The following is a 255,987-nucleotide window of genomic DNA, read 5'->3' as shown; positions in this document are numbered from 1 at the left end:
TATATTTAATGCCACATGTGAAGTGAATTTTTGAGCTTTGTGGTTCAAGGGAAGCTGAGAACTAGCATTCTTGAAGATCCATGTGTGTGTTTCATATTGTGAAACCCATATTGTGAGGGCCCAAGGATGCCCTTAGTATGGATTTGGCTATCCACATTTCTTGGACATTATGGGCGCTGCAGAGACTTAAATTCTAATTGATAGAATTTAATTACATGGTTTTGAGTCAGATATGATCATTTAGCCACATCTAGAACCAGGTCATTGAGATGATCCAATAAAAGGAAGGGACAGTCCTACATATTTCTCTGGTTCTCTGAAGGAAGGGCAGAGTACATAAAGGGGATTCTGAATTAGTTTCTGAAAAAAATGGTTATTTAGTGAAATGTCCTTGGAGCTAGGCACACTATACGAAACTCCTTTAATGTGTTTCAGCTCCTGTCAAACAATACCACTTATCCAGTAGCAGCCATGATTCCTGTGCTCTGAAATAGTATCCCTGTCACTCCCAAAAATCTATGTGCTGTCACCTTAATAGTGTTCCTGAAGTCTTTAAAACTTGCTGTTCTCCTAGGCTGTGTGGAGCTTAGTTGGTAGCTTTGCGCATCTGTTTTGCCAGAAGTATGTGTAGTATCTTCAGCTTTACATTGTATCCCCTTCTTTTTAAAGTGTATATTGTAGTGAAATGGCCTTTAAATCTAATCAAATAATCAGTTGGGGGTCTAAGATCTATGGAGGACATCAGGTAAAGTAAGAGTGGTCCAGAATATTATATTTCCCAATGCTGCCTTTAAATCTGCTGGGCTGGAACTTTCCATTTGCAATCAGGGAAACCCCTGCCTTGTCAGGAAAATGGGGATTTCCTCCATGCGACTTTAAAACTGTCCACTAGAGGTCATTCAAAATCCACAGCTTCCGACTACTCTACATTTCCAATTATATTTTGTAGCCACTGGTTTTCCCCTTCAGCTTTGTAATGAAATGCAGAGGCAGTTTATTAGGACAATGTAATGTATATGCCTTGCCCAAATAAATGGGAAAGAAATACCCCAGAATTTGAAATAGGGAAACTCTAGTTCAAGTCTTTTATGCAAATAAGTACCATTTTGCATAAAGTTAACCAGTTTCTTCTGGGCTAACTATACAGGTAATTCTCCACCTATGACTGTAATGCCTCCTGCCCATTATGGTTGCTCGTCATGAGAGTTGTTAACCCAGTGGACACTTAACAAGGTCAGTTAAAGTTCTAGTTGCTTTCATTGCCACAACACAAACATATAAAGCTTGGCTAGTGTTAAATGTATTACTCTACGAATTGTGCAAAATGTCCTCATCTGTTAGCCAGGTTAAGCATATCTGAACCCAGGGAATAGGCTATCAAAAGCAGGAATATGGCAATTTAGAATACAGATACATTCCTCAATGAATATTGAAAATGTTTGCAGTTTGCCTTTAATCTTTTAGGCCAAGTTGAGCAATCATCTCTCACCAGGCCGCACTGGTCTTACTATAATTTTTTCTGCAACCCCCAGGAAACCTGCTACGTTTCTTCCTGCTGCTGAAATTCAGTAGGAAATCACCAAGAGACAATGGGCTGATTTCTTTCAAAATGAGAACTGTAACAGGTATGATATGTCTCCAGACCCACTTAGCAAACCTTCTGAAGGCTGCTAGATGAAAAAACTGTCTCCACCTCTTCCAGGGATGTCGCCATATCCCTATTAATGTTTTCTTCCTGGAAAAACATTTATTTAGAAAAACAGCAAAAGCCTTTCTCCACATCCTAGCAGGACAGTACTCCATAGTCAGGATCCTTTTGAAGGGAGGCAGTGGCACAAGTTTGCTTATGTAATTAATTTCTGAGGCTGCCCACTTGCCAATAATTCTGGGCAACTTCCAAGGAGTTAAGAAAAATCAATTCAAAAGTCAGTTGCCTTCCTAAAAACCAACAGGTTTGGTGCCACACACAGTTCAAGAAAGGAATCCCTATCCAAAGTACAGTCCAATGTTCAAAATAACCAGACTAATATTTTTCATCGGACGCAAACTAATCCATTAAAATAGATTTCCCAAAAAATATTTCAATGTTTCTATTTACTGAGCCATCATACTTGTGACAGAACAAGAATCCTAAGATTGGAAGGAAATCCAAGCCTCTGCCCATAGTAGGAATACTCAGACATCTTAAACCAGGGGTCCCCAAACTTGGCAACTTTAAGACTTGTGGACTTCAACTCCCAAAATTCTCCAGCCAGCATAGCTGGAGTTGAAGTCCACAAGTCTTAAAGTTGCCAAGTTTGAAGGCCTCTGTCTTAGACAAATTGCTAGCTGGCCTTTGTTTGAAAACTTCCAGTGTTGGAAAACCCACAACTCCAGGAGGCAGGTGGTTCCACCACTTAACAGACTTCACAGTTACGAAATTCTTCCTTATTTTAGGTTTGAATTTCCCTTGGTTTATCTTCCATGCATTGTTTCTTGATCAATTCTTGAGCACTATGGTGAATAAATCCACATCCTCTTCCCTGTCACAGTCCTTTATGTATTGAAAAACTGCTATCAAGTATCCCCTTATTATTTTTCCCTTTATGCCAAACAATAACCAATTCTTTTCACCATTCTTCATAGCCTCCAGGCCTCCCACGCTCTTTGTAGCTGTTCTTTGCACTCTTTCCCTTCCATAACATAAGATTTTGAAAACTGGAGCTGTCTTTTGAAGTGTTAGCAATTCTCATCCCTTGCTATTTTGTGTCATTTGCAAATTTGACAAACACCCCTTCTATACACTTGTCTAGGTCAGGTATGAATCATTGAAAAGCCTTGAATCCAAGCCAGAACCCTGGTAACCCCACCCTTATACAGTATTTTTCGGAGTATAAGATGCACCTTTTTCCCTCAAAAAAGAGGCTGAAAATCTGGATGTGTCGTATACATTGAATGTAGCATTTTTTTGCCTCTCGAAACCCCGTCTACTTCACCAAAATGCACGTGCAGAGCCTTTAGGAGCCTTGCAGATCCCGCTTTTTGCTCAATTTTGAGCCCCACCCTCAGTCCCCAGGAGCACTATAAGCTTCCTAAAGGCTATGCATGTCTCTTTTTTTAAACAAAACACGGGCCAGTTTTTGCAAAAAAACACCATTTTTTGCTCATTTGGAGGGGGGGCACCCCCGGAGCACTCTACAAGCCTCCTAAAAGCTCTTCGTGCCCTTTTGGGGGGGGGGGGGAGGAAACGGGCCTGTTTTTGAGAAAAACAGCCATTTTTGGGAGAGTGCAGAGTGCAAAAACTTTTTTTTTAAAAAAAAATGCCTCTTCAAAAGCTTGGTGCATCTTATATCCCAAAAAATACCGTACCTTCCTTCATGTAGATATAGATTTGTTTATTGTGTATGATTGTTCAACCAATTATGAATTCATCTGGTAGTGGAACCATCCTTCCCAAATCGTTCTATTTTATCAAGAAGGAAGTTGTGGTCAAGATCATTGTAAGCCCTCCTGAAGTCTTAAGTATACAATTACTATACTATTCCTTTGGTTTACTGATCTAGGCACTTTTTCAAAAACTAACTAGATAAAAATAGTTGTCTGCCATAATCTATTTTTTAAAAAATCTATGCTGCCTTTTATCATCTCCTTTCTAAGGGTTTGCCAACTCATTACCTGATTATTTTTTCCAAGATTTCTCCAAATATTCACAATGAAGTAAATAAAACACATTGATGTAGCATGCAAGGAAACATTCAAACTAATATGCTACTTCTGGGCTTTCCAAAATCTTTAAAATACTTTGACCACTGCAGCAGTTTTCTCAGTCATATACCAGGAAACTTGCTCTGATAAGAAGTGTGATTCTGGTGACAGCCATTATGGGCTAAGGTAAAATATTATTTTTGAGATGAATCCAAGTAATCCCTTGATTTCCTTGAAAATAAACCCACAGTTTAGGTTCAAGCAAGGCTTATAATTACTGTAGGAATTAACTGAGTTAGTTTTCTCATACTGGTTCCAAAGAAAGCAGAAAGATAGATTTCTGCTACGGCATAGATTGCATTTATTTACTTCCTGCCTTTAATATTTTTACAAATAACTTAAGGCAGTGAACAGACACAATATTAGTTCCTTTTCGTATTTTCCCCACAACACCAACCTCATGAGGTAGGTTAGGCTGAGAGAGAATGATTGGCCCAAAGTTACCCAGCTATTCTTTAGGCCTAAGACACAGGACAGCTGTGGCGGTCAAAACTTTCAAACTAATCAATTTGTGGGAACCTTTTATGAAAAAAAAAATCACTGTTTTAAAAATGAGATGAAAAAGTATATCTCCAGATGATCTAGTTTCAATGAAAAATTTAAGGATTGAAATAATTTACACTAATACCAAAATATATCACATGGGTCTTTTCTTCCATTCTCCCCCCCCACACACACACACACAATCAACTAAGTTTTTAAACTAAATAAACATTTAGTTTATTTTAATTACCATAACATATCAAGAGTTGGGTTTGTTTCATTGTACAACCACGATTTATCTTTTTTTTCTATCAGGCTGTACTTTTCCGTAAATTTCCTTAAATAAATAAATGACTCATGTGAGAACGAAGTGCAATAATACTCCTCCCACCCCAGAAAGCAAATAAGCAGAATGAGGGGGGGTAAATGGAATAAACTGCAGGCATGAAGTAGGATTGGTGACCATTTTCAGTAAACCCGAATAATCTCAACAAAATCGCCATTCGGAGCAGCAACTGTTGATAAACCAATCATTCTAACATTGTTATGTTAACTAAGAAAACTTCCTGATATCTTCAGGACCTATTTATTTATTAGATTTATTGTAACATGTCTCTGTAAACTTTAGTTATCAGATGTAGAAAGATAGAATAAAGTAAGATTACACATTGTAGCCGTGGGGTGTAAAGAAGGGAGAAAATGGTATGGCAAAAGCAATAGTTAATATTGTCTGTTTTCTAAGATGAAACTGAGATTATCAGCACTGATAATGTTACCTTGTCAGATAATTAAAAGTCTGCAAGGAAATAACCAAGGACACCACAGTTCATCCCAGTGCTACATAGTGTATATTTTCTTCCATAGATATCTTCTATTTTGGCATTTGGCTTCAGACAGTAGATTTCAGAGGTTTTGTGAAAAATGAAACCACTTTCACAGTTCTCGTTGCCCCTTTTATTTGTTTATTTACTTCACATATTGGCATATTATCCCAATCCACAGACTCTGGGAAAAATATAAAACCGAATTGAACACTATTTAATTCTCAACCCACATTAAAATAATACCATAACCTTGGATGATTGCCTACAGATCCTCATTCCAGGTCAAAAGTCTACTGGGGGAAAAAAAGTTTTTTTTTAGCATGTTCCCCCCCTGTGCATGCGTGCACAAAACCCCTTGCTCTCCTCACCCCCATGTGACCCCCACCGTGCTCCCCCGCATATGCACATGACCCCCCTATGTGCCGTTTTGGCCCTAGCAGGCCTCCCTGAAGTCTCCTGGATCAAAAACAGGCCATGGAGGTGCACACTGCACTCCCCTGCAGATGCGCATGCGACCTTCACCCATGCGCATGTGTCTCCTACATGCACGGCAGACACCAGAAAATCAGCTGGCTGGCGGGAGGCACGTGTGCATGCACGGTGGAGCTGAGCTGGGTGACAGCTTGTGCGCCCTCAGAGAGGGCTCCTTGTGCCACCTGTGGCACGTGTGCTATAAATTCGCCATCACGGACTTAGGGCTACATCTTGAAAAATGCACTTTATGGTCCACCATCAGCCCTGTTAGATTATAGGAAACAGAGAGCAGAACCTTATTATCCTGCTTAGTAAGGCAGTATGTCGCCTTTATAGGGGATAATCTGGAAACTCACTCTTTCAACTGAGCCATATGCCATTTTTATTTACTAAGAATTCACATGACTGTAAGTACGTGAGTTTTACAATCCTTCTTTTAACTGAAGTTGATTCCTGCTAAACGTTGGTGCTTTGCATTACAGTATCAGCTCCTTAATTATAATTTGGTTAAAATAAGGAATCTATTGGGTATTGCAAAGAGAATCTTCTTACACAACCTCTTTCTAGAGAATGCTTGAATTAAATTTGAGCGCAGATGTGCCTTTCTCACAAATCATGTTCTGCTGTACTAATTTAATATTCACAGTGAGAAACATTGCTTTAAACAGCTGTTGCCAAATTCCTTTTGTTAGGTAGGAGGGATGAGAAAGAGTAGAAACTATGGCTTAAAATTAATTAGGTCAATTTTGTAGTAAGCAGCAAGAGGTTTTGAACTTACTAATTTTAGCAATCACTCTGAAATTTTTTTTAAAATGGGAAATAAAAAAGAAAGTGTATTGCAGATGACACCAAGCTGGCAGGAATAGCCAACACTCCAGAAGACAGGCTTAAGATACAGAAGGATCTTGACGAACCTGAACATTGGGCACTATCTAACAAAATGAAATTCAATGGTGAAAAAAGTAAGGTTCTACATTTAGGCAAGAAAAATGAAATGCAAAGGGACATTATAGGTGGTACCTTGCTCAATAGTAGTAACTGTGAGAGGGATCTTGGACTCCTAGTGGACAACCATTTAAATATGAGCCAGCTGTGTGCAGCAGCTGCCAAAGAAGCCAACACAGTTCTAGGCTACATAAACAGAGGGATAGAATCAAGATCACATGAAGTGTTAACACTACTTTATAATGCCTTGGTAGGGCTACACATGGAATACTGCATTCAGTTTTGGTCACCACAATGTAGAAAAGATGTGGAGACTCTAGAAAGAGTGCAGAGAAGAGCAACAAAGATAATTAGGGGACTGGAGACTAAAACACGAAGAACGGTTGCAAGAACTGGGTATGTCTAGTTCAATGAAAAGAAGGACTAGGGGAGACATGATAGCAGTGTTCCAATATCTCAGGGGTTGCCACAAAGAAGAGGGAGTCAAACTATTCTCCAAAGCACCTGCGGGTAGAACAAGAAGCAATGGGTGGAAACTAATCAAGGAGAGAAGCAACTTAGAACTGAGGAAAAATTTCCTGACAGTTAGAATGGAACAATTTGCCTCCAGAAGTTGTGAATGTCCCAACACTGGAAGTTTTCAAGAAGATGTTGGATAGCCATTTGTCTGAAATGGTATAGGATTTCCCGCCTAGGCAGGGGGTTGGACTAGAAGACATCCAAGTTCCCTTCCAATTCTGCTATCGTATTGTTTTGTATTGCATTGTATTGCATTGTATTGTATTGTATATGAGCTCTCTAATACAGTACTAGAAAATGAATTCTGGAAGATGATTTAGCAGTTTGCCTTTGATCCAATGCTCACCATTTCACTTTCTATTTTTGCATTTGACTTCAGTAAGTAAGATTCCAGAAATCTTGTGAAAATTGAAACAGATTTCATAGTCCATAAATTCTTATTCCTGGATTAAGAAAAATAACTTTGCTTTAGATTAGACATGCTATAGAAAAAGATGCTATGAATCCAACGAAAAGAAGGAGAAATAGAAACCAACCAATAAATCTTTGCTAGGAGGAAAATGTGTGTGACATCATCCAGAGTTGGCAAAACAGGTAGAAATTTGTCAATGGATGTGATCTGTTTAAAAAACAAGGACTTGTTTGATTAGGAAGAAAGGGGTGATAGAAATCTGGTTGGGGAAAGTCCATGTTGGTCACGTAATCAACTGAATTTACCAGAAGTACATCAATAGTTAGCAGAAAACTGCAATTGTTCCAAAGACTGTGGAGAAAGAAATAAAATGAAAATTATTGAACATTTTGTCTTAAGGGTGACCTTTCATCTACTACTTTCATTTATGACCACAAGAAACAAACACACACTCAAGAACTTTCTTCTACTATTTGCAAATCTGTTCATATTTAACTTGAAATATTATCCTGGTGAAATTTTTACAGGTAGCCCTTGACATACAACCACAATTCAGCCCAAAATGTCTGTTGCTAAGTGAGACAGTTATTAAGTGTATTTTGCCCACCATTGTTAAGTGACTCACTGTAGTTGTTAAGTTAGTAACTCTCTTGTTAAGTGAATCTGGATTCCCTATTGATTTTGCTTGGCAGAAAGTTGGCAGAGGGTTGCAAAAGGTATTCAGAATAATAGAGTTGGAAGGGACCTTGGAGGTCTTCTATACCAACCCCATGCACAAGCAGGAAACTATACCATTTCATACAAATGGTTGCCTAATCTCTTCTTTAAAACCTCCAGTAATGGAGCATCCACAACTTCTGGAGGCAAGTCTTTTAACATTGTGATGTTAGAACTGATTAATTGTTCTAACTGTCATAAATTTCTCCTTAGTTCTAGATTGGTTCTCTCCTTGCTTAGTTTCCCTCCATTACTTCTTGGCCTGCCCTCAGGTGCTTTGAAAAATAGATTGACCCCACTTTGTGGAAGCCCCTCAAATATTGGAACATTGCTATCATGTCACCCCGGGTCCTTCGCTTCATTAAAGTACACACACCCAATTTCTGCAACTGTTCTTTTTATGTTTCAGCCTCCAGCTCATCTTTGTTGCTTTTCACTGCTTTCTTTCTACAGTTTCAACATTTTTTTTTAATATACCATACTGACCAAAACTGGATGCAGTATTCCAGGTGTGGTCTGACGATTGAGCCAGGTACCACCTATACCAGTGGTTCTGAATCTTTTTTTCATCACAGACTACCTTTAAATACATTTTGTGGTCGCAGGCCATGGCCACAAGACTTAATTCAAGATTTGCCCCAACACTGGAAGTCTTTAAGAAGATGTTGGATAGCCATTTGTCTGAAACGGTATAGGGTTTTCTGCCTAGGCAGGGGGTTGGACTAGAAGACCTCCAAGTTCCCTTCCAACTCTACTATTGTATTGTATTATTGTATTTAAAATTAAATCATAACATTTCTTCAAGCCATCACAAACCTCCTGTGAAGACATCGTACCCGCACTTCCCAAGGGTCTCCAGACCACAGATTGAGAACCATTGACTTATACTATACCTATGCATTTGGTTTTTCTTGCCTAAATGTAGAACCTTATTTTTTTCACCATTAAGTTTCATTTTTCAGCTAGGGCCATTGTTCAAGTGTGTCAAGATCCTATCCTGCCTATTTTGTGTCGTTTGCATATTTGATGAGTTCCCCATCTATCCCCCCATCTAAATCATTGATGAAGATATTGAAGAATACTGGGTCTAAGACAAAGCTTTGGGGTACCTATTGCATCCATCCATCCAGATAGATGCAGTTCCATTAAGGACTGTATGCTGAGTGCAATTTGTCAGCTAGTTATGAATCCATCTGGTGGTGACACTGTCTAACCCACATTTTGCTATTTATAAAGTAGTAGATTGTGGTCTATTTTATCAAATGCCTTACTAAAGTCCAAGTAAATTATACCTACAGCATTTCCCTGGTGCACTAATTTTGTCACTTTGTCTGACATTATCTGTTTTGGATCATGCCATGATCAAATCATGGATCAAATCATGGCATGGAATTTAATCACATGACTCCAGCTCATTGTAACCATCATAAATACATGCCAGTTGCCAAGTGTCCTAATTTTTAATGACATGATGATGGTTGGTCATGTGAAAAATAAGACACTTTTTTTCAGGGCAATTGTAACTTTGATGGGTCAGTAAATGAATTGTACATTGAGGACTACATGTATTGTTCTATCATTTTCCTCAGCCACTTACACATATTTTACACTAGGGAGTCAGATCACCTTTCATTTGGAACTCTCCTATGTTTTTGCCAAACTCCCCTCTCTCTCTTGTTTTTAACTGGAGAAAGAGTTAACTGGGAAAGTAGAATAGTGATGTGGCATTTTCTAAGTATTCCTGGTAAAAACTCTAGAGCTGGAAGTAAAAAAGAGGATTTTGGTCTATGCAGGGAATTGGAACCCAGCTGGACTGCTTTGCATAGCTATAACTCCAGTTAACTAGCATTAGAATGATGAAGGTTGCAATAAATACATTTATACGGTGAAAAAGGCTATATTAGAGTCTCACAGCCTCCCCCACTATCTAAATGCCTTTGACTGCAACTTTCATCTCAGTAATTCTACTAGTTCTGGAAACTGGAGTTGTAGCAACATTGTTTTATATTTTATCTCCTGGACCACTGGTTGCTATAGATTTTAACATACCCATACAGATTAGCTTGGATTGTATGAAAAGAAAGACAAGGTGGAATCCAAGTTAATAGTGTGTTTAAAAAGTGAGGTAATGCTCTAGCAGGAGCATTTATTAAGACAAGTAGGAAAAGAGAAAATAGCTGCTTGCATGTTATTTATATAATAAAAATATTTTGGTTATTTATGGAATTTTGTCTGGTCAAAAATACTGTAATTCCTCAACAGGTAGTCCTCGCTTCAGAAATGCAATTGGGACCAGCATCTTTGTTATTAAAAGATATGCACATAAAATGAAACACCACGTGACCAGCTGGATTTATGTCAGTTCCACTGCAGTCTTTAAATGAATCACCCAGCTGTGAAGGACAGTCTCATGTGACTTGCACATTTCTTGTCAGCTTCTTCATTGCTTCTGCTTCTCCTATGCTGGCTCTCAAGTACATAAACAGCAATTGTGTGACCATAGATATACTGGGCCAGTCATAATTCCAAGGACCAATCAAAGCTCTGTTGAAGTTTGAATAGTAGCTAAACAGGGAAACTGTTAACAGAGAACTACTTATAGTATTAAAATTCAGATGAATTAAAAAGCCACATTGCAGCTGCAAGGCCCTTAGAGATTATCAATTGCAACCTGTTTGCTTAAAGTACAGAATATTGTTATAGCATTCTTGACAGATGTCTAGGTTTTACATAAAAACACAGTGAAGATGAGCACATTGCTTGCTTTATTTCTCCAATGCAGCTTTTCCCACAGAAAAACAGCTCTCACATCAGGACATTTTTTTTCTATTTCCACTATGATTTCAACCATGATTTTTTATCTTTTTCCTCTCATACAGAACAACCTTTTAAATGCTTACTACATCTCTACTTAAGTGTTTTCTTACCACTCAAGTTAAATACTGTGTAGATAGTTACTTATAAAGCTTGACTACTAGTTTCGTGGCACATGAATCAATTTTTGGGACAAAATGTGGAAGACTAAAAGAGGAAAAGTCTGGTTTATGCAGTATATTGCAATAGGCCATATTTATTTCAGCATAGCAACTGGGTGAATCCAATTGATTATGGCTTATATACCATGAATGGCTACTTGCCTTTAAATAGGGCTTAATTCCATAAGAAACATGGAACAAGAAATGCAAATTAGGGTATAGCTCTAAACCAGTATTTCTCATTCCTGAGAATTTGAGAAGTGTGGACCTCAACTCCCAGAATTCTCCCATCAATGCTTCCCTAGGCAGTCAGGTAGCATTTTCATTTCCGCTACCCCCTACCCACCCTCTGGCAAACCAATCTGGGAAAGCACTGCCTTCTGGGACCACAGATTCTTCCTCAAAGCAATAAGCCACTATTGCATTAAATGGTATTATCCTCTAAGAGCTTCTCTTTCATCTTACGCTCTGTAGTGCCTATGCCTATTATTTCATTTTTTTAGTCTGTTAATCCTGTTTTACTTTCCTAAATACTGTACTTTCTCAAGTAGGGGATCCCCCACATCCATCCCTCTTCCTTGTCCAGCTCTACAAACCGGGACTTTCCAAATCATTATTTCAATCTATTATATGGCCTTGAACAAAGTCAGTGTGAACAGCCCTGTTGAAATTCCTAAACTCCAAAAGGGGCAACAGATCTCATCTCTAGAAACCACTGAGGCTCTCTGAATTTGGTGACGCAGGAATTGGATTTAATGGGTTGTAATGAAATCCAAAGTAGAAGCTGGAGATGCTGGATTTCAGTTGAATGGATAGCTCCAAATCTATTGATTGGTGTATGACTTGCTCAACTTCTAATTTCCAGACCTCATGTAGCATATCACATCCAGAAGACATCAGTATTACTAAAAATTATTCTAGGGACATTCTTCCTTTAGAATGAACCAGGAGCTGGACTTGAGAATCACAGGCTAAGAAACCAAATATAGTAAATATCTTTGTTGTTCAGGAAAACTCCAGGTTTAATATAAATGGTTTAAGTACTTCTAAGTCACAACAAATTCAGAATTCTTTGTCACATATGTCTGTGATATGTGGATCTTCAGTTCTTATGCTTCCTACTTGGGTTATATAATTCACAATGTAACCTAAAAATGCATTGCGCTCAGCAGTTTATTGGTAGGCTCCAAGGCCCAGAACAGAGCAGGAATCATGGAATTGGAGGTGGGATGTAAAAAGCAAAGGTTCAGAAGGATGGCTCAAAAGATTAGTTGTTTCCAGTCAGTAAGATGTTTACTAATGACTATTTAATCAATAGTTTTTTTTTAAAAAAAGCTCCGGCTTAAAGAATAAACCTTTTAGATATGCAAAAAGACTAAAGACTACACTTAATACTCAGTCTCAATAGGGTAAGGATATGCATAGCTCAATAGGGTAAGGATATGCATAGAAAAGTAAAAATAGAATAAGTCACTTTGGCTTAGGAAAATATGGGAAAGACTAACCATCCTGCATAGAAATAGGCTCCTTCACTTGACACAAGAGGAATAATCACATTTTCCTTTGTTCATGGGAATCTGGGTGCTGATATACTATCTATATGGCAGATAGGGTATATTACAACCTGCAAGCTTTTAGGTTCTCCACTCCTAGGTCAACATTACTTCAAAATTGATCCATGGCTTGCCATTTTAGAATAAGTTGAAGTCAGAAGCCATGAACAGATTAAAATTTCCATACAATATTAAACAAACCACAGTAGAAGTTACCAAGGCTTGTTTATCCACTGCTATTAACAGAAAGTGGCAAGTGGGAAGAATCAAGCCACATGCAGAAGTATACTGTTCATTCCTAATAAAGTCTCAGATCTTAAGAAATATAGCTCACCATACATATAATCATGAAAAGAACCTCCCCAAATCAGAGCAAAATTTTTCAGGAGACCCATATGGGAAAAAGCCATTCCTAATACTGGCCTTCTAAAATTATCCAGTACAGTAGCCCAGTGGCTAGTTTACTAATATTATCATCCAATTGGTTTACATTAGGGGTGTCAAACTCGTGGCGTCACGGCGTTGTCATGTGACATATCAGGACTTTCCCCCTTCACTAAATCGAATGTGGGCGTGGCCAGCATGTGACGCGTCTGGCCCGTGGGCGGGAGTTTGACAGCCCTGGTTTAGATCTTTTTGCCAATACAATACAAAATAAGAGAAACATGGTGTAACAGCCAGGATCTGTTCATAATGTGTGCTCAAGGAAGTACAAAGGGATTTTAACTATAAAAGAGTAGAACAGATTAAGATCTCTTGGAGGCTTGATAACAGGTCAAGTGTGATAAAAGTGTGTAGGTGGCTGAAGGGTGAAATGCCAAACAAAAGGAAGACTGTTGAGAAATGCAAGTTTGAGGGACTTTTTATTCTCTGAACACATTTTAATCCTTCAATAACAAGCAAATCTTTTGTGAGCTCAATATTGTCATTTCTGGGGGTTTTTTTCTATAAAAAAGGGGGGGTTTGTTTCTCTAGAGATTAGGTGAACTATTTGTACACCAGCTGCTACAGTACTATGGAGACCAAAACACGGCGTTCCCAAGGCTTGCTACTTTGAGGCACCATTTTTAACCTGATACCCCACCAGATGTTGCGGACTACTACTCCCATGAACTTTAGTCACTCTAGCTGTTGGTCACTCTAATGCTGGGGGTGATGGAAACGGAAATCAAAAATATCTGAAGAATACATACCGTAGTTGGATATCTATCTAAAGAATATTTACCTTTTCACCCAGGGAGTTAGACTTGGAAGTATAATTCACTGTCATATTCTGCAACCTGGGATTGAAAAAGAATGACAATCAGTGGCCCAAGTACTAACATTTCCAATCCTGAAAATAAGAAGTCTTGAACAAATAACACTTCTTCTGTTATTGAACATTTTCAAATAACATTTACTTATTGTTATCATTGTTATTATTACAAATGAATTGAGTAAGGAAATAAATAAATGTGCAACAGGAATGCAGCAATCATTAGGCACAGTGATAGCTATTTCCCCAATCAATTAATTCAGGTTGTGCTATAGTTGGTGGTGGTCCTGGTCATTGCTGGTTAAGAAAAGCTAAGTGGGGTCAGAACAGGAATGGCACATTTCCTGCAATGGACTGTCATCAGGTGACCAACTGACTCACACACCTCTTTACTTTTATCCTACCTGTAAAAAAATGCAATAGAGTAAGATAAAGGCTTAGTTTTGTTATTTATTTTTTATGTCATTCTGATCATTTGAAGGCCAAACTATACAAGAATTCATTCATGCTTTCCCAAGAGCATGCTTAAATTTTGCATTGTTTTAAATTTGGATCCAGTTTAATTTGGAAAATGTTGGGTAAATGTGGCTTAGCCACATTAAAGCCTGTAGACACACACACACACACACACACACACACACACACACACAGAGGTTTTTTGTGATCTTTTTTTTTCTGCACAAAGCATGTTCCTGGGTGTTTGAGACTACATCACTTCTAAAAAGGGGGAAAGGAAAAAAGGAAAGAAATATGGACAAAAGGAAAGCCCAGAGAGAATTATCAATTTGAAATTGACAGGACATTCAAACAAGCCTAGAGAGGGACAGAAATCATTTTCTACACATTTCCGGTAATATCATACTAACATTATCTGATAGATCCTTATGACATACTGTTACACCATTTTGTGTGAAGAATTAAATATTCTGTAATAATTGAGCAATCCATCTAATTCAGTATCTTTTTATTTCCCACCCAAAAAATCTATTAAACACTTTTAGTAGTCCATAAATTATCAAACAATAACTTTTCTGCACAATTGTTCCCCTACTTTTCCACTTGGAGGGTCCATTTTGTTAATAAGAGTAAAGTGATAGACCAATCTATTAATTTATCCAACAGCTTTTAAAACTACTTGAGCTAGTTATTTGGAAAGTGCTTTCCAAAAAGAACTATACAAGAAGAGCAGACCATTAAAATATTGAAAGTGTTAGATACCAGAATCAGTTACAATGGTTTACACCAAGGTCCTCTGTTCCGGTGGGAACAGAGATTCAACCTGATTGGTCGAAGGGTCTGACAGCTCCCTATAAAAGGGCTGCTGTCAGACTGAACCTTCGCTGGATTGTACATAGTTGTTTCAGAGTTAATAAAGAGCTGTTGCTGCCTAAGCCTGAGTGTGCCTTTCCTTTACCCGATACAACAGAAACAGTGGTGGGTTCCTGCCGGTTCACACCGGTTCGGGTGAACCTGTTGGTCAATGAACCCAGAAGTAAGTTCCTGCCCCGCCCCTATCACTCACTCGCTCGTCCCAGCCCATCCAGAAGCCACTCCATTGCTTGCTCACCCCCCTTTCCTCCTCTCAGCGATCTTTTGGGAAGGGAAAGAGCTGAGAGGGGGAAAGCCTCCCATTGAAAACAGCGCTGAGTGGGGTGGGGGAATCCTCCTGTTCCTCCTCTCAGCGATCTTTTGCTAAGGGAGGCTTCTCAAAATGGGACGCCCCCATCTCTTTGCACCCTTCAATCTGTCTCTCTCTCCCTCTGACCTCCCCCAATGGCTCAGCGTGAAAAATGGGGGGGAACCGTGCAGAGGAAAAGGAAGAGGAAGGAAAGGGGGGAGAGAAATGGGGGGGGAGAGAGAGAGAGAGAAAGAGTGACACACAAAGGGGGGAAGTTGGGAGACCTCCCTCTAAATACTGACGCCCTCTGCTTTTGGGGGGAAAGGAGAGGAGGGTCCTTGGTGAACCTCTACCCACTATTCCCCCTATCCCAGTTAAGCCAGCTGGGTTTGGGACCCAGCCTTTCTAACTTCATTTGGGATCTTCTAACATCCCACTCCCACCCGGTCACATGGCCAGCAAGCCACTCCCACCCAGTCACATTGCTGGCAAGCCACTCCCACCCGGTCACATGGCCGGCAAGCCACTCCCACCCGGTCACATGGCAAGCAAGCCACTCCCACAAAGCAGGCCACACCCACAGAGTAGGTTCCAAAAATTTTTGAAACCCACCACTGAACAGAAAGTATTTGATATCTAGATATTGCTGTTTTCTACTAACTCCCTTTGTTGTCATAATGACTGAACTTCTGGCAAGGTATAACTCAACACTATCTCGGCTATTAAATGTTTGTGGAAAACTGCCAAATGTATGATATTATTCTAAAAAAAAGTAATATTTTCTCTCAATAAATGTGTAGTGTTAATTTTCCACTAAAAGATTATAGGGAGGGTTACAACCTTCAGTTTTTCATGACTTTATATGGTAGAGGTGAATGAAGTTCTTCCCAAGACCACCCTTGAATTTCAGAGCTGGCTCAGGATTTGAATTCAAAACTTCACATCCTTTAAATCCAATTTTTAGAGCATTCTGTTTCAGTTTTCTTAATCACATTTATGTTTATTTTTTTGCATTCCAGTGTTTTGGGATGCCTTACAAAAAGAGCACCGGATAATACAATGATAAAGACCCTCCACTTCCTAAACTTTATATGGAGAGCAGTCTGCTTAGGTTTGGTACAGGAAAAGCAGAATTACTTGAATTAAATGCAGTGCAGTGGGATCTGACAAAGAAACTTTACTTTTGAAATACAAGTTCCGGCATGAATTATAAAAAAGTCAAGTTGTATGAGATTGCAAGAAGAAACAATCCATTCTTTTAATATGCTTCATGACTGAGCATTTAAAAATTCTCATCTCCCAGAACAAATTCTAACACATTAAAATTCTTGCATGGTAGCTGTATTCAGATACTGTACTAAGCCTAGGTTTGCTTAAGATCTTTTAGATAAATGATAATTGACAGGGCTCATACAGTATGCTAAATCAAAAGAATGAAATGATGCTAATCCATACGTGGTTAGAAAAAATGACCAGACAACATATAGAGTTTAAGCCAGAATTGTTTTTATTAGGCATTATATCAGATGGTTATGATAAAGGGACAATATGTCTAATATATTGGCCGCAGCAAGAATTGTATATGCACAGCAGTGGAAGAAAAAAGCACCCATACAGAGGAAGAGATGATAAGGAAGATACTTGTTTATGCGGAAATGGACAGACTAACACTAAATAGATAGAGATACAGAATACTATTCAACATGGAATAGATTCTATCACTGGTTAGAAACACGGGGTGGAATGCGAAATAATCAGGTTAGGTAGACATGGAAAGAGATTTATTATGTATTAGAATGTAGGCATTAGAATGATAGATAAATTGACATACTAAAATATAATGATCTGAAAATACTGTACAACACTAACACTGTTTAAAATATTATATATGTTATTCTGTTTTTACTTTTGTTTTATGGTAAATTGAGTGCCGGGACAATTACACTGTATTTAATATATTTATATGTAAACAATAAAAATATATCTAAAAGAAAGCCTGAGTTTGCTTAAGATTTTTTAGGTAAATGATAATTGACTGGGCTCATACAGTATGCTAAATCAAAAGAATGAAATGATGCTATGGTTTAGCATGATGTGCAAAATAAATAAAAATATAAATAAATTATAATCCACAACCTTCAAGAGGACATAATCCAGTTTATCTTCCAGTTAGGCACAATGGTTAAGTCCTGTGTTTTTTGCATAAGCATGGGCATATACAAACCCAAAGAGGAGAAAAAAGGAAGTGTGTGAAGAGGAAATAAGAAGGAAGCCTTTTCACAATCTGGGGTTTTATATGAGTGACAGTGTATTGCTCAGCATTGTCTTTACAGAAATTCACTCAGATTATCCAAATCTAAAAGACAAAATTCCATATTGCAAGTAACAGAGATGACACTATACTTTCCCCATGATTTACTTCCCATTTGTTTATTTGTGAATCAAAACTTTATGATTTGCAATGTCGTTTGAGTACTGCCTAAAATTCTGACTTGACTGCCCTCTTTCATGTGGGTTCTGGAGACCTTAAGTGGGATGATGTGAGTTGTGACACATCTCTTCTCCAAGAGATCACAAAGAAGAATATCCAAAGACCGAAGGGAAGCAAGATATAGGCCTTGGCATTTGCCGAATGATGTCAACTTTGCCCCCTTTTCAAAAAGCTGTCATAAAGGAGTACTGAAATTAGATAATTAGCCTATCAAATTTATAAGTGTATTTATTATTTTATTTATTTGTTTGTTAAATTTATTTGCCATCTCTCTTGCCACAGGGCTACTTTAGGAAGCTTACAATAATAAAATGAAAGAAAATCAAAGAAGTGTAAACAGAACAAAAGTAAAATAATGGGACAATAAAATAAATGGTGGAAAAAGAATACAATGAGCATACATCAATATGATGATGAATCAAAAGGATGAATGGGTGTACCACATCTAGCTAGATGTGGTGCAGTTAAAGAGAACAACTATCTTAGACTCAAGCAGCAGATTGCAACTGATTTAATGAAATGAGAAAACTTACATTTATCAATGATAAGAATATCTACAATCAAAATGAACATTTTACCCAGAATACTATATTTGTTCCAGACAATCCCAATTAAATTGGGGAAAGACTATTTTAATGAATTAAATAAAATAGTGTTGAAATTTATCTGGCAAGGGAAAAAAGCAAGAATAAAATCGCTAGAATAAGAGGAGAATTGGTTCTACCTGACTGGGAATTATATTACCAGGCAACGAACTTGATGTGGGTTAAGGAGTGGATAACATTAAGAAATTCTAGAATACTGACTGTAGGACATGATTTGCTGTTGGGATGGCATGCTTTTTTATGGTATAAGGGAACTAAAACATAGGGTTATTTTAGAAGACACTACCGTATATATGAGAGGCTTTGTTACTAAATTGGGAGAAGATCAAAAGGCAATATTACCTAAAAATTCCTGTCTGGCTATCAACTATTGAAGCTTTTTCATATCCAATAATATATAAAAAGGAACAAACAGTTAGATATGGTGAAATATTGAATGCAGAGGGGGAACTTAAATCTGTGCAAGAGTTGCAACAAGAAGGAATAGGAATGAATTGATTTACATATGTGCAAATACAATCTAGATATGATAAAGATCATAAAATGGAAGGTTTCTATGATAAAATGACTGAATTAGATAAAATTTTGACAGGTACTGATGAAAAAGTAATTTAAAAATTATATGGACATCTTCTAGAGGTTAAGCTAAAGGAAGAACAAGTAAAAGAAACATGATAGCTTGGGATGGGGAAATTTTGGATATGGGATTGAATTAAAGAAATGGCAGAAATTGTGGTCTCAAAACTATAAAAGGACAATGTCAACAGCATATAAGGAAAATTTGTATAAAATGTTTTACAGGTGGCATCTACCCCCACGAGAATAGCAAGAATGTTCAATAACAAGTTGGAAAAGTGTTGAAAATATCATCAGACCTCGGGCTCATATTACCATATGTGGTGGACTTGCATAGAAGCTAAAAGATACTGGACTAAAATCCACACGTGGTTGGAGAAAATGATACAAAAACACATAGACCTTAAAACAGAGATTTTTTTATTGGGAATTATACCAGAAACATATAATAAAGATTTGAAATATTTGATTGTAAATGTTTTAACAGCAGCTAGAGTTGTATTTGCAAAAAATTGGAAAAATGAGAAAATACCAACGCAGGAGGAAGGTATTCGAAAAATAATGGAATGTGCTGAAATGAGTAAATTGACATTTGAAATTAGAGAACAAGAAGTCATACAATTTTATAAGATATGGAACTTGTTTTATCAATGGCTAGATTAAAAAAACATGGAAATGAAAAATGTTGAAGAATATTTTCATATTGTAAGAATAATAAAATAAGATAGGTGATACTATAAAAACATATTATTAAATAGACTAACAATGATGTAATGGAATATTGGTATATACATGAATCGAATATCTAGAACATTTTGTTTAAAATGAAGCAATAACAATTATAGTTGAACATATGATGTACAATAATAACAATGTACCTATGAATACTCGATGGATAATCTGTGATTCTATATACAATTGAAAGAAGTGATGCATAAATATAAAATGTTGGAGAATTCTTTCATATTGCAAAAATAATATAATGAGATAGGTGATTATATAAAGACATATTATTACTAAATAGACAAATAAGGATGCAATGGAATATTGGTATATATGTGAATCTAGTTTCTAGAATATTTGTTTAAAACGAAGGAATATCATTTATAACTGAACAATATGATGTACAATGATAATAATGTATCTATGATGCTTGATAGATAATCTGTGACCTTATATACAATTGAAAGTAGTGATGCAAAAATGCTTGTAACCTAATGACATGCTATATGTAATTGAAGAGGATTTTGTTTTAAAAAAAATTTTTTTTCAAAAAAAAAAAGGATGAATGGGTGGAGAGCAGAGCATGGCGAGGGAGGAAATGGGGTGGAGTCTGCCATCAATCCAGCAACTACCTCCAATATGGAATTCCCCAGGTGAAGTGTTAGAGCCAGGCCTTTAGGCTCTTCTGGACGGTTGGGGGGATGATGTTATTTTAGAGGGTAAGATGTTCCAAAGAGTGGGTGTTGCAGCAGAGAAGGCGCTTTTTCTGGATTCCAATAGTTGGACTTCCTTGACCAATGGGATCCAAAGTAGGCCTTCTCTACCGGCACAAGTAGGACGGGCTTGTCCTAGTGTTCATCAGGTAGCCTGGACCGATGCCATTAAAGGCTTTAAAGATCATAACCAATATCTTGAATTACACTCGGAAGCAGACCAGTAGACAGTGAAGTTCGCAGAGCAGAGGTGTAGTATGGGCTATCCTTAGGCCTCTGAAGACTGTTCTCACTGCCACATGCAAATTCCCTATTTTAAAATAGTGTTGGGCCAATTACACCTTCTTGATTAGGGTGTAACTGGCCCAAAGCTATTTTAAGACAGGGAACTTCCATTGAGGATGGAATAGATTACCTAGATTACGTCCTAAATCCACCTTCCAGAGTTGTGAGGAAAATGCGAACAGGAACACTATGTAGGATACTTCCTAAACCTAAGTAGGTTATAACGAGTTTGTGATTGCGATTGTAGACAAGTGAATGGAACAGGGGCAGCCCCTGGTGCAGAGCTTGAGCTATTGTACTGTGGGGGCTTCCTCCTGCTCCTAACCTCCTTAGAAAGGCTGAGTGGATGCATGTGAATGATTGGGGTAGGGCTCTACAGGGAAGGGGATATACGGTAGATAGCCATAGGGTAGGACATTGCATCAGTATAGTAATGGGCATGGGACTCAATGGGAACAGGAAGGAAGGCCGTTACAGGGGAAGAGTCCCCAATGTTGAGTATTGCTGGCATTTTCTGGCCCCCTTAGTTCATGCTCAATCCCTGAAGAGATTCCCTTGGAGTCTGGAGCTTCAGCTGCTGCTGCTGAATGCCAGGTTGGTTAACAAGGCTCGTCATCCAAGGTCTTACTGAGGAGGAACATGCTGATCTGGCACACATCATCGTAACCTGGTGAAATGGGGATTCACCTTTCAGAGATGTGTCCAGCCAGGTTTAGGGTTTGGCAACAGTCCATGGTCACAGTGGTCATCAGAGAAACTCCACCTTCAAGGACCTTACTTCCTGCATCTCTGGCTAGGAGACTCTCTTTCTGATATGGGATCAGCTAGGATTGTTGCTACTGTAATGATCTTCCTCGTTGCCTAAACTGCTAGAAGCCATCTCAGGACTGTCAGTGCAGTTCCCCAAACTCATGCTACTGGGTGACTTAAATCTGCCTTCCCTGAGTTTGGCTTAAGAAGCAACTGAGAAGTTCATGTCCTCCATGATGGACATGGGCCTACCCCAGATTGTCACAGGTCCGACTTAAAATAGAGTTAGAACAGTACCACATCTAATATTCTTATCCAAGCAATGTCAATGTTATCTGGTATGGAATCTAATGTTACACCACCACCACCCGTCCTGATCAGATTAGCCCTGATACCCCTGACACTCTCTTACATGCTCCTCTTCCATAAGAACACTGGACTCAAATGGGTTCCATCCTGGAGACTGATGGACCCAAATGGGTTCCAAAACGAACAGTGGGATAACCTGGAGGATTTGGTACCCGGTCCTGCTGAAGCTTTAGTAACAGGTTTGGAACCAAAAGGTCACTTAGACTCTGGAAAGATTGTGCCCATGCAATCCCTAGAGACCCTTCACTTCCATTGTTCCCCATGATTCATGAAGGAATTGATGGTTCTGAAACAGATTAAGAGACCTAGGAAACAATTAAATGATTTTTTGTTCTATTTTTGTATAATTGGAAGCCAGCAGAATTGCACTGCTACTTTATTGGAGGGAATTAGGTTAGGGAGATTCTTTTTTCCTCCATAGTATACATTTGTGGATTTTGTTACTATCTCTTAAAAATATTTTCTGGTACACGTGTGTCTATGCATTCTGGATGATAAAAGTCTTGGTTGTGGGATGTGGTAGATGCCTAGAAAATGTACTTCTAGAGTAACTTGAGGATTCTTTGCTGATGGACAAGAGTGATAGGAACTGTAATTCAACACCCCCCATTTCTGCATTTGATCTGGTATAGTCTAAATAATCTGACAGTTTTTTTGGTATCAAATGAGACTTTTTCCCTCTGAAATGTAACATGCCATGTAATTATATATTTGCACCCTTCAATAAAAATGTCATACTTCCAAGTCTTAATTCCAAAGGTTAATTTTGTTGCAGCTGAAGCCTATGCAATGCCCACAACAGACTACTACTTTTCATTGTTTTGGTAAGTAGTAAGTATAGTAAGCATTTAGTAAGCAGTTCTTTGGAATTAAAGTCAAAGATGTTATAGCTACCTGATCCCAGGAAAATTACTTAAGATGGTGCTTTGGATTTTATCACTATTTTTTGGCATGGTGCCCTTTGGCATGGTGCTTTGGAGAGATCATGATTTTTGCCATAAAGATAATCACTACAATGATTCACTTAACAACTGTGGCAAGAAAGATTGTAAAATGGGGCAAAACTCACGTAACAAATGTCTCAATTAACACCACAAATGTTGGGCTCAATTTTGATCATAAGTCAAGGACTACCTGTATAAGAGTTTGTTTTTCGCTTTATTCTATGGAAATGTGGGTATGTCAGGAGAAACAAAATAAAAAATAATAAAAAATGAATGCAACAGGAATGGGATAGAAGGGTACATGGTAAAGCAAGAATATATAGGATCAAGATTGAATAGAAGAGTGTTAAATCAATATGGCTCAAACACCAAATTCAGTAAGCAATACAAACATGTGCAAACATGGCCACGTGCAGAGAACCAGTGAGGATTGAATTGCAAAACAAATATACGAATGAATAGGGCAAGAGAATGGAAGAACTGAGCAAGCTGTAATCGGGCACAGCAGTTTCCGTAATAAGTCCCAACTACATGAAAATGTGGATGCATGCATCATGACATCATTGGAAAATGTATGTGATTAAGTCCTTACTTCATGAAATCTAAAGTTAAGTCAGTGCTCGGTATTGCCTCTCGGAGGACCCAGAGAACCCCCCTTATGGAATATCGGGGTACAGAAGGGTAATTTTTTAATTCTCTCTACTGTCTCCATTACTCTATTAAGTAAGCGCAATCTGCTATTATGCATGCGCATGCGTCTAGAACCATTTGTAATTTCCGTATGCCTTCCCGCTCTTGCTAACCCCGCCCAAGCATGAATCACGAGCGCTTAGGTAAGATGGTCTGGAACTACGTCGTCTTTGCTGGTCTAAACATGGAGGTCGCGGCCGTACAAAAGCGCAAGGCGCACGCGCAATGACTCACGAAAGGCAAAGCGCAGTCGGTAGCAGGCGATAGCAAATTGGGCAAGTGTTGGCATGGCAACAAGGGCGTGGCATGCCAGGCTCCACCCCGAAACTTGTTGGCGGGAGAATGGCTGAGCGATGAGGTGACGTGAGGGATCCAAGTGAGGTAATTTACACGGGAAAACCGGTGTTTCTGCATCCAGGGTGGGCGCTTAGAAAGTGGCTTGCCGTTGTTGGGAAAGAGTCGGCTGACATCTGTTTGGGGGTTCCGGGGAGCAGGACGTTGAGGGTTTATAGCAGTTTTGAACTGTAGCATCCATCGTCCCAAACATCGTGGTCAACACATACGGAGGATGCATGGGCTGTTTTAGGGGTCTGAAGCAGTGATTTAATGGAATGGATAAAACTAAATGCAGAGAGAAAGTGTGTAGAAAGAATCAAACTTTCTAGCAGCACTTGTTATTCTGAGGTTGCCTCCCCCACTTTGTGCTTTCCAGATGTGTTGGCTTATAACCTCTTTAATTTTGGTGGTTGAAGTAGCTGGAAGTAGTAGTCCAATGTATCTGGATATCAGATATCAACTTGAAAAACATTCAGCTTCTCAAAAGTGTGGTTCCTCTAGCACCATTTAAATGGCTTTTAAAAAGGGAAAAACTGATGCAACATACAGGTAGAACCCACCGGACAATAAACTATGACCCATAATGCTACTTCAATTTTGCTTTTTTGGAAACCACTGATTTTAATGGGTCATTGATCTGATTCAATAAGGGCATATTTGTAAGAAACATGATTTCATTATATACATATTTCATTATATGTACACACACAAACGCTTCAATGGTCTTCAAGCAACTGTATATTTTGAAAGAAAAAGTTTTAAGATGTGGTTCTGAATCCTAGTTTTTCCCTTTCCTTCCCTTTTGTATTTCAGTGTTCAAAATTCTTCATTCTCTTGTTTTATTCATCACAGGCAAAAATTGAAAGGACACAGTAACTGTTCTCAAGCAAGTGGGACTTGATTTTAAGTGAATAAATTCTAAGCAAATGAAAGAGTGAAGCAGTCCTTAATTTGGTAAGGGAAGGTGATAATTTTGCAGCGTTGAATCTGGATGCCTGAGAGATCAGATTCTGTTGAAAAAATAATTTGAAAAAAACATAGTTTTTGAATTATACCAGAATTTTTAGTTGGAATAATTGATTCTGCTTTTGGGAAACAGCATATTTTTGATGAAGCTGACATGGGGTAATCTTCAATTTTTAGGAAAGCCAAGATGGAAAACAAGAGGAAGGCTTCCGTGAGAAGCATTAGTATTGGGGATTTTACCCCATCACAACAGAAAAGGTCACGGGGAGGAGATTGGGATGAAGATGGTCCCTCACAATTTGAAGAAGAGCTGGCTTTTCTGGATGAGGTGGAGGCTGAGATGGCTCTAGAAATGAAAGAAGCACAGTTGTCACCTGATGCCATTCCCCTTGGTGAGTTACAGAGTTGTAAATTGGGAGATTTTCTGAGGTAGAACAAATACCAGAGCAGTGAGGACAACTGCAGAAGGATGATATGTGGATGATAGTGTCTCAGGTAGTTGTGATCCATGTTAAAATTAAGCTTTTCATTTCCATTAAACTCTGCTACACAATTCAAATTTATTTTAATATACTGTTTCAATGTTTTAAACATTATTACAAGTAGCCCTTCATCTACAACCACAACTGAACCCTAGATTTCCATTGTTAACAAGGCAGTTATTAAGCAAGTCGTGTCCCATTTTATAACTTTTTTGCCATGGTTGTTAAGTGATTCACTGTAGCTGTTAAGTGAATGGTATGGTTGTTAAGCGAATCTGACTTCCCTCATTGACTTATCAGAAGCTCCCTAAAAAGGTTGCAAATGACAATTCTAGGACCCCAGCCTGCTGCAACCATCATAAATACAAAGCATTTGCCAAGCACCTGAAGTTTGATCACTTAACTGTGGGGATAAGTGCAAGAACTGATCATGTCACTTTTTTCAACACCATTATAGCTTTAAATAGCCATTAAACGAATAGTTGTAAGTCAAATACCACTTGTATAACATTGCCATTTGTATCTCCCAATATTACAAAAAGATACTATATACATCTTGTATTATACTAAGACTTATTAAACAACAGCTTAGGCTCTTTGTCTCATATTCCATGCTACCTTTCCTTCCTTTTCATTCATGATCTTTTAAAGCGCAATATCTCCAATTGTTCAAAATATGGGTTTGATTAAAACAGGATTGGTGGATAACTGTATTGTGAGCTTTTCCTTCTTTTAGGTAACCTCTTCTCATCAATACACAACCCCAAGTGGCAAAGGCCTCTGCCTCCCAAAATAAATCCCAAAGAGGAAGGCCTGTGTTTCCAGCAAGTGGAACTAGACTATTATGTGGGTAAGTGTATAAACATTAGATTTGAGTTGCTGATAAAGAAATTTTTTAAGGGATTGAATAACAGATGGATTGGTTTTATTCTTTTTCCTAGAAAAAGGTTTGCAGAACTAGATATTCTTATTCCTTGCTAAACAATAACACTCTGCTCCTGAGGGGAAGTCTAAAACTGTTATCGTTTCTGGGGCTTTTGACAGCTAGAACAGATGCACAGAGTTACTAACTCTTCTCTTCAGAAAAAATGGGCAAGGAATGGAATTCCCCTTAGAGGTTTTAATCCCACTTTTGTTTTACTTTTGTTTGATGTAAGAAGATACCATAGCAAATAGTCCAGGATATATAGGAATCTGTTTTCAATGTGTCAATGAAAAATAAGTAAAATTAGGAAAATTCTCTCCAAGAAAGATGAATTAAATTTAAAAAGTCATACATTCCTTTGTATCTTCAGCAGACATTTACGCTATTGAAAATATATGTTGTTTGGGAGAAAAGTCCTACTTTTCTTTTCAGAGACATATACTATATACATACTGTATATATTTTTTCTTAAATGTCTTTATATATTTTTAAAAGGGAAGAGAATGATTGCTAAGTCATGTGTGTGGTATAAACAATCCAGAAAATAGAATTCTCAGAACTTAAATATGAAATGTAGTTGATGAAAACCTGAAGGTTACCGTGAACTCCTATTTGCATGTTTATTTTGCCTAGATACTAAATAATGACAATATATTCTGGAACTTTTTTATTGGAGAGTCATACAACACTGCTTTTTCACTAATTAATATGTTCTCATTCTGTTTCCGAACCAGGCTCTCATATCCCTGGATTCCCTGGTTGTACCCAAGGTTCTGTGCCTGTCCTGCGAATGTTTGGTGTCACTGCAGCCGGCAACAGTGTCTGCTGTCATATCCATGGTTTTGCACCTTATTTTTATGTACCTGCCCCATCTGGTGAGTAAAATTTATGGTTGATGGAAAGTCTGTCTTGAACTTGATTCTTACAATAAAATTTATTTCCCTTTGGTTTTCTTTAGGATTCCAAGCAGAGAATCTGGCTGAATTTCAACGGGAACTGAATGCAGCTGTGATCCGGGACATGCGGTCCAACAAGGATGGTTTGACCCAAGTTGTTCTAGCAGTGGAGATCTGCAAAAAACAGAGTGAGCATTTGTAAAGTGTGGGTGTATAGCTATCCTGTTTAGATGGCAAGGAGTTGGATTCGATCTAGATATGGGGTACTTGGACCTTAAAATCACAACTTTGTTATAGCAACATAATATTGTGCTTTCACACTGCATTCCCATATGTTGCTTTCACTGCTACTCCCCAAAGCTGTTGTAATGATTGTATATTATAGATTAGAATGAACATGCTTGGATAATATATCATAAACTCCATGGACAGTTCCAAATTATCAAATCTAATATTTCTTCTATGGATAGCATTGCCTCCAAGTACTAAATATGGAAATTTTACAAAAAATATCTTTTCCTGTGTAACTTTTTTGAACTTATTACTTGGGCAGCTTACCCATTTTTAATGGATGCAAATTTTCAGGAGGCAAAGAGAAGGGACAATAAGCATATGAAAGGCATTAATGAAAGTCCTTTATATAAATTAATTGGATGAGAGGTTTGAGGTGTTGGGAGTGATAATCCTCTATTTTTAAAATGTCTTAAGTCTTCTCCTCATTTTAGACATGTATGGCTTCCATGGACCACATCTCTTACCCTTCCTGAAAATTACAATGGCACTGCCTCGGCTTATTGCTCCTGCCAAGAGATTGCTGGAACAAGGGCTGCGGTGTGGAACACTGGGAACACACAATTTTCAAGCCTTTGAAGCCAATATTGATTTTGAAATCAGGTGAGACTTAACTATTGATGCAGTTGGCTTCCTTTACCAGGCACTGTTTTTAATTTCAAGAAATCCTTCAGAACATAGGTGTCGTGGACTTTGCTTGGTGATAAAATGGAAGAACCTTGCTAAGACTCGCAATCTATTGAACTAGAATATAACACGCATAGGATAGAGTATCTAGCCCTCACAATTGCTTGGAGTTACAGTATATGGTTTTTACAGAGACCTAAAAATTGACCAGAGAATGAGAGTTCAGTGCTCACATGATTTCACATGTTTATGAATGAGCTTTTGTTTAGCAGAAAATACTAATCAAGATTCTACAATGCAATAACTGGAACTACAGTATAAGTATAATCTTTATTGTCATTGTACTTAAATACAACGAAATTGGTTTTAATCTCACTGGTGCAAAATTATAACAGAAACGAAAAAAGAAAGAAAAAGAAAAAAAACCTAGCGTGTGCATGGAGTGATTGTGGTTGTATTTAAAGTGGGCTATAAGTACAATTAAATATATTTTGAAATGTTGCCTCTACTCTTAATTTCTCCTGGTGATTTTCAAATGAGTTGAGGTTAAATTCCCATAATTCTTAACCATTGCATTTGAAGGCCATCACTTTGAAGGTTGTTAAAGGTCATCCTAGATTTTTGTAATATAATTAGACATTAAAAAAACTTAAACAGACATAAAAAACAAAATAAATGAATAAAATACAGACATTGGAGCATATGCCCGTAATTTAGTAAGCCATTTTACAGTGAGGGAATTCCTGTGGTAATATTTTTGAACTGCATTGAGAGTTACTCTTTTAATCCCAAAATGGAGGGAATAAGTCATAATGCTTGGTGGTGGTGAGGATCAAATATCTCTCATCATCTCTGTCTCCAAACATAGGTTCATGGTAGACCGAGATATTGTTGGCTGTAACTGGATTGAATTGCATGCTGGAAAGTATCGTCTGCGACAAGAAGAGTCTGCTGGAGAATCTGATAAGGAGAATCCACGCAAGGTGGTGTTGGTGGGGAGAATTAGAAAAGCCAGAACATATTCAGAAAGGAGTGACAAGAAAATCAGAGGACTAGAAATATAGCTATGTAAAGAGAGAGTGAAGGAATCTAAATGACCCTTTCCAGCTTTATGATTTCTCCTCACCCTCATTCCATTATGTCCTAACAATACTGTCTGAAATAGTTCAAAGTGAAAAGTAAATTACTGGTCCAGAATTATTCAAAGCTTCATTACATAATATGCATTTGTATCTAGTTCTTCTCATTTATTACATTTTAATGGTGACTATATTATATTATATGTATATATACCCTGTACCTCTCTTGTAAGAAGAGCATTTTGTGAGTGCATTGGATGAACTGGCTAAAGTGTGGAGTATAGGCTCATAGTTGTGATGTTCAAGCAGAATAAATATTTCCTGGAATACATTGATTGTGTATATATCTTAGGTTGGGAACATACAAGGGCTGAAGATCTTTTACAGAAACATCTGGATTACTGGTTTTGCTTTTTCTCCTGTTTTAGGTGTCACTCTGTCAGTTGGAAGCTGATGTTGCTTGGATGGATTTCATTAGCCATCCGCCTGAGGGAGAATGGCAACGTATAGCTCCCTTGCGTGTCCTCAGTTTTGATATTGAATGTGCTGGACGTAAAGGTACTGAGGGCAAATTTGAAGGGGGCAGAATGTGACCTAATAAAATAGAAGTGGGAAGACTATTCATTCAGAGTCCCATTAGGTAATTCCACATATAAGCTACATAAGAATTGCTATCATTTTTAGGACCGTGAAGTGTTAATACCACTTTATAATGCCTTGGTAAGGCCACATTTGAAATACTGCATTCAGTTTTGGTCGCTACGATGTAAAAAAGATGTGGAGACTCTAGAAAGAGTGCCATCTTACACAACAGAGTGGTTGTCAAAAGGCTTATATAACGCATATCCAAGGTTGTATTAGCTATATGAGCAAACAAATCCTTTGGATAAATAAAGTGGGTGTGTGATTTAATTGTTCACTGCTTTATTGATTACAAATTAGAATGATCAATTAATCATTATATTGTTAGATGCAAGTTCTGCTTTGCAAGTTAAAAGAATGGTTTAGAAACAGATCCACAGTTCTAAAAGCTTGGAATATGAGCTCTGATGCTCCCCATCTAAGTTAAGTTATAACAATAAATTGCTCATAAATCAGATTCAATAATAGAAGCCCTCGAGAATGAAAGGTTGAGGCATTTCTTATGTTAATGGTCTCTTCTATACCTCATCCCTTTTCTGTATTTCGGCTTAGGCATTTTTCCTGAACCTGAGAAGGACCCAGTAATCCAAATTGCCAATATGGTTCTACGCCAGGGTGAGAAGGACCCTTTTGTGCGCAATGTCTTCACACTACAAAACTGTGCCCCCATTGTGGGCTCTCAAGTGCTTTGCTTTTCAAAGGAGGATGAACTTCTCAAGGTAATGCTTACATTATCTTAGATCTGTGGAATATGATGAGCTTAGAGCAATGTTTTTCAAACTTGACAACTTAGGAGCTTCTGTTCCTAAAATCCCCCAGCCAGTATGCTTAATATGGAATATATAGTTTTAGGATTTGTGTGTGGATAATATATCCCATTTTAGGTGATATTTATGTGAAAATATTGAAAATTCAAAAGATCACGCACTTTCAGGCACCACTGTAGACAATATGGTGGAATGCTGCACCAAGTTCCAGTGTGAATGGTGAAAGTGATGATAAGGGAAAGTGATATATGTGGTGTAATGGGTAAGGCACGATAGTTCTGACAGAGTGCTCACAGCTTTACTACATGAGACAATCCAGGAGCAGTAACAGCAAACAGAGGTTTGTAATAAATAGTTTTATCTACCAAAGAATATATACTGTACCTACAAGTACTATAGGCAGAAGTCAAACAATCAGTAAATTACAGCAGGGAAGAACATGAATGTGCGCACACACAACCACACTAATAGTTCCTTATTATGTAGACTCTTAAAGGGATAACAGCTAAAAACCTTGCTGACTCATTCCCATCATTACATCGGGGCATCTTAAAACCACTACCCTGACAAGTTCTTATGTGCCAGACTATGACAGAAGAAGGATTAGATATTCCAGATGTGAAAAATATGGAATGCATTAAAACTGACATAAAAAGTAGAGAAAATAATACCCGAGACACCTGGAGGAAAAACATCAGAATAGGTTATGTAATTTCTACTTGTTCTACTCATTCCTCCCTCTTCATCCCTGTGGAATGACCTTCCCCCGGATATTAGGACTACCTCTGACCTCCGCGCCTTTCGGATAAAGCTCAAGACCCATCTATTCCAAATAGCTGGCCTGGCTCAACCATAGTTCGCTCACTCTGCTCCTGACGGGTTTTTTAATTTTAATTCTGGGGTTTTTAGATTTTACTGTGTTTTAATTGTCTCTATTTATCTGCCTCCCTTCTCCATGTCCATGTACATGTATTTGTTTATTGTGTATGTGTTGTCTATTTTATATTTTATGTTTTCTTGTACGCCGCCCCGAGTCCTTCGGGAGAGGGTGCGGCTAAGAAATAAATTTTATTATTATTATTATTATTATTATTATTATTATTATTATTATTATTATTATTCTTTTAGTTTGGCCTCGGGTTGGTTTGTTTATTCATCATATTACGTGAAATTTTGATTTGCTGTATCTTGGAGCAATGGATTTCATATGTAATGGATAATTTTTCTGCATTAGTGAAATTTTATTTGCATAAATATCTACATTACAAGTGACTCCTGTCCAACTGAATGGACATTTGTTTATGACTTTCAGTCCTACCCTCCAACTAGCCCATTAAAATGAGACTTGTTATATTGAAAAAAGATGCAAATATCCAAGGTTGAATGTGAGCAAACTTAGTATCATGAGAAGAAAGGCTTTAAAAAAGCCATTGGTTTTAAGATACAAGAAACTTTATTTGATACGATTGTCATTTCTGAACAGTGTAGTTACTCACATAAAATAAATTCTTTCCATTCTGATCTAAGCACTTATGTACTTGGGAGAGGATGATGGAATAGCTGTATTTTTCCTGAATTTACATAGTAGGACCATGGAAGATCTCTGCCTTAAACTTTTGCAGACTAAATTAAACAATAAATAATTCTGGCCCAAATGGGCTGATGTCTTTGTAAATGACTTCAGTTGTTTCAGATTTTTCTGATGAATCTGAAATGGATACGCTTCAAATCATAGCATCAGCTTCCGGCTTCAGCTTTATTTATGTGCATGCGTGAGAGGTCCACATAGACTCATTAAGCATTCTAAAAAATAAAATAGGGATTGGTTGCAGCTTAGTGCTTTGTTTGGAAACATCTAGTTTGCTTTGAAGAAAAGATAAAGGTAAGCTGAGATGGTAGAGAGCACTCCTTTGAGTCAGAGAAGCCAATTGCAGGTTACCCAGTTGACTTTGATGTTTTGTGACTGGTCATGCTCTTTTTGAATAGGTAAGCTACCTGTAGCAACTGTTCTGTAAGACCATCCCTCATTCTTTGTGATCCAAATATGTCCTTTGATCTAAAAGGCCTAAAAATTAATAAACGTTTTTCCAGACTTGGGCAGAATTTATACGAACTGTAGATCCCGACATCATCACCGGCTATAACATCCAGAACTTTGACCTTCCTTATCTCCTCACCAGAGCCCAGACTCTCAAGGTAACCAGAACGTTTCCTTCTGGTGGTACTTTTTGTTTTCTTCAAATGATTTGTATTTTAAAAAATCATCATCTAAAGAAGGGATTATTAATTGAATCAGGAATGCTTCTTTTCATATTTTAACATGCTCAACAAATTAATCAATTAATGCCATACTGTAATCCTACCTATAAATTCACTTGCTCCGCCCATAATCTTCATTCAAGTCTCAAAGCTTGTTTTTCTTTATCCCCAGGTCATCCCATTTCCCTTCCTGGGCCGTATTCTTTCCCGCAAGTCTGTCATCCGTGACTCGTCCTTCCAATCTAAGCAGATGGGACGGAGGGAGAATAAAGTCATTAACATGGAAGGCAGAGCGCAAATTGATCTACTTCAGGTAAACAAAAAAAAGTCCCCCCTCCTCATTAGTATTGTATTTTTGTGATATTCTCTATGGACTGTACACCGCCCCGAGTCCCTTCTGGGAGAGGGGGCGGTCTAGAAGCACAAATAAATTGAAATTGAAATAAATTGAAATAGTTCCATTTTACTGATGGGAAATTGAAGTTGAGAGGCAGTGACAACTGGAGGCTCTCAGATACAAGACCCTATAGTGACATGCAGTCTCACAATTTAGCTTTTCCTCTTCCTGTAGGTTCTATTGAGGGATTACAAATTACGCTCCTACACCTTGAACGCTGTCAGCTATCACTTCCTACAGGAGCAGAAGGAAGATGTCCAGCATTCCATTATTACAGACCTGCAGGTAACATTTGATAGCCAAGTCTTGCAAGTAGTAATTTTTTTCCTCTGGTATGAACACTCTTTTGTACTTGTTATTGGTTTTGTTATCCCCTTGGCATCTACCTGTCATATGATTGATTTGGGTGACTATCAAGTCATCTATGATACATTGTACCATAGAAATAAGAAATCTAATCCATCTGTCAAATCTCTCTTGTCAAATTTGCTATGCCTCTAGTGAATCTCCTCTCCGTCATTAAAGCCTATCCCCCTTAGGAAATAACTGCTTAAAGATATTTCTCTTGAAGTGTTCGTGTGTTCCCTTCTCACTTTTTCTTAGCCTTATTTAAAGTAGTCTACATTTTGAAGTAGTAAATACCATAGCTTTTTAGCAGTTTATATTTTTTCCTGTAAGATCAAGGGAACCAAATGTTGGTTTTTGCAGGGCTCATTTAAAACTGTGTGGAAACAGAATAATCTTCTGCTTGCATCTGCACCTCTCTTTTCCTTTTTGTTTTTGGGCCCATATTTCTCTCTCTCTTCCCTGACTCCTTGACTTCCTTACATTCATGCCTTACATGGCAAACAGAGTGAGTGCTCTTCTCGTGCTTACTAGAAAGGACATAGACATTACATAGCATGTATCTTCCTCTCTTGATTTTGTCATTCTCTCTTGATTTTTGGCATGTCATTGATTTAGAAAGCCCTTTTTTGATACAGTTAATTCTTATGCATATCCTTTGCTTCCTTACTCCTTTCTGAAAGGGTTTTTTCCCCCTTTAGAACATGTAATATGCTTTTACAAGACAATAACTCCAGAGAAAAACAAACAAATCAACTATTAAACAGCCATAAATTTCCAGGAGAAGAGATAACTAGGAAAAAAAACCCTTTATGTTTGGCAGTAATCTCTTGTACCTCAGATAATAAAATTAAACAAAATAAAGGTCACAATACAAAAAAGCTATCTTGACTTGGACAAGTTCTTTAAATCTTGTGGATCTGAGATGGAAAAGTCGTTGTATTATACAAAATCACGTGTATTATACAAAATCAGGTTATTAGGTGTCAGGATTTAATAGACTGTCATTCTTAATTTCTCTGTGCAATAAACGGAGCAAGGGATACAAGTTGTCCTTGTTCTTGAAGGCCAGCACAAGGCTTTCATCACTGGAGAGGATCTGTGTCAGGTGAATTAGAAAAGCCCAACAGCCATTTTGTGCGGTTCTTGATGAGGGAGCATAAAAGAAAATGGATTAAATGGTGCACATAGCTGATGTTGCCTCTCAAGGAAGACATATTTTAGGCAGTTCAGGTAGAACTACCTTTCCCTGATCAAGTTAGACATGAGACGGTCCTCTGTGATTCTGCTAGCTTTGCCTATGCTTTGCCTTTTCTCTTTGAGAAGGAAAAATGTGATGAGACATAGGTGAAATGTGAAGTGGCAGTCCATTCAGGATAGGGGTGGGAGGTTGTCAGCCTGGCAGATCAATAGTTCCTCATACCTGCAGTAGAGTGTGGGTGCTCAATCTTTTTTGGGTCAAGGTTCTTATATCATTTTTTATTAAGGCTGCATGTGTACGTAACAAGGTGAAAAGTGGGTGTCAGCCAAAGGGGAAGTGCATATGTCCAGAGTAAAGCACATAATTTTCTTTAACCCCATTCACTTCTTTTCATAAATTAATTCTTTCTCATTCCACCTCCTCCATTATCCAATTCTAAAATCTTGGTTTCATTTAAATTTATATATTAAAACCTAACAGTGAATGAAAAAGTTAGCTTTGAGTTGAACTTCAACAAGTTATGCTTGAGGTGAACCATTGAGCAGCTAATGGAACTATCAAAAGTTGTTTCTTCCAAGTCTGAAAAGAGTGGGGATGAGTGTTCCCTGAGCAGGATCTCAGCTGACCTATAAAACCAACAGTCAGAGGACTATACCACACTTCTCCATTCCCATATCAACTTGCTGTCTCTACCACTTTGCTTCCATTGCTTGGAGAACACTACACGAATAGTGCTTCCATTGCTCCATGGAGTTTTCCTGTTTTCCTATAAATTTGGCCAGCTTTGATACTTAAGACACATGCATGCATATATTTCTTGGCTCCTGTTCCCACCCACCCCCAGAAATGAATGTTTTTGTTATTTAAAAAGAAACCAACTGGATGAGTTTAATCATTTTTGTATTTATTTGTCCAGAGCTGAAATTATATCTCCTTGTCTTCCTCCTGACCACCTTTGATTTCCCCTTGCAGAATGGTTCAGATCAATCACGTCGGCGACTGGCTGTGTACTGCCTCAAGGATGCCTATCTGCCACTGCGGCTTTTGGAGAAGCTCATGTGTGTCATCAATTACATGGAGATGGCTAGAGTCACTGGGGTACCTCTTAGCTATCTCCTAGCCCGGGGGCAACAAATCAAAGTGGTGTCCCAACTTCTGCGGCAGGTAAGGAGAAACTGATCTTTTGCCAACAAGGCCAGGAGATTATGAGCGGGGGGGGGGAGAGTGTGTGTGAGGATGTGGAGATCAGAAGCTCAAATCTTGAGAAGATATTTACTATGCAATGTGTGCAAAGAAGTATAGAGTATAGCTATCCACTGCCTCAAAGATGCTTACCTGCCACTGTGACTTTTGAGAAACTTCGATGTGTATCGCTAATTACATGGAGATGGCGAGAGTCCCTAGGTTACCTCCCAACTAGCCCCACGTTTATCCAGTAGCAAGTTTATATGTATTTAGTTCTGTACACATAGAACTGTTGTAAAATAGTATTTCCTCCTGAGAAGGACCTTATAAAATTGAATTCACAACTGAAGAATTAAAAGCGCAAGTGCAATATCGATATATGGTCTGATTTTTATTACTTTACTACTATTATTAATTACTATTTTATCTCACCCTTACTCCAGAGAACTCATGGTAGCATATATTCTCCCACTATCTCACCTCTAATCCGAACAACTGTTCTTTAAAAAGGGATGGGCTAATGGATAATTCATTAGTAAGCTGTGTGACTGATTGAAGACCCAAACCTGGATCCTCTTATCATCATATGAACCACCATGTTGGTTTTCTTATCAGTCATATGTATGTCTTGCTACAGTCATGAACAGACTCTCAGTGGCTTTAGATAAAACTTCTGCAAAACGTCTCTTCTTTTCAGTTGCCCTTCATGGCTTTCTGGGTTTAGAATCCATGTGATTTGTTCAGTTTCAGCTTATGATGATACTTGAATCCAGCCATTTTGCTCAAGCTATTACCATTTAGGCTTAGAATATTCCATGAGCCAAGCCAACCATAGGTGGTTCAACAAAGCATAATTAAAACATCATGGTTTAATTTGTGAACCTGGCAATTGTAATTGTTTAGATGTAGGTTTGGATTGTAAGCTGGTTTAAAAAAAACTTTGAGTGTTATACTGCATTTTATTTCTTGCTATCTCTAACCACACAAGGAATATTATCCTGAATATATGGAAACTGACAATATGAAAAAACCTGAAAAAATATAGTGCATAAATCACGATTCATCAGTAATAATTAAATGTGTAGCAAGTTATAAGGCTGTGAGGAAATGGGACAGTTTTGATAGTTAAAAGTTTACTCCTCTCCAACCCATTCTTTAGGGATGGGTAGAGGGTTTAGGGAATTGAATTTACTGGTATTTTTTTTGCCAGGTATATTGAAAATATAATGGATAAAAAAAAGAAGCATGGTCAGTAGACTTACAATAGGATTTAATGGAAGAAGTCCCACCTAATAGCAGAATGATAAACAGTTGCTCCAGTGCTGATATTTTTCTCTGTTCAAAGGCTATGAAGCAGAATCTGGTGATGCCAGTGGTGAAGACAGAAGGTGGGGAGGACTATGCAGGTGCAACTGTCATTGAACCTCTGAAAGGGTAAGTTTTGTAAGTCCAGGAATTGGGGAAATGAGAATTTTCTTACATTGATGGATGTGAGGGTGGGAAGGAATGTATTGGTGTCTGTATTGTGTACTCTGGTTGAGAGGTGTTGCAGAAATGCATAAGCAAACTTCGTGAGTTGTCCTAAAGGATGGCGCTTTTTGCTTGGTTTGGTTCAGTGAGATGCATGAACGTGGTGCTTTGAAAATATGTGTAAACTAGGTTCAGGCCATGTTAAGGCAAGCCATAATAACATAATATTTGAATCTAGTTATTGAGCGTTTCTTCCATATATAAATCTTGGCATTAGAAATATGGAGTGAAAGTGGAAAAGAGGACCATGGTGAGGAACAATGAGTTGGGTCCCAGGCTATTTCAGCTTTGGGCAATGGAGAAGTAGGGTCTAATTTGAGAAGGAGACCCCATGAAATTGACTTGAATGCCAGACTCTTTCCTTGATGAAAGGTGGAAGAAGGATGAAATGATTTTCCGGAGGGATAGCACAGAACAGCATTTTGTCTTACCCAGTCCTATTCAGCTTGGCAGATTCATTGGGACTGCAATTAAAGGCATATTTGCTGAGATTTCTGGGACTTGTAGTTCTAAGATTTTTGGAAAATGCCATTGGAGAGGAGGAAGTGGAGGAGGATGAAGAGATGAGCGAGAGATTAGATTACATAAGATTAGACAGACAGACAGAGATAGATCATTCTCTCCCTTTCTCTTTGTATGTGAGGGGGGTGTACACATTAAAAAAATATTTCTCTTTTAGCTATTATGATGTGCCAATATCAACCTTGGACTTCTCCTCATTGTACCCTTCAATCATGATGGCTCACAATCTGTGCTATACTACTCTTTTACAACAGGGGGCAGTTGAGCGCTATGGGTGAGTTAAGAAGGACTGATATCTTGCTAATCTCTTACTCAGTTCCCCGGAGAATTGAATGGAAGGAAGTCATAAATGATAAAATCTACTAGTCCACATTTTATGGAGTTGGAGGGACAAGAATAATTTCTTGATGCTTCATGTTGCTTGGCACAATTATTTCCTCAAAAACCTAGCTGATTGGCTGTAAGCCTCATCATTTGCAAGTTTGCTTTATCAAAATCCTGATATCCCAGATCTTCTCCAATAACATTTTTATTGTAGATGGACTTAAGGGATTTGAAGCAGGAAACCTGACTAGGGAGGGGAGATGGCTGTGTATATTATTGAGGCAATATATAATTTAAACTGAGATGGTAACATCTAAACTAGCAGTCTGGACTTCTAGACTATTTGTGATCTGACTGATTGTTTCCTGTTTTACTAGGCTTTCTCCAGAGCAGTTCATTCGTACCCCTACGGGGGACCATTTTGTGAAGTCATCCGTTCGTAAAGGTCTTCTGCCTGAGATTTTGGAAAATTTGCTTGCTGCTCGTAAGAGGTGAAAAGGGAGAAATATGGGAATATATGTCATAATTTAGCATGTAGAATATAGGAACAGAAATTGAATACTTGAATAGAATATAACATATTAATAGCTCTGGTTTGGTCTTGCTATCTCCAATTAAGAAATTGCAGGGCAGTAAGTGAGTAGGGACATACTGGATAGCTATTCTGGTCAAAGTGGAAATTTATTGGCTTGGAGTACAGTATGTTTTATATGATCACAGTCACTGGCAGGAGCCTGAATCCATAGATATTTCTGAATACAGACTGAGCTGTTAAGGGAAGCTAGTAAAAAAGAACTGGTGGTTTTACCTCATTCTGTTCCCTCTTTGGCTAAGGGCCAAGCTAGAATTGAAGCAGGAGACTGACCCATTTAAGCGACAGGTGCTGGATGGACGGCAGTTGGCTCTCAAGGTCAGCGCCAATTCTGTTTATGGATTCACTGGGGCCCAAGTAGGCAAACTACCTTGCCTTGAAATATCACAGGTAAGCCTGACCTTTTTCAAAGTTAGGGGAGTTCCACAAGATCTGTTTGTGAATGCTGGAAGCCATTGTTAGGTGTCTCTTATTGGGGCATTGCCATGTTTCAATAAAGTATTTGCTGTTAGTTAATTCCGGGAGGCCAATCAAACCGCCAATCAGCTGCTCGTACTAAATCAGGCTGTTCTGAAGCTGACCAGGCTGTTTGCTTTTTGCTGCAAAGAAGAAAATTGCTCAGAAGTAGAGACAGATTTTTTTTCTTGTTTTCCTCCCCAAAAGTTAAGTGCGTCTTATAGTCCGGAGTGTCTTATAGTCTGTAAAATATTCCTGTCTTTGCCCTTTTGTTCCTTCACTTTCTAATAGCTTATGATATTAAAAACTATTTTTACATTTTAAACTGAGCCAATGTTTTATAATTGATCAACTGAAGCTTTAAAGCAAGCAGAAGGAAGTAGAAAAATATTTTAATTTCATTTGAGGGGCTAAAGCAAAATTGCCATCAAATGATTAAAAAAAACAAACCCAAGACAAATTCCTGTCTAGGACAAGGTAATCTAAAATAGCCATTTCTAATTTGGACATTTTAGAATATAACTTCCACAAATCTCAATCAACAGGGCCAGAAATAAGGGGTGATGGTAGCTGTAGTTGTGCAATATTTGGAAGGAGTGATGTTGAAGATGATTTGCATGGTTAGATTTAGCTATGACAACTAAACAAAAATTCTGGTAGATAGATATGCTTTCTCTGAAAAGATAGGCAAGGGGAAGCCCATGACCTATATGGGATAGCCCAAGGTGTCGGGTTATCTATGCCTGAAAACAAAATGTTCAGCTTTTGCATCTTGATTGTTCTAGTTACAATTCTACAAGTTTGGTTAGATACCCGGCAGATATTTGCTTGGAAACTAAGCAGACTTTCTAAGTGGGTGGGGAACTTAATATCAAGAGATTGAATTTCAGGGTTAACTGCTTTCTAGAAACATTGTAAGAGAATTAAAGATTGATTTTAATTCTCTGATTTATTGGCTTTTGAGTACTATTGAACATGGTCTCTATAAGATATATGCACTTTTAAAATTGTAAACGTTTTTTTAAAAACACTTGACTGTTAGGGAGGAGCACATTTAGAAAATGATTCAGAGGAAGTGCTTTATACTAAATGCAAGCACAGCACCTCTCTGCTGTTTGTCTAATTGAAGCCTGGTTTTGCCCGATTTCCAAATGAGTCTACAAACAGAAAAGATGCTACTGTTTGAAGAATCTATTAATTAATGCAATTCTTGAAGCATTGGCATTTTGTCCCCAGAGTCCTACTGATTGCTCAGTTTTTACTCTGTTTAGATTCTCTTAAAGTCCTTTTGCAAGCACTGGAATTCCTCTGAACAAGATAATATTAACAGCCCAGTTGCTACTCACCAACTAGATTTCCTATTAGAGGAAGTGATAAGAACCAACTTACTGGGTCAGAGTCAAAAAAACTGCCTCCCCATTGCAAAAATATCTTCCTCCTGCTGATTTAATTAAAAGAAAAAATGAAAGCGTATTTTGTAAACCAAATGCTGAAGTTGTGATAAGTTGAATGCCTTCTAGTTGTTAGTTAGAAATAATCCTTGATTCTTTTTACACAAATTATGTACAATAAATACTCTTGCCTGGGTACGTAGTGCTAAAAAGTTCTCCTGGACTTCTGGATTTTTTTGGGAAGCTTATCTGGTATTGTCTACTATAGTGGAATACAGTTTGTATCAAAAATGTATTTGTAAAAATATATAATCTGAGAAAGTAGATTTTTTTTTCCAAAGACCAATTATTTCTTCTAGTAAATTAAGGAAGTCCTAAGTTCTTAATGTTTAGCAAAGATGCTAATATCAGATAGAGTTTTTGATAGAGACAGTAGCAGAGACTGATGAAAGCCTTGGGGGACATTGAAATTTAAAGTTACTGCAACTAAATCTTTTTGTTTGTCTCCTCAAAGACAAAAATAATGCTTGCTACCTATTCCTTCTCAGAGTGTGACTGGATTTGGGCGTCAGATGATTGAGAAAACAAAGCAATTGGTAGAATCCAAGTACACTATTGCCAATGGATATAAGGCTGATGCAAAGGTGAGCAAGAGAAGGGTAAACTTATATTTCAGTGCAGTGGTAGATGGACAGGAAAGCTGAAAAGGCAATGTACTTTGTAGAATAGCAGCATACAGCTTTTTTCTTTTAAGGAATAGATCAATTGGGTTGTGTAGGTTAATGGTTACAGTGCCAGAACTAAAATTGGATACCAGGTGTTTTCTTTAAAACTGTTAACACCTTCTCTCAAGCTGAAGGCAGCCAGGGAAGGTCATTAGGTCTTGGCAGAAGTCTGAAATATTTGCTTGTGCAGAAATGAATTTGAAATATTTGAAATTAAGCAAAAGTCATATGAAATTCAAGTCCACTTTTGTCTCTAGAGCTAAGGTTGCCAATGCTTGCCTTAGAGGAGAAAGCATTTGCTATATTCCAATTTTGGTTAGCGTAAAACTTGCCTTGTCATCCTTTAGGATCTTGTTCTCATTCTTTTCACATTTCTTTGGCAACATGTAATGGTATGTGGGAATTATTTTGAGTGACAGGAAGAAGAGCCACAGACTAGACAACCGTTATGCAAAAGGTATCTTAGCCCACAAAGACAATGGGGGCGTGAGAAGCATTTTAGAAGGGACCCTCCCTAGTCTGCTGGCAAATAAAGGCTGGAGAAATATTTTCTGAATTGCATGATTCTGTAACCTTAAAATAAAGATAATTTTGGTATTCATGGCTTACGCTTCTTGCCTGGTCTACTTCAAAGGGCTGATACAATGGGATCATATTTACAATGACTTCAAGGATTGGGGTTAAGCATTGGAGGGAATTGCATCTTCTCACTAGGAAACGGGAGAGACGCAGAACTGACAAAAAGAAGAGTGGTGGTATGTCTTTTGACAAAGGAATCTAGTAGCTCTTAGGTGTAACTGAAGTGCTCCAAGATAAAGAAGGACAAGAATTCTTGAATATTTCATTCTTTCCTTGAAGGTTATATACGGGGACACAGATTCAGTGATGTGTCGTCTGGGTGTGGAATCAGTTGCTGAATCCATGGAAATAGGCAGGGAAGCAGCAGCCTGGGTCTCTAGCCATTTCATTCCACCCATCAAATTGGAGTTTGAGAAGGTACGTTTGATGATATTGAATAGGTTTGAATAAGTACTTGATACAAGATTGTCAAGCTGTTTTCCAGGGTGGTCCTTTCAGGTGTGTCCAAGCTGCAGGCATAGAATTAAGTTTCTTACACCTCTGAAGAACATCTATTCATGGAAACTTCCACCAATAGGAAGTTTACAAAAGGTAAACTCTTGTTATTGAATCCATTTTCAGACAACTCCATAAGTCTGGGTATACATCTTGGCCATTGCCCTCATCCAGAACATTTTTCCCCCAATTTTGTAATCCAGCCTAAAGTCCTGGAATTTCCTAGTAGACTTTCATTTGATCCTGCTTAACTTTTTGAGATCTGCTAAAGTTGGCTAGGAGACCACAACCCAGCAGGGCATTATTTTGTGAAAGGCAGATAATGAAGATAGAACATAGTGATACCAAGAAGATGTAGAATGACAATAAATGTTCAGAAGCTTTAATCAAAATTACCAATATTAAGTTGTTCAGTGAATATTCAAATGACAAACTTGATAAAATTTTAATTGTGAGAACGCAGTTAACTTGCATATATTTTTGTTTCATGCCTGGAAAAAACCATTTCTAAGAACGTAAAAAGTAGCCTTCAAGCTACTAGAATTCGTTAAACACAAAGCTGAATGGTTAATTTTCAGCTAACAATCTTTTCTCTACTTCAAAGTCTTTCATTAAGAAGAACAATGGAGAGTTTTGCTTTATTGAATTGAACTGAATACTTTACTTGGCCAGATGACATTAGACATACAAGGAATTTGTTTATGGTATAGAATCACTCAATGTACATGCAAAGCAATAGAAATAACAACAACAACAACAACAACAACAATAATAATAGTGGGACTTCAGAATCCAGACTGACAGGCACTTGGCCTACAACACACCTGACATAACAATAATTGAAAAGAAAAAAGTATGGTTCATTGACATTGCAATACCTGGTGATGCACGAATTGAAGATAAACAGCAAGAAAAAAAATCACAAAATACCGGGACTTGCAAATTGAAGTTGAGTGACTGTGGAAAAAGAAATCATGTGTTGTCCCAATTGTAATTGGAACCCTTGGAGCAATACCTACAGGGCTACCTCGCTATTTGAAAATTCTAAATTTACCTGACTTGAACATTCTGACTCTACAAAAAAACACCCTATTTGGAAGAACTTATATCCTCCGATGTTACCTTAACAGTTCCTAGGTCCTTGGTTAGGACTCGAGCTGTTAAGCTATCAACCAGCCCCAAAGGCTGTGAATCTCACCAAAGATTAACATCATCATCATCATCATAAAACAACAACTAATAAAAGGGGGAAGTAAAGAAGATAACAAGAAGGATAAATAATAATACTACAGTCACACTATATACATAGACATTAGACAGAACTGTGAGAATCAGCTTTTCAGCAGAAATGGCACAAATCTAGTTGTCTTGGCTACAATGCCCTATAACACTGTCCTGAGGGAAGGAGTTGAAGCAGTTCAGGATGTGGGGGGTCTGCAGATACCTTCTCAGACCTCCTTTTGACCTGTGCAACATAGAGGAGATATTTCTACAGAAGGCAGGTTCATTGCAATTATTCTTTCTGCACTCTTGACCATCCATTGGTGTTTGTACCTGTCCTGTTTGCATACATAAATTTCTCAAAGCAAAGTGGGATCTTTGTACCCTTTGTCCAGCCTTATTGCATTTCCTAAATTTTACTTTTTGTCACTTCATATTCCCTTTCACTTGGAATACTACCAAACCTACTTAACTGGCTAATTCCTCTATGGCTTCTACATTCACTTTTCATTGATTTCCATTCTTCCAGTCTTTAGGCAAGGTGCCATCTTCATGAATATGCTAAAGATTTTGCCCACTCCATAAACTAAGTGGTGCATTTCTTCTCAAACCAGACAGTTATTTCTTCAGTTCCTGAAATCCTAGTCAAATTAAATAGTTGGATAGATCTTCTGCAATGGAATCTGGTTTTGGGAATTATACAAAGCCATGATGTTTTCTCTACCAGGTATATTTTCCATACCTCCTGATCAATAAGAAGCGCTATGCTGGCCTATACTTTTCCTCCAACTCTGACATGCATGACAAGATGGACTGCAAGGGCATTGAGACTGTGCGTCGAGACAACTGCCCCCTGGTGGCAAACCTTATCAACACCTGTCTGCAGAAGCTGCTCATAGATAGGTCTGTAAATTTTAGCAGGACTTGTTGTGTCTGATGAGCATCTAAGTAGCAGGAATGTGTTTGTATAGGGACAATATAAGCAAATATTTGTAACTGCTAAACTATATTTTAATTGCAACATTTGCAAGATTACGTAGTATATCTTTAGGGTGAGCAATGTGGGAATTTCAGTCTCTGCCCTCCATTCCCCTTCCTGTTTTGTCCTCACAGCAGCTCTCTGTGGTAGGATGGGCTGTGGGAGAATAACTGACCCAAATCATACAATGGATTTTGAGTGGAACAATTTGAAGCGGGGTTTCCCCAGTTCATTATATCATTCTGAGAAGTAGACTACATTAGCTCCTAAAATGACACTTGCCCCTTTGGTACAAGACTTTTTATCCCCACTCCCACTCCAGCCTGTCTCTAGTTTCTAAAACTCAGAATTTGTGTCCTATTCAAGAGGACATTCTTAATTGTCACATGCGCTGTACTTTTCAGGGACCCTTCTGGGGCTGTCACCCATGCCAAGGAAGTGATTTCGGATCTGTTGTGCAACAGAGTTGACATTTCACAGTTGGTGATCACCAAGGAATTAACACGCACTGCAGATGAATATGCAGGGCGCCAGGCTCATGTGGAATTGGCCGAGAGGTGAGCTGAAAGCGAGAGAGAATGCTTTAATTCACTTTTTCTTGTTTAAGAATATAGCAAGAGTCCTCTAACTTGAAGATACTCAGTATCCAGACTTGGAGAAGGTTAAATAAATCTGTTAAACAACCTTCTATTGATCCAATCCACTAGTCCTCTCCTAGTCTAATCTACCTAGAAACAAATTTCCAAGGACTTTTCCTAATCCTGCAGTATGCCAAGGATTGAACCTGGCACCTTTTGCATATACAAAGCACATGCTCTCTCAACTATGTCTGGCCCCTCTCTTGGGATTTGATAAGGAAACTGTCATGCAGCATTGAAGGTTTGGCACTGCCTCATCTCTCTCCCCACAGCCTTGCTACCCTAAGTGATACCCACCCTATCTGTCCTCAGGGCAGCGGAAAAAGGTGTGTGGGCGTGGGGTGGCCGGCCAGGCATGACTGAGGGGAAAGGCAGAAATAGCCGTGGTGAGTGCAGCTGCAAGTGGAACTTCTGTGACACCCACCTCTTGGCTCTGGGCTTCCTGTCTTGGCTGAAGCCATGTCATCCACCACCCAGAGACACCTGGGAGGTGACAGGGGCCTTTTGGCTGCTCCACTGCCTCTCGATAAACAAAAGTTTAGAAGGTGAAAGTGCTCTTTTGCAGCCACATTTGTGGAGGAGACCTAACACTAATTATATTTTCTGCTGTATATTTTCTGTGCCATTCTCCATCCCTTCAGCCCCTTTTGATTTCTTCTCTGATATCTCTCTGCTAAGAGAAAATACTCCACTTGGGTCATATGTCAAAACTTTCCATCTCCCATGTCTGAACTTTTAATTATCCAGAGCTGCTTATTCTGCTTCCCACTTCCTCAGTCCATCCTGACTCTGCTCAGGCTTGATTTGCAGTCTCCTTAACCTTCTTCTGAGATTACTCAGTTCCAGTCTGCCTCCATTCTTTATGCAATCCTTCACTTTGACCTATGCAGCCCTCTTATCACCTTTCCCTTTAGGATGCGTCGGCGAGATCCTGGCAGTGCTCCCAACCTGGGAGATCGAGTTCCTTATGTTATTATTGGTGCAGCCAAGGGTGTTGCAGCATACATGAAATCTGAAGTAAGTATGGAAGAAGGATGATGATGATATGCAGTGAGAAGTTATACATGGAAGACAAGGCTAATAAGGCTTGTTATTGTGGTGGTCAATATCTTGTACAGCCAAAAAGTAAATATTTCTTTCCTACTATTATCAGAATGCATGTGCACCTGGCCCAGTAGCCTGTTAAGTGGCTTTCAGCCTTCAGTAAAGAGATACAGTAGCTTTGTCATTAGGTTCCCTGGCAATCTAGTTCTACTTCTTAGACCCTAGCAATGCTTCTTGCTTATGTCTTTCTTTCTTATTTTAGGATCCCATCTATGTGCTGGAGAACAACTTGCCCATTGACACCCAGTACTATCTTGAGCAACAACTAGCTAAGCCCCTCTTGCGTATCTTTGAACCAATCTTGGGAGAGGGCAAAGCTCAGAATGTTTTACTGAGTGAGTGTGATCTTTGACCTTCAACAAAAAAATCAAAATAGGACCTTGATTTTGACTTAGTAAAAGCTTGGTAGGGACCTTCGCTCTGGACTTTTAATGACAATTAAGACTGCTAAGCTCAGACTGCCCGTTTTTCAATTGAGCCATAGGAAGAAAGGCAGCTGGGATACTGAATGAGAATGAGCAGAGATATGCTAAATGGCCTTTGGGAGCACCTGCCTATTGTTGGTTAGCTTTGGAAGCTAATTGAGGGCTTCAGACTGGGAAGCCTGAAAATCAAAAGCATCTCAGATTGCTCTCAAGAAAACTATATAGGCTTGTCTTTGGGAATCAAACTTTATTTGAAGGAGACTATCTATGAGATTGACTGATTGGGTAGGTGAAATTTGGATTCATGTATTTATTTATACCCCACCTTCATTATAAACAACTCAAGGCGATGAACATACTTAATACTCCCTCATCCTATTTTCACCACAATGATAACCCGCTGAGCTGAGCTGAACTGAGCTGAGGGAGTTGGGCCCAATGCCAGCCAGCCTTTGTGTCTAAGGCAGGACTAGAACTCATGTCTCCTGCTTTCTAGTCTGCTGTCTTAATCAATAGACCAAACTAGCTCTCTTGCTTTTTTCACAGCAGCAAGAATATTTTTTGTACTGGGGCTTTATTTTTCTAAGCTGCCCAGAGTCACTGAGAGTGGGTTGGATGGCCATATACATTTTCTTGATAAATAAATAAAAACATGACTGACTGAGCAGGTGAAATCAGCAGTGTTTTCCCTCATATGCATAAAGACCTGGGCTGTGGTATGTATGATCCTTCATATCTTCCCCTTGCAGAGGGAGAACACACTCGCTGCAAAACAGTATTGACAGCCAAAGTTGGAGGACTGATGGCTTTTGCGACTAAACGAAGCACCTGCATTGGTTGCCGGGCTGTGCTCAACCACCACGGTGAGATCCTGCCTCTGCCCACATGTCTTCTCAGAGTCCATTAATTTTTTTCCCTTCCCCCATCCCTCACGTCTAACCAACAGTGCATGTTGCAAGTTCCTATTGCCGGAACTTGCCACAGACTACAGAAGCTGCGCCTCTGTTACCAGCAGGAAAACTCTTGCAATAGATCAACACCACTTCACAGTTTGTGACCTCTGCTGTTGCCCCAGTACTTTCTCTCTCTTAGGTCTCCTCAGAATTTATAGGAGAGAGAAAAGTGCATATTGTAAGAAAATAGATGAACGTATTTGCCTTGGATGAATATGAAGCTAATAGGCAGCAAAGCCTACTACCAGGATTCCTGGCTTATTTGGGAGGAGATTGATTTCTGGAATATGGTTTAACACAGACATGTGCAATTTCCGTTGGTTGAAGTGCTGCAGCAAGCTTTGCACATCATGTGTTAAGGATGCAGTCCAAAAATGGAAGGAGTCTCAGGACTTATTTTGGGAACACATTTCTGAATGAAACTGATGCTTTACATTTATGCAAGACTTAGTATAGCTATGCTACATCCTTAAACTCTACAAAATCCAAAAGCAATGCAAAGAACTGAATTTTTTTAAGCCTACCTGTTTGTGATAGGGTGGTTCTAGGGGCTATGAAAACGATTTCTGGTGAGCTGTATATTTTGCCTTCAGTATATTTTGCATTCAGTAGAGAGAAAACGGAATAAGTTAATTGGATTGAAGTTTAAAGTTTAAAGAAGATTTGAACACTTCAAAGGGGAATATCTCAAAAGTTTTCAGTAGTGGTTTTTTTTTTCGTGGTCCCGTTATCTGGCAAACTAGACCACAGTTAATCAAAAGGCAGGTGCATAACAACAACAAACTGAAAGAATGAATAACTTGAGATTAGTGAAGCAAGTGGCTTAAACAACTCTTCAGCCAAGGCCCAAATTAAACTGAAATACTCTGAGATAATAGGACTTTCTGTAAATTCTTTCCCAGAGGCAGAGATTATTTAGGTGCCAAATACAATTCATCCAGTCTATTGTTGCAAATAAAATGTAGCTTGTTGTTTCTCTGCTTTCCTGGTTCCCCCTCCCCATCAGAATGGATTTGAGAATGTTACTCCATATGGCAGAATAGGGTGGGTGGATGTGGTTTTTTTAATATTTTGCTCTTCAACAGGCGCTGTGTGCAAGTTTTGCCTGGCTCATCAATCTGAACTTTACCAGAAGGAGGTAAATGAATTCATGATCAGGCAGCGTTAGCTGGCTTATAATCCACTACTTAGGACTGATAGGCCTGTTTCCCTGAAAAATGAGAAATGTCAGATGAAAGAAATGTTGAGTTTGCAAATCACAAATACTTGATTTCACTGGGAAGTGGTGGGAGGAATTAGCTTAAGATTAACCACTTGGGAACTGGTAGCAGTTTGAAAGCAGAATATTCTGGTAATAGCATAAGGACTAAAAGCTTGAACTCAGAAATCAGAAAATCCCTATTATAAGCAGTCCTGTCATAGGTCAGGTGTGAACCCCTGGCTCCCTTTTTGAATCAAGTGCTACTATTTAATTTAAACCACTTTATCTTGACTATCACAACCTTAATTGAAAAAAAAGTCAAAATGTAGATGCCATTTCACATGGATAAGAACAGTGTTCCCTATGGCCCATTGTGACCAGAAAATTATTGTAAATACCGTATTTTGCGGACTATAAGACGCTCTGGTCTATAAGATGCACATTAGCTTTACAGGAGGAAAACAAGAAAAAAAAAATCTGCCTCTGCTTCCCAGCAATTTGCCTCCTTGCAGCAAACAGCCGGGTCAGCTTCAGCACAGCCTGATTTAGCACAAGCAGCTGTTTGGTGGTTGGATCGGCCTCCCAGAATACTGCCATCAGCTGTTCCAGGCTGCAGGGATCGCTGCCACCTATCGCCGGCTCCAAGCATTCCGTTTTTTGTCTCCACGTGCCCCATTTTTGGCCCGTTCCAGGCATCTGGGATTGCTGCTGCCACCGGTGTTTAGCGGCAGTGGGCTGCGGTGATCTCCGCAGCCTGGAACAGCTGATCATTGGTATTCCAGGAGGCCAATCCAACCAATCAGCTGCTCCAATCAGCTGCTCGTGATAAATCAGGCTGTGTTGAAGCTGACCAGGCTGTTTGCTGTTTGCTGCAAGGATGCAAGTTGTTGGGAGGCAGAGGCGGCTGGTGGAGGCTGGCAGGTGGCTGGAGCTTCAGCAACATTCGCTCTATAAGACACACAGACATTTCCACTCATTTTTTTGGGTGGTGGGGAGTGCGTCTTATAATACAAAAAACATGGTTGATTCCTGCCTTTAAAAAGATAGTTGTTTCCTTTGGCATATTCTTCCCCATATCTATGGGATTCCCCCCCCCCTTTTTTTTTTTTAAATTCACAACATGCTATGACCTAATTTTTTCAAGTGTGTTTGTTGAATAGGCTATCACTGCCAGATTTATATATGGTGGAAAGTACAGGTCAAACTTATAGCTTAGCAGGAGCATGAACTGGACTTTTTTCTGGGGTCCTTATTGCAACATGGATGTAATAATGTACTGCCTTACAAATCTACTTTGAGGATCCCAACAACATAACATGTTCAAAGTAGTTTGAGACTTTGAAATGCCTACTAAATGCTGGGTCACATCCAAGGGAGAACATCTTGCTGCTCTGTCTTGTGGTTCTTCCTCCCCCATTTTTCTTTCTCCCCATAGGTGACCCATCTAAGCTGTTTGGAAGAAAAGTTCTCTCGTTTATGGACACAATGTCAGCGTTGCCAAGGGAGCTTACATGAAGATGTACTGTGTACCAGGTGAGGACTGATCACCCACCGCACCCTCTTATGGCAGCACAAGCTCTTGTATGTTCCCACGGGACATTGGGATAAAATATGGCTTTATGCCACCCCCCCAAGTGTTTACAACTGCTTATCAAGCTGGTTAGGGATCAGCAAACAGATGGCTCCCACGCAGAGGTAGGGGGCGGGGGTATACCTGAAGCCATTTATTGCCTTTATAAATATAGCACCTGCCAGCTGGCAAAGGGATTGGGAGGGAAAAGATAGAGCCTCATGTTGTGGTAATCAGCATGTGTTAGCTGGGTTGTCTGGATTTAGAGAAGAGTGCAAGAGAGGTACATTTAACATGGGACATTGGGACAAGCAAAGCCTGGCTGCTAGAATTTAAGAACTTAGGGGATAGAGTCTTCATGCGATAGATGGGCTTCTGACTACAATACAGAATAATCATTTAAATTTTTCTTTACATTAAAAACAACACATTATTATGTGTAGATAGATAACAAGCACCATACTCTCCCCCACCCCCAAAGGTGGCATTAATTTTCTCATTGGGTTAGATTTAAATTGTGCATGATATCCTAAATGGAGTTAATTAAATCATTACTGTGTTCAAGCTAGCCAGTAACATTCTAACAAATAAACTATATGATTTAACGTAATGCCTTGGTCACAAAGCATCTAATGTCAGATTTTCTCACAATATGCTATACCATAAATTATTCTGTTTGAATCTATTCTATGCTAAACTCAGTCCCCGCTGTTATTATTTTTTTTTACAGTTATAATTTGTAAGGAACATTTCTGTGGAGGGTTATTTTAGAACCAGAATCTTCTAGATTCTGCCTGAAATGATGGTATAGACTAGTACTTCTTAAAGTATGGTCTGGGAATCTCCAAAGACCTCCTTTGGGGTCTGCAAAATCAAGATTATTTGCCAGATCTTGAGGATGTTTGCAGAAATTTAACAATGCCACTTATTATTTTTTATTTGTTAAAAATAGTTTTTTAAAATGAAAAATATGTTTGTTAATATCTAATGGTTTGAATGCTGTTATTTTTACACGATTCAATAAACAATTAAAATATAAATTTAAATTTGGTAAATATGGTAAATATCAATAAATATAACTCATATAAACAAAAGTTCTTTAGAGGTCCTTTATCTATATATTACAAAAATTCTGATTTGATGGCTACATGTCTCATCGTTTCAACTTGTCAGTTATCTTTAACTGGTTGAAACAGTGCATTGCATAGCAATGATTTCTGAATTAAGCTACCTCAAAAGGGCTACCTTATAGAATGCACGAAAATCCCGGATCCATGACTCCCATGTGATTGAAATTTGACAATTTCGTGATCATTTAAGTGCTGACACACTGCTACCTGCAGATTCAATAGACGGGTCCCACCCAAATTCTCTGGAGACAAAGTAGACTGGTCCCATAATTGATTGCTGAGGACAGTCAGCCCTTCATAGGTGTTGAGACTTAACTCCAGAATTCCTAGCCAAGCTTTTTTGCCTGTGCTGAATAAGAATTCTGGATGTTCTTAGTAAAAGGAGAAAGTTAATTTGTCAAGATAGAGACAAGCCAAAACATAAAGGTTCTATTCTTTTCCTGCAGGGGAATTATCTTTTGTCCATCGCCCCTTCCCCCTCCACCCCCTAAATTTCTGGATATCACTGATAAAATATTTGCCACTCTCATAAAAAATGCCAGTTCTTCATTGCTCTAATTTCTGGATTTTTTTCCCTTCTTTCCTTCAGTCGTGACTGCCCCATCTTTTACATGCGGAAAAAGGTTCAGAAGGATCTTGATGATCAAGAATTGCTGATTTCCCGCTTTGGCCCCCCTACTTGGTGATTGCTCCTTCTCATCTGACGGGAACTATATTCATCTTTTTACATCTAGAATCAAGGCGAAGCCTCATTTAGGAAACTCAGGGGAAAATTACTGGTATTGGCACTGTTCTGCATTATAGACCCCATTGTCAGAATTGGGGAGGACACAAACTGCATATTGCAGGAGAAATAATAACTTGGCTCCAAAAAGCTCCTTTGTAAAGTTGTGTGTTTGTAATATAAGTTTCTACAAATAAAAAATAGCTCTTTTTCTTGCATGTTATTGGAAGTCACATAGATTTGAATTTTTTGGAAGAATTATTACATGGTTCCAGATGACTATAGGGGCCATCAGACTCAGGAGTCCTGCATTTAAGGTGTTTACTGGGCAGCCAAAGCAAACAGCCCAAACATTTAATTGTCAGTTTCATGAACCCAATAATATTTCTTTGAACACTCAGTACTGTCTTATTGTTTGGGTTTTTTCTTTTGTTTTCAAGAAAATTTAAACCATTCTACATTCAGCACCATAAAGTTGTGTAAAATGTGTCTGATCATATTTATGAGTGCATGTGCATTATCGTATAGAGCAGGAATACACCATACATATTTTATAACAAAATCTGTGTTACCTTTAGAATATACCCAGGTTATACTATTGGTACAGTTAAAAACAACTGAGCAAACTGGACATTAAGTTAATGCAGAAGAAACATTTGTTGAGTACCAATCACAAGCTCATTATTTTTGAAGAAAAAAGGAAATACAGCACAATTAAAAAACAGCTCCTATGCTTCTCTAGCATGCCACTCCAAATGAATAAACCATTTTATGGCTTAATGTGATGGCCTATTCACACAACCTATAGAATCAATCATTGGGATCTGACAACACATTGAAATCAAACTACCCAATTTTGTTTGTCATCCATTTTATGCAAAATAGTCTAGTAGAATAATGATTAGCAGATAAATATAATCTTTTTAATTTTTTTCAGTTTGATATTGTTGAATTATTTAGTTATCTGACTCAGATTTTGAAATATAATTTCCTTTGAGATGAATTCCTGCTTCTGAGATAATAGTGTAATTAGAAAAAAGTTTTTTAAACAATCTGAATTGGTTTTCTAGATCACATTTTTAGTCAATATATTCTATGATGCCTGATTATCCCTTTAACTCCATTTGTTGACTTTGTCATGCTCTGTAATCCCAGTAACTCATTATCTACCACCAATTCATGTATTCACAGTACAAGATAAAGAAAATCATAAATTACTTCTGATCACTGATCATTTAATACCTCTTACCCAGCTGGAATCCCTGACCAGATAGTTGTCAACAAACTGAGACCAAAATAATGCAACTATAATCAGTTAAATAGTTATAAAAGAATGTTAGATGGATATGAGTTCAAATTCCATCTCAGTAATTGTCATGAGGCAGATCATAGTCTGATGCTATGAGAAATTATGTGAACCATGTACATTTGAATAAATGTAATAAATACAAAAACTGATACTCAGATTCCCCCTCCAAAATGATATTAAAATATTGTTCAAAAAGCTTAGTAGTTATATCTAAGAAGATAACATTTTCAGGCACAATGCTTTTAAATGTAGCTTGATTGATTGGTTTTATTTAATTACTAAACACACAATGTGATTTTAGGCAGCATACCGTACAGCAACAATTAAAATCATGTAACCGATCATAAAATACTAAAACAAGTTCAAAAATAAAACAAGATAGTGGGGGAATAATAAATCACTTAACAATGTACAAGAACATTGAGTATGGATTGGATAACAATGCCAAAGAGGAGGCAATTCGGAGTAAGATTGTATTTCTAAGGTCCTAAAGATGGACTGAAAATTTGTAGAGGTTTTGGAAGCAAATGCTGCAGATAGTTCTTAGCTGTACTTTGTCCCAGTATTTTGCAATTACTGTATTTCTCCAGTAGTGATTTCTAACTCGTTTCAGTAGTGGGTAGGATTAAAATCAATGCTATGGACATTCAACAATAATATAGCTGGTGTATGCAAATTCATAGCTGTGCTAACTAAATCCGGATTTCTCAACAGTCATATCTGAGCATTCAGGTCTAGGGTGGTTCTTCATGTACAACATGATTTTATAAAGCAACTGTATACCAAACATGGGTTTCTTTCGCAAAACCAATACACACACACACACACACACACACACCATCTATTTTTGAGTGAAAAAATAGAATAAACATTAATAACATGAGGCTCATTCCATCAATATGTTCTCAGCTTGGCTTATTAGAAGCATTTCATTGAAAGCAGCCATTTTTTTCTCTGGATCCTTCACTGTGATGCCCAGTTGGATTCATCTACCCAAGACAGCTAAAATTGGGACAGGCACTTCCATGGTTTTGGAAATTCTGGGAAAACTCATCAGTGCTATTGTATGTTGGATGGATGAGGCTTCAAGTTAAACAACAAGGTTTATTTAGACACTGCATGCTATGCAGCCAGCATCCCTTTTGTTTACTGGATTTAGAGTTCAATGTATGTAGCATAAGTTTAATGTATAAATGGCATTGTCCACTGCCACTTACGATTGCTTTCATCTCAGAAAAGGGCTCCCATAAAAGGAAATCGGGATGAGATGATCAGGCATCTGTCAAACAGCATCTCAGTCTTGTCTGGATTTCATCTTTGTTTAACTTCTTCCAAGCCTTCACTGGCTCAAACCATCAATGCTGAGCCTTTCCAAAATAATCAGAAAAGAGCAGCCATTTCCATAAGCCATGTGTGTAGGGCCACATGTCAGGCAAATATTTAGAGCAGCCATCTTCAGGCAAAGTGTGTGCTTTCTGGCTAAGTTATAGCACAGCACCCATGCTGGCTGGGGAATTCTGGGAGTTGAAGTCCACAAGTCTTAAAGTTCCCAAGTTTGGACACCCCTGTTATAGCATCATCTGATGTTGGCTACTCTCACTCATATGTTCTCAATGTTATTGTACATCCCCAAATGTTACTGAATTATTTTTCACACTTTATATGAACTTCCTATGCATTTACACAACAATCTTGTGTAGATTGTTTATCCAAGAGCATCTAAGAAGGTTGTAATGTCACATGATTCTTGTGAAATTGGGTAAAACCAGGATCTCACAGCCCAAATGAGGTCTCTTTGCAAATTATCTTCAGAACAGCAACGGATGGAGCCAAAGGCTCCAGCATGAGCTACATTTCCCCCCTATCTTATTTCAAGAGGCATTTCAAGTCACAATATCCTCAATTCATTATCTTTCCTTTAAAATATGTTCTATACTTTTCTATTATATCCCATTGCTTCTTGCCAAATAATAAATTCCCCTTTATTCCTGGAATTGTTGGGGTTATGATTTAAGAAACAGTAAAATGTGAATCAATGCAATGAGACTATGTGGAAGCCGTTAAAACATACATAAATATTGCAGGAGGAGGAAATAAATTACTGGCCATCAGTATGGTTCAATCTACTAAATCCAGGATTTAAAATTGCTGCACGGAACTTTGTATTGTTAGAAGATGTACAGTAATTACTCTAGATAAGAATTGGGCTTCTTGATGATCTCTGGTTGTGCAGCTTAAATCCTTTTCCTTCTTAGATGTGTGCTCAAGATGCAATGTTAGCTATACTCTACTCCCATGTGCCTCTCTTCTAAGCTGAAAGTTGCAGAGGGCAGCTTTAGGTCCTTGGGTGTAAGGAGAGGGAGGAGGGAATGCAAGAAAGCAAATGATGGGGGTTGGGTTGGATAGCTCTCTTTCTTTTCCTCTGTTGAGAAAGAGAGTCCTCCCCCAATCCGGAGGGTAGAGGCAGGGCAGTTCAGATAGCATGGAAAGGTGTCTAAAGAGATAAAAAGCCTTTCTGATTCTTTCACAAGTTACGATTGGTTGTTCACGTGAGCTCCCCTCTTGAGGCTGATATGTGGGAAGGCATGAGTCCCTATAACAATCTCGATGTACTAATCTCTGGGTGCAGTGGTCCCTAAGCTCTTTGAGGAACTGGGTGTGTGTGTGTAGGAAAGAGAGATGGAACATCTTAAGGAATAAGAGATTGGTAGTTATGTAAACACCCAGCCAACCATAGCTGATCTTAAAAATGCCAAGAAATATGGTTAGCACCTGGGAGATCACAAAAGGATAAGCTAGGTGGGAAGTTTTGTAAGAAAGCAATGTCTAACCACTTGTTTCAATGAAGACTACATGGCCAAACCTATGGAAGTTACAGGGAATCAAGCTCTTCTCAGTGATCTTTCTTAAGAACTAGAGCAGGGGTGTCCAAACTTGGGAACTTTAAGACTTGTGGACTTCAACTCCCAGAATGCTGGCTGGGGAATTCTGGGAGTTGAAGTCCACAAGTCTTAAAGTTCCCAAGTTTGGACACCCCTGAACTAGAGGCTTGCTAAACTAAACGATTTCTTGTCTAGTTATTCACTTGTTAAATTTATATGCCTCCCATCTCATTGTTACAGAGTGAGTGGCTTACGGAATAATAAAAAGTTATATATATATATGTATGTATGTATGTATGTATGTATGTATGTATGTATGTATGTATGTATGTATGTATATATATATATATATATATATATATATATATATATATATATATATATATATATATATATATATATATATATATATATATATATATATATATATATATATATATATATATATATATATATATATATACACATACATGTTGTGATATCAGGCTGCTTGCTTCTCAGTGTTAAGCACATGGGAATTCTCGAACTTTTCCTTTCCAGTATCTGAAAACTGGTGTGGCGAAAAACGAGAGAAACGGCAAGTGCATTTAATAGGCTTCCTCATTTTTCCCCAATGCAGTTTGGTTACATGCAAAGCTTTCCTGTAGGCTTGGTTCATTCAAAAACTTTTTTTTTTTATTAACACTTTATCTGTAACAAACATTATGGTTACTAATTTTCAATTTTGCTTTTTTGCCAGACGAAGCTAATATTTTTAGCTGCTGAATAATAATAACAAATGGTAAAAGGGGAGCAAATGAATTCCAACTTAAAAAAGAAAAGAAAAGAAAATGCAGGCTAGAAAAAAAAAACCTTAAATGTTGTTGTTTACATAGTTTTCCAAGTAATGCTGATTGGATTTGATAGTTTTGGCTATTGAGTCATTCCCAAGGATCTAAGATAGTTAAAGATATCATTGTAATACAGTATATAAACTTTTCCAAATGGATTTTTTTTGTACTTGATAAGATTATTGATAAGATTATTGGGCCCAAATGCTATTTCAGATATTTTAGTACTGAACTGTGTACCAACTTTATGAGCACTACTATGCCATTTTTCCACAATTGCTTGATCTCTAGTGAAGATTTTATTATTGCCTTTTTTTCCCTAGTTCCTTCTTAATGTTCTTTTCACTTGCGGCTATTGCAATATCTATTATCTATACTTGTTTCTTTCTTTAGTCGTGTCTGGCTTATTATGGCCTAAATGGTTTTAGTTACAATATTATTATTATTATTATTATATACTTTATTCATTAAATTATTATTATTATTATTATTATTATTATTATTATTATTATTATTATTACAGTATTCCAGAACTGTATTTAAAAAAATAAAACTTTTTGTTTAATCAAATTGTTATCAATCAGTAAAAAAATAATTTCACTATAATAGTAACTGTAACATTCCCTTAAGAGACAGCCTAGTACAGAGCAATTGTTGCCTGTAAGAACTAAGAGAAGATCTGGTCAATTGTTTTAAAATAATTGGTTTTTAAGTGGGGGCAGCTGTGGGAGATAATAAAAAGCTCAAGCAGGGAAGATCTAATCAGCTCATGAAAACAGAAGACAAAAGAATTTGTGAAGATAGTTCAACAATATGGTATCACCCCCAAAGAAACAGTTTTCTGGTCACTATTGTACTAAATTCTAAACTGAAATTATGAAAGACCAACCTCTCAGGACCTTTGTAAAATGGAAAAGAAATTGAAATATACCATGTAATTGCAATAATTATTAACAGACATACTAGTCTTTGCTTCAAAGGGGCAATAGTGTTTTCTATAAGCTATCCCTCCCTTTCATTGTATTGGAAAAGGTGCAAAAAGGAACTTGATGGATGAAACTATGTGAAGTTCGGATCACTATCAGCCCAGCATAGAGCTTCAGTGGACTGGCCTCAAATAATTTCTTCCACAAATCTTGCTGCTCCTCTGTCTCTTAGACTAACTATTTTACAGGGCTGAGTGAATATTATGCATTGCTTTGATAATCTTAGAACAGTGTTGCCAATTTTGGCAATTTTAAATTATGTGGACTTCAACTTCCAGAATTCACTAGCCAGCTGTAAATATGGCTGGCTGGAGAATTCTGGGAGTTGAAATGTGATGGAGGCAAAGTTGGATATGAATTCCTCTAGCCTTGAATTACTTTTGGTAACTGCTAGAAACAGAACATTTTTGACAGGAAAGAGATTTACCTGAAAAATTCCTGTTCTGATCAGAAGTCAGATTTTGTTCAGAAACAACAATACAAGAGCAAGAATCATGGCAGCAGTCCAAGCTTCAACAAAATGGCCCAGTTCTGGGCAGAAATGGAAAAAAAAACAGCACCTGTATCTTCTATTTTATATTCGAAGTCTTCAGTGCTCATATTAGCAAATCTTATATTTTGGATGTGAATATTGTATCTTTGATGAGTTCTGTATATAGGTTAGTGGTTAATCTGCTGAACTAAAAACTGGGAGGCTGTTGAGTTCTAACTTCCCATTAAGTCCCTTAAATCATGACTGAATGTCACTCTCAGCTCAATACATCTCACAAGCTTTTTGTTATGGGCAAATTAGAGGGTGGGACATTTATACAGTGCCTTGAGTTATATAAAATAAAGTTGGGATATAAAACTAATTATAAAAATAATCTGCCTCCTTTGGCAGTGTTGGAGTGCAATTTGGCAATTATTTCTAAATGCATCTCTGTGTTTTTTGTCTTGATTTACTTTTCCAATGGTCTAATTCAATCCTTCACCTTCCAAAACTGACAATTTGAGTTCTATGTAATGAAATAAACTGTGAATCCGCTAATTCTGGTATACAGTTGTTTAATTTTTACAATGTCTGAAAATACCCTTTTTTTGCCTTTATTTATAAGGACAATTAATCAAATTTGGCTTTTGAAATCCCCCCCCCCGCCCGAATCTTTTCATAACTTGGTGCCCTACAATACAATTATTTTCAATCCCCATCACCACAGCAGGGGAGGGTCTCTGTAATCCAAAGTAGCAGAGGAAAAAACAGAATTTCTGAATTGGAGGGTGTTTGTGAATGTACTACTTATAGTCTCGTTTTTCCGAACCTGTATCTATTTGTGTGTATTTTTTTCTTTCCCAAACATTTACAGTGATTACAAAACTTTAGCTGGTCTAATAAAAGTATTTTGAATTCTCTCTCTCTCTCTCTCTCTCTCTCTCTCTCTCTCTCTCTCTCTCTCTCTCTCTCTCTCTCTCCCTCCCTCCCTCCCTCCCTCCCTCCCTCCCTCCCTCCCTCCCTCTCTCTCTCTCTCTCTCTCTCTTCCCCCCCCCCCCCCGGGCTCCATACGGCTTCTATTGCTCTTTATGTCCAATCTGGCCGATTGCTTTCGGCCAAAACAGAAGGAAACCTCGTCGACGACTCTGGCTAGTAACTTCATTTTTGTTTGGATCTGAGGCGGCGTTTGGCATGGCTAGAACAGGAAGACCTGCACCGCCTCAGGCATCTCCGTCCCCGGACCTGTGTACATTAATTGAGGTAGTGTGAGATTCACTATACAATTCCCACAACTACCCCCCCCCCCCAAAAAAAAAACAACACCACACTCCCCGCTGTAGGAGCTCATTGCGCAAGGAGCGCCGTAGGGCAGCCCCACCTATTTGGGGGAATTTTATCTGAGGTCACTCCCCTCTCGACTGGCGAATCGAAAGGCTATATAAATGGCCCCCTGCCGGGGAAAGTGCTGGCGGCACCGGTGGAGAAGGCTAGTCGCTGGCAGTGAAAAAGCCTCGGCGGGCTAGCGGACTGGCACTCGCTTCCCGTCGTCGCCCTTCCAGGATGCTAGATTTGGATTACGCGCAGTGAGTGTGAGGGGAACTGGGTCGGGTGCGAGCGAAGGGATATAGGGCAGAAGCGGACCCTGGTGGGAGCCTCGGATTTGATGTGTTAGTTGCTTAAAAGAAGCGTAGCGTAGTGGCATTTCAACCTGGGCAGAGTGGATTCTCGTGTCTCAGGTTCACGCGTAAGAATGGACAGTGGCGCTTTCCTGAATCGCGCATCTTTCTTACTGGCCTCTTGACCGGCTCTGGCGCCTGCCAGCCCTTTTCGGTGGACCTGCGCCGAGGTGCTAGAAATGGGTGTCTGTGGAACTTGGAGGGCTCTGCCCGCAACGCTTGCGAAACAGACGCACCGCCTGGGAGAGACAGATGCCCATCGGCAGAGGTAGCCAACTTGTGGTTCATAAGCCACATAAATCCCCAGAACTGGGGACCCCCAGAACTCCCTTTGTATGAGTGTGGCTGGAAAGAATGACAAAGTTTCCTGAACTGTTATACATACTTAAATTAAAATATGAGACCTAAAAGAAGCCCATTGTATAGTTAATAACTTCTGAATTTCTCACCAAAGCTAGCTGCACCCACCTTATAGCCTTTGGTCTCCCCAAATATAAAGGATGACCCTCAGCCACATGAAGTTTGCCCATTAGAATGTGTAAAAAGAATGAAGCAAAAAGTTGGGGAGGGGACTGAAAATTAGGAGGTTGTTTTCTTGCTAGAAAACCAAATGTATACATGCGTGTATGTTTAAAACTGAGAAAGCAACATGCTTTTAATAACTCATAAAACAATGTCAAAAGTCATAAATGAAAATAAAAAGCTAGTTAAAATCCTATTGCTGGCAGTGTTGGCATAAAGGAGGCAAATGTGATCTAAGTTCTATTACACTCAATCCCATTTTTACTTAAAACATTACCTAAGCACTGTCCATGGTTTTCATTCTCTTCTCACAACAACCCTGTGAAGAAGGACAGATGGAGAATCAGTGATTTGTCAATAGATTATTTGTTCAGCCCTAGGGTTGACCTAAGATTTGAATTTAGGCAGATCCTTCTTGATCTCAGCTCTAGGGGAGAAAAAAGATCTAAACATGATTGTAACTGTTTAGTACTTAGATGGGAAACTGCTTGCAGACTTAAGAGTTATAGGCTGCATTGAAATTTTAAAAACCTCCCACAAGAAATCCCAGGAAAATCACTCCCAAATCGACATCTTCATACAATCAACAGGAGAAGCTTTCATTTTGAGACATTTTTCTTCTGTTCTTCATTTTTTTAAGCTTAATGCAATTTAGTGTTTCACCCCATCTCTCTTCAGTGTATGCCAAATACATAAAGTGGGCTTCACTTTTGACTCTCTGCCTTTTTTATGCCTGTCTTATTTGTATAGAAATATCTTGACTGCTATTTCTCCCATTGCAGCCTTTTAGAAAATTTACTTATGCAATTTTCTTTTACAAAAAACATGTAACAGTTTTAAGTATAACGATAACCATGCTTTGCCAGCTATTTTCCAAATTAGCAGCCTTGCTGCTATCTTTACTCTGTCATCTCCTGTACCTGATCAGATGTTCTGTATTCTATGTTTCTGTCCACTCCATCCCTTTCTCCCTCTCACTTTTCTTTCTTTCCTGTTGTCTGTTATGCAAATATTGAGGCTAGCAAAGGTTGGGAAAATTAGATTTGAATATTTCCCCAGCACAAGAGTGTGACAATGAGACAATGCAAAATTCTCTTGTCTAATAGTTCTACTTAAAAAATGCTGAGTTTTGCCCATTTCTACCCAGAGCTGGTCCATTTTGTTGAAGCTTGATCTGCTGCCATGATTCTTTCAATATTAATATTAATTATAATGTTTTGTTGCCTAGAACCATGTGTGATATTAGCCTACTTGAAGCCAACCTGGGAAATCTGGTTTTGTAGTGTATAAATAATAATAATAATAATAATAATAATAATAATAATAATAATAATAATAATAATAATAATAATACACACACACACACACACACATACCTAGACATGACCGAGTTGCTAAATTAATCCACTGGTCATTATGTAAAAAATATGATTTACCTATATCCAGAAAGTCATGGGAACATAAAGTGGAAAAAGTTATCGAAAATGAGGTGAAGATCTTGTGGGACTTTCAAATACAAACGTATTGTCATTTGGAGCACAACACGCCAGATATCACGGTTATAGAGAGCCGAAGTGTACAGTTTATTGATATCGCTGTTCCTGGAGATGCCAGAGTCGAAGAAAAAGAACTAGAAAAAATAATGAAATGTTGCGACCTGGCCATCGAAACTACACAGCTAGGGATGAAGCATGTAATAGTGATACCCATTGTCATCGGGGCCTTTAGCGACCATGTCTAAGAATTTTTCAAAATACATCAACAAATTGCAGCTTCCTGCAATAACAACCAGCGAACTGCAAAAAACGGCGCTACTCAGAACATCTTATATTTTAAGAAGGTACTTGGTTGATACCTAGGACGCTGGCAGCAAACCGTATCAACCATTAGCACCAGTCACTGGTATTTCTAATGCATTTTTGAATGTTCAGTTGGCTAAGTTTCATGTTTAATGAATAAAGTATATAATAATGCTTCAGCTGGTGAAGTTGGTCTAGGTGGCAGGAAAGTTGACAAGTTTCCCCTCCTCCCTCTTCATGGCAGTATAATAACAGCCAGGATAAATGAAGGAATGAATAACTGTCCTTTCTCAACATCCCAAAATTGGATGTCTGAGATAGCTTCTGCCACTACTCTCCCTACAATAAGTATACAACGTAGAGCAAAGTTTGTTATATTGCACAACATCGGGAAGCCCCCTCCCCCCCCATTCCTTATCTAGAATGAAGCCTTCCCCAACTAGATGCCCCGTGCTGAAGGTTAAAAGCAAAGCCAGCTTAAATGAATGTGGTTAGGATGCTGGAGTAAAACATCTGAAGGAGTAACTTACGGGAAACTTTTTTTTCTTTATCCTACATCTCTCCTTTATGAAAAAGCTGCTTCCTGTTCGAAGGTACTAGATTATTTATGTTCAGTAGGACTTACACTTTCTCTTTTCTTTTTCTGTATCATGGTACAATAATGTCATAGTAAGTGAATGGGTCATGCTATTTTGGTAGGAGCTATCATCATCCTCCCCCCCCTCCCGCCTCACTTTCAGGCATTTTAACTTCAACTTCCATAATTTCTAGCTAGCATGGGGGTTGTAGTAGAATAAGACAATGTTTTTCTATGCTGATGTATTTTTCATATTTTATTTCTATCATCAGAACAATGCAGAAATGGCTACACTCCTCCTTTTGCGCACTTGCTATAACTCCTAATGAATTATTACTCACCAAGATTCAAACAAGACATCTTATCCCTGGGATAGGGAACAGTATCTCCTGATTCCTCCTGTGGAGCTTTTGGGACCACATCCAAATACACCCTAAGCTCTGGAAGGGTTACCAGCCTTCCCCTCCCTCAGGCCTCCAGGATATGTTTGTCAGAAAAGGTTGCATGACAGAGCTCATTTTGGAAATCATTAGAATCTTTTATGTTTCATTTTATTTGTTAAATTTGTTTGCTGCCCATATCACCATGGGGCTATTTTAGATGCTTGCAACAATCTTAGTGTCTCAACTACAGCATCCCCACACTTATTGGGAATTATGAAACCTGAAATTAAATAAATCTGAGGGGACCCTTAATTTTAGGAAAATTGATTCAAAGAATAGGTTACATGGCTAAAGGTGGAGTTAAAAAGTAATTGATTTCAGTTGGTAAGGACACTCAGTCTAGTGATTAGAGTAAATTTATGAGGTTGGAATAGAACAGGTTATATGGTTTCCAATGAATTAAAGTAACAGAGAAGAGAGAGAAAAAATAGATTCTCTCTGAACAATTGCTTTCCAATTTTACTCTGAATGAAAATTCTGTAGGATTATACCGTATAGAGTTAAGTTTTCTTCCCACTGGAGGACATGTATGTGGAATCTGTATATGTATACCTTGCTCTCATTACCTGACTAGGTAACATAATCAGTGCTAGTGAATATGGCCTTTGCTTCCTGGTTATATAAAGTAATTTGTCCTGCCAGTAGTTCTTTGGTATTATTTTCTGCTTAATTATTTGTTAATCCTTGCTTATTTGGATATTGATTGGAGAGGATCTGTTCTGAATTCCCCCACCCCCTTCTTAGTTTTTTTTTACAGTACTGTTTATTTTGAAGTGTGTAAATATGGTTTATTTCTATGTGTCTCTCTGTAGAATTATATCATTTAGATTTTGTTCCCCTTGATTAACACCAGACTAATCATCAAGCAGAAAATAATACCAAGAACAACCAACGACAATTCCACAAACCCACCAACACTGGCAAGGCAAACTATTGTCAGGGAATAGACCTCACACTCACTGATGATATTACCTAGTCAGGTAATGAAACATCTGCCAGCAAATAACCAAACTCAAAGAGTACCCAGAACTCCACAGTTCATCTCTTAGCTACATCTGTTCTCTTTTATTGGGACATGCATATCTTGCTCCCCCCGCCCCACTCGAACCAAATGTCACTATAGGAATGTAGAAAGCACATAACTTTTTCTTCATCAGGAAGCCTTACCAGACATTACTCCTTCCTATGGTGAAATAATGTCCGGCTAGCATAGTATTGCTGTGACTTTCCTCACTGTCCAATGTTTGTGTTTGATGTGCTCCAGGTTTTCTCTTGACCACCCATGTAGGCAGCAGGTGAAAACCAAAGACAGACCTGTTGGATTTACTCACCAGGATGTTGTGGCAACAATGAGAGGCAGCCAGAGTTGCGTATTTGGTGGTACACAAAACAGTGGGAAGAGGCTGCATAAATCACGATCCCCATTCTGGCGACACTATAAATTACTAAGGAAAGGCTCCTAGACTAATTATAAGACTGTCACATAGTATATATGTCTATTCAGTTGTAATCCCAGATCAATGTGTATAAAATTGCAGTTTCAAAATTAATCCCCTGTAGCTGAAATAGTGATAATGAAAGTTGTTAGACAGATTTATAAAATATTATTCTAGTCAAAGAAATCTTAACTGATTAATTTCCACTTTTAGTTGATTGAACAAACTTGCTTCTGAATAAGCATGGCTAGTGTAGATTTGTGTTATCAGTGGAGGAAAACCTTATGTTATCTACCCAAACAACAACTAAGAATAATATACAGCAGGAAGTTCCTGTCATTCTGTGCCTAACTTTTCAGTGCTGGCTGTTTTAATGTTCAACGTTCTTTGTAATATCATAGGGGGGCACACGCTGAGAGAAATGAGCTTAGCAGCCTGTATACATGGTTACCAATTTTCTTTCTCTCTTGACAGGCCTGATGGATCCCAATATGGCTATGTGGTAAGCATGTGATTTCAAATTCTTGAATTCTGAACAGAGTTGGGAAATGTAAGACCCCTGACCTAATTTTAGGAGGTTCAAACCTCTGGTCAGGCAGTATTTGTTGTATTTTTTCTGCTAACCTTTTGGAAGGGAAGAAAGAGGTGGGAGGGAAAGAAGAGGGAGGCAGAAACAAAGGAGGTTGCCAGAAATTGAAAATAAAATGGTATTTTTCACTTGTCAGGGAGAGTGGGAATGGCAGGTACAAGAAAAAAAAGAAGCAGATTAGATTCACACATCATACTAAAACCATGGTTGCTGAAACATGCTTTCTCAACCCAGAATTGTGGATGGGAAACTTTCCATGAGGTGAACAAGAGTATTTACAAGGGAGAAGATTTTTTTAAAAAGCCAAAATGACAATCAATTGCATTGCAGCTATCATCTTGAATTCTCTCTCTCTCTCTCTCTCTCTCTCTCTCTCTCTCTCTCTCTCTCTCTCTCTCTCTCTCTCTCTCTTCTCACACACACGCACACGCACACGCACACGCACACACACCAATGGCCAAAGAATAGCCTGAAGAAATTGGCTTGTGAGAGGAGGCCTCAGTAAAAGCCACAGTTACATCAACTGAAGACATGTCTCTTATGATGTTATCACACAACGGCATTCTGTCTACTGACATTATGGCAACTGATGCAAATATATGTCATATGATTTATGGGATGACATCATCACGCACATCTTTCACCCCTCCATGGGTGTGTAATAGGATGTTGGCAGAAATCATGACTGCAGTGTGCATGGTGGGAAAATGTCATGCTTGAAGCAAGGATTGAATGGATTGACAAGGCAGGGTCTCTTGCCTTCCTATTGCATCTTGGGAAACATTTCAGGAGTTTATATTATACTGACAACCTCACTATGTTTCTCAGTTCCCCAGTGGATTTATCAGTGATTTGGACTCTTACAAGCAAGAACCCACATTTCCCCCCTGCCTTGGAGATCCGGAGAGCTCCCCAGGTAAGTTCTGTTTTAATGGTTCAGTATTTTACAGCGTAATGCAGAATTGCAAAGAAAAAAAGGCCTTGATAGAGGAGAAAACCCATTATTAAAAATAAAAAAACAAAAGAAAACAAAAGTTTGAAATAAGCTCTATAGAAATCAACCATAATCATCTCAGTTATCCTCACAAATGGTTTATCACTCTCTGACTAGCTGATTTATATACGACACTTTTGCCCAGCTTTGAAGAGTTCCAAGAAGCAACTCTTATCATTAACTTTTCTGTTTCACAGCTGCTGATCTCTCTTCTCTCCTCTTCCTCCCCTCTGCTCTGCTCTGTTCTCTTACGCAATTTAGATTTAGTCATGTAACTAACCGCCACCTGACTTCTGGGACGTTTCTGCATAGTTAACATTCATGGGAATCTGCCAGAATATATGCAATCTCATATTTGGGGGTTTTCTAGTCTCAGGAAGGTGGAAAGTGCATAGGCATTGTGAGAGATAAATCTTATGGTAGCCTCTTGTTGTAAATAGCGCTCAGGACCTGAACTATTTGCTAAACAGTGGGCCTGTAAATTTGTCATTTGTTCTCCGAGAGCTGTACTTAGGAGCCCCCCACCTCATTTTATTCCCACAACAACACCCCTGTGAGGTAGAGTGAACTGAAAGGGAATGTTTGATTCACATTTCAGCAGTGAGCTCTCCAGTCAAGTGGTTATTTGCCCGGGTCTCACTGTTCAAATTCAACACTTTAAAACCATTGCTTGGCATTGCCCGTTTGGTGTAGTGGTGAAGGGGCTGGCCTAGGAACTGGGAGTCTGAATTCTAGGTCTCCTTTAGGCATTAAGGTCAGCAGGATAGGTGACAATGAGCCAGGGAGGTGGTTGTGGGACACAGGAGGCAGGAGTACTTGGTATATTCTCTGTGTACCCAATCTAACAATCTAATAATGATGAAACTTTTATTACTCTTCAATAACAACATAATTATTATGAATCTCAGGCCAACGGAGAACTTAGATAACCTTATTTGCATTGTGGACTGAGAAAGGGAATGGCCATTTCTGTATTGTTGCTGGAAAAAAACCAGCATGATACCAGGGCTCAATGTCAACTGGAAACAGCCTTTACTTACCTTGACTGAGCCCACGGTGGGCCCACTGAGTGGCTGTTTCACTGTGTTCACCCAGCAGGCATAGCCTTGTGGAAGCTACGATAGACAATCTTCCAGGACCAAGGCAGGAAGCTGCCTTCAGTTTAACATAAAAGTCCAAAGTATTTGGTCTTTCCATTTTACTGAAAGGCTACTTTTTATCCTCATTTGCTGCAGTCTTTGCAGCTGTTGGAAGGGCACATTTTTCTTGGAAGAGGGAAATGGCTCCTTTTTCTTCAGTAGGTAATACATGTATTTCTTTGCTGGCACATGTGGATGTTCATTCTGTTGACATGTATGGAATAAGTCTATGTGCTAGCAAATAACATTCCTGATAAGCAACATCTTCCTTACTGTTTCTACTTTGGTTTTCTTTTAGCAGGTTCATCAAAACCACACTTCTTATGTAGCTTGAAAAATGTAAGGGCATGGGGTTATTTTAAGCATGCACCATATTTTTCTTTGGAAGTTATAATCAATAACAAACAACACAAGAATTACATTAGCAGGAAGTCAAAGGGAAATCAAGTATTGCAAATTGTCTGATAGAAGAGATTCAAAGTCCCAGGTAGAATTTGCAACAAAATATTGTACTGAAAAATATTCTTGTTTGACGTCCTACTTAATCAGCCAGCAAGCCTCTTTCGAAATGATTTATAAGCATTTTCCCCTATTACAACTACTATTTCATGTATACTGTGCCCATAATCCAAACACACACACACACAGAAGTGTGTATATATATATATATATATATATGTGTGTGTGTGTGTGTGTGTGTGTGTGTGTGTGTGTGTGTGTGTACTCTCTCTCTCTTTCTCCGTCTTCCTCCCTCTCTCTCATGTTTCTGTGCCCCTTGCCTCAATATCTAAAGATAGTTCTTGTTTGAAAATAGATGCTACTAGTTCATCTGATTAGAGATCCATACTTTGAAAAGTGATTTTGCTATGATATAGGAATTAAGCATGTTCCTCATTTTGCTGTATGAGGCAGATTTTAAAAAACCCACCTTCCGAATTGTTCAGTGAGCTCATTACTGCCTTATCATATATTACTCCCTGGGGGAAGAAGCAAGACTGCAAATATGCGTTACGGTTCAGCTTGCTATTCCTAGGCAAATTCATGGTGGCAGATATTTGCACAGACCCTACTTTACAGCTGCCCAGCACACAGAGAGCTCTTTGTAGTCAGCTCTGAATATCATCACCCCCTTGTACCTGAGCGAACCAAGTGGGTGTTGGAGTCATTCTCCTAGGGTAGGGGAAAAAGAAGCATTGTGTAGGCCTCCTCCCCATAGGAAACCTCGCCTGTCAGCGGCAGAATCACATTTCTAAGCAAGTAGTGAACATGAGTGCAAAAGATACACAGGGTCTCCCTTATCCCTCCCCACAAGAATCCCCACCAGCCTTATAAGCAAAAGAAAAGAAGGCATCATACGAAACAATTTTAAAGGAAAGCCCAGAGATAGTGCATCTTATCCTCAACCTACAACCATTCATTTAGTCTGAAGTTATAACTGCACTGAGAAAGGGACTTGTGTCTATTTTTCACATTTACGACTGTTACTGCCTCCCCGTGATCACATGATCAAAATTAGGATGCTTGGTAACTGGTTCATATTTGTGATGGTTGTTGTGTCCCAGGGCCATGTGATCTCTTTTTGCGACTTTCTGACCAGGAAAGTCAATGGGGAAGCCAGTTTCATTTCACAACTGTGTTACTAACTTAACAACGGCACTGGTTCATTTAATAACTGTGGAAAGAAAGGTTGTAAAGTGGAACAAAACTCACTTAACAGCTAACTTGCTTCACAACAGAAATTTTGGACTCAATTGTGGTTATAAGTCAAGGACTGTCTGTAACAACTCTGTGATTTTATTTTATTTACTTGATTTCTGATACTGCTAAAAAGCTTGCCCTTGAAAGCTGCCTCTGATAGGGAGTATAAGAAAACCATCAAGAATGATAGACTAGGAATGCAGCAGTCGTACTGCTGGTTTTTTTTCTCCAGATCTGCTCTTTGAAAGCTGATTGTGGGGGAAGGGCTTCCTCTTAGTCCTCTTTGTGGAAAGTAAGTCAAATCAAGATAAAGATGTGATGTGTTTCTTTATTAATTCAAGGTTTATCTACATTTTGCTCCAGGAATCCAGGGCAATATGTACAGAGCTATTGATTTCCATTTCCTCCCTAAAGCTTCTAGAATGGTTAGGGGCAAGGATTGGCTTCATTTAGTAGGTTCTCAAGTGGAGAATATGAATTTGGCCTTCAATATCCTAATCTATCACCTAATTCTTAAAACTCCCTGTCTTTCTTTTTCTCTTCTGCCTGTTTTCAGATCATTTGCATGGAACTGTAGCTGATGATGACCAGACTGGCTATTGCAGATAGTCCTTGATTTAGGATTATATGTTTAACCAATGGTTCAAAGTTACAATAGGGTCAGAAAAGGTGACTTATGACCCATCTTCAATGTTACAACCATCATCCCACCCATACCCAGAACCACATGATTGCAATTCTGGTAGTTGACAACCTGTTTGCATTTGCGATGGGTACAGTGTCTTCCCATCATGTGTTTGCAAAGTTGCAAACCTTCCTAGCCTTGTCAAGCAAAGTCAATTTGGGAAGTTGGATTTGGTTAATAACCTTTAATTGCTTGATTCTCGTAATGACCACAGTAAAAATGGTAATACAATCAGATGTGGTTACATGATGACTCATTTAGTGACTACATTGCTTAGTGACTGAAATTCTAATGCCAATGGTGGTCTGAAGTCGAAGATTACCATTAAATACAAAGCAAGAGCAGGTGAAAGAGCATATGAGGCTCTATTGATTTCTAGTAAATGTGTAGAATTGTTTGTTTGCCTATTGCTTTGTTTTAAGCATTATTGTGGCTGCCCAGTTCAAACATAGGACAGCATACCAAAACCAATAGAAAAAAAATACCAAAACAAACATATACTGTATAACCAAAACTAAATAAACAATTACATTGTGAACAGAAGCTAAAATTTGTTATATCCCACCAAATGGGAACTCTGCTCAACCTGAACGAAGTGTCCATGGACAGAACCGCTTCTAAGGGTGTGAAGGCTGGATCCAGGGATTATTCCAGTATATGGTGGAAAGAAAGTGGTTACAGCCACTCCTTTTCATTACACTTCATCTTCCTTTCTGGCCGGTAGATCTTGCTTGCAATGCATGGTCAAAGGAAACACCTACTAACCTGAAGTTTATGCTGATGACTTTGGATTACTTTTTAATAGGATGCTCTTGAACAGTGAGCTGCTTTCTCTACTTCTCTTGGATCCTTTTTTTTTTGACCTAGGATCTTGCCTTTCAGAGTCTTGTATGAACTGGCTAGAGATGCAAGAACCTGGATATGAACCCTTCGAGATAGGACACCTGGCTCAGCTGCAGAACGTCCAAGTCTCCTACCCACCTGGCACTTACCCCCAGGCACAACTCTCTCTGGAACCAATCTACAACCATGAAGGAATGATGCCTGCCCAGAATTCAGCTATGGTATTCAAGGAGGAATACAACACTGAGGTAATGGGCAGAACCCTTGGGGTCTAGGATGGGAGAAAGGACTTGGGTCCCTTAGATCTTCCTAGGACAGGGGTGTCCAAACTTGGCAACTTTAAGACTTGTGGACTTCAACTCCCAGAATTACCCATCCTGCTGGCTGGGGAATTCTGGGAGTTGAAGTCCACAAGTCTTAAAGTTGCCAAGTTTGGACACCCCTGTCCTAGGAGGACCATAACCCTTTCCTATAGGGTTATTTCCAGACATATGGATTTCCTAGCCAGCATGGCTTTTGCTAATGACTTATGAACCACAGTAGGACCAGAATTTCAATTGCTAAGTAAGTCAGTTGATAAACGAGTCACAATTTATTTACAACTTTTTTTTGCTACAGTTGTCAAGTGAATCACAATATTGTTAAGTTACTCATGCCGCCATTTAATGAATCCAGGTCCCCCCCTATTGACTTTGTTTGACAGAAGCTGGCTGGGAAGGTTGCAAATTGAGATCACGTAACTCCAGGATGCTACAGCTGTCATAAGTACATGCCAGCCCCTGAATTTTGATCAATTGATCATGGGGAAGCTACAATGGTCATAAGTGTGAGAGCTGGTCATAAGTCATTTTTTTCAGTGCCATTGTAACTTTGAAGGCCTCCTAACAAATAGTTGTAAGTCGAGGACTACCTGTACTGGTTGGTTAAGCAGGGGAGATGAAATCCCTAACCCTTGAGTTTTAAGACAAGAAAATGGGGTCAGTTGATAAAGGAAAATACTGTTGGAATTTACCTGTTTTAGATGGGGGAATTAGGTAGGAGCATTACTTGCATTGTGGTCTGTATTTTGCAGTTTTCCCTTTGTCAGTCATTGGCCAAATAGGCTGGGGTGGGGGGGAACCCACATTTTCAATAAAGCAGAATGGCATTCGAAGAATGACATCTCTCCCCCACACCACTGCCCTGACCAAATTGGTGGACTTTCCCTAATTTCTCTCCTGACATTTCATTTCACTTCACCATCTCACTTCATTTCACTGATGGATTGATTTGATATCATTCATATTTGGGGTGGAGTATAAATGATATGAGTTATATATATGGCATGATCTTTGGACTTTAGAAAGCTATAAGGAAATGTGGTCAACAAAATATGGCAGTATATTCTAATTTAAGATTGAATCAGCCTAAAAGGAAGACCTTCTGGTAGTACACATGGTTTTAGAGATTATCTTTTGGGCAGGAAGTGTGAGAAAAACAACCTATTTCCTATCCCCCAAAATATTTATCTGCCCCGCTATGTGACATTAAAAAGTTCAGGTTATAAAGCTATCTTTCACATATGAGGAACAGACCAACTGGAGAGCCATTTAACCTTTGTAATCATCTGTGTAATTCAGTTCAGTTCTTACTCTCGAGACTGGGAACTGTTATTTAAGTGTTTCATTCCATTAAATTGTCATTTGACTTCTACAGATCTATCTGCCATATGAACAGTATTCTGCTCCAAGGGAAATATGTAGCCCATTGTCAGAAGAGGGGGAATTTCACAAGGATGGCCGGAATCTGGAAGTATCTTCTGAGAGTGATTTGGATGAGAATCTCTTGTCTAGGTTTGATTCTGGTGAGTGGAGAGTAAGAATCCTAACTCAGAAAGTAGATAGAGGGCCCACAGTATTGATCTGCAAGCTAATAAAGTATGTGCTAGCACAAACAATCATTAAGAAGTCAATCCACAACAGATAATTTAGGCATGTGATCCTTGGATACAGGTGTTATCCACAGACTGCCATTTGGTAGGTGTATAGGATTCCACTTCCTTCTTTCCCAACACAGTTTCCAATAGATGTGGCCCAGCTTATCCAAAAGGCATCAGAATGAGAGAATGTAGCTTGTCTACTAAATTTCAGAAAACATAATTTGTGGGCTAGATTGAGAAATTGAAAAGCATTTCAGACACATGCTGGAGCATGCTAAGAAAACAGCATATCTACAATTAAGAGGAATTGAGCATGGTGTCTCTGGAGACTTTCAATCGCCCAGGTCATGGTTATCCCAAAGGTGCTTTTTCAAAAGGCAACTGGACTTCATTTTTCTTTGATGAGAAGAGAAATGTCTTCAAGGAAAAATGATGAAAAAACACCTTTGGGACAATCATGACCTGAATGATTGAAAATCTCCATAGACGCCAAGTTCAATTCCTCTTAATTGTAGACCTATTGTTTTCTTAGCAGTACTCCTGTGAGACAATTGAGCTTGATCTATCTCTTAAAGTTTAGCAGTTGTCTCATTTAGTGACTGTTTGCAGTTGAGATAGTGATAAAAAAGTAATTTTATGACCAGTCCTTGCATTTATGACTGTTGCAAATTCCTAAAGCAAAGAAAAGTTGAGATTGTAAACACAATCCTAGTTTCACTTAGCAACCACTTTGCTTACAGACTGAGTTGCCGATTCCAGTTATGATTGCTAAATAAGGACTTCCTTTATCAGGATATGATATTAAGAACATGTAAGTTCCTGCCATCTCAAGGAAGTTGGTTATGATTCCACAAAGTATCTTAACTATTAATTCTTGTTTTGTCTGCTCATGTCTTAGATGTACATATAGGTGGGGATTCCTTCCTTAACACCCTCACCCCAACCCACCCCAATCTTAGAACCAGTTCTATGTTCATTCTGAATCAGGTGCTCTCCTTTTTATCATGGTAGAGTTAACTTTCGGTCTTCAGTATATAATTCATAGTGAGGAATCTTCAGCCATCATTCTTATTTATACCATTATGCCATGGAGCTAGCATGATGTCATAGGTGCTATTTGGGGAAATTAAATCCATATTAATATTATGCAAATAGTCTCCTGTTCCTGTTTGACCTCTCTAGAATAGCCTGTAAAACAAGCTATGGTTGCTTTGCATTAGTTGAGTGGAAGAAGTCCTATGATATGATGCTGTAATCCTATCTATTCCCAGCCCTGAGTGACTGTCTCTGTTTTCTGAACAAATGAGTAAGGTTAAGAGTAGTGTCCATATGGATAACAAAACAAGCATCAGTGTGAATCTCCATTGCTTGGGAGAATTCTCTTAGAATTGAATGGTGAAATGTCAGGATTGTGATCTCCCCCATCCTCCACAAGAAGTCCCCTCCCCTAACTCTTGGAGGTAATCCAGAAAGAGATTTTACTTTAATTTGCCGTCAGAGATTCATGCAGACAAATATCTCATTTGGCTCAGAGATGTTTAGCCCTCGTGACATGCTGAAAAGCCCCCTCTCTTTCAGGCCTCTGCCATCCTTGTAAACAAGAGAGGATGCAGTCATGGCCATCTAGTTCAGTGGTTCTCAACCTATGGGTCGGGACCTCTTTGACAGGGGTCGCTAAGACCATAGGAAAGCACATATTTTCGATGGTCTTAGGAACCGAGACACCACTTTTATGGTTGGGGGTCACCACAACATGAGCAACTGTATTAAAGGGAAGGTTGAGAACCACTGATCTAGTTCCTTTCCTCCTTGGTGGAGAGTGCTTTCCCCTGAACAGCAGATAGTGGGGGGCAGTGGTGGGTTCCGGCAGGCACTACTGCCGGTTCACTTGTGGGCACGTGAACAATAAAAATTGTTCTGCGCATACACAGAAGCGAAAAAGAAGATGGCAGCGCCTAGGGCGGTGCACGGAGAACCAATTCAGGGGTGTGGCAGGTCTGGGTTGTTGCCAGTTCCAGCGACCCAGCCTACCAAACCACTACCAGTTCAGCCAAACCGGTCTGAACTGGTAGGAACCCACCACTTGTGGGGGGGCATCTGACACATCTGTCCATCCCGATCTTTGGTCTCTTCTGCAGGCTCTCGCCGGAAACTCCGCCTCTACCAGTTTTTGCTGGAGCTCCTTGAAGGTGGTGACATGAAGGAATGTGTGTGGTGGGTGCAGCGTGATGCAGGCATCTTCCAGTTCTCTTCAAAGCACAAGGAGCTTCTGGCACACCGCTGGGGCCAGCAGAAAGGCAACCGCAAGAAAATGACCTACCAAAAAATGGCCAGAGCTCTGCGCAACTATGGCAAAACAGGTGAGATCCGCAAAGTGAAGAAGAAGCTCACGTACCAGTTTGGGACCTCACTGCTGAGTCCATCATTTTCTTCCTAAAGCCCTCAGGACCCCTGGGCCAGAATAGCCTCCAATGAAATGCTTCCTTTGTTGGCTTTCTTGAAAACTCTATTTGGGCATTTGCCAGCATGGCTGTATTAGAGAACCTGCCAGATGCTTTGCACTAAGCAAGGAGGGTGGATCTGAAGGCAATGAGGGTTTTTATTGGGTGGAGTGGGGGTTCTGCACTTTAAGGGAAGGTTTATGAACCAGGACTTGGGAGGATTCCTTTTGGGGATGAGAAAATGTGGTTCAGCTGAAATGCATCAGGCTGAGATTCCTGGATTGACCTTTTCTGGATGGTTTGAGAACCAGAGCTCATATCAACTCTTTTGGGGATCATTGGTGGAATGAAAAAGAGATGAGACAGCAGCAGAGCTGCTAAATTATTTTTGAGTATGGCCTTAATGGCTTTATGGGCCCCTTCCTAAAATATTTGTGGTGTCTCCCTACAATTGCACATGACTTAATCCAATGTTTCTCTTATTCTCTTGCCATTACATGCCTTACTGTTTCATCAACATGAATGACTCTCAGAGCAAGTAGGAAAATTGTGCAGAGCATAGTTCTGGAACTCTTTCCAATCTCTTAATAGCTACTCCACTCGTATGATCAGGAAGTAAGAGTGGACGAATCAGCCACTCTCTTGAGTTGCTGTCCAGATTCAATCCATTTTTAATTTTTATTTTGCCAGCTTCCTTCCTCACACCAAATTTGATTCTGTTCAGTTTTCAGAGAATAATCTGGAAATACAGTTGGTTAGTGTCCTTTAAGACACATAGACAGCTTCTTTAAATATAAAGAAACAAACAATTGGTAAGGAGAGGCAACATCCCACAAGTGCTGGTTTGAAAAAGTACTCATCTCTTGTACTTAGACCCAATAAATACTCTGGAAGCAAACCAGAAGCATATATGCAATTTGGGATTTATTTGAATTCTCTGGGTTGATATGATCCTCTATGGTAGTTCCACACAAGGATTCAGTAGCAGTTTGGAAAAAACTCCAAATGTTTACATTTTTGCAATGTTGACAGAGTTGGAGGACTGAGCTAATTAATTTCCAATTTATCTCTGGTGTAAGTGGTCATTGGCTTATGGCAACAATTAGGTCTGGAGTTGCCATCGCTAAGTAAAGAAGTTTCTATTCTTCAGCAATGACCATGTGGGTTGTTGAGCAAGAACCTCATGTGACCACAACTTCTGTCTTCCTGTCAGCTTCATTACTGAATTTACTTGTAAGTAGTCGGTAGAGAACTTTGGAAATCATGATCACATGACTGTGGGGATACTGTGATGGCTGGAACTCCGAGAACCCACAATAAGTATTTCAGCGCTGTCTAAGCTTGAATGTTCTCTGAACCAGTGGTCATAACCCAAGGAACATCTGAACCTTGACTTTGATAACTTTGTACCCCCCCCTCTCACTTTTTTCAGTTTCTTCTCTCAGCAAGAAATCTTAATTTATGGGTTACCAGTTTCCCTCCCTGTACTAGAAGTGCAGTAAAAAGATATTTGTTGCTTGGAGGAAGTTACATCTCTCTGAGTGTTGAAGTCCATGCACCTTAAAATTGCCAAGATTGAAAATTAGTGCTCTATGATCAGCAAATTTTGGGTAAGGGCAGTCATGTTTACTTCTGTTTCATCTGTTGGTAGAAGCAGTCACTTACAAATTGCTTCTAAAGCCTGGGAAATGAAAAAAAGGGATGTGGAAATGGCCTGAATTAGCATCATTTGAGCATCATGGTGGGAAGGAAGCAGATTATTCGTGTCGGTGAGACTTTCTACTAGTCTCTCCCCTTGGGAGCCAAGACAGATTCACCACTTTTGATAAGTCATGTTTTGTTTAGCCACAGTTTTCTGTCTTAACTAGAATTGGTTGTGTAACCAAATCACTGTGGTTTGTTGAGTTACAGCTAATCATGTTGTGCAACCCCAGTGTTGTGGGCTGACCTTTTGTAACTGGAGGAAACACAAGATGAGGCCCATAGGGCTTGGATCTAAGAACAGGCAGGATAAACATGAGGGAGCTTTCAGGAGGGAGGGATATATAATAGATCTTCAAATGGTAGAAAAAAAGATAGTGTTGAAGGGGTGGGGCAGCAGCAGATTGGGGAGGGGGATTCAAATCTCTGGCCCAGGACTTGAGTGTGTAATATATTCAAATGTTTATTTAATACTACAGAGTGGAAAGTTTTTGGTTAAAATCTGATTATTTTTAAAATGGATATCTTTTGTACATATTTTGGAAATTGCTAATAAATGTTTACAACAACAGTGAATTTAGTTATAGCTGAATTGTTTTTTAATCATTCAAACACTGGGAGGAAGGATGCTGGTGGGTGAAGCTCTTTGCACTTTGAAGTAGCCTTTCTCCATCAACTCATCCAGACAGAAGGAGGAGCATGGAAGAATGATCAGACTGGGGCATCTGGGTATGTGAGGAGGGGGGGAATAACCGGGGTGGTGGCAGAAATCATGTAATTTCTTGTTTATACACATCACAGTGTGTTAAAAGGAGTCAGAAGAGAAGAACTGGAAGGGACCTTGGAGGTTGTCTAGTCCAACCCACTGTTTAGGCAGGAAACCCTATATCATTTCAGACCAATGGCTATCCATCTCTTCTTGAAAACTTCCAGTGTTGGAACATTCACAACTTCTGGAGGGAAGCTGTTCCACTGACTAATTGTTCTAACTATCAGGAAATTTCTCCTCAGTTCTAAGTTGCTTCTCTCCTTGATTAGTTTCCACCCATTGCTTCTTGTTCTACCCTCAGGTGCCTTGGAGAATAGTTTGACTCGCTCTTCTTTGTGGCAACCCCTGAGATATTGGAACACTGCTATTATGTCTTCCCTAGTCCTTCTTTTCATAAGACTAGACATACCCAGTTCCTGCAACCGTTCTTCATATGTTTTGGTCTCCAGTCCCCTAATCATCTTTGTTGCAAGGATAGCGTCAGGATATCCATCATGTTGTTCTGACTACCATGTTGTCTTTCTTGATCCCACCCTGAACATCCTCTTGGATGGAAAATTTGAACAATTCATTTTACCTTGTCCCTGTTCTATTTAGTCTACCTCGATAAATCCCAGAATCTGTCCGAGATGGCTCCATCTATACTTTTGGTAATCTAGGAGAAATATTTTTGATTTTAATATATAGCATCCTTCAAAACCAAATGAGTTTAAACTACAAATCCCATGCTGGCTGAGAATTCTGGAAGTTACAGACTCAACTTCTCAGGAAAGCACCATCTTGGGATAGGCTGGGTTATTGTTTTTTTTTTTTTAAATTGAGACTTCCCCCCACCAAACTTTGCTTATCTCTTTGCACTGTTTCCCTGAATTCTACAATAACCTTCTTAGTGTGACCAAGTTAATAAAAGGGACATAACTTTATTCAGAGAGTTGTAGTTGCCATCTTAACCTTTTTGGCCCCTGCCCCTTGGATGCCCATGCCACTCAAGTCTAAGGACAAAAGCTGGTATCAAGATAAGCCAGAGAGGAGGTCAAAATTTGATTATTAACACTGAGCACTCCGAATTAAGTGACCATGTGACTAGGATGCATTCTTACAATCCTTGATAAGGGATGTATTTCTGCATAAGTTTACATGTGATGATAGTAATTTATTAGAATGTATATGCTGCCTGAATTTAGTGACTCTGGACAGTTTATAAACTAGGGGGGGAAAACCCACACAAAACAAAAAAGAACAAAGATGGCAGAAAGAAAAATAACTCAGAAAACAAAGAAAAAGAAGAAAAGGAGGTTCAACCATCCTTACCCATAGATAAAACATAGATAAAACTCTTCAAGGCCCTTCCAAACATCAATAGGGTGGGGGCCCGTCTCAATTTTCAAAGGGTCCTCATTCCAGAAGGCAGGCGTGGCTTGCAGTAGGCTACAAGAATAATCTCTGGTGAAAAGGAAAAATTATTCGCAATTAGCGAAGAAACTTTACCAGAAGGGGGTGTGGTGTAGATGCCTGATGCCTGAAGGTATGTTAATATTCTGGGAGGATACAAGAGTTAGAATTAATACAACCATAGAGGCTCAGGCCTTTATGAAAAAAAACAAAGCACTCCTAGATAAACCAGATGATTTCACAACAGATACACAGGACACGGGAGGGGCCGGAGCTCTGCTGTCGGGGGGAGAAGGGGCAACACCAAGAAAGCTCAGATCACAAAAATGAGTAAGAAAATTTGCTTGATATAAACTGATTGAAATTATCATTTGAATTTACATGCTGACTAAATATTGCTATTTTGTATTTAATTTTGTTTAAATGTATACTATGAGTATGGGGGGAGGGGACACCTGCCACATATTGCAACTGCCAAAATTTGTAACCCTTTCCATTACCCCTTTCCTTTTTATTTCTTAAAAACCAATAAAACTTTGTTTTTTTTTTTTTTAAAAAAGAATAATCTCTGGAGACCGAAAGGTGCTTTTTCAAGAGGCAACTGGACTTCCTTGATTTTTATTTGAAGACGTTTTGCTTATCATCCAAGAAGCTTCTTTAGCTCTGACAGTATAGTGTGAAATGGAAAGATTTATATTCCTTGATAACAGCTGGTCATTTTCATCTTTTTAGGGGATCATTGAAGCACTTGGAGTCTCTAAACGACTCTCTAAAACAGTGGTTCTCAACCTTCCCAATGCCGTGACCCTTTAATACAGTTCCTCACGTTGTGGTGACCCCCAACCATAAAATTGGTGTCTCAGTTCCTAAGACCGTCGAAAACATGTGTTTTCCGATGGTCTTAGGCGGAAAGGGTGAAAGGGTCATTCGACCCTCAAAGGGGTCCCGACCCACAGGTTGAGAACCACTGCTGTAAAAGGATGCAGATTACCAGGTGTCTGCAAGGAATATAAATCCTTCCATTCCCCACTATCCTGTCATAGCTGAAGAAGCTTCTTGGATGAAACATCTTCAAAAGAAAAAACAAGAAAGTCCAGTTGCCTTCTGAAAAAGCACCTTTGGGACAACCATGACTTGGATGACTGAGAATCTCTCCACAATCCAAGGAGACAAGAAGCAGAGCTGAAACCCCAAGACAATGTATACAAGAGAAATCTGAGTCCAAAGGAGGGATTGGGATGGAGAAAGCATCTAAGAATGGACCTTCTCTAGTTTTCTGGAAAGTAAAGGTGGAAGTGGGGGGAGATTTTCAAGACTCTATTAAAGTAACCCACAATAAAGGCATGTTATAATACAATACAATACAATAGTAGAGTTGAAAGGGACCTTGGAGGTCTTCTAGTCCAACCCCCTGCCTAGGCAGGAAACCCTATGTTAGTACTCATGGTTTTCTTTTCCTGTCTGGATTCCTTCAAAGGTTTGGCACTGCTACACAGATGGTGTTCCCTATAGGTAAAAGTAAAGGCTCCCCTCACACATATGTGCTAGATGTTTCTGACTCTAGGGGGCAGGTGCTCATCTCAGTTTCAAAGTCAAAGAGCCAGCATTGTCCGAAGACATCTCTGTGATCTTGTGGCTGGCATTACTTGATGCTGAAGGCATACGGAACGCTGTTATCTTCCCACCAAAGGTGGTCCCTATTTTTCTACTTGCATTTTTACATGCTTTCAAACTGTTAGGTTTGGAAGAAGCTGGGACAAGTAACGGGAGCTCACTCCGTTATGTAGCGCTAGAGATTTGAACTGCCGACCATTCTGATCGACAAGCTCAGCGTCTTAGCTGCTGAGCCACCACGTTCCCTATAGATGGCATTATTTAACTGAAGGAATCTGGAAAGTGCCAACCCTGCCAGATCATCCAAGCAAGAGAAAGAGGAGGTTCCTTAAATAGCCAGGCCATTTGCTATGTATAACCTCAAACAGAGGCACACGTAAACTGGCATTTATTTGCTTATGGATTGGCATGTGGATATTTCATGCAGAAACAAAATTCTGGGGTCCTCGTTTGGTGGGAGGATGGGATGCATTTCTTCTGTTTCATTGAATAGATAAGCACAGATCTATGAGGATGAGGCAAACTGGGTGCTACCTTGCTCAGTCAAATCTGCAATTACTGCTAATTGGGCTCCTAGTGAGACTCTTTTATTCGCTATTCTTTTGAGTTGGTCTTGACTCCCAGTAACTCCCCAGGTCAGTGGCATAGCGTGGGTTGTCAGCACCTGGGGCAAGGCAAGTAATTTGCGCCCCCTAACCCATGGATTTTAGCACTCGAGTCACTTCCACTAGATTAGTTAAAGAAACCCTTACCCCCTAAGCACATGTATTGTTTGTTATGAAAATACTGATGTAATTAAAGTAAAATGCATCTAAATACAAGTTTATTTTCAAACACTTTATTGAGTGCGAACATGCATTACACATTCTCCACATTTTCAGCAGGTCTATGAATACAAATCTACAAATGTAGTAACCTAGCATGGGCCATGCTATTATATGTCGTCTCACAATCATCGTAAATGACAAAAAATATCAAGAACAAAAACTAAACATCAAAATGGAACCTAGGTTTTCCTCCTGCAGCGTCTTCACCACTGGCTCTCTCCTCTCTGGCCTGTGTCACCTGCCGCCGCTGCCAGCTTCTTCTTGCTGCTGCCTGGTCTGGTCTGGTGTGGTTCTCTCCCGCGCTCAGTGCTGCGCTGGGTGGCCGCTGCACTGTCCCTCCCCCAGATAGTCCCTCGCTCTCTCTCCGCACCGCACGCCTGGCATCCCCCCCCTCCACAGTGGGCGGTGACCCGGTGGCTCGGATCGGATTCGCACAGCCAGCACTGCAGTGAGAGAGAGTGAGTGAGCCAGGCAGGGGCAGAGAGCTGCGAGTGCAAGCGCGCCCCCTCCAGATGTTGCGCCCGGTGCGGCCGGCCCCCCCTGCACCCCCACGCTACGCCACTGCCCGAGGTAAGTCCCTGAAGTTTTCTTGGTAAGATTTTAGAAGTGGTTTGCCATTGCCTTCTTATTAGGAATGAAAAACTATTATCATTTTTTATTTCACAGCTGCTGATCCTTCTTTTGCCCCTCCTTCCTGTATCTGGGCCAAGATCGTTCATCCAGCTGCCTTCATGCCTAAAGTGAGACGTAGAACTCACAACCTGCTTTCTTCTATTCTAGCGCCCTAACCACTGCATCAAACTGGCTCTCCGTCTGAAACTGTTTCTTTACATTTAGAAACAATCAGTGGAAGGCTTCACATCCTACCATGACTTTTTTTAAAATTTAGAATTCAGAAGGAATTTATCCAGCCACTGGGGTTGATAAAGCCTGTGTAGGAAGCCCCCAAGAATGAAATATTTTGGGGAATATTAAAAGAGGCAGAATATTATATTTTCCCAAAGGAGAAATTGGGGGAAAAAATCTTAACAAAGGTAGAAAGTAGCCCCAACAGCCTCCAGCAGATGCCTAAAGTCTTGGTGCATATTCTGTGCCCATGAAGAAATCCAGGCAATCCTATTCACAAACAAAACACCTTCAGGTCCAGATGATGGGATTAGGAATTACATCCTCACCACCCAAATTCTAAGAACAGGACATGACCTTTAGGACATAACCACCATTAGAATAGCAAAAGACAACAGGTTCACTACATTGCACAATTGCCTGCAGCATCTCAGAATCCTATAAGAATCTATATAATAATAATAATAATAAATATTTATTTCTTAGCCGCACCCTCTCCCGAAGGACTCGGGGCGGTGTACAATAAAACATATAAAATACATATCTGGACAAGACATACATATAACAAAGACGTATATAAGACGTGTACAAGGAGGAGGTAGGCTGATAGATAAAAACAATTAAAATCACAATATTTAAAAAACCCAATAAAAATTCAATTAAATTACACTAATAAAAAACCCGTCAGGAGCGATCTAGTTAGATCATGATTGAGCCAGGCCAGCTACTTGGAATAGGTGGGTCTTGAGCTTTATTCGGAAGGAGCGGAGGTCAGAAGTAGTCCTAATATCCGGGGGGAAGGTCATTCCACAGGGCTGGGCCAGCCACAGAGAAGGCTCTACTCCTAGGCGCCGCCCCTCGACACTGTCTGGTGGACGGCACCTGGAGGAGTCCCTCTCTGTGCGAGCGAATTGGTCGCAGGGATGTATGGGGCAGAATACGATCCCGCAAGTAACTAGGTCCTGAGCCATGGAGCGCTTTAAAGATTGTTATCAAAACCTTGAAACGCACCCGATAGACCACAGGAAGCCAGTGCAGCTCGCGCAGGAAAGGTGTCACATGGGAGTACCTAGTACTCCCCATAATTACCCGCGCGGCTGCATTCTGGACCAACCGTAGTCTCCGGGTGCATTTCAAAGGAAGCCCCATGTAGAGAGCGTTACAGTAGTCCAGGCGAGACGTCACCAGCGCATGAGTGACTGTGCGTAAGGCGTCCCGGTCCAGTAGGGGGCGCAATTGGCGCATATATATTCACCAAACCAATTTGTCAGCTGTCCCAGAACTACATGCTCTTCAATAAACACAGTCCTTCTTTCCATTGAGCCTCCACTTTATTTCCAGCGCCTTTTCATGGTTTGGAACTGGACCAGATTTTTCTTCCAACACCTGCATGGTGTGATTCTGCAACTATGATTCATTCATCAAAATAAATAAATTACGGCTTACTGAGATGTATGAACTGAGTCAACTCTGCAGCTCTTAAATTTAATCAGCAACAATTCTTAAATTCTAAACTTACGATCGGTTTGTGTTAGAAAGGAAGCTTAATGTTCAAGTTGAAAAAATCTTGGCAAATGTGAGATGGCAGCAAAGTTTTAAGCTTTTTGTATCATTACTGACCTCTGGTATTTATCTGTGTATAATAGCAATAGTTTATCATTTTCTTTTTCCTTTTTCCCCTCAAATGCAAAATTGAAGCAGTGTATTACCTCTGATAAATGCTATCAGTTGAAGCATATTCAACATATTATTAACATATTGGATTAACATATTGGCAGCATGTAAGGCAGCGTTTCTCAAGATATATTTCTTGAGAAATACTGTTCTAGGATGTAGTGGGCAAACTTCTGGATTTGGAGAGATGACGCGAGATTCTACTGCACCCTCAACCATATCAGGCTTCCTGATAACTTTGTGTGCTTTCTCACAGTGCAACCTACCTACAAGGCTCTGTTTGGGGAAAAATAGGATAATGGAACCCCATCCATGTTACCTTGAGCTCCTGCAAGACAGGAAGAAATGAAATGAATAAATAATTATTATAGGAGTGATAGAGCTTTGCACATACAGTATGTCAGTGAATTCTACTCAATTGATGGTCCCAAAGTGATGTTTTACCTCCTATGGCCACATAGGGGCACTAATGCCTAAGTAGACAGGATCTTTCTAAGAAGTCTACAATACAAATATCTTTCAGGAAGGCTGGAAAGAGGCGCCAATTGTCAGTCAGTCAGTCAGTATCCCTTCTTTCAAAGGCAAGGAGATAGATTCTGGCAGGATATGCTACATCTGCCCTCTACCTTTGCTGTCTCTTGTCTCACACCACCCCATTAGGGATGGACTTCAAAAATTTCAGCAACAGCTTCTTTGTCCAGTTGCTGGGTGGGCGTGGCCATGGTGGGTGTGCCTAGTCTGCCTCCTGTACCATTAGGGGGGGGGGCATGTTTTTGTGTTCCCCAGGTTCCGGAGGCTTTCCTTGACCCTCTGGGAGGGTGAAAACTGCCTCCCTTGGGGTCCAGAAGCCCTCAGGAGCTTCCAGGAGACCCATTTTTCCCCCTCCTGAGCCTCCGGCCAGGCCCTGCACTTACCTCTCATCCCAAATGGGCCGCGTGGAGACTCCTCGGAAGGGACGGGTGGGGTGGGTGCGGCCAGCCAGGGGTGGGATTTGGAGGTTCTCCGAACTGGCCATAATGTTAGCTACAGGTTCTCCTGAACCTGGCCGAACCCATAGCAGCCCATCTCTGCACCCCATTTACACAACCAGGGAGGTTTGAATCCAAACATAACCTCTATTGATTTTACGGTAAGTTTTCGATTTTCATCAAAACAGTGCTAGATCCTTGCCTTAACTGTAATTGGTTTTATACACACACGCACACCACATTGTGTGTGTGTGTGTGTGTGTGTGTATGTGTATCGCCATCCAGGCTGGTGTTTTTGGCTTAAAATGTGGGTGGAGCTCTGTCTTTCTATAAATCTTGGTGGGAGTGTGTGGAGTGCTGGCATTGTTTCAGTAAGTGGAATGATTGGTTGTGTGGTTGTATCATGATTGGTAGATTGATGCTGATTGGTGCTGGCTGTGTGTCTATTGTTGTTTTGTGTTGTAACGGCCTGGGTGGTGGGTGGGGCTCGTTTGTTGACTAGGGCTGGTTTCCAGATGTTTGGTAGGCGGGAGGTATCGTCACGTTTATTCATGTTGTGGGGGTGTTTCTCTATTTCGATGGCTTCCATAATTATTCTCTTGTTGAAGTGTTCAGTTTTGGAGATTAACCAGTTTTGGTTCCTTCAAAATTAATTTCATGTCCTGTAGCTTTAAGGTGCTGGAAAAGGGAGGAAGTTTTTTCTTTTTGAGGATGGTGAGTGAGACCGCACCAAAACGTTGCCAAGACAATCTCACTCTTACACGGGGAAAGACCCGAATACAACAAGACCAGCATATCTACACCCGTGAAAATCTACGAATGTATGTATGTAGGTACGCACACACACACACACACACACACACACACACATATTCAGGTTGGGCACCATGTCCTGAACCATAAATTAATACCCTATCAATTTGTTGTGTTGCATTTTTTTCTTCTTCTTAGTGTTTTTCCTGCAAGTCCAGGGACCTCTTTTCACTCCTCCCAGCATGGCTTGTTAAAATAATAATAATAATCATGGTATGCTGTGTGCTATGATTGGCAGTAATGCTTTAGGGTCTTTGCAAAAAGACAGGCATCAGTCCCCTGGGCTTGTCTCTGTAAGTGACAACAACATAGAGGAACCCTGGGCAATCAGAAAAAGGCTAATATTTTTTAGAATCCCACTATTAATTTCTCAGGGATTTGTGGGCTAGACATAGCAGCAGTATAACTATTTCAAACTCCCCACTCCAATTGTAACATGTATTCCATCATTGACTAGCCTCCTTCCATGTCAGGAATAGTCTTGTTCATCCTGCTGATTTGATCCCTTGGTTTCAGTCCTTCAAATCCAAGCTAGACTATGACATAGTTAACCTACTAACTAGAAAACCTAGAAGATCTAATGTCAACATATTTGGAAAGTACCAAGTCAGGGAATGGAAGACTGGACTGGAAAATTTTAAGCAAGGTGGAACGATAGTCTATACTGATTTATGTGACAGATCTGTCCCCTTCCTAGCTTGAACAGGTTAATAGGAATCCAAGAAACACTGGACTAAAAAGGAGGATAATATAAGATCATATACTACATATAGTATAGTATATAGTATACTACATATACATAATACTAGATCAGCATTTTTAAAAGTGTATAATCATAACTATTAAATAACTTTTAGTTCCAGTCCTTGAAATAATTTTACCAGATCTTTGACAGGGATCTCAAATTTTAACGAAGTCGTGATAGATAACTGCATTTTCACTCAAATATAAAAGAGTTTAGTTTAAAAAAACACACATACAAGGTAAGGAACAGAAATATGTTCTAGTTTTAGGAGATTTACTTTCATGTCATAAAAGTCAAGGCCCTTTACAAACTCTGCCAGTGATAGAGTCTCCTAGTTCACTTGTTTAATTTAAGGTGTAGAACATCTTTTTTTTAATGAATGGTATGGTCCACTGATTTCAAAATGTGCCTCCTAGTTCCCCCACCTCCCACCCAGCAGGATATCTATTTTTGAAACCAGCCAAATACATGACTTTGGTCTAAGAATTACTGTCTTCATGATTCCAATATCATTCATAATGTGTAATTTAACAGAGATGCTACGGTGTCAATTGGTCCCTTTTTTCTCAAATATGAATGCATTCCTGGCTGTACAGCTCTCTTTTCCCTCTGTTTCCCATATATGGACTCCCTCTCTTTCTCTCTCTTCTTTCTTCTCCCTCCCTCCCTCCCTCCCCCTCTTTCTCTCTCTCTTTTGGTAAAGCCAAGCTGGGGATTTGAAGATGTTTATGCCACAGCTCTGGAATTTGGCAACAGGCCCTGGGGGTCAGGTGACACCTTCTGTGTCCCCTTTGCTGGGTCTTTAAAGCCACTAGCCTGAGTGCATTCTCCAGGGAAAACCTAACCTCGAACAGACCCAGCACTTATCTGTCCTGTGGTTTGAACCATGCCTGAGCCTGCAAAACCTGGTAAGGGAGCTAATTATCATCAAACCCATCTGGACACAGAAGATAACAACCCCTCTCTTTTTCTTTTCTTTTTAAAAGATAACATGGAATATTGAGCCAGGGAGGGTTAATATTAATTGATAGGGGCTTGTCTCCTATCCAGGTTGCTCTGTTTTGAATGTGAATGGTGTGTTTGGCTCCTGATCTCCCCATCACTCTTCCTTTGAATTTTGCTAATTGATGGGTAGGAACGTGCCATTGATTGGTGCTTTGCTTGTGTTGTGATGGTTGCTAAGGTGGAAATGTAAGAGGACTCTGAAATCTGACAAGGACATTCAGGCAGATTTTGCTTCTATCTGCCACAGGAAATGGTAGAAGACAATAGTTTAGGCCTACCACCCAAGTGGAAATATTGTAAGAAATGAAGGGGAAACGGGGGGGGGGGGCATAAAAATATAGTGGGTTGAGAGCATTGATTGAGTGCCGAGTATGAGGGTGAAAAAGTAGGAGTAAAACTTCCCAATGTATGGGTATTATATTCTATGATTATATAGATTTAATTACATTCTATAATATGTGATATTCTATTATAGTCTGTCATGTTCACAGACAAGCAGAAAGTTTCCGGTATGCTTTAAAATATCAGAAAGTAAGGAGAAAATAAAAATAAGGGATCATTTATTTCAGGCAGAAACTCTTCTTGGTCCTCTAAGAGTGATGTAAAGAGAGACCATGGGCCAACTATGAAGATTAAACTGATTTAGGAGTTAACTGGATTCAATTTCTCTTAGTCTAAGCTATCTCCCAGGTTTTTATGGGAATAAAATGGCAGATTGAAACTCTTATGCAAATTTCGGCTTCCTTAGCAGAGTAATGAAAAAAAACTAACCAAGTATACAAGGTGCTTTTTCAAGAGGCAACTGAACTTTCTTGTTTTTTTTTTTTTTTTGGAAGACGTTTTGCTTCTCATCCAAGAAGCTGCTTCTGCTCCTTCTGAAGAAGCTTCTTGGATGAGGAGTGAAATGTCTTCAAAGAAAAACCAGAAAGTCCAGCTGCGTCTTGAAAAAATACCTTTGGGACAACTCTGACCTGGATGACTGGGAATCTCCATAAACATTTAACCAAGTATACATGTCACAATTTCTACAGCACCCATTTCGGTTCAGCAGTCTTTAATCTTGTTTCCAGATCAGGGACAAATTCCATAATTACTAGCAACTGTGAACCCTCATTCTCAAAATTTAGTAAAAATGTTTACTACATATATGTAATTGCATTCATTTGTTACCTACCCTTTTGTTATGTTTTGTGTCGCGTACTCTTGACATTTGAGCTGAATTAACACACTGCAGAAAGCATGATTTATTTGGTTCATATATTACACAATGAGACATAAACTACATTGGCTGGGTTTACACAAGAAATTAAAAGAAACAAACAGCACAATATTAGAATTTTACCTTAATGTGTATATTCCCCCCTCTCCCTCCCTCCCCCTGTCTTCAGAACCATTTAACGAAACCTCCTGATATAGAGGACATTTGTTGATGTAGATTTGAAACATACCTTTTTTCAGCCAAATACAGTTGTACAATAATCATTTTCCACGATGGGTTGATCTTCAGAACTTGAATGAGTACAGTTCCCAATATTTTTCACCAGTACAGAAGGCAGCTGATTGGTGAAAGCTGAATTAGAATTTAGTGCAACTTGGGGTAGGAATATAGAGAACATATGATGTTCCAGGTGTTGTAGGATTCCAGTTTCATCAACAATGACCCCTGCTGGGTATGACAGGAGCTGAAGACCAAAAATAACTGAAGGATCTAATGTTTCTCCCTCTCACCATACTTGAAAGGTTCTTTGCTTCTTTCATTTTCTTTTTCTTTTTCTCCTAGACTTTTTTGGAAAAGCAAAAATATTGATGGCAATATAAATATCTTGATTAATAGATAAACAGTCATATTTTAATACAGCCACACCTTGAATCATCTATAAAATGAATAAGACTAGGCAAGGGTTTACTTTCCCTTTGCTGTCTCATCTTGTCACCAGATGGCTACATCCTTTAAAATAACTTATACTTATTTGCCTGGATGTATATACTTATCCCTTCCACAGCTAGTTAATCCTTTCTAATAGCTGTATACAGATATCAGAGATGATTTATTAGTTGTGAATGAAACAGCAAAATTGTTTAGATGTCATTAATTGGCTGACACCGTGCTTACTATAAAAGTCAACTGCAGGAAAACATTAAGGTTTTAAATATGCAAAGCAAAGTCTCTTCTCTTAAGAAAATTTGAGCAGCATTTGCAGTGGAGATCGTCTAATTTCTGGAAGCAGAAATATATTTGGTAAGATATTTCTCCAAATAGAACTGTGGGTATTGTGGGTATTGTGGGTATAAATGCAATCTAATATTTGCTGTATAATATATTCAAGTGCTGTATACTAATGCGTGAAATTACAGTAGTGGGAGAAATAGACTTGGTTTATATATCATAAGCAAATGCCATAAATTACTGTCCCAGCACTAGGACATTACAAGTGGGAAGTCCTGCTATGGATTTAGGTTGGTTTGTTTTTAAATCTGTAACTGGGTGCACTGAACATATGCATACCTTTTTAAAAATACTTTAAAAAACAATTGGGTGACTGTAACTAAGCACTTGCATAATAAAAAGACATTCTTACAAACACAAATCATATATAAGCATCCTGTTTCAAAATCCCTTATCATTCCTTTTGTGGATAAACAATGGAAGTCATGCTTAGATCAAAGGAATATCGAGCCAAAATATACATATAAAAGAGTGATTTTTGTATATTTAGAGTGGCTATGATGACTACAGTGGTTGCAATAATTAGAAAGACCTGTATAGTAACACAATTAAAATTGTGGGTGAAAAATAATACAAAAATAATACAAAAAAAATAATACAAACATAATACAAAAATTGAAGAAATTGTAGTATAAAAGGATAGAGATTGTATTGTGGATTGCCCAAGTGAACCAAAGGTTCCTATGCTGAGATAAGACGCTAAGGCAACAGAAACCCAGTACTTCGCTGGTAGAAAGTGGAATCCCTGCAATCCAACCCACTAGAATCTTTTCTTTGTTCATTTTAACTATCCTCAGATTAAGAAAATATTTGCCATGGGGAAAGAACTAAATTGGATTGACGATCACTGCCATATGTACAGTTCAACACATTGCACATTATTAAACACCAGCTTTCCTATTTATGGAGAGTTAAATGACTACAGCATATAGCAGATGAGTAAAGTGAGGGGTGGGGGTAAGCAATCGAATAAAGTACAGGTACTCCTTGAGTTACTACCACAACTGAGCCCAAAATTTCTGTTGTTAAGTGAGACATTTGTTGAGTTTTGACCCATTTTACGAACTTTCTTGCCATATTTGTTAAGTGGATCGCCACAATTGTTAAGCTAGTAACACGGTTGTTAAGTGAATCTGGCTTCCCCATTGACATTGCTTGTCAGAAGGTCGCAAAAAATGATCACATGACCTTGGGACACAGCAACTTTCTTAAGTATGAACCATTTGCCAAGCATCTGAAATTTGATCACATGATCATGGGAATGCTGCAAAGGTTGTAATTCTAAAAGATGGTCATAAGTCACTTTTTTCAGTGCCGCTGTAACTTTAAATAGTCACTAAATGAACTGTTGTAAGTTGAGGACTAGTAAAGCAAAATTTAATACATTAAAGCAATTGAGTGGAGTAAGATCAGGCCCCAACTTATACTACCTGATGTTCTAGTTTGGTTGTAAACATATGAGGTAATCCTCAACTTACAACTGTAATGAAGTCCAGAATTAAGGTTGTAAATTGTTGTGGTTTTAAATGGAGGCCTCACATATCTAAATTTTAAATTTTGTCCGTTTTTCCCCTACAATTATGAAGCAAACACTAGCGTTATTAAGTGAATATGGCAGTTGTTAAGAGAACACCAGGGCCATTGTGCAAATACATTTCCCCTGATTTATATCTGTTCTCAAGCACAGTGTTGCCAGATTGAGGAAATGTATGTTGTGACATCAGCTATGTTTCATACTTGAAACATCTTGCAACAAGGATTTTGTGTAATGCTCAAGTCTCCTCTTGTCCTCTGGTTGCTTAGTGTATCAAAAATTATCCCATCCTCACATCCAACAAAAAATTTCTTGACATTACAAGGCCATGGGATGGGATCTGGTAGCTCTCTTTCAGGAATATTTCTTTCCTTTCTTCAAGAATACAAGTTCTCCAATCTGGAACTCTCCAGATAATGATAACTGCGGGAACCCCGGACAGCAAAATTCTACCTGCAGTGCCTCTCTTCCAAATAATTCTGGTGAAATCACGAACAATTGTGGTAATTAGCTTTGAGGTGAGGTCCCTAACCAACACTAACGCAGAACAGAAAAAAATTCTAGGCTCAGATTGATTTAACCTAAACCTGTATATTTGCTTTGAAAGTAGTACATAATGATCCTTTGAAAGAAGCCAAATGGTCTGACCATTAAGTATTTCCATCCTAATAATAATCAGCTCCACTGGGCATCAGGCCAGATTAAGGAGTTTAGGACCCAAGATGTGGCACATCCTCCAACTATAGCCTCTGCCCCCGAATCTCTCAACCAGAGCCATTGCCTCATTTTGCCTCATATTAGGATGGCCTTGGAGTGGGATTTCAGGAGGTGTTTAGAGTGTTTTTAACCTTTTAACTTCTGCTAGGGGGTGTGGCATATCAAAGAAAGGCTGAGGAGTAGAAGAAATTAGTGCAAAGAACATGACGTAGTTGAGACTATGGAAATATGGTACCAGTTTGTGATGCCAAGAAAGGTGATGAGCCAATTTTTTTCCATATCCCACTGCCAAGTTCTTGGATGCATTGCACATCACTGTCACCTAACAGGTGTCATCAACCAAGCATAAAGAAATAAGAAGGTGAGAAGTGTATGAATACAGAGAGGATGCATTGTGTTGCTATGGAGAGATGGGAGTACAGTCAGCTGATTTGAGATAGGAGGGCTAGTGCGAGTGGGTACACATGTGTTTATGTTTTTGAGGGTTTATGTCAATCATCAGACATCCACTTATGATCTAGGAACTTTGACTAAACCCTCAAGTATCTGCAAAGGAAAAAAGAGTCCTAAGTGGCTTGTTGAGGGATGAAAAATTTGGAGTTGGGACAACAGGCTAAAATTATGAACTTTGAGGTAGGAATTTCAGTCATATGTTTAGATCATACTTCAGTTATGGATTCACAAGGACTGAGGATGAATATATAACCTGAACTTTTAGCCAACTGAAAAAGAACACGTATTGCTGTAAGATACACGAATACTAAACTTAGAACAAGCATTTCTTCCTGTTTTCAGGACAACTTTTCAGAGAAAAACTTTTCGGCTGATGATTAAGTTCTGTGTATTTTGTCAAAGGGATTGTTTTTTGTAAGAAAATATGCTGGATAAATATGTTGGTAGAGATATGAATATGAATTGCAAAGGAAACCCATTTTAGAGAGAAACTGAACATAGAAAATGGGTTTGAAAGATTGATTTGAACCAAAGATGCCTTGCGAGAACAGATTTGGTACAGGATATCGAATGGTGTGGGAAAACAAATTTACCATCTACCATAAGTAGGTCATCTTCCTCCCCACCCTCAAACTAAATAATTTTTGCACAATCCTCTGAAAAAAGTCAAATTCTGGAAAAACTCAGCAAATCAAGGAAGTTGGACTGGCTATTCCTGCTCCACAGGCTTCTGTTTGAAGGACTGTCTAGTTCTTGATGAAGACTGATAGAGGAAAAGCAGGGCCTTGAAGTTGTCCTTCAAGAGTTGGCACTCACTTTATTATTAAGGTGGTAGCAACTATTTCTAAATATATATCTGCCCAATTGGCTGATCTCAAAAAGAGCTAAGTATGGTTGGATCTGATTAGTACTTAGATGGGAGATTACTAGAAAAGTCTAGGGCTATAAGATGGACTGAGATTTTTTTTTAAAAATAAGCAGCTTGAAAGAAGACAAACTGTCTCCATAGTGTAGCATAGAAAACTATTTGTAGGTTATTTTGAAGAAGTCTTATTTTTACAGATAAACTGAATGGAAATTTAAGGCAAATTCATGAACTCCTTTGATCTTTCCCATTTCTCTTCTCTCCCTTACTCATTTTCAGTAATTGCCCCAGATATATTCCTCCAATACACGGCTCAAAAGCTGTTTCTGGAAATTATCCATTGATATTTTTTTTAGCTATAATCCTGAACGCAGTTAGTAGAAGAGAATCCCATTAACTCAGTGGATTTATTTCTAAATAGGCATCCATGTGATTACCTTGTTAATGTATTTTCCTGTTATGCTTATTTTTCCTGGATTTATACCCCCGTAAATGTATTCTTGTGCAGTTTATTGCATACTGTTATCTGGTAGCGCTTTGGAAGCAATATTAGGCTCATAGATATTTTTTTTTCCTGAGGCCACCTAAGAACTACATGAAAGGAGCACAGACTTGGGTCTCCTATTGTCATGCCAGACACTCCAACCAGACTTTTTGTCTTGCCACGATATCAATTTCAATCCCCATTTCAGAGCTAATTGTTTAACTCAATTTATTTAGACTTTGATTCTCCAAATATTTTGGATCGTCTCCATATCATGTGCTGAAATGTATTAGTGCTGCAGTGTAGGATTGACTGAAGATATCTATTTTGCACACAGATTTATCTATTTTAGGAATGCTGGTTGTAATATTTCATGTACTGAGATAGATATGCTTTTTTTAAATGGGCTGATATAAAATCATCATGTTTGCAAAGTTGTGTGCATCACAAAGGGTTTATATCTGCCATTGTACATGAAAGTTGGTTCATTTAAGTCTTTGCCAGCATCTGTCTAAAACTTAAAAGTATTGATTTATCCAAATGAGATTCTCATCAAGTCTTTTAGCAACATCTGTTAAGAAGAATGGTGGAGGGCTCAAAAATTCCAGCAAGTAAATAATTTCCCTTCGACTACCAGTATACATTAAAATGGTATAAGATCTTTTTTTCCCTGCCATTTTGTGAAATCGACAAATTAGTAGGTTTATTTACTGACAACGAAGAAGCTTGCAGGGAGCCTCCTAAATTCTAATTGGTTGGGGAACTGATAATTTCATCCTTTAGTTGCAGTTGGACACCATATCTGCTACTTCACAATGGATTCTGCTCAGCATTATATGTGGGTATCCTTATATCCTGTTAATAACCTTCTCCATTTTGAAATAAATGGCACATACATAAAAAGAGGAGAGGCTGCAATTATATGACCATGTCTGCCACCTTGACCTTCTCTGACCCTTCCATGGATGCTCCTGAGGTCTGGAGGTAGATCTTATGTAAATATAAACTATGTCTATAGTCTATGTATGTATTCACTATGTATGAATAAAGAATTTTGGATTAGACTGGAATGCATTTAATAATCTTGTTAAACTATTACCACCTTGTTTGGTGGCAGCTTAGGTGGCTATGTGAAGCCACCTATGATAGCTTAATTATCCTCATTACAATATGTTGTGGGAACCCCATATATTGTGGTTTATTCAATTACTCCATGAGTAATAAATGAATCATAGTTAAGCAGTGTTGATAAAGCACATATTCATTTATTAAGGTAGGAACCCTATCTATTCTGTGTCTATTTTATGAAATTTATGGAACAGTATTATATAGAACCTTAACACTGGGCTATACTATTCATTGTATTCAATATGGACAGGGAATGAGTTTTGGCAATGGCAGAGACACTTTCCCTACTGCCCTGTTTCCTTGAAAATAAGACCTTCCCGGATAATAACCCCAATCGGGCTTTTGAGCGCATGTGCTAAAATAAGTCTTCCCCTGAAAATAAGACAATCCCGAAAATATTGCAACACAGCAGCAGCCACGAGGTGACCATGCTCACCACCTCCTGCACTTCAAAAATAATAAGACCTCCCCGAAAATAAGGCCAAGCGCTTATTTTGAGGGTCACATGGTATCTCCCACTTGGTGTGTTAACATTTTATTTCCTAGAACACCTGTTCATTGTGGCACTCCCGTTCTATTTGGGGAAAACTGAATTGGAAATATAGTTGAGCTTTACACTTACTTATATATTTATATATACTCTCATTCTATTTTCAAAGGTAGTAACTTAGATATTACAATAAAGTAATAAAAGTATTGTTAAATTCCAAGTGTAATTCTCTGTTGAAGTGTGTGTGCGTGGAACATTTGATAATCCCATTCTTAATATGGAGAGAAAGTCAAGTTGGTAACTGCATATTAATTGTGTAGCACAAACTGGAACAGTGTGAAGAATGGTGTTTATATGACTGATGTGATTTAGACATCTGCTGGAGTAGATGCCCAATTTTATTTCATATAATTATTGGAACCAAGATCATATAAAGTTTTAAAATCAAAATCCAATTCTGAGTTAAAATGTAGTAAGAACTGGAATACTTGCACATCTGAATCTATAGCATTCCATTCTACCGTGTTTCCTCGAAAATATGACATGTCCTGATAATAAGGCCATGCCACATTTTTCTGGTGGGCAAAAATATAAGCCCTCCCCTGCAAATAAGCCCCCTGGACAATCCCTCATCTCCAGCCATGCACAGTGCTCCTCACCAACCTAGCAGTATCCAAAGGTGCCAAGCCACGGAAACCAGGGGGGAGGCAAAAGTGATCACATTGCTTGGCGCCTTTGGGATATCACTAGGTTGCGTGAGCACCTGTTCGCCACCGTCCGGCTCCCATGGCTTGGCGCTTTTGAAATGCCAGTGAATGGTGCTCTGCACGGCTGGAGAGGGGGGTTGCATGAGCAGCTGTTACGCTCTCGCTCATGCACCTCCCAGCCTCACGATGCCCTGGCCCAGCTCTCCCTGCAGAGCCAGGGCACCTCCCCTGCCGCCACCGCCATCCCAGCATGGCTTTTTTGGCGGCTTCCAAACAAAGTCTTCCAGTAGTGGCTGCTCTGGACGTACGCTCTATGGTTGTATGCTCTGCCAGCAGCTGGCCCACAACCACTGTTGGAAGACTCGGTTTGGAAGCCACCAAAAAAGCTGTGCTGGGATGCTGGTGGCAGTGGTGGTGGCAGCGGAATTGCCCTGGCTATGCAGGGAGAGCTGGGCTAGGGCATCGTGAGGCTGAGAGGAGTGTGAGCGAGAGCGGAACAGCCGCTCATGCAACCACCTTCTCCAGCTGTGCAAAGCGCCATTCACTGGCATTTAGAAGGCCCCAAGCTGCGGGAACTGGGTGGCGGTGAACAGGTACTCACACAGCTTGGCGATACCCCTAGGTCAGTGAATAGCGCTGTGCCCGGCTGGAAAGGGGGTTTGCCGGGTGGCTGCTCATGAGCGTGGTCCCTTCATGGCTGTTGTGTTGCGCTGCTGCGACAGTGCAACACAGCCATTCGCCCATGAGGCTGTGCCTGGCTTTTTGGGAGCCTGCTCACAAGAGAGCAGCCGCCCAGCAACCCCAAAAACAATAAACCCTCCCCTCATAATAAGGCCCAAGCCATATTTTAAGTGTAAAAAGAAAATAGGCCACATGACCCTGAAGGCGTCTTTGGACAGCACTGGCACTTCGGCTTTGAAACTGTTAGATACTTCTTCCGACTACAGTGGTTTTCACCAAGGTCCTCTGTTCCGGCGGGAACAGAGGTTTAATCCTATTGGTCAAAGGGTCTGACAGCTCCCTATAAACGGGCTGCTGTCAGACTCAACCTTCGCTGGATTGTTCTCACTTGTACTTAATAAAGAGCTGTTGTTACCGTTAAGCCTGTGTGTGCCTATCCATTATCCAATCTAACAGAAACGGAGATGAGCACATATGTGCTAGGGGAACCTTTACCTTTACATTGTAAGATGCATATAAGGACTACTGCACATTGAATGTGTATAACATTTATTTTGAAACGTGCATTAGACTCAGATTCTAGGAAAATGAATCTAAAGGTGTATGATCTGCCTGTTTCATCTCAGCTCCGTGGATTTACACATAGTTGGGTGCCTGTGTAAGGACAGAGTATGCACGGAGAGTACATGCTTAGAGAGTACAGAGAACCACTGCATATTTTTAGTTATTTGTATATTTTTATTGAATTTATTACTTTCTACTGGGGTTTATCTGTACATTTGGAGTGGCATCCTTCCCCTTTAAACCTTGCATAATGGATAATTTGCATTTCTGGATTTGAAGCAACCATGTCTGGATTTTGCAATGGTGAAAGTGAACTCCTTGGTAAGAAGCAAGTAAAGTAAACTGAGAGGCCTAGCTTGATCAGAGTGCTGATGCCAAGGGATTCATCTTCAGCCTGTGGGTTGAATTACTTTAGGGGCTCAGTGAAAGCAGCCTAAAGCCAGGCGGGCTAATTATAAACTTGGCCATGTCTGCTTTCTTGGGCAGAAAACCCTACTCCTTCTGTGCCCCTAATAGGGCAGAAGGTCCCCCAAAAGGCAAAGTGACATGGAGCTCATGAAAGGTCAGAGAAACACTGATGGGAAGGGGAGAAAGAGATACAGATACAGTGACGATATGTCCAGTATTATAAAGAACAGCTATTTATTTCAGGAAATTTGCCTTTAGTTTGATTTATTGTTCACGCTCACTTTTGTCCTTTCCCGTGTAAGGTTGAGATTGTCTTTGCAACGTTTCGGCAGGATCTCACCTGCCATCTTCAAGCGTGGGCTTAAAGCGTGGGCTTTTAAGCCCACGCTTGAAGATGGCAGGTGAGATCCTGCCGAAACGTTGCAAAGACAATCTCAACCTTAAACGTTGCAAAGACAATCTCAACCTTACACGGGAAAAGACCCGAATACAACAAAACCAGCATACCTACACCCGTGAAAATCTACGAAAACAAATATATATATATACATAAATATAAATAATTACAATTTTTTATCCTTATGAATCCTTTTGAGATATGTCCCTTTTCAGGTTTGTCCTTTATACCACACACACACACACACCATGGAAAATATGATCACTGTAACTATTAGTGAATCATTCTAAGTTAAGGTCTCCAAAATAAAGCCCACGAGAACATAACTATTTTATTGATGAGTCCAGCCCCAAATTCAATGGAAGATCCTAAACTGAGGTCCTTTAAAGCTAAAAAGAGGGAATGATTAACAGTTCAAAAGAAACCACTATATTCCTCCAGGGTTCAAGAGCCACATTTTATATCTGCTGAGGCTTCCAATTGCAAATGAAGGAATGAAATTACCATTAAGGTGATGGGTTTTTCTTTTCTAATTAATGGGCAGATGTTGAGAATCTTTAAGATGTGTAGACTCCCAGAATTCCCCAGCCAGCCATTCATTTTAAACTTGCTAAGATTCGGAAACACTGCCATAGATATTACTTCTGCTTACTGATTCATGTTTGCAGGGTACGTTTAGGGCAGTGGTTCCCAACCTTTTTTTGGCCATGCCCTACCTAAGCATCTCTAAAATCCTGATGCCCCCTACCCCGTGACCTATAATTCTTACTTTACTCAAAAAGTGAACTCTATTCATGTAGAGGAAACCTAAAAGACCATTAAGCTGGTTTAAACAAGGTTCACATTGTCCCCATTAAAAATCAAATTGCCCCCTTTGGGGTGTGGGCCCACATTGGGAACCACTGAGTTAGGAGTAGCCTATAAATTGGAGTGAGGGACACAGATATTTATATTAGGAAGCAAATGATTAAATTGGGAGAACTTACAGTTAGAAATCATAACCTTAAGACTTTTCTTCTTCCTCTTTAGAAATTGTTAAAAAGCCAGCCAGTCAGCCAACCAACCAATCAACCTTCTCTAATCATCTTTGCCCTTTGTCAAAATACAAACGGTTCTATTCTACAGTAACATTTCTGAATTTTGCCTACCTATCCAGAGCTATCACAAGGGATCAGTCCCAATAACACGAGAGACAAGTGATTTAACTCTCACATCCTTGCAAACTTTCTTGATGTCATTGTTTTCTCTGGGTCATTTTTTGATTTCTTATTCTAGGTTAAAGCCTAATATTTTTTTGATAATTTCCCATCCAAGTAGACTAGACTAGACTAGACTAGAATTCTTTATTGGCTAAGTGTGATTGGACACACATAGAATTTGTCTTTGGTGCATATGCTCTCAGTGCACATAAGGAAAATAAAAATACATTCATCAAGAATAAAAAGATACAACAGTGATAGTCAAGGTTACTAATAAGCTATCAAACTAACTAAATTCTTACTTTCTGAGCACAATTGGCCTGTTGAGTATTCAAGTCCATTTTTTAAAAAAGTCAGAAGGGTTTTATTTTCCCTGCAATCAAACAACATTTTTTTTTAAATTACATAATCATCATTTTGAGTAGCTAAAAGGAAAATGGTCAGGTTGGAGTATGTATAAGTACCTGGTATATGTATTTTCTGGCTGGACTGATAATAAGCCTCTTTTCCCCATAAAACTTGCCAACTAAATACGTTTTACATAGACGCACCATTCACTGGAAGCACTTCTTCCTCTTCCAAATTCTGACTCACATAAGTACCACTCAGACACAATGGAAAATATTTTTTCATTATTCTTATACAGTTTTGAGAGCAGTGACTCATTGAGAGCAGTCCATTAAATGGTCACTGCCACCAAATAGGCTACAGAGTTGCATAAAATGCAGCTCTGCTATTCTATATACAGAGATGTACGTGTAGAACATAAGTACTGTAATTGAAATGTATTTAAGTAAATACAGGCATGAACGGCATGAGGCAGTGACCAGATGCTAACTGCTGATGGGCAACTCTGGACCTGATGGCTGCCTTCCCTTCTTATATTTTTTTTATTTTTAAACAAGAGTTGAAATAGACAGCCCTTTAAGACAAGACGGACCCCTCTGATTTGGTTACAGGAAATCAGCTGGCCATGTCGCCCCAACAAACCAAATCAGTTCAGAGGGAAAAGCTGCAGTGTGTTAAGTTTTAGTTTCTCTTGCCAAAACAAATGGGGATCTGAGTCCTATCAAATCATTCCCCTCCGTGTAATGTCTCAGAGGCATTCAGAGCAGTGAATTGAAATAAAGAAAGAACTGGATTTAATGAGTGGATAGGTAGAGAGAAGAGAAGCTTTCTCCCAGGGACTTCTGTGTGAGTTCCAAGTCTCTCATCGGCCTCCTGAACTATGCAAAGCATCTCGGTCAGAGCTGAACAGGCAGGACCTGGCAAAGCCCGTGCGACAGCTGGACCAACCTTCCGGTGGGATGGGGGTGGAGGGGGAACATTGCTCCTGCTGTGTTATTAGTGATCACTTGGGGTGATGGCTCAGCACTCTGACACCAGGCTATATTAGGGGTCAGACAGGCTGTGAGAAAGGACTCATCCTGGTAGCTTTATTGGGAGGCATAGAGGGCAGATGTAGCGCTTAAAAGGAAGTAGACTGGGCCCGGGGTAATGCAAGAAATTGTGCTTTCTAAAATGAGAGGTGCTCTGGCTCAAGCATCTCTGAATGGTCTTCATCTCCTAATCCCATCTGTTGAGATGGCTTGCAATTGCTTGATGATCTGCACTTTGTCCATGCACCAGAAAAGCACATGGGGAATCTTATAGATCCTGACTTGAGGGAAGAGATTAGTTCTTTGCTTTTTGTAGGAGGTTGAGCAATTAAGGAGCCATTATTTTAAAACAGCTACCATTTCCCTGCCAGCTCGCTCGCGAAAGGACCCTGGAAACCAAGTCGTGGCCGGCGCCTTGTTAAGAATTGCGCTGCTGAAAGAGACAGAGAGAGAAAAAGCAGATGTATTTTTTTTACAATTATTATTTTGTGATACGATATTTAATGTAGCGCTTAGAAGGCCATGGCTGATTCCAAGAAAACTAAGCAGGGTCAGATTTGATTAATCTTCAGTTAGGATGGGGCCCCAGGAAATCCTACGTGGGGAATGAGACCACGTGTGCAGGAGGGAGGCTGAGGCAGCCTCAGCCTCCCACACACGTGGTCCCATTACCCACCTTCCTGATGACGTCACCAGCGTCACCAGCCATAAACCTCACCGCATGTCACTGGTATATGTATATGTATATGTAAATCTAAAATAAACAAATCATGCAATTAATAGTTAGCCTTCAAATTTAATAAACCTGTTAAATAATGGCTGTTGATCTTTTTTATTCCATAAATTACCTGGAACTGGCAAATTGCTCATTATCTTTTATTTTCTAAAGAGATGGATTTTGAACACAGCTTTTTAAAATATCACACAGAAAAATGTACCACATATACCACATGGAAAATGAATATCTTTGCATTAAGATCAGTAGGAGACTGTATAGTAGTTTTTCATATGTAGAAAGTTATTTTGTATTAATTAGAAAAGCAATGTTTTTAACGTTTTTGACTGACATTAAAACAATGTAGTCCGATTCACATGTTTTAGACAAAATCTCACATTAGGTCCAACAGGGTTAACCATTGAAATGATGAGAATTTTAGCTCAAAATTTCTTAAAGGATCCTACCTGGTAAATAATTTGTTATGCAATTAGTGCTATTTCAATGGGTTATTTGCAGCAATAAATTTAAAACAAAATGTACACGTGTCTGCTAGCTGATTTAAGACCACAATCTGCAGTTTAAAAACCTCAGTTTATCCTTCGAATGTAATCCTCAAAAATATAATAACTCAGAACAAGTAGCAATAATAAGGGGTTTGTTTACATGGGAAAGAAAGGAACCAGCTGGGGTTCCTGTTTAAAATATAGGGACATTATGGTCTTAATAGAAAAAGTATCTCATCCTGTCACTTCAGTTGATGCATTTATTTTAAGATATTTACAGTATATTTTACAGTAACTGAATTTAGTAGACACCTCTTGACCCAAATACAAGGTCAAGAAGTACAAACTTGCAATTAATGGATTCTTGGTTAACTTTAATCCAATTTTTTGGATTTAAATGGTTTGGCCACAAATATGGCTAAAATATTTTAAGCTGCCTTAACCTCGAAATCACATTGTAATTCCTAAGGAATAAGCAAACTATGTTTTATAATTACTCTAATTTGCATTTGTCTGTCTGCTTTTGCTTGTAATCGCTTGGAGTTGGAATAACAGCTTTTGTTCAGTCATTGGTTTTAACTGATTTTATGATTGTTTATCATAGGTTGTGTGAGATGGATGGTCATATAAATTGAATAAACAAATAAGCAAAAAATGTGTTCCAGGTGGTTCTTAGGTTACAGCTAGTCATTCATTGGCTGTTCAAATGTGTGACAGTTAATCCCAGACAAGAATGGTTTCACCTGTTCTGCCCTGCTACCAAATTGACTTCTAGCACCAATTCCCCTAGGATCATCTCATCATCATTCAAACCCTATTGTCCTACAAATATCCTCTTTGGTCTCAAAAATTCATATCTCAATTATTCCTTCTAGATTTTGTTCCTTGATGGGACAAAATCTAGAAGGAACAATTGAGATAGGGATTTTTGAGAGCAAACAGAATTTTTCCAAATTTGATCATTTGGAAGGGAGGTCCTTATGCACGAAGAGCATGGAATGCTGTGGAAAATTTCAGCAAGGGAATGAAGGGATTCAGCAAGGGAGCAATAGATAAGAGCTACTTGGCATTTGAGAGTATTCACATATCTGGGACATGGATGATCTTAATGTGGGGAAATATTTAGGTGCAAGATCAAATCTTGTCTTTTGATCATCCTAAATACGGTGTCAATATGCACATGATGCGAGACCAGGCTAAAAGTGGATTTGAGTAGTTTACAGAAGAAGGCAATGTAAAACTATTTTTGTAGTGTTGCCATGAAAACTATATGGACTTGTCTCCAAGTCACCAGGAAATGACTCAACAAGGAATTTATTTTTACTTTGTTTATATTTTAGCATCTATAAGTATTTTCACTAGAGCAATGTGAGTACAACAGTTGTGTGATATTAAGTCAAGTTTGGGGGCTTGTGCGCTGTGTTGTAGCACTCATCAAACTTTGGGGGAAAAAACCCTACAATATCCAGACCTGCTTAAAACACTTTTTAAGCATTTGTGTATTGCTCCATTTAAAATCTTGCTTAGTATTCAGCTACATAATAGGAGGGGAAGGAAGATAGCTTTGTTATAGGTTATGTGAGGAATACTAATGCTTCTATTCACTCCTTTGAAGCAGGAATGCTTAAAGAATTTAAACTTTGTGTATTATCTGTTTTATTCTATTATCCACATGTATTGAAAAGCATCAATGCATGCAACTGCATTAAAAGATGCACACAACCACGAAATTAATAACTAAAGCAATAAAAATTGGAGGGGAAGGTTTTCAAATAATGTTGAAAACAGAACTCTAAAGAAGTTGCCCATATTGCTTAAAGAACTTGGGTTTTTTTTTGCTCCCTTTGTTGAAAAAGCCCTATTTCAAAAATTTCATTTATTTGTGAATTGCACCGAGTAATTGAAATTTGGGGTAGGTTTCAATGAAGCAGAGTAAACCATGTAACAAACAAAGGACAAATATAAAATTATATTAGTAGTTAACACCTCTTGTCATTCAAAGTCACCTGCACTAGAGTCAAGGTCAAAGTCTCATTGGTTTTTGATGGTTTTAATCAGTTTATTTTAGTGTTTTGATTTTTATGCTGCTCCACTTCTGAAGAGTTGTTCAGAGCGGGTGAAAATAGTCAGAGTCAGTTCTGATATCTGTTCCTGATATCTCCAGGAGAGTTCCATGTAGAGCTGTACAATAGGCCTAGAAACCAGTTAGAACTAATTGTAATATTGAGTTATTCTTTAGTGGTAGATTTGCCCCCCTAACAATATAGCTGGCATATTTGGTATGATATGATATAAGTTTCTTCCAAGGCCAGCCCTGCAAAGACCATTGGAAGCTATACTATCAACAATATTCCTCAGTTCAATATATAATTCACCTACCAGGGTTGCATAGTTCCTTTGTCAAACTCCTGCAAAGGTTATCCATAGTTCTTGAAATCTTGATAGATTGCAAATACTTGCAACTCAATCAGGAATATATATATCTTGAGCAGATAGTGTGGTTCAGAACAACTAGTTGAATATACTGAGATTTAACTCAAACACATTTTTAATTCCATGAAGTTTTAAAAACAGCTTATTCAGAGCTGTGTTGATCAAAAGTAATAACATAATTAGTGGCGCAGTTCATCAAAAAACAAAAAAACAAAAAAAAAAGATTTGGAAGCTATTTTAAAACTAGGCTTATAATGTAGCCTTCTCGGCTAAATGGGTCAAAGCTGAGCGGTAATATTTTTATATATGTCTTGCAGTATTAAGTATAGGTGTTGAAACTGATACCTGCACAATACCTGCCAGGGTTTCAGTGGGATCAGATAATAACTCTCAAGCTGAGTCCAAGGAGGAGCTAAATTTTAAAGTTGCTTACTCCAGTCAGTAACCAAAGATAGGATAGATGCCCAGTTATAAACGTGTAAGTGTGGAAAGTTTAAGGTATCTCTTTTAATAGACCGTTGTAATTTATAAAAGTAAAAATTTGCCAAAGGAATATATATGTAAAATTTCATGTAAATATGCAATGAAATAAACATATAGCAAATATCTCACATTCGGTGCTGAATCCATTAGTTATCCCAAATACTCCAGAGAATTCTAGATAATTTGTCTAGTTTTTTTTTCATTTGTATCAAAACAGAAGTTAAATAAAATTTTATAAATTGAGATGGGTCCCTCAGTATTTTTATATCAAGATAAATAGACTATAAACCACAAGAGTGCTAGCATTTTTTCCAACTAATGATTTTAGTTAAACGGAATAAGTTTTCTTGTGTTCCGGTTCACTTTGTCATGTGTATTCTCGCTGGACTGGATATAAATTGGTGTAAGGTGAAGGGGAAACGCTGGGGAGAGAGGGAGGGCAAGAAGAGTTGATAACGTAGGTTTCATGGAAAATTACCAATAACTTATGAATTAATCATGGTACTATATTAAAAACCCATTTTGTCTATAAGCATTTTCTGAGATTCCTGAAACCTTCTCATACCTATCTATTCAACAATTTTTCACTGAGTGGTGCTGTTAATGTTTTATTTTCCTTAAATAATCACCTTGAGATCTATTATGGAGTGTCATGGGCATTCATGAAGTGAGATACAACTTGTGAAAGCTTAAGTCTTAAAAAAAGATTAGTTGGAAAAGTGCTAGTAGAATCCAATTTTTTTATCATCATACACACACGTAGCTTTCTTCCTACAATGTCATGGACAACTATCGTATTGAAACCATTATATTTTATTATTGGGAGCCAATGGTATATAGTATGGTTTTCTTCAGTACACAGAGTAACTAGTTAGGACCTCAAGTTCCTAAATAATGAAATTAAGATTAGGAACAAAAAAATCAAGTTTAAAATATCTAAAATATCATCAAGGTGGAACAAAATGTATACTCTATTCAGCCTATTATAATCCCACTGATATATTCAGAATTTCTGGTATGACGTTGACCAACAGAGGCGGGAAGAATTTGCCTTCAAAAGTTAGTGGATCTTTTGTGGGTTGAAAGCTGCCCCATTGGGTGGATTTGAGTGAATAGCAAGAAGTCCTAAACTAAAAGAAAAGAAAAGGAGGGCAACCACGAGGTGTTCCTCAACATAAATTTATCTACAGTAAGAATGTACTGTTAGTAAATCTTCAATGATTTGGACATTGAATAAATCTATCAACTCCAAATATAAAACTTTATAGAAACAAAAAAATAATAATCAGACTGACTGCAATAGCTGCAAATGAATATAACAAAAGTTTTCTGAGCACCCATAGAAATTATGGCTGTTGGATCTTATTTATTTTGAATTAAAATAAAAGCAATAAAAATCTGATACTGCCTGAAACTTGACAGTCCTCTATAAATGGAGCTTGATCTGAATCATCATAGTTAGAAAGATACTCTCTGTTTTGAGGGATAAAATAACTTAAAATCTCAGCATCCATATTTCTCAGTGGTTAGAATATTCTTAGTAATATAATTTTCTGATTTAGAAAAATCAGGAATTGTTGCCTCTTTAGAAATAGTTTATTCGAAAACGCTTCAGTATAGATCTTGAACAAAAAGAGGCCGAAACCTAATATACTTTTTATACACTCAACTGGAAAACTATCAGAAGCAGGATTTTTTTCAGTTTAATATATTTAATTGTAGTGACATTTTTAAAGCAAAAGAGGTGAAATAAAATTAGTAGCTTGAATCTCTGGTAAATGTGGCAAAACACATTTCTGTATAAAGGAATTTATCTTATCTTCAAAAACAAATATGTTACAATTCAGAATAAGTTTTAAACAAAAATTGATTAATGATGTTATAACAGATGGTACAATATTTCATTGCTCAAGGATTTTCTTTTTAAGTCTATAAAACAATAACTTGCAAGATTTCTCTCCCTTTTCCTAATATCATTGCTTTGTTCAAGATAGTAAATTTCTGTCTTGGAAACATAGAGCTTGTTAAATTTGTGCTTAGATTTACATCCTTCGAGAGATAGCTGGGATGAAAAAAAACAATAAAAACAATTTATTTTGTCCTTTAAAAATATAAATTTAACCCAGTGATTCTCAGTCTTTTCTTCACCACTGTCTCCTATTGAATATCCTTTTGTGGTTTTGGACCACCAAGACTTAAGATTTAAATCATAACATTTCTTCAAGCCTTCACAGATCCCTTGTGATGACATTGCAATTGCCCAGGGGTCTGCAGACCACAAATTGAGAACCACTGGTTTAATCAATTTAAATAGCATGATATTCAGTCCACTGGGGTTGGCCCGTACAACTTGTGCTGGCAGAGGAGGTATGCTGTGGGCCCTGTCGGTCCAATTATTCTGCTTGGCAAGGTCCAGATGGAAGGCCTTCTCTACTGTTTCCCCTGCTCTCTTGTCCCCCATTTGAGGTTGGCCCCAAATGTCCTATCTTTTCGTAAGGGCCTAAAGACATGATTTTACCAGTCGGTTCGGGACCCCAGAGGGGTGATTAAGGTGATTGATCGGGTAAAAAGAGTTCCCCCTGCACCCCCTTCCGCCCCCACTGTCCCCATGTGTCCTTGGCTTTAATGTTTGATTTAAACGTGTTATGTTTTAGTTTATATGTAAGTGTAAGCTGTCCAGAATTACCTTATGGTAAGATGGACAGCCAATAAATTTTATAAATAAATAATAAACAAACAAACGAATAAAATAAACAAGTAAATGATTTGAATAAATATTTTAGCAATATCCAAGGTCAAAAAAAGACAAGGTGATAGGTCTAACGGTGCAGTTAAAACCGTGGTCTGTTTTTAAATACATTACTTGATGTGTGTAAAAAAAGAAGCTGTGGTTTGTTTGCATAATCACAACTACTAGCTTGAGGTTTTTTGACTCCGTCCCGTGGGCTCCCATGGCACTGTCCTATGCCAAAGACAACAATGAGTGAAAGTCTCTTTTTAGAAAAGTATCTGCCATTTTCTGTTCCATTTGCTTTAGAGATCTTTGCAGCAAAGAAACCACTTAAAGTGTATTTGCAATTTTTCTCCAGATAATGCAATAAGCTTCAGAGGAGCATGATTTGAAATTATAATGTTATATGCTTTAATTTTAGACATCAAAGAATCAGAAATAAAGAAATAATCTAGCCAAAAGCAATTATTATGTGTGAAAGAAAGAAAAGCATATTCCCCTTAGGAGAGATTAATCAAACGCCAGCTGAGATAAAAGAATAAAAGGCAACTGTACAGAGGCATGCTATTAAGTTTAATTGTTGAATTCATCTAAACATGCTTTACTCTGTGTGTTGTACTATTATTGGCAGCTAAAATGTTTGTACTGTTCTAAAGTTCCTGCCTTTCTAAATTCATATTTGTCTTTGAGCCTTTCTACATTTACAGTTAACCATGGCACAAACAAGCCTCGATAATGTTTTTTTAACCACATTTCCATAACAAAGCCTTCATCTTGTCCGCAGGCCATGAGTGAAAAACTCTTAAATTGTCTTTAGCTACAGTAGTATTTAAGTAATTATTTCAGTCTTATACCAACACTATCCAAGGACACCCTCAAATAACATAAAAATTTCCCCTCTTTTCAGTGGAAAGAACCCAGATCACTGCAGTCACAGTTAATGCAGTTAAAACATTAGATGTTTTAGATAGGGATCAAGAGTGGGAACAGCTAATGTCATAATGATATAAAATCAAGATTAAAAAAATCTAATAAATAAAAATAAAGTAAAATATACTTTTCTATTGGCCCAAGGATGGATGGAAAACTATCTCAGCAGGGGGAATAGGTCTTTGTGTTGTCCAATTCAAGATTAGATTAGCAATAAAAAAACTGATTATCACAGAGACGGAGTATGCTTGGATACACAGGGTAATAGCTACTTTGTTGTGGTTGTTCTAATCCAATTTTTCTCCATTTGGTTACATTACACTTGGTATTACATTAAAATTTTCATCATTATCAATGAAGATGGCTAATAATATTGCCTTCCATTATGCTTGTCCACCTTTTAAAATACTCAGATAAATACAATTTCCCCCAAAGGACCATATGATCAAGAGTAGCATTCTGCTAAGTTATTGGGCCCCAAGAAAAGCAGACTTTGATTAAATGTTAATACTCACATAAGGATTATGGTGTTGGCTTAGGAACAGAAAGATCCAACATTACATCTCTCAGCCCTTGAAAGTCACACTAAGTGATTTGGGGCCAAGCTTTTTCTCTTCACATGGTTGATATTGGCATAAAATGCAGGGAGATCTCAAAATAATCCCTCTCTCCAAGCTTCCAGAGAAATCCCTACCTTTGGCGGGGGGGTTATAAATCCACATTCATTATTTTAACTAAGTGAATAAACATAGGTTTACAATAGTTTTCATTCTTAGTTAATTATTATGGTTAATAATATTACTGTTGCTGCATTGAATAGTTTATGTTAAAAGCGTTAATTTACAGACAACAGAGTTGGAAGGCTGTACTTTATCCTTCATTTGATTTTTTAAAAAAGATAGTTTGTACAAATAACTCCATCAAGATAAATGATGAAGAGCTTGAATTCACAGTGCAAATGTGTGATTTCAGGTCTATTGAAGAAACAGGATGGCAGATTTTCCACAGGTTTACCTTACCTTATTCTCTCCAAACTTTCTCTTAATGAGCAAGATTTCTTCCTAGAATATTATTCCTTCATCTTCCTTCTCAAAATAATGTTTTTATGAACATAAGATGACCAACCGTCCTCCTTTAGGGAGGACAGTTCTTCTTTTGTAAGTTCTGTCCTCCCTCGAAAAGTGTCCTCCTACATGTCCTCCTTTTTGATATTTGAAGGCGTGTTATGTGACGTATTTTATTAAACAGTTTTTAATGGTGTTTTTTTTACTTCATCACAAGTATATTGAACAGATATTGAATCTTGTGTTGAATTTTTATCTAAAGAAATGCTAGACATTAAAATAGACGACAATTGTCTCTGAAGAAATTAGAAGACTGAATGTATATTTAAATTCTGAAAAATTAATACAATGGGAAAATCAACATGTTGAAATTGATAAAAGATGGGTGGATATTGTCAGCCATTTCAAAAATGAACATATTCCATGTGAACATTTATTTATACTTGTTCAATTTACGTTGTGCTGCCCTGGAACTAATGCAGCAGTTGAAAGAGGTTTTTTCAATTGCCAATGATTTTTGGACAAGTGAGAAATCGAGATTGAATGTTGATACTCTAGCTGCAGCACTTGCCATAAAATTCAATATGAAGGATATTTCTTGTTCAGATATTTACAATATATTGTTAGAAGATGATACATTGACAAAAAATATTAATTCAATGGAAAAGTACTCATTTAAATAATAATTAACAGGCATGTAAGCATAATTACAATATAAAATGTTGCAAATATTTTTATTATGCATATATCATATTTTAGTGTATTATTATTGCAATGAATAAAATATTTCTTTTATTTACGATATATTTTTTCCAATTTATTTGTCCTCCTTTTCATTGTAAAAAAGTTGGTCACGTTAATGAACATCCTCTGATAATAAAATTCACGTCATTTTTAGTCTTCAGATAGTATTGTTATTTATATAGCCAAAATGCATCACCTACAGAGAAGAATCATGCATTAGTATGTTTAGAGCAACTCTTTGCATTAGATTTGCAGAATTATTAAAAAGGAAGAAAGGGTCGTTCCTAAATATAGCTTACCCAAGACTGAGTGCATGCAGTGGCCATAAAATGATAATTAATACAACCATAAACAATAAAAATGAAGAGTGTAGAGTTCAGTAGGAATCCAGAACAATGACCATCATGCTGCAATGTTCCACTTTACCAGGCCACATACAGCTGCTGACAACTTGCAGCTACAAGGTCTGGGTAAGACAGGGATGTCAAATTCGATTTCATCGAGGGTTCACATCACAGTTGTGTTTGACCTTGTGGGAGAGCATGGCCGGGGGAACATGTTCAGTTTAACATCATTCATGTTGGGGGTGTCTGTGGTGGCTTGATGCTCTGCCAGTGAAAAAATGGAGCTCCATTTTCTCTGGCAAGGCCCTGTGAGCTGGTCCTTCACTGTTTCCAGGATGGCCCCACGGGCCACGCCTAAGCATCCTGCAGGCTGGATCCAACCCCTGGGCCTTGAGTTTGACACCCCTGGTGTAAGGCATAAGGAATCTAGATTTTAAAGATGATTCATGTGGCTTACAAAGATGCTAGAGAAAGTTCTGTTTCTTCTTGCCAAGTCATGTCTCCTCTCCCCTTTGCTTACAGCACTTCAGATATTTTACTGATCAAATTGTTAAACTGTCAAGGGGAGGGTAGAAAAAATAATGCCACTCAAAATGGGTACTTGGTCCCAAATTTTGGGCATGATCACAAGAACAGAATAGCCTCTGAAGGCCAACTAGTCGCTTGCCATAGTTGCAGGTGATTGGAGGACATGGGTTGCCTTGTGCCCACTTTTCCTGATCTGCTGTCTTTTCATTCCTCTACAGCAGCAAAGAAGAAAGAAGTGAAGAAAGCAGAGCCAAAAGATGAGAAGAAAGAAGAACCCAAAAGTAAGAATATGAGCCATATATCGACTTGATCATGCATACAGGATCTAACTGAAAGTCAATTGCTCTTTTTTTTTAGATTGGAAGAATGAAGGGCTGTAGAGAACATACTGTTTGCCTTTCTGTTCCCTGGTGATTATGAATAGCCTCATCAAGGGAATGGAAATAAAATGGTATGCAAAGCCTTTTCAAGACTCTTGAAAGGCCAAGGGCAGAATATTCATCTGAGAATGTTTTCCCATCACCCTTTGAAGTCAGTATCCCAATAAACCTCTATTTGTGGAGGAGCCCCAAAGTCAAAGGCATTGAGATTATTTGCTAACTGAATAAAAATAATTTAATCCATTTGGTCATTGCAAATATTGTATTAGCCTTTGATGCCCCTCTACAAATGGTGCTTAGGGCAGTTGTTCTTCCCAAGAATACCTTGATGGTAGGATTATATCCCTGTTGAAAAGAAAGAATTAAAAATAATCCATCCAAGGCAGAGTCAGGATGGATGCCAGAGTCAAGGGTACTCCTACCACTATCAACCAAAATACATTATGCGGTTATTCTGTCTTTTTCTACTGAAGAAAACATTCTCTGATAAGAAACCATGTCAAATTATGAGTCTGGCTGGGTGGAGGAAGATGAGAGGATAGCTTATCTGGATGCCATGAAATTCAGTGGACAACTGGACCATAATCGGAAGATGTTTAGGACTGAGGCTGCTTTTAATAATTTTCTCTTTATGGCTTCTTGCATGTCAATTATAGCAGAAAAATACAGGCATAATGTGTGTATTTTGATTGAACCATGCATTTGATTCCCTAGAAATAATAGATATACTACTCTATGTCATTTCAGTCAAAAGGCTCAGGAAAGCTGTGGGGGTGTGTATGAGTGAGTGAGAGAGATTCAGAAAAATCTTCAGATTCAGCAAATCTAAGGCACTCACACACACACACACACACGTGCGTGTGCGCACACGCATGCACACACACACACACACACACGCTGAATACCTCTGCTCTGCAACGAAACTATGTGATCAGGCTTGATAAATCGACACTTACAGCTGGAAAATTAATGAGTAGTTACCATCGACCTCTCCTCTCCCCCAGTCTTGCCCCACAGAAGCTCCCCTCTCTTATCACCTTCTCTCCCCCAGTCTTGCCCCACAGAAGCTCCCCTCTCCTATCCCCTTCTCTCCCCCAGTCTTGCCCCACAGAAGCTCCCCTCTCCTATCCCCTTCTCTCCCCCAGCCTTGCCCCACCAAATCCTCCCCTATCCTATCCCCTTCTCTCCCTCAGCGTTGCACCACCAAATCCTCCCCTATCCTATCCCCTTCTCTCCCTCAGCGTTGCCCCACCAAATCCTCCCCTATCCTATCCCCTTCTCTCCCTCAGCCTTGCCCCACAGAAGCCTCCCCTCTCCTATCACCTTCTTTTCCTCAGCCTTGCCCCACCAAATCTTCCCCTATCCTATCCCCTTCTCTCCCTCAGCCTTGCCCCACAGAAGCCTCCCCTCTCCTATCAACTTCTCTCCCCCAGTCTTGCCCCACAGAAGCTCCCCTCTCCTATCCCCTTCTCTCCCTCAGCCTTGCCCCACCAAATCCTCCCCTGTCCTATCCCCTTCAATGCATCAGCCTTGCCCCACCAAATCCTCCCTATCCTATCCCCTTCTCTCCCTCAGTCTTGCCCCACAGAAGCTCCCCTATCCTATAACCTTCTCTCCCTCAGCCTTGCCACACAGAAACCTCTTCTATCTTATCAACTTCTCTCCTCAGGCTTGCCCCACAGAAGCCCCCCACCTGGAGATTTCGTGATTCTTGCATGAGTGTTTTTGCGTTTTTATACATATAGATATTTAATTTTGATGTTTTAATGATTAATTAAATTTAAATTATACACCAACCAGAGCCCCTCTATGAGGAAGATGGGCATTGACAAGTGTGAAATTAAACAAACAAACAAACTAATTGAAGAAACAGGGGAAAGATTTTCCATATCTCATAATCTAAAATTTAAGCAGAGACCTGCTGCTTGCTGACCTCTGCATTAGTGTTGCACATGCTGGCATGTTGACCTAGAAACACTGGCTCCCAACTCTTAGTCTGCTGATCCCTGACAGACCATTTTAATTAAAGGAATGACAAACAAGTAAGATAATATCTTTATTGGTCCAGGGGGAATAATGACTCCTTTACTGCCTTTGATATCTTTCCTTTGTGGGATTCAGTATGGCATTGGTACCTAATTGAAAAGGAGATCTCTGCCTAATAAAATATAAAGCCAAAAAATCACACTCTACATACAGTATGCATGTTTAAAACATCCAGTCATAGAAAGCAGTTTTGAACCTCTAATTTTCAAGGTGAGCTAAGCTGCCACAAGTTTCAATTCTTTGTCATCTTCTTAGCAAAATGTTCAGGCTGGTTTTATGGATTCTAGATTCTGGCAGAAAAAAAACACCACCGCCACATCCCTTGAAATCTTTTGCTTCAGTTTCAGCCTAACTATAGTACAGCAGAACACTGAAGTATTGCATTGAACCATGCATTGCTTCTTCTGGAGTTGATATTGTCAAGAGTTTTCATTGCAGCAGCAGGTCCAGCAAGCACACAAGTAAATGAACTTCAGCAGGATTCAATTATATATAAGAAACTTCTTTATATACAATACCAAATAGCAGAATTCAGCATACAATATCAGGAACATAGATGCAATATTTATAGAAGTAAGTCATTACAGAGTAGAGAGATATAGAGGCCTACATTGTACAGAAGCTGGGAATTTACTGAGGCCAAACCAACTGTAAGCCATACCCAGACTTCAGATTGTCTCTTATGGCCCCATACAAACAAATATTATGTTTCAGTTTCCAAACAATCCTCATTGGCTGACCTGTTAACATGTCTATTCAAACAGTCCCCATTGACTGACATGTTGCCATGTGTATTCCAGTCTATGAACATACTCTGACAGATACTATAAGTGCTGTGGCATAGTTTGAGAAATTGAAACTTGTTTCAACTGACTGGACAGTATTTTTTTAACTGAACCTTTTTTTTTGCTGCCATAGTGGAGGAACAAAGGATGGGGATGAGTATATAAACTCCTACATCCAAACATTATTCACTTAGCAAGAAATCATTTAGTTGTTACATTCAAACTTAGTCAAGAAAAGTTGCATTTAAAATCCTAGTCCTTGCCAAACATTTCTTTGTTATAGGCATTTTCTTTCATTCACACATAAGACCCTGCTGTTTTTTTGTTATGACAAGCTTTCATTCAATATTTTGGAAGGCTATCCTATATGCATTAAGAATGTGGGTAAAATGTAAATATCCAAATATATTTACAGGCCTAAGAAAAGCTGTGTTGCAACAAGAATTTATACAGCTAGTCCTCAACTTAAAGTCACATTGTGACTGAACTCAATTTTACAACACTTTTTATTGCAGTCATTAAGCAAATCACTGTGGTCATTAAGTGAATCACATGGTTGTTAAGCAAATCAGGATTTCCCCAATTGATTTTGCTTGTCAAAAACTGGTTGAAAAGGTCTCAAACTGTGATTATGAGACCACAAGATACTGCAACAGTTGCAAATGTGAGCACAGGAGTTCAAATTGCAGTCACATGACTGCAGGAGTCATGTGTGATGGTCAACACTTTGAGGACAGATCCTAAACCTGTGATAAGCCACTTTTTCCAAGGCTGTTATAACTTTGAACCATTGTTTAATGAACAATTGTAGGTCAAGAACTGTCTGTACGTAGAACAGTGTGGAAAATAGCACATTATTTGTTGGTTGTAATTAAACATATAATATTTCCCCCCTCTTTTATTTTTTCTAGCTGAAGCTCCAGCAGAGCAGGTTCCAGGAGGTAAGAATATTTGCTCTTAGAAAAATAGCAAAAGAAATCAGCTAGCATCCTTGTTCAAATATCCAATGGAGCAAACAATTCTCTAATGCTTTGCAAACAGTCAAAAAGACACCTGGATGAATGCTGTTCCTCAAGGCAGGTGCTGGGACAGAGAAAACATGATGGCACTGCTTAATAGAGAGAGCTGGACCATGCCCAAACCTGTCATTTCTTGGTCAGTCAGCCCAAGCAGAAACCATTGGACATCAGGCAGTCTTACAAGTACTGTAATCTGGTTTTGAGCCATGCAGGACTTTATGGGTAATAACAAACACTGGGAATTGCACCCTGAAGCTCATAGGAAGACAGTGCACCTCACATAGAAGGAGTGTTATATGGACACACTGTGAAGTTTCAAAAATGCCTACAAAAGTTTAAAAAAATGTATTCTGGACAAGTTGCAGTTTCTGCATGCTGTTTAAGGAGAGCACCACATAGAATCTATCATAGTAATTCAACTGGAAGATAACTAAGTACAGAGGCATATTGGAAATCTTCAAGTTATGTTCAAGAGACACTGCCAAGGGAATGTCCAGAGAAGAGACAGCACTGCCAATATCTATAGAAAGGATGGAACAAGAGGCTTAGAAGGCTCCTTAGTTTCTGGATAAATGTGGGGAGAATTGTATTTTTAGACATGCAAGACTGTCAATGTAGCTTTACAATAAAGTGGAATTAACTCATCTGGTTGTGATTCCTACCTAGTCTACTTTGCAAGGTTGATATCAATCCAGCAAGTTTAACAGTACAAATTCCCCTCGTCTCTTACACACCCTTAGCAAATTAATGAAAGTCTGTTCCAAGTTTCTTGTCCTACCTGCTATCTAATGTAGCTATTGACTATGCTGTTTCTTATTTCCTTGGCAGTGTCTCTTCATTCATTCTTTCATACATGCCATTATACTAGGGGATGAATTACTGTAAGTGCTACTGCATTTAGAAATAAAATAAAAAAATATCAATTCAGAGGTTTCAGAACCCACAGCTATTTGCTTTTGACAGAGTTGACCAGTGTCAATTCTTGTCCATCCAGGCCTCCACAAGCCTAGAGACACTGGGGAACCTCAATGGCATCATTTGTTGATTCACGGCAAAGTTATATAGTTCATGTCTATGGATGACTTAATCTAGAAGGTCCATGTAGATGTCAAATATAAGTGGGGGGAGACTGAGGTCTCGATGAACCTTGTAAAATAGGGCCCCACACTTCAATGTCTTCTTTGCTACCACCAGGACTTGGAGAAAGGAAAAGAACCACCACAATATCATGCCTCCTACTTTCTAAACCTTGAGTTGGTCCAGAAGGATTCCAAAATTAAAACTATATGGAAGTCAAAGAATAACTGGTGCTTAACATTCTGGTGTTTGCTCTATTTTTTATCAAATCTTATCTATAATAAACTTGGCTCCCTCATCCACCCCTAATTTTGAAGTAAAATCTTTTGGAGAGAAAATCTGTAAGCAGGACATGAAATACTTTTTATAGAGGGCTCTCTTAAATCATGCTCTTGATAATCTGTTCTTCCCTTTTAGAACTTAAATGCAATGATAATACTTTCTCCTGCTTTGCTATATCCTAGAACTTCTAATCACCCTAGCACTTTTCGTCCTTCATTAATCACTCTATTCTTTTCCTCCCCAGTGCAAGACAAAGGGGATCCCTCCACACAGGCAGAAGGAGTCTTCATCCAGAAGCCAGAAAATGTGCTAGTACATTGTGGTAAATGGCAAAGTAGAAAGGCAGAAGATCCATGCATATCCAATTCTAGTGAAATTTACATGAACTAAAAAAAAATCCTATCATTTGTTGTGCATCATACTTTACTTAGAGGGCTTTCCTTCCTTTCTTCCTCTCTCTCTCCCTCTCTCCTTCTTTCTTTCTTTCTTTCTTTCTTTCTTTCTTTCTTTCTTTCTTTCTTTCTTTCTTTCTTTTTTCTTCCCTCCCTCTTCTTTCTTTCTTTCTTTCTTTCTTTCTTTCTTTCTTTCTTTCTTTCTTTCTTTCTTTCTTTCTTTCTTTCTTTCTTTCTTTCTATAAAAAAGACATTTGCAATTTAAGACACATGACCTAAATAGTAAAGATGAAGAAGAGGGAAAACCAAAGCAGTTAAGTTAGACATTAGTTTGAGAATTTACAGTTCCAGCATTCAGCTGAGATCAAACAGTTTCAAAAGAAACCGCTAAGGGCATTTCAAAGTATAGGAAGAAAAGGTAGATGTCTCTTATTAGACCTGGTTGAGTGGTCTTTTAATTTTTTTTCATTCATCCTTTTTCTCTCTCTCTCTTTCTCTTTCCCTCCCTCCCTCCCCCCTCCCTCTCTCTCTCTGACTATTACTGATAGGATGTTACAGAGCCAAAAGTTGCTTGCTTTTAAACAGGAAGAGAACCTAGAACCTTGTTTCTAATTCTTGCTAATTTAGTACAGTAAAGCTTTAGGGTTAGGTGTGCCTTGCCTTGAGAGTGTCCAGGAACTAAGAACAACATATGGTGTTAAATATGAATAGTTTCCTTTGTTGTTCTTCACCGGCAGACAGAAATCTTGCCAGATTAAAGCAACTAGCTGCATAACTACAGATAGACTTCTATCATATGCCTTAAGCTATGGATCAACGTTAAATGGTCATTTTGCATATCAGGAATAATCAGGACACTTCTAAAAATCTTCTCTTAGAGGAGGCATGGCTCTCTTCCAATTAGTATAAAGCAACTGTTGGATTTTCTAGTTTATTATCAACTAGAGCAGTGGTGGTGAACCTATGGCAGGCGTGCCAAAGGTGGCATGCAGAGCCCTCTCTGTGGACATGCATGCCATTGCCCCAGCTCTGTTTCAGGTCTCTGCTGCGCATGCGTGTGTGCCTTCCCCCGACCAGCTGGTCTTTGGGTCTCTGCTATGCATGCGTGGGTTGCACACACCTGTGAGGTTTGTGCATGGCCCACATCTTGCAGTTTGGGCAGGGCGTGGACACATGCTCAAGGTTCGCATGTGCACTTTGGGCACTCAGTGCCTAAAAGGTTTGCCATCACTGAAGTAGAGCATCTCCCTGAAACTAACAACCTTCAGCAAGGTTGATCTGGAACCTCACCATCCCCAGCCACCACAACTAATAGCTGTGTAGTCTAAAAATTCTGGGATTTGTAGTCCAGCACATTTATTCATTTCCTTGGGGTTTCAGAGAGAGTCCACCTTTCCCTAGAAGTTTAATTCCCTTGAGTTCCATTAATGGGATAACAAAGTGCCTATTTAGCTAGGTATTCTGACTTTGATGTCTCCTTTCTACAGGCAGTGATGTGTCTGTCCGTGTACAGTTGGATGGGGCTCAACTCCCTTGCAAACCTTCCATCAAGTGGTTCAAGGGGAAATGGCTGGAGTTGGGCATTAAGAGCGGACTACGGTTCCAGTTCAAAGAGGACTTTGACAAGGATAAAAATGTGAGCCCCTGTAGAAAAGGAGGCTATAAGAGATACTGATGTCTGTTCTCTCAAAATATACTGCACTGTTAAAAGTACTTTACTCTTAACTACCATGACGTATTTCAAAAGGATACTGTGAAATATGTTTTTCAATAGCAGTTAAGAATTCTGTCAAAGCACAATTCCCAGGCTAAGTCTGATTTGGCTCATAAATATGTGTCCTTTCTCCAAACTCACCATTCTCTAAATTTTCAGTTTGATGTTTTGTATACATTAAGTCCACGTCTTACAACCATTTGCTTAGTGACATCTCAGTCACTAAGAAAAAAAAGAGAGTTACAACTGGTCATAACACTTAATGAATGTCATCACAGTATTCCCAGAGTAGAAAAATGCTACTCTGCTGCTTTTAAGAACAAGCTAGAGGGAGGGAGGGAGCATCAGGTTGGAGAAATTTGCCATATACCAGGGGTGTCCAAACTTGGCAACTTTAAGACTTGTGGACTTCAAGCAGAGCTGGCTGGGGAATTCTGGGAGTTGAAATCCACAAGTCTTAAAGTTGCCAAGTTTGGACATCCCTGCCATATACAATACTGCTGGGTGACTGTTGGAGAAATTTGCTGGATTACACTTGTTGACCTTATGAAGGTATTCACACAACAGATTTATCTGTGTGTAAGTTGAATTAAAGAGTAATCAGCTCTTCAGAAACAGCTTCTTAAATGCTCGGGAATATCTTGAGCTTGAGACTTCTAAAATGGGTGAAGTAGAAATCTAAACATATCTGAAAATGTCTTTAATTTCAAACTGAGAAAGACATTTTAAGCTGATTTAACTATTTTGAGATTTAACTGTTTAAAGTCACTGAGAGCAAAAACAGACCAGTCTTGGTAAACATCTAATCTCAAATATTTGTGAAACTAACAGGAACTAGCACAATGAAGGGAAAAAATTGGGGTAAGATATCAATAATGTAGGTGTGATTAATCCTTTTGTGTCTATTGCAAATCTTGCCCCCTAAACTATTTTACTACCTACTGAAAACCCTTTTTTTACTGATCAAAGCCTGAATTGTAAAACAAATAAATAAAGCTACCTGTGGGACTTTGGTTGGAGAATTGCAAAATTAGGTATCTTAATTCCAGTAGTTCATTTTTTGCTGCTATTGTCTTTCTCTTTGAACTACATTTTTCACATCCTATAAAATCTCCTTAACTCCCATTAACACTAATGGAATATAGAGAATATGGAGATGCTTGTTTCTAGTTCAGAACTATTATGTGCTAGTCATATAATGGCAATAAAAATAGCTACCTAATAAACTTTGTGCTTATGTTTTGTTTATTTTCAAAGATTTACTCCTATGAGCTGAAAATTGAGAAAGTAGTAATTGGAGACCGAGGTGACTATCGCATTGAGGTGACAGCCAAGGACTTTTTTGACAGCTGTTTCTTCAATATTGATGCAGAAGGTACCACCATGTTCACACTGTTTGCTAATCTCCAGACCTATTTTTTTTAAAAACCTACAATGTTTGCATAACATTCTTTGCTCACTAAGATAAATGACATTGTTCATACAACTCTTTAGGTCGGTAAATGGGTTTCCCAAACCTCACTGATCTCACAGGTGTTTTCTTTCAAAAGGCAACTGGATTTTCTAGCTTTGCTAGAAGACACTTCAATTCTCATCCGAGAAGCTTATTCCGTTCTGACTGAATGGTGGAGAATGGAAGGATTCAAGTGCTCATTAGTCCTCTTTCTGATGTGAAGACATTTAGGTTGAATTTGTGCAACATGGTCTTGGCTAAAGTTCAGTTAGATAGTCTGTGGCTCGGTGAATATCTATGGAGATTCTAAGGGTCACCCCTGCACCTTTTGAAGGGTGTTCATCCCAAAGTATATAGCTAAATGTCTATGGAGATTTGAAAAAAAGCACTTTTGGGACAATCATGACCTGGACAACTGAGAATCTCCATAGATTTTACTGAACCACAGACTACCTAAATGAAGTTTGGACAAGACTCATGTTGTACAAATTCAGCCTAAATGTCTTCACATCCAATGTCATCCTTTGGAGTCTATATGCCACCAAATAGTTTTTCATACTGGACAAGATTAATTTGCCAGATTAATATTAATAATGGCATTTTTGTGTGTGGCTGATATCCCTGTCTGGAATTTTAGTCTTCGGGATATTTTATCATTCCTTTACTTATATCTGTGGATGACATTTGTTTGTTTGGTTATTAATCCTTAGCTAACATTAGTAAGCACAGTTATTCTGAGCAAAAATATGTTTTTGCTTTAAAGGACAATTTTTTCCTTCCCAATTTCCTTCCTAATAGCTTGTTTTCTCATACCTATCTTCATTATTCCTTTAAATCTTTGTTTATTTTTATTTATTTATTAAATTTATTTGCTGCCTATCTCACTATCTAGAGAGACTCTGCAGATTACAATAGCATAAAAGCATAAATATAAAAAATTGAAGCATTGTTATCTTCTCATCCAGCACCAAGAACAGAAGAAGCTGGCAACATTTTAGAAACATTCAAACGTTCGTAAGTATCTATGGTTTCAGCACAGATGAATCCCTTACTTGGAAAAGCCCATCTCCATTTAATCATTCTGGTTCTGTTGGACTACATCTTCCATAGTCCTGCCTCTATCATTCTGCTACTGAACCTGACAAATATGGGGGTGATGGTGGCAGGTAAGGCTCATGAAAACAATTCCAAAATCAAGCCACAATGAGACAAGGGAATGTGAACGTTTAGCCATCTCCAGAACTCTTCTTCAGACAAAATATTGCAAAAATCAGAAGATGAAAGAAAGCAAAATGTTAAATGGTACTTTGGGTTGAGAAATTCCCTGTTTTTTTTCTTGCAGTGGAGAAGCCAAAAACGATGTTGCTGGAGAACTGGATTTCACTGGCTTGCTTAAGAAAAGGTACAGTAAATAAAGATATTAGCAATGAAGGGAACATAACAGCAATCTTCTCTTTGCCTGAAAATAGATAACCAGCAGAGGCAATCAGCTAGGGCAATATTTCTGAACTTTAGCAATTTTGAGGTGTAGAATTTCCCAGCCAGCATTAGGCAGAAAAATGCCTATTTAGGTATGTAGCATATTGCCTTCACCTGCATTTCTTTGTCAAGTAATTTTCCTTTAAAATGGAAGGTCTTAGATTTCCTGGGGATATGATAACAAAGGTAGATGAGGGGAGAGGGCTTTTATGTAATTTCTTTTCAGCTCCTCGATGGTCAAATTTAGGACAAGCTTTCTTTTGGAGAAATTTGGGAGTTTTCTATAATGCAATATAGGGCAAGAATTGGCTGCTCTAGTCCTCAACCCCTAGGCTGCGGCCTACTACCAGGCCATGGCTTATTCGCAAATGAGCTGTGGGCCGGTGCATGTGTGCACAGCTCAACTCACATGAGGGGCAGACCGGCACGTACATGCATGCAATTGCAGCTCAACTTGTACAGCCTAGTTCCCCTCTCACCTTTCCATACCCCCAAGCCAGGCTGCCAAGCCACAAAGGTTGGGATTCTAGAGGACAGGTTCAAAAGCTCCGTCTTCCTCTATCCCTCTTTGTAGAGAAGTGCAAGTGCAAGAAGAAGAGAAGAAAAAGAAGAAAAAGAAGGACGACGACGATGATTTGGGGATTCCACCAGAGATTTGGGAACTGCTTAAGGGTGTGACCAAGAAAAGCGAGTATGAACGAATTGCCTTTGAGTATGGCATCACTGATCTACGTGGCATGTTGAAAAGGCTCAAGAAAGCCAAGGTGGAGATCAAGAAAAGTGCAGGTATCAGAAGGGAGTAGACTGGTGGAGACTGAAATATCGCTTCTGTTTAATGTCCATAGTTATGTGGCATGTTTTAGCATTTTAGCATCACATATAAATGATATTGACTTATTAGCCTTCTCTTAACCAAGAGCACAAAAGGGTGTCTATTCTCAATCTCTTTTGCAGCATTCATTAAGAAACTGGACCCAGCCTATCAAGTTGACAAAGGCCACAAGATCAAGATGTGGGTGGAGTTGAGTGATCCTGACTTACCTATCAAATGGATGAAAAATGGGCAAGTGATCAAGCCCAGTGGCAAGTAAGTCTGAGCAATGAGGTGGTAAAGCCAGGATGCAGGTTTATTGTTCTAGTGCAGTGATGGCGAACATTTTTTGACTCGCGTGCCACAAGTGGGGGAGCGCAGGGGGGTCGAGTGCGGGCGTGCCGCACCCATAATGCAATGTGCGACCCCCCCAGTGCGCATGCGCGCAAAACGCGTGATCCCCCCCATTTTTACATTTTTTTTTGCCCTCCCCATGCTCCAGGGGCTTTATAGGAGCCTGGGGAGAGCGAAAAGAGCCTCCCCTGACCCCCCGGAGGCCCTCCGGAGGCTTCAGGGACTGTCCAGAGGCTTCCCTGAAGCCTTCGGAGCGCTTAAAACCACCCTCCGAGCAAACCGGAAGTGACTTCCGGGTTGCTCGGAGGGTCGTTTTAAGCGCTCCGAAGACATCAGGGAAGCCTCGGACGGTCCCTGAAGCCTTCAGAGCGCTTAAAACCACCCTCCGAGCAAACCGGAAGTCACTTCCGGTTTGCTCAGAGGGTGGTTTTAAGCGTTCCGAAGGCTTCAGGGATGGTCGCTGAAGCCTCCGGGGGGGCTGGGAGGCTCTTTTCGCCCTCCCCAGGCTCCTATAAAGCCTCTGGAGCCTGGGGAAGGCGAAAAATAGCTTTTAAAAAGGTGAACTCAGCTGACCAGTGTGCGCATGCGTGCTGGCCAGCTGACAGGGCAGCGCCTCGCGTGCCCTGACAAATGGCTCCGCGTGCCACTTGTGGCACACGTGCGATAGGTTCGCCATCACGGTTCTAGTGGATAGGAAATGAGAAAATGTATTGGGAGACAAGGGAAACATATTAAGGTTCTCTTTGTGCAGGTGAATGGTTTCTTCTTCTTCTTCTTCTTGTGCATAGATTCATCTTTGAGAATGTGGGTAAGAAACGTATCATGACAATCACCAAGACAACGCTGGCGGATGATGCGGCCTACGAATGTGTGGCTGGAGATGAGAAGAGCTTCACAGAGGTCTTTGTAAAAGGTGTGGATGGAGCATGCATGCAAATATAATACAATTGGAGAAATTGACAAAGTTGGTGATGATTTGCAGAATAAAGTTGAAAGGCGTAGCAGTGTGTGAGCAATATCCCTATTATACATTCCATCTTTATGTTCCTAGAACCACCTGTCCTGATCATGAGTGGTCTGGATGACCAACAAGTATATGTGGGAGACAAGGTAGTGCTGGAAGTAGATGTATCTGAGGAAGGAGCCCAGGTAATGTGGTAAGTTTCCAGTTCAACATTTCCAATTTTTCTCTTCTTTTTTTCCCTCTCTTCTAGCCAATCAGCTGTCTTCTAAATAATCCCAATCTCTGAAATTGACCACATAATTATCTCTTAAGTTTACCAACATATATTTCATGTTGATTTGTTTTCATCTTTCTTTCTTTAACTCAGCAAAAAACAATAACAGAATAATAATGTGATAAAAAATTAAAATGCCAGTTCTTTTCAAATGTTATAAAATTTTATGATTTAAATTTAGGAAGCAAGAATTCTAGATTAGCAGAATAATAATGATAAATTTATAGGTAATACATAGTTAAAAAAGGAATTGTTGCCTGGAGATATAGAATTATAAAAAGAACAATCTTACGAAATGTAATCAAATTGCTTGAAAATATGGCTAATATTTTAGAAAAGCTACATTTTCTGCCCATTATGATGCTGGCAAGACCCTTGCCTTCCCTCTTGTTTTACTTGCATCATACACATTGACATGTCTTTCCAGTCATGTCCTTTCTCCATTTCCCCCCCTTTTCCCTCTCTTCATCTCCAGGTCGAAGGACGGTGTGGAATTGACTCGTGAAGACACCTTCAAATACCGCATCAGAAAGGATGGCAAAAAGCACATGCTCATCATCAATGAGGCTACCAAAGAAGATGCTGGGCGCTATCAGATTGTAACCAACGGTGGCCAATCAGAAGCATATCTTGCAGTTGAAGGTCTGTGTGGGCCAATGGATCCATCAGTGGAAAGGCTATGTAGGGAATTTGGAAGTTTTTGACAGTGAAATTTATGTGTTCAAATCTTACCATGCAGACAAACCGCTCGAGGTAATTCAAGGTATTGCTGATCTGACGGTCAAAGCCACCGAACAAGCCGTCTTCAAGTGTGAAGTGTCTGATGAGAAAGTTACTGGCAAATGGTTCAAGAATGGAGTTGAGATCCGGCCCAGTAAACGTATCACAATGACTCACAAGGGCAGGTGAGCATTTGGAGAAAACTAGAACATAGGCAGAGTGGGTTTTATAAAAAAAAAAAAATTAGTAACAGAAAAAGACAATTATGATGCAAATTGATATATTCTCAAGAAAATAAAATGAGGAATTGTCCAAAGTACAATATATTGTTATAACAATTAACAGCTACAGTTTTATATATTCTTATCTAAAGTAAATTTTAATTAATACATTTATTTTAATACACTTATACAACTAGCATTCTTTTATACCCTACCATGTTAAGTGGAAATGAGTTCTGTAATTCATTTTATTTGCCCATACAAAGTCTATAGGTATTCTGCTCATGGATGGCAAGTGCAATCAGATTTTCAATCCTTTGAATAACTGGGACCATGCATTTATCTTTCTAATAATGCAATATTAGTCTTTTATTTATGCATTTATCAAACTTGGAGATAGCCCATCTCATTTTACAAGGGGGCTCTGGGTGGTGCATATTTAAAACATAACAACCAGATAAACATTATAATACAATTGGAGGCAGTTAAAACAAGTATAAAATTATTAAAGTTAAAAAGTTGGCAGAAGGCCTTCAAGGATGCTAATCAACTTCAAGCTTGCATGCTTTCTGCATGCCCCAAGAAAGTTTGGCACAGCCAGGTCTTCAAACATTTCAGAAAGGCCAAGAAACTGGAGGTCCACCTCACTACTGGGGGGGGGGGGATATTCCACAGCGGTGGAGACAGCAGACAATGGTATCTTCCTGGGCCCCACCAGTCCAAATTCTTTAACTGATGGGCTATGTAACATACTCTCCCTGCCTGGCAGGGTGGGATGGGCAGATATAACCAGAGAGAAGATGTTTCCGTATGTAGCTTGCCATAATAAAGTCACCTAGAATCCAGAATGTAGGTGAAGTTCTTATTTTTGCCATTCGTTATGACTCCATTTGTGCCTGCCATTTTTTTAGTTCAACTGAATCTGTTCTGATATTACAGATTAAACACTTGCCTCAAACATATGAAATTCAGCTTTATATTTTTGCTTGGATATAAATATCACTGTAAAGGCTTGGGCAGGATATCATCTCTCTATTCAATGTACTTCATTCATTCATTCAATTTATATGCCATCATCTCACTAACAGCAACTGTGGGTGATCTAATTTCTGAAGGAAGGGAAGAATAAACAAGGTAATACAGGCAAAACCAATATTTATTTTAAGGGTGTGGTTCCTGATTTATTTATTTTTTTAATGCAGTCATGTGCATACACATTGATACACACTGGCCCACCAGTTTCTTATACGTTTAAGTGCTAAATACATTACACTCAACAAACTGAGGTTTCACAAAACCTCATTTTCGACGGCTATTTCGGTGTTGTTTGCTTTGCTTTGGAGCCTAGAGTTTAAATACTGCATGAAAAACAACAGTTTGATGCAACATATGCTGTTTCACCTCTGAACAGCCAGTTGTTCATTCGGATGAGAAATAGACCATAAATGGTCTGTTTAACAGTGAGGAAAAATCAAGGTACTGGGCCATCTGTGAGAGGTGATCTTAATTAGAACACCAACCCTGCAAATTAGCTGGTGATGATCCACCCATTCTGACCCTTTCTTCATAATTTCAATTTTATTCTGCAGGGTCCACAAGCTGGTCATTGATGATGTGAGACCTGAAGATGAGGGAGACTACACCTTCGTCCCTGATGGATATGCCCTTTCACTTTCTGCTAAACTCAACTTCTTGGGTCAGTGTAGGGAGGGACTTGTGTAGGAGGCTTTAAGATTCTCCACTAAGTGCAAATCCTTTGAGATACTCATGATCATCACAGTTATATAGTCCATGTGCTCAGTCTGCCAAACTAAATTGGAATTGCTACGAGCCAAAAAAATGACCTGCGCCACAAATTTATGAGGGGCTAACAAAACAGAACCCCCCCTCCCAATCTTGTTAATAGGGATTTTTCCAAAGCAACTAATGACAAAGTGTGTGAATATTGCAAGGAGAAATGTAACTGTAGCTAAAATCCCGAAGTAAATTTTATTCCAAGTCTGGAGGAAATGCATCAAAATTTACTAGTCTAAACTAGGAGGAGACCGTATTTTTGAATAAAAGGGAAACAATTATTTTTGCTGCTATTGTTATAGCAAAGACCACTAACAGTTAAATTGTGAAGTCACTCAAATGTATGGAGTTAATTTTTCTAGGATTTTTTTCCCCCTTTTGACTTTTAGAATATAGTACCTGATTCATTTTTCAATTTATGAAAAGGAAAGTTATGCCTACTGTAGTGAATTTTTTTGGGGGTGGTGGTGGTAGACTTTAGGAGCTTAAAAAAAGGGTTCACGGTTCTATGGATCAGGGTCCGATGGACTATCAACCTGGGTACTTTGTGTGTATCCATGTGTTTAAATGAATGCTTCAGTTGCAAAACTTTTATGCTAACTACAGAAGCCGCATTACCTATGCTCTGACTTACTCATGAATATAATCTTTTGGATACAATTGACAGTTTGTAAGGAAGTTTATGGTGCTCTTATTTTACTATTTTGGAGGATGACATCATGCCTTAATTGTATAGTGGCACAATATAGATTTATAACCTCAAAGCATTGCCCAGAGATTTCACTGTTGGGTTTTTTTTCTCTCTTTCCCTTTCTAGAGATCAAGATTGAATATGTCCCCAAGCAAGGTGGGTAGAATCTTTTAGTCCAATGGCATTCAGTGGCTGCATGAGAGGGAACCCAACTAAAGTTTTGGTTGTGCCCAAGAATCTCACCTGAACTGCTGGAAGCGAATGTTCAGGGATTAAGGCAACCCCCATATTTGGATAGGTTACAATACCTGGGGCGTTTTAATTTAGAAAATAAAAGAAACCAAGGGGGAACATGATCCCATGAAGTTGAATGGTGGAAGCTTCAGGGTAGTCAGAATAAAATATTCCATCACATAGCAAACAATTGCAGGTAGTCCATGACTTCTAATCATAATAGTGACTGACTTAATGACCTTTTTGACATGGTTGTTAGGCAAATCACATGGTTACCTATTGAATTTGCTTGTCAGAAGGGAAAGTTGCAAAAGGTGATCACATGATCCCAGGATCCTGCAATCATCATAAATATATGCTGATTGCCAAACACCCGATTTTTTAATCACATGTCCATGGGGACACTGCAATAGTCATAAATGCGAGGACCGGCCGTAAGTCACCTTTTTCAGCGCCATCATAACTTTGAATAGCTACTAAACAAATGGTTGTAAGTTAGGGCTACTTGCATATTTCGACTTTCATTACTATAGGATGGAGGGACAGTAACCAGCTTGCATGGTTTAAGTGAGAAGACTTTTCTGTAACTACAGATAGTCCTCAACTTACGACCACCATTGAGCCCAAAATTTCTGTTGTTAAGTGAGGCATTTGTTAAGTGAGTTTTGCCCCATTTTACAACTTTTCTTCCCACAGTTGTTAAATGAATCATTGCAGCTGATAAGTTAGTAACCTGGTTGTTAAGTGAACCTGGATTCCTCACTGACTTTGCTTATCAGAAGGTCACTAAAGGTGGTCACATGATCCTGGGATACAGCAAAGGTCATAAATGGGAACCAGTGGCCAAACATCTGAATTTTTATCATGAAGACCATGAGGGTGCTGCAAAGGTTGTAACTATGAAAAACGTATAGTTACTTATGTAACTATAAGTCAGATTTTTCAGTGCCGTTGTAACTTTGACTGGTCACTAAACAAATGGCTGTAAGTTGAGGTCTACCCATATTTGCCATGACAACTGAGCCTCTCCTATACAGGAGGAGGGAACTATCAGCTTCGAGTCTTCCTTGTGGCCCTTCCAGAGGCATCTGATTGGCCCAAGGATGCTGGACTAAATGCATTTCTTTTCTTCTCTTCTAATAGATAATAAGTACAGTTCCTATTCCTGAAATGGAAATAATTATCTTCATTAAGGAATAGCTCTTCTTTTTCTTTTTTTGGCTATGAGCTGTTGACACAAACTAAGCAATGCTCCAGCTGAAGTAGGCCCAGGGTTACAAGCAGCTCTCCCTAAAAAGGCATTCTGGGTGAGAGCATAGGCAGGCAACCAATTGTCAAGAGAAAGGTTACAATGACAACCCCCAACAAAGGGGCTCCAATTAAAAAAGGAAGGAAGGAAGGAACTCAAATCAACCACTCCATGTTTGCTCTCTCAAGAGTTGTTAGTAGCTATTGGTATCATTTCTCGAAATACCAGGTAATTGCATTTCTATCGTGGAGGAGAAATTGTTTCACTGTCCCTTCTGGTTTTCCCAGAACCCCCCAAGATCCATTTAGACTGTGGATCAGGGAAAACAAATGAAAACACAATTGTCGTTGTTGCTGGGAACAAATTGCGGCTCGACGTGAACATCACAGGAGAACCTGCACCAACAGCAACTTGGATCAAGGGTAATCAAGTAAGTATTTGTTGGGTCCAAGTAAAACATATTAAAGCTTACGTTTAGGCAGGGTAAAGCAAAGAATGGTAACTAATTTCCAACACTGCCCCTTTCTCGAAATTAACTTCTTCCAGATTATGGAATCTGGGAGGTTACTGATGAAAATAGCAGGTCCATGATAGCATCACAATTAGTAACTTAAAATGCTCAAGGTGGGACCTGCTTTGCCCATCCCAGGTCTTAAATCATAATTTCCCAATAGAAAACTATGTATCAAATTAAATCTAAATGAATAAGGCCACGCAATGCATTTAAACAGAGGGGGATCATAATTGTAGAGCAGAAACCATATCTCTCTTTTGCAAGATTGGAACAAGCTACTGAGGTTGCTTTGGAAGGTTCTTCGGGATGTCTATGCACCAGTGCTGGGTTCCTGATCCCGTTCCAACCAGTACGGTTGGAACGGGCCCGGTGGCATCAACATGGATGCACGCAGTGCATGCACACCACATACACACATGCACGCGTGCCGTACAAACACGCATCTTAGCACCTCCGAGAGCCTCCGTGACGCTCCAGCTGCTCAGTGGAGCATCGCGCAGGTGTTATATGCGCTGTGCGTGGAAGCGCTGAAGACTTAAAAGACCGGTAAGGAGCTCAGGTGGGTGGGTGGCTCCTCCGGAGCACTGTACTGGAATGGTACGCTCCAGTACGCTCCAGTACGCCTGCAACCCACCTATGCACACAATTTGGAGACACCTGGAAGCGGCCTTGGAACCCGGCATGCATCCTTAGGCAAATAAATGATTTTTTTATTTAGTTTGTCAAACATGTATGAGATAAAGACATAAGCATAAACATGGATATGAACACAGGAAATGGGTACAAATAAATGGGGACAGTAGGACAGGAATGGTAGGCACGCTGGTGTGCTTATGCCCCTTATAGACCTCTTGGGAAAGGAGTGAGGTCCACGCTTTAAGGTTAAAATTATGGGGGTTTGAGGATGTAACAACAGTCAGGTAGTGCATTCCAGGCATTGACCACTCTGTTGCGGAAGTCATATTTTCTCCATCACGTTGGAGCGATTTACCTTGAGTTTGTATCTGTTGTTTGCCCATGTATTATTGCGGTTGAGACTGAAGTAGTCCTTGACAGGTAGGATGTTGTAGCAGACAATTTTGTGTACTATGCTTAGGTCAGACTGTAGGCGGCATAGTTCTAGGTTGTCCAAACCCAAAATTTGAAGCCCGGTGGCATAAGGTGTTCTATTGTGAGCAGACAAGTGGAGTACTCTTTTTGGTGAAATACCTGAATGATTCCTATTCCTGTAATGATTCATAGGGAAGGGTTTTCTCCATATTTCCATGTGTTACAAAGTACTTTGTTAGTGCTTTTCACAATCCTAATTAAACTGAAAAGGACTAAAGAGACATTACTTACTATTATTTAGGAGATTTTATTACTTTTATTTCTTAAAACCTCTCTAGTAAATCAAGCTTAACAATAGAAGTCCTCATTTTCTTAAAATACTGTAAGTACAATTAAATTGTCAGTAAAATAATGTTTCCAATGACAACATTCTGATGATTCTGTGAGAATCATCACTTCCTAAGTCAGATTCAATTAATGCTAATAATTAGCATTTCCCTGATTGTTCCACAAAGTGGTTTTAAAGCTTTTAATCATTAAATTTTTTTTTCTTATAGTCCCTGGTATATATATTCCAAATCTAATCATATCAGTCCTGTTCTGTTTAAAGTTTATTTTAAATATTTTTTCAACATTGCAGCTTGTTAATAGCTGAGGCCAAGAGAAAAAAAAGTACACTTTATTTAAAATAATTAAATGTACATATTTTTAAATTGCTGAGCTGATTCATATAACATGCCAAACCACCCAATGCTGTTACAGGTTGGCCAAGGATGATGTGTCACGGCAATAATTTTGTAAGGCTCCAGGGCTACACTGTTTAAAACTGCTTGGCCTATTGTGAGAAGCATTGAGATTTGTTTTGGTTTTTAAAGCAACAGCCCATCTCTCTGAAATGCTGAACATTCCATTGCTTTTGGAAATCTTGGCTTCTTCATATATTTTCTTTCCAGTTTGCAAATTCCTAGATCCCCTTGATTGTTTCTGCTTTTCCCCATCATCCTTCAGGTTTTTGCAGAAAAAGAAGGCCGTGTCCGTATAGAAGAGAGACAAGAGTTGAGCAGTTTTGTGATAGAAAGTGCTGAGCGCTCTGATGAAGACACATATACTATCAAGGTGACTAATCCGGTGGGCGAAGACGTTGCCTTTCTCAACATCAAAGTTGTGGGTGAGTTAGTAGATCAATGGGAATGTAGGGTCCCTTCTTTCTGCCCGGCATTTCTTTACTGCCCCGTGTTGTCCTGAAAATAAGATCCAGTTTTATTTATTTTTTTGCCACCAAAAAAGGCACCAGATCTTATTTTTGAGGGATGTCTTCCTCTGACTCACCTCAGGGCAGCAGCACCAATAGCCTGTTCAGCAGGAGCACGCTGCCAGCCCACTTCTTCCGTGGCTACTTGTTGCCGCTTGCGTGCGTCACCCCAGCCTCCGTTTTGCTGTCAGAGGCCTTCAGGAAAGGCCTCTGCAGCCGAAAAATGGTCTCTGGATCGCCACGCAAGCAGCGGAAAGCGGCTGTAGAAGTGAACCAGCAAAGCAAGGAAGGTGTGGGGGTGTTCAAGGCCTGGTAAATAGGTCAACTCCACTCCCCCATCCCAATCTTAGCTTAATTTTTACCTGTGTGCCTCGCCCCACCCCATGCACCCCCGAGTGGATGGGATCTTAACAGGCTTATTTGGGTGGTGGTGGTAGCGCTTATATTACATGCACGTGTAAAAAAAATTAAGCTAGGATTTACTTTCAGGGTAGGTCGTATTTTGGGGGAAACACAGTATAACATTCTTGCTCCTTGTCTTTGGCAGATGTTCCCGATCCTCCTGAAGCTGTCCGTGTCACTTCTGTGGGAGAGGACTGGGCCATTTTGGTATGGGAACCACCCAAGTATGATGGTGGTATGCCTATTACTGGTGAGTACTTTAAGTTAATGTGGGCGGCTATTCAGACACATGGGAACTAAAGTTAGGGAATGGTGGTCTTCCTAGGCCATGGAATAAGGATAATCTCATCCTACTCTTTGACTCTCTCTGTCTTTAAGGGAGGCTACAGCATTGCCTAACACAGAGATTCTGTAACTTTCTAGGAGATCACCCTAAAGAGATAAATGAATTGATGAGATGTCTCTCCTAAATAAAATTAATTGTTCTAATGTTGGGCAAGAAATACATTCTTCACTAAATTTTGATATACATTCATCTACTACAGTGTTTCTCAAACTTGGCGACTTTAAGTCCTGTGGACTTCAACTCCCAGAATTCCCCAGCCAGCTATGCTGGCTGGGGGATTCTGGGAGTTGAAGTCCACAGGACTTAAAGTCGCCAAGTTTGAGAAACACTGATCTACTAGTTTATTAAACATACATATATAATTTAAATTATTTTAAATTTACAGCTGTTTACATTTAGTGTTAATATATATTTCTCAAATGTTGTGTTATGAGAGATACCTGCTGTGGGCTCATTCAAGCAAAGCCCAGAATGAGGCTTAGCAAGGCACCTGATTTTTTTTTTTTTTTTGCACAAGTTTGAATAGGTTTAAGAAAAGAATTGCTTGCCATCCGCAGGGAGTCTCAACTCAACGTTCCAAATCCCCTGGCCTAATGCCTCTGAATGCAAACGGCTAATATAACATGGAGAAAGCCATGCAAATCTATCCTCACAATGAAAAAGCTTCACAATTGCAAGAACGTCTTTGCTCTTCTCTGACTGTCATTTTTCTTTTAAAGGGTCTGCCCTTCACCATTCTAGCATATTCAAGACCCACCTTTTTCAACTAGCAGGACTGGCTCAACCATAGCTCCATTTTATTCCTCCTGGCAATTTTTAAACTTGTAATTTCCATTGGGGTTTTAATTTAACTTATTTTAATATTTCTATGTTATTATAATATTGTATTGTGTTTTATACCTCCTCCGTACAATGTGTAATTTTATAATATGTGTTTTTATTTATTGTACGCCGCCCCGAGTCCCTTTGTGGAGAGGGAGCGGCTAACAAATTTAATAAAATAAATAAATAATAAATAAATATTCAATAATACTTTGATTATTCCCTGAAACTAAAACTAAAATAGCATTGCCACCTTTTGTAATCCTAGTCTAAATTGACTAGGTTCAGACATTGCTTCAGAGGTAGATTGCTGCCGGTTCGGCACGGATTGGCCAAACCGGTAGTAGTGGCGGTGGGAGGCTCTGCCCACCCGCCTGGACACTTCTGTGTAAAAAAAATGGCAACCCACCTCTGCATTGCTTCATGTTTTGGTCCCCCTGTGGGATATATCCAACATCGGGATGTGGGAGAAAACTAGGAACTCTTTTCTTTGTGTATACACAAGTAGTCCTCAACTTACAACAATTCATTTAGTGACTGTTCGAAATTACAATGGCACTGAAAAAAATGACTTGTGACCATTTTTTAAACTTACAGCCATTGCAGCATCTCCGTGGTCATGCGATCAAAATTCAGACACTTGACTCATATTTATGATGGCTGCAGTGTCCCAGGATGATAGGATTAGTTTTTGTGACCCTCTGAAAAGCAAACCCAAAAGGAGAGGAAATATATATAGGATAGTTTAGCGAACGTAAGGGAACAAGAAAAGATATCAATTATATTTGGGTTTGCCGAAATACCATCCCAACGAAATATAAACTGAGACCCGAAAGAGACACATATAATAATAGAAAAGAAAGAGAGAGAGGAGGAGAGAATGAAAGGAAGATGGGGGAAAGAAGAAAGAGGTAAGGAGAGGAGGATGGAAGGGAGAGGAAGAGAAGGAGAGAGGGTAGGTAGGGGAAGAGAAAGAGTAGGAGTAGGAGAAAGGTAAGGGAAGAAGGAAGGAAAAGGAGAGGAGGAAGGAGGAAAGGAGAGAAGGGAGGGAGAAAAGAAAGGGAAAATAAGGTGGTGTTACAACAGGAGGAAGAGATGGTAAACAAAGCAATCCAAACTGTATATTTATATTATAACCTATAAAATGGAATAACAAATGTATAAGAATGATAAATGTAAATATGAAAAATAATTATGTGAATGTATACTTAAAATGGTATGTAAGAGAATAAAAAAAATATTTTTTAAAAAAGCAAACTCAATAGGGAAGTCAGATTCACTTAACAACTGTGTTACTAACTTAACAACTGCATTGATTCTCTTAACAACTGTGGCAGAAAAGATCCTAAAATGGGGGAAATCTCACTTAACATCTGTCTCATTTAGCAACTGAAATTCTAGGCTCAATTGTAGTTGTAAGTCAAGGACTACCTGTAGTTGGGATCTTACTTTTCAGAAATAACCTGGAGATCATAATTTTCCTGGAGAACCAGTAAATACTGGTTGTCCTCAATTTATGATCACAATTGAGTCTAATTGCAATTGTAAGTAAAGTTGCCACATGACTGAACTCAATTTTGTGACCATTGTTACAAATATTGTTAAGTGGGTCACTGTATTTGTTAAGCAAATCAAATGTTGTTAAACAAATCACATGGTCATAAGTCTGATGGGTGTCTTTTGCCAGAAACAGCAAAAAAGATCACAAAATGTGATTATTTGACTATAAAATGCTGCAACCAGTCATAAATGTGAGCCTGTTACAAAGCACCTAAAATTCAATCATATGATCGTAGGGATGGTGTGGCAGTCATAACTTCAAGAACGGGTCATAAGTAAGGGTTCTTTTTAGGCCATCATAGCTTTGAATGGCTCTTAAGTTACTGGTTGTAAGTCAAGGATTACCTGTATCTTTTTAACATTCTAAAAATCACTCTAAACTCTAAGTTAAAAATTAATATAGAAAATGTCTGCATGGTCAACAGAATGCAAGTGGTTAAAATTTTAGGCTATAATAAATTCCATGCATATATCTATATCTATATCTATATCTATCTATATGTATATATATATTATATGTATCTGTCTGTCTGTCTGTTTATCTATCTATTATCTATCTATCTATCTATCTATCTATCTATCTATCTATCTATCTATCTATCATCTATCTATCTATCTATCTATCTATCATCTATCCATCCATCCATCCATCTATCCGATAACTATTGATTGGATAATACTGATTATAGAAATATCTTTCACCATACATCATTTCCCCCCCCCCTTTCTTTGCACTCAAGGTTACCTGATGGAGCGCAAGAAGAAGGGTAGCATGCGCTGGATGAAACTGAATTTTGAAGTATTCACCGAGCTGACTTATGAGTCCACCAAGATGATTGAAGGGTGTCTCTATGAGATGCGGGTCTTTGCAACCAATGCCATTGGAATCTCTCAACCCAGTCAGAATACCAAACCTTTCATGCCTATTGGTGAGCACAAGGGCTGGCTTGGGATGAAATACTGGCAAGGGCAAGGCAGGAGCGGAATGAGACACTGAAACAGATAGAAAAGGTGGACTTGTCCTTTCCATCACACACCACTATGGAGCTAGACTTAGCAGCCAAAGAAGCCAAAGAGCTGATCATGAAGAAGAGTTTAGAGTTCCAGGTCAACAGCACAAGATTTCTGTTGGAGTTATTTTTATTCTGGATATTTGTGAAATGAATTCAGATTGCATTTTCATAACAATATAAGTTTCCATGAAAATGCATTCTGAATAACCATAACCGTAACCATAACCATTTCCTGAGAACATATACCCAAATTGCAAAGCTGTTATTATTTGTATTTTTCTGAATTCAACAGTATATATGTAATGATCGGGAGATATGCCCAGAGTCACCTTATCAGTGAAATGGGCAGCAGAAAAATTTAATAGATAAATAAACAACAAATTGCTTGTATTATTGAATCATCTGCAAAAGATTCAGTCATTAAGGGCAATTGGGTTAAAATGAGTAGATTAAGAGGTGTGCATGAACATTCAACAATATTTTTGTTTTGCTTTTTAAAGCATTTTGCTATCTAAAGTACCAAGAAAAGGATGACCCTAGAAAAAAGACACAAAACTGGCAAAAGTATGGGCAGATGGTTGTTTCCTTATTGTTCATTATACACCAAGAAATGATAATTGTGTGTGCGTATGTGTAGTTATATTTTTACTGTTATTATTTTACTAATATCACTCCCCATTCAATTCTGCTTCAGCTCCCACTAGTGAGCCCCTTCATCTCACTGTAGACGATGTAACAGACACGACAGCCACTCTGAAATGGCGTGCTCCAGACCGAATCGGTGCAGGAGGCATTGATGGCTACCTCATTGAATACTGCAAGGAAGGGAGTGAGTTTCTCTACCAGTAAAAGAAATTCTGAGTTTGTATGCCATGCATTGCCCTTTTACAGCTCTCTGGTTTAAGCAATTAATTGAAGGAGTTCTCCAGAGTGATGGAGACCAGATTAACTGCTCCCTTCGGTTACTTTGTTTTCTACTTTTGTCCCCCCCCTCTCCCTTTTTCCTTTTTCTTTTTACCTCTGGCAAGATAGTCTGTAATGGTAGTGGGAGTAACCTTGGAAGTTAGGGAGAAGAGACACAGCCAAGGGAACATTCAGATAAAAGGCAACTTAGCCCCAAGGAGAATGTGGGTGTGGCAAGCATCTCAAAAGCTTCTTGGGCTATAAAGGGGGCAGGGGAAGAAATGATTTGCAAGGTTCTCTTAATGCAACTTTACAATAAAATGGAGTTAGCTCATCTGGTTGTGCCTCCTGTCTGGTCTACTTGACAAGGCTGATGTATTCTGAACTGGGCCAAACCTTCACTAGTCCTGTAGCAGCATCCACAAGTGCCAATTGGAAATCATGGACCAGATCAAACTTGAGCAGAATATACAGTATTTCTCTTCTTCTATTTTCTGCCCCCTTAATATTTATGACATCATGCTTGGAAACTCCCTGGGGAATATCCCTCCCAAACATACCATTGGCCAAAACAGTTCAGGGAGAAAAAAAGGCTTCTGACCTCCCACTTATTCTTTATCTCCTAATCTTGTACTCCACCCTCTTTCCCAGGTGATGAATGGATACCTGCTAATACAGAGCTTGTAGAACGCTGTGGCTTTACTGCCAAAGGACTTCCAACAGGCGAGAAGCTTTTATTTCGGGTCATTGCAATAAATATTGCAGGCCAGAGTCCGCCAACCACTTTACCACAGCCTGTCACCATTCGTGAGATTGTTGGTGAGTCACTTTGAGCATTTGGAGATGTTAACCATAAACACATAGTAACTTGTTTTGTCTCCTGGATCAAATTATCTTATAAGAAGAGATTTCGAGCTCCCGTAGGGGAATGGGGGGTGACCCAATACACATCAGGTTCCTCAAAATGTTTGCCCCACTATGATCCTGAATCAATTTGAGAGTGTTGCACATGATTTCCTCCTAAAATTTGCAAGTAAAAGGTACATTCCTGTCTTGATTAAAAACCAGTCATTCTCTTTTTTTAAAGGCTTCATGCAATTATTAATTGCATCCAGGTATTTCCAAATAGTTTAGCCCCTGACTGATTTTTTTTAAAAAAATTATTAATAGTTTTGGAATCTTATAAGTCATCTTAGTTGTTCTCATTTTGGAATGGATAATTGGGGTACAGATTTTCTATTCTGTTCTTCCAAATATAGCAACAACAAAAAAGCACTACAAGCCACTCAGCTCTTTTCCAGACCCACCTCCATAAGCTTGATATCAACTCAATACCTACAGTAGCAGAACATTTCTGTCTGGTACTCTAGATAGATATATCTAGCATCTCCTTTAACCAGCACAGCCATGTTGGGAAGAAAACAGGACATGATGATTTTGGACACAGTTTAGTTTCTTCTCCAGATGATTCTGGGTTGCCAGAATTCCACTCATACTTCTGGCTCCAAATTAGTAATTCATAAAGTGTGGATATGAAACCAGACATCCCCCCAAGGTGCCATTTTCCCAATCTTCCCATCAATTGTCTTCCAGCATGTTTTTTGAGTTCTTTCCCCCATGTACTTTCTTTTGCCTTCATATAGAACAACCCAAGATCCGCCTCCCTCGCCATCTCCGACAGACATACATCAAGAAAGTTGGGGAGCAAATCAACCTGGTAATCCCCTTCCAGGTAGGCAACTGGTTAAGAAAGGAGAGAAACTTACAAATTCACAGTATCGTAGACTTTTCATGAGGTTTCTGGATTTGATGTGAAACATGGATTAACACATTCTTTAAAATGTTTTCCCCATCCTCTTAAGTCAAATAGTATCTATATCTGATTCAGTAACATTCCTTAGCAAGTGTTATCAAGGTTAATCATTATGCCCAGAAGCTAAACTTGGCCTCTCCTGCTTTCTCCCGCTGATATTAGCAAGGAAGGAATGGAGTCATGATGGGATTTCAAATGGAAAAAGCTCAGAGGAATTTCAGTGTCAAATGACATGCTGTGCAGTCTATAATGTTGGTGCATTATCCTCACATATTGCTTTATATCTCTAAAGATGCTAACTGTGTTTACTTAGAGCCTTAAAAAGGTTTTGGCCAGCATTCTTTGTCTCTCGGGTTGGCTACTGCATATGCAGTATTGGCTGGTAGAACACAGTCTCCCTCCCTGCTTCTCAATCTTTCTTCAGCATACTTCAGGTTCAGCAGTGTCCAGTGTGTGTGTGTGGAGTAGGTGGGTGGGTGAGTGGATGGATGGATGGATGAAAATCTGATGGGCATGTCATTTTAGTCCCTACTACTTTTAGATGCTGATATTATACTAAAAAGTTCTGATACTATATTGGAACTCTGCAGACTTTGACCATTCTTGTAGATCAGGAGTGTCCAAACTTGGAAACTTGAAGACTTGTGGATTTCAACTCCCAGAATTCCCCAGCCAGCATGGCTGGCTGGGGAATTCTGGGAATTGAAGTCCACAAGTCTTCAAGTTCTCAAGTTTGGACACCCCTGTTGTAGATGAACACTGCTCAAGGTTCTCTTGACCCAGCCAGCCTGAATACATCACAGTTTTTAAATCCATCTTGGGATAACCCACCAACATTCTTCTTTTCTAAAAGAGGTTCAATAGCTAACATTGTTTAACTCGATTTTCAGTTGCCAGTCCTACTCTCCCCTCCTTTCCAGAGTTTCTTTTTTTAGAGTCCACCCATGTCAACTCAGCACTGCCCCTATTGGGAAATATTCCTAAACTGTCTCCTATTTTCACCTTCTCCTTATCAGATAGATTCGCAGGGAGGCCTTTTCTAGCCATGACATTCTTGGAGGAACATAGATGTGAAATGCTGAATAATAGCAAAAATCAAAAAGCTGGGTAGCATTTTCAAATTGTTAATTCTCTTCTCAACTCTCTTTCTTTCCTTCAAAAAGATGTAGAATTTTTCATCAACTCTTCCCTTTAATAATATCTATGAGGTTTGCTAACATTCGAAAAATCTTTAAGGGTTCTCAACCATTGGCTCCCATTAGAAAGTATCAGGTAGCCTCTGATTTACTAATACACAATCTCCATTATAACTAAGTATTATTTAGTTACTGTAATGGGGAGTATATAACCTTCATTCTAATTAACATGGCTGTAACCATCCTTTAACTCTTCAGGTTGCTTCTTTGGACTTTTGGAGTATATTTGTAAAAAAAATATAGCAAAGCATAGTACACCTGTGAATAATGTAGCAAGGCAGAAAGAAGTATGCCAAGTTGCAATGCAAACCTCATCCACCTTATTATTGATTCTGAGTCAGCAAACCACTCTCAATGTTGTACAAACTCTAATTTACTTTTTCTGTGGGTCAGTGACATTCCCTTGGAAAGTGAAAGGAGTGCTGCCAAGAGGAAGGCCTCGATGCTAATGCTAAATATTTTATCCATTCCAGGGTAAGCCTCGTCCTAAGGTCACCTGGTCAAAAGATGGGCATCCACTTGATCTCAAGGAGATCAACATCCGTGACTCTGATTTTGATACCATTCTCTTCATCCGCAAGGCTGAGCGACATCATTCAGGCATATATACCCTCTCAGTACAGATTGAGACCATGGAAGACAAAGCTGATGTCAAGATCCGTGTTGTAGGTAAGGACCACTTTGCTTTTCATAGACAAAACTGCAAACTAACAGAAAAAAGGAAGAAAGGAAGGAAAGAAGAAAGAAAGAAAAAGAAAGGAAGGAAGGAAGAAAAAGAAAGAAAGAAAAAAAAAGGGGAGAGAGGAAAGGAGGGAGTAAGTATGTAAGTAAGTAGGTAAGTAAGTAAGTTGTTTGTTTCTGGGTCAGAAGAGAAAGAGTGTGCTAAGATTGACAGTCTCAAATTTTCATTACTGAGATATGTACATCAGTCATAGTTTCAGTAGATGCTGAAGAATACAAGCTGCTGTTTCCCTAAATATTTTTGTGCAAACATTTGTCTTTAATTTCTTTAATGCTAATTATTTCTCACATCCAGCCCCTTCCAACATCTAGTATTATATCCTCAGGTACTTAATACCTGTCTATGTAGCCTTCCTATTCCTATGTAAACCACTCCCATCTGTTGTCTCAACATACAATTAATACCTGCATTATCTGTCATTGAGTGCTATGGGAACAACACGTATACGTAACTTCCATTGACTTGAGGGCTTGAGGACTTCAGTATGCTGGTGAACAGTTTACTGAAAGTAAGTTGGCCAGGGCAACTTTGGGGAGGGTGCCAGGAAATTCAAGGAGTGAAACGGGTCTCTTTTGATGAGCTCCATGAATTATGGGGAAGATGATAAGTAGACTGTCTTATTAAAATCCACAAGCAGTGCAAGCTCTTTTAATAGCTGTTTAAAGACAGTCATTAAAGAAAGCTAAACTTAGCGTTCCAACTTCTTACTATCTTGTAATCTGAGCCTTGAACCGGTTTCTTACAGAAACCACCTGTCCCCTTGCAGGTAAAATTATCTCTGCTTTCTAACATGTATCTTCCTCTCTGAAGCATGGGGAGAGTTTGTGCAGACATGGGATATATGAACCTGCCTTCTATTTTGGCCGAGGATTGTCCACTCAGACCAAAAGAAGTTCTCCAAAACCTCAGGCAGAAAAATGTCCTTCCCATTACCTACTACTTAATCTTTTAATAAGAAATGCTAGTAGGTGGAATCTGAGACCACTAGTGTGTAAAGCAGGGGCTCTGCAATGGATTACTTGGCCCTTCCTATTGCTGTGGTTGCTCTTGAGCGTACAGTTCATAGAGGATAACTATAGTAAAAAAGAGAATTGCAGTTGGGAATGTTCATTTAGAACCTGTTGCAGGCTTCTACCTTCCAAAGAATTGGAGAGTCAGAAAGGGTTTGGCAATCAAGGAGAGAAGACTCTTTCCCCCTTCCCTTCCTTTCTTTTCGCTGCAGCTGCTAAACTGTTAATAAGGCTTAATCCATGGCCACTCCATTAGTTTCCTTGTCGATGCTTGGTGATCTCTGGCCTGCAAGAGACAGAAAGCATTACACGACTTTGTTCAATAAGCATGTGGGAATACGTAAGAGGTGCAGAGTCGTCTGGATCTCTCTGATCTTCTGGGCTTTCTTCATCTCATTTGGAGGCATATCACATCTCTTCAGTGTACCTACTTACTCTCCTCTGGATGTTTTATCCTTTGCTGAATGCTTCCCCCTGTCTGTCACCTTCCCTTACCAGCTCTTTTCCTGCCCCTTGCAAGAGGGTGAGATCATATTCCTTCGCTCTATATTTAAGCATTCTTCATGGGGTAAGCCAAATGTCACTCCTCCCAATACAGTCCAAAAAAACCTCCCTCTCTCCCTCCTTCACAATCCAAATCTCTTTTTGCCTCACAGAAGATTTGAAGTGAAATTTAGTGTTGCTCAAGTGATGTTTCTGGAGTGTTCTTTGGAGAAAGAATAGATGTTACGGTCCTTATGTTGGCTCTCCATCCCTGCCAGCTGTAACAGCCTCTGCCATTTTTGCATGCATTTGTACAGCGTGAAGAAATAGCTTTTCCTGCATCTAGTTTGAATATTACTTTGACTTCTTAAACTATTGACTGGCGCAGCCTAGCAGACAGTGAAGGCATTACAGAGTAGAGATCACCTCCCTCAACTTAATGCTGAAGTTCTGCAAATAATCACTTCAGATCTTCCTAGCAACATGCTTGGTGAGAAGTGGGTGGGAGTGAGAGGAAGAAGACAGAAAAGAAGGAAAACAGACAGACAGACAGACAGAGATTGGGATGGTGGCGGCTTCATTTACAAGAGATATACAGAGATTCCCCTGCATAACCAAAATGTATATGGGTGAATAGCAAATAAATTTTAACTATTCGTATGACTAATACACTCTAATGCACAATTAGAAATGTAAACCACTATGAGACTTCAAAAAACTATCTATACTATATATATTTTAAACATGTTTTTGAAAAACAAAGGTATTCCCTTTACTGCCACCAACCACTCAATTCTTTCATTCCTTTTCTGTTCACTTAGTGATTTTGAGTATACGAAATAATTTTACATCTGAGCTCTTCTGTTTCTATAATAATGTGTCTCTTTGTCCATCACTTCCTCTTCAGAAAAGCCAGGCCCAGCACACAACGTTCTGGTGAAGGAAGTATGGGGCTTCAATGCCTTAGTAGAATGGGAGCCTCCCAAGGATGATGGGAACTCAGAGATCACTGGCTACTCTATCCAAAAAGCTGACAAGAAGACCATGGTAATGTCAGTTTCTTTATAGCTCCCTTTCCTAACCTATGAACATTTTGCGGGTTTTTTTTCTGACCCTTACTGAGAAAGTGTTAACTATGTAATTGACATGATGGCATATAATCATGCAATCAATTTCTTGCAAGAAGTCATTAGAATGAATTTGGGTGTTAATAATCATATTGTGTGTATGCTTAGTTGACTACACTGACTACTGGTCTCTTTCCAGATCCATATCAAAGTGCAACTGTAGGTTTTTAAAGACTTTTGTGACTTAAAACAAGAGTCCATATGTTTCTACTCATAAATTAAGAGCTTCTGTGGAGAATCTCCTTAAGCTCCTTATTATCAAAAATGAGGTGAATGAATAGAAGACAAGATCTATCCAGATTGTTGACCATTTCACACTCACACTCTCTCTCATGCATACACCTCAACTGATGATGACATAATGTCGCCTGAACACATTATAGGGTTTCCTGCCTAGGCAGGGGGTTGGACTAGAAGACCTCCAAAGTCCCTTCCAACTCTACTATTGTATTATTATTATAAAAGAGAGGCATCTATAGATAGATAGATCCTTAGCACATCCTCAGTTAACATTCATTTATGCGTACATGGGCTGCAGCAGATTTACTGCTGAGATTATCAGAAAAAGTACGTACCCACTATCACTGCAGGGGTTCCACTTGTCAGAATAATTCACGGTCAAAATCCAATTCAGTTACAGCTAGATGATCAGGCAGTAATTCCAAGACTGCTGTGAGAACAGCATCAAAAGATCTAAAATACGTGCTTTGGGGATTTAGAGTAATTGCTGCTTTCTGCCCAGAATGATATCTTAAGAAAGAGTGTCTTTTTCAGACATGGTGTGTCAATTCATGCCATTGATTTATTTTAGGCAGTGTATTATGGATCCTAGAAAAGGTTCTGAGTAAGGGGATATGATACAATAAATTTATCTGCTGGGATAATCTATGGGCAGAAAAAAAGATTCACTTTTGGAACCTTCCTTTTTTGAATAAAGAAAGATCAGGTACATTAGTCATTCCATCAATTTTGCCTGGAGGACAAAAAATTGGGTCTGTTGGGGCAGATGAAAAGAAGCTCTGGATTACAAGCTTTTTGAGAACTACCTCTTTCTCTGTCCATTATGTGTATGTTGTTGCATATGACAGCTTTTGATAGTGTAGGCCAACATGCTCTGTTAGTTCGTAGTCCTGTGCATAATTGAGTACCTGTACAGCAATGATGCTCTCCATTTAAATGGATGAGTATTTAATGTCTCATTCAAAACATGATACACCAATGATGCTGGATTTGAGGGCCATCCTGTAATTTCTGCTGTGGAAAATCTGGGTATCATTCTCCTCCTCCTCTCTAGACAGCAATTTGTTGTATAGCATCATATCAAAACCAGCCAGTTGGGATTAGGTCATCAGTTTGCAAATGTATGAAATCTGTGTAAAATCTTCACTACTTCATATGATAATACATTAATGTGTCTAAATGCAGTGATCAATAAGATATTTCTATGTTTAGCTCCAAACTTACCCTATTCCTTATCTCCCTGTCATCCTTTTTCTGTCTGTCCCTGATCTTATCCTCAGGAATGGTTCACTGTATATGAACACAACCGCCTTACCCGTTGCACAGTGTCTGATCTCATCATGGGCAATGAATACTACTTCCGGGTCTACAGCGAGAATATCTGTGGACTCAGTGAGCAACCTGGGGTCTCCAAAAACACTGCAAACATCCAGAAAAGTGGTAAGCTCATGTATAGCTAGATGGCTTGAAAAAAATAGTGGGGCCAAAGAAATCTAGCAGAGGGGACTGACGTTTATTCCAAACTCAGGAAGAGCAGATATATCCACTCTTTCAAACAGTTGAATTATTCAGTTAATTTTTACACAGTCATATTTTTGCATCCAAGACACCCCCAAAAACCAATTCTTATTAATCCATTATGTCCATCACAACACGCTGCAGTCTCTAGAGATGGTGTCCAGGTGTTCCTCCAGTTGAAAAACAGGGGCATGGAAAAATGGCATTGAGCCAGCAGTCCACCTGCCACTTTTACTCATCCTTTGCTTGATTTGTGGTGATTTAAAAAGAGATCATGATTCAGTCCCTGTGAAAGGAAAGCTTCAAAGTTGCCCTTCACTTAGCATAAGTAGCTTATTGAAAAGGAGTGGCAGTCACAACCGTAACCCTTAAGGAGATGAGAGAAAGCCAAGGAGCAGGACAAGCTGAAAGTTTCTGTCAATGGGGAACCATCTGCTTGCAAACTCCATCACTACTGCTAGAAAACTGTCTTCACAGAAAATCTTCCTACATGTTTGAATCAGTTATTAATGGGCTCAGCTGTCAAAGGATGGTAAGAGCATGAGTACAGAGGGGTAGAGTGCCAACCTTGAGAAAAGGGAATGTTTGTTTAAGAGAGGAAGAAGCTAAATAGTAACTCAAAGGAGAGGTGGTTTAAAAATCCTGGATTATCTAGAACCTTTTGTAGATGCTTGAGAAATTGACCCATGGAACAGATAAGTAATTAATTTTCTTTCTACCAGCCTGCATGTTTGCAGACTAGGTTTAATATTCTTGGGTCAGGAAAAATATTTTTAAAAAACTAAATCACACTTGGCAAAGAAATTCATCCTGAGGATAAAATACTAATATGTATTTTAAGATGTCAGTTACAGGAATATTTGCGTAGGTTTTTCTTAAGATCACATGTAACTGCTAAAATAGGCTGCATCAGATTTATTGAAAGAACAAAATCAGCAAAGGTGATCCAGGTCCTTATGTGCATCTGATCAAATCCAATCCCACCCAACAGGATACCAAGGAAATTTGAGGATAAGATTGGAGCTTGAATCCACTGATGATTATCTTGGCTTTTTATTCTTCTAGGCTTGATCAGTAAAAAGTACAACTATAAGGAACATGACTTCAGCATGGCCCCCATATTCTTGACTCCACTGATAGACCGAACAGTAGTGGCTGGCTATACCACCGCCCTGAACTGCGCAGTGAGGGGACATCCTAAAGTATGTACCAGATAAATAGGAAACATCCAGTTGTTGGAAGAAACCATGAGTCAACTGAATGATATGAAGAGAGATGATAGGAAAGAGCAGATGTGTGGAAAGATAATGGTTTCTACTTTATTAGATAACTTTAAAGATAAAATTAAATTATAAATAATGAGAAAATATTACATCTGATTCAAGAATTTATAATTGGTAGTGAAAGCAAGAGCTGTTCTAATAAATAAGCAATGGACATTGAAACCAATATTAGGCAAGATATTAGGATATCTTTTTAAATGCAAGGTATGTTTAATTAATCAAAACAACTCTTATATACATTCATGTTTATTTGTTTCCTTGTGTTTCACAAATAATCATCAAATGACTTTCAACTCATGTGATACAGCTGCTACATTTGGAAAGGAATTAAAAGTCAAAAGTTTTATAAGAGAAATAAGTTTCTATGACCAATCTGCCAAGACATCAGCTTTTGCTGATCACCATTCTATGACCATGGTGGATTTTAATAAATAGTATAATGCTACGTATTGCTATCGAGTCTGATTGGAGTACATAAAGTACAAAAGCCTTAGGGAAGTGTATATCCATCTAATGACTCAGCCCAGCCATTTGGGATTGTGAGAAAAAGCTGCCAACGTTTCAAAATCCATTGCTCAGCATAGTTTATATGTCTGGCCATTTTAGAAGGTTCAGTCATTAATATGGGAAAGAAAAAAGAGAAGCATATCTAGGGAGAATTGGTGGATGGGGATTGTTGAGTCCTTCCCTTTCTTGCTACTTCTTCCCAGCAAAGTTCTTCCCTTTTGAACTTGCAATCAATCCCCACCCCCCAACCCCAGCTAGACTCCCAACTAAATTAACCAGGCTGAGGAAAAGAAATTCAGGCCATTTTGTGAGAGAACCCATAGTGACTTTCTCTCGCTGTTTGCCATGAATGTATGTTTGCTGATCTAATGTGTAATTCCGTTGGCTATAGATGCCTGAGAAAAAGGACAAAGAATTAATGAAGAAAAGGGAAGGAAGAAGGATAAGGAGTAGGTAGAAGGAAACAGCTGGAAATGAAAGAGTTTCTGTGAAACGTTAGTAATGGGATCCGTGCTGCATTGGATCGAAGGCTTATACTCTTTAAGTACTCTTCTCAAACTGACCAGTCAAAAGCTTCCAGGAAGGCCACTTCAAAATGGCATCAGGAAATGCCACTATCTGTCATCCTTCATAAATGTATAACGGTCATGTGTTAACCGGTATCTGTAGACTTATTCTTTGTGAATTTGTCCAATCTAATTTTAAAGCCATCTACGTTAGTGAGCAGCACCACATAATTATGGCAATAGATTCCTTAAAATTCAGTATACATTATTTCTTCTGCCCTGGCTCTTCTTTTGATAGCATGTATTGTCTCCTACTTAAATTATAATATGATTCTGGATTTGGAGTACTGGAAGGACAGCCAAAATGCAGCTTTAAGAACTTTGCTAGAATACACAACATATCAAAACCTTTAATTTGACTTTTATACAGTCTTCAAATCAAAATAGTTTGTTCTGAAATTTTATGATACAATATATGGCCCTGGGTTAAAATAGAGTGTGACGGTGAAGATATTTGATTTGGATTGTTTTCTATTTTATCCCACTTGATTGCATTCTAGCCCAAGATAATCTGGATGAAGAACAAAATGGATCTCAGTGGGGACCCCAAATTTCTGCAGAAAAACAACCAAGGAGTGTTGACCCTCAATATCCGTAAACCAAGTCCTTTTGACAGCGCCATCTACTCCTGCAAGGCCATCAATGAACTTGGCGAGACCATAGTAGAGTGCAGGCTGGATGTTAAAGGTGATTTGGAATGAAAATGACATGGCCTGAAAATGCATCAATGACACTTATAAAAGACACAAAGCAGCGGCTGCAGCTAAGCCTCTAACTTTTCCCAATGGCTCACATATTAACCAGAGGTGGTATTCAGCACGTTCTGACCAGTTCTGGAGAACCAGTAGCGGACATTTTGAGTAGTTCGGAGAACCAGTAAATACCACCTCTGACTGGCTCTGCCCCCATCTGTACTCTGCCTCCCGAGCCAAAGCTGATCAGGAGGAAATGGGGATTTTGCAGAAACCTTCCTCTGGAGTGGGGTGGGAATGGGGATTTTACAGTATCCTTCCCCTGCTACGCCCACAAAGCCATGCCCATAGAATCGATAGTAAAAAAAAAAAATTATCCCACCATTGATATTAACCATTCTCTACAATTGCCATCTTTTGCTCACTATTATTGAGCATGTCACTCTTCTTATCACATTTCTGGATTTTGTAATTGCTTCCTGGCGTTTATTTGTACTTGCTTTTTTAAAATGTTTTTTTTTAACAAGAAAAAGCTTTTGCTGCACCAACCCCAGCTTTGTTTAGCATGAACAAGTAGAGCATTATTACATCTTTTACAGATGATTGGACCATTAATTAAGGCAGTCTTGACTGCTGCTTCTGTGGGTTTTGCTTCCCATTCAAGGCTTATGGGCATTAGTCATGGATAGACTTTTGAAGCAGTTTCTTTGCTTGTATGTGTGTGTGTTAATTACAGGTTTACTTTCTCTTCTCGTTTTTCTTTTATAGCGAAGTAGCTCTTTAACCAAAAAGAAAAGGAAATAAATAATGCAAGGAAATACATTATAGCCAGCTCTTGCTGCTAAGTGCAGAACAGAAGCTGATTAATAATTCATTATTAAAACTTCAGACATGCTCACGGAGAGAATTGCCCCAGTTCAGACTTGAATCTTTAGATAATGAAGAATCCTTTCCCTCGTATTCTCCCTTGTGCACTTTTTTATGTCTTTTAAAAGGATCCTCTGGGAACACACTGCACCACAGATAGGGACAAGGAATCAACAACTTGGGCAGGATCTACATTACTGTCCCTTGCTTTTGTGAGGCATGATGGCTGCATTGCTTCTGAAGGCATGTTTTGTCCAAGAAGATAAGTGGCTAATAGAAGAATGCAATGCTTCCTGGTTTGACCATCTGGTTATTGGGTATATCTCATAACTGTGAGAGAACAGAGAGACATTTTAAGCAATCAATAGCACACCAATTGTAGATTCCATTTGCTGACATACTCTTAGTTTTAGTCCTGTTTTCAACTTGTAAACATGCAGAGTTGATCATTTGTTGTTGTTATTTTGTGCTCCTGCACATTTGATACAGTTAGGAAAAAAAGAGAGATATAAATCCCTTTTTTCTTACCAGTCTACTGAGGGAAGCAAAAATCAAGAATATCTCTACCTCCCTTTTGGTTCCTTCTTCAGGCAATTTCACAATGGGAATCTGTTCAGATTGAATCTAGACAATTGCACAATGCTTCCCCTGCTCCCAAAATTGCTTAGAATTCTTGAGATTCTGCTTATGCGGCACAAGTAGCAGGTATGTTTGTATCCTAAAAATGAAACACTGAAGCCGGCAAAAGTGGTAAAGGCGGCAAGATCTGTTGTAAAAGGAATTGAACAAAATGGATTTCTGAAGGAAAACATCATCATTTATGTCACACATTGTGCCCATGTAAATCCACATCCTATTATTTTAAAACTAAACCGTATAATTTAAAACCCCAGCCACAAAGATGGTTCTCCCTTCAGCTCAATTGAGGCTGCAGAAACCAAGTGCATTCATATTTAAGCTGTCTACCACTCTATTATCTTCTCCATTGCCAGTTATTCCCAATGCTTTGAAAAACTTTTGTGCTTTCTCCCATAGACTGAAAGCACATTCAGCATGATGTTATTTGTACACTCGCAAACCTAAAACTTAAAGACAATTTATTCAACCAATCGTCATTCCACCCAAAACTTAATTGTTGAGTACAGAAGTTCAAAGTGGTCAGTTTCTGTTGTTAAGTGAGACATTTGTTAAGTGGATTTTGTTCCATTTTACAACCTTTCTTGCCATAGTTGTTAAGTGAACCACTCAGTTGATAATTAATAACTTGGTTGTTAAGTGAATCTCACTTCCCCATTGACTTTGTCAGGTTACAAATGATGATCGCATTACCTTGGGACAGAGCAACAGTCATAAGTATGAACCAGAGGTGTGTTCCTATCGGTTTGGACCAGTTTGGCCGAATAGGTAGTAACTCGGCCACCTACGCCTCTGAACCGGTTCTATCAGCGGTGCCTACGGTGGCACCATCTTGTTTTTTGCTTCTGCACATGAGTGCAGAAGCAATTTTTTCACTACTGCGCATGCACTCACGCGTGCAAAGCACGCGGGTACCCAAAGGATATCCCTGAGTGAACCGGAAGTAAAAGAATCTGGGACCCACCCCTGGTATGAACCATTGCCAAGCATCTGAATTTTTTTTAAACAATTTTTATTTGTTTTTTTTAAAAAAGACAAACAAACATTAAAAAAACCCCCCATCTTCCATTACAAATTGTAGAAAGTGTGTCAGTTGGTTACAGTATTTCCATACATCTCTTCCATAGTCAACACCTGTTTTTCATATCAAATCGCATATTTTAAATTCACCTATCTTCATGTATATCACGATTATTATATCTCAACCTTAATTTGACTATAATTGTTTTTACGTCCTTTTATATATAATATTCAAAATCTAGAATAGGATTATATAATAACATCATCCTAAAATCATCCAATCACAAAAATCTTTATCACATATTCTAGATAAAGCTTTTAAACCTCCTCTCATAATCTCCATATATTGTTTATATAAAATTTCATATTATCAAATTTCATTGTTATCATTATTAATCATTATTTACCTATAGCTATTGTTGCTTCATTTTATAGATACTACTAGTAAACTAAATTTAGCTTAATTTTTATTATACATTTTCATTGCATCAACCTGTATCCCTCCAGCAATAGTACGATCTTATATCTCTTGCCATTCGCAGCATTAATGTTCTAGTTACTTTCTTAATAAATCTTATATAAACCTCCCTTGGCAACATGCTGTTCCTTTCGTATATCACAAAAGCTTGAATCCCAATATCTGCTCTTTCCATCAGCTTATCTTTGGTTATCACTGGTGCTTCTGTCAAGATTTCTCTCCTTATCTCCATCAGTTTTTCTCTCTTTTCTTCTTCTGTGCTTTGAAGCCTGGGTAGAGTTCCAATCCATCCATCTCACCTTTCCATATTCTGCCCTTGCCATTACCAACCATGCTCACTTTGTTGTCAGTATCCAGAGTTTTCTTATTTCTTAGTTCATTTTTTCCTTCTATCTTTTGAACTCTGTCCTCCACTTTCTTCATTTGGTAAACATCCTCAGTTTTTCCATCCGATTTTTCTGTTTTGTATTCCATATTCTCCAAATTCTTTTCAATTCTCTCTGTCACAACTAATAGATTTTGAATTTCAAACATAATCATTTGGAATGTTACAGTTTCTTTTTCCTGCTGGGCCATTCTTTCAATTTTGCAGATACTGCCACTAAAGGGTTCAAGGCTATTTAATAAACTTCAAACAGGTTCATTTATTATCTTCCAAGTCAAAATGTTGTCTTCTCCCCAAAAGCTAGTGATAGAATTTCCAAAAGGCACCTGTATAAACAACTTGTGCACTTCCTACTATCACTGTCAGTAAACAAGTTGAAAGAACCTTGAATCTCAAGTGATCAAACAGAAAGAAGAAAAAACAATATATCCAGCCTCCAGCCTCTAAGTGGCAATGTAACTGCTTTTCCTCCTGTTGTTACAACCCTCTTTAATCCTTCTTATTTTCTTCTTTATATTCCAAGCTTAAGAAAGAAAGAAAAAAAACTTAAATGGAGATCAAAAACAATCCAATCAATCAAATCAAGCATTATAAAAAAAGAAGAATTTTAATCCATAGGTGTAAGCAAAAGTGAAAAAAAGAAGAAAAAATTAATCCATTCAGTTTAAAAAATAGGGAGCCCCTGCAAAAGTTCCATCAGTAAAAAAGAAAAAGAAATTAGAAACTGGATAACACACTAAGTTCAATGCGGCTCAATCTCGCCATCTACAATCTTTTGTCTTCAATCTTAACTTAATTTTTTTTCTTGGGTAGTCTCTTCCTCTTATAATAAAATTTCCTCACCAATTCGACACACTTTGTCTTTCTGCTTTCTTCCCGTTCTGGAGCTGTCCCAACTTCAGCAGCTTCATTAGCTGCATTTCTGTTGCCGGAAAAAAAGGCTATTCCTGGATCTTTCAGGGACTTTGCGATCACCATCTCTGCGGGACGGTTTAGGTCCAAATGGACCATCCAGCAGCAGGAATTTGATTGCAATCTCGGACCACCAAGATCGCACTTCGTGCCGTCAGCTCTCTTCCCCCCAAGCATCTGAATTTTGATCACACAATAATGGGGGTGTTTCAAAGGTCATAATTGAAAAATAGTCATGTTACTTTTTTCAGTGCCGTAGTAACTTTGAATGGTCACTAAATGAATTGTTGTAAGTCGAGGAGTAGCTGTAGTTTTCTCATTCCACTTCAATGTTTATGAGTTAAACAAACCTTCTTCTCTCCTTTCATAAGAAACAAGAGTGGCTAGATTATTGGCCTGCTGTCCTCACTTGTTTGTGCATTTGTTCCCATTTATTTGTGTTCATTTGTCTGGCAGTTTACATTCCTTCTAAAAGGCTGCTAATAGGCGGCTGCAAAAAGAATTGATTTTTGAAATTACAGTATTAGCAAATGCACCGAGAAGCCCAAAAGGCCTACTATTTCCCTTGTGCCAGATAAAGTGTGTGTTTTTAACCCCAACAGTGCCTAAGTGTTATGTAGTAATGAACCAAGTGAAAGTTCCATGCTGGTATGGCATATCTGAAAGGTGTTGCATTCAGACTATCTGGGAAATTTAATACAAAAAATGAATTGAAAATAAATTGAAACCAATGCCTCCAAACACAAGAGGAGCTTGCTAAAGCACAAGTTGCATCTGCTGTTAAATGAGAAAGGGAAGAAGAAAAACAGCGGCTGACTTATTCTGACAGTGTTCAGAAACTGGGCAGGGTTAAGCTTCCATAATACTTTTAAGGGAGACCTTTCAAAGCAATAGACTCTTAGAAAGTTGAAAGAAAATCCAGAGGTTGTAACTAGCAAACTATTTCTATACTACAGGCAAGAAAACTACACAGATTTAAATTACAACAAGCTAAATACTGATTGAATGTTAAAAAAAGTTTTCCAAGAGGACAGTTGGATATTGAAACTGATCACTCAGAGAACTAGTTCTCTTTGACTAACTGAGTTCAAGTAGAAGATAATTTTTTATTTATTTATTTAGTCAAGCATATATTAGATAACATATATAAGTATAAACATGTTTTTGAATACATGATATAGATACGAATAAAAAGGAGTATTAGGACAGGGACGGTAGGCATACTGGTGCGCTTATGCATGCCCCTTACAGACCTCTTAGGAATGGGGTGAGTTTGACAGCAGACAGTCTGAGCTTAAAGTTTTGGGAGTTTGGGGAAGAAACCACAGAATAGATAGCTACAAGTAAATAAATAATAAATAAAATAGTAATAATATTTTATAGTATTAATGATATAAAATAAATAAAATTAATTAGTAAATAAATAATAAACAACTATTAGTCTTAGATGCTTTCATGTACATTTCTGAAAGGCTGAATTTGATATTCTAATTGGGGACTTTCTAACTCTGATTCTATGGACATGTTCCTCTGCCACTCATGAACCAAGTTAAATTTCAGGCAGACTTTACTTCCAAACAGTAACAGTGAGATTCTAGGCACTTGCAATTTATCAGCATTAATTTGTAGTTAACATCATGCAATCAATGGAAGATGGTACACAACCAGCCACAGAGGTAGGGGAAGTCCTCAAGCCTCAACTCAGGATGTGGAATTTGTTGTTCAAATGAGTGAAAAAGGGAAAGAAGCTTTGTGCGCCTTTTCATGAAACTAACACAAAACTCCTAAGCTCATTCATTCTTGTTTTTTTCTTTTTATTCCTTTCTTCCTTTCCCAACAGCACCTCAGTAACCTTGTTGACACAATTGTCAATTCAGGCAAATGGTGAGTAACATGTATATATTTTTCAATATATCTAAAGAGGGAATAAGTCAAGGCTTGGGATCTAGAGGACAACAAAGCATTTGTGTATTCCACTAGAAAGAACAGTGACTTGGGTGTGTTAAAAAATGGCCTGATGATTAGGAGTACATCTTTTTTAAAAGGGTGGTGCTTATGTAAGTTTTACACCATGAACTTAGGCAAATTCAGCCTGTCTTACTCAGGTGTGCCATGTGAATCCTAAAAACTGTTTTAAGATCTGGTGAGCCAAAGAATCTGGATGAGTCTCTAACATCAGTCCATTCCCCATGCTCAAGTTTATAGCATCTTCTGTCTCATCCAACCATTTCTGAGGTGAAATAAAGCCTGAATCCATTACTGTTATTGTAGCACAAAGTTTGATGACTCGAGATGATTCTGTAGATCTGTTTGGACTCCTGCAGAAGAACTCTGTCGTACCTGAATTATCTGGGATCACTGAAATATTGTAAAGACCGGGGAGCATTGAAGGGGGCCTGGAGGGGGAAGTCAAATGACCTATTTACTCCCAATTTCCACAAACAGTGATCCTTGCTCTGCTTTTTCCTCAGCATGTAGTCATCTCATTTTTGCTGCAGTGTCCTTTCCTGCCTTGTGCAGAGGCTGGGCAGAAGTGCATCAAGACCAGTCTCTCTTCTTTTACCACCAACCCTATTACAGAAGCCACACATATCATATTTGGAGCAGAATGACAACAATTTGGCTAATCTTCTCCTAATCTGTCTGTTTGTTCAGTCAGTTCCTGTGTCAATAAAGTGAATTGATTGACTAATATGGATCCCTCTTCCTGTTGGAAAGATCAGCCACATGTAAGATGGGGTGGAAGACAGTGGAGAAAGAGATGTTCTTGTTTAGAGATGGCAGGTCTGAGCAGATGTCTCCCAATTATTCAGCTATGTACAAAGCAGTTTTGTCCATTCATTTATTGATGGGGTAAGTGGGTGGGGGAATTTGCAGTAACTTCATGTGGGGAGAGCAGTATCCGACACTAGTGAGCTTGTGCTGGGAGGAGAACCTTACTTTGTATTACTGTGTGTGAGTATAGGGGATAAAGAAATCCTCGGTTCCCCTGAACAGCGTCGTCGTCTTCTCCTTCTTCCTTACCAGGAAAAATTGGTCCTTTTCCTTCTGTTGCAAAAAGAAAGACAGATAGGGACAGACAGGCAAAGGCATAGAGGAAGATGACCCCAAAAAAACAGTCATCCACAATATCAAAATGACCCCAAATGTTCTTAGCATTTTTCTAGCGTAACTCAATTGCCTAGTAGTTTCAGAAACTGCTTCAGCAACTGCTTTTTCCAGCAGGCCTTGGGCTCTCATTGCTTCTCCAATAAGACTTTCGCTGTTTCTCCAGTTCTGAGTATCAGGGTCTGAACCTCTATCGAATCCCAAGAATCAGTCCCCTTCATGGAGATCTGGCAACTGGAGGAATGAAGTGCAGTGATGGCTAACCTTTTGGTCATTGCATGCTAAATGTATGTGAAAGCGTATGTGCGCGCCCACACCTATAATGCAATGTGTGCATGCCCCCCCGCATTCACATGCAACCACCCTGTGTGCCCTCCGCCCCTGTGCATGTACGTGTGACCACCCCATGCTCCCCCACCCGTGCCCCCCTCCCCCCTCCCATTTTTGGCTTCCAGGTTGGTGCAGGAGGCTTTCCAGGCCCAAAATGGGGCGCGGTGAGCCTGCAAGGCCCCAAAATGCAGTGCAAGAACCACTCATACATGTCTCCCATCTCTGTGCATGCCTGTGCGCGTCTCCCACATGCTTCCCACCCCCTGCACATGTGTGGCAGAGACCCGAAGAGCAGTTGGCCGGAGGGAGCGCATGCATTGTGGAGCTGGGCTGCCATGCCTACAGAGGACTTTGTGTGCCACCTGTGGCACGCCTGCCATAGGTTTGCCATCACAGCTATAGTGGGACAGGGGCTGGAGAAAGGAGCTGAGGCTCACCTAAATATGTTTACGATGATGCAGTGCAGTCTCCTTTTCATACGTAAGGGGGGCATCACAGCGGTAAAATCGCAAGCGGTATAGCAGCCGTACCCAGTGCCCAAAGACCTCATCTTGCTTGAGGGGGTGTGTTAGAAGCTGCAGATAAAAAGTGCGGCCATTAGCCAGGCGGACTTTGAGCTGGAACCGTGACTCATCATGAATATAGAGACGGACAAACTTCAAGGGCAGAAGCCTAGAGAAGGAGGAGATGGAAGATGTACATGAATGGGAGGAAAGTGGAGAGAAAGCCATATCTCTCCATGGGAGGATTAAAAAAAAACCAAGATGCTGACTGCAACAGCAGAATCAAAGCTGCCAACTTGGACTTTTTGAATAATCCCTCTCCCCAACACTCCTGTTTAAAACCAGAGAAACACACGTTTTTCTGAACTGAAGTTTCTATTCAGCCTCTAAGTGATGTGATCAGGGTTGATCTCCAAAATGCCGTGTAGCATGTAGCGACAAAGTAAATGAACCAGGGCAAAATGTAATTCAATGTTAAATATTGTTTAAAAACTAAAGTGAGGTAATATAAGGGCTCTCCATACATTTCATTATTTCCCCCTTCTATCACATTAAAATTTAGCATCCGAATGCATTCCTTGAAGTGAACCACAGATAAGGCTTTGGGGGTATATCACTGTACGATGGTAGTGCGGTGAAAAGCACTCACGCAAACAGCTGCAGCTCCTCATCTGGGAAAGGCAGTGCCTCAAGACACTGACATTCACACCGTTCTGTTAGGCATGGGACTGGCCGTGCCAGCAGCATAAGATCAGGCATCTCTAGATGTGGGCTACTGGCAGCGATGCCCATGGTGACTCTGGTGGCAATATCTCCTGCCTTGGTAACCTGGAAGGGAAAATTCATTTTGAGGGTTCTTTGCACTTTTACACTATTACAAGACAAAGCTTTGAAATGGTCCTCACATAACAAGTATTAAGCTAAAATCAAAATATTGATAAGTAGTCTATGGCTCTGTTCAAACCCAACTGGGATTCATTAATAAAGAATAAGATGAATTAACTACAGGCCAGAAATCTGTACAAAACAAGACAGTTAGAAAAAAGGCATCTCTTTATCCAAGTCACTGGAAATTTGCCAAGTTTTAGTAAATGCAAAGGTTCTCCTTGCACATATGTGCTAGTCGTTCCTGACTCTAGGGGGTGGTGCTCATCTCCATTTCAAAGCCGAAGAGCCAGCGCTGTCTGAAATTCACCAAGTTTTTTTTTAAAAAATGTATTGGTTTTTAAAAACATTTATGGGGAAAGGGTACAAAGGTGCATAAATTTTTTTGGCAGCTCCCGTGATAGTGGTGGAAGTCCTTCCAAATCTCATAATTTTTTCAATTTTGAAAACAACATTTAAAAGATAAGCATAAACAGAATTCTTACATTGTATCAATCATGTGTTCAATCATCTCATTCTTTGTCACTTTCTAGTATATCAACAATTACAATAATATTTCAAATACATTTATTTTTGTGATCTGAGCCTTTTTGATATTGCTCCCTCCTCCCTGTCCCCATATGGAGTCACGTCCCCCCTCCCCCATATCTTGTACATTGCTGCATTTTTCACCACCTCCCTTATTTTCATCCTCTAGGAGAGAAAAATGTTTTTAGTGAAGGCTTCAGCTTCTTCCACTGTGTTAATTCTAATTCTGTTTCCCTCCCAGAAAATCAGCATTCCCTCTGGCAATAACCATCTAAACCAAACTCCTTTATTGTATAGTTTCTTTGCTAAGGAGGAATACTTCCTCCTTCTTTCTCTAATTTTTTTCAGAATTTGCTTAAGAATGGTAATTTCTTTATCTTGATATTTTAATGGTCCCTCCCTTTGGGCCCCTAGCACCTCATCCCTCGTGGTCCTCCTAAGAAATTTAACATGTACCTCCCTTGGAACGTTATGGGTTCTAGCATATGCTGAGTTAATCCTATAAACCAGATCCATGTCCCACCAAATTCGCCAAGTTTTAAAGACTCTTAAATAAAGATTAAATCAGGGATAGAGATATTCTTCTATTCCAAATATTGTAGAACTGCAATTCCCAGTGTTCCTTTTTATTGGCTTCGCTTCGTAGAATTATTTCAAGATATAGATGAGCAATGTCTGGATAGCTGAAGGTTTTCAAGCAATGAAAGCAAGCAATGGTAATTTTAGGAATGAACTCAATTCATCTACTGGGGATTTACGACATGGTCATCCAAGGCAATGGCAACCAGTTTTCTGTATTGTTGTCAAAACTTGTCCATGAATTCAGTAGAAACCAAGCTTGGCTCAGCATTTTTATTCAATATAAATTCTCAAACATTTTTCTTTACAGATCACATGTAAATTGGTGATAGGTGCAGAAAGATCATTTTGGTTCTAAAAGCTTTGCCTATCCAGTGCAAAGGATATACTTGTTTAGTCAGGAGAGTTTGTTAAAACGGATATAGATTTTGTCTAATTTAGCTTTGGATCAGGTTTAGCATTTATTCTGATTAGGCTAAGTACATCAATCAGTTACATTAATATCCCACCTTTTTGCAAAGAGACTTGGATGGTGTAGAAAAAACAATATCCATACAGTAACAATTCTAACATTGAAAAAAAACCTGGCTTCAAGTCATTCAATGAACTCCCTGGACATTCTGATCCCACATTTAACCGATAGAACCAATGGGCTTCTTCTCAGTTTCTGTATGCTTCTTACATATAACTGGTGGACCATGAGTTTCAGAATTTTTGATGTAGACCCGGCATCTTAAACTTACCTCCCACAGTCCATATGCAGCTTTCCATCACATTGTACTGATACATAAAGCAGGAGAGAATATTAAGACAGCAGATGCTCTTTGCCAGGTGCTATAGATTCTTCCTGCTTAAGAAGAAAGCATGACTTGGCTTTGCACCTAGCTGAGAGATAACTGCATTCCTAGTCCTGTTATAGCTCAGGCAAAGCCTTGTCAGCTGGCCATTGGTGGTAAAGAGTTGAGGTAGGATAGTTGCAGGGATCTCTACTTGTTTACTGTCAACTGTCTTTGATCTCCCTGCTGATAGCCTGTGCCCACCCCAGCCAATAAAGTGAAGGATAGGCCAGTGGCTTTCTAAGGATCTGTTTGGATCTGCAGCAGGTGGGGCATTTGAGGAAAGGAAAACAGAGAAAGGAAACATAGTGGTGGAGATGCCTCAGTACAAACCTTGGAAACCAGTGGTGGGATTCAATTTTTTTTACTACCGGTTCTGTGGGCATCGCTTGGTGGGTGCAGAGTGGCTTGGTGGGCATGGCAGGGGAAGGTTACTGCAAAATCCCCATTCCCTCCCAATCAGCTGGGACTTGGGAGGCAGAGAATAGATGGGGGCGGGAGGGGGGCAGTCAGAGGTGGTATTTACCAGTTCTCTGAACTACTCACAATTTCCGCTACCGGTTCTCCAGAACTGGTCAGAACTTGCTGAATACCACTTCTGTTGGAAACTTAGTTGGAAAGGGTAGGTATTTATGTGACAGAATAAGGATGCACTCCTTTTGAGGCCCTTGCCAGTTACTTTGCCACGAGGGACTGAGGCAAAAAAAAAAAGTGCTTCATTCACGTCAAAGCTCTCCTTGCTAATCACTCAGAAGTTGCCCTCAGATGGAAGGGTTCTCAAGTCTTTCCCCTTCCTAGTACCTGTTAGTCTTTTCATCCCATTTGAGATGACAGCCTCACAATGTAGGTGAAGCTTAAAGCAATACACCTAAATATTTTATTATTTGCAAAATAGAAATAATGTTCAGGCATACTTGTCTTCTGAGGAGAAAAATTCTACTAAGTTATAGATAACTTATGCTAATTAGTATAAAGGTTTTGCTAACTGTTAAACAACCATCTCTAAAACAAACACTGGTGGGTGCTTGTTAATGAAAAAGGCTGCCAAATAAGTGATAAAAGTAAAATCAGGTATATTGTTTTGCAATATAGTTTTTTATTTTATAAATTTATATTTAATGACATGATCCCCCCCCCCCCCAATCTTGCTATAGACCTGTATTTGAAATACAATAGGGCTTCAAGGCTATGAGCCTTGGGCTAAAGAACAGTTTCTTGAAATGATTCAGACTTGAGATTCCTGATATAAATTATGTCAGGGGAAAAATCCATTCCAAATATTCAAAGAAATAGAAGAATGAAGAGAAGACAGATACAGTATATGCCACAACTTCCTTCATAACTGTCTTATGTTGTTGAAAGTTCAAAGACTGCCTGCAGCAGGTTATATAAGGCTGACTTAGGAGAAAAATCACAATTCTCACTGCACAGAGGAGAGACATTTTAGGGACAGCAGGAAATAATGTACACTAATGCTGAACTTCCCACAGTGAAACCTCCTGCAACCTTGTGCCCTGTAGATCTGTTGTACTGCAACGCCCATTATCCCTGAGTAACAAAGTCACTGACTTAAGATGCTACCGAGCTGTTCACAAATATTTCAGTAAAATCGAATTTAAAAATAAAGCTTGGGGCATAATTGAAGTATAATAGTTAAAATGATTTTATTCTTATGTTTTATTTATTTTTTCTTAATTAGATATCTCAAGTATTTTTTTATCCCTGGAGACATATTAATGGCATACAAAAATGGCCTTGCTTATAATTCTATATGCTGTATCAGATTCCAGATTGACTCAGAGCATTAGATTTGCTTCTTTAGTTAAAAAAAAAAAGATTAGTCAGTAGAAACTGGTTGTAATGATTCCTGTCTTTTCTCTAGGTGGGTAAGAAAAAGACAGCCTTTTCCCACAGATGTGTTAGGATCAAGTTCAGTTAATTCCAGGAAAAAAATTAGATTAGGAATCTCTGTCAAGACTTCTAACTTCCAAATGCAACCAGACAGAATAGACAACTGGCAACATAAGGTTAATGTGCTGACCTAGAAACCAGAATCCATGAGTTCTAGTCTCATCTTAGGCAAGAAAGCTGGCTAGGTGACTTCAGCAAATCACCTTCTCAGCCCAACCTACCTCACAGGTTTGTTGTTGTGGAAAAAAACAGGAAGGAGGAGAAGCATTAGGCATGTTTTGCTACCTCATTTATAAAAATAATAAAAGCAGGATATAAATAAATAAATAGTGGCATGGTGAAGGCATTTACACACATGAAGCAGAACAACTAAATGAGGTGCCCCTGCTTTTTTTAAAAAAATGAAAACAAAAATAGATACCATTCTAGAAAAAAATACCTTCCCACTGATTTTTTTTTTACAGTTGGAGTGCCTTTTCAAAAATAGTACAGGCTACTAATTATGTTCAGCGAATGCAATAACACTCCTCCCCCAAACAAATTAGATATATCTTACCACTCAAAAACACTATTTTAGCTTTATATCTGGCAATATAAGCCTAACAAATTGATTTTTTTTTGCCTTATCTGACTCAAGGAAATTTAGAACTTGCTGCTTTTTGGTTTCAAAATCTTCAGCCTTAGCTAATGCAGGACTGCTAGGGGGCTAGGTTGACTGGTTGGAAATTATTTATTTATTCCATTCTTACGTTTCTCAAAGAATGTTACGGCCAGTATAGAAAGTAAAATAAAATAGTTATAACAATAAAATAACATTGCAGAGATGCACATATTTAACATGCCTGTGAAAAAGAAGTCATAGATCGTCTTTCAATGGCTAAATAAGACGGTTGTTAAATGAATTGTATCTGGTGTTATAACTTTTGCCACAGTTGTTAAGCAAGTATCGTTGTTAAGCAAATACAGCTTCTATTGGTTTTGCTTGCCGGAAGCTGGCTGAGGTCACAAATGACAATCACATGATCCCAGGATGCTGTGACTGTTGTAATTACATGCCGGTTACCAAGCACCAGAATTTTGATCATATATCCATGGGAATGCTGCCATGGCTGTAAGTCACTTTTTTCAGTACTGTACATAATTTGACGGGCTGAATGGATGTAAATGAAGGTAGCCTACACATGGTGCTGAAAAGAGCATGAAGAGGGCACCAAGTAAACAATCTCAAGGATACCAGTATCCACAGAAAATATTGTACTTGTCCTTATTCATTCCTCAAGAGCACTGGAGGAGGCCTTGGGGTTCAGTTTTCAGAAGGGGGATATTTTCCTAATTTCCTTCCCACTCTACTTCACCTGTAAAAAATTGCTTTCATACAGATAACAATCTTTCAGTGCTCCATATTCCCCACTGTCCAGGCATCTTCTCAGGTCTCCCATTTCAAAATGTAGATATCCAGAGGACACAGAAGGATCCGGACTGCAGTGATGGAGGCCCTGTGGGGAGGACACGGAGAGGAAATTTAAGGGAAAGATCTGAAAGGTTTTACTACAATATAAAGTTAAAACTTTGGATTCTTGCTAAACTGAAATAGAAGACTTTCAACCAATCTCCAATATCTCAACATAATCACTCACTTTTGTGATGATGTATTAAACCAAAGAGCAGCTGCCACCATTGCTTAGGAAGAAAAATGGGATAAGTATGTTGGAAGAAATGTCCTTCTGGGCTCGGCTCCAAGTGGGGGAAAAGACACTGGAGACATGGAGGCTGCTTGGAAAGATGGTTTTAATGGTGGACAGGACCACGTGGCTGGAGTCCTGAACAGAAAAGGTGATCACATGCTTCAATGTTGGGCGAAGAAGAGAAGGGCTGAAAGTTCCTGGCTTTATACCCTGTTCAGCCCTACCTGTTTCCTGTTCCTGTCTAAGAAATGTATTCTGATTGGTGGTCAGACTCCCATGGGGCCAAAATTTGAGTTTGCAGATGCCATGTGGTGAGTTTCTATGGAAGGCAAATATTATCATGCCTTAATCCCATCACCCTGGAGCTGAACGGGAGAACTCTTTATTATGTATGGGCCATTAAGGAAAGTGGGGGCTATTAAGTGTGAGTCTGTTTTCTGCCTAAAAAATGTTTCTCCATTTCTGATCCAGGGATGTCTTTTCAATATTTCCTAGTGTTGAAAGAAATGTCCTTCTGGGTTCGGCTCCAAGTGGGGAAAAAGACACTGGAGACATGGAGGCTGCTTGGAAAGATGGTTTTAATGGTGGACAGGACCACATGGCTTGAGTCCTGAACAGAAAAGGTGATCACATGCTTCAATGTTGGTGGAAAAGAAGAGAAAGGAAGAGAAGGGCTGAAGAAGGGCTTGCAGGGATTTTTATAACCTGCTTGGCCCCACCTATCTGTTTCCTGTTCCTGTGTAAGAAATGTATTCTGATTGGTTGCCAGACTCCCATGGGCCTGTGCAAGGGCAACCCTCTATAGGCTGTTTTGAATTCAGGTTTGATTGAGTTCAGATGCCATGTGGTCAGTTGAATGAAGGCTTATATTATCCTGCCTTATCCCATCACTCTGGAGTTAAGAGAACTCTTTATTATGTAAAGTGGACTAGCTTGGTCTTCTTAATGGCCCATTGACAAAGTGGGGATGGGCTGGAAGCTGCAGGAATTTACTTAGTTTTTTAAAATGTGTTTCTCCCTTTTTCACATCCAGGAAAATATAATATTCTGCCTTATCAATATTTCCTAGGATATTTCATTTTTCTGGGAGAGGGCTAGGTGACAACTTCCTACACTAGGATATTTCATTTTTCTAGAAGAGGGCTGCGTGCTAACTTACAGGTAACTTGGTTTTTCCTGCAAGTACACCCGATTGCAAACAGTACAACATTAATTTTGATGATCTCTGTTTACTAAGTAAGGGAGCACAGCAGGAGACTCTAGTTCGCTCGTCCCCATCTTTTGATACAACCGATGCTCTTACTTGGGGGCATCCATTATATTCTACTTCCTTTAGAAACAGTTGTAGCATCCATTATGCTAAAGATGATAGGTCATGTAAATCCAAGCTAAACCGTCCCTTTTTCTGACGGGTCTAGAAAAACTACAGGTTATATTATCCTTTCACCGCCGTCAAAAATAAGAGGAAGACAATGGTCGACCGTTCTGCAAGAGATTAAAGGACGAAGCGCAAGAAAATTCATTCGGCACCATTGTTTTCTTGTGCAATTTGTTCCCCATCACTCGAGTCCACTGTTCCCTACGTCATCAATTCCTTCTCAGCGCTTGCAGCTGCGAGACGAGCCACCGCCACGTGGGGCGCGATCGGCGAGCGAGCCCTTAAGAGAGAGACGCAAAGCGCCGGTGATTGGCTTTCGCGCAGCTCTTGAACGCTGCACTTCGGCCCCAGAGTGCTTTGCGCTTGCTCTGCCTGTTCTCCTCCCCCCTTCGTCTTCCTCAGATCACGTGATCCCTGGAGGTAGCTATGGCGGCTGCTGAACGATCGCTCTGCGTCTGCCTCCTGCTTGTCCTCACCCTCCTTCTTTTCCCCTCGCCTCAGATTCTTGTACGGGCTTCTGCATCCTGCCGGGGAGAGGCAGTTGTCAAGGTAAGTCTCACGATAACATGGGTGAGTGCAGAGCTGACCTGGGTTGTCGAAAGACAAACTCCTTTATCGCCAGGACATAAGCTGTGCAAGACCGGACCAAACGCCAAACTGGTCTTTTCATAGATGCCTAAGGAATTGTAAGAAAAAAATATCCACAGGAGTGCTGCTTCTGAGTCTGGATGCTTCATTTTAGCCATAATCAATGGTTGCAGATAGGTTCCCCCCCCCTCCACCAGCACTATTTCAGCTGGTGGCTCGCTTTGCATCTTGTGGCAGTGAGTCCCATAGTTTAAGTATGTACCGAGTGATGCCTGTTTTGAATCTCCTTATATGCAGCTTCATTAAATGGATTGGGACCCGGAGTTACGAGAGGTGACGAATATATATGTATTCTTCACAAAATGTTCTTTGTGGCTGTGTTTTCATTTAATAAGAAAAGAGATGCAGCTTCATGAGTTCTGCCATTAATATTCATAAACTGAGTAATAACTACTTATTACTCAAGACTAAATCACGATGCACCAAGGTATTCTGATTTGGGGAAGGAAGCAGTTTAGCAAAAGAAGCTGGGGCTTAAGTGCCATCTTGGCATAAAATATTGAACACATGTATTAATTGTATGTACAATAACTGCTACTTTGGGAGCTCAAGATGGATTACATGGGATTTCCTTCATTTTATCCCCACAGCCACCACTCTGTGAAGCCAGGTTGAACTGAGAGAGTGACTAGTCCAAAATCATCATAGGATTTCCATAACTATGGATGGACTGAATCCTGAACCCCTATGATCTTTCTCAAAACATTTTAATTATTAAGCTTCCCTGGGATTTAGAAGTTGATGGATAGCTGCCTTATTCTAAATCATTGCTGATATATCCAGCTCAGCATTGGGAGATCTGAAAGACCAGGCTAGGGATTGAGCATTATAAAGCAGTGGTTCCCAACGTTTTTTAGCACCAGGGACTGGTTTCATGGAAAACAATTTTTCCATAGGCAGGAGAAATGGTTTCTGTTTTACTCACTCACTTGCCACTCATCTCCAGCTCCAGCCTGGTTCTGTATAGGCCACAGATTGGAAGTTGAAAACCCCTGTCATAGAGAATATCTATGTGGTTTCTAGGGATAAAAAAGTACTTGATGGCACATACTATCTAGCTCAGAGTTATATTCAATTACCTGAAACTCTCCAGGATTTCCACCTGGAGAATTTGTCAACTAATGGAAACGTCCCTCCTACAAAGGCATTATTTCCTTGTATTCTGGCAACAATCTCACAGGTTTGGATAATGGAAAGGAGCTTCTCAAAATATTAGAAGGTATTTTATGCAAAAATTCAGTCAAAAGAACATGTGAATTTGAGTCATTTCTAATTTTGCCTATGCCTAGTTTAAATTATCTTATTTGATTATATAGATTCTAGTTAGGAAAACTTATTCCATAATAAATATTGGAATGCATTGTAGTTTTGTGGGTCACATTTAATGCTGTAAATCTGTGGTCTCTTTTTACAGGTGGTGCCAGTGCAATCACCAAAAACACTCAAAATACTGTTTTAAATTATGGGCAGAAAAGTTTTGCTATTATGTGGGATGTAGTATTAGCACACATAGGGCAAACTTTGGGTCACTGAAGCTTGGAACAAATTATAGGAGCTTTGCAACACTCATGATCTAGTTCTGTTGCTTTCAGTCTGGTGAAGCCCGAGATTCTGAAACTTGTGGATTGAATCTGCAGCTGGAACATTCATTTGAGTTGGGTGAGTGTATATAGTGAGCAAGGCAAGCTTGAATTGGACAATTTGCCCATATTAAGTAGCAGTAATTAGGCCCATTTCATAGTCACGTTAGTTTCCACTTTTCCTATGCCCTTTATGCATACAAATACAAATTAAGACACTATGGGAACCTTGAGTTTCCATTGCAAATATGCAAAGGTAGACAATATTTGAGTAGTAAGCACCTCTTCTAGCCCTGATTCACTATTTTCAACTTATTCCTGAACTGAGGGCTATCGTTGTTTACATTGGGAAGGATTAAGACACATGCTAAAAACATGGGAAAATATATCCTGGGTTTTCCTTCTAAGAATGGCTTTAAGGAGCAAAATAGATGCCTTAAATATCTTAAAAATCTATACAGTCATGTACAAGTTCATGTTGAAGTTTAACTTTGTGTGTGATTATTGGAAAGGCAGCAAAAAAAAACCAAAAACCTTTGCACAGGGTGGGGCCCATGGGATGCTCACTTCTGTTCTTATTGTATTAATGTGTTCTGCATATGCTAAACAGGAAAAGAATTGCATTGGCAGCAGTCTAAAATATAGGGGAGGACTTTGGAGACACACTCACTTCTGTATGTTGTAAGTGGCTAAAGGTCATTTATCTAAGAGGAATAAGAGTAAGACTCTTGAGACTAACTTGTGTTTCTTTCTGCTGAAGATGACAGCATTCGTTTCAAAAAACGGGGTACAATTCTGTGGAATGTGGGTCCTGAGCCTAGTCTCTCCCTGAGCCAGAAGCAGTTAACTGAAGATGAGCGCAACAAACTTAGGGTGAGTGGGGAAGCCAAGGGAGCTTTGCTTTACTTGTTTTAAGGAGGAACGTATTAGAATGGGGGCACTTTAGAAGAAAAGTAGCTTCTTTCTGAAAGGAAGAAACAAGTTTATTTGATAGACTTGGAGCGGCATATAGGGATCTTGTGTTTCATTGCTTTCCTGCATGGAAGCCTAAAGGACCTTAGGCACATAGGTTTTCTTAGCCAACACCTTTTCCCCTGATGCAAGCTTAGGAGTTGACAAATGTTATGGGTGCTAGGTATAAAAATAGTTTTACAAAATTTAAATCTCAAAAATCTTGTCGGTGATTAAAAATCTCCCCCATTTTTAAAGAATATAAAAATATATTTAATTTTGAAATTCCGTGCATCCCATTCACAATGCTGTGGATGCTTGGATGTTTTCTATCATAATTAGTCTTTGAAGCTTAGAAATTTAGCAACCTTTGGAGTTTTAAAAATTATAATTATTTGCTTCTCAATGGAAGCAAAAATAAACACTACAAAAATATTCAATGTATTTTGAGATCACTAGAGTGTAATTTTTATCTCCTTCAAATAGGATGAGGTAGTGAGTCTCTTAGTGACTGCATCCTCTTTTTTCACAAACTCAGGAGGTCGCTACAGGGGGTGGCCTGTACCGCTTAAGAATCCCACGACAACCTCTGGGGAGCATTGAAGAGAATGCTGCTGAATATGTCACCACTTTTGTTAGAGCGGTAAGTGTCTTCACTGCTTTTGAATTCTTGTACTCTATAAGGACACTTGTCTAGAGCCAGAGGTATGGAAAGTGCTCCATCATAGAATGTGCCTTAAAAGTATCTTTACAACATGTTAGAGCAATGTCTTACTGAGACGCTTGCACATCACTAGACTGAAAGCAGCTAAAAAATTTTAACTCCTATATACTCTTGTGAGCCGATCTTGCCTCTTTAGTAAAATATCCAGATGTAACATCTGCAAAGGTAGGAAGAGGAAAACTGCTTTTTCTTTCTTGGTTTGTTGAGGGGTAAGTGAAGAAATATGGGCTTAGGTTCATGGAGTTGATTCCCCCTCCCCCAACCTTAAATACAGTAGTCTCTTGTGGCACATCCTGTATTAATTAGGAGATCATCTTCCTAATCCTGATGAGGCTGTTCTGAGATTATTGAAGGAAGAGATAATGGAATAACCCCCTCCCAATTGACTTTAGCTTAATTTCTGGGATACATTGGCAAAATCATGCATCTTTACTTGGCAGCACTGCAGAAATAGTATTCCATTGCCTTCTGAGTTTTATTTTCTTCCCAGTCCCTAGAGATTTCTAAGTAATAGAAACTAGAACTTGTTTTTTTGCCAGCTAAGATCAACTATATGCTGATTGATAGGAAGACATTATTATGGTGGATTGTGCCTGGGGAGATTCAGGTTCTGAGCCAGTCACTGTGTCTTCCTCATGTCTTGTGTACTTGGATCACATTTTTGCAGTCTGAGAGTACACTTTTCAGAAAGAAAAGCCAGCTTTGAGGGCCAAAGGAGAGATTAATAGTAATGCAGTGATATCACAAGAATGGCCAAAGATAAATGTTTGACCATTTCCTGTGAGAATTGTGCGGGTTTGGTGTTTTAGAAAGTCTTTTTCCCCACAAATATGAAAAAAATGACACCAACGTTTTGGCAGTGCAGGTTTGCAGAAAGGCTTAGGAAACTACTGGCTTTGCTTAAAGGACCATCAAGATATAAATATAAGAATAAGTATTGCATTCTTCTTTTGAAATCTCTCTCTCTTTCTCTCTTTCTGGTCTGACACTGGTGCCTCCTGAGAGGGAAAGCAATCTTGCAGAATCTCAGGGTTCTGAGATTAAACTCTTTTCCTGAGAAGTTGCAGTCTGGGATATTTTTTGCTGGAGATGTCATATGTGCTGTTACTGAAACACAGACTGGTGGAACGTAGGAAGGCCAAATTCAAGAAAGAGTCACTCCTGAAGTGCTTACGGCCCCATTCATTCACTATCCCATAACTTCCTTGCTCCTTTGCAGGACCGAGTTTTACACTAGCATGCACACCAACTCACGTGCATTGATTTGGAAATGCTAAGAAAGGCAGAGAGACAATATTGATGTGTGTTCCTTTCCTTGCAGTGCTCACTGGTAGAGTCTCATCTATCAGATAGGCTGATCGTGCACACAGACATCGCTGGCAACATAATTGGCCTCTCTGCTGTCACTGTTCCTAGCTCTTGCCATGGAGCTGAAGTGGAAGATGTGGATCTGGAACTCTTCAATACTACCATTGTCCTCCAGCAGCCCATACCAGCAGCCGTGTTGAGTATTTTTTGAGTCATCACATGAGAATGCAGGGTCTCTGCTAATCTGTTGAACTCACTGCTGCAAGATGTATTAACAACAGCTAGTTTAAAATGAGATCAGGCAAATGTATAAAAAATATAAGAGTGGCTTTTAATCATGAATCCCTACGAAGGATTTTGGAAGGGAGATATGCTACTAAATAGCTTTTATTTGGGATAAGGTACGATCTGTTTGGATTTCCCAAAGGCTCATGATTGCTCCCTGGGGATGTAGGAAGATTGACTTGGTTTCCTTCATTCAATTTCAGATATACTTTTAAGAATTTGAAGGATGGAGGAGATGGTTTCTAACTAGAAGGTCAGATAACCCGAGTACCTTGTATAAGTCATCTAAAGTTAGATTATGGAAGATTTTTTTGGAAGCAGAGATTTGTGAGTTAAGAGCAGGATTCCTCAATTGGAATATAAGAAAGTGACCAGTCTTCTTCACCAAAATGGGATGCAGGAGCTTGGCTAAAAGGAAGGGGTCTCCTCTGGGCAGATAGGCAGAAAGATTTCTAGGTGGTTTATTTGCAGAGAAGTGTGAATCTAGAGAGTTGTCTCTGATTTTAAAGATGCAAATTAGAAAGGCAGCTTTCATTGAAATCCATTAAGTTTGTTTATTTCTATACAGGTTTAGCTTTGCACTGAACATTAGAGATTCACCAGTCTGCCTTTCTTGAAGACTGGGTGGAAATTTTGAGAGCAGGAAGAAGTAGGGCAGAATCATATCTCCAGTTAGGGGAAAGGAAGGGAGCAGCGTTTCTAACATATTCCAAAACGGGGAATTTTATTAAGATGGATCCAGTGAATTTCAATATATCTTACTTGCAAAGCATGATTTCATTGTCTAGTTCTAATGAAGGAAACAGCAGAACATTTGGAGTGTAGTGTGTTAATGTTTTTCACACTGGAAAATTGTTGAAATACGTTGGGGCCCAAATATTCTGTTTACTTTTTTAATACCTGTCTGGGCTTCTGCAGCCTTCTGTGAGTCCTGAGTACTGAAGGATACTTTCTAGTTTTGTTTTTCTCCCCTTCTTCTGCCAGCCCTGAAACGGCAGCATTTATTGAACGCTTGGAACAAGAGCAGGCTCAGAAAGCCAAAAATCCCCAGGAGCAGAAGTCCTTCTTTGCGAAATATGTAAGTGTTGTACTTGGGGGGTGGGGGGGAGAGATGATAGAAAGAGCAGGCTCCGTTCTTTTTTCCACCCTTGTAGCGCAATGTTCTCAGTTCCTCAGCCTGCCTGCTGTCTCATTTCTGGATCGAGCCAGGCAACTGTTGCTGAGACATGACAGCTTCCTGCTTTGATATTTCTTATCCCCAATCCCTGCAGTGGCATATAATTCTGGGTGGAGTTGCACTTCTCCCAGTGACCATCTATGCAACATTCCCTAAGAAGTTGAGACGACGGCTCTGAGCAAAAGTAATCCTGCACCTGGCTCAACTCACTTTTATCTTCTTTGCTTGGCTCCATTTAGCTTGAACTCTTTCAGTGCCTCCCTGTGTCACCTTGGAAAACAAAAAGGCTACACTTCTTTTGGAGACAACCTTGATACTGGGGAGGGGAGTGTGTGTGTGTGTGTGTGTGTGTGTGTGTGTGTAAGGTGACTGCAGCATCACCCAGGTGCTACCTTTGTGTTCACTGGTCCAGAGGGTAGCATTTATCTTTTTTTTAAAAAAACTTTTTTTTATCAATGCATTCTGAGAATAACTGCAACCCCCAAAATTACATTGCTCAATAGCTGGCTTTCTTGAAGTTACTTTAGTGATTACTTGCTCTGAGATAGCTCGGACCCGAACTCCTCCGCTGCTAATTGGCTGAGAACATTCAAAGTAAGAGGGTGCCTTTCAGGGCATTCTTCTTAATTTTCAGTTTGCTACTCTCTGGATCTTTATTTCCTGATATAATAGAATTGAGACACCCTTTTTTTGGTGGCAGGTCCTTTCTCCTTCACAGTAGACACAGACACCTCTTCCTCGTTGGCTGCACACGGATAAACTCAGCTGTAAATCTGGTGAAGGGTTTCTTGTGTTTGGATTTGAAAGAGGGGTAGCAACAGGATGCAGGGAGGGACGAGAGCAAAAATAGGAACTGGAAAGTACCGCTAAGGGGGAAGTTTTGGGACTGTAAGAAGCTCTGACCACTTCCAAGATGGAAAAGAATGAGATGGATTATTACCCACAACAAAGCCATATGTTTTTAATATAATATATATTTAATATAACATGTATATATTTCTTTCTCTCCTACAGTGGATGTACATTATTCCTATCGTGCTTTTCCTTATGATGTCTGGAGCTCCTGATGCAGGGGGGCAAGGAGGGGGCAATGGAGGCAGTGCTGGAGGAGGGGGGCGGTAAAGGACAACAAAGTAAATAAATATTATTGGAAGTAAATAATGGGACTCTCTTTGATTTGTGGGAGCAAGGCTAGTTTTGGGTAATAGAACGAAAGAGCTAATATTTTTTATGCTTGTGTGACATGTGGGAGGGAATGCATTAATTCCATTTTAAATCCAGGGTGGTTTCCTTCCTAAATGATTATAGTAAGCTGTAAATATCTCTTATTGATTCCACAAGGTACATTTCTTCCATAAGGTAGTTTCAAATTCTGTTTTCGGGATTGGAAATTATATACGGCCACATATTCAAATCCTTTAAAAAAAAAATCTAAAAATTGAAAAGTATTCTTTCCCCAAACATTAAAGACTAAGAATTTTCTTCTTTAAATATATGGCCACATATTCAAATCCTTTAAAAATTGAAAAGTATTCTTTCCCCAAACATTAAAGACTAAGAATTTTCTTCTTTAAATATTCTTTGACTGTTTCTGACTCGGAAGAGGTTGAAAGCATTGAGGATTTGTAAGCTAAAAAACAGATGATGCAAATGGTGTGCTTGGAGAAATGAGCAAGGGTCAATATATTACATTGATAGAATCAAATAAGAGAGAAACAATTAAGCTGCGTAGCCCCATGAACACTCCATACAAAGACAAGAGCCGCTTCAGGACAATGTCTAGAACAGGCACATTCTCTTTCCTATTAGTGCTATGGCTGTGCCACAGAAGTTCATGGCAACGAATCTGGAAAACCTCTCCTTCCCCCCCCTCCCCCTTCATCCCCCAGAATCCCATTTGAACATTGTTCTAAGAAGGCATTATCTAACTTCTACTTTCTGTGGAACATGGTATAAAGACAAATGTAAACATTTCTTATAGGCTAAGGAAATAATGACTTCTGAGCTTGAGTTTCTTTTCCACCCGTCTTGTTTTATATGTCTGGTTGGCTGGTTAGAGCTGGGCATTGGTTGGATGGCTGGTAATCAGGGGAATTACCAGCCATCTAATCAGTGCCCAGCTCTAACCAATCAATCAAGGAAAAAGGGATGCGGTGGCTCAGCTGAGACACTGAGCTTGTTGATTAGAAAAAGGTTGGCAGTTTAGTGGTCTAAATCCCTAGCGCCAAGCAATGTAGTGAGCTCCCATTACTTGTCCCAGCTTCTGCCAACCTAGCAGTTCGAAAGCATGTAAAAATGCAAGTAAAAAATAGGAACCAACTTTTAATGGGAAGGTAACAGCGTTCTGTTTGCCTTTGGCGTTTAGTCATGGCGGCCACTTGACCATGGAGACGTCTTGGGACAGTGCTGGCTCTTCAGCTTAGAAACTGAGATGAGCACCGCCCCTTAGAGTTGGGAACGACTAACACAAATGTGCGAGGGGAACCTTTACCTTTTACCTAATCAAGGGAAGAACGTCTGTTGCTGACTTCCTGGTTTTGAGTGTACAGAGGACAAAGGTGGAAAATGTGCAGCCTGTGGGCTATGTGTGCTTGACTTGCAATCCCCTGAGTGGGTGAGGCCCAGAGGGTTGGAGGGAATGTTTGGAGAGAATTAGGGTATCTGAACAAAATAGGTGCCTTAAGCCTTACACGTATCTCTAATACTGTGTCCTATATAACTGCATTTTGGGTTATGGTCCTGAACCCCTTTGGAACTGCCCTCCTCAAAACCCAGTGTAATAAGCCCAAAATAGAGTTGCACCCATTTTACAGTCTTTGGGGATTTGGCTCCCTATTCACCTGGCTAGGGTCTGATTTCCTCATTTTGGTCATAGGGTTTGCACTATCCTGTCTGTTCCAGTCGGCCTGTTTTTGACTAGTGGCTGTTGAGAATTCTGATGACCTTCATGAACCCTTGCCTCTTGTGACTGTTTTTATCTCTACAAGACATTCTCCCTTCTGGATATCAGAGCAGATACGAAATTTGATTCCATGCATATCCACAGTCCAGCTATGCAGATACCTACCTATCTAACTGCTTTCCCCCAGCTACAAAACAACTTCACAAAAGCCCAGTAAACATTGAGTTTAAGGCAGAGCTTGGTGGGATGGTATGATTGAGAAATATGTTTCATCAGGCACAGTAGTTGATTGCCTTGTCAGGACCTCTGGTTCCTTCTCAGGCCTTGTTAAATCTAGAAGGATGGGCGATAATAAGAAAGATCTCATTTGAGCATTTCATGCTCTGGTTCCTTCTAGGAGTAACAAACATCTATGAAAAAGCTTTTAAGAAGTGGCTGTGGCAGCCAAGATAGCCATAACTTTGTGAGTGGACAGGGACTTCCTGCAGTTAGCTTCAATAAAAGAAAATTTAGCCATCCATATCGTTATCCATTACTTGCAAGAGAAGAGTATATTGAGATAGTGGGGCAAATTATTTCCACATTTTGTTGAAGAGCAGCTGGATGGTGGGCAGGCCTTTGAATACTAAAAGCATCATGCGGTTCCTGGTTCTCATCAGTTTTTGCACTTAAGATTACCTTTAGATAGGTGGGCTTTACTTACCTGATGCAACTGAGAATCTGGCTGTATGAATCTTCCCACAACGGTAATCCTGATCGCTATGCACAGAACACGAGTAAAGACTTCCTACTTATGACCCAACTTGGTTCAGTGTAGCTACGTATAATTGTATCCACAGAAACCACAAAGGAGCAGAACGTAGAGAAGTTTAATTCTAGAATGTGGCACAGAGTTGTAAGGCTCTTTGGCTTCTGGAGGAAGATCAGGCTAGTTGTGATGCTGGCTTCAAATATTCTTGATAATTTGGGAAAATTAAAGAATTGGGACTAGGAGAAGATGGCTATTGCATGGATTCAGAATTGTGGCCTGGGACAGTCCAGTAAATTATCTGAGGATTTTATGTGAGAGTTAAATGGTACAATTTAAGGATGTGTTTGCATGGATGTCAATTATAAGCCTTGCTTGTTGTTCAAACAGTTTATATAGTTAACAACCTGTCGATTGCTTGCTGATTTTCAGTGAGATTGACTCCATGTGAGACACTTCTCTAATTGCATAACTGGAATAAAATAAGGCCCTATCCCCGTGATGGCGAACCTATGGCACGCGTGCCACAAGTGGCACACGAAGCCATTTGTCAGGGCACGCGAGACGCTGCCCTGTCAGCTGGCCAGTGCGCATGCGCGCGCTGGCCAGCTGAGTTCACCTTTTTAAAAGCCATTTTTCGCCCTCCCCAGGCTTCAGAGGCTTTATAGGAGCCTGGGGAGGGCGAAAAGAGCCCCCCCGCCCCCCGGAGGCCCTCCGGAGGCTTCAGGGACTGTCCGGAGGCTTCCCTGAAGCCTTCGGAATGCTTAAAACCATCCTCTGAGCAAAGCGGAAGTGACTTCCGGGTTGCTCTGCGGATCGTTTTAAGTGCTCCGAAGGCATCAGGGAAGCCTCCGGACGGTCCCTGAAGCCTCCGGAGGGCCTCCGGGGGGGTGGGCAGGCTCTTTTTGCCCTCCCCAGGCTCCTATAAAGCCTCTGGACCCTGGGGAGGGCGAAAAAAGCATGTAAAAATGGGGGGGGGGGTCACGCGTAGTGCACGCATGCGCACTTGGAGGGTCGCGCATTGCTTTATGGGTGCGGCACTCTCGCACACAACCCCCCTGCGCTCCCCCCACTTGTGGCACGCGAGCCAAAAAAGGTTCGCCATCGCTGCCCTATCCTGTTGCTTGGATTGTCTGCAGTGAAAAATGAGAAAATAGGTAAAGTGGGTGGGTGGGGGGTAGTCCCAAAATGCTATGCAAAACGCTGAAATTCACATGTAAGTTATATAACAACATTTGAAATCTTCCAGAATTTACAGATTTTCCTGCCTATGACTGTTCATAACTTGTCAATTTGCTTCAACTGCCAAGGATGACGTTGGATCTAAGGTCAAGTGGGATTAGAAGATAAATTGAATCCACAGGTTGTCACTTAAAACAGCTGCAGTTAGAGAATTAACCAGTTGATACATTTTAGCATAAATAACCTGTCTAAAAAGAAGTTCAAGCTTGCACCTTTCTGGGGGTAAAGGCCAAATTTATAGTGCTGGATGAAAATGGAAAGGTGAGTCCACATGGCTGCCCAGCATAGCTCTGATAGGGACACACCAGGGAAATACCTCCGATAAAGACTGCTGGTGCCACTTTTGTGCACTGAGTATAGATTGGAAGAACGGATGGCTGTTCAACCAATTCATATCAAAATTTAGTTGTTGTCAATATCCATTTGCAGAACTTCTGGGAGGAAAGGTTATCTTTTGGAAGACCTGGAATAAATGTTGGTCTTGGTGAAAAGGTGTTTAAAAATTCAAGTAAAAAATAGGAGAGCATGAGGGATATCTAAAGAATGAAGTGATGTTTCTGATGGTGTTGATGGGCTGAGAAAAATAGATGGGCAATACAATGTCTTGATTCAAATAGGTTAAGATCTACTTTGGAAAAAAGGAACCATTTGGGTAGCGAGATCTTTGTAAAGACATCATGCTCTACTTCAGTGAGGTAAAACAGCATGACTTGGTTCTCTTATAAAGATGTACTTTGCAACTATCTCTTTTATTTTCTTCAGCTTTTCTTCCCTCTAATAATGACACAGCTAGCCCATCATCAGCATCAGGTGATCAGGACAAGGGACCATGGAAACCACAGCTCATGTCCTTTATAAGGATTCAGAGACTCGTAAAGTCAGGAAATTCTGATCTCCCTTTGATGCATCTGTTACTATGAGATCAGTATGATACAATTTCTTTGAAGGCATCTAAATTCTGCTATACTGTTTGTAAAATTAGGGACACTTTGATCACCCATCAATGATATTACCAGTAATTGTAATACACGATTACATCTCATTTTATTTTAATATTTTAATTTTTATTCTGGTCTGTGACCATCATAAAAGATTCAACTCATCACCATTATCTTCTGGAGTTCTTGGGAGAGTTTTGGGACTCTTGGGAGAGTAGGAATGGCTATTTTGGGATTCTGTAGAATCTGTGAAATGATCAATAGGATTTCAAAGTCCATGTACTTTGAAATGTATGGGGAGCATCAAATCAAAGCAGCTGTATTTAGTCTAAGCAGAGTCATAGCCCATGACTCTACTTAGTACGTACGTAAACAATGTCAACATCTAGTGAGGACTTCTGCATATAGTAAAGTGTGCTCTTTTAATTTGAAATACTGGTGTGTCATTTGGTTGAGATGTGAATAGGATGAAGAATAGGATGAAGAATTTCTTCCTGAGGAAACTTTTTCAAACCTTTTGAACTATGTCCAGGGTGTCATCAGTATTACAGCTAAGCAATCCATCCTCATTGAAGAGAAGGTCCTCAATTTTAGCCTTAGCTTCCATTGTCAATCCAATGGAGCACAGCCAAGCATGGCAATGTGGAATGATAGAAGAGTCTGTAACTCTGGCTGTGGATCAACTGCATGATGAGCCATATATAATTCCTGTTTTGGCAAAGTGTCATGTTTCTGCGTGAAAACCTATTTTTCTATTTACCTCTTATTCCCTGGCAGAGGAATTAGAAATGGGATATTTTCTTCCACAAATAAACTTCAAACTTAATAAATGGCAGTGCAGAGGGGGGGAGCTGATCTCCCCAGCTGAATTTGCAGCCAAGGTGTCAAATTTAGGTGCAGAATTATATTGACGGTGGCAGTGTGATTATGATGCCTCCATTATAACAAAGATAGGTGATGAATTTTGGAATAAAAAAGAATAAGGATAGAGTATCGGCCTTTCTGAAGTTGGGTGTTGGAAAACTCCTGAGAATACTATGAACAGCCAATAAAACAAACACATGGATTCTCAAACAAATCAACTCAAGAGAGTTCCTACTCACAGTGGGAGGGAAATTGCAAAATGTGGACCTTGTGACTGTATGGTTAAAATCCAAATACTTGCTTCAGGATGCTGAGCTATCCTATTGAGGAAGTTTTGAATTATGGGTAAAATAATGAAAATGGAGGTGGGGGGGGAGAAGTCCAATGACACATAAGTAGAACCAGCTGAAGTGAATGTATTAATGCTATGGCAGTAAAAAAAAAAGTTTTAGCACAGCCATGCCTAGTCATGTGGTTGGTTTGGATATTGGGACCTACGCCTAACAGTTCTAAGACCCAAGTGAGGCTTTGCCCAGATATGCCTTATATAACAACCACACACTACTTGTTTTGTTCACTTGAGGCCCAGGTACTTTTTTTAATCAAGCAAAGTTACCATTTCCAAACTAGTCTCAATGTTACATTCTCGACACACTCTCGTCAAGCAGCCTTAAGAAACATTGGCTTTGGGGTTCTTGAACAGAGTCCCTGTTGTTACCTATCTCAGCTCTGCTTGGAGTTATTTTGTTTAGGTCTGGAATTGTACTGAGGAGGAAGAGTGCCTGTAGACTTGACTCATCATTATTCTACTATATTGATATTTGTGCTCTCCTGTTTATAGGCATACATCTCCAGGGAAAACGCTGTACTCTGGCGAACATCTTTAATAGAATTTTTATAACATCCTCCTGATATAGAAACATAGCATGACAGGAAGGAGATAAGTTAGGACCCTTCTCACTGATTGGATCAAGGGAAATTTTTGACACAGGATTCAAGCAAAAGTGATTCTGGAATATTTAGAAGCCAGTCAGCTCTCCCAAATTCTCTGAGGCTCTACAAATATTATTGTTATTCCTGCAGTTACCGAACTAACTTTTTGTCCCTTGAGCCTGTATTCTTGTATAAGATATGAATGCACTATGAATCTAGAGTACTCCAAAGCAAAGTGGCATGCAGACTTTTGGTACTCCCAGAAAATTTGTCAAGGTGAGGGAATGGGCAAGACATGCTAATCCATCTGGACAACCCAAGTAGAATCTCCAATATAAAATATTAGGTAACCCATCTGTTCTGTCTTATTATGCTAGGATGGAAATAGGGGTCCCAATCTTTAGTCAAACTCAGGAGATCACTGGGTGTCTTCAGGGCAGTCACTTTCTTAATGCACCTTCCTTAGAGGATTTAAGAATGTGACCTCACTCAACTCTCAAATACAAGTAGTCCTCAACTTACAATTCATTTAGTGACTGCTCAAAGTTACAATGGCACAGAAAAAAGTGGCTTACGACTGTTTTTCACACTTAGGACCAGTGTAGCAACTCCATGATGATGTGATAAAAATTCAGATGCTTGGCAACTGACTTGTACTTATGACAGTTGCAGTATCCCAGGCTTATGTGATCACCTTTCACAATCTTCTGACAGGCAAAGTCAATGGGAAAGCCAGATTCACTTAACAACCATGTTACTAACTTAACAACTGCAACGATTCACTTAACAATTGTGACAAGAAAGACCATAAAATGTAGCAAAACTCACTGAACTGTCTTGCTTGGCAACAGAAATGTTGGGTTCAATTACATTATAAGTCGAGGACTACCTGTATGTGCTATTTTAATCTGCAAGAGGAATGGTGGGATACAACCATAGTAACAAAAGAAGCTTGATTCTTGGCTGCCAGTAGAATTTATCAGCTTGCTTCACTTTTTCTGGCATGGTGTGGTTGAGATACATAAAGTTGCCTTACTCTACAACAGATGAAAATACAAGTCTCTCCAGCTAAAGACCGTATCTCTCTCTTCTGATGAAATAAGAGCATATACATCTTCGCTTTATCAGAATATATTGGTGGAATGCTGAATACAGGTTCAATTCCTTCATTTATCTCCACTGCTATATTCCACCTTTGTTCAAAAAAGTCTTGAATTCCAGAGATACTTTTTTTTCTTGTTTTTCTTCCAGTTTTATTGATGTCACGGTTTTAGCAGCAACTTCAAGTTCCAAACTATTGTGAAGAGAGATCACCTTCCGGCCCCGTCCCTCTCCCATTAATGCCAGAAATCTATAGCCAAGCAATTGGGAGAGTATATGGCTTTTCCAAAAAAAGGCGACAGAAGTTTAGGAAGCAGGGCTAATTCTCCTGTTTTATCCCTCCCCCTCCCTTTATTTCACACAATTAGAACAAAAAAACAACCATAAACAGGACTGAGCTTCAGAGACCAAGACAAAATGACAAATGGATGCACCTTAGGGGGAGAACAAGAAAAAGAAAGACATTCCAAATTTAAAAACAAATGGGGTGGGGTGGGGGGTACATAAGGAAATAACACAGTGGAGACTTGAGTGGCGAGAACCAGGACGTCTTGATTCTCTGACCAAGAGGCTGTCCTAGCTTAAATCTGGGAAGCACTCAACACACTCAAACTGAGTGGAGGGTGACCATGCAAAAGCCAGAAGCAGCAAACTTAATGAGACTTAGGAAAGGAGTCACACTATTATCTCACCTCCAAACATTTACACATACATATGAAAGAGTCCAGAACTGGCTGTTGATATTTGGACTTAAGCTGAGTCCAAATCTAATTCCAGGTTAGAAAGTAGGCCTTAATTTAGTCCATTATGGAGCCATTTTGATGTCACAAGCCTGATGTTAATCTGTAGGAAGGTAATTCCATGGTGGTCCTTGATGCAGAAGGCATAGCAGGGCAAATTGGCAGGGATGTCCACAGGGAGTCCTCCTGGGTCACTTACACAGTTGTCTATCAAGGTTGGGTGATGAGGAAAGAATGGCAATTTTCTTCTCCCTCCCTCCTATTCTTGGGCTGGAGGTTCATGAAGACTGAGGTAATGGGTGCTGCATGCTTTCTGGTACTATGCAGAAACTCTGCCCCCACCCCTATCAGACCAAGCACCCACAAAGACATTCCTTCATGCCTTCAAAAGATCTGTTGTGAAAAGAAAACAAGAAAGAGAGGAAGGGTTAACAGTCACCTGGCTCTAAGGTCACAGCCGTGAGAAGATTTGAAGCCCGTACACAGGATAGGATGTAGAAGGAAGAATGGTTTCCTGCCATGCCTGTCCCCTATTATGCCTCCTGAATAAGACTGTATGTTTTAACAGTCTGAAGGACTCTACTAAATACAGTGGGACCTCGAGTCACGAATGGCTCAGACCACAACCAAATCAGGTTGCAACCGAGGTTGTGGAATGAATTGTGGTCATGACCCAAGGTCCCGCTGTAGCTCCATGGGGAAGGGGAACCTCTTGAATTCCTGTCCAATGAGCAATTTTGAAAAACAAAGCATAGGTAATGTTTCTAGTTTACCATTTTGACTCTTTCCATAACAAAGACTCCAACAGCATGCATGTCAAAAAAGATCCCACCCCCATGTAGATAACTAGGGGGAAGGGTCTTTTTTATTTTTAATTCCGGATACAATATATCCCTCCCACAAAAAAAATGCTCTTTGATGGCTGCCCTTATGGCTTTTGAAAAGAAAAATGCATCAGGCAGCAAACTTTCTGGGGAAGGTGGGGATTGAGGGAAGCAGGAACTTGCAGTCCTTCCCTCAGATGATCTCCTATTGGCACTTCCTCTCAGATGGATCTGAGGAAACGTTAACACTCCAGAAAGTTCTGAGAGCACATTACTGGAACCCTGAAAGAAAAAAGAATGAAGGCCATTTATCACTTCTTTCAAAACCAACTTTTATATTACTAGAAATTTCTGACTTGGTCCAAACTGAGTTGGGGGATTAATCCTGGAATTGTCCCTAGAATTTAGCATATCTCTAACTGAGAGTTTAGGCTCTGTGAATTTCTTTGTTGCTTACACCACTTCTATAATCTGGAGATAAGGTTCAAATAACTCAGCCACATAACCCTAGAGCACATAGAGAATAGACTTGTGGAATTTGTTTTTTGGGACCAGAAAAAGAACATTTTTCATATTCCCTGCAACCTAGTTTAGCAAGGGAAAAAAGTTGCTTTTTTCTTTTTGGCTAATAATGGCAACCTCATCTGAATAGTAGCCACCATCGGTATTACTCCACTGCATTTCTATTGTTATCTTTTTTAAAAAAATGTTTGAATATTTGTCTAGAATAACTCCATTTTCCGGTAGCTACTAAATGAGGTTTGCTGAACTGATTTTGGTTGAGTGACATCAGTGCTTTAACAAGAGTACCACTAACTGAGAATTCATTTCCAGATCCAGTTCAAATTACAGCGCTTATTTATAAATGGGTTGGAACAATGATGTCTTAGGAACATCTCCTCCCATTAGTAGGACTCAAGCACACTGATTAATTTTGGAGGCCCTTCTTTGTGTTTTAAGTTGATGACTGTAAATAGAGAGTACACAGGATGACCCTGATGGGGAAAGAGACGATTCATTACCAAAGCAATAAAGGGGAAACTTTACTTGAATCCAGACGACCGGGGTGAGTGCGTGGGGGGTTATTATGAAAATGTCTCAGACAGACACTCACCTAATTCATATGAATATAAAAGAGGGAGGAGGGAACGCACAAGGTGGTGTTATAGCCAATCTAAAAGTATTGTGTGCGTTCGTGTGTGTGGAATGTATTATTTGATTTCCCCTGCCATAAGGGATCCAATACTTACTGGCCAAGTGCCCCCTAAATAAGGTCATATCCAAGAAGCCCCATATAGCATCAATTTGATGAACTATCTGGCATTCATCTTATAAAAGAGCAATATAGTAACTTGGGCATCCATGAAGAAGGATAGGTGTCTCCGATTTGCTACAGCTTCTACCAAAATTAAGAAGGTATATGTCATTTCTCATCCCATTTCTACCTCTCTAAGACACTTACAGTCCCTGGTGGCAAAGGGCTGCTGGTGGTTGCTTTAGTCTGAATGAACGCTTTCTACTATGATGCTAGGTTTATCTCGAGCTGGAGGATTCTTGTTGATATAGCTGTTCAAAGTCTTCTCCTGAAAAATCAGAGGCAGCAAAGAGAAAAAAGGTCAGAGGGACAAAGGTGATGCTCTCACTCTCTCCAGCCACTGCCAGACCACCTTGACTTACGGACTCCGATTAGAAGAGATGGTCCAAACTTGGCTCCCATCCCTCCCAATTATGTCTTCCCCCCAAAAAGAATCCAGAAACCCCAATTCCATATTCTGTCCCAATTTATACAATCCTGACAGTTTCCCAAAACTTTTAGCCCGTTGTTTCTCAGTTATTCTGGAATGTTATTCCACTGTGTCACTGAGTCTTCCAGCATTCTTCAGGAACCATGCTTTGTATTCAGGACGCGCTACTAACTTCTTGGAATGGTACTGTGCAGCTGCAATACCAGAATACATAAGAGGCACAACAATTTTAGCCAACAGTCTAGAGCTACATCATTACCGTAAAAGCTGAGTGAAAGACAGACCATAAAAGGAATACACTGAGTAATTTATTGCATTCTTAGTTATAGGAATGGGCAGCTTTTATTGTTTCAAGGGCCACATTTGTTTGGAAGGAAGGAATCCAGGAAGGCGCTAAATGACAATAGTGGGTGGGAATTAAGCAAGATGTGGGTGAAATAATGTCATAATTAAGACAGAGAAGCATGTTTTTCATTCTATTCTGCCACTTCATAGGCTCCCCAGTTTTTCTCTTTGTCTTTCTATCCCAGTGTTTCTCAACTTTGGCAACTTTAAAATGATAGCTGGGGAATTCTGGGAGTTGAAGTCCATAAATCTTCAGGTTGTTAAGGCTGAGAAACACTGCTCTATCCTGTGCCCAAGGCAAAAGGTTAGAATAGCTTAGTGTTTAACAGAGAAGTTGCAGGATGACTAGCTCGTTGCCCCTATTTCTTCCTGATCTGGCATTTAAGTTTAATTTTTAGTTTACAGTGAAGCAATGGGTTGGACACAGATCAGACCTGGTCATCTCATAATATCACACTCACCTCTACTAGCTGGTGCCAATGTTCAATGGGCTTACGTGGATTTGCCAGCATCTCAGCCCAATGATCTCTCCCAGGTGCATCAGCATCATTGCCCACTCGACACATGCCAATGACTTCATTATGCCCAATGCTGTGGAAGAAGAGACTTATTTCAGAGACAGCCTCTCACAGAAGTGGAGGAAAATGTCAACCTTACTTATGTGATTTGCATAAAAAAAAACCAAAGACTCCCTTAAGTTCATTGTCTATGATGCCATGATCCAAAAAACTTTCATTGCCATATTCTAGATTTTTACAAAATGTGTAGTCTAGCATATGGTCCTAGGTTTTCTGCAGCTCTCCCATTCAAACATTAATCAGGTCTGATTAGTTTTTTGGTATCAGCCAAAGGCTGATAGGGGCTAACATATCTGTGAGCTATTGGATTATTTGTGTGCTTTACTTCGAACTGCTATATTACGGATGCAGAGACACTGAAATATTAAGTCCCCCTCTTTAAAAATGCTATGTTTTAAGCTTATTTATGTCATATTCCATTTTAGCATCTAAAATAATATTAAGAAGCTGGGGATGGAGTTTGAAATGGATATTTAAACAAAGCTGATTTTGTTCTAACAAAGTGTATCAGGGTTCTTTTTTCTATTTCTGCAGCAAAAGAGTATGTTGAATATTTAAATACTAGTATTTAAGTACCCCTGGAAAAAACCATAGCCTTGACTATATGCACTTTTGTTGGCAGGGTGAAGCTGTGAAGGTTGGACCATAAGAAAGGCTGAGCGACGAAGAATTGAGGCCTTTGAACTATGGTGCTGGAGAAGACTCATGCAAGTCCCTTGGTCTGCAAGGCGATCAAACTGGTCAGTTCTAGAGGAGATCAACTCTGACTGCTCTTTAGAAGACCAGATCCTGAAGATGAAACTGAAATACTTTGGCCACCTAATGAGCAGGAAGGACTCACTGGAGAAGAGCCTAATGCTGGGAAAGATTGAGGGCAAAAGAAGAAAGGGATGATAGAGAATGAAGTAGCTGGATGGAGTCACCAAAGCAGTAGGCATGAGCTTAAATGGACTCCAGAGGATGGTAAAGGACAGGAAGGAACGTTCTAAAGGAATATTGTCCATAGGGTCGTGATGATCGGATACAACTTCGCAACTAACAACAACAAAGTACCCCTTTCCTGATAATCTGTTTCTCTGTATATGTATTGCATCATAAGGTCCCACCTGCCAGGACAGAATAGAGTAGAGTAGAATAGAGTAGTGTAGAATAGAATAGACTCTATGCACTGTCCTCAGTGCATAACTCTCTATTTGTCGGAGAACGTGGAGCAAACTTGGCTCTAAGTTCCACCCACTGCATCTTTGTTAAAAAAAGTAAAATGAACTCCCACAGGGCTGTAATCGTTCTCTAGTAGTTTTAATATAATTCCAGAAGATTTATTTTTTGCACTATTCTTCACTAACCTGTGAACTAACAACACAGCATCTGACTTAACAAGATGTACCAAACCAAATAACCTGAATGCCCTGACATTTCAATGTTAATTTATGTGTTGTCACAATGATTGGGGGTGGGGGTGGGGTGGGGATAAATTCAAGCTGTTCTATGAAATTGTGCAATAGCATCCATAGCTGGTAAGAGTTGCCATTATCCCTCCCCAAAACATCCTATTCTGTGTTTCCATCTTGCACGTTGTGCCCCAAATTCTGCAGTGTCCTAAAGACAGGACTCTTTCACTAAAAGTAGAATCAAGGAATGTGCTGACCCATCACTGGCTGAAATGACTTCTCTCCAAAGGGGAGAAGAAGTCTAAAGGCCCAACCAGCACTGAAGTCCCTGGGAAAGCCCTTTAAATTGTGTCTCTTCTGTTTAACTTACCGGAATTTGGGTGGATATGATATATCTTACCAATCATAATCCATGACTGCCAAGGTAATGCTGACATGCTCCATGCTGTCCTGGGGAATGTCAAAGACAAGAGCCTCATTGTAACTGGGGTTCAAAGTGTTTTTCTTGATGGAAGTCTTACGCTTCTTCAAGCGCCTCCCTTCACACATGAGGGATGCTTTGACATAGGGATCTGAAAAGATGCAGGCAAAAGATAAGAGAAAAGCACTCCAGGTTTACAGGGAAAAGAAGGCAAGCCAAATTTATACCAAGACCCTTCACCTGTAGCCTCTCTGTCGTTAACATTTTCCCCTATCCCCATTTCTGATCTGTAATTTTTATTCCTTTGAGTTCAAGGAGTTTAGACTTCCTGATTTGAGCACTGACAGGAATCTTTTCCAATGGCAACTGAACAAGGTTTTCATAGTTGTGGGAACAGTAAGTGCTTAGTGAGGACATATGCTGTCCACTACAACATATCATAAGGTCCAAAACCATATGCAAGAGAATGGCATAGCAGAACTTGCAAGGAGGCTAATCACTATTCAGAATCCCTTTCTTTATGATGCAATTTCCACAAGCAGAAAAGTAGCATTATAGAGAATAGGCTGGGCTATATATAACCTTTTTTTCCCTAATGACCTACTATTTCACAAACTTTCCATATAGTCAGCAAAATACCAGATAGCAAAATGTTTCAGGCTGGCCTTGCCCCCACAATAGACCTCTCACATAATCCAAGCTGTTTTCTTTGGCAGAAGGCATATCAGAAATATAAGTGGGGCTGTGCCCACCAAACCTAATCTGCAATTCCAGATTATATAGGAAATTTACCACCATAGAACGTAATCTACTCTTCAGTTTTCCACTACAAACATCCATAAAAGCTGGACTTGCTTTGAGAATTTCCCACTCTCTCCTGGTCATTTATAACTGCAAGTCCTCCCCCCCCCCCCTGCTCTTCCATAGAGGACTGAGCTCTGATTGTCATCATAAGCACCAAGGATCAATTTATCAAAACTGACTTGGCAATTTCTGTTAAGATGCATCCTCCAGAATCATAAACATGACAACTGTCACTGAGATGTATATCCCTAACTAGAGGCAGTAGAAAAATTCATTCTGTCTGAATGTTTATGCAAACTGATTGAGTTCATCCTTCCCAAATGTATAAGCAAACCAAAAATAAACCCCAGCTCACACAGAATACAAATTACAACTTTTTTAAAAAAAAATGTGCAAAAGGCACGGCTTAAGGAACAATGTGCCTAGAAAAAAGCATATGTTAGAAAAAGCCTATTAGGAAAAAAAAAACTATGCAAAAACATTCCAGAAAAATCACGTATAGGAAAGTATTCATTAGGAGCAATAAACAACAGCATTTACAAACTGCTGCGAAAACAGGCCAAACATCATTAACATGGTAAAAAAGAGATGCTGAATAAAACAAAAATTGACAGATTTGCTCATCTGAAGCTGAACTATGTCCTTGTAATAGCAATGAAGCATAACAGGACCCATCTTACACTTGTCTTGTTTCCTTCTCAGTAACCCGTTTCACTGCTTTTGCTGCTCTAATTCTAAATGCTGCCTCCTTTGCTGATGGCAGGGATAAGGAGCCTGATGCTCTCTAGAGGTCTCACGTTTTAGCTTTCAACCACCCTAAACAGTGTGGCAAGGATCAGGCTTTAGGAGATACATCCCAAAGATATGCAGGTAATTAGATTGCCACCTTCCACACCGGGCAATGTTCTTACTTCTGACTGACCTCAAATTCTTACCTACATTTGAATCCCCTCCTTGTTAAATCCTAGGCTTCTGTGAAGTCAACACACACACCAAAGCTGCTCCTTTCATTCCCTGCTGCCATTCTACCTCCACATTCACAAAGAATAGGATTCCAATTTACCAAAACCTTAAAATAAATAAACCAGGCCTAAGTGATTTTGCTTTTAACATGATTCAAAGCAGGGGAAGCCAGACGGACTGTAGTAGGAAAGTTAAAACTCTCCCTCCCCGGTTATGAGATTCATCTCTTAAGGCTCCCCCACATAAATATTGCCTGCATTTTCAAAACCAAGAACATTAAATGTAAAAAACTCTTCCACCGTGCAAATTCTTTCACATAATATCCCATAGCGGACTCTTCCATCCCGCCAAAGTTCCTTTTTTTGCACAGTCGAACTTAGAATAGAAAAAAGGGGAAAGAGCAGGGAGAAGTCAATTTCTGTAGGTTTTTTACTACTTTAAAAATCTGGAGTCCTCATGTTTTATTAATCTGTAGCAAACTGTAAACATATATTAGTACATTCTAATTTTTCTTGTGATTTCTTCTGCCCACTGTGCCTGACAGTTCTCCAACACTTGAATTTAGCTTTCTTTCTTCATTTTACTGTCCTTTTTCCCCTGAGTAGCCTCCCTCTAAGTCAAAGTTACTGCTCTACTGCCAATAGCCTAGCTATTTCACTTCAGGAACTACTGGTCATGACCCAAACTTCATCAGATCTGCTCACCAGAAAATCCAGTCAGGTCCATGGCTTTGAGGTTGGTAGCCTTAATGATGGTGACTGTGAGACGACCAGCAGTGGGCAGGTAACAGAGGGAAAAATTCAACTCGCCAAGGTCCGCTTTTTCCTATGAGAAGATGGGAAAAGAAATGGAATGATTTCAGATCCTTAGTTAAAGGAAAACCTTCCCTGAAACTATTGAGTTAGAGGCTGGACAATCTTCTGCCAGCTGTGCCTGGATTACATCTTGCATTGCAGATCTCACATTGGGAAGTGGGCTGAAACAGATGCCCACTTCATGCATACCACACAATTTATATATAGATAAGTCTCTAGATAAGATACTACTGATTTGCTGTATTCTGGCAATACATCGTATTATTTTCAATTCTAACAGCAGCTATATCAGGTATGAGATTAGGGTAGGTGTAATGGACTGTGAGAATAACCTTGAAGAAGAGGAGAAAAAGACACAGCCAAGGCAAAGGTCAGGTAAGAGAAATCTCAGCCCAAATCAGGGATTGAATTTGAGAAAGCAATGACCCCCCCAATGACCCTACCTAGTTCTCTTTAGAATAAAAGCAGGGAAGTGATGGTGGATGGTGGTGGGAGTTGCAAGATGAATGTCAGTCCTTCAAGGTAGATCAAACTTGAGCAGAGTCATGAACATTAAAACTACTTTTTTATATGGTTACAATAACAGAATCTTACAACTCTGAATGTGCCTCCCTCCTCCTTGTCTTTATTCTTGTCAACCCCACAATGTAGACCAGATTAAGAAATAGGTAGGCTGCTTTATAATAACAGAATCTCACATGTTTGATTGTGTTTTATTCCCCACCCTCCTATTATATTCATGTGGATTAAGAAGGTGCCTACCTGAGCAGCTTAGGTATTCCTTCTCCCTGTTTAAACCATGATTTCCTTTCATTTTTTTTGGTAACAGATATGGCCTCTCTCTTTCAAAGTCATCTCTCTTTCTCTCTACATATTTTCAGTATTTTGGATATATATCTTCTGTGATCCTTTATATCAGGCATCGTTGCTCAAAGTTTGGAAACTTTAGTCCAAAACATCTGGCCAGCACCAAGTTGCATATCTCTATTTGAGATCTGTGACAAGAATTCTATTAGACACTTCTGCAAAGCTCCTGGAAAAGAGCATTTTTGGCTGGTGGCCTGATTTAAGAACATTTTTTCCCTGCCAAAATATTCTCAGGAACTGTCCTCAGTACTCACTTCATTTGGGTCATCAGTTAGAACCCTTTTCTTTTAACGCAGGGGTCTCCAACCTTGGCAACTCTAAAACGTGTGGACTTTAACTCCCAGAATTCCTCAGTCAGCATGAAGAATTCTGGGAGCTGAAGTCCACAAGTCTTAAAGTTGCCAAGGTTGGAGAACCCTGTTTTAAAGGATAATCAGTGATATTTATATAATTGGCAAAATAGACGATTGCCATAAAAATGGTCTTCTACATTGTTGAATTATAATTCCGACCTTTGATAAATATTCCCTCCTGGTTGGAATTTATAGGAATCCAAAAATAATTGGAAACCACAAGTTCTCTTTTTACCCAACTGTAATGCGCTGATTCGCCATGTTTTAAAACTCTGAGGAAAAAAGGCAGCCTCAATCTTTCAGAGATCTGAATGCTTAAAATTTTTCTTTTGCTTTCAAAATCTGTGCAGCTTTTTATAACTAAAAAACCCCACCCCAACAACAACAACCAAACAATTTCTAGACAAACATGCCATAGAAAATAAACATGACCAGAAACAAAGCAATTCCCTCATTAAATAGTAAGAAATACCGTTAACTGATAAGAAATGCTTATCACCAGTTTGTCCACACAGCTTTTTTCCCATGTTTGCATCACACAAACACACATACACCAACATACCTCTTCATTGGAAAATATTAAGGCCACCTATCATAAGCAGAAAGTTAAAATATTTAGGAGGGAGAATCCGTATACAGATTGTCCACAGGTAGCATACAATCACAATCGAGCCCAAATTTTCCACTGCTGAACAAAATAGTTAAGTGAGTTTTGTCTCATTCTATGACCTTTCTTACCACAGTTATTAAATAAATCACTGCAATTGTTTAGTAACACAGTTGTGAATGAATCTGGCTTCCCTACTGGTTTTGTCAGAAAGTCAAAAAGGCAGTCATATGACCCCCCCAAGACACTGCAAAGGTCATAAATGTGAACCAGTTGCCAAGCATTCAAATTTTGATCATGTGACCATGGAGATATTGTAATGGTTGCAAATGTGAAAAACGGTCATAGATCACTTTTTTCAGTACTGTTATAACTTTGAATGGTCACTAAATGAAAGGCAGTGAGTCAAGGACTACTTGTACCCACTTTTTTAAAAAAAGAAAAGTCAGTCTAATACAAAGGACTGACTACCCTATTGAGGAATTTTCTCCATCTTTCATGTAGCTGTAGTCCTTGCTTACTGACCACAATTGGAATCAGCAATTCCATTGCTAAGTGCCACAGTCACTAAGCAAAAAAAACCCAAAACCAAACCCCACCATGTGACTGTCCCAGACTCATGTCACTTCTGTCATTAAGTGAATCAATGATGTTGTTAAACAGAACACCATGTGACTGACTTCCATTTCTCTTACACATTCTCTATTAATTCTGCTTGTTGGTATTTGGTTATGGAACTTGCAAAAAGGGACCATGTAACTTCAGGATACTGTCACGGTTGTAAATGCGAGTATTGGTCACAGAGTTGCTTTTTTATTCAGTGTTTGTAACTTTGAACAGTTGCTAAACAAGACAGCTGGTAAGAAAGGTATGAACATCTCAAAATAATTTTGATTTTTTTCAAAGTTGGGAGTTTCATAGCCACAGTTGCTATTTGTATTAATAGGAAGAAAACGTTGGCTTAAAAGCATGCTAGTGATCATCAACACTGGGGAAATAACCATTACGTATAGCAATTGATAAAATAAAAGTTAGATTACCAGTGCACAGGCTTGCCTATATATTTGGGATGCTGGAGAAGTTACCTTAGTAAGGTTCATGTATGATGGATAGTGGAATGATACCTTATAATCTGCAAACCTATCTGAATTAATAAAAGAAGTTCTAAACATTTGGCCCTCTCCTTTTCAATGGTATCTCAATGCCATCAGGCACATCTCTTGAGGCCTCCAGGCAAATCAGAAAGAAGACTTGTAACCTAGGCTGAAAGGGGTTAACTATCCCTTCTATTTCTGTACTATAGACATGTTTGGACTTTAGGGAGCACATTGTGGGCCCTTAATCAAATGACTGTCTGGCGGGTGTACCAAGTGTCAGAACAATCTCCCCTTCCTTGCTGTGTTTCCTTGTTGTAATTTTAATAAATTTAAAATGATCCTGACCTGTTTGTCTTGTTCAGTTGCAGCTACCTGAAGATTATCTTTTTAGGGTTTCAGAGAAGAATGTGCATTAGAGACTGAAGAAGAAAGAGAGCACATTGTGCTTTGCAAAGCACACTGACTTAACTAGATCCACATTCCTCGTTCTGAAATATTGACAAGTACACAACTTTCCTCCATAACATCTAAGTCTAATGTGAAGGTCGGCTTAGTTGAGAAAGCCTCCAATGATTGTAGTAAGACAGGTCTTATCCTACAGAAATATAGGAAGTTGTCTTATGATGAATCAGGCTATTGGTTCACTAAACTCAGGTCTGTTGACACCAGACACCATAAGAAGAGGCTCATCTGTAGCCCTTTGCTTAATCTGAAACATCCTTGGCCAGGGAACAATCCAGGCCCCCTAATAAGAGCTACTGTTTCCATCCTACTGGCCTCCAAAGCCTACTTCTTGAGAGAAAGGATAGTGTGTAAATGTGTATGTAAGAGAGGAAGGGATTCAGCCCCTTCTGGTATATACTCCATGCAATAATTGGCAATAGATTACATCAGAAATAACCTGGCATTTTGAAGAATAGAAAGACTGCAGCATAAAGGGGTGAAGCTGGAGACAATGAACAATAGATTTCAATGTCTCCATTCAAGGCTTTGATTTTCCTCCCAAATTAGATACAGTCTGCCCCTAAGTGTTCTCCAGATGTTTTGATTCCAACTTCCATTTTAGGTAACCAAATAATTCAAAACATATATCAGACTCTTGATTGGAGAAGATCCACATTGTTTCTTGTGCTCTCCCATTAAGCATGGCAACCTGGGTCCACTTATATAGCCGATCTACAGATAACTTAATAAATAATACAGACAGGATTGTTATCTTTTTAAAATATTGATACATTGCCTTTCAGACCAAATCCTTCCCAAGGTGGGTTGCTTTAGAACAATAAACACATAGAACATCAGGAAGAAAAAAAATCGATACAGCCACAATCCAAAACAAAAAAATGATTAAACTTTGAAAGAAAACTATACATACTGTCTAAGCACCTTTCTTGGCCCCTGGAGGAAGAAGTTAGGGAGGAAAAAGGATGTTTGGGTGCATGGAGAGAGGAGAAAAATATTTGAGATTAGAGGTGGTACAGCTCACCTCAGTGAAGAAAAAAACCACAGTGGTATGAGTTTACCATTCCAGTGACAGCAAAGTTTTTTTTTTAAAAAAAGGGACATCTTAATCAAAAATATAATCTGTATAGAAGGAAAATATATATGCCACAGTGCTTAATGCTGCATGCCATTCATCACCCGTAGTTGGAGATTAATCTACTCTACTTTCCTTAGGGATATCAAGCTGTACCTGTGGTATTCCTCCTTCTGGTATCAGTGTTAAAGACACAGCAGCTTTGACATAAAAGAACCAGCCAATTCCAAAACAAAAATATGGGACAAGGAATTCTACCAGTTAAGATTTCCAGTGTCATACTATGGACAAATCCCTGGAATTTCAGCCCGGAACTTATAATGAAAGCTTAGCCCAGAAACGATACCCATAATGAAAGCTCAGAATGAAAGAGAAGGCAAAGGAATTTTAGCCCTCCTCCCCCCAATGACTTAGTAGGGCATTTTTTCCTTCTCAATATTTTATGATCTTTTACCAGCTCAGTCCCATTTGCAGCCTCATCAATATGAATTAATCTCTCTCCTTTTCTTTCTTTCCCTTCCTTTTCCTCGGCAACACTCCTAAACCATCAGAGTCCAAAGGGTATCAACTGGCCCTCATCCAGGCCAAACTACAGAGGAATGCGAGGCTAAGAGTAGGAGGCCACAGTGTGATGGACCGTTGCTGGCTTAAAGGCAGGGAGATGTGTCTGGGAGGAGGAAAAGGAGAGGAAGATGAGAAAACAGCAGCCTTTCTCTAACCACAGGTAAAAGAGACACAGATTGAAGCCAGGTAAAGTATGTGCATTGAGGCTCTAATTAGAATGGTGGGGTTTTGACTCCCTATTCGGACAGCTAAGTCATAGAGAAGACTGTCATTCCATTAGGCCACTCCCCCTATATCATTCTGAGCAAACTAAACTGAATCCCAAACTAACAAAACATAAAATTCCTATATTTGCCTATTATGCTAGGCCTAAACATCTGGCCTACATAAAAATTTAGAGTGATGACTTGATTCAGGCAATGTGCTAAAATTATGGCTGCAGAAGCTGTAGATAGCTTTACAATGTGGTTCTGTTAGATAGCTGACTGGGCTTAGATAGTAATCACGTATTTAAGCCACTGGATGCACTCATCAATTTTATACAACCTGGTCCCCTCCTGAGCTGAAAATGTTACTCCCTTCCACTCTTGTGACAGTAGTATACCATTGTCCATACCTACAGCAGCCCTCTGGATCTGACAAATTTAAATATACGAAAGTGAGCTGACATGATTAATATAAAAAGCTTTTGATGATTCATCCATGATTTATTCCATTTATGCAAGTCATGACTTAAGGTGTTTCCAGAAAAGACTGATTATGCAATTGCCTTGTTTCATTTATAGATTTATATGGGGAATCTAAGTGAACACCTTCTACTTTTAACCCCCCTGTTTTCTCATTGGTTGTTCCATCTTCCCTTTTGCTGTAGAAGAGGCATTGCAAGCTGCCTTTTGAAGTGTGAGCCTGTGAATTCACTACCCAAGTGATGAACTAATATTGCATAGTGTTTCAGTACTTGTTGCTATCTCTCAGTTTAGGCCACTGAATAGTTATGAAGATAAAATGGGGATTCAGGAACCATATTCTGTACCTTCTTGAAACCAAAGATAACAAACCTGAGCAAGCCTAGAAGGAGATGGATGACTTCCATAAAATATACATTTATATATGTTCATGGAAATGCTAACCAGCAGAGGATTGCCAAGAGGGGGCGGTTATGTGATACAATTATCAAGTAAAGGAATTGCAAGCTAACACATGAAGGGCATCAGGTGGGTGGAGAGCCAGGAAATTGATAAATATAGTTTGTTTCTTTCACTATTCCATTCCTGACAGGCAGTCTAGGTGCTCCTAAGAAGCACAGATGCATTGCATCAGATCAGCCATAATTCATTCTAGGAAACACATTAAATGGAAAGCCCAGAAGAGCAAAGAAGATTCACCAAAAGCTGTTCAAAGTGACTCAGATTTTGCTCACTAATTTCACAAAATTGGCAAGTTGCAACATACTTTTTAAAAACAGGAATATAGAAAGGTGCTTGAAACAAGTCAATCTTCCATCATTGGAAGAATTATCTCCATAATACCATACTTACTACAAGGATGGCAGCTCTATAAATACTACAGACTTCTGACTATATTAGCTTGCTGATTGGGGTGAACAATAATCAAAAGGGAAAGAACAGATTTTACATCTTTCCTTTACACTGACAAGCAACAGCTCTCCCGAGGCTTCAGGGAGAGCTTCATCTTTCCCAGCCTAACTAGGAATTGACAAAGATCAATAAATTTTTTGTATGCAAAGCAAGTGCTCTGTCAGTGAACTATGGCTCTTTCATCCAAACCCACTTAGGGGAGCTATAGATACCATAATATTGTTATGCTGCAACACTCACTGCTTTAAAATCCTTGGGGGTGTGGAGAGGAGTTGGTTCTTATTTATTATAAGTGACAAAGTTGTTGAGAAGCTGAATAAACTGTGATATGTCCAACATTGTCTGCACTGGATGTTCATTAGTAACAATATCTTGAGGAGAGGGGGGGAAATCCCTAAAGCATAGTTTATAACGCTCTTTCGCTGCTTCTTCCTGCTATTACCCCTGCCCAACTTTCACAACTTTTACCCCTGCTTTCACAAAAGCAGATTTAGTGATATTGAATAAACTGAAATAATTTCTCAGTCAAATCTCATTCATTTCAAAATTTTGATGTAACTCCAGTATAGAACAGAATAGAGTTGGAAGGGACCTTGGAGGCAGGAAGGGACCCTCTGCCTAGGCAGGAAACCCTATACCATTTCAGACAAATGGCTATCCAACATCTTCTTAAAGACTTCCAGTGTTGGAGCATTCACAACTTCTGGAGGCAAGCTGTTCCACTGATTAATTGTTCTAACTGTCAGGAAGTTTCTCCTCAGCTCTAAGTTGCTTCTCTCCTTGATTAGTTCCCACCCATTGCTTCTTGTTCTACACACAGGTGCCTCAGAGAATAGTTTGACTCCCTCTTCTTTGTGGCAACCCCTGAGATATAGGAACACTGCTATCATGTCTCCCCTAGTCATTCTTTTCATTAAACTATAATCTAGTCAATCAAATCTCTGGATAGCATATGGCCCTACAGCCTCAAGCTCTGCACTTATGGCATTAGAGATGGAAACATTGGGGGTGGGGTGGGGGAGCCTATTATATATCAGTTCATATCCAGTTTCTAAAAACACCCAATTCCTGTAAAGCTCAAATACAGTTCCATATTCCCTAATTGCAATATTCGGAAGTACTGTTGCATATGTAGCTAATCATCATCATCACTTGCACACAAGAGGGAGCATCTGGTGGGCACAGGGAGGAAACACTTCAAAGGGTTGGGTAGGTGGGAAAGAATCCCTAAGAAATAGTTTATGCCACACATGTCACTAAACATATTGGGTGTTCTGATTTGCAGGAGGGGAAACAAGCAACACTGGAAATTATATGAAAGAACAAATAACAGTGTATTTTGAACAGATATCCCTGGTGCAACATAATTCCATTTCCCAAATGAGAATCCTAGGAATCTTCAATAAGATTGGATATGAAGACAGCCTTCCTCAGTCTGGAACCCATCCAGATACATTGGGCCACAATTTGCATTCTCAGCCTATTGAACAAGTCTATCAACCATGCTCTGGTCTTCATCCAGAAGCTGGTGAAGATTACTCTCCTCCTTCAGTTGTCTAAGGTATCTGTTCTCTAATCCTACCGGGAATGTTTATTTGGTCTTACCCCCTTTCTTTATTCCAGTGCTTTCTCACCCACCCTGTAACCAGCTGATTTGCTAAAGCTGGGGTGGGGGAAATCACACAATCAGTAAGAATGGCATTGAACCAGGAAGATATTTCAGGCTTTTGGAGAAAGGCAGAAAGATAGAAGGCAGCTAAGAAAACATGGACTGACTATCATGACAATTGTTGGGCGTGATAGGAAAGAAAGAGAAATCTGAAGTTGTGAGGAAAGGGCATTTGCTGATAGGATCGGGAGGAATGGCTGCTGCACACCTGACTGCCCTAATTAGCCACCAGTTTGATGAATAAGAGCCTAGCTAAAAATATGCACAGAGAGGGAGAAGAAGAAAATTAAAGACGAGCTGCTCTTTGAGAGAGCTGAAGGGGAAGGAATGGGGAGGGGGAAGAATGGGAGGAGGAAGAACCCAATAGGTGAATGTCTGTAAGAAACCTACTGAAACCACCCACTCCCATATTTTCTTTTGGTTTTACCAATTCCCTCCTGGGAACTCCTCCCTTGTTCATGACATTTCCCATTTTTCACCTCTGCCCACACAAATCCTTTTATATCATCCCTTCTTCAGACACTGTGAACATTTTTAAGTATCCAAAACATTTTACAGCCTCCCTGCACTTATATTTTGGAAGCAGGACAGAGGCCAGAGCACAGAAGAGATACATGAGAGCATTCCCACTATATATTATTTTTGCAAGCAAAAAGCAAAGGAATTGGGTGGAGAAGCTTTCTGAATCTTGTATTATCTAGAGAGCTGGCAGTGAACAGGCCAAGAGCAAAGGTCACGAGCTGCGAAAGCTCACCTTAATTAGGAATGTATTCTTGCACATCCTACAAATGATCATTAATGCTACTTCTATGTGCCTAGCAACAATGATAAGGCTGCGGTTATGCCGAATTTCTACAGAATTCGTGTTTCATAGTGAGAGCACATTGTTAAGTCTTGTCCAGCGGGTTATATTGCTCTGCTAATCTTGTTCAAAACTCAGTGTTTATGAATATACATGCAGCTAAGTGCTTATATATGAAACAATAATTCAGAATCCTTTCTACTACATTTCCTAGCCTCAAAATATCCTCTGTGCCTTCTCAGGAGTAAAATAGTAATGTTTTCATGGGCACTAACCACAGACAATTTCAGGAGTACAAACCAAACTTCATGTTTAACTAATGGGAAATCTCTTCTGTGCGGAATGGGACGACTCACTGCAGGCAGGTGGGCGTGTCTGGGTAGGCGTGGCTATCAGCTCTGCCAGGTGAGCATGGTTGGGTAGGTGTGGTTAGGTTGACACAGAGGCTTAGGTAGTTTGCATACTACTTACAATCTGCTGATTAGAATTGTGCTCTTGTTGATTAAACACTTTAGCTGGTCAGAATAGTGCCTGAATATTTGCTTCATATTTTTGAGTTAGGTAAGAATTAGAAGCTAAATAAATAAATATAAGTTGCAAACTAGGTGATAGGAAAAATTAAGACTTTTTAAATTGGAGACTTGGCTTAGTAATCACTTTAACCCAATAATGAATCTGAGAATGGTGAAAAATATAATTTCAACCTAGCAGTAGTTGTGCTAAAAAAGGGAATACCCTCTTGTGGGGATTGCCATTTGCTGTGAACTTAATCAGCAATTGCTTTTTTAAATAAGCAGAGAAGACTTCACCCCTGCCTGCTTGTCATCCTAAAAGCTAGCAGGGATTGAAATCGTCTTCATGCCCCAATCAGCTGCTGCTTCAGTGGCATTTTATTTCTTTTATTATAATTAAATAATAATTGTATCTTCTTCTTAAGGTTGTAACACTGAATTGTAAACAAAAGTGTTTTTAGTGGGAGCAAATGAAGCAAACGAGTGCGATGCTCCCTTCCTCATTTCGTTTTCACTCCAATGGGAGCACCACAATCTGAATGCTGCTCGGGAGGGATATTGACGAGTGGAGCTCAGCTGTGCTACTGTGTTCTCTTGTGCATCTATCTGGCCTCTCCTCAGTCAAATAACAAAATTGACTTTCATAGTGTGGAAATGTTTATAAAAAAACCTTCCCCCCTCCTTTTGAGGCAACTATTGTTATTGATTCATGAATATACAATAGCTGAGCAATGCAGCTGCATTGATTAACTGAATTGATGAAGTGCACCAAGCTAAAATGCCGCATTCAAGTATTGAAGAGCTTGATTAACCAAATGAGACTGCTGAATTTTGTGACTAATTCAATTACAATGAATTTAATCCCTTGAGCGATTTGCATTATTGGTTAGAGTTTACCTTTTTAACTCAAAAGCCTGGAATGCATCATTCAAGGGGACGCCACTTCTCACGAAATCAAGCAGACTTTCTGTTGCTAAATAAGAGAGTTACATCTGATTTTTATGATCTTTGTTGCTATGGTTGTTAAGCAATCACCCCAGTTGTTAAGTGAATCATGCAGTTGTTAAGCAAATCTGGCTTTCCCCCAATGGACTTTGCGTGTTAGAAGACAACTGAGAAAGTCGCAATCACATGAACGCAGGACATTGCAACCAACATAATCACATGGAGACTTGAATTTGGATCACATAATCATGTGGATGTTATGACAATTATAAGGAATGGTTGTTAAATCACTGTTTTCAGTGCCATTGTAACTTCAATGGGTGGCCAAATGAATGGTTGTAAGTCAAGGACTAACAGCTCCACTTACCGAACTGGCTTCCATGATGTCCCGCCAGAGGGGAGCATCATTGTCCCGCTCAGCAATCTCCAGCAGGTTGTCCAGGACGACTTGGCCAATCAGATCATGACGAGAGAAACGGTCAAAATCATAGACACTAAAATGAAGCTTACGTGAGGGCAGTTCAGCAAAGGGGACATTGAAGTTAAAGGTCTCATTGAAAATAGGATTGAGGGTTTTGCGATGCACCTTTGTCTGAAATTTCTTTTTACGGTCAGGCAGAAGGTACATTTTCACATAGGGGTCAGAGAAACCATTTGCATCTTTGGCAGGTAAGTCCAAAGCCCGGAGTATCCTGACCACCAGCTGCTCCGTGCCATAGGCATACCGGAGGGCAAAGCTCAATTGTCCACAGCTTGGAGCCTCCCCTTTCTTGGAGTCTGCCTCACCTGAGCGCTGTTTATACAGTTCAGGTTTTATCTGCCCAATGCTGGTCACTTGTTCCACCTTGTCTTCTCCTCCAACATGGACTCCAGTGTCTGGGCTGCTCAATTGCTGGGTCACAGGACGTGGCAGTGTGTTGTACCTGGATGGAACAGTAACAAAAAAAAAAAAAACAGCCAGACATAACCACATGTCCATTAAATTCACCCTACAAATCAATACTCCTCTGTCCAGGATAGGATTACATCTTTCAACACCCAGGCTTTAAATTTTCAGAAGGGTAACAAATATCTCTTTGTCTATTAAGTTAAATTAATTTAAAATTTGAATCATAGTTAGTTAATTCATTAAAATCACTGAGATTTACATTATCCACAACTTACATTAAATGCCATGGCATTCAGATGGTACTTTATTAATATAGCTAAATCTGGATCTATTGTATATATAAGGTGTATAAAAAAGATGCAGCAGATTTACAGATTTTACAGATGAAATATTGAAAAAAAAACATACAAAAGCTGGATGGCACCTGCCGTAACATGCCTTCCCAAAAGATAGCAGGTGCACTTTTATTCTTTAGAACCAAAATTGGATATTCACTTGATTTAATAATTTGCTTCAATGTGCCTGTAACTGTTTCAGTATGACATCTTTAATTAGTACTAACTTTTCACTTCTTCGAATATGGACAAGAAACAGGAGACATGTGGAGAAAGCTCCATGAACTGTGATATGATGGAGGTTCAGTTGAGGAGAACTGATTATTGAGTTGGCAGATAATCAGTTCTTTTTTCCTTTGTTTATGAACCAGCAACATTGTTATATTACAGCTGTGTGCCTCCTATGCTACAGTGCTTTCTCCTTTTCCAAAGACCCACTAAAAAACTGTAACTCTAAGCATCTTGGAAGCTGAATGCAATGAACAAGTGAACAGCCCACTTATCCATAAAGCATGTCTATGATTATATTCTGAAGCCAAAACTTATTTTTTAAAGGACTGCATCTGTTAGAATCAACACAAAGCTTTTCAAGCAGCACTGTGTTTCAGAATAGTATATAATACAGTGTTTTTCACCACCTTGGCAACTCTAAGATCCATCGAGTTCAACTCTCCAAAATCCCCAGCCAGGTGGTTGGAGGAGTGGGAGTCCAGGTACCTTGAAATTGCACAGGTTGAGAAAGACTGATATAACGAATCAATTATCTATTTATGTGTGGGTCTCAGGATGTCGGTGCTGCAGTCAGAAGAGCTAGGCTATTGTCTGGCAACTTGCATTATTTTTGTTGTCTTCTGTATCTCTGGGAGTTATTCTTGATATTTTGATTTACAGAATGGGAATCTGGGCTAAAAGATATTGATTGAAAGGCTCTTACCTTACTGATCAGGTAGTTTGTGCCCTCATGCTTATAATGTGACATAAAAAGAAAATGTGACATAAAAGAAAAAAAATGGGGCAAGGAAAGAAAAATAAGAATACTCAGGCACCAATTATTAATGTTAGGCAGATAGTATTGAATGTATGTCCTCAGTATAAACATCAACTGTATAGTCTCAGCTTTAATACTTGGGCTCTCCCTCTGCATCCTTCCCTCCTCACAACTCACCTGGGAGTGGGTGCCAAGCTTGCTACTTGCTGGTGGGAGTGAGCATTGGGAATGCTGCCTTCCTTGGTACCGGTCTGACTTTCCACGGGGAGGTCAGGGGAGGTTTGGCTAACTTTGAGGTTGGCCTCGGGATAGGAATCCATATCGAGGTATGATCTCTCAGGCATTTCAGGACCCAGTTCTACCCGCTCAGCCAGGAGATCCCCAAAAGGCGAGTGGTGGAGATGAGCATGGAGGGGATGCTCCTTGCGTTGGGTTTGTGATGAGGATCCTTTGTCCCGCCAGGGGATCCAACATAGTTTCCAAGAGACGAAAAGGGAGACGCCCAGCAGCACAATCCCACAGAAAGTCACAATCACTGACAGAAGACTAACCAGGATCTCTAGAGGAGAAAAGTGGAGAGGCAAATACCATAATGAAAGATCAGGGATAAGTTGTTTTCTATGGGCATCTGTCATCTTGGCTAGTTGAACTGTCCTCATTTACTGGCTGTTGGAGAGAACCTAGAATCCTGGGCAAGTAGCACCAACTGCCAAAGGACCGAACACACGACAGCTCAGCTCTTTCTTGAGTAGTACGATCAAACTGTCCATAACTCCCAATTCAGTCCTGCACCCCCATTAGAAGAAGTAGCCCCAACCTGACTATGTTATGGTCTGCCAAGCACTGGAAGAGGCATCCATAGGCGTTCATTTCTTGGTTCCAGAAATATTTAATTGGACATTAATTATAAATCCGGTCTTGATTAGTTGTGGAATTATAAAAAAAAAATATTATATTGAAGGGAAATAAATCCCCCCACCATAAATTCACCACAGTCCCTTGGGATCAGTACTAAATATAAGCATTGTCATATTGTAGTTTCACGCCAAAAGAATGCCATCTACATTCAATAAATGCACAACATTCATTCTTTGTCTTGCTATTATATATATATTCATTATTTATACTCAAGTTTCCTATGTTATTGGTAAATAAGAAAAATCTCTGATAGTCTTTAATAAATTTTCACAGATGCAGCAAAGAAGAATAGAAAAACCATTTCCCATTAAATCCTATTTAAAGACCATTTAAAACCCAATGGCACAGACATACATAGACTTCTCAATAAATACCATAACAATTGCAATAAATATATATGTAATCAAATTATGTAATGGTTCTTCCATTTGAATGTACTTTCCACTGCACAATATTTAAACTGCTTGATTCAAAGCATTACCCAAGAAAACTCCAGAGAGCATTCAGGATTTTCATCCTGGCAAATGTGATAAGGACTAGAAGCCTGATTTTTCTAAAATACAAAAGTATTTCAAGATTTCAAATGATCCTACGACACTCATTAGAATGTCTTTCTGTCACGTGGAACTATACAACAACATACATATTTTAGTTATTTGTTCATATAAAATAACAATTTATAAGAGAGACTTTTATGCCACTTCAGTCCAGCAACATACCAACAAGATCCATGAACTAGACCATAATTTTCATCATTCTACTCCGATTTCCTCTATGGATATTATAGATCAAGATTCTCACCTGTGTTGATGGGACCCACATGCCCTGTCAGTTCCTGACACTTTTCACGTTCCTGGGCAGCACATGTGTTGGAACACAGCACATGAAGGAGCTCCATTGCCTTGCGATGCCTATCCTCATCATAATCTCCTGACATGATGCCTAAACAGCAAGTAGACATTGTAGACATTGTATTGCATGTTAAAAATGTCATTATATATGACTTTGGGCCATGGTGAAATCAGCAATGCAGGCTGTCCTAGCAGTAAGGTCCCCTGCTGATTGTTATTGCTGGCTGAACTTTGGGGTATCCTTACATTACATGCCAAAGAATTTAGATTCAGTCCCTGCTCTCTTCAATGACCAAGTGTGTCACTGTCAGGCAGAGGAGGCTATGTTGAATTACATGATCAAACATGCCAACCTTATTTTTTTTAAAAAAAATGTTGCATAAGTGCATCCTTTATTTGAGGGGCTCAAAAATGTCTGGGTACCACTTAGATTGTGCTATCTTCTGCATTTATTTTAGCCACTGATGCTGAAGCTGAAACAAACAGCTCACCTAGGGGAAAAAAACCAAAATCAAACCCACCCTCCATATCCTCTAACCCTGTCTACTCTGGGAAAAGCTGGAGCTTTGATGGTTGAAGTAGGCACAAAAGTAATATCAGGGAGTAACTGGAGAAACAAGAGGATGTAGCCCTGCCCACCCACCAGCCCCCACCCTTTGGCCTCTGCCTCCCAGCAATTTGCCTCCTTGAAGCAAATAGCAAACAGCCTGTTTCAGTTTCAGCACAGCCTGATTAGCACAAGCAGCTGATTGTTGGTTGGATTGGCCTCTGACCAGAATGGGCAAAAATGGGTTGCACAAAGGCTGAAAACAGGACACGCGGAGGCTGAAAATGGGATGCAGAGGCTGAAAATGAAGCACACGGAGGCGGCAATAGGCAATGGCAATCCCTGCAGCCTGAAACAGCTGATCGGGAGGCCGATCCAAGGTACAATCAGCTGCTTGTGCTAATCATGCTGTGGTGAAACTGAAATGGACTGTTTGCTACAAGGAAGCAAATTGCTGGGAGGCAGAGGCAGATTTTTTTTTTCTTGACGAATCAGGCTTGCTGAAACTGAAACAGGCTCTTTGCTGTTTGCTGCAAGGAGGCAAATTGCTGGGTGGCAGAGGCTGAGGTAGTTTTTTTTATCTTATTTTCCTACCCAAAAGCTAGGTGAGTCTTATACTTCGGAGCATCTTATACTCCAAAAAATATGGTACTTTATATCAGTTGAAACTGATTCATATTGCCAGAAGCTAAAGTAGCATGTGCAAAATGCATGGAAATTACAAAGCAGGCTTGGTATGTCTTTATTCAGCTTTGGGTGAACCGGGATTGAATATCAACCTATGTCTTATCTATCAATTTAGGCAAAGGCATATCTCAACTGAGCACCAACAAATGCAAGGGGGAAATACAGTGGCACTGAGTCAAGGCCGAACACTATTGCATTATGTCTCCCCCCCAAATAATTACCTGGGAGTTACCTTAGCTTAGCTGATCAGAGGCAGACCAAAGTTTAAGTGCAGATCCGGATTTAATTGGCTAAAAAGGGACTCTCAGTATGCTTAGGTCTGTGATGGTCTTTCAGCCTAACATCCCAGATGTTGTTCTTGGATGGTGGAACAGGCAGGCAAGGGTGGAGAGGAAGCACATAAGTGGTGGAGCTTTGGGGACAGAATGTGAGAATATGAGCATGAGGAAGAGGGGTGCCAGGTGCATCAGTGCTGGCTTACTACAACTGGAAGTAAAAAGTAGTAAATCCCTGGTGAAATAATGCCCAACTAATATCATTGGAGGCAATAAATACGTGTTGATGCATTCCAAGGAAGGAAGGACTTTGGATAACTTAAAACAGAAGACATCAGCCTTGGCTGATGACCAGTCACAAGGACCACATCATAGAATAAGCCTGGAGAATGTCAGTATCAAGACATTACTTCAGACTTACTAATGAAGCAATAGACATTTATAAAATAATTCCAATAGGAGGGAAAGTTATCAGAGATAGATACCAATTTGCTGTGGATACTCTCTCCTTTAACATTACCCATATATAAATATGTAACATCTGTTGCTAGGCTCAGTTTCAGATATGCTCTAAAAGAGCCAGCAACATGACTAGCAACGCATCAGCTCAAATTCATTGTCTCACACAAAGAAGGAAGATATTTCACCAAGAAATAGCAGTCACGAATACCGGAAAGATAAATTATCTAAATGCAGCGCTGATTCTCAGGACCCCCAGCCCATATTACCAGTTACCTCAGTCACTTATTAGCCATGAATTGTTAAATAAATGCTCTCCCAAATGGGAGTGGGCAAGAGATTGAGCATACAGACCATGGCCCAATCTTCAATGTCAATGTACCTGATGACCTTGGCTGTCATAGGTTTGGTACATTAGTGATTCATGGCCAGTTTGTGTGCTAGCTCATGAACATGTGGCCAACAAGTATACAGGGAAGATAATAAATGGGGATCTTCTCACTCTTCCTACTTGCACAACCCAATGTAAAAGATGGGCAGGTTTCATCTATACCATAATGAGATTTATTTGATTTGGTCTGCTAGGCATATCGATCTATTGTGATCTATCAAACATGGTTTATATAATATGTTATGAGAAGCTATCTAATTAGCATTCTCTACGCATGGCTTACTGTGATACAGGAACTATGTTTGGAAAGGGGGATTTATTAACCCATGGCAGCTAATACTGCAGTAGCATTTCAAAAGACTACCAGCATTACTGTGATGAAAAGGGCTCCAGAGTCCATGAACATTTATGCCATAAAAATTCATTAGTCAGGCTGTCTAAGGGAGTCTGTGTTTACTAGAGGCCTTCCACCTGTTCTAGATTTCAATAGTTAAGGGATTGTTAATAGGGTGAACCAGGTATAAATGCAAGCTTGGTCAACAAAAATAAATGGGTGACTTCAGGCCAGGCAACTCTTAGCCTTGCTTATCACATAGCAAGCTTGTTTTGAGGGGTTGGAGGAAACATGGAAACAAACAGATAACTCTCATTCCTAGCTAGAATATTATGAGAGCTGAATTCCAATGTACCTGAATGTCACAAGCATTGAAACATTGCTCTAAATTCTACAAGATTTGTATGTGTCTGGAGAGAGGTTGAGTATTTTTTGAAGGAGCTTGCGGCTACTGGGCATTTGGGCTTCAGGGTATTTCTCAGCCAAATAAAGAGCTAGGCTAAAGCCTACCTGGTAAGGTTTTTAAAATGCAGGACCCTGAGCCTTTTGAAAGAGAAGATGTGGTGATTGATAGGGAAACATAGAAACGCTGACCTCTCTTTCTACCCCCATTACTCATACTGTCTCTCCTTGATTGGGCCCAGAGGACAACGGTGCTGGCAGCTGCCCTACATACAATAACTCAAATGCAGAGAGGGGATTGTTCAAAATTGCTATAAAAGATAAAGGTTATAGGTTTGGGAGCTGCTCCATACATTCCAATTCTTATTGTTCAATCCTGACAGTTCTAATTTTAGGAATAAAACCTTTTTCAGCATTTTATTCCACAATGCATCTATTTTTATTCTTTTGTTTCTTTTTTTTTTTTAAATGATAAGAACAATGGTGCAGACTGGAAACAATAAAACAGCAACCACAAATGACCCATGGATAAAAAAGTATAAAAGTCAAGAAACAAAGGGATGTTGGTACAACAACGCTAATAATAATGTCATTACTATTATTATTATTATTATTATTATTATTATTATTATTATTATTATTATTATTATTATTATTATTATTATTATTATTAATGATAATAATGATAATAATGATAATAATGATAATAATGATAATAATGATAATAATGATAATAATGATAATAATGATAATAATGATAATAATAATAAACCTCCACCCTATCCCTGAATACTATGTAAATTTCTTTTGAGAGAAAAGAGATAATTAGAGTGGATTATTAAATAAGGAGAAATTTTCAAAATGCATTTTAACTCCAGAATTAGCATTACTAATTACTGTACAGATATTGATAAGCCAAACCTCCCCTATCCCAAATTCTCCTTTGATTTCTAGAACTATAATAAACAACTTTGTCCGCACTTCTTTACAATTAGTAATGAGGACAAGGGTCAACTATCTTGTGAACCCATTGACATTCTGTGCCCCCTGTTTAAAATCTCACCTGGTGAACAAACTGGCTCAGTTGATGGCTGTCAAGTTGCTTCTGTATTGCTGGATCCAGGATGCCAACTGACCCAGTCAATGCCAGGCAGTGGAGGAGCAAGAAAGCAATCCAAAGTTTCTGGTGAACTGAGTCCATATGTGAGAGGCTGCAAGCTGGAAGTAGGACACTGGATCTGCCATCCAGGGCACTGCTAAGTCCACAAGTTGCAATTTGTTGTGGTGGTGGTGGAGGACTGTGCCCTGCGCAAGATGCTGGATGGAACCAGTTGCTGAGATCAAATGTGATTGTGAGAAGGTTTCAATGTGTCTGGCTTGCTTTACAATGTCTAAACGAGATGCCAGATCTCCAACTGAGTTCTGGGGGGTTCTTCATTATTTTCTAAATCCTCCATGAAATTGGTTGCCTGCGAATTAGATCCCTGCTACTGCCAGTCTCTTCAGTTAGGTGGCCAGCTGCATGAATTTTAAAAAAAAAGTGTCAGATATGGACTCCTGTTCTGCTTCTGCTATTTCTCATCGTCCTGGTTCAGCCAGTCTGAAATTCCAACAGAGGGGACAAGGTATATAAATCTAAACTCTGGACCATGTTGCACTTAAAATAAAATTATTATGCCCTCAGAGTGTCACAAAATGCTATTAAAGCATTTTCTCCTTACTCATTTTGGGTTTGCTCTGCAATTGACAAGAAGCATTACTGGGGACTCTAGATTATTCATCTTTGCCAAAAGAAGGCAAATATGGTTTTTAGGGGGGTCAATTAGGTCATTTAGAAGTTTCTATATTAGACTAAACAAAGTAAGCATGTTAATTATTTATTTAGCAATCATTATAATCCACTCCCATCCATGCAGATCCTGGGCAGTGGATGTTAGTCAAAATATAATACTTTGCCAATTAAAGCAATTAACACTCAATTAATTATGTTGGTCATCCCCACCCCCCCACCCCAAAAAGCCAAAGAGCCAGAAGCCTGCTAAAATAGTATGAATTTAACTTGTTTCTTAGAAGTGTTGAGGATACCAGAGGTTCTATAAAATGGGGGCCACCTCCAAGAATTTTCTAGGTCATGAGTGTCAAACTCACGTCATCATGGTGGCATCACATATCGGGACTTTCCTCCCCTTCGCTAAACCCATGGTGGCCAGCATGTGACCCATCCGGCCTGTGGGCCGGGAGTTTCTAAGTGGTAGTGTTGGCAGGGATGGCTAATCATTTTTTACATCAGGCCTGTTCTAGGTTTATGTTTCATTTCCTGTGAATTTAACTACATCTTTATTAGGTAGTGTCAGAGAAATTCTTGGGGCAACAACCCAAAAATTATTCAGGGGCCACATGTTTATCTTGAGGTCAGAGCTTATAGTTTTGCTACTTGTCTTACAATGGGAGAAGATGAACAAACAGTAGAATTCAAAAAAACCTTGGGGAAAATATAAAGGCCTAGAAAACAGCCTGAACCTGCTTGGGGTTGTAATTCAGATTCTTCTGGAAACCCAAAGGCTTTCTATAGGAACTTATGGCTATGATTCTTAGATTCTCTACAACCAATACACAGTTTAGTAGATTAGGCTATAGAAAGAAAAACATTGATTATTCTGGGTAGGAACAGGATACTCTGCACCTACTTTTTTTCCCCAGCATCTGGTGCAATCACTTTCCCCCAAATAGAATAGCCATCAGAAGACTGCTTTCACAGGTATTTCAGACCATAGAAGGAAAGCACTTGCAATTTAATTCTAATTAATTAATTAATTAATTAATTTTGCATCAGACCAAATTAGAGACTGAATGAATGGAGAATATGACGGATATTTCTTCCTTTTTCTCTTTCCTCAAAGTTTCTTCTAGAAAGGCAGGAGTCAGCCGAAGAATGGCTAATAATAGGATTCTCCTCTTCCCCAACAGAATAGCAAGTCATCCAAAGGGGAAAAGAAAAGAGGACCTTTAGTTCCTCAGTTCTCCCCTCCTCTGAATTCTGCTGCAGCTTCTTCCATCTGTTATTGCTGCATCCTTGCTGGAGATACCAGTATTCCTGCTCAGAATAATAAGTATTAAGGGCTGAGTAGTGTAACTCCTCTCTCTCTCTCTTCTCTCTCCCTGCCCCCCCCCCCGCCCAATCGTATCTTTCATGCCTGACTGCCATTGTTCTATACCGTCCATCTAAAGTGATCATGCTCTGTCCATTTTTACATCATTGTCACCTAAAGAAATAAACATTCAAGTATTATATTATCACATTCTGATATGGATATAATCCACGGTGCCGAAATGTCATTTCGTTTGTTATCCATAGATTAAAAGAAACAAACTAGGATGCTCCTGATCTAGTGACGCTGTTTCATCCTTATTTTTAAAATAATCTTGATGTAAGCTGTCCACAGTGATCAGTTTGTTGATGTTATCATTCTGATGACTTCTCTGATAGTTTGTTTGAGTTATAGCCAACAATGATTAGCCATCACAGCTAAATACTACTTCAAGAGTAATGTTTAATAAATGTGAGAAATATCTGGTAGAAGTACCATAGTTCCCTTGGGAAATGAAATTTGATTACAAGGGACTTTCTTTGGCCAGCAAAATCATGTCACAGTTATCATAGGACCTGACCTCATATAGTAGCTAATAAATTTGCAGAGCAGCTAACCTTTACACAATTATTTTTATTACAACACTTTCTATCCCCTCATTCTGGCTAGTAACATAACATTGCCACTATCTGAACTTACTCATGCTTCACCAGCTCTTTAGGATATCCCAAGTACTGTATTTATTATTCTTTACTTGAAGACTCAGTATTCTGGAAATAAGTTTAGGTTTACAACTTTTGTTTACTTGCTGAACTAAATCTCCATTCAGACACACATTGACATCAGTTGTCATTCCCCATAAGTCGAAGAAGCTGCCAGAAAAGTGTGAAAGGTTTAGTTATTTGTTATATCCTGGTTTAAAGAAGCATAAACAAAACTTTCTTCTTCTTCTTCTTCTTCTTCTTCTTCTTCTTCTTCTTCTTCTTCTTCTTCCTCTTCCTCTTCTTCTCCTTCTTCTTCTTCTTCTTCTTCTTCTTCTCCTCCTCCTCCTCCTCCTCCTCCTCCTCCTCCTCCTCCTCCTCCCCCCCCTCCCCCTCCTCCTCCTTCCCACAATAAAAACCCTGTGAGGTAGACTGAGATGGTGACTGGCCCAAACCTATTCATGGAGCTTTTGTATTTGAAGGTGGATTAGACCCTGGGTGTCTCTAGTACTGCTCCAATTCCTTAACTATTACATTATATTGCATGTGCTCAGGCTAGGTTGAAAAAGGCACTACCGTAATCATAATTGGATGGCTGTCAGTCCAAGGGCTAAATCATACAAATCATACAAGAGCTCACCTGCTCAGGAACAATGCTTAACAGAAGGGTAGAAAATGCAGAAATATGTATGTGAAACAGACAGCTATCTCTCCCAATTGATATAGCCAAGAAAACTCATGTGTGATTTCAGGATGTCACATTGTACTTGTGCAGATATAAATTCAAATAAAGTCTCATCAAATATATATGCTTGCCTGCTTTGGGGAATAGAATAGAACCTATGCGGCCTAATTTACACACTCCTGGTGCTTAAGCAAGTGTAGGTGCGTATTAGCAAATTGAGCATCTGCTGTTTTCAAAGCATTAAACCAGTGGTTCTCAACCTTTTGTTCGCCACGGATGCCCTTTAAACACCTTTTGTGTCCAACGACTATGGCCATGGACCCCCAAGATTCAACTAAAGATTTAAACCATAACATTTCTTCAAACCTTCGTGGACCCCTTGTGACAACAAAAACATCACAGAGGACTGGTCCTCATTCACTGGAACTGAATTTCTTTTACTTGCTATATCAACTTTCCTTGAGTATCTGGGGTTCAATCTTGGACAATCTTGGACAATTCCCCCACTCAGCAAAATCAGAGGACGATTATGAGAAGTAATTTGTTTAACGCTGCTGGAAGTAATACTGCAATAATACTCATGATTGGAAGGTCTTCTGCATGAGCCTATCAAGAGCAACTGCCAATTAGAGTAAACAATATTGAGTTAGGCAGATGAGTACCAGGCTGGTATATGATAACTTCATTATGGCTTCGCAAATGTGTGAACCCAGCCAAGTATTGTAAGCTTAAAAGCAGCATCCTATGATATTGCTAAACCAAGCTAGATTGTCACAAATATATCATACTGGGAAATGCCAAAACATATCAATGCCTTTATCTTTCTAGCCCTCTTTTTGAGATCACAAAAATCCTGCCTGCCCAGAGTTAACAGGTCATGCAGAAGAGCACAAAATCTACTTCATAAAGCATCTGACAGGAGAAAATGAATCCTGACAGGCTTGTGTGGACCGAAGTGCACATTTTTTATAAAGAGAGCATGTTGAGGTTTGTGTCTCTTGCCTCATAAGCCACACCCATGGGTTGAATGCTAGACAGTTGTCTAAGGAAGGGCTTGGGTTGTTCTACACTATAGACAAACTAAGGAGATATGGGTGCTAATTCTTACTTGGCTGTTTGTGGCAGTCATAAAATAGCCACTGCCTTGGCTGTTGTGAAGAAGTGGGCAGAGTAGCACCTACAGAATCCACTCTGGAAAAACCTAGCCAGAAATATTACTATTAAACTTTGCAAGCTAATGCTTAGGAAATGATGGCTAAAAGGGGTATAGGAAAAAGGATTCAGAAATAATTACCCCTGACACATTGCCACTCAATGTTTTATTGAGCTGCTGTATATTTTAAATAAGATTTAAAATTATAGACAAACTGAAATAGTAATTTGTTACTTTGCATTAAGTATTTTAAAAAATCATAAATATTGTTGAAGGTGAATTTTAGCATTCTGTCCTCATCTTATTTCACATTGGCTTAAAGGTTAAAATCAAATAAAATCTGCTAGCTTTTCTCACCTCCATCAAAAATCCACAAAAATGTGACTAAAACAAATTGTACACAGGCAACACCAATTACATTTAAAAAGAGAATTTACATGGAGTAATTTTAATTGTATAAATTTTTTAATGAGAATTTTTAATAGGAAATTCATGCGATAAAAATAAAGCCAATATATAATTTAAGTCTGATTAAAATTACTTCTCAGGAGAAAATATTAGAAACTTATAAACAAGGCATATAAATTTAACTATATCTTTTTTTAAAAAATAGACTCTATAGTTTTGAAAGTTACTTTTAAGGGGGGAAAAACCACTGAATGCTAAAACTGTCTTAACATATTGAAGCCAATGGGATTTTAATGATTTACACATTTGTACTCAATTTACAATCACAATTGAGGCCAGAATTTCCATTGTCAAGCAAGGCAGTTAAATTCAGTTGTTAAAGTTGTTAAACTTTAAAGCAGTTGTTAAAGTCGCTGAGGTTGAGAAACATGGCCTTAACGCAGTGGTGAAATTCAATTTTTTTTACTACCAGTTCTATGGGTGTGGCTTGGTGGGTGTGGCAGGGCAAGGATACTGCAAAATCTCCATTCCCACCCCACTCTGGGGCGAGCCAGAGGTAGTATTTTCTCCGAACTACTGAACATTTCCGCTACCAGTTCTCCAGAACCTGTCAGAACCTGCTGAATTTCACCCCTGCCTTAGTGCCTTTCAACAGGCACGCAGAGTCAAGGCCAAGAGGCTCTCAGGGGGAGGCTGTTTCAAAGAGCGAGGGTGACACTCTTGAAATATGGAGTCAATGGTAATCTGCAGTGCCCCCCAATTTCAATGGATGCTCTTTTCATCCTGCAGTACATTACCAGCAAGCAAGGACACTTCGCCTCCAGTTTTTAAGCCATAGATGCACAACTGGCAGATCTCTCAAGGTTTGGGTTTGGCGTTCTACCCCTTCCTCAGCTGCTGAGGAATTTTCAATAAGTTAAAAAATTTAATATAATTCTTTTACCCTGGCTAAAATAAAAAGGAATGGAATTTATACAAAAAGAAGGGGTTTAAGAAAAATATGATTTTAACTCATCTGCTTTCCTCTCGTCCCACACATGTGCTGCTTGGGACACATTCCACACACCCTCTATGTGATGCCAACTTTGTGCGTTCCCACTTTAGGCTATCCGGAGAGCTGATGCGGAGGGACAGCTCATTGATTCTTGAACGAAAGAAAGAAATGATGCAGTTTTCAGCTGGAGCTCTTCCATGGTTCTTTGAAAAGAAAGATCCGCCCCAGATCTGGATGACACTACGGTCATTTGAAGAAGGAAGTAAATGGGCTGGCAAAATTCACATAAAAGGAATTGAATTCTCTGGTGGGGTCAGATTAATAGACTATTTGATAAAAGCCCTGCTGATTAGACTAAAGGCCTTTGGAGGCCAACATCCCGATCCCCAAAGGGGTTAATCAGTGATCTCAAGGGAACTAAGAAGGCCATGAGAAGTTGTACAGCAATTACAGCTTAATAAATGCTCTTTCTGATCCTGGAGCAAATGTATCATTTGCAGCAAGTATTCTCCAAGTATGTCTGAACAGATTTCCATCCTCCTTTTCAGCCTTGATGATTGGAGGATCATGAGAACTGATCTCCCACCTGAGATTGCAAAGATTCAGCTTCAAGGAAGATTCTATAACCCAACATTTTCCTCCCAAAGCATTTCTCTTACATAAGAAAATATTCTGCCTCTGAAGATTCATGTAGCATAAGAAAGGTAGACAGGAAATGAACAATTATCAAGGAAATTATAATATAGAAAAATACAAAGTAGAAACAATAAAAACTAGGCATCTCTAGTTCTATTAAGGGAATAATGGAATATAACAAGTTATCGGTGTACAGTAAGAAGAAAAGATGAAATAGACCAAAGATGGGCAACTATGGTCCTTTATGACTTGTGGACTTCCACTCCTAGAATTCCTGAGACAGCTGACTGTAAAGGGGTCATAGCTGCTCATCCCTGAATTGGATCCTACAAAAACCTCTCCCTTCCCTTCCTTCCCCCCTCCCTCCCTCTGTGCATGTGTGTGTGTGTGTGTGTGTACGTATGTGTGTGTGTGTGTGTGTTTGTATACATACAGTACATGCTTTTATGTACAACATAAAAGTTGGTAAAAGTTCCCACTCACAATCTTTCCTCCTAGATCGGTCTGTAGCAGTCCCAATAGTATAGTTCATACAATACAGTGTCCTGAGATTGTGGGAGCCTTTCTCGTTGTGATTTATTTAATCACCCATGATTGAAGAAATTATGGCATGGTGCAATGTAAAAATTCAATTTAAATCTTAGTTTCAACCCCAATTTCTCACTTTATCACAAGCTGAGAGAGAAGTTCTAGAAATATTTTTTGTTATACACTTAAGCTATAATTTAAAAGCTTTTAGTGTGTTACATTTGTTATATAGTCCTTGAATATTATGCGTCAATTTGATGCATGAGTTGTTGAATGATTCTTGTAGCTATTCTATCTGTGACATTTCAGAATAAAATTGTCACATTGCATTGGGTAAAAAACAATGGTTCATTTACATTTACTGATAGATAAAACATGTTTTAGTTTCTATCAAAAACATATACAATTCTTGCATAGCAAGGCCAATTTGTGTCCAATATGATGGCACATGAACTTATATTTATCACAGCAAAACAGAAAGAGTTGAAACATGATCACTTTATATTTGTGGATATCTAGAATCAGAGGTAGCATCATATACACATATACACCTGAGGCAGGACATAAAGTGAATCAGGATATAAAAGTAAGACATGACAGAAAGAAGGAATAAAGACTTGCTTTTAAGACATGTACAAGAACAGAAAATGTTAAAAGCCTAACCACAAGAGTACAAGCTAGCCACAGAAAGTTACTGGAAAAGCTTAGGCAAGATATTTAGTAACAGGAACATGTTACATTCCCGTGTTCTGCTGCTTTTGAAAGATATATAAGAACTGTCTTTTCTATAAGTTGTTGTTCATATGTTCAAATGGCTGTCTTGCATAGCTTGGTCTGAACCTTGATATCAATAAAGCCACTTCTCCTAATCCCGAAGTCTGAGCCCCTTAATTTTCTGCAACATTTGTGGCAACCCAGATGGGACTTGGAGCGATATTTCGCTGAGGATGGCACATACAGACCGGTGCCCAATCGAGGCTGTCTTGCCCAACCTTCAGGCGCTACAGAGAGTTTCTCTGGAAGGAGGCAAATGACCCCCTGGAGTACTCGGTGGACACCGTCCGATCCAAGAACTCGAACAGGATCAGGACAAGTCGATAAACAACGCCGGCTGAAAAGAAGATGCCTGCAGGCAAGGATTGTGGGAATTGTAGCCCCACTCATTTGAGAGTGGAAGAGGGGGCCTGATCACCCCCCCCTGGGTCCAGGATCGGTTCATCCTAATGTGACCCAAGAGTTGTGTGGGTGGCTAAGCCATTGCAGTTCCTGTTGGTGACCGTTGGAACATCCGGCACCACAGGTCAGTGGCATTGTCTTAGAACATGAGTGATGGAGGAAGAATTCCTCAGACACCTCTTCAATGCATGTTGAGAAATTTTAAGAAAGGTTTTAGTGGAGATTATGGAGACCCTAAGGCCAATTCTGTAAAAATGGGGGTCCAAGAGGTTTGAGTCCTCTATACCTGGCAGGAGTTTGAAGTGGAGTGATTATGGGCAGAAAATAATCCTCAAGAACATGCAGGTCACCATACACCATTAGTCATTCAAGTAAAGCCTTTGGCAGTGCTTATTCGTCTCTATCAGAGAAGTGATCCTCACCCCATTGCACAAGCAATTCAAGACCATATTACCAAATGCTTAAGAGCAGGTAATAAAAAGTTAAAGCCTATCTGAATGGGAGATCCAAGCTAGAAACCTGGTCGAATGCAAACAATGTGTGAACAAACGTCTCTATACATCTTGATCTTTAAAAATATTTCAGCACTTGCTGGGATATCTAAAGATAGATATAGAAAAGTTTGGATCTTTAAAAATATGCCAGCATTGGCTGGGAGATCCAAACTAGAAAAGAGAAGACACCAAACATCCCAGAGCAGAGACAGGTATTAACAATCTAGTACTTAAGGAGGACAGGGGGGAAAAGAGTTGTAAGGTGTGTAGTCCTGGGAGGACAGAATACAACACTCTTAGGAAAACCCTGAGATATAGTCAATTACCAGGATGGGTAACAAGCCTCCGGGAGGAAAGAAAAGAAAAGAAAGAAAAAGAAAAAGAAAAAAAGAGAGTCTCAATGGAACATTTAGTTCCTGTATTGTTTTAACTTGAATATTTTTCTTTGTTGATGTGTTTAAGTGTTTAAAAAGTGTGTGTGTGTGTGTGTGTGTGTGTGTGTGTGTGTGTGTGTGTGTGTGACAGCAGTGCCCTCCACCTAGTTGATCTTTGACATGAAGTGGTTGACACTGAAGGAATAGTAGACCCAAGGAGACAAAAGATGGGATCAGATATTGATTAGAAAGAACAAACGGTCCCATTAGGTGGGGCCAGGAGGAAGAAAACCAAAAAGGTTCCCAAGGGGACAGATCAACTGGATCACAAACCCGGTCCAAGAGAGCAGTTGAGACAGAACTCCAATTGCCCCTAAGGGAAATTTTATTGCCAGGAGCTGAGGGGGAGCTATGTAAGGTGTGGGTATATGCTCCATTCTCAATTGCTGATTTATATAATTGAAAAAAATCAAATTCCTAATTATAGAGAGAATCCAGATCAGATGCACGTCCTTTTTGCATCAATTTTCTGAAATCACCAGCCTACTTGGGCAGATGTACAAAGTCTGATGGAAATTTTATTAACCCCAGAGGAAAGAAGGCTGGTGAAGGGAACAATGGATAAGACTTTGCAGAAGGTTCATGCAATAGATTCGGACTGGACATGTTTACTGGAGGAACCAGATTGGGAACCTCAGTCCATTCGGCTGCAGAACTTGCTTTTACCTTGGTTTTGTTAAGTCTTAAACAAAAGTTAAGAATTTAAGGATTCTTAGAATGCATTTATCAAACCTTTAGGCAATATACCACATTAGATCCCGAGGTTGAAGAAAATAAGAGAATTGTCAATATTTCAACTTTACTTTACTTTATTTCAAACTTTTATACCGCCCCCTCTCCCAAAAGGGACTATGATCTTCATTGGTCACTCTGTAGATGACATTAGGGCAAAAATTACAGAAGACAAAAAATGGGGGCAGGAAAGGCATCTCTGAACTTGTGGAATGAGCATACAAAGCGTATATTAATTGGGATCAAAATCTCAGAGAAGAAGGAACTTCAAAGGGCAAGAAGAAATGTACTTTTTCTCACTGAGGCACTTAGACAGGAAGAGTGGGAGGCCAGGGGAACTGCCGGAAGAATTGTACAAGGAGGGGTCGGTAGTTAGAATCCCACACCCAGTCAGAGGAAGAGCCCTCCAGTTAGCAAAAGGGAAGATGGTTAATGTCTACACAGACAGAAAATATGCATTTAGAGTTTTATATGCTCATGGGGCTATTTGGGGGAAAAAGGGCTCACTGATTTTGACACTCGATACATGGTGGCAAAAGGCACATATGCTGTTGTTAATCAGGTTGCTGCAGCCTGTCTCTGTTGTGCACAAAACAACCTAAAGACAGGATGGAAACTTCCACTGGGAATCCTTCTACAGGGATAGATTTCCCCCAAATTTTCCCAGAAATTGGGATGTAGAGATCTCTTGGTTTTGTGTGTATTGAAAGACATTGTGCCAAGATTTGGGGTGCCTATATGTCCTCATATTCTGGCCCCTACTTCACAGCTCAGGTGATACAAACTGTTTCCCAGGCTTTTGGAATAGAATGCTGTCTATCCCCACAGAATAGTGGTGAAAAATTTAAAGATTTGATTTAACGACAGGTATCCAAACTCCGTCAGAAAACTCAATTAGTGAAAAAGAACCTTTTGTTTAGACACAGGAACAAAAACAGGCATTTGAGATTTTAAAGTAAGCATTGTCTCAAGCTCATGTTATGGGACTTCCCAACCTTGAGAAATCTTTCAATTTGTAGTAATATAACATTTGGAATCTTGACTCGAGAAAAGGGAAGTGGCAACAACCCACAGCTTATCTGTCGAGACAACTTCATGAAGTAGCAAAAGGGTTGCCACATTGCCTTAAAATCCTGGCCGCATGCGCTTTTCTGATCAAAGAAGCTAATAAATTGACTTTTGGGCAGCCAATTACTATATTTACTAGTCATGCAATTCGTGGAGTATTAGAAAGAAAGAGCACTAGTGTTCAAGTAGCAGAGTTGTGGGCTTTAATACGAGCGCTAGAAAGGACACAGAATGAAAGTATAAACATTTGGATTGATTCTAAATATGCATTCCTCACATTACATGTCCATGCCGCAGTTTATAGAGAGAGAAGACTCTCTTTTTAAATAAATATTTTTTATTAAATGTTTTGATCTTTAAAAACAATAAGGAAGACACAGCAAAGGGAAAAAAATGCAATAAGAGAGAGAAGACTCTTAACAGCAGAGGAAAAGAAGAGCAGCTAGTGTGCTTGCCCAGGGGAATTAAAGATTCCATATGGGGGATCTGCACAATCTCCAAGCTGGATGCTCAGATCCAGCTGAAAAGGGAAAAGCAGCTGACAGAGAAGCAAGGCTGTCAGCAACCTGAGATGATCAGAGCTACCCTGACATGACAGCTTATGTAGCATTGGAAATGCCAAGGGGACTGAGCCCCAGGTATTCTAAAGCAGAGGAACTCCAGGCAACTGTAGATTTGAAGTGACATAAACAGGGAAAATGGTATGTACTCCCAGACTGAAGAATTTTTGTACCAGCCAACTTAGCCTGGACAGTAGTAAAAGACTCTCACTCAACAACACACATGGGCAAGAGTGTGTTAGCAGAAGCACTTCAGCATATTGCTTACATTAATCTCCTTCACTCACTATGTGCTCAAGTTAATCCAAGACAAGGACCTAGGCTTCCACTAGAAGTCAGCCCAAGGGATATTACCCTATGGATTCATTAGTTATTGATTTCACAGACATGCCCAAGTGTGGACTATATAAGGCAATTCTAGTCATAGTGTGCAATTATACTAGGTGGCCTGAATGTTTTCCCACCAAAACAAAACAGGCACACGAAGTGACAAGAATCCTATTCAAGGACAAAGGTGTCTCTTGAAATTCACCTTAAATGGGTGAATGCATTGTCATTGGCACTTTGGTCTGTGTGATGCCTCCACAAAAGGAAATTCGGTTATCTCCTTTTGAAATGATATTTGGAAGACTCCTGGTTATAAGTGCTAACTTGAAAAATCACGCAGGGGACCCAGGTCAAATAGGGACCTTGTGGGTAAATCAAATGGTGGGAGAATTAAATAAGCAAATACAAGAGATCCAACAATACTGTGTGCCCTCAGTCCACCATTTCTGAGCACCTCTACTCATAATATTTGGGTGGGAGACAGAGTATGGGTAAAACACTGGAAAGGAGAGAATTTGAAACTTAGGTGGAAGAGCCATTTACTGTGGTCACGTGTTCTCCACCTGCAGTAAGAGTGTTGGAATCCAAGGTTTGGATTCACTGGACTCGAGTTAAGCCAGCTATTGATGAGTATTGGGAGGCAGACCAGGACGAAGCCCGCCCTTTAGTGGTACGCTTGAAGAAGCACCCCATAACTGTCCTCCCGGCAACAGGCAGACTACTATGGGGCAGAAGAGGCCTTACTAGTAGTCACCCCCTGGAAGCTGACCCTCTATGTACGGCCGAAGATTTGGAGGAAGAAGACAACGTTCCATTTGTTAGATGTAAAATGTATTAAGAAACCTGGCCACCTGTCAGGGCATCGAAAGTCGAGCATACATAGCCATAACTATCTATTGCTTTAGTGAGAGTGCTTGCCCTTATTGTGATTTGTTGTATGGGATATTCATTCCTCTGGAATCGCCCCCTCCCAAGAAAGACAGGTGCTGAGGCTAAAATCATTGACTGTGACAAAGGACAGTACGAAACTCCTGGAGACACTTATGTTTGAGGAAACCTAGGAGTGGGCTCTCTGTAGTGTAGTACTCATCCTGGGACTGTGGACATTATATTTAACAAATAAGGGTTGGTTCTGTGGGACACCTAAGACTGATATTGCCCTTTCCCAAATCATATACAACCCCAATCTTCTTCCTGACGTGGTGATTTTGTAGATTAAGGGAATTGTGATTGGATAGGTTCTGTGTAAGGGACAATTATGAGCTTTTTGTGGCTTTGGCTGTTATTGGCAAAGGGCCTGCTGAGTGATAACATCCTGAACAGTAGTTCCCATTGTTGTGAAAATGTGACTCCCCTTGCCCTTGAGAGAGGCTCCGGGGATGTTGAGAATCCCAAAGGACAAAATCAGGGCCCAGGGTATGGGGTTCCTGGAGATGATGGACGGGGTTTGGAGGCAGCTCGCTCCCGCCACCGGTGTCTCATCTCTCGGTAGGGACGATACCCTGAACCTAAACCAACCCCAAACCCTAAGGACAAACACCCAACAATCCAGGTAAAACATGGGATGGAACAAAGCGAGAATGGGCCTCTGAGACAATTAAGAGAAGGGAACTATATAAATACAAGGAGTTTAATTAAAGCTTATAAAAATGACAGGCTGAACAAAATTGCTTGCAAAAAAGTGGCACAGAATTAGTACTCCATACCCCTTTGAACTAAGTCAGAGTCTAATTAATCAATCCGAGCCCACACTAGGTCAAAAATGCTGGTTGTGCTTGTTTGCTGCCCCATCATCTTACCATGCTGTTCCAGTAGAGCCAGACCTTTGGGTAAAGACCAGGGCCATGGTGGTCCTTGAGAAGGGTGGTAGATGGAGAACTAAAGCAGCAGAAGCCAAGTTACAAGGTGACTTTTACAATGCATTAAAAAGGCTGGGGATGAGCCACCTCCCCATTGTTGGCCCTATAGCCGTTGGTGTGGAAATCCTAGGACTACCCTCCTTGTGTGTCAAACGGTATCAGGAACCTGATAGGGTCACTGGCAGAAGAGCAATGACCATCAGAATTATACCTTAGCCCTAGAGAGACATGCTTACTGGCATGTTCATAGCAGGGACCTTGGGGGCTTGGACTAATGAAAAGAACCTCTTGGCCCATGACTTTTCCATGAACATAGGTGTGTGTGTAGGAGAACATGGAGTCTTCTACGTATGTATGCTTACCTTCTAACTGGACTGGAACTTGTACCCTGGTACACCTCTTCCCCAAGATGGGTGTTGTCAGTGGGGAACAAACTTGTTAATGATCCTGAGGAGGATGAGGTCTGAGAATTGCTATATATATATATTGCTATATATAGTATATATATGCTATATATAGTATGTATGTATATATATATATATATATATATATATATATATATATATATATATATATATATACTATATATATGCTATATATAGTATATATATAATAGTATATATATATATGCTATATATAGTATAAATATTGCTATATATATATAGTATATATATTGCTATATATATAGTATATATATAGTATATATATAGTAAATATATACTATATATATATTGCTATATATATATAGTATATAATATAGAAAGAGGGAGTAGTGACCTTCCTCCCATATTTAGGCATACCAGGGGTTGTAACACAAATACATATATATGTGTGTGTGTGTGTGTTTTGTATTTGTACTGATAAATAAATAAAGGGAGACTGGTATAGATCTATTTCGAGCTAATTAGCTCTCATCAGCTAGCCATACCCTTACTGGGATTTGAACCTGATGAAGTTAGCTGATGAGAGCTAATTAGCTCGAAATAGATCTATACTAGTCTCCCTTTATTTATTTATCAGTACAAATACAACACAAATATAAAAAGGCAACATTAAAAATAAAAATATGGTTTTCTGCCTGCATGGTCTTCTGTGATGAGCCGAAGGACAGAAAGAGGGAGTAGTGACCTTCCTCCCATATTTAGGCATACCAGGGGTTGTAACACAAATACATACATACATACATACATACATACATACATACATATATTTGTTTTTTGAGGTTTTCGCGGGTGTTTATATGTACGTCTTTGGTTGTTCGGGTTTTCCCCCGCGCAGAATTGGAAGTATATTCACGACGTTTCGATGAAGTCTCATTCATCATCTTCAGGTTGGTGCTTCTGGCTTGGTGCTTCCAGGAGCAATGTGAGGTCTCGGCCGGTTTCTTTTTTTAACTGCCAGTGGGGATTTGAACTGATTGGGTGGGAGTTTGGCTGCATTCTGATTGGGAGGGGGTGTATTATGATTGGTAGGGGGCTTGGCTGTGCTCTGATTGGATGGGAGTTTGGCTGTGCTCTTATTGGATGGGGGCGTGTTCTGTATGGGTGGGGGTTGGTTGTGCTTGTGTTAGTCTGAGTTGCAGAGGGATTTGAGCTGGTGAGCTGCGTTACTGTTGTTTGGCTTCGCATTTGTGGTAGTGCCACATCTTCGTGGTGGGCATCAGTTTGCTTCATGTATGGATTGGAGGGGTTTAAAGTGGCTAATAATGCAGCTGTGGTCTGGATTCTGGTTTGTTGTTTGCTTCTGGTGCTCCTGGAAGCACCAAGCCGGAAGCACCAACCTGAAGATGATGAGACTTCATCGAAACGTCGTGAATATATATTAATTACTTGCTTTTTCTTATTGATGTTATATATCATTAACTTGAACTGATTATGTTATGCCAAATGCCATAATCTAAGATACTATAATAGGTAAGACTCAATTGTAGCTAAAAATAGAGTCTTAAAGGGGGGGGATGAGGCAGGACATAAAGTGAATCAAGATATAAAAGTAAGACATGACAGAAAGAAGGAATAAAGACTTGCTTTTAAGACATGTACAAGAACAGAAAATGTTAAAAGCCTAACCACAAGAGTACAAGCTAGCCATAGAAAGTTACTGGAAAAGCTTAGCAAGATATTTAGTAACAGGAACATGTTACATTCCCATGTTCTGCTGCTTTTGAAAGATATATAAGAACTATCTTTTCTATAAGTTGTTGTTCATATGTTCAAATGGCTGTCTTGCATAGCTTGGTCTGAACCTTGATATCAATACATCCACTTCTCCTGATCCCGAAGTCTGAGCCCCTTAATTTTCTGCAACACACCCACCCACAAAATTATCCAACTTGAGACTTGATTGTTCAGTAGTATATTACATATTTGCTGACAAAGGAATACGGAGAAAGCTAAATCCAGTTGAAACAGCTGACTGACTATGCAACGCACCATAATAATAATTTATTAAACTTGCATGCTGCCCAACTCTCAATTACTCTGGGTAGTTCACAATAATCAAAACAAAGAAATTACAATAAAACCAATGAAACATAAAAGGCTATATGGAAGAAGAGCACAACCAGCCTTCTCAAAAAATTTGAGCAGGCCTCTTAGAAAGGACATAGACAACATTTTGTTGCAGGGCTCACTTGTGGACCTTAAAATCAAGAATAAATTCCTCCCGGCTCCAAATCAGCCACACAACACAGAAAAGATTAGCTAGTTACATGCAGTTGTCTATTTCCCTTTGTTCCTTTTCTTCAATCTTGCTCTTATTCTAATTTCCTCTTTTTCAGCAATGTTTCCTGAATGCAACAGAAGATGAGTTCAGCCTGTGTGCTCTCCAAATAGCCTATTAGTTGGCCAACAGCATTACATGCATGAGCGAAAGCAGATGCATCCAACTCACAGCTGAAGGTTGTATATGGTTTACCATAGCTTTGAGATAACTAGAATCTTTCCAAAAGTTATTGATGATCTGCAGTATTTAATGTAACAAAATGGAAAAATAAATACATATAGGTGTGCACTTGTATTAAAATAATATTAAATTCAAATTAATTTAAGTTACATTTAATTTGGTCTGGTTCCATGAATTTTTGCGAGTGTAATTGTTGGTACATCAGACTTAGGCCCTTGGCCTGTTGTCTTGCACCAAAGTTACACACAAAGGACTCAACCTCATCCTGTTGCAAACTCTTCTGTTTACGTGCCAATTTTACTGAGCTTTAACAAGAATATATCACAGTAGTTTGGATCACGGAAGCCTTTTGCTCAGTACATAGTAGCATTGGTTAAATATGGCAGTGATAACACTTCTTCAGAGAATAACGTATGTTTTTATTTGTTCTTGTCCACTAAAGTGGACAAAATAATCAAAAATATTCTACTCTTTTTTATATTTCACCTTCTGACCAAAAGATAAATTGCCTATTGAAAGGAAACTTGCAGACTTCTTAAAACCAATACATTTAATGAATAATTCTAAATTCTGAAGTAGCACTATGTACAGGTTTGCACATAAGTATAAGTTCAGCATCACATCAGAGAAGCAACATATTGAGGAGGCTTATGTGAAAGATTCTAGCTTCATTGTAGCTCACACTTACACGGGTGGCAAATACCAGCATCAAATAAGTCTCTTGTTGTTAACACACAACAATGATTAGAATGCAATCCTATTCAATTCCAGAGTTCCTTTTATTCAATAGACTGATATCCTTCTTTCTAGAAATATACCTTCACCAAACAGAACAAATAAAAAAAGGTTATGACATAAACATATTCTTTTAAATGAAGAAGCAATAGGTTTCTGCTGAGAACAGAATGTATTTACTTAACCTTCTTTATACCAAAACAGGCATGTACCTATTTTCCTGGAATTTGCCTCTTTCAATGATGCAAGATAATTTCAAAGGTAGATAGACAGAATAATAAGAGCTATTGTTGTTGGCAAACATCCATATCCGTTCTGGTTTTTATTGCACATTTTTTGGCATTTGGATCCTGATGTTCTCTTTTATTATAATCATCCCTTTTGAAATTGCTTCTAATACCTGATGTATTAGTTTTCTCCCAACAATGTTTGTCTTGTTGTTATCAGCAATCCTCAATAAAATCATCAGTATTGCCATTTCAAGGGTACAGGAAGTGAGGCCAAAAACTCTTCTGTGTCAGACTTAAAACTGAATGAGAAATTTAAAACAGGTCTCTCCCATATCCATTACATCAGTGACAGTGTCCGGTAGACACACACACACCCCTACACACACACAACACTTTCTGTGTCCATGAAAATATGAACTATTTTCATTGGCACATATACAGGTATACTTAGACCACAATTGAGTTCCATATTTGTGTTGCTAAGTAAGAAGTTTGTTAAGTAAGTTTTGCCCCCATTTTACGACCTTTCTTACCACATTTGTTAAGTAAATCATTACAGTTGATAAGTTAGTAACATGATTTTTAAGTGAATCTAGCATTCCCATTGACTTTGCTCGTCAAAAGATTGCAAAAGGCGATCACATGATCTTAGAGCACAGCAACGGTTATAAGTATGTGTCAGTTGCCAACCGTCTGAATTTTGATCACATGATCATGGGCATGCTGCAAAGGTTGTGTGAAAAACAGTCAAAGGTCATCTTTTTCAGTGCTGATGTAACTTTGAACAGTCACTAAATGAACTTTTGTAAGTCGAGGACTACCCGTAATATCTCGGTAATGACATCTAATATATACCTGCCAGCTATAAATAATTCAAACAATAGCATTCATATTAGGAAGCATGGCACTATCCTAAGCATGCAGTAAAACACAGTCACAGAGCAGGATCATGTATGCATACATGTTATAGAATTCAGTCAACCTATCAGAGAATGATTTTCCAGATCAGGGTATCTAGCAGACTGGAATGTTTTCAGTGACAGTTGAGTACGAATTCACACATAGTTGAATTGTTCCTGCTTACTTTCTCTTATTCATCTCCTGTAATTGTTAGCTCAGTTTGTCAACCTGTTGCATATTTCCTTACTTCTGTTTCTTGACATGGCTATTGCACTGCAAATTATCTTCAGTGCAAACATGAAGTACAAATAGGCAGGGTACAGCTATGTGCTGCTCCTCTTGAGTGTATCTTTGGATTACCTTAATAAAAAGCTTTCTTGACAATCCTGAGCAGCTGCCACAAACACTTAATGCTCAGTTTCTAAACAACATTTTCATTTTGTAGTCTTTTTGACCTTGACTCAGCAAACTCTCATGATAACAGAGCTGGAGCAACACACTTTTGCATTGAGGGTGAAACACACATTGTTCTTAGGGAAGACTCTCTTTCCTCCTAGTGATGTGCAGCTAAGATAGGATATGCTGCAAATGCATTAGCCACCATTGGCTTTGGACACACCTGTGGAATGTTCTCTATCCTTTTGGATGAGGCTGCCCAGGACTCCAGTTGAATATTATGCATGAAAAAGGAAGCCCCACCGTTAAGCCAAGTATGCATGTGCAGGGTGCATTTATCTGTGTCAGTGAAAGGGAGATTTCAGTTCTCTGGCTCATGCATCATGTCAATACCGCCTCTTCAATCACTTGCCATTTGTCACCCCCGCATGGAATGAGTCACTGTGCTGTGTAAGGGAGATGAGGAGGAGGAACAAGAGAAAAGGGATTTTGAAGGGAACCTCCAGGAAGATGGATCTGAGCTATTAGTGCTACCCCTATGTAGATGAGAAGCATATGGTGGTGGAGGGGGGGGGGAGATCTCCACCCCACTGGAATTCCATGCCTGGAGGAAGAAGGAAAAGCAAAGGGTGATGTGAAAAGCCTGAAACAATATCAAGATGGTTTCCAATTTCTATATGAAAAGAGCATATTCTCCAACACTGCAAGCGACACTGCAAACATAGAATGAAGAAAAAGTTATAACTCACACTATGACTTAATGTGTACTGAGCAATAGTCTGTAGGCACTATACATAAGGGAAAAACAAGTCCGAGGGCCTTGTAGTCTACACAAGGCAACAACTGAAAATGAAGCTGGGTTCCATATACTGCTGCTGCATTGACCACGATGGCCATATGGCTGTGCATGGGGGGAGGGGGGGAGAGCATGCCTCATTGGGGTTCTACCATAAAGATTAATTAATTAATTAATAGGATATCACCTTGCTTCTTTTTCATCTCTTATTTTTCTCACCGAGCCATAATGTTGTACATTATAATCCCAGAACATTTATGGCTTCTCACATAAGAGATGTTTTGCTGGAGCAGACCAAAATTGGTCCAACTTCTCAAGTTTTCCTGCAAGTAAGCAACCAGGTGTCTCGAGAGAGTTCCCAGCAATCGGTGCACTAAGGATGTATGTCCTCTAAAAATGACAATTTTACCCAGCTGCAGGTTTAAAGCAAGAGATGGATCCCCCTTGGATTTCTCCCTATTCCTTTTTATAGCCATCAAGTCTGGTGGCCAACCATATGTCCTGCGATGAAATATCTTCACTCAGTTTTCAGCAAGTACTAACCCTTGTTAAAGTTCTCAAAGCTAAATGTAATCCTCAAATAAATCGTTAGGTAATTAACAAACAAATTGTTTTCTTTTTTAAAAAATTAATCCCCACCCCCCCCTAATGCCAAAGAACCTGACTCCCATCAAGACAGAAACAAAAAGCTCACTTTTTCATTAAAGGACTTAGAGTCTTTCCCAAACATTATACTTAATAGTTATGATTAAGCTTTCAGGATGTAAGAATTGCAATCATGCCATTTACCATATATTTTTTTCTTGCTGGAACTGTAAATTAATGACTAAAAGCTATATGATGCAGAAGCAGTAGTTGTTATTTGGAGCAGTCTTCCCCTCCAAGAAATACCTTGAAGCTAATGAGTGAGTGTGAACTCACTGCAAAACATTATTTCATTATATTTTGGCTCCTGAGCCCAAACTTCCAGAAGCTCTTCCAATTACAATAGGAACCTACAGAAACACCAACCCATCTTTTGCCTTAGGACGTTGTCTGGAGACTGATTGCTCTGCCCTCCTCCTGTTCTCTGTTTCATGGGTTATTGTTCAATTTATCCAACAGAGTTGTGTCCCACTTAGACCATTTATTCTGCACTGCTGATTGATAGGCACTGTATTGCATTGTAACTAGGACACTAGTAAGTGCATTTTGGGCAAACTGTCATCCGGGTTACTTCTTTTTGATTCTGGGTTTTCAATAAGATCAGTGGAAACATATAAACCAGTCCTTGATGCATTCGGAGGTCCTCTTGCTCTTTTTATTGAGTGAAGCCCTAGGTTTTGTCACTACTTCTCTCGTAATTCAACTCCTAGCCATGTGGATACCCATCAGCTGGATATAAAGGTCAAAAGGAAGGAAAGAAAAAAGAAAGAGGCAATTTTTATCTTTCTAGAATGCAAAGCCAGGCACCAAACCATAGTTTAGGAAACACAAATGGAATCAGACAAGAGGAATTCATACAAAAATTGCATCGCATTGGTCTTGTTCTCTACCTGTCTGTCATGAGAATCCCATTAATCCATTAGTACATTTGATAAAGCAGGTTCTACATCTGAAAGCACACACAGGGAAATCTAGACTAAATTGCTGACTGGAGGCAACCACACACCCAGGGAAACCTTCAGATAAATTGTCTCATCTCATCTTCTTCAGCAAGCATGATCTGTGGCTGCAGTGATGGGACTTACAAATCAACACATCCGGGAAAGCACTTGGTTGGGGAAGGCTGATCTAAAAAAATGCTTCTGTCCTCTTCCTGCTGACCCATCATGTAAAATATGCATTGCAGGAAGATAGGGGGTGGAAAGGAGAGCCTTGACCTTCACTTTCACTCCTACTTTCACTGATGGGGAATAGGATGGCTACCTTTTATAACTATGTGTGCCACCCAAATACTATGGCTGAATCCTATGCCTAGATATTATTGTTGTTGTTAGTCGCCAAGTCATGTACGACCCATCATGACCCTATGAACAACGTTCCTCCAGGCCTTCTTGTCCTCTGCCATCCCCCAGAGTCCATTTAAGATCACACCTACTGCTTCTGTGACTCCATCCAGCCACCTCATTCTCTGTCGTCCCCTTCTTCTTTTGCCCTCGGTCTTTCCTTAGCATTAGGCTCTTCTCCAGTGAGTCCTTCCTTCTCATTAGGTAGCCAAAGTATTTGAGTTTCATCTTCAGGATCTGGTCATCTAAAGAGCAGTCAGAGTTGATCTCCTCTAGGACTGACCGGTTTGATTCGCCTGTATATTAATCAACCACTATTTCTAATATTTAATGAGCTGTACTCTCCACTGTGGACCCGGATACCCAACCTTCACTATTGTAGATCAAGACTAGGAAACTTTGGGGTGGCTAATACATGCACATTATGGAATGGGTACTGGTAGAATTGAGTAGGAAAGTAACACAAAGTGTGTTTAATCAGGATTTTTGCAAGGGTCTTGCTTTGGGAGGGTTTTTTGGTAATTAACAATTAACTAAAGTATATTTTGAAATTTATGATACATTTTGTTTTTAATTTGAAAATGGCAGCAAAATACACCATCCACTTTCAACAACTGAGATCAGAAATTTCTGCCAGCCACAAAAAATGGTTTGGGCATGCACCCTGCAGCCTGATGTAGACCTTAAAATCATATGTTGAGGCCTCAGGGGTCCACCATTCTTGTCATTAAAGGTGCAATTCAAGCAGAAATGCAGGGCCTGATTCAGCAAGATGGGCTGAATAGCCATCTCCCCGTTGCCAAATTTTGCAGCATGTAATATGCACCATCCTCTTTTTACAAAGTTCTGTCAGACATAAATTGACCAACATCTGGCCTGTTGGCTGTTCTTGCAGTACCAGCAATTCCATCACTGAGCAGCCTGCACTATAACTCTGTGGCAGTGCCCCCTCACCTCTTACAGGCCCAAGGGCCATGATGTTGACAGAGCCGTCCTGGTTGTTTGTTTGTTTGTTTGTTTGTTTGTTTATCATATTACTATTTAAATAAACTATCAGCAAACACACACATATACGAATAATATGTGGACAATATAATACAGGAGATAAAATATTAAATTAAGATGAAACCGTAACAAAATCACCATAATATGGAGCCATACAATGGCAATGGGATCGATGTTATCATTTGTTATCTAAGGAAGCTAACCATCTGACTGTGTGGCTGCGAGGAGATCATTCCAGGTACCTTGAAATTTCCTGAGGAGACGTTCTTGAACTATACATGTTATAGTTTGTTCCAGTGCACCACAGTCATATCATGGGCTCTCATTGGGGGTACAAAGGGTAGATTTCCTCCATGATGGTTATACCCTGGGCAACACTCTGTCTTAACTGAGTAGCTACCACAGTGGCTGAACTGGATATTGCATTCCTCAAGGCCAAAAACTAGCTGGCATGGGTTAGTTGATTTACAAATATGAGTTGTATCAGGCCTCAATGCTATTTTTCTTTTTCTTTTTAATAAAAAAACAATTGTATTGTGTTCTTATTTTTGTTCATTACCCAGAGTTCCTTTAGCTAGACAGGCAGTCATATAAATCTGTTTGATAAATCCATAAATAACTCACAAGGTCCCAATCCTACCCAGGTAACTAGGAATTCCTGCTTTCTTCCCTCCCAACTTGCAGTTGCCTGCTTGTCTTTCGGCGCTGCCATCTGCACGTAACATGACCCAGCCCTGTTGCATCCACAGCCATGTCGGGTCGATAAGATGTCTTGTTGCTGCCAATATGAAGAATACTATCTCCATTCTGCAAAGTTTTTCTATAACCTTAAAGGAAGGTGGTTTTTTTTTATTTATTAACTGGCCTCTTTGTTTTTATTTTATTTCTTTGTATCTCACCTTTATAATTTATTTTTACAAATAAGGAAGTGAATATATCCAACATTTCTTCCTATTTTCCCCACGACAACAATTCTGTTAGGAGGGTTGGGTTAAGATGAGTTCCTGACCCAAAATCACACAGGTGGCTTTCATGACTAAGGCAAGACTTGCACTCAGAGTCTCCAGTGTTCTAGCCTGGGGACTTAACCACTAGACCACATTGAAAGTTAGGGCAGAGTTTGAGGTAAGTGATGGGACCACTGTAACCTTCCTTCTAATTTCTGCAGAATGCTCATTCAAACCATTTAATAAAAATTGCAGGGGGCCGAGAGAGAGGGGGAGCAGATTTTTAAAGACACTAAATACTTTCAGAGTTGAATAGATTTCAACCAGGATTCTCAGAATTTTTAGAAAGAAGGGAAAGTGGAAGTAAGGCTCAATGGATAAAGCAAACGCTCAGTGTTTAAAGATGGGAGAAACTGATAATCCTAACATCTCATAATCAGCAATCAGCACATGGGATGAGGGTAATAGTAGTTCAACAACTGCAGAGGCCAAACTGCAGAAAGTGTGAGGGAATCAGCACCTGCAGGACCAGCTGGGACATTTTTGCAACACAATGCTCTCCCAGAGAGAGGCCTAAATTAAGGGACTTCGCAAGTCCCAAATTGGATGAGGGCTTTAGAAAAGGAGTCCCAAACTCCTGGGCCATGGCCCTATGGGAACCGGACTGTGCAAGCAGTGGGCAAGTATGCAAAGGTTCATTTGCGCATGTTCAGGATTATGTTGCACATGCAAAACACACCCACCCACACACCACTGCCTGTAGTCTGTAGAGCTGGAACAGCTGGGGACCACTGGTTTAGAATTTCTAAGGATATATCTAGTAGGTTAGAAGGCTACAGCTTTAGTTTTTGTCAATATTTTGTCTATTAGGTGTAGGCAAATAAAGGATTGGATTTGACTGGGCTTCAGAGTGTCATCACTGGGCTTCAACCTGGCAGAAGGCTTCCTTAAAGTGGCTAAGATTAAAGTTTAAATTATGGGAGAAGAGTAATTACAGTTTTGTTTGACTGAAAAACATTTCTTGACTTCTTTAGAAAGCCTTGTTTCTTAAGAGGGAAATATGGGAAAATATGGGACACGGTGGCTCAGTGGCTAAGACGCTGAGCTTGTCGATCAGAAAGGTTGGCAGTTCAGCAGTTCGAATCCCTAGCGCCGCGAAATGGAGTGAGCTCCCGTTACTTCTCCCAGCTTCTGCCAACCTAGCAGTTCTAAACCACATAAAAATGCAAGTAGAAAAATAAGAACCACCTTTGGTGGGAAAGTAACAGTGTTCTGTGCGCCTTCTGCATTTAATCATGCTGACCACATAACCACAGAGACATCTTTGGGCAGCACTGGCTCTTCGGCTTTGAAATGGAGATGAGCACTGCTCCCCAAAGTCGGGAATGATTAGCACATATGTGTGAAGGGAACTTTTACCTTTACCTTTAAACAAAAATATCTATCCCAAGTTAGGCCTGATCCTCTTCCACACATTTGTACAGATGAGGTACACTATCAAGAAATGCTAGTGGAAGTCATGCCTTATTTTCCTCAGGCTGGCACATCATGCAACTCATCGACAAACATATACAAAGATATATTTGCATAGTGTGAGAGAGTTAACTTGGTTTAGTGGCTAAGGCATGCTAAAAATCGTGAGAGCCTGAGAGAGTTTGCACAGGAAGTCAGCTGGATCACCTTGGGCCAGTCACTTTCTCTCAGCTTTAGGAAGGAGACAATGGCAAACGATTTCTGAACACCTTGCTGAGAAAACTGCAGAGACTTACCCAGGCATTCTTATTCTAAGAATCATCATAATTGAAAGTGAGAAAAAAAGTATTTGCATACCAACCTAAAAAGGATAGTAGTCCACACATAATGGTAATATTATATTAATATGTGATAAATTTCCAGCAAGATATTGTTTGTTAAAGAAACTTATATTTCCTCAGCATGAGGAATGCATGGTAAATTATGTTCTGTAGGTGCATCACTTGTCATATTCGCAGCCCCCCCCTTTTTTTTTACTGAAGTTGAATTAAAAAATATATTATGGAATAAACTTTATATTTTGCTGCCTGTACCCAAATACACAGTACCAGGAATGCACTCACTTATCTGCATACATTTAATTTTTTCATATCTTTAAGCTGAGGCGGGACAGAGCTGAGCTGAGGCACCGTAACCCTCACACACATACAAGCACAAAGGGTGTTACTAGAATTCTATTTATTTCACACAGACAAACAGCTGTTCTATCACACTTGCACTTTTAATGTGTACACAAACCAAATGTGAAGCACAATGGTGTTACACTGGAAAAGCTGTTGATAGACACATTTCATGCCCAATGTCAGAAGGAAATATGAAATCCTGGTAAGTGTAGTATATTAATATGTATTGTACTGTTTTATGTCTGTTACAGAATCAGCCCATCTGCCTATGCCATGCTGAGGCATATCGGCAAGTCTTCGCACACACAGCATGCTCTTTCCCTTTGGGGTTCACTCATTCCCCTTGGAAGATACCTCATTCTTTCCAAAGTCCTCAAGGCTCTCATTTGAGAAAGGAGGCACGGCCTTCTCTGGCGTTGCTCCCACCCCCACCGCCATCTCTCTTTCCAAGCTGTTGCCTCCCCTCCTCTTGCACGCTCACTGGCACACAGGAGGCCGGTGCTGGCTGCGATATGTGCCCCTAATCACATTAGCAGCGTGTTGGCACAACAGCCGCCCCGGGAGGCTGGCCCATTGTCTGCGCCCTGACGTGCTGAGCCCTGCCAGCCGCCTCCTAATTACACCCTCCGCCAGGCAAGGGTGTGTGGATGAGGGAACCCCCATAGAGTCAAAAACGTGCTGCCCCCATACCTGTCCTCTCCTTTTTTCCCTGCCAGCAGAAGGGCCCCAGTCCCTGAATGGATGCAGCTGCTGTGCATGACCCTCTCCCTCCAAAATGCAAATTAAAACACCTGCTGCCCCCCAAACTTGTTCCCTTCGTCCTACTGCATCCCATGCATGTCCTCGATTCCGCCTTGATTTCTTTTGCTTCTCTATCCCAGGGACCTTCCCTTCTCATTTTCCCCACTTCACTCTGGATTCATACTAGGGCCCCACCGGTGCCTGCCTCCCGGGCCTGGATTCAGACCTCTACCCCGATCTTCCAGCTGCACCCCATCGCGTGCTTCAGCTCCTCCTTCCCAGGTCCACCTGCATGCCATGACAGCTCCCTTCACCAACTCCATTCTTTTTTCCTCCCCCACCCCCAGGATCTCCTCTTTCCACCCACCTAACCCGTATAGCTTGTCTCCTCCTGCACCTTTTCCCCTTTCTCTCCATGGCGGAGAAGCCCCCTCCGTCACCCCGCCTTCACCCATATGCAACCAAGCCCCCACTTTTCCTCCCTTTCCCCCTCCAGCCCCCGATCACATTCAGCAGCAGCCTCCCTGCTCAGCCGGAAGGCGCAGCAGCAGCCGTCGCTCTTCTGTCTGCCCATATTGCCCGTTCCCTTACCTGAAGGAGAGACGCCGGAGAAGCCGACTCTGGGAGAAGGACAAGCGGCTGGTTGCGCTCCGCGACTGTTGCCTCCTTTGCCGGCTGGCCGCGGGAGCTGGTGCTGGAAGCTGAAGTCAGGCCGCTAGAGGGCGCCCGCAGAAAGAAGGGGTGGAGGAGGGGCGGAGGGGGCGGTGGAGACGCGAGCGAGGGAGCTGCGGCAGCCCCTTCGCCGGACTAGATGCGGTGGGTCGGGGGGCGGCACCGCAGGGGCTGGAGGAGGGAGGGAGGGAGGGAGGGAGGGAGGGAGGGATGGGGAGAGAGAGAGCCAGGGTAGCCAGGCAAAGCAGCAAGGCAGCGGCGTCGGCAGCAGAGTATATGGTCCCTGCACAATCCGTGTGCAGAGGGATAAAAGGATTCGTGCACCGGCACACCCAGCGGCTCCCGTGCAGTTTCGTGGCTTTCAGGTTGGGGGGTGGGGTGGGGAGAAGGGCACCTCTTGTTCGACCAAGGCTATTCTGGGAGGCTCGCAGGCGGAAGGACGGGAGCCAGAAGGGTGCAGTATTGTCGCGATGTATTCAGATGGCGAACTTTCGAACTTGTCTGGAAGGCGGCGTCCTTTCATGGGCAGGATTTAGCAAAAATGACCGTATTTCATCCCAACCTTCCTTGTGCTTCTCTTTAAAGCACAAACCCAAAAAGAACACGGAGCATCTTCCGCCCTCTCGGCCTGGGGAAGAAGGGATCCTTTCCTTGCCCCCAGGCACCCCTTACCCGATGCCCCAATGGCAGCCTTTGAACAGCCCCAGCAGCTTGCTTCTTTCTGCTATCAGGTGATGGGAGGAAAACTACATAGGCTTCAATTTGTCAGACCCAGGTCAGCCTTCCTCAACCTGGCGCCATCTAGAGGGGTAACTCCCATAATCCCCTGCCAGTGCTCCCCCTGACTGGGCAGTGGGAAGAGTGGTTGAATAATGGAGATGCCAAGATGGGAATGGTTAGCATTGTCTGAAAAGAACTGGCTGTGCCAATGTCCCTCTTGGGCTTGATCCCTATTGGTGGATTTCTTTGATTTCTTAAAGAAACTGTGTCATCTGAACCCAAATTATAATTATACAGAATCATAAGTTGGGAGTTTAAAACAGGCATCAACATTCTTAAACCTGTTTCCTTAAAACCTACTGCCATAAAAATCAAAAGGACTAGGTTTTGGGAGAGTATGCCTGGTGGCAGCATGATTACAAATGAAATACAGTATAGTATGCTCTATTTTTCAAGAGAAAATATATTGTTCTTCTCATTATATGAGGCATAGCTTACCCTTCTGAAATTCATTTTGTCTCCCCCCCCCCTTCTGCTGGCTTAAAATCAAATAAAAAATGGGATGATCACATGTAATCATCTATTTCCCATGACTTACAAATGATAGTGGATGATTTAACAGCTAAGTCAAACTAAATAAATTATATTCTGCCTTATCAATGACTAACAACTCAAACTAAGTAATAAAACATCATTTAGCATTCCGACCAATTATAATGGGATGCTTAACATTCAATTGCTGCTTTTTTAAAAAAATGTTATTAAGTGCCATTTATTTTTATTAGAATTAAATCATTTGAAGTGTATTTAGTTAAGTGATTAGGATTCTGGTCCTGTAGTTATTGTCTACTGAAGCTACCTTTTTCACAAAAATTCTGGTTTTCTAGGATACTAGATCGAGGCTGCAAAAATTCAAGTGGCAGCAAAAGACACATAACTGTATCTTTTTGCTGCCATCTCCTGGTTGTCTGGATTTTTTATACATCTTGGGTCAGAGGTAGATTTGCAATATCCGAAGAAAAATTTGGACCACCACTAGATATGCAATTGAGTTTCTGTATCACTTTGTTGCCATCTAGTGGTGGCTAAACTATTGCAACCCAGAGAAATCAGCACAGTATGTGTAGGATGTGAGGTTTGTGACATTTCACCATATTTCCTTTGTTGCCCTATTATAGTCAAGAGGAAATATATCCCATGCTAATATGTATAGGATGGAGCGTATACACACTACTACCTATAATATGGTTTCCTTGGTTTAGGCTTTGACCCTAACTACTGTAATTTGTAAACTGTAGTTTATAACTTGCCATTGTGTCAATCTAATCACTTCTACTAAAACCAAAGCTAAGCTTACTAGGAAATCCAAATAAATATCAAGAGAAGCTGGCTACCAGAAGCCGGTAAATCCCTTGACCAAATTAAAATACTTTTATCTTATTTTTTAAATACTGCATTTAAAAATCCTCATTGTATTGCATGAAGAATTAAATTATGGATATTACTGCAGAATATTGCGGTTTTGCTTAATAGTAATATTTTTGTTTATTCAGGTGTTTAAAACTTAAACTTTCAATAAATTGCACTTATGCAGTTGTCTGTCAAGTAATGCTAGACAATTTCTGAAAGAAAAGACGTGGGGATCCTCCGAGATCTGAATTAAATGTTCAGTATGGCATTTGGTGTTCCACCTTCCTCCCCCTGCTGAAAAAGAAACACTCCCTGCTAATAGATTGGCCAGAATTACTATAACAGTTCTGATTGGTGTGTGTGTGTAAATGTGTGTGTGCGTGTGTCTGTTGCACTAAAGAGAACCATCTGTGCTGGCACCACATGCTGCAGTTTGATGGTGCATTGGGATACCACCTGGGTATCTTTGCTCTATGAAACAAGCTATAGGTAACACCACACTATGGAAGGTATTCTCATTTATCTGATGAAAACATTGGAGGAGGAAAAAAGCAACAACTGGAAATGCAGTATCTCACACAGACATACAGACTCTGAGAATTCATAGCACTGATCATGGGTGAAATTTATTGTGCCTTTGCACACAGATTGCATAGATTAAGTGAGGTATCTTCTCTTGGTTTTATACATTCTATAGTACATAGCAGTGATGGCTAACCTTTTTATCATCATGTAGCAAAAGTGCCCGCACGCCAGCACCCATAATTCAATGTATGTGTGACACTCTTGCACTCTCTGCCCCCTGAGCATGTGGTGTGACCGCTCTGCACCTGCCTCCCGCACATGAGCACATGTCCCCCTCACGCTACCCTGCGCTACCCCGGGCATGCTTACATGACCTTCCCATGCTCCCTGACTACCCCACACATGCATGCACAACCCCCTATGACCCATTTTGGGCTTAGTAGGCGTCCATGCAGCCTCCTGGGAGCATAAACGGGCTGCAGGTAGGGCATGCCTCCCCCCGCGCCCCGCTTTGGGCCTGGTAGACCTCCCTGCAGCCACACTGCCCCTCCCCCTGTGCTCGTGGCTCCCATACATGCATGAGCATCTCCCGTGCATGTGCCCTGCCCCCTGCATGGGTGATAGAGACTCCAAAACCAGCTGACTGGCGGGAGGCATGTACACATGCATAGTGGATCTGAACTGGGCCGACGGCTCGCGTGCCCATAGAGAGGGCATTGCATGCCACCTGTGGCACATGTGCCATAGGTTTGCCATGATGGGTATATAGTGTGATTGGGTTAATATACTAAACCAATGTTTCTGGACCTTGCCGATTTTACGATGCATGAATTCTTGCTGGAAAATTCTGCAAATTGAAGCCCACACAAATGGTTGAGAAACACTGTATAGACTAAGCTGGATATGGCATGTTTGGTTACGTACGTTTGACCTCTGTTTTCTCAACCAGCCCACATAGCAAAGAGAAAGGATTGTTGGGGCCATTCTCTAATGATGGACTTGGAGAAATGAAACGGAGAGGAAATGGTATCCCCTCATGAAATCTATTACACTCCCACTTGCAGAAAGCTACATCTGAAGAAATATATTTATTTCTTAATAGGTAAGTCCTGAATAACAAAACTGTCCTTGAAACTTTCAGAAAGAGAGGAAAGATATAAAATAGGCTTGGAGGACAAAATCATTTGAGCACATTTGATTAATTAGGCCATATTTAAGGACTAGGAAAAAAATCTGGGAACCTGTAGTTGTTTTGTGGAAGGCCTGATTTCTGTGTAATCTTCCTGACTCCTGCAAAGCCTCTAAGTCAGTGGGTCTCAACCTTCCTAATGCCACGACCCTTTAATACAGTTCCTCATGTTGTGGTGACCCCCAACCATAAAATTATTTTATGTTTTCCATATTTTTTTGAGAATATGTGTTTTCCGATGGTCTTAGGCAACCCCTGTGAAAGGGTCATTTGACCCCCAAAGGGGTCCCGACCTTGAGAACCACTGCTCTAAGTGAATAGATCTCTCCTCTTGTGAGAGGCATTGTTGGTTCATCTAATCCATGTGACATTTGTGGAGCCCTATGTGCATTTTTTGGTGATGAAAAGATGATGTGCTTTTTCCCAGTCAAGCTGGAAGACTGTAAGTATACAAAGACTCTGCCTTTCCAAAAAATATTCGCCTTGCAAATCAAAATCTCTTCGTGAGACTTTTTGAATGGTAGGGATCACCATACGGTGTATAGCCCACAATGTTTGGCTGTAGGGAAGGGCTGTCCCCACTAGCAACTGAATCTCTTGAACGATCTGAATCTGGTAATGATTTTTAGAGTGTATGGGCTGGTTAAATGTAGGCCCCGTTGCGTTCCTCCAGTGGCAGGTCCAATGCTATCATTACTGAAAGCTTTGGAAAGTAGATTTTAGGTGATATGAAACTGAAAAGGTGGAAGAAGCCACTGTGGTATTGGATGGGGAAAAAATCAAGGCCAAGGAACCAAACCCTATAGAGGTGATTGACATGCCTTGGACACAAACTAGATTCATGAATGATAGGCATGGAATTAAAATTTGAGTGCTTACAGGACTTTAACTTAAACCTTCCAATATGGGTTCCAGTTGGCTACTTAGACTTTGAAAACAATATTTCTAGGTCCCCCTGCTCTACCCTGCTAAATAGGAGTATCGCAAACTGGAGGGATCAGCCAGCTTGATCTGAACACCTGGATTCAGAATCAGACAAAAGAGCAATATACTCACCAATACTCATCTTCTAGAATCTAGATTATCTGACTTGCCAGTCTAGGAGAATTATTACGGACAGACCCAGCCAAAAACATCATAAAATCAAAATCTACTCACTTAATGACTGCAACGTTTAGTGATAGAAGTTTCAGTTCTAATCGTGGTTGTAAGTTGAGGACAACTCTGCCAGAAAAGCAGTGATTGATAGGGATCCCTTATATCGTCTATTTTAATCACCATTTACAAGTAAAGCAGTGTCTATCCCATGTGTTAATGTTTGTACAAGTGTGAGCCTATGTGAATGCTACCTCATGTAAATTTCTCTGCCTCTTCGCTATGGCAGGCAAAATTGTGACTTTCTGTCTTTCAGTAAGAGTCTCTATATTGCTTTCATCTTCTGTAGCTGAACCCTGTGTAAAATGAATCATTTTTGGAAAAGTCTTGCTTCATCTTTTATCTTATTGAGCTGAGCATTATTCTCTATACTCCTTGACTTTTTCTCCTTGAATTAGATAATTAAATTCACTATTGATTAAATGCTGCTTATTTGATTGCCTTGCAGCTAACCTCAACTTCTCTTTGCACTGCAATCCTGAACTTTTTAACTGTTTATTATTTGATTATCCTATATACCATTGGACTGCAATGTTGTTTAATAAATTGTATTATTTCCAAACTTCCAGAAAATATATACTTCTTTAATATTCATAACGTTAAGTTCCCCCCTCCCCCATGATGCGGTAAAAAAAAATCCCAATTCAGAAGACCATGCTATTAATTCACATACCTGAACCTGATGCAGAATGGCTCACCATCATACATAAGTGCATACACATGTGAGTGTTCATATACCTATAGTCAATCTATCTACCGTCTGTCTGTCTGTCTGTCTGTCTGTCCGTCCTCCATCCATCTGTGGATGGAATCGCACAATAGGTTAAAAACCAGGCAAATCCCTTTATGGCTTTGCACACAATCTTTGCAACCAGATTGTAATCAGCCTTCTCTATAGTTTTCAGGCAAGCAGTTGTCACAGAGAAAATAAATGTTAAATATATACTTGATGATACCCAAAGCCACTTTTGAAAGAAGCATCCTTTTTTTTAATGAACCCCAGAAGCCAGAGTCTGTGCTTGTTTTACCCATTTCTTATTTTGCACTCATTGGCATCATACCTTGTTGCCCTCTTTAGTTCTTTCTTCTTCCTTGCTTTCTTATTCCATAAAACTGGGAATAGACAGACATTCAGTGTATTGAACTGCAGCTCCAGCCTCTCTTGTCCTTGGATCCCAGTAACACCTGATCTATGCCCTGTGTTCATTGGGGGTGAGAATTAGCCTTTTAAAGAAATCATAAAAAAAGAAAAAGAAATCACGTTTTGGGGTGGGATTCTTTTGTAGAATCCCACCTGGATTGGTGGTGCTTTAGAAAAAATAGTTGGTTTCAGTTGTTGGTTGGTTTCTTGAACACGACATAAAAACAATTAAAATTATTAAAGCAATTCATAGAGTAAAAAGTAAATATATATGGCACCAAGTAAAGCGGTTACTGTGGGTGTCCATAAAGCCAGGAAAAGGGGCCCTTAACGCACACAGAGGCTAAGGCCTGGGCATACAACCAAGTCTTCACAGGCTTACTAATGGCTGACAGGCTTGGGGTCATCATGATATCTGAAGGTAATGTTCCTTGGCTGATAGAACCTGCAACAATCCCATCTTGCCTGACCTGAATGGGGTTTTCAGCTTTTGGGGTCTTTTCAGTATACACAACACAATATACTTTTGTGGAGAATCAGACGTTAAAGACATAGGCATGCATTCCATCATTTACCAGCATGTTGGGCCTCATCAGAGATACTTGTCCTGATTCCCTTTTTGCTGTCCCTTTTTGTGTGATTTGCTGAGTACAGCAACTGCCCTTGAGCTTTCTGCTGATTTACAGCATAAGGTCTTACTTTTATTTCACCATTTCCCAAAGCCCTGTGCTTTATGACACCCAGAGGACAGCAATTAATAGAAAGCAGGGCGACTGGGAAAGGCGGCACTGTGATCAGTTACATCCCCATAGGCCAACCACTTTGTATACGTGTGTGTGTGTGTGTGTGTGTGTGTGTGTGTGTGATTTCCAAAATGCAAGGGACAATAGCATACGCCTGCTTTTTTAGAAGCCATCATTTTTAATCTAAAATATCACACACCTAACATCACACACCTCAAGAGGCTTGTTATGGCTATTTTATCAAAGCACTGATTAATGAAATCACCTATTGGCTGATTTTGCACATTGCATTATGCAATGTTCCAGGCTTTATAATTGATTATTACCGGTATTAAGCATGGCTTGATATTTTTTACTTTTCATTTATCCAATATAACCAGCTATCATGATTTGTAAAGCATGATGTCTGGTTGAACATAATGTGTAAATTTAGTAAACTCAGTAAATTTGCAGTATTCAATAAACCTGATTAAAGCAAAACCTGGTTAAATGAGTTGGATAAACCCTGTAAGTGATTGCTTGAAGGGCCCCTTGTAAATTTCTTAGCTGAGTAAAGATGTGACTTCAGCAATATCTTGAAGTTTATTGCCTAGATCAGGGGTATCAAACTCATGTCGTTACGTCGGCGTCACATTATCTATCAGGATTTTTTCCTCCTTTGCTAAACCGATCATGGGCATGGCCAAGGTGTGATGCACCTGGCCCATTGGCTGGAGGATTGACAGCCCTGGCCTGGATGGACTTCTCATATGGAGGTGGGATTCTGCTAAAATTACAACTTGCAAAACTTCTAACTTGCGCAATCATAATACTAACAAGGACACAAATTTGGAAACTGTTGGCTTATAGGAAATGCATGAAAATGTTCATACTCCTAACCAATTATACAATAGTAACAGAGACTAGGCTACAACCAATAATTCCTTAACTCCTGCTAGGCTTTCTCTGGCCAATGACAGGCAAGCCATTCTCTTTTGGCCTCATTATACCATCTGTAGTATGGAAGAACTGATAATGGTCTGAGCTACTTTATAGCAAAGGCTTTCAAACTGGGTCATGCCCCTGGGGAGTTGTAAACATCTTTGTGTGTTTTGGAGCTTGTGCATTCAGAGCTGGAGCATTGGCAAAACTTATTCCAGCTTTGCCTGGGAAATTCAGCATGTCCAGACAAAATGGGAAATAATGTCCAAAATAAATTCTGTCAGTGCCATTTCTTTTAGAGCCCAGGACAGTCTCAGCACCATGTCTACCAGTGAGCCCTTGGCAGATGTAGTAAAAATGTGCACAGCCTGGTCTTTTATTTGACCACAAGCAGCCCTGGAAATGCCGCTGATGTCAGAGGAATATTAACCAGGGGTCAAACTGCTGCTGAGGGACCTCCAGCTCCCCTTTGCAGCAGCTATTCTGCTCCTGTGATTTGTAAGTCACTCTCTGGATCACTGACATCACCTCACTTCTTAAGGCAGACTTTTGTTAGGGAAGATGAATTGCCCCAACCTGTCAGGAGAGCCACTGGTGAAGAGAGCTGATAGGCCAGTATCTGTTTTTTTCCTGGTAATTCATCTTTGCCTACTGGAACAGACAATTGTAAGGTCAGGCAACTTTTTCCCCCCATTTATGCCCCATCAGTCTGTTGGGAACCCCTCTGTGTAGCTACAAGTCAAGATCTAAAGTAGTGTTTTTCTCAACCGTGGCCACTCTAAGATGTGTGGACTTCAATACCCAGAATTCCCAGTCAGCATGCTGGTGTACGCACTGATCCAGAGGACCTTCTACAGCATAAAGAGCAGCACATTTCTTGTTTGGGCCAGATGTTGCAATTGCTATCGACCAACAGCATCAGGAAACTCAGAGAGTGAGAGAGAGAGAGAGAGAGAGAGAGAGAGAGAGAGAGAGAGAGAGAGAGAGAGAGAGAGAGAGAGAGAGAGAGAGGAGATGGGGCCAAGGAGATAAGGAAGTCAGATACTTTTTCCTGGGTTTCAAAGGTTTTGGCATTATTGTTAAATCTCAATAATTTCATTGCCAAATTGTTTATTTACAGCCACTGGTTAAGCAAAATAAGATGAAACTACCTTTAATCTTACACATCACGCTTACAAAGCTTTTAGAGAAACTGGTACAAGGCTGTCTACATAAAACTGAAGAGCTGGCAGAAGTCAAAGCCACCTTTCTCCCTGCTTTATCTGGATAAATTGATAACTGGTTCACCCAAGCAAAATGGTAAGCAAAGCCCCATTAAGGGAAGGTTAAATGCACCCATGACAAAATAAGTAGTGAAGTAAGTAGTGAAGCAAATTGATTAAGCAAACCACAAAGGAGGTTTGACTATTGTGTATAACTGCTTTACAGACATACATGCACAACAAAACAGGAGCATTGTCAAAACTTGTCACAGGTTTGTCAAGCTTTCAGGGAACTTCATCAGGCAAAGAGTCCCAGCAAAAATTGAAAGGTGGGTAAGCCCCCAAGTATAGTTATCTGTCAAAACCATTTGCCAAACATAGCCGTTCCATTATTTATGACTCCATTATTTGTTTAATTTTATATCTAAATGGGGGCCACGAAGTGTACTTATCATTTAATGGATATCAAAAAAGTTTGAGAATTTCTGCAGAACTCAGTAAAATGCTTTGAGCCTTCCAAAATGCAATAAAATGCTAAGGGTTGTAACCCTTGAAGGACACAGGGCTCACTTCCCTGTATACATAGTAAAGACAATCCATTTTAATATGCAAACTGGGTACAGATGATTCAGTCCATAAAGAGCATATGGATGCTTCCTTCCAAATGTTTAGTTGTACTTTTTTCAATAGAAGCACAAGAGCAGAGTTTTTTTTTTCCTAGAGGCACTTCTCTGTCATTCCTCTGATATGCTGCTGTCTGACATGGCATCAGTACGTAATAGGCTAATCCAGACTGACAGTCAGGCCTGAAGGTGACGCTGCCATCAGAAAGGGCAATTATTCAGGGCATGGAGGGGAAATCCAGGAGAGGCACAAGGAGGACAGTTGAACCAAACTGGTTGTTTTCAGAAAGGGAAGCATAGGGTTCTTCCCATCCCTGCTTTAACTCTTGAGGAAAGATTGGAATTGGGCAGAAAAATAATTGTACGTCCCATTCAGTGGGAAGTAATGCTGTTGAGGTCTGGCAATTTTTGATCCTGTTGAGAGCTACATAAATGGAATATGGGGGCCATATCTGGGCTATTCATCCCACTGTAGGAATTCTGACCCCTTTTATATTTATTTATTTACTAGCTGGATAACAAATGCTTTGCTATGAAACTATGTGATCGGGCTTAATAAATTGACACGTAAAGCCCGTAGGGTGGATGAGTCACGTACTAGCCACGCGCACAGGGGGAGGGAACGTCTAACTCCTTAGCACTGACGTTTGTTAATATAATACTGTATAAGGAATACTGATGTTCTGATGGTCATTTCGAAAAATCCTTTCTTAGTGAGCACCTAGAAACCAAGAGTAACATAAGTGCCAAATTTCAAGTTTGTAAGCTTTACCGTTCTGGAGATTTCATGATGAGTGAGTGGTAGTTGGCTTTTATATATATATATATATATGATAGATAGATAGATAGATAGATAGATAGATAGATAGATAGATAGATAGATAGATAGATAGATAGATAGATAGATATCCCATTTATTATTATAAATAATTCAACATAGCAAACATATTGTTTTCTCCTTCTATTTCCCCCCCAAAAAGAACCTTGGGCTGAGAGTGACTGGCCCAATCAGCTTTCATGCCTAAGGCAGACTAGAACTCATCATTTCTAGGTTTCTAGCTTGGTGCTTTAACCACTAGTGACTAGACCAAACTGGCTCTCTTTCATTGTAGTTTTCATCATCTGTCTGCCTTCCCTCATCCTCCAATCCACTTATCTAGTTTCATGTCCCAGGTGTGCCTGCCTTTCTCAGGAGAAAACTTAGGGTGGCTTATTTTTTTTTCACTCTTCTAACGACCCAAGGGCACCATTAGGAACAGGAAGTACTTTCTTAGTCCTTTCGACAGACAATCTCTCATTTGCCCATCTCCCACCCTTGGGAGACCAAGTCCTTGCCTGGAAGAATTCAGAATTAAGAAGAAGGGCAGGAGTACAGCCCTTATTTCCACAGCAACCATAACCATGGCAACAGGCCAGCCAATCAGTCACTTCCCCTCCACTTTGGGTAGCTCTTTTGATGGAAACAGAAAAGAGAAGGGAAGCTGGCTACCAATATATAGGTCTCCGATTTGCAATGGAGAAGGAAGCTTTTCCTTAGATAGTCAGGCCAGGCAGTAAACAATACTTAAAGCATAACTGGGATCAGAGGATTTGCTTTGCAGCCAAAGAAAGTTGGGTACTGACGAAGTTGACTATGGAGCGCAGTTTCACCTACATGTCCTTTTCTCAGTTCTCTGAGCATGAAAACATCCCAACCCTGCAGCACTTAGACAGGTTTGATTTCCCTTGCATACATGTATAGAAATGTGTTTTGTTTACATATACATTTTATAAACAATGACATAGGTTAAGAGGGGTGGAGCATTGACATGACTGCTTCAACAATAAATAAAAAACTGCAGTTCCCACTTCTTCATGGGGACAGAGAACACCCCCCAAAATGTAATGGGCTCATCAGAATCCAACAACCCAGTTTTTAGTTCTTCCTGATTCAGCACTTGGACTTCAGCCTTTTATTATAATGATTTGTAAACCATCATTAAAGCCGGTTCTTAGCAGCAACCCACCAGTCTACTTAGTTTCCATGGTAACATATAGATTCTGTCTTACCTGATACCAAGGAGACTCTTGCCTGGCCTAGCTAAGGTTAGTAAGGTAATCTTTGTCCAGTACTTATCCTATAATATTATGGTCTCTGGAAATTATGTGATCTATCATCATAGTTACCTGATACTTCTCAGAACTTTCAGAAACATGTTCATCTGTCTGGTAGAGGAAAAGGACCATGAAAGGATGCATGTGTGAGTGCAGGCATTCATGTGTATAAAGTCAGCAACCCCCCCCTCCCCCAGAAGAATGAAATATTTTGGAAAATATTAAAAAGGCAGAATATTATATTTTCCTAATAGAGAAACATGTTTTTAAAGACAGAAAGCAGACTCAGTCTTTCTTAATGACCCCCAGCAGATATTTTGCGCCCATTAAGAAAGATTGGGCCAGCCTATTCAGAAACCAGTCCCAGCTCCCCTGCCCCAAGCAGAAATTAAGGAGGCTAATTTTTTTTATAAAAAGTTTTTTTTCCCAAAACAAACACAACGTATACTCCTTTACATACTGTAGAAAGTGTATCAGTTGGTTACAAAAAGGCTTACGTGCATCTCTTCCACAGTCAACAAATATAATTCATATTAACTCAAGTATTTTAACTCAGACATTTATACATGCTACCATCATCATACCTCCATTTTCATTTGACTATAATTGTTTAAATGTCCTTCATCATAGAATATACCAAGATTTAATACATAACCACATACTGGCGTTTCATTTACTATTTCTAAAATCCCCCAATAACACTGAATCCTTATGTCCTATTCTAGCTAAACATCCATATTATTCAATAACAAAATTTTCTAATCCTACTTTCCAAATCATTATTTACAATTTACATCCAATTTCCTTATGCTGTACCCATACCTATATATACATTGGTGTTATCATTATCCCTCCTTTATTTAACTATATCCTGTATCATAACATTTTCCCCCTAATATTCAAAACTTAACTATATCTAACTTAGTTCTTTTTTATTAACCTTTATATATAGTCCAAAAGAATTTCTAATCTTCCTTTCATGGGTACCATTCAATATTCATATCCCATTATTGCTTATCATGACACTACACATTGTATACATTATTATCATTATCAATTATTTATTTAACTATATCTATTATCAGTAAATTTCATTAAGTTTAACTAGTTTTAAATTATACTCTTCCATCTATCAACCTGTATCTTTCCAATAGCAAAACAGTCTCATATCTTCTGCCGTTTGTGGTGTCAGTCCTCTAATCATCTCCTTAATCAACTTTGTATGGACTCCTCTTAGCAACTCTTTGCTTATAAAATCTCTCATTTAATTGCGATGCCCTTCTGTTTCCTTAATCAGCTTATCTTTGATTGTCGGTGGTGTTATCAAAGCTATTGCTAATAAGATTTCTCTCTTTAAATACCTAAATTCTTTTATTTCTTCTTTTTCTATATTTTGCCATCTGGGGTAGATTTCCCCTCCATTTAATTCCTCTTTCAGTATTCCACTCTTTCCATTTTCAGAAACAAACCAATCACCATAAATATCAGCAATTTTAATTTCTTTTTATTCATTTTCCTCTTTGATTTTTTGGATTTTAACCTCCACTTTTTCCATTTGATGAACATCTTCACCATCATATTTTGCTGTTAAATGCACTGTCATCCAACTTCTTCTCTATCCTCTCAAGTGTATTTGATAATTTCTGTATTTTTGAGAATATCTTTTGCAGACTTAAAACTTCTTTCTGCTGTTGAAATTGCGCCATTATCTCCAGTTAACAAACACTGCTGTTCTACCTTAGAAGGTTTAAAAAAAGATTAAGCATCAATTCACAATAATCATTTCATTTTTCACCTTTCTCTGGTTAAAAGTATACTTCAAAGGAATATCTGTGTGCTTTTCTTCTTATCACTCTCTATAAACAAACAGTAAGATCTTGAAGTGCCAAGCCAGGATAATCAGTGAAAGAAAATAAAAGTGTTTCGCTTCCAATACACAAACTTCTAGCCTCCGGGCAGCAGTGTTATTATTACAATGTTGCAATTTTATTTTTGTATCTTTTTTGTATTTCAAGTTTTTTAAAAATCCAATTCTTAAATGACTTAGAAAAACACCCACAGTAATGAAAGAGGAGAATTTTAATCCATAGATTACAGAAAATAGTAAAAGAAGAAAAAAAATAGAAGAAGGAAACTTAATCCATTCATTTTAAAAGGCTTGCATAAATTCCATCCATGAAGATAGCGTTTAAAAAGTAAGATAACACACTGTCCAAAACTAGTCCAAATGTAATTTCGCTGCTTATTTCTTCTGTTCTCCAATTTAAATTAAATTTAAGTTTTTTTATAGGCAGTCACTTTTAAAACAACAAAAATTCCTCACCAGCTGGAAACACTTTCTCTTTCCATATCCTTTGGTTTTGGAGCCGCCCCGACTTCATCAGCCAAATAGCTGGATTTTTTGTCCCCGGCTTGAAGAACTTCTCTTGGATCAATCAGGGACTTTGCGATGTCCCTCAGATCAGCAAGATGTATTCTTCCTGTTTACCATCTATTTGGGATGGTTTAGGTCTGTTTGGACCACCCAGTGGCAAAAGTGTCGACTGCGATCTCAGAGCATTGAGATCGGACGTTGTATCGTCACGACTTCGGCTCCTCCCTCCCTTTGGCTAACTTTTAGAAATGCAGATTTGGTAATCCATTCAGAAAGACTGGGTGAAGACAGAAACTCAGATAAGCAAGAAACAAAAGGTTGACAAAATTAGCTCAGACAAGCATCTAGGATTTGCATTTTCACTTTTGCCTATAGAGCTAGCTATGACCGCTATATGACCCCATAGGAATCTGACAACAGCCAATAGAATACATGTTCTTGCATAGGAACAGGAAGCGCAAATACAAAGCCTAAAGAAAGTATAGAAACCACCCCTTTCAACTCCATTTGGTCAGCTGCCCAAAACCACAAGCCCATGTGATTCTGCTTCATCAATAAACTATCTTTCCAATCAGCCTTCATGTTTCCAGTGTCTTCCTCCCAGCTTGGAACTGAACCAGATGGATATTTTTTCCCACACACATTTTGGTGTGTGACAACACCTTAGTTTTGGCACCACAATGTTCAGATGCATCCTTAACTGGGCATCGTGGGGAAAGAGGTTAGAGGCAATGAATGAAGCAATATCAGGACATCAGTTCCTATTCTTTTGTCCACATGTAATGACATTGCCTGTACATATGAGAAGCCGGAGGTGATGGCAGTGTTAAACCTATTTTTTGACAAAAGTATTAGCCCCGGCAGATACCTCTGTATTCCCTCAAGTAACCACAAATTGAATTGAACCTTGGTTTCTGAAAATGAGCTTTTCTTCAACCTTGTTTAAAGAAAATATCAGGTGATGAAAACTAGACTCTGCCAAATGCTATTCCACCAAGCATTATTAGGAATGTAGATTTTACTACTAGATAATTTCTGAATTGCTCAAAAAATCCAGAACTTCAGAAACAAAGCATGCTTTAATTATTTAAAGCAGTTTTCTTACCTACAGGGTATCCTTCAAAAAAAAAAAAATAAAGCAAGGTTGCATTTTTGCAATCAAATATCCACACGGATTTTGTGCAGTTAATCACAGAGCCCTAGGCAGCAACCATTTTGTCTCCTAGATATGGAAGTAGAACTCAGAAAAAAAGGAGAACATGCCATGTGGGCCAGCAATTGGCAATGATTTCCATCTACTGCATCAAAGAAATTGGTTGTGGAAGAGAAATGACTAAGTAGATTTTGGTGAATGATTTTGGACTAGAAGTGACTAAGATAGAAGTGTTTGCTCTCTCTCTAGGTGAAGATGGGTAGTGGAAGAGGGCAATGGTAACTTTTAATTGCTCCACTCCTAAGCCTAGAGAATTCTTTTATGCCATAAAAGGTACCCTAGTGATAGCTGGAATGAATTTAGGTTGCAGAGCAGCGTTTCTAAATTTAGCAACTTCAAGATGTGAGAACTTCAACTCCCAGAAGCCTATACTTCTTAAAGCTGCCAAGCTTAATTGCCTCATGCTGGCTGGGGAATCTTGGGAGTTGAAGTCCACACATTTTTAAGTTGCAAGGTGTAGAAGTAATACATGTTTTGTATCGCTAACTCAATCTGAGATTACTGAATATTGAGGCAGAAGTAATCTGCAAAGCAGAATGATCAGGGGGTCTTTGTTGAGGAAATGTTATATTCTCACTTCCTTGTCTTGCATCTTATATGAACCAGGCCATTTTGTTAATCTGTAATATGATTTATTTGTTCAGGGGTAGGATAGTCTGTAAATCTGGCATCTGGTAATCATGAAGTAGTGTACTCAGAAATGAAATGCAAAGTTAATCCATTAGTTTTCTTAGATGTCCTAAGAAAGACTCTTAGAGGTCTTTGTTGCCAAAGATTAAGACAACTATTCCTATGATGTGGTCCCCCGAAACCAGTTTAAAGTTGCTTATTTATTAAGGCTGGCCCTTGATCTAACTTGATAATAAATGGCAAGAAACAGGAGAATGGATTATTCACACACCATTGTCATTCTGAGAACGCTTCTGGTTTCTCTTGCATTGCGGCAAAGCTACCACTTATTATACCAGGCAAGCTGAGCTGTAGCCAGACAAGAAAAAAGTGTGGTACAACATTGATTTCAATCTCATGTGATCTACTGTACAGCTCTAGAAATCCACAGGAGCGCAGGCTGGATATGTGAGTTGGCTCAGAAATAGAGGGGTGAGAGACAAAACTTGGCAGCAGGAAAAACATTCAGTTACAGGAAATAATGCTTCTCCAACAGACAAACTATTGCTTTTAGGAGGATGAAAGAAACAGTTTTATAGAAGGAAGAGTAGTGGTGGTATATCTCATCGATCCAGAAAAATATTTTTTGAACTCGTGCCTCTCTGACTTAAATGGGCTCTTTTTGCTACCACATTCCCTATCAGTATCCTTGTGTTTCAATGTATAGCTAGGTTTGCTCAAGGCTGAATTCCTAAATACTTTCCCCTCAACTTGAGGAAATAGCAAGAACTCTAGTTAGTTCCCACCCAAACATCAGAGAGAGATCTTCTAATTTTCCTATCTCATAATACTTTCTAAAAAAGCCAACGATCATAAACCTCCAAGACTGACTTAGATGTTTCCCACAGGGGATAAACTGGGATGAGATGTGAAGGAAGTCATTTGCTTTGATGGATTTTCAAAAGGATTTGTGGAGGAATGGGATCAGTCAATTAGATAAGATCGCTTAATAGACGCTTCCACTTCTGCAATAGTGAAAGCAAACTAAACTTTCTGGTGTCAATCATTATATATCCATCCTAATTTTTTCAGGAAAAAAATATTGGACTGGTGTGTGAAGAACTTCAAGTAGGAAAAGCTTAAAAATAGTCCAGAGAGAAATAAGTATGTTCGGTGGTTATTAAATGCTGTTTGTTGAGAGAAGGAATGGTATGGAGTATCGTAAAAGAAGACATGACTGGCTGAGAGAATAGGCTTGCTCTGTGCAGCAACTCCCTTGCAAATATCAGATGCTGGAGATGAATAATAACAGGGAGAAGGCATGATTTTTAAACCCTACATATGAATTAATAAAAATACCTAATGAGCTATAACTGGTTGTTTTATACCATAAGGAAATAGCTATTTTTAGCTAGCAGCTGCACTCTTGAATTAAACTAAAAAAATCAACAACCATAAGATTAAAATTATTTTTTCCAAGTGCAGTAGTTGTATGCCATAACAACTTAGAACTGAGGAGAAATTTCGTGACAGAACAATTAATCAGTGGAACAGCTTGCCTCCAGAAGTTGTGAATGCCCCAACACCGGAAGTTTTTAAGAAGATGTTGGATAGCCATTTGTCTGAAACGGTATAGGGTTTCCTGCCCAGGCAGGAGGTTGGACTAGAAGACCTCCAAGGTCCCTTCCAACTCTGCTATTTTATATAATTGTATAATTGTATAAATATATGATCTATTATTAGGTAGTCCTCAACTTACAACCATAAATGGAAACAAAATTTCTATTACACAACAAGATAGTTGTTAAGTGAATTCTGCCTGAATTAATGACTTTTCCCCCATGGTTGTTAAGCGAATCATTGCAATTGTTAAGTGAATCATGTGGTTGTTGTTAATTTGGCTTCTGTTGACTTTGTTTGTCAAAAGTTGGGTGGGAAGATTGCACATGGAAATTACATGATCCTGAGATGCTGCAATTGTTGTAAATATATGCAGGTTGTCAAGTGCCCAAATTTTGATCACATGGCCTTGAGGAAGATGTTTGCCACAGTCTTAAATATGAGGACCAGTCATATGCTATTTTTTAGTGCCAATGTAACTTTGAATGGTTAGCAAACAAATGATTTTAAACCGAGGATAGTTTATTCTTCTTCTTGTGCCATATCCATCATTGGACATTGGCAATTGTTGGATCGGGTAATGAAAGGCACAAAAGGCTAGCGATAACAACAGCTCTTTATTGGTATAAGGACAGGCATCTACTGAATGCATGGTCGGGCAGCTCCCTTTTTAAAGGGGAGCTGTCCAGCGCTCCAGCCAATCAGGGGCCTCTCTGTTCCCATACAAAAGAGAGGACCTGAGTGGAAACTACTATTGTCTTGCTGCAACACCAGTGGGGAAGGGAGTATCTAACAGCAATCATGTTGGCAATCTTATTTTTGTCAATCGCCGCATGAAAAAGTGCTGCTGAGTTTTGTCCAAAAGGACAGTTTATACTGAATTTCAATTTTTATAGTTCAAAACAGAATGCTTGCTTAGTTGAAGGTGAAACCAGAAGTGAGGCTAGACAAGAGCGGTTCTGTTTCCTTGAAGATCTAATAACTAAATCACAGACAGGAAATGAAAACAAGACTGCAGTCTGAGATATCCTTGACCGAAAGTTTAATCCAAGATCAATAGAGTTTATGTCAGAGCAAATATATTTAGGATGGGCTCACTACTTACGGCTGGCTCGGTTTGATTGATAGGCTGCTGGTGTTTCACCCAGATAATCATTCTGTTTCCCAGCCACCTCAGTGCAATTCAGAAGCCATTTTGAAGGACTCATTTTTGTTGGTTGGTTGGCATTTTGATCCCTATATTTTGATGTGGTATAAATTATCAGTCACTTTTATTTTAAATCAGGGATAGCCAATCTGCACTGTATAGGCTTCCTCCGATTCTGTAGGCTGTTATTCTCAATTCAAGCCTGCAAACTGGTAGATTTTAGTAAGCATTTAAAGAAAACCAATCTATTAGGCCTGAATAGACATCTCCATTCGACTCAAATAATTATGCATTTATCTCTAGTTGCAGGAAGAACAGAGAAAATATTTCCTTATAATATCTTCATACTGTGGTCTTCAGCAACTTTCACAGCAGTAACAACAACAACAACAGGGAATTGTCACTTCCAGCTACCATAACGTTTTTCATCTCAATTTAATTAATGAGTTGTTCCAAGTGCCATTTTGAAATCTGTAATGTTTTAATGCCTTTTTGATGTGGTCATTTTTAGCAGGTCTTGGCACTACTAATTTTTTGAGCCCAGACAAGTGAGAATGACTGGCAAACCCAGTCACAAATGTTAAAGGGATCTCCAAATGAATCTCTTAAGTATTTAATAACTCAGCAATGAAAGGTGTTGCTAAGCCAGAGCTCTTTTTTTTTTAAAGCCAACTTAATTAAAACATCTGCAGTCTTAGTTCATAGTGGGGCAGGGGAGCAGTTATTGTCTTGGCTGTGGTGCTGCCTGGAATTTATTTGATCTTCATGAATGTTTTCAAAATGAATGGGATAGTGATTTATGCAACCATAAACAGTGACAGCAAATCAAGTAATATTTTTATGTGCTACCTTTATATCCCTTCTTTTCTCCAGAAGCTCAAAATGTCCCTACAGTTTTATTTCTTCCATGCATGTTTTTATGGAGGAAAATGGGCTTGAATTTGGCTGTCCAATTCTGAAAAAAATCTTAATCTCTACTGTAGCTGATTTAAAATTTATAGCAATTTAAAATTATTAAGCTATGTTCACACATATGCTAATTATTTATAAACTATGTTAAGCCACTCTCAGACAACACATTTTATTTTTATTTTTAATACTTTTTTTATTTTCAAATAAACATTAACATACAACATAAAAACCTCTTCAAGTACATTGTCGATTGGTTATAAGTTCTTTCTGCGTCCTTTCCATAGTCGTCACTTGAGCTTTATCAAAAATCACATATTGTCAATCAAATATCTTTGTATACATTACTGTTGTACTTCATTTGTTTAATTATCACTATTGTTTCACCATTTTAAACAAGGTATTCTAAGTATGTATCCATTTATATTATAATGATTCATTATATCATCGTCAATATATACAATAATAAAGATTTTTTGTATCCTATTCTAAATCATTTTATTATTTTAGCATTAATAACATTCTCTAATAATTTTCAATTCCATGTTTTTTCCATTCTTAGTATCATTAATCTAATATATATTTATACAAATTATTATAATTGTTAAACATCCATTAAGCATAGCTATTATTACATCCTTTTTATATGAGGCATATTAAATTTGAAGTAAATTTATATTATGGCGTTTCATTACATCATCCTGAAATCATCCAATGATATTACATCTTTATATTCTATTCTATGTAGAATTATTTCTCTTTTATAAAAAGGATTTTCAACATCATCTCCATCATCCTCACTTACAGTTTATATAAAATTTCATATTATCAATCTAGTATATATAAATGCTTTATTATCATTATTGATCGTTTATTTGACTATAGTTATTATTACTTTATCTTACACATAGTACTCAAAGTTTAACTACATTTAACTAAATTTTATTGTAACATTTCATTTCATCATCCTGTATCCTTTCAGAAATAATGCAGTCCAATATCTCTTGCCATTTGTAGAATCTGTATTCTAAGTGTTTTCTTGATAAGTCTTATGTGGACTTCTTTTGACAACTTGTGGTTCATTGGATATCTTATAAGAATTCGAAACCATCCATCTGATTCTTTCATCTGCTTGTCTTTTGTTATCACTTGTGCTTCTGCCGAAATTACTTTCATTGTTTCTGCCAAATTTTCTCCCCTTTCTTCATCTATGTTTTGACATCTGAGATAGAGTTCCAGTTCATCAATCTCTCCTTTCTGTATTTCGCACTTATCATTTCCCTCCGCACTCAATTTGCTGTCAATGTCAACAATTTTCTTATCACTTTCATGTGTCTCTGTGATTTTTTGAACTCTGTCCTCAAATTTCATCATTATTTTATAAATATTCTCAACTCTTCCCTCCGTACTTTCTGTATTTAGATCTATAATTTCAAGTCTCTCTTCAATTCTCTCTGTGATTATTAAGACTTTTTGAAT

General features: G+C 39.4%; 6 protein-coding genes across 13 annotated transcripts; 4 read left to right on the top strand and 2 right to left on the bottom strand.

The window, feature by feature from the left end:
• Window positions 1–23,865: 23,865 nt before the first annotated feature.
• POLD1 (DNA polymerase delta 1, catalytic subunit) lies at window positions 23,866–52,832 on the top strand. Of its 3 annotated transcripts, none has more exons than XM_081932513.1 (28): window positions 23,866–24,046; window positions 24,854–24,955; window positions 25,145–25,359; window positions 26,186–26,299; window positions 27,109–27,249; window positions 27,333–27,458; window positions 27,996–28,164; window positions 29,057–29,171; window positions 29,696–29,825; window positions 30,462–30,628; window positions 32,768–32,872; window positions 33,108–33,248; window positions 33,507–33,617; window positions 35,851–36,042; window positions 37,409–37,497; window positions 38,273–38,389; window positions 38,817–38,930; window positions 39,274–39,421; window positions 41,427–41,522; window positions 42,462–42,599; window positions 44,626–44,801; window positions 45,282–45,434; window positions 46,430–46,532; window positions 46,822–46,954; window positions 47,794–47,907; window positions 49,083–49,135; window positions 50,634–50,731; window positions 52,488–52,832. In XM_081932513.1, exons 3-28 carry the CDS (start codon window positions 25,155–25,157, stop codon window positions 52,582–52,584), a joined length of 3,345 nt encoding a protein of 1,114 aa, XP_081788639.1. In that variant the 5' UTR covers window positions 23,866–24,046; window positions 24,854–24,955; window positions 25,145–25,154; the 3' UTR covers window positions 52,585–52,832. The 3 variants fall into 3 exon arrangements, with proteins under 3 accessions (XP_081788639.1, XP_081788641.1, XP_081788640.1); XM_081932515.1 differs by having other exon boundaries at window positions 24,854–25,022; XM_081932514.1 differs by lacking the exon at window positions 23,866–24,046 and adding an exon at window positions 24,054–24,084.
• Window positions 52,833–60,571: 7,739 nt separating this feature from the next.
• On the top strand, window positions 60,572–78,128 carry SPIB (Spi-B transcription factor). Of its 2 annotated transcripts, none has more exons than XM_081932531.1 (6): window positions 60,572–60,684; window positions 66,029–66,056; window positions 66,972–67,059; window positions 71,542–71,750; window positions 73,198–73,345; window positions 75,559–78,128. In XM_081932531.1, the coding sequence occupies exons 1-6, from the start codon at window positions 60,662–60,664 to the stop codon at window positions 75,855–75,857; spliced, it is 795 nt and encodes a 264-aa protein (XP_081788657.1). In that variant the 5' UTR covers window positions 60,572–60,661; the 3' UTR covers window positions 75,858–78,128. The 2 variants fall into 2 exon arrangements, with proteins under 2 accessions (XP_081788657.1, XP_081788656.1); XM_081932530.1 differs by lacking the exon at window positions 60,572–60,684 and adding an exon at window positions 60,749–61,045.
• Window positions 78,129–88,017: 9,889 nt separating this feature from the next.
• MYBPC2 (myosin binding protein C2) lies at window positions 88,018–155,894 on the top strand. Its single transcript, XM_081932510.1, has 30 exons — window positions 88,018–88,118; window positions 112,145–112,207; window positions 116,049–116,078; window positions 117,760–117,837; window positions 119,395–119,543; window positions 120,879–120,996; window positions 122,040–122,088; window positions 122,417–122,476; window positions 123,128–123,339; window positions 123,508–123,640; window positions 124,507–124,631; window positions 124,770–124,875; window positions 125,432–125,598; window positions 125,696–125,861; window positions 127,487–127,593; window positions 128,509–128,538; window positions 130,153–130,295; window positions 132,438–132,597; window positions 133,229–133,333; window positions 136,552–136,740; window positions 137,519–137,653; window positions 138,379–138,546; window positions 139,371–139,459; window positions 141,210–141,405; window positions 143,879–144,018; window positions 145,619–145,778; window positions 146,922–147,058; window positions 148,713–148,899; window positions 155,043–155,086; window positions 155,674–155,894. Exons 1-29 carry the CDS (start codon window positions 88,097–88,099, stop codon window positions 155,051–155,053), a joined length of 3,435 nt encoding a protein of 1,144 aa, XP_081788636.1. The 5' UTR covers window positions 88,018–88,096; the 3' UTR covers window positions 155,054–155,086; window positions 155,674–155,894.
• A 120-nt stretch (window positions 155,895–156,014) lies between these two features.
• Window positions 156,015–165,237, bottom strand: GARIN5A (golgi associated RAB2 interactor 5A). The gene is made up of 5 exons (XM_081932538.1): window positions 165,098–165,237; window positions 163,238–163,378; window positions 157,793–157,971; window positions 157,078–157,312; window positions 156,015–156,250 (listed from the first exon to the last, which is right to left on the bottom strand). Exons 1-4 carry the CDS (start codon window positions 165,125–165,127, stop codon window positions 157,078–157,080), a joined length of 585 nt encoding a protein of 194 aa, XP_081788664.1. The 5' UTR covers window positions 165,128–165,237; the 3' UTR covers window positions 156,015–156,250.
• A 15-nt stretch (window positions 165,238–165,252) lies between these two features.
• On the top strand, window positions 165,253–173,041 carry EMC10 (ER membrane protein complex subunit 10). Of its 4 annotated transcripts, XM_081932534.1 has the most exons (8): window positions 165,254–165,494; window positions 167,171–167,252; window positions 167,934–168,046; window positions 168,663–168,767; window positions 170,170–170,351; window positions 171,426–171,519; window positions 171,713–171,802; window positions 172,633–172,715. In XM_081932534.1, exons 1-7 carry the CDS (start codon window positions 165,372–165,374, stop codon window positions 171,794–171,796), a joined length of 783 nt encoding a protein of 260 aa, XP_081788660.1. In that variant the 5' UTR covers window positions 165,254–165,371; the 3' UTR covers window positions 171,797–171,802; window positions 172,633–172,715. The 4 variants fall into 4 exon arrangements, with proteins under 4 accessions (XP_081788661.1, XP_081788660.1, XP_081788658.1 ...); XM_081932535.1 differs by having other exon boundaries at window positions 165,253–165,494; window positions 171,713–173,041; XM_081932532.1 differs by lacking the exon at window positions 171,713–171,802 and having other exon boundaries at window positions 165,255–165,494; window positions 172,633–173,022.
• Window positions 173,042–180,669: 7,628 nt separating this feature from the next.
• On the bottom strand, window positions 180,670–234,952 carry SYT3 (synaptotagmin 3). 2 transcript variants are annotated; one of them, XM_081932518.1, is made up of 11 exons: window positions 234,833–234,952; window positions 207,663–208,117; window positions 204,960–205,150; window positions 203,455–203,595; window positions 201,913–202,294; window positions 199,891–200,446; window positions 188,862–188,982; window positions 186,370–186,541; window positions 184,462–184,591; window positions 183,373–183,493; window positions 180,670–182,192 (listed from the first exon to the last, which is right to left on the bottom strand). In XM_081932518.1, the coding sequence occupies exons 4-10, from the start codon at window positions 203,588–203,590 to the stop codon at window positions 183,407–183,409; spliced, it is 1,584 nt and encodes a 527-aa protein (XP_081788644.1). In that variant the 5' UTR covers window positions 203,591–203,595; window positions 204,960–205,150; window positions 207,663–208,117; window positions 234,833–234,952; the 3' UTR covers window positions 180,670–182,192; window positions 183,373–183,406. The 2 variants fall into 2 exon arrangements, with proteins under 2 accessions (XP_081788644.1, XP_081788645.1); XM_081932519.1 differs by having other exon boundaries at window positions 204,971–205,150.
• Between the last annotated feature and the right edge of the window lie 21,035 nt (window positions 234,953–255,987).

Source organism: Natrix helvetica (genome assembly GCF_964273705.1).
Source record: "Natrix helvetica genome assembly, chromosome: Z".
Classification (NCBI taxonomy): Eukaryota; Metazoa; Chordata; class Lepidosauria; order Squamata; family Natricidae; genus Natrix; species Natrix helvetica.
The sequence above is the reverse complement of the archived record's forward strand: the minus strand, read 5'-3'. Positions and strand labels throughout refer to the sequence as shown.

What these genes read in the sequence shown, in the direction of transcription:
- SPIB (XM_081932530.1), top strand. Translation starts at nt 60,957, where the DNA reads ATGGGTGTCTGTGGAACTTGGAGGGCTCTGCCCGCAACGCTTGCGAAA. An exon ending in AGGAGGAATACAACACTGAG is followed by an intron (nt 71,751 to 73,197) that starts GTAATGGGCAGA and finishes TGACTTCTACAG; the next exon opens with ATCTATCTGCCATATGAACA. An exon ending in CTTGTCTAGGTTTGATTCTG is followed by an intron (nt 73,346 to 75,558) that starts GTGAGTGGAGAG and finishes TCTCTTCTGCAG; the next exon opens with GCTCTCGCCGGAAACTCCGC.
- EMC10 (XM_081932532.1), top strand. Translation starts at nt 165,372, where the DNA reads ATGGCGGCTGCTGAACGATCGCTCTGCGTCTGCCTCCTGCTTGTCCTC. An exon ending in TCACCACTTTTGTTAGAGCG is followed by an intron (nt 168,768 to 170,169) that starts GTAAGTGTCTTC and finishes CTTTCCTTGCAG; the next exon opens with TGCTCACTGGTAGAGTCTCA. An exon ending in AGTCCTTCTTTGCGAAATAT is followed by an intron (nt 171,520 to 172,632) that starts GTAAGTGTTGTA and finishes TCTCTCCTACAG; the next exon opens with TGGATGTACATTATTCCTAT.
- MYBPC2 (XM_081932510.1), top strand. Translation starts at nt 88,097, where the DNA reads ATGCCTGAGCCTGCAAAACCTG. An exon ending in GCCTGAGCCTGCAAAACCTG is followed by an intron (nt 88,119 to 112,144) that starts GTAAGGGAGCTA and finishes ATTCCTCTACAG; the next exon opens with CAGCAAAGAAGAAAGAAGTG. An exon ending in GTGATCAAGCCCAGTGGCAA is followed by an intron (nt 123,641 to 124,506) that starts GTAAGTCTGAGC and finishes TCTTGTGCATAG; the next exon opens with ATTCATCTTTGAGAATGTGG.
- GARIN5A (XM_081932538.1), bottom strand. Translation starts at nt 165,127, where the DNA reads ATGGGGAACAAATTGCACAAGAAAACAATG. An exon ending in ATGAAAGCAATTTTTTACAG is followed by an intron (nt 157,972 to 163,237) that starts GTGAAGTAGAGT and finishes TTTCCCTTCCAG; the next exon opens with GTTACCAAGGCAGGAGATAT. An exon ending in GAGGAGCTGCAGCTGTTTGC is followed by an intron (nt 157,313 to 157,792) that starts GTGAGTGCTTTT and finishes CTCCTTCTCTAG; the next exon opens with GCTTCTGCCCTTGAAGTTTG.
- SYT3 (XM_081932518.1), bottom strand. Translation starts at nt 203,590, where the DNA reads ATGTCAGGAGATTATGATGAGGATAGGCATCGCAAGGCAATGGAGCTC. An exon ending in GGACCTGACTGGATTTTCTG is followed by an intron (nt 186,542 to 188,861) that starts GTGAGCAGATCT and finishes GCATCTTTTCAG; the next exon opens with ATCCCTATGTCAAAGCATCC. An exon ending in GCAGTCATGGATTATGATTG is followed by an intron (nt 184,592 to 186,369) that starts GTAAGATATATC and finishes CTTCTTCCACAG; the next exon opens with CATTGGGCATAATGAAGTCA.
- POLD1 (XM_081932513.1), top strand. Translation starts at nt 25,155, where the DNA reads ATGGAAAACAAGAGGAAGGCTTCCGTGAGAAGCATTAGTATTGGGGAT. An exon ending in TCAAATTGGAGTTTGAGAAG is followed by an intron (nt 42,600 to 44,625) that starts GTACGTTTGATG and finishes TTTCTCTACCAG; the next exon opens with GTATATTTTCCATACCTCCT. An exon ending in CTGAACTTTACCAGAAGGAG is followed by an intron (nt 49,136 to 50,633) that starts GTAAATGAATTC and finishes TTCTCCCCATAG; the next exon opens with GTGACCCATCTAAGCTGTTT.